The sequence below is a fragment of the Sorex araneus genome, chromosome X, assembly GCF_027595985.1.
Source record: "Sorex araneus isolate mSorAra2 chromosome X, mSorAra2.pri, whole genome shotgun sequence".
NCBI classification, from domain to species: Eukaryota; Metazoa; Chordata; class Mammalia; order Eulipotyphla; family Soricidae; genus Sorex; species Sorex araneus.
The window spans coordinates 55,271,626-55,482,256 of record NC_073313.1 but is presented as its reverse complement, the minus strand read 5'-3'; the positions used below and the strand labels follow the sequence as shown (position 1 = coordinate 55,482,256).

At 42.0% G+C, this 210,631-nt stretch overlaps 4 protein-coding genes and 1 pseudogene across 17 annotated transcripts; 2 read left to right on the top strand and 3 right to left on the bottom strand.

Moving 5' to 3' along the window:
• The first annotated feature begins 7,469 nt into the window (after positions 1-7,469).
• KDM5C (lysine demethylase 5C) lies at positions 7,470-42,881 on the top strand. 5 transcript variants are annotated; one of them, XM_055122841.1, is made up of 27 exons: positions 7,470-7,706; positions 8,037-8,218; positions 12,469-12,546; positions 15,447-15,569; positions 15,863-16,033; positions 16,730-16,864; positions 17,591-17,714; positions 17,793-17,995; positions 19,309-19,467; positions 21,057-21,176; positions 21,281-21,439; positions 21,963-22,144; positions 22,244-22,406; positions 29,736-29,855; positions 29,962-30,156; positions 35,464-35,645; positions 35,736-35,860; positions 35,987-36,134; positions 36,732-36,837; positions 37,742-38,100; positions 38,726-38,864; positions 39,308-39,487; positions 39,649-39,786; positions 39,991-40,590; positions 41,200-41,269; positions 41,412-41,611; positions 41,711-42,881. In XM_055122841.1, the coding sequence occupies exons 2-27, from the start codon at positions 8,069-8,071 to the stop codon at positions 42,080-42,082; spliced, it is 4,701 nt and encodes a 1,566-aa protein (XP_054978816.1). In that variant the 5' UTR covers positions 7,470-7,706; positions 8,037-8,068; the 3' UTR covers positions 42,083-42,881. The 5 variants fall into 5 exon arrangements, with proteins under 5 accessions (XP_054978816.1, XP_054978820.1, XP_054978817.1 ...); XM_055122845.1 differs by lacking the exon at positions 7,470-7,706 and having other exon boundaries at positions 7,784-8,218; positions 16,733-16,864; positions 17,814-17,995; XM_055122842.1 differs by lacking the exon at positions 7,470-7,706 and having other exon boundaries at positions 7,784-8,218; positions 16,733-16,864.
• A 144-nt stretch (positions 42,882-43,025) lies between these two features.
• Positions 43,026-78,024, top strand: LOC101553773 (60S ribosomal protein L23-like; annotated as a pseudogene).
• Positions 78,025-99,354: 21,330 nt separating this feature from the next.
• Positions 99,355-131,301, bottom strand: KANTR (KANTR integral membrane protein). Of its 2 annotated transcripts, none has more exons than XM_055122847.1 (3): positions 131,174-131,301; positions 130,998-131,055; positions 99,355-103,888 (listed from the first exon to the last, which is right to left on the bottom strand). In XM_055122847.1, exon 3 carries the CDS (start codon positions 103,099-103,101, stop codon positions 102,871-102,873), a length of 231 nt encoding a protein of 76 aa, XP_054978822.1. In that variant the 5' UTR covers positions 103,102-103,888; positions 130,998-131,055; positions 131,174-131,301; the 3' UTR covers positions 99,355-102,870. The 2 variants fall into 2 exon arrangements, with proteins under 2 accessions (XP_054978822.1, XP_054978823.1); XM_055122848.1 differs by having other exon boundaries at positions 99,355-103,705.
• A 4,803-nt stretch (positions 131,302-136,104) lies between these two features.
• On the bottom strand, positions 136,105-141,794 carry TSPYL2 (TSPY like 2). Of its 2 annotated transcripts, none has more exons than XM_055120323.1 (7): positions 140,860-141,794; positions 139,447-139,524; positions 139,213-139,324; positions 138,982-139,145; positions 138,751-138,848; positions 137,735-138,435; positions 136,105-136,831 (listed from the first exon to the last, which is right to left on the bottom strand). In XM_055120323.1, exons 1-7 carry the CDS (start codon positions 141,658-141,660, stop codon positions 136,662-136,664), a joined length of 2,124 nt encoding a protein of 707 aa, XP_054976298.1. In that variant the 5' UTR covers positions 141,661-141,794; the 3' UTR covers positions 136,105-136,661. The 2 variants fall into 2 exon arrangements, with proteins under 2 accessions (XP_054976298.1, XP_054976299.1); XM_055120324.1 differs by having other exon boundaries at positions 138,982-139,142.
• Positions 141,795-141,898: 104 nt separating this feature from the next.
• GPR173 (G protein-coupled receptor 173) lies at positions 141,899-185,126 on the bottom strand. 8 transcript variants are annotated; one of them, XM_055120326.1, is made up of 6 exons: positions 184,727-185,126; positions 184,122-184,183; positions 167,959-168,121; positions 166,797-166,918; positions 152,637-152,798; positions 141,899-146,955 (listed from the first exon to the last, which is right to left on the bottom strand). In XM_055120326.1, exon 6 carries the CDS (start codon positions 146,856-146,858, stop codon positions 145,737-145,739), a length of 1,122 nt encoding a protein of 373 aa, XP_054976301.1. In that variant the 5' UTR covers positions 146,859-146,955; positions 152,637-152,798; positions 166,797-166,918; positions 167,959-168,121; positions 184,122-184,183; positions 184,727-185,126; the 3' UTR covers positions 141,899-145,736. The 8 variants fall into 8 exon arrangements, with proteins under 8 accessions (XP_054976301.1, XP_054976305.1, XP_054976300.1 ...); XM_055120330.1 differs by lacking the exon at positions 167,959-168,121; XM_055120325.1 differs by lacking the exon at positions 184,122-184,183.
• Between the last annotated feature and the right edge of the window lie 25,505 nt (positions 185,127-210,631).

Here is a 210,631-nt window from a genome sequence, read left to right as displayed (position 1 = left end):
GAGAGAATTCCCTATATCATTTTGTTAATGGCTGCATGACAGAGCAGCCAGACTTTGTTAGTTGATCAAGTTCAAATTCTGTAGTTTCTGGGTTAAGGAGACAACTCAAGCTGCTGAGTCCATGCTTTGCCATGTGGAGTCCCAGGTTCAATCCTCAACACTGCTTGAACCCCCAAGAACAGAATGACCCTGAAGCACAGAACCAGGAGAAGCCCCTGAACACTGCAAAGTATGAGCCCCCGCTTCAAAGAAAATCAGGGCCAGAGCAAGAGTACAGTGGGTAGAGAGCTTGCTTGCTTTGCATGTGGTCAACCCAGGTTTGATCCCCAGCATCCCATATGACTCCCCAAGCACCACCAAGAGTGACCCCTGATGTAGAATCTGGAGTAAGTCCTGAGCATTGCCCAGTATGGCCCACAAACAAACAAAGTCAAATAAAATCAAACCCTTCTTTCTGGACACATTCCCCCAAGGAAAGCCTCCTATCTGAGCCCTTAATTTTGGGGATGATGAGATGTAGTATCTTATGCAGTTACGATGGAACACAAAAATTGCAATAAGGGAACACATACCAAGCTACCTTAGCATTTAAAGTAGGAACTCAGCAACTTAATTCTTTTTTTTTTCTTTTACAGATTAGATACTTCCTTCTCTTGCACCACCAATTCTCAACTTCCCTGGGACTAGTATGGTCTTTCACATGAGTCCTTCTATCCCCCAACTGTCCACATTTCTATCCTTAAGGATGGGGGTGGGTGGTGACCTGGACTAGAAAGCCAGGGGCTAGTTACTTTGTAAAAGTTCTGCACAACTTTAAGGATGCTCTTTCTGTTTACAGAGAGAGGATAGCCTAGAGATAGGCAGGATCTTTCCCAAGTCCACATAACAAGTCAGGATAGGGTTTCTTGGCCAGGTCCCACTCCCATCTCCTGAAAGCCAAGTTTTCAGCATCATTGATTATATCCTGAGGTTCAGCAGAGCCCAGGAAGGATAGGGCAGAACAGCGGCCCTTGGTTAAGGTCAGCAAGATTCCCAGAATCAGTAGTTAATACATTCTTCATATTGGGACCAGAGTACAGCGGGTAGGGCATTTACCTTGCATGCAGCTGACCCAGGTTTAATCCCCAGCATTCCATATGATCTCCCCAAACACCACCAGGAGTGGTGATTCCTGAGTGTAGAGCCAGGTGTAATCCCTGAGTACCACCGGATGTAGCCCCAAACCCTAAGAATAAGAATAAGAATAAGAATAAGAATAAGAATAAGAATAAGAATAAGAATAAGAATAAGAATAAGATTAAGAATAAGAATATTTATACCTTCTTGGAATCTGGATGACTGCCAGAGGAAATGGTTTGAATGCCCCCACTAAAGAGCAGATATAACCAGTGTTTTTTTCTTCCTCGTGTGCATGTTTAAGCATGGACAGCAACTGGCCATATAAAATTTGAGATCTCTGAGAGGACCAGACCTGAGCATTTTAGTAGACACAGATGCAGAATAAAATCTAATGAGCATTCTGTTTATTCCTTCCCTGGTGGACTGTGGTTGCTCTCCTGTCTACCGCCTTCTGCTCATTGTTGGTTTTCTTTTTCTGAAGCTCAGATTTTAGCACTCAGATCCTGATGTCATCACAGATTTGACTGTGTGTGGTCTTTTGGCAAGTCCTCTAGTCCTTTAGAACCTGCTCTTTCACCTTTAAAATGGGGGAGAATAATAACAGTTGCAGAATAATAACAGTTCTGTATGTGAAATGCCTACATCCTGCCAATGCCCAGTAAATTATTCTTTACTACTTCCAGAAACAAATCCAAACTCCTGTTTGGACAGTGGAGGTCCTTTGCTTTGTGGTCCCAGTCAATCTTTGTAGTCCTGACTCTCGTTTCTTGCCTACACTGGGCCATCTACTCACTGTTAAATGGCAATACTTAATGTGTAAATTCCCACCTCAGGGGTTTACCTGCACATTGCCCATCTACCAGATGTGCTCTCTTCAGTATCCCTTATGGAATTTTTTTCACTGTTGTGAGATGGCCTTAAAGACCTCATAAAGTGTGTTGTTTATCATCTGCTCTGAAGTCTTGCATATCATTATCCATCTTCCCCACCAGGCCTTAAGTTGCTTGCAGATAACACTGGGCTGATTCACCATTATTCCTCCAAAACATTGCCCAGCACTGTTTGGCATTGCACGGATGATACTAAATTTTCGTTGATTTGAATAAATAAATATTCTTTTGTCTTTGATTTGGGGGACACATCTGTCAATGATCAAGCGGTCTTACTCCTAGCTCTGTGCTCAGGGATCACACCTGGTGGGCTCAGGGATGCCAAGGATCAAATCCGGCTCAACTGCATTCAAAGCAAGTGCCCTACTTGCTGTACTATTGTTCCAGCCCCTGGATTCCCTATTCTTTTGTTTGTTTTGGGGGGCACACCCTGCGATGCTCTGGGTTTGCTCTTGCCTCTGCACTCAGATATTACTCCTAGTGGTTCTGGTGCATGGGGGACCATATGGGATACTGGGATCAAACTGCTTATGCTGCCTGCAAGTCAAACATCTTAGCGGCTGTAATATGGTTCCAGCTCAGGATTCCTTATTCTTTTTTCACTTTTTGGGCCACACCCAGTAGTGCTCAAGGTTTACTCCTAATTCTGCAGTCAGAAATTAATCCTGGAGGTGCTTGGAGGACCATATGGCATGCCGGGAATAAAATTCAGGTCAGCTGCGTGCAAGGCAAGTGCCCTACCCACTGTACTATAGCTCCACATACTCCTCCCAACCAGTTTTTTGTTTATTTATTGGGGGGGTACAGGGACACACCTGGCAGTGCTCAGGAGCTTCTTCTGACTCTGTGCGCAGGGATCACTCTTGACAGGGCTTGGGGAACCAAATGAAATGCTGGGGATTGAACCAGGGTCAGCCATGTGTAAGGGAAGTGCTTTAACCCCTGGGCTATGTGCTATCTCTCTTGTCCAAGAAAGAATGAGTTTTATTTATATGTTTTGGGGCCACACCAGGTGATACTCATATGTTATTCTTGGCTCTGCACTCAGGAATTACTCCTGGCAGAGATCAGGGGACCATATGGGATGCCAGGGATGGAACCCAGGTAGGCCATATGCAAGACAAATGCCCTGTCTGCTATACTATTACTCTGGCCCATGATTCCTTATTCTTAAAGTAATACCTTTGCATTTGTTGATTAATGCAACCCATGTACCAAGCTTTTTCTCTATTCTGGGACCTCTTCATACTTTCTCCAGCTCTTAATTTCTCTCCTTCATCTTTACCGCTGCCCCAAATACTGGGCTGTTCTTCATCCCCTATGCCCTCCCCGGAGACTCATCTTCCAGATTCTGGAAGTATTGTGGCTCCTTCTCTCCCCACTTTTTAAAGATCTAAAGACAATGGTTGGATATTTTTAAATTAAAAATTTTACTGGCAATCTCTTTGGAAATGTGGATGATGAAGTACAACACATAACATAGGTCAAAAGGACGAAGATCCTAGAATCTCACAGAATTCTTATCATTGACCAGTGCTGTCCAATAGGTCCATCTTTGATGATGAAAATGCCCTTTACTGGTGCTGGAGCAATAGTACAGCGGGTAGGGTGTTTGCCTTGCATGCGGCCGACCCGGGTTCGATTCCCAGCATCCCATATGGTCCCCTGAGCACCACCAGGGGTAATTCCTGAGTACAGAGCCAGGAGTAACCCCTGTGCATTGCCGGGTGTGACCCAAAAAGCAAAAAAAAAAAAAAAAGAAAGCCCTTTACCTGCACTGTTCCACTGAGTACTTGAAATGTGACCGGTATAACTAAAGGCCTGGATTTTTAATTTAAATAACCATATTGGATAGTGCAGGACAAGATCTTCATGAATGGACAGCCTGTCAGGAATAACATGGCCATGTAAATACAGGCACAGAAGGAAGCACAGCCTATATGGGGGTGCAATGCAGGGAAACACTTGACATGTGGTGGAGCAGAGAGGTCAGGGAGCATATTCTGGAAATTTTTCTTTAAATTCTTGAAGGGTGAATAGAAAATAGCCCGGCACAGAGGACATTTGTCAGAGGGAACAGCTTGTGCAAAGTCCTATAGGTATGTACGGCCATGCTTTTGGTTAAGTAGTGAGCAGAGAATGAGAGCGGGCACCCCAGGCAGCAGCATGGCATAGCTGAAAGCATGGAGATGGGCAGTCAATGCTTCCTCATTCCTCTTTTGGTAACAGTTTTTCTCAACCTGGTCTCAGGAGGAGCTAATGAGCCGGATGTACTAAAGACATTAGGCTAAATCATAAGTTACTCTTTCCCCTTTGTAGTGATACACTGAAACTATGTTGTATCCTCCTGTTCTAAGGTTTCAGTTACACTTGGCCAACTGGTCAGAAGTATTATGTTCCATAGTATATTTTTAGACAAACTGATACCATACTCATAACTTTTGTAACAGAGTATATGATTATAATGGCTCTACTTTATTATTAGTTACTATTGTTAATCTCTTACTGTGTCTAATTCATTGTTTACAATATATCATTTTATAGTTACATATTAAGCACAAAATAGACATTTACTTTTCTCTCCACCATCTATATATATAGAACCAAGAGTTCACACAGATGCCTTGGTAACTTGAGGAGGCTCTTAATCTGGGCCACCGGCAGTAAATGGTTCTCAGAGAAAGCAGTAAATGGCATGGGTAAAAGGGAATGGATGGCAGATCTACTTAGGTGACAGAACTCACAGCTCATCAGAACTAAAAGGGGTCCTATTTTCCAAATTAAAAGAGTGAGACAAAGTCCCTCTCATGCAGAAAATAGGAATGGGGTGAGTGTGATCAAGAACCCAGCCACACCTTCCAGGACACCTCTCTACCAGCTCCACTAAGACCCTTGACCCAGGCCATCTCAGTCTCCAGTCCAGAGTGAACTCCCTAATGCTTCCCATTTCTTAACCTCGATCTGCTCATATTCAGGTTTGTTCCCATCAAGATAAGAAACTTGGGAAAGGAACTTATTTCTTGAACACCTTTCTGTGAGGGATGGGAGGTGGATGTAGGGCACACTCAGCAGACATGGCTTTGATTTCAATTCTGACTTTGCCACTTACTAATTATGTTATGGGTAAATTTAAGTTTCCTAGATTCAGTCTCCTCATTTGTAAAACAGGAGTAACAATACTGTTTTCATAGCACCTAGCCCTTGATGAATGGCATACTGTCATCCCGTTGCTCCTCGATTTGTCCGAGCGGGCACCAGTAACGTCTCTCATTGAGAGACTTATTGTTACTGTTTTTGGCATATCCAATATGCATGGGTAGCTTGCCAGGCTCTGCCGTGCGGGCGCGATACTCTTGGTAGCTTGCCAGGCGGAGGAATCGAACTCGGGTCAGCCGCATGAAAGGCGAACGCCCTACCACTGTGCTATGGCTCCAGCCCTGATGAACGGTATTCATCATTATCACTAATCTTCGTTACAACCTGAGAAGAAGAGCTTATTTAGCCTCAGTGGGTGAATGAGAAAATCAGGCCTCAGGATGATGAGATATTTGGCATATCTCAATGGATGAATGTCAGATGGAGCCATATGTGCCTTAGTCACTACAATATAGCCAGAGTCCTGAAAAGTGCTTAATGCATAGTAGGAATTTAATATTTGTGGAGAATTGGCTTTGACTTCTTTAAATACTCTGTGTAGTTTCCATTTGCCTTTCCATCTGTCCTTAGATGTTTGAGCTAAGGACATCAATGAAGGCCATGAGAATTCTGGACTGGACTGAGCAGATTATACATGTGAAGAGTTCATGGTTTTACTGCAATATACACAACCTTGCCTATTTCCTTCCATTTCCTGGACAGTTGTTCATTTGGGTTATTCATCTTGTTTCTGGTGGGGAGTGACTAAGGTTTCCTCAGACACCTAGAAAACTAACAAGATGTCACTGAGAATTTATATTAATTGGGACAAGTTTCCTCACAAGACAAATGGGATAAAGATTCTAAATATTCAAGGTAATAAAATAAAATTATTTTTCATCAAATATATGGGCTCATGGACACAAAGGAAAATTTTAACATATTTTGACATATTGACTGTCAGCTCACAGAAATAAAAATAAGTTAACAGATTCTCAGGGCCGTCCAAGTACCAGGTACTGCATACCCATTCTGCAAGGCAGGCATTATCATCTCCATTTTAGTTTCAGAAGCTGGGACATGCCCAAGACACATAGAAGGTAGCCCCTCTGATCCCAGGGTGTGAATTCTCATCAATATGACCTGCTCCCACAGACAAGGTCTCCTTGGTTTAGTCCTAAAGGAGGAAGCATGATGTAACTAACTGGTACACAGCGTGTGATAAGGAAAAATTAACTAGATGAAGGCATGATATTCCATCTCCATCAAGCATAATTAACCAAGTTTATATGCACAGAAAACATTTGAAGAAAGCACACATTATTTTCAGTCAACGTGAATAGTGCTAAAATATGAATGAAACTTTCTTTCATTTTCTCAACATTAATTGTGCATCATACCAAGTGGTCACATGGACCCTGATCTTAAGGATTTCACAGCCTAATGGGGAAACACAAAATAAGCACTTTATAAGCATACACAAAAATTTTAATCAGCATACAGTGTTTAAACTATGTAGTAGTCCCACAACTTATGAGGAACAGAGGTGATCCTGAATGCAGTAGGTACCTGATGTATGGGTAAAATACTGGTTTGATACTCACTTATAGTTGCAATAAACCTATTCAGAAACTGCTCAAAATATATCACAATAGCAGTAGATGTCCACATAGTAGGTAGATATTTAATAGCATATGACAGGGTGTTATATACAATAATTATAATCAAATATACACATTTGATAAGTATAAGGCAGATTTCCATACATTGGGCATTAATAAGTACAGTTGCTAAACACCCAATAGTATGTGTGTGTGTATATATATATATATGCTTAATTTGAGAGAATAGATGCCACAATATGCACACTAAAGCGCATACAAAAACAGTTTCAAGTGTTCGTTAAAGTATTGACTGACGATGACACTTTGGGGGTAAGAATGAAAGTTCCATCTCTATGAATAAAACGGAATTAAATAAATATTTCCTTCCTCTTCTTGGAACTCAGGAGTCTAAAAATCCATAATCCCAGGGGGAGTGCGCAGCCTCCCGCCTTCCTTCTTTTAAAGTCCCAGATGTGTCATCTGTGAACGCTGGGAACCCAGTATTTTTCCCTTAAGCGGTACTCCAGCACAAAGAGCCGCTCGGCATTAAGAACCTGAAGCCACCTTCCGCGGGCCCTCACAGGAAAGACCGGTAGAAAAGGGAGAGGCTGTTGGGGCGGGGCTCTCGCAGAGCTGAGGTCATCGTTGGCGGGGGGCGGGGGGGGCTGGGGGGGGTGCCAGGGTGAGCCCACCAGCGACCAACGCCAGCTCCTCTTCCGGTCGGTTTTCACAACGCGCATGCGTAGCACTGGCCTTTAAACGTGCAGCGTCGGTCCACCCGGAAAAGGGATCCGATATTTAATTGCTAACTTGCTCTTCCGCCGCTGGAGTGGACTATTTGTTTTTAGTCTGGGAGGTGCCTTTGAGTTTCCGCTTCCAAATAGGGAACCTCCACCAGCCTATTCAGCTCGATTCCAGCGGGACGAAGGCTTCCTAGGCTTCGTAGCTTCACTCCCAGGTAGACGAGACTCGGAGGAACACCCCGCGGAGGGATTCGGTTTGTTGTGGTGAGAAAGTGGAGGGGGGGGTGGGAGACGCTGACAAACCAAGATGGCGGCGGCGGCGCTGAAGGCCGTGGTTAGTGGGAGCTAGCTGTGGTGGGCAAGGCTGCGGCAGTGGGGAGGCACCGGTTGATACTGGGGCGAATGGAATAGGCGAAGGATCGGGAGCAGCTGTGCTAGCCGGAGCCTCTCCGAGCGCGACGGCCGCACGCCCCCTGGGCCCTCTGGCGGGCGTCGGCTGCTCCGTTTAGGGCCTAGTTTCCAAGCAGTGCCTGGGCTTCATACAGAGGCGGCCGCCATGAGTCCTTAAGGGCGCACCATGGAGCCGGGGTCCGACGACTTCCTCCCGCCGCCGGAGTGCCCGGTGTTCGAGCCCAGCTGGGCTGAGTTCCGAGACCCTCTTGGCTACATCGCGAAAATCCGGCCCATCGCAGAGAAGTCGGGCATCTGCAAGATCCGCCCACCCGCGGTAAGCGTGGGGACCTTGGTCGCCGGCACGAGGGCGGGGATGAAGAACTAGGGGAGCTGGCAGAGCAAAGCCTGCGGGGGAGAAAGCGTGAGGTGTGGGGAATTGGGGATGGCTGGGACCGCTGTGGATCCGGCGAGGGTCGGAGAAAGGATGCGGAGGCCAGGGGTCCTCTGGTGGAGGTCTCCATGTGACTGGGAGCCAGAAACCCTCCTCTGACCCCCCCCACCCTCCTCACCTCCTTCCTCCTCAGCCCGCGCTACAGAATCACTCGGGGTGAGGTTACAGACCGGGATTCTTGCTGGGCAGGGGAGAGTTCACAAAGCCACCCATGTAATTCTTGGTGATCACCTGGGGCAAGGCACTAAATAAAGCCTTTCCCCCATCTGCTGTCATCGCTGCTCTTAAGGCTGGCAGTGTGGTGTAATAGAAAGACCCCCAACTCTGGAGAGAGGCAGATCTGAGTTCCAAACTCCACTCTACAGCTTACCAGCTGTGTGACCTTGGACAAGTAATGTAATTGCTAAACTGGTGAAATGGATCCCATGAATGTGCCTTTCGAGAATTGGATTAACAGGTAGCGTCTGTAAGTTGCAGGCACTAGCTAAGTGGTAATTATTGTGACTATGAAGATGTTTGATGTGGTCATTCATTTGCCCCTATGTGAGTTGACTCATATTTACTCACACCCTGCCAGGCCAGTAGACCACTCCGGAAATCAGTCGCACAGGGAATGCTCTATTTGTCTGGCTCCCTTGAGATGAGTTCAGAGAATTATTCCCTGTTATCTTAGTTGAAGACAATGTCAGGGTCTTTTCTTCACATCACTCCCTTATAAAGAGGTTTGGACCAGTCCGCTTGGGGTTGGGGTATGAAATGTTATTTCTACTCTGCAAATCAAATGTAGCAAGTTCCTAGAAAAAAAATATCTTGAACTCCCAGAAACAGATTGGAGCTTGGGAGATTCTGAAAGTATTCTTACAGAGAGCACTTGTTCCAGGGAGGTCAGCAACAAAGGGCATAAATGATATCTTTGCTCCTAGGCCTGGCTTCAAGCCAGGAAAAGGCTGCCCCCAAAGGCTAGGATAGGCTGCTGCTTTGCCGACATGGAGGAGAACTATGTGCCGTTCACTTATCACTTGGGATTCCAGGATCAAGAATTGCATTTGTCTGTAAGAGGGCATTTTTAGTGGGTTGAAAGGGAATGGGAAGCCTCAACTGCCACCTGAGGAGGGCGCTGCAGGCTTCCTTACTGAGTGTTTTCTGTTGCTCAGCCACAGATCTAGCTGGTTTCAAATGGATCCTCTGGGAGGTATTGGGTAAGCTGATTTCTTCCTTGTTGGAGCCTGGCCACAGATCTCTAAGGTATCCTTGTCCATGGTGAGGGAGTGGCAGTGGGTAGCGAGAGGTCAGAAAGGCTAGTAAAAAGGAGAGGCTGGAGTCCTAGACTGTTTTCAAGGAGGCACTCCCGAAGTGCTCTGATAGACCTGTGTGAAAGAGAACTGTCTGACTTGGGAGAAGGGAGTGGGGGGGTGGGGAGAGGGAAGGCGGGTGTGGGTGGATAGAGATAGTTGAACCTAAATTTCTATTTTTCTGTCTTAGGCTAATCTAGACAGTCTGGCTTTGTGCTGGTGTTACCCTTTCTTGGAGGACCAGGAAGGGGGAAAGTGACGCATATGCTTATGTGTGTCTGTGTGTTCTTGTCTGTGTCTGTCTAGTGTTTGTCCTGCAGGATCTATTCTTTGTTTTGCTTCTTTTGCTTCCCTCTTATCCAAGAGACTGAACATTTTTGGGTTGGCTGTTTTCTTTCTATATAACTGTTCCTAGGCCAGCATTCTTTAACCTGTGAACTGATATCTCTCCTACATACTGGGCCACAGACCCACAGTTATAACCAAGGCAATAGACGACTGGTTTTGAACCATTCTACACCTGTGAACCAGTGGTTGAAGCCCACAGTTCTAGGCCACCTTTAGGCATCTGGGCCTTTTGGATGGATTTTGAAGACCACTCAAGTAGTACTTGAACCAGGGTGCGAACCCATATGTGTATGGGATATTTTTGGGTGGATGCTTGTAAATTGGAGCTTTGCCAGAAGAAAGGAATCGTGTTCACAGGGAAGAAGGGTAGGAGAATATTGATATCCCGGAGTAGACCTGGGGGACCTTGGAAGAGCCTTACTTTCTTTACCAGGTAACCTTATCTCTTTATCACCATCATGATAATATTGACATAGTATTCGACACAGTAGGAAGTGACTGAGTGTAGGATGGGGAGGCCCATAGGTTTTAGGTAGAACCAGGCACAAGAGTTTTCTGGGCCTTCCCTAGCTATCTGTCACACCTGCAGCTCTGGCTCTATGATTTTAGCTTTGCCATCTCCTGTCAGGTTGCTTGGTCTTGCACTTATTCCTTTTTTTTTGCTTTTTGGGTCATACCCTGTGATGCACAGTGGTTACTCCTGGCTTTGCACTCAGGAATTAACTCCTGGTGGTGCTCGGGGGACCATATGGGATGCTGGGAATGGAACCTGGCCGGCCATGTGCAAGGCAAACGCCCTACCTACTATACTGTCCTTGCACTTATTCTTATCTAGAGCTTGATTGAGCAGGAAAGGAAGGTGCCTGAAAGTTTGGGGTTTGAAAACCATACCTGGCTCAAGTGTGCTACTTGATGGGAGATCAGAGGACCTGGGGAGCTTGTGTGGGTTTGAACTTTTCCATTTTAATTTAATACCCCCACCCACTGGTGTCCGCTTGAACAAATCGATGAACAACGGGATGACAATGTGACAGTGCTACCCCCACCCACATGTGCTCACTGAACTCCAGATGTTTGCTCCCTGCTTCTTTTGGGGTAAAGAGGGGGGAATAGTATGATGTGTGCATTCAAGTATTAGTCTTTCTGACCTTTTTTTCTAAAAGCAATCATGCAAAAAAGCCAACAGTTTTAGTCTCTGTACATGTGTGTATGCGTGTATGTGTTGTATGTATATACAGACTCCAATAGACACTGAGTCTTGAACCAGAGGTCAGAAGATGTGAGTTCTAGATGTAACCACTAATTTGTTACATGATTTTGAAGAAGTTACATTTGTTCTCCAGTTTCACTGTATCCATTGGTAAAACAAGGACTTTTGTGGTGGTTACTATAGATTCTTTTTACCACCGCAGCAGGAGCCAAAGCTATGGGAAGGAGAGGGCTTTGTGGGAGGCCTTGAAGGGAAAAGCACTGTGCAGATAACCCTTTGTGTAGAACAGAATGAGATTTAAGACCAACACTTTAATTATTTTCTCCAAATATCCCATGCCCTTCCTAAGTCCTCTGTTTTTTTTTTTTGATGCCACAGTTGGGCTTCCCAGCACTTCAAATCCGTATCTTATCTTGGCCTTTGCTTCCCTCTCCCCCTCTTGATCTACTGGGCTGGTATATGAGAGCGGACTAACCAGAAGCCTGTTGATTCTTGTTCCCTGTTCTAGCTTTTCCCTGGGGTGTCTGACTCAGGCCCTTTAAACAGAGCATACATTAAAGATGAATACTTAGAATTCTGCCAGAATTAGAGCTGAACGACCCTCTATATGTGACTGGTTATTAGTTTTCTAATCTGTCTTGTTAGAAAGCCAGGGCAAGAATTCATCTTCTGGCTTGGAGAGATAGTTCAGCGGGGTCAGCCTTGTATGCAGCTGACCTGGATTCAATCCCTACCACCTCATATTATCCCCAGAACCCTTCCAGAAGTGATCCTTGAGTACAATCGAATGTGGCCCAAAACACAAAATTTCCCTTTCCATTTTGCAGATGAGAAAACGGGTTCACAAAGGTAAAATCCTATAGCTTGTAAGTATTGGGGTTAGGACACGAATTTGGGGCTTTGGCTCCAGGTCCTATGTGATTTCCAAGATTAGTATTCCCAAGACTCTCTGTCCTCTAGCACATGCATTGAGGATGTGAGCACATGTTGGTTTGATGAGAGTTTGGTGTCAAATGTTTCAGATTCCATTTCCCTAATTTTTCATATCTTTGTACTGAACTTTTAGGAGAGACTGAAGTTTGTCAGGGCATATGCATGGGTCTTTGGGTGTGGACAGCCAGATATCTGTTTTGAGTGGGTGATGGGTTGGGTGTTTGTCAGGTTTACAGGTCTGCAAAGGAGTGAATGTTGTGCTGAACTGTTTTTGGTTCCCTCTGTTACTACACTATACCACATTAACCCAATTCCTTTTTTCTTGTCTTCCCCCAATCCGCCGCCCCCAGGACTGGCAGCCACCCTTTGCTGTAGAAGTGGACAATTTCAGGTTTACTCCTCGGATTCAGAGGCTGAATGAACTAGAGGTGAGAAGACTGGCAGCTGGTGGCTAGGTTGGAAGAATGGATACCTAAGCAGGATCATTCCACTACCTTCATACCTTCTGTAGTTAAAGGCACTTTACCTAATTAGGCCTTTGTTCTTTATTTTAAAGTTATATGAAGGACATGGAAGAAACTTTAGAGCTTTGAATATAACCAAGAACAAGGCATTTGGCATCTCTAAAGCTGGGGATGTTACTTTCTCACAGAGATTTAATAATACTGAAGTTCCTTTCAACTGACCTACCCTACTTATGTCAGCAAAAGGGAAATTAGGACTGGCTGAGGTCCTTTCTTGCTTGGCTGACTGAATGTGGCCTCATCTATTTATCCACAGCCCCATGCCTTCCTTCTGTGGTAGCTGGTAGTATGGGAGATGAGGTGGATGAACAGGAACAATACAAGAATTAGTTCTGTGAAGGGTAGGTTGATTATAAAGTTGTGCTGGTAGAGGCTCAGGGAGGTAGGCTTTTTCCCTCTCTTTTTTGCTGTGTATAGGAAGTCCAGGCCCTTTGCGTGTATAAATAAGGTTAGGTTCTCCACATAAGACTTACGAGTGTCTAGGGCAGGGTGAATTATCAGGTTCTACACAGTAGTAGAACCATGTGTCTTGCATGTATGAGGCCCCTAGTTCGATCCTTGGCACTGCATGGCCCCCTGAACACCTCCAGTTGTTGCCCCAACATCAGCTGGGGAAAAGAATCTGGGAATGTGACTCAAGTGGTAGAGGGACGCATTGAATTCAGTACCAGACATTCTGTGCCTCCACCAGCATCATTGGGTGTCTTCCAGGTAGCCCCGGAGCTTGCCAGTCATGGCTCCTTTGATAATAAAGAAAGTCCTGAGGTAATGAGAGTGGGTGTCCTAGGTGAGGCCTGTACTTTCCCATAAAAGATGTAGGTTAGATGTAAGCAAACAGTCCTTTTCCTTACTGTTTATTCATAAGTCTTAGTGGTTGTTCAAGAAGAGAGAGGAAGGGTTGAGTACTATGCCCAGCTCATTCTCCTGGACCAGTCTATACCTTTTTTCATCTATGACCCCCTTCCAACATGTGTCCTTCCTTTGGCTTCCTGTCCTACTGGGTACTCACTTGAAGGCCCAAAGGGAGCCATATGACCCTGGTTTGAGAAATACTGTTCCAGATCACAGTTCCTTAACCAAAGAACTATTGAAATTTTGGGCCAGATAATTTTTGTTTGTTTGGGGGCCACACCTGATGATGCTCAAGGTTTACTCTTGGCTCTGCACTCAGGAATCACTCCTGGCAGGCTGTGGGGACCTTATGGGGTGCCAGGAATTGAACCTGGGTTGGCCATGTGCAAGGCAAGAGAACTATCCACTGAACTATCTCTCTGGCCCCAAGCCAGATAATGTTTTTTTTTTTCAGTTTTGCGGTCACACCTGGAGATGCTCAGGGGTTACTCCTGGCTCTGCACTCAGGAATCACTCCTGGTGGTGCTCAGGGGACCATATGGGATGCTGGGGATTGAACCCAGGTCTGCCACATGGGAAGCAGGTGCTTTGCCCACTATACTATCACTCTGGCACCTGCCAGATAACTTTATTATAGAGGGTGGTCCTATGTATTATAAGATACTTATCAATATCCATACTTCATATTTTGTAGTTCAGCATATTGGCATTGCTAAATGCTTCTTGGAACAAAAATCACCCCTCATTGAGACTACTGTTCTAGAATCAGACTAGGTGCTTTTTGGGTCAAGGCAAAAATCATCTTGTAGCGGGTACATGGTCCTTCGAGAAGTGAATTGAATGAGGTTTAGCTAGGGCACGGTGTACCTAGGATGGGGGTAGGGTCAGCTTTTCTAGAGATACAGTGGTGGCTAATGAGGAAAAAGTATAGAGATGAGTTGAAGGTTGGAAAGCTAATGTGTTGTATAGGGAGTGGTGTTCCTTGCCTCTTAGGGTTCTTATAGCTAAGGAGCCATTGGTTTCTTAAGTGTATCATAATGTTCCTCACTTATGAAATGGAAAGAATTGTCCTTGTTTCTCCTAGTAAGATCTGAGCAAGGTAGTATATGGTAAAGACCAATTCTTCCTAGAAACAGGGCCTATGGGTGATTAGGAACTTCAGTGATTGAGTCCTAGTCAGGTTGTTGTGGGCTTGATGCATTAGAAAAATCTTTCACTGAGAGTCTAAGGGAGTTTAAGGGAGCACAGTACATGACAAATTTCTAGGATCTTTGGCCTATGTTTGGTCTAGAGTTCACAGTGCTAATTCAGTATACTGTCTTTTAGTTCTTGAGACCATTTTGTCTCTAGCATGCTCTGTCACACTTCAGGTATCACAGAAATGAGTTTCATGGTACATAAGCAGTGGTACTCTTTCAGAGCCTTTTTTTCTCTGAAATATTCCTAGAGCTTTTATATATCCCTGGAATTTCCCAAGAGCCTTCACTATTCCTCTCATAAGTCTACCCTCAGGAGTAAGTGGATTGGGTAATTTTTTTTGCTTTTATAATTAGAAAATGGGCCCAGAGAGTAGACTGACTTATTCAAAGCTATACAGTATATTAGTAGCAGGGGAAAAGCTAAAATATCAGCCATTTGACCTCCAGTCTCTTAGTACCTGCTTGAGGAAGCACTGCTTTGGAAAAGACATACACATTTTTGTCAGGGAGAGTGAAAGTTTATGTACGTAAAGCTTTGACTGTTGTGACTTGACTGCTTTGGGGCCTTAGGCTTATCCTGTTGATTAGAAGACAGCAGAGATAAGATGGAAGTGGGTTTAGCACTACCTGGAGTTAGGGATTCAGTTGAGAGAGACTGAGATTGGACTGTACCCTTTGACCTCCCATAAGATTAGGCCAGAACCACAGGGACCATGTGGAAGAGGCCAGCTTTTTTGAGTCTGTCTTCTCTAGGCCCAGACGAGAGTGAAACTGAACTACTTGGACCAGATTGCCAAGTTCTGGGAAATCCAAGGCTCCTCCTTAAAGATTCCCAATGTAGAACGGCGGATTTTGGACCTCTACAGCCTCAGCAAAGTAAGAACAGGTTTTTCTTAAACCCATCCCCATCTATACCCTAATGCTCTTGGTATTCTGGGAACTCACTTGGTTTAGATACTGGACCTCTAGGCTGTAGTAGAAGTGCACAGCTTGATAACACAAAAGCTCTGATAGAACTTTTTGGCATCTCTTACTGAGATTTGGTTGTGAGTGGTTGTGGTGGGAGGAGGGGTAAGCCTCCAGTGAAACTATTCATTGCCCTTTCTCTAGGTCTACTTTCTCATGTGTACACACAGCACATCCATATTCCTTTCCATTTCTACTTGCAGATCGTGGTGGAGGAAGGTGGCTATGAAGCCATCTGCAAGGACCGTCGGTGGGCTCGCGTGGCCCAACGCCTCAATTATCCACCAGGCAAAAATATTGGCTCCTTGCTGCGCTCCCACTATGAACGCATCGTTTATCCCTATGAGATGTACCAGTCTGGAGCCAACCTGGTGGTAAGGATGCCAGACTTGGGTGGAAAGAAGCTTCCTCCCAGATGCAGATTTCCACACTTGCTTTCAATGAAACTGGCTCAGTAGACTGGAAACCTGGGACCCAGACTCAACCCTTTTTATTGTTTTTGTTTGGGGGCTATAACTGACAGTGTTCAGGGCCTATTCCTGGCTCTGCACTCAGGAATCACTCCTGGTTGTGCTTGAGAGACCATATGAGTACTGGGTATTGAGCCCATGTTGACCACATGCAAGGCAAGCACCTTACTCGCTGTACTATCTTTTCAGCCCCACAACTTGATCCTTTTCTAATGGTATTTATTTTCTTTCCATACTACTCAGAGTCATAGGTATTAAAGTTATCCGTGTGGTAGCCTGTTTTTTGTTACAAGGTTTTTATTTATAGAGGAATTCAGAAGGGGGAGAGATCTGGGAAGAGATGAAATCTGATTTAAGTGGGGGTGACGGTTTTGGGAAAGATGTTTAAGAGGGGATAATAAGCAAAGGCAAGAGAACAATTTTCAAAGTGTCTGCTAGTATCAGTTGTAAAGACCAGTTAGACAGGGCCTATCTTTTGGTTGGATTAGGGGTCCAGAGGGGTAGAACCACAGATTTATTATTTAGTGGGTGTAGAGAGACATTCTTACTGTTGGGGACTAGACCCCATGTCCTGACCCCTTGCCCCTTACCTGCCCCCAGCAGTGCAATACACGTCCATTTGATAATGAGGAGAAAGACAAGGAATACAAACCCCACAGCATCCCTCTTCGACAGTCTGTGCAGCCTTCCAAATTTAACAGCTATGGCCGGCGGGCCAAGAGACTGCAGCCTGATGTGAGTACTTCCCTTCTTATTTAGAGCTTTGAAGATGGAGAGACTCCTCTCCTACCTTTTGGCCAGAATACTACTTCCTGTTCTATTCTTTGTTCTCTCGGTTCCTCTGGGTTCTCCTAAGCATTAATGTGCCTCTCTCTAGCTTCACTTTTGCTCTTTTCTCTACTCTCAGCTGAACTCTAAGCTGCGTCTTGATCTTTTCATACAATAACCTGCCAATCTTGCTTGCCTGCCTGATTTAATTTGCTCAAAAGGTAGAACTCTTTTTTTTCTTCTTACACTATATGTTAGCTTCAAGCAGAAGTTTATGTGTCAGGCATTCTTCAAGGCACTGGGACTATTAGAGAACAAGAGAGACACTTTCCCTGGCCTGACTGAAGCATGTGATTTAGCAGATCATATTATTCACTGCTATTTATTGCTAGTGCCAAATAGTGTTAGATTTCTTTTTACACATATTTTTATCCTTCAAATACTTTGTAACTATAAGGTAGAAATTAACATTCTTATTTTGCAATTGTGAAAATTTAGATTCTGTCTCATTTTTTTCCAAGTCCAGGGGTAACCTCAGTCTCCAAAAAGCAGCTCTGAATTATTACCCTGGCTTGCCTCTGTCATAGCCCATGCCATGAGTTCAAGTGACATATAATCCAAGCTATTTTTTCATTTAGAATAGGACAGTCTGCCCCAGATGGCAATGTTGATTGTTTCTTTCTTTCTTCTCAGCCGGAACCCACAGAGGAAGACATTGAAAAGAATCCAGAGTTGAAGAAGTTACAGATTTATGGGGCAGGCCCCAAGATGATGGGCCTAGGCCTCATGGCCAAAGATAAGAATCTGCGGAAGAAAGGTAAGACCTGACAGATTGGGACAGTTTGAAGGGTGGCTTTACCTTGGAAGAGGAGGCAGGGCCCTAACTGTCATTTAGAGCCATTCTTTTCTCTCTTAGATAAGGATGGGCCTGAGTGTCCCCCTACTGTAGTGGTGAAGGAGGAATTAGGTAGTGAGATGAAGGTGGAGTCAGCCTCACCCAAGACCTTTCTGGAGAGCAAGGAGGAGCTGAGTCACAGCCCAGAGCCCTGTACCAAGATGACCATGAGGCTGCGGAGGAACCACAGCAATGCCCAGTTTGTAAGTACCCAGCCTTGACTTCCTAATGTTCTGCTTCTTATCCCTTCAACAAGCATTTCCCCAGTATGGCACTGGGATGAGGTTGCATTAAGCAAAGAAATGGGCCTGGTGCGCCCTGACATCAGGTAGTTCACTTAATTGGGGGAAAAAGGCCAACTCACTTGGAACAAAGAACAAGAAAGGGTGATCAAGTACTGTCAACATGAAGTGCTGGAAGGGTCCAGAGAAGGAGACTGTCTCCATTGCTTCAGGATAAAGGCTAAGATTCTCATTACCATGCATGATCCAGTCCCTGCTGACTACTAGCCTCATTCCCCAGCACTGCCCACCTCACTCCTCTGCTATAGCCACACTGAACTACTTGTAGGTATGTTCATTTTTATCCTGAGATGTGCCATGCTTTCTTTCCTCCATCTTTTCACATGCTGTTTCTCTGCTTGGAAGAGTTTTTTTCTGCCCCACTGCTTTAGGTTTCAGTCAGTTCAATTAATTCCTTCCTCAGACCTGTCCCTTTTTACCTTCAGATGATTTGTGTGCTTCCTCTTCTAGTCTCCCACAATACCGTGATAGCTGCTAGCTTCTTTTGGTGGTTTCCATACTGCCCTTAAATTTACGTGAACAGGGACTGGAGAGATAGTACAGCGGGTAATATGCTTGCTTTGCAAGCTACCAACATGGGTTCAATGCCCAGCATCCTATATGGTCCTCTGAGCACTGCCACAAGTGATGCTTAAGTGCAGAGCCAGGAGTAAGCCCTGAGCATTGCTGGTATGGCCCAAAAATGAAAACAAATTTACATGACCGTGTTTTTTTTTTTTGAGTAATGTTTAGAAGGAAGATATCATGTGGTTTTTAAAAAAATTCTTTTTGTTTTTTGGGTCTTATTTGGCAGTGCTCAGGAGATGCTCATGGCTGTTCTCATGGGAGTTACTCCAGGGACTGCTCAGGGAACCATAAGTGGTTGTGGGAATTGAACCTGATCATCTCATATGCAAAACATGTGGTCAGCCCTTTGAGCTATTGCTCCCATCAAATACTAAATCTTATTCATCACTACTACAGAGTATTGAAGACATAAGTGTTCAGTGAGTTATTAAACGAATAAAGATGAGGATGCAAGATTCACAGAGTATGTTAACTAAGTTAAACTCCAGACCAACCATGACTACCTATGCAAAGTCATAAATAGTCCAATCAGCAAATATAGCAGGTTTCTGATGGAGGTTTCTGTGAACTGGAACATTATATAAGAGCCTGATATTTGAAGGCTGGACAAGGTAGGTAGATAACCATTTGCCTCCCTTCCTTGACAGATTGAGTCATATGTTTGCCGAATGTGTTCTCGAGGGGATGAAGATGACAAGCTCCTGCTGTGTGATGGCTGTGATGATAACTACCACATCTTCTGCCTGCTCCCTCCTTTACCTGAGATTCCCAAGGGTGTCTGGCGGTGCCCCAAGTGTGTTATGGCGGTAAGACTTTCCCAGCCCCAGTTCACGTGTGTCTGATAGGATATCTTTGCCTTTCTCATGTATTCTACTTCAGAGCAACATAGTTCACCCACAGTTGTACATTTCAGGTGCCTGGGGCAGGGCTAGGTTGTTCAACACCTTGTCAGAAAGAAGCGGAGACAGCTTTTGTTTGTTTCCTCTGAAAGTTCTCAGACCACCTGGGGAGAAGAAACTGATGATGGAATAGATTGCTTACTGGTGTATAATCACGTGCTAAATTGTGTGTTAGAAACCCTGAGTATAGAAGTTCAAAGGAGAGAAAAATTACATGGGCAGTTATTAGAAAAGGTCAAGAATGAGATTTAGAAGATATGGATATAAAAAGTATTGTTCCTTTAATTTCCAAGGTTTTAATTCCCCCTTTTTTGGAAAGCTTGGGGAATAAATAAATAAACTACATCTTTCACCAGCTACTGACAACCATTTTTAGCAGCCAGGTATACTTTATTCTCATGTTTTTGTTGTTGCATATATAAAATTATCTTTAACGTGGGACCTTGTGTATTTTTGTTTCTTCATATTTATTTACTTTTTCACGGACATGGTGTATTTTTAATGTAGGTTTTCCATCATGTGGATGTAATGGGTGTAATGTTTAGTTGTTGTTCTTTTGTAATAAATTGGTTTGTAGAGATGTAGACTTTATAGTCCATTGTGGGCAGACATTTCCATACTGGGGCATGGAGGAATACAGGAGTAAAGGTATACCCAAAGGGAGTTTGAAAACAAAGGGAGACTGTCCCTAGTTTAAGGACAGTGAGGAGAGCTGCTGAAGCATTAATGAGGGCTAAGAGACCTGGGAAATCTGCTGGGTCCATTTCATGAACGTCCTACTTTCACCCGAATGTTGGTGCTCATTCACATTCTCTCTGGATTTCCTAAGAGGAGATGTTGATGTTCTCAGATGGTTATTAAGAACAGGTGCGTACATGCACATGCACACACAGATGAGGAAAGAGACAAGGGTAGTGCTTTGATAGTGGTGGAAATTACATTGGGGAGGATTCAGGTACCAATAGTTTCATAGGCAGTGAAGCCTGTTACTGGGCTGAATACAGCTTTAATCTGAAGCCGTTAATGTAGGCATAAGGTAAGGCAGAATCATATCTTATGAAGTAGTCTAAAGAACAGCAGTAGTGCATGACTTGACACTGTAAGTTGGTGATTCATTTCCCATCATTCAAGGTACTGAAATGTTCATTGCCATTGTCGCAAGCATATAGTTTAAGTCTGAGCATAAAGGAGCTTTCCCAAGCACCCTATATAAATTCAAATTTTAGCTTAAGAGATAAAAATGGTGGAAGAAAAGCATACGGTAGCATATTTAAGTCAGTGGGTATAGATAGTAATCCTAAAGGAAGAGAAATGCCTGTGGGAAATACTAAACCAGCTGAAGTGGCAGTAGGAAAAGATGGAGCTAGAATATAGGCTTGCCTTTGTGGCCCTCAGTGCAGACCTTGAGCTTTCTTCTCTCTCTCTCCCCAATGTATGCCACCTCAGGATTCTTCACCTATTACCTCTACCTTCGTGACACTTCCTTTGTGTTTCAGGAGTGTAAGCGCCCTCCTGAAGCCTTTGGCTTTGAGCAGGCTACCCGGGAATACACTCTGCAGAGCTTTGGTGAGATGGCCGACTCCTTTAAAGCTGATTACTTCAACATGCCTGTACACGTAGGTGATGGAGGGCTAGGATTGGTGCTGGATGGTCTCAACTTTCCTTGGTCAGGGGAGCCAGGAAATAATGAACCTGTTCATCTGATCCCCTTGTTCCCCAGATGGTGCCCACAGAACTGGTGGAGAAGGAGTTCTGGCGACTGGTGAACAGCATTGAGGAAGATGTGACCGTTGAGTATGGGGCTGACATCCATTCCAAAGAATTTGGGAGTGGTTTTCCTGTCAGCGACAGTAAGAGGCACCTAACTCCTGAGGAGGAGGTAAGTGTTTATTTGTGTTTATGTCAGCAGTGTGATCCGTGGCAAGTCATTTAGTATGTAAAAGACTCAAAATTTGTTGGATATGGGGATACTTAAACTTATATTACATGGTTGCTATGAGATTTAGATGAGATGAAGTGTTTAAGGACATAGTCAATTGTTTGGCTTGATGTATCCAACCATGAGATAGGCTATTTCCTTGTCTGTAAAATAGGGGTTGTGTCTACCTTGCAAGTTTGTTATAAGAATATGATGTATTATATGTGTAGGAAGCATAAGGATCCAGGTCTGCTTCATGGGAAGGCAATGTTTGTTTCACAGGCAGGCTTTAAATTTGCAGGAGTTTTGGTGGGTGCATATAACTATAAATCACCCAGAAATTAAATTGAGATTTTCTCTGTGTGGTGGAAAAGGAAGGTCTGCCTGTGTTTCTTAGATGAGAGCTCAAAATTAAGGTTCCCTAGACTAAGGATTTCAGCTCCTTAGTATGATACTTATGCTAAGGGTTGACCTGACCTGACAGGAATATGCAACCAGTGGTTGGAACCTGAATGTGATGCCAGTGTTGGAGCAGTCCGTACTGTGCCACATCAATGCAGATATCTCTGGCATGAAGGTACCCTGGCTTTATGTGGGCATGGTCTTCTCAGCCTTTTGCTGGCATATTGAGGATCACTGGAGTTACTCCATTAACTACCTCCACTGGTGAGCTGGGGCCCTGGGGAGCCAGGGAGGCAGTCAGGGTGGGCTTTCTCAAGACAGTGGATGGTGACCAATCTCTGTGTCCCCTTTTTGCATGAACAGGGGTGAGCCGAAGACCTGGTATGGGGTACCCTCGCTTGCAGCAGAACATTTAGAAGAGGTGATGAAGAAACTGACTCCTGAACTCTTTGATAGCCAGCCCGACCTTCTGCACCAACTTGTCACCCTCATGAATCCAAACACCCTCATGTCTCATGGTGTGCCGGTGAGTGTCCAGAAAGTGGGAATGGGTAGAAATGATATGTCTGTGGTGGTGGTTTTCATCTGGAATCCATCCCTGCTCCCTTTCTCATTCCTATTCTTAGTTGGACTAAGAATAGAATATCTCTAAAAGATACACAAATAACAGTGGCTAGGTGGATACCCAGTGTGATGGTAAACCCTCTATACTTTGTGTTTAAAAAGAAGCGCTTTAAGGATGGCATCCTCTCTGCATTTCACCTAGCAAAGAGGGAAATTGGTACAAACAGGGCAAGACACATCATTTCCATTCATCTTTTAGCCATAGCCACATGACCTCACATGACCACATTTATAAGGAAAACTGAGAAATGTGATTCTTATTCTGGATATATAGACTATAAATTAGAGATATGAAAGAATTAACAATGAAATTAGAGGTATGAAAGAATTAAAAATGAATACCAATGAACAGTTATCAGTTTCTGCCATACTTTTCAAGTTATAACCCTTCCTAGAGCAGTGAGGTCTTTTTGCTTACTTAATAAGTCAAAAATTCTTTGTTGGTAATCTGTTTCTGAGGGGACTGGAGCGATAGTGGGTAGGGCATTTACCTTGCATGCAGCCAACCCGGGTTCGATTCCTCTGTCCCTCTCGGAGAGCCCAGCAAGCTACCGAGAGTATCCCGCCCGCACGGCAGAGCCTGGCAAGCTACTCGTGGCATATTCAATATGACAAAAACAGTAGCAACAAGTCTCACAATGGAGACGTTACTGGTGCCCTCTTGAGCAAATTGATGAACAACGGGATGACAGTGCTACAGTGCTACAGGTAATCTGTTTCAACATATAAAGTGTACTATATTAAGTAGTACATTTTTAAAGTATAAGATGGGTGTGGGTGTGTGCACATGCATGTCTCAAAGAAAGGTAAACTGAAAAAAAAGTTGAACCCAGAGTCTTGAATTATCCTTCCGGTGGAGTTTTCTCATACCCAGTAAAGATTTTTGTTGTTTTTGGGCCACACCTTGCAATGCTCAGGAATCGCTCCTGGCAGTACTCAGGGAATGATTTGGGGTTCAAGGAATTGAATCCAGTTACCCTCCTGCAAGGCAAGCACCCATCCACTGTACTGTTGCTCCTATTCCCTGATAAAATACTGGATATTCAACCTGGCTTATCTATAAGGGACTTTATATTTACTGGGAGTTTTTTGCAATGATAAGCACCAACCAAATTTTTGGTGTGCATCTTAAAATCTCATGATTAGTACTGAAGAAAGAGGTATTAGTACATCCTCCATCTCTGTTTTAATTCTTATTTTGTGCTAATCTTCTCCAGTTTCACTCACTTAGTCTTGGTTGCCCTGCCATATAGTTCCATATGTGGGACATGGTAGGCATTCAGGAATATTGTCTCCTTGAGAAATCCTCGGACATTGTCTATTTAACAAGGTTATTGGTTCTCTTGATTTTCTTACCTTCATTTTGTTTTGATATACTACACACTTTAATATTTTTGCACTTTTTAAATATATATTTCAATGATATTTAACCAACAATTGAACTCCTTAGGGGAATTAGAGGAAGCATCCTCAAATAGTTCAGGCAACACTCCTCCGCTTTGTAGGGAAGAGTATCATTTTACCTCCACCCAACTCTATTTAAGAATTACCAAAATTAAGTCCATATATTAGGAAGAAAAAGGGCCTTTCCAGTTCTGCTTTTTACAAATAAACATTGGGTCTGACCTTCCCTTGGATTCCTTTTTTCCTCCCTGATCCAGAGTCTTCGCCAGTAATGTTAAGGAAATTTTTTAAGAGTAGAAAAAGAATTCTCTTTAGTCCTTTTTTTTAAAGACTTGTTTATTTTATTTTTTATTTATTTTTTAAATTTTATTGAATCACTGTGAGAGTTACAAGCTTTCATATTTGGGTTATTTTTAAAAGCTTATTTTAGGGGCTGGAGTGATAACACAGTGGATATGGCATTTGCCTTGCTCTTGGCCAACCCAGGTTCGATTCCCAGCATCCTATATGGTCCCCTGAGCACGCCAGGGGTAATTCCTGAGTGCAGAGCCAGGAGTAACCCCTGTGCATCGCCAGGTGTGACCCAAGAAAGCAAAAAAAAAAAGTTCATTTTATTTGCTTTTTGTGAGGGGAAAATGCACCTCCCAAGCCGTGCTCATGGAGCCCAAAGGACACTGCCAACATTACTTGGCCAATAAGGTAGGTCTGTTTATGGTTTGGGCCTGAGGATGCAGAGCTACATGGGATCTGTGGTGGCCGACAGGTAATAATATCAGGGTCACCCCAACTAGGGTTTGAACTTGGGTGCCAGACCACTTGAGTTGTTTCCCAAGTCCCTGTATTACAGACTTGTTTTAAGCCATCCCTGGTATTGCTCAGGTGTTACTTCTGGCCTGGGTATGGTGGCTCCTGGTGGTGGTCAGGGCCCAAGGCATGCAAGGGATAGAATCCAGGTTTCCTGCATTGAGTAGCTCTGTGGCCCAAGTGCTTCCACTTCCAAAGCATTTTTTCTTGTTTATGGCTCACCAGCTTCTCTGGCTAATTGCTGCTTCCTACCTCCTGGATTTTGCACAGTCCTTCAGTGTCTTCAGATGCCTTCGGTAGAGGATTGGGGGGACATAGGGGAGGTGTTTCATTCTAGCAGGCTACAGTTTAGCCAATTAGAGGTCCCTAAGGGCTATCTTTAGCTCCTCCCCCTTTCCCTTTTGTGGGAGATGGCTTTTTCTTTTCAGTACTCTTTGTAAGTTCTACAAATTTAATTGTCTGGTACTGGGCTATTTAAACTTTTTCCTTTCACTACTCTTTTTTTACCTAAGAAAGGCAACTGTGCAAGCACTTCCAGGAATAACTATTATGTTTTTGGTTTTTAAATCTAATTTTGGTTGTTGCACATTCAGAAACCTTTTATTTTTGACAAAGTTTTCTGAAGCCCCCACATACAGTATGTGGGACTGTGGTTCACAATTTAAGAAATTCTGACCTATAGCAGTCTTTCTCAAAGTGATGCCTATTCTCCACCGCCTTCAGGGGTGTCACTGCATGATTCAGAGGAACTATAGTAGCTGAAGATGCAACTGGAGTTGGAGGCAGGGCACTTTCTGTTTTCTTAAAAAAGGAAGGTAGTTTGAGTGTGGAGAATGCGCTAAGTTACTATGTTTTCGGAAAAGGGGGCCTTAGCCTAAATAAGTTTTGGAACCCCTCTGATCTAGAGCCTAACCTCTTAAACTGTGGGTTGTAACCCCATATGAAATCACATAACCGAATGTGGAGCTGTGCTTCCCCCCATCCCCCAACCCCTGCAATCCTTTAAAAAAATTATAAAGCTATTTCTAACAGAGATCCCAGCATTTAGTGTTTCAGCTCCATCCAAGCCAGTGTCAGTGTCCCTCCACTGATGACCTAAGGTTTCCTTCGTCCTCACCTGGCTGCCTTAGCAAACTCATTAAAAGAAAAATTATTGTAGTTAGGGTCACATGCTTAACTAGTGTTGACTCATGGTTTTGATACCTACTTACCTCACCTCTAAATTACCAAAATGTTCAAGACTCTTGATCTTTCTGTTATTGTCAGTTTGCCTCATTCCTTGGCATTTTCATTTCTATAATCCAGAGCCAAGGGTTTACCATTATTTGATACCATCATTTGTCTTAAATTAATTTTTATGTTTTTGTTTGTTTGTTGAGGGGGGCCACATTCAGAAATGCTCAGAGGTTACTCCTGACTCTGCACTCAGGAATTAACTTCTGGTGGTGCTGGGGGAACCATATGGAATGCTAGGGATCAAGTCTTGGTTAGCCCTGTACAAGGCAAGCGCCCTGACCTGTTGTAATAGTGCTCTAGACAAAACGTTTATGGTCTGTTATCAGTAAATGATTTGTATACCTATATATCTAGATGTCATGTAAAAATTTATGGGGGAAGAGGGCTCTTGAATGCAAAATTTTAAGAAACCATGGCCTAGTACATTGTCTTTTCCTTTAGTGTGTGTTAAACAAAACAAAACAGCTAATTCCAGCTGAAATGTACAGAATGTATAAAACACATGTCGAATTTCAAGATTTGTTATGAAATAAAGGATATAAAATTATCTCACTAGTACTTTTGTATGTTAATTGCTCATTGAAATAGTATTGATACATTAAATTAAAATACATTGAAATTAATTGTACCTGCCCCTACTTTTTATATAATGGTGGCACTTTTAAAATGTAAAAGTATGTATGTAACCGGCATTATATTTCTGTTGGACAGTGCTTATCTAAGATGATTTTTGCTTTATTTTTTTGTTTTTGGGCCACAGCTAGCCAATTCCTGGCTTTATGCTTGGGGATCATTCCTGGTGATGCTTAGGGGTACATTTGAAATGCCAGGAATTGAAACCTATTTGGCCTTATCCACTGTATTGTTTCTTCGGCCTCTAATTTTTGCTTCCTTACTACAAACTATCAGCGTATTTTTAAAGGCTTTATTGCAGTATGATATACATACCGTAAAATTCACACTAAGTGAATTCACAGTTCAATGAATTTACAAAGTTATCATCATTACAGTTCAGTTTTAGACTCACCCCTAAAAGATCCCTCATGCCTTATGCAGTCACTCTCCTTTCCAACCTTTCTTTTCAGGCAAATGTAATCTGCTTCTCTTTTTGCCTTTTCTGGAGAGTTAAAATGAATGGGATAATGTGGTCTTTTGTGTCTTTCAGTTAGCATGATCTTTTCAAGGTTTATCCATGTAGCATGTTGTTAGACATTCATTGCTCTTTACGGAGAAATACTGTCCCATTGTATGACTATACCACATTTTGTTTTTCCACTTATTAGTTGATAATAAAATGACATATAGATCATTTTTAACAGCTGCAGAATGTAAGGAAAGGTTTTCTAAATAACTGCGTAGGAGACACAAGTGACATTGACAAAATGAGGTGGTGCAGGTTGAGACAAAGGGTCAAAAGCATAAGTTCTACTTTTGACTGTGCTCCTTAAAATTTGTGGGACTGTTTTCAAATCTGTAAAATTTATGGGCTAGTGCTATATCATTTAGTAAATATTAAAAGGTTGTTATTGCAGTCTTGATTTTCACATTTACAGTATTACATACTACTAGAACTCCCTGTCTATGAAGGCCAACGACCTTCTTCTAGGCAAGGGTGAGATCATTTCTAGGAAATCTTGTACAAATGGAGAGACCTAGAGTTCCCAAACTAAATGGCTCATGTTGGATCAGAGCAATAGTACAGTGGGTAGGGTACTTGACTTGCATGTCAACCTGGGTTCATTATCTGGTATCCCCGAGCCCTCTGGGAGTGATTTCTGATCACTGAGCTAGGCCCTGAGCGCACCACCAGGTAGGTGTGGCTAAAAGCAATTAAAAAAAAATGTCTCAGTTAGATCACCCTACAATGAAGCTCACAGTAGTCTTCAGAGCTTCTCTTCAGCCTAGTCATCTCTTTAGTATAAAAGTATAGGGCTCACTGCACAGTCATTTATTTAGATTGTATTCCAGATTTTTTGCAAATAAATGGGGTGCAGCCCTTTTTTATTGTGCATTACTAAAAATGGTATGGCAGGCAGTGAGAGATAGTATACAGCCACAAATTAGTAGACAATTAAGGAATTTTTTGCATTTAAGAGCAAAATAGAACCAAGCAAAAGAAAAAGAAAATAGGAGGAACAAGGAGAAATAAACTTAAGGTGAAAAAGATGGAAAGTAAAATCTCAGCATCTTAACAAATAAGGACAGGATATTCTTTACAAAGAACATAGAACAAAATGGGGGCTGGAGCGATAGCACAGCAGATAGGGTGTTTGCCTTGCTTGCGGCCGACCCGGGTTCAATTCCCAGCATCCCATATGGTCCCCTGAGCACCGCCAGGAGTAACCCCTGTGCATCGCCAGGTGTGACCAAAAAAAGCAAAAACAACAACAACAACAACAACAAAAGAACATAGAACAAAAATCAAAGCTCTTATAAATTAAATGAAGATATTTTTAAAAATTTAGTTGAAAAAAATCTTTCAGAAATAGAATAAACAGATGAAGATGGGAAAAGATAGAGAATTCATCTCGGTAGTTTAATCAAATAATAGGGGTTTAAGGAATGTGGCTCAAGTGATAAAGCATGTGTATTGTATGTGTGAGGCCTCCAGGTTTGATCCCCAACACTTAAACTAAAGTTAATGTCCCCTTGTATTACCTTTAAGTTCCCTGGCACTGCAACAACAATAAAATTCAAATGATAGAGTTCAGAAGGAAGGACCTGAGAGATAGCTTAGTGGGCTGTGCACATGTTCTGCATACAGGAGTCCCAGGTTTGATCCCTGGCATCACATGGTCCCTTGAGCACCACTGGATGTGGTTGCTCTGGAAACAAAATGAATAGCAGAAAATTGACCAGAAAGGATTGGACATTGTCAAGAAAGGCAGGAAGTCACTTTTTTTGGTACCTCCCAAACTGCTCAGGATACCAAGGGGCCATTCCCAGTAATACTTGACCAACTGGGCCAGATGGTGTGTTTAGTGCCAGGGTTCAAACTCAGGTCCTAGAGTATCCTAGGCCTGACCACTGAGCCCTCTCTGTCCCTGGGAGATATTTATTCTGGGTGGGTGTGCTCATACCCAGTGTTACTTGTGGGACTTTGCAGTGCCAGGGATCAAACCTAGGCCCCAGGCAAAGCAAATCTAGCCATTTGAGGTATTGTCTCAGCCAAATCACTTTTGATACAATCCAGAGTTATGTTTTAGGGTTGATACGGTAAATGCCAGAATTGGCTCTGAGGAGTAGAGAATGATAAGGCTTGCTGATACCATAATATCTTATAGAACTTTTTGAAGTTAAAAAGAAATATTGTTGCCGGAGTGATAGTATAGTAGGCAGGGTGTTTGCCTTGTACATGGCTGACCCGGGTTTTGGGCCCCAACATCCCATATGGTCCCCCAAGCACCACCAGGAGTAATTCCTGAGTACAAAGCCAGGACTAACCCCTGAGCATCGCCAGGTGTGACCCAAAAAGCCAAAAACAAAAGAAATATTAATAAATCTTGGCCAGCTTAATAAAAGCCGATATGCTTAATTTTTGTAAAATTACTAGGGAAATCGCAATATTTTAGTATGTACATTTTTAACTTTGGGTTGAAGTGTTTGATTTGTTAATACAAATAAAATTCTTGAGTCTAGGGACCAGTGATTATTTTCAGAGTGGAGGGTCTGGAAATCTGTATTCTCTGAGACTTTCCTTTGACTCCTTTGAGGACTCTGAACTCAGATCCAGTTTTGTAGACTGGAAAATCTGTCTCACTTACCTTGGTTTGCTTTTCTTTCTCAGGTTGTTCGTACAAACCAGTGTGCAGGAGAATTTGTCATAACCTTTCCCCGGGCTTACCATAGTGGCTTCAACCAAGGCTACAACTTTGCTGAGGCTGTCAACTTTTGCACAGCAGACTGGGTAAGTTTAAAGCTTTGTATGTTAGACTGGCAGGGAAAAGCATCAGGTCCTGGGAAGCTGAGTATGCTCCAGATTTGACCACATTCAGCTTTGAATCTGTCTACAGTTGCCGGCTGGGCGCCAGTGCATTGAGCACTACCGTCGACTGCGGAGATATTGTGTCTTTTCCCATGAGGAACTCATCTGCAAGATGGCTGCCTGCCCTGAGAAGCTAGACCTGAACCTGGCAGCAGCTGTGCATAAGGAAATGTTCATCATGGTGCAGGAAGAGCGGCGTCTACGAAAGGCCTTGCTGGAAAAGGTGGGTGGTGAGGAAGATTAGGTACCCTAAATTGGCAGAGGTTGGGAAAGCATAAGTATTGCCAAGAACTGGAACATGGAGCCTCTAATCTTGGGGTGTAGTGAAAAGAGCTGGATACATTGGTATTAGAAACCATGTTCCATTCTCATTAATTTACTTTACTATACTGAGCATATCCTATCTGACAATGGAGATCATAATAGTGCTTATATTTTTGGATAGATGAATGGTTTTAAGGTTTTTGTTAAGTAACTGCCTCATAGGAAGTATTATATTACTCATCATTGTATAAACCAATAAGACAAACCAGCATATAAAACCTCCAATGCTGAATAGCTGAAAAACTTGAAAATTTCATGGACTCACTTTTTCACTTTTTTGGAGGTAAGGGTGTGTGTGGCACACCTGGTAGTGCTCAGGGCTTACTCCTAGCTCTGCACTCAGGGATCATTCCTAACAGGGCTAAGGGGACCATATGGGATGCTGGGGATCAAACCTGGGTCAGCCACATGCAAGGTAAGCGCCCTACCTAACTGTACTATCACTTTAGCTCCATATTCTCACTTGGTAAATGCGAATAATACCTAGCTTGTGAGTTGATTGTAAAATTTGAATAATATTGATCACTGTGCTTGTAGCATAGCAGCTATTATTACTGGAATAGCTAATAAATGACAAAGAAAAATTGAAATATGAGTTATTTCTTGGGAAATTTTATTTGACTACATTCAGATGGTGCAGTAGCTCAGACTATTAGAATAGTTTTACCAAGTAGTTCTCTTAGAGATTTCTCATCTATGTCGATTCTATGTGTCTATGAGTCGACTGATTGCTTTCTTAAAGCACCATACTACCTAATTAGGGAATTAACTTGGTTTCTTCGAGTGGTTGCAAAGGAATTCTGGCTTTGAGCGATCTTTTACTACCTATGAATAATAATTTTTGTATTGCACTGCTCACTTACAATGTTTCTATGATAATGGGGTAAGTTGTAGCTGTAATGTTTAGAAGTTTAGGAGCTGTCAGTCTGTGCCATTAATTGATGAGCCAGCCCCTGGGCTCTCCCTAGCTTTATTTTGTCTCTCTGGTCATGTTGCTGTTAAATGATGTGACGGGGCTATGCCATATTACCAGAAGAAATCAGTGCACGATATAAAGATTCAATTTTCTCATCTTGACATTCATGTATCTATTTTTTTTGCTTTTGGGGTCACATCTGGCGATGCACAGGGTTTACTCCTGGCTCTGCACTCAGGAATTACTCCTGGCGATGCTCAGAGGACTATATGGGATGCTGGGAATCGAACCTGGGTCGGCTGCGAGCAAGGCAAACACCCTACCTGCTGTGCTATCCTCCAGCCCGACATTCATATATCTTTAGATTTAAATATCTGTAAAATATGATGAGTTCTTTTCTGAGGAGAGAGCTCATCATTTGTATCCTATTATCAGAGGATTCCATGATCAAAAATATTTTTTTTCTTTTTGGGTCACACCTGGACATGCACAGGGGTAACTCCTGGCTCTGCACTCAGGAATTACCCCTGGCGGTGCTCAGAGGACTATATGGGATGCTGGGAATCGAACCTGGGTCGGCTGCGAGCAAGGCAAACACCCTACCTGCTGTGCTGTCCTTTAGCCCCGGCATTCATGTATCTTTAGATTTAAATGTCTGTACAATATGATATGAGTTCTTTTCTGAGGAGTGGGCTCATCATTTGTATCCTATTGTCAGAGGATTCTATGATCAAAAATATTTTTTTTCTTTTTGGGTCACACCTGGACATGCACAGGGGTAACTCCTGGCTTTGCACTCAGGAATTACCCCTGGCGGTGCTCAGAGGACCATATGGGATGCTGGGAATCGGACCCGGGTTGGCTGCATGCATGACAAACGCCCTGCCTGCTGTGCTATTGCTTCAGCCCCCCAAAATATTAAGGGGCTTTATCTAAGCTTAGAGCATCTCTGGCTTTTGAGTTAAAATTGACTGCACTCAGATTCTTCAGTAAGTTATTATACTCTCTCTGAGATTTAGTTCCTCCTTAGTGAAATGGGTATCTGTAAGATGGTATCCTTATCTGAAAGTAAGTATTTATTGAATTGAACATTTTTTGGTCTCCCAAGCAGTGCTGAGGAGTGGTCCCAGCCATACTTGACTTGGCTGTGTAGGCCTGAAGGTTTGATGCTTGGCATCCACCAGAGTCACATCCAGAGCTGTTTGAGGGACCATGCAGTGCTGGGATCAAACTTGGGGTTTCTGTATACAAGGCTTTTGAGCTATTTTCCTCACTCAATGTCTTTCTTGGTGAAAGCCATTCCACCGGGGATGAGGTGATACCTCATTGTGACCTTGATATGGTCAAGTTAAGAACTGGTGTGATGAATCTGGTGCGACCTGACCCTGATGATGATGGTGATGTTGAGCATCTCTTCATGTCCATATCGGTCATTTTCTTGTCCGTACAGGTTCCTGGGCCATATTTTCATTTTCGGTTAGATCTTTTGTTACTATTTTTGTTGTATGAGTTGCTTATTTTGTAACCAGTTAGTAGTTAAGATAATTTGCAGATGTTTTCTCACATTTCATAGATGGCTTTTTTGTTTTGTTATTTGTTCTTTGCTCTCCAGATACTTTTATTTTTATGTAGTGCCACTTATTTTTTGCTTTTGTTGCTCTTGCTTTTGGTGTCATTCCAAAACACATTGCCTAGACCAATATTAAGGAGTTGTTTCCCTATGCTTTATTCTAGAAATTTTGCTGTTTTAGGTCTTAGATTTAAGTTTTTAATTCATTTCCAAATTACTTTTTCATAAGCAGTTTAAGAAAGGGGTCAGTTTCATTCTTCTGTATATTATCATCTAGTTTTTTGCCAACATTTGTTGAAAAGATTATCCTTTCCTATTTGAGTGCTCTATAATACCTTATATAGTGTTGGTTATCTGTGAGGGTTTCTTTCTAGACTTGGTTTTGTTCCATTGGCCTATGTGTAGTATAGTTTGAAATTAAGGTAGGTAATGTTCAACTTTATTCTTCTTAGGGTTTTTTATGATTCTACTTATTATGAGTTCCAAGATACTTTTATGATTTATTAATCCTCATTACCAGTCGGATGCAGATGGTACTTTATCTCCATTTTACAAGATATGGGAACTGAAATTAGTATTTTAGGGGGGTTGGGTTGGGTTTGTGTGTGTGTGCATGTGCATGTGTGTGTGTGTGTGTGTGCGTGTGCATATGTGCATATGTGCATGCGATACCTAGCTCAGGGCTCACTCCTGGCTCTGAACTCAGGGATTACTCTGAGCAGGACTTGGTATCATATGGGGTGGTGGGGATTGAACACCATCCACTGGATGTACAGCAGATATTCAGTCTGTTATACTATTTCTCGGACCTGATGCACAGAGGTTTAAATGATATACTCAAGACCATACAACTAAGACGTGCCATTGAGATTTGTAAAGTACAATGCAACCATATTGTGCAGTATTAGGTATTAAAGTCAGTATAGAAGACAATTGTTCTACTCAAAATGTCCCCTTAAAATCCTAAAATTTGGGCTGGAGAGATCATATAGCCAACCTTGGTTTAATCTTCACCACTGCATGGTCCCTGAATAACACTGCGGGTGACCCCTGAGCACCACCTATTGTGGCCACCAAGCCCCCCAAGATCATCACTGTCATCACGTTGCTCATCGATTTGCTAGAGCGGGCACCAGTAACGTCTCCATTGTGAGACTTAGTCGTTACTGTTTCTGGCATATTGAATACGCCACGGGTAGCTTGCTAGGCTCTGCCGTGTGGGCAAGATACTCTTGGTAGCTTTCCAGGCTCTCCAAGAGAGGCGGAGGAATCAAACCCGGGTCAGCCGCGTTCAAGGCAAATGCCCTACTGCTGTGCTATCACTCCAGCCCCCCAAGATAATAAAATTCTAAAATTTGTTACAATGTATAGCATTGTTTTTCAATTATTCCATTTATTTTAATTATTTCCCTCTATTTTTGCAGATCAAGCAGATGAAGTCTCAGTTTAGGTTTGGAATCTGTGTTATTAAAATTTTAAAAATGTATCATTAAACACTGGTTACAAGCATTCAGAGTTGTATTTCTATAAGTCATACAGGTGTACACAGTATGTGTTCCTACTAAGCAGCTGACATAATGCATAGAATACAGTGCGTACTAAATCACTAGAAGTCATTGTTCTTCTCTAGTACTAGGCCTTTGACTTGGCCACTCCCATATTTTGGTGTCTTTTTGGTGCCTTAGCCCACCACTTTCCTTACCTTCTCTCATCCAAAGAGCCCTTTCAGCTATCTTACCTGATTTTTTCTTCCTCTTGTTCCTTTAGGTTTGTGATTTCCCCACTTTAGAGGGATTGAAGTTTTAGTTTTGGGGAACACACCCAGAGGTGCTCCAGGCTTACTCCTGGCTCTATGCTCAGAGATCATTCCTGGTGGTTCTCGGGACCATATATGGTGCCCAGGACTGAACTCAGGATGGTCCTATGCAAGACAAAATACCCTACATGCTGTATTGTTGCTCTGGCCCCTAGACTCTGAAGTTGTTTTCTTTTTTGTTTGTTTTTGGGCCACATCTGGCAACGTTCAAGGATTATACCTGGCTCTGCACTCAGGAATCACTCCTGGCAATGGTCAGGGAACTATATGGGATGCCCGGCATCAAACCCAGGTCAGCTGCTTGCAAGGCAAGTGCCTTGCCTGCTGTACTATCTTTCCAATACAAGTCTGAAGTTTTTAGAGGTAGTGTGTTCATTGGAGTTTGGTTTTCTGCACAGCTCTCCATACAGATTTGATTCTCAAGTGGAGTGGGGCTTAATGGTAGCTGAGATTAGGGTTTCTCTGGCCTCGTTCTGGTTCTATATACAGATCTTTGCTTATGATGGTGTTACATCTCAATAAACCTAATTTATCAAACATCATTGCTTAGTCTACACTACCTTAAATAGACTAAGAACACTTAATAGTAGCCTACAATTGGCAGGATAACCTAACAAAGCCATCTTTGTAATAGTGTTAACTTTATCTCATAATTCATTAAACTACATGACATGGTTTACTAAACTGTTGCTCACTGCCACTCCCCAGCATCACAAGAACCTTACCATAAAATATTTGCCTAGGAAAAGATCAAAAGTCACAGTGTATGGTCTCTACTCAATTTATACTGTGTTTGTAAAGTTGCACTGGAAAGCTGGACTATCATATGTGAAAAATTGGGCAATTATAGGTCAAATTATTTTTAAATTGAGATTGTAATATGCATGTGTTGGTATGCCCCTAGGGTATCACAGAAGCTGAGCGAGAGGCTTTTGAACTGCTCCCCGATGATGAGCGTCAGTGCATCAAGTGTAAGACCACATGCTTCTTATCTGCCTTGGCCTGCTATGACTGCCCAGATGGCCTTGTTTGCCTTTCCCACATCAATGACCTCTGCAAGTGCTCCAGTAGCCGACAGTACCTGCGGTGAGCAGAGGGTTAACCTGGAGGAATGGGGTTAAGGAGGAAGATAATAGAGCTGGACTAGATGTGCTCCTGCCCGCCTTCTTTCCCCAGGTATCGATATACCTTGGATGAGCTTCCTGCCATGCTTCATAAGCTGAAGGTTCGGGCCGAATCCTTTGACACGTGGGCCAACAAAGTGCGAATGGCCCTGGAGGTGGAAGATGGGCGGAAGCGCAGTGAGTGATGGGGGGATGGAGGGACTCCACAGGCAAGTTCTATTCCCTTCTCTTAACAGAGCTTCACCCTCTTCCTTTGTCTTTACTCAATACTACTTACTCCTTACTACTCTTTTCTCTCTCCAGGCCTTGAAGAACTGAGGGCACTAGAATCTGAGGCCCGTGAGAGGAGATTCCCTAACAGTGAGCTGCTACAGCGATTGAAGAACTGCTTGAGTGAGGCAGAAGCTTGTGTGTCCCGGGCTCTAGGACTTGTCAGTGGCCAGGAACCTGGGTATGGTAGCATGAGGTGTTGGGTAGAAATAGCCTACTGAGAATCCAGTGTCTAGGAAAAGTACTACAAAGGATGGATTCTTGAGTAATCATGATACAGACTGGACTTCAGTAGGAAGTGGATAAACACTGCATTGTGAGGTGGCCTGGGAAGCATTCGGAAGGGAGACAGACCAGGCAGTTACAGTACAGAATAGACCCTCAGTGCAGTGGAAACTACAAATGCTTTTATTTTATTGGTACCTAGAGGAGATTCCAAATATGCAGAGAGATTTTTTTGTGCAGCAAGTAAGTTATATTAACCTGATAGCTTTAAAGTTCATGGTAGACAATGGACTGAGAATTCCATCTTTTCTTGGCATTGGTTTCTAAATTTCACCCTCTGCACATATCAAGTGGTACTCTCTTCTGATTCTTCTTGTCACAAATAAGCTCCTGTTATTAAGACCCTTCCTCTAATCTGGGTGGTTTTTCCTGGGGGAAACTGTTTAGTATAAGAGGTCAAGTTAGGCTGGAGGAAAGGTATTGGGTCTGAGCAGAGAGCTGTAGGGAGGGTACTGGATATGAACTTGAAACCCCACATGTGAAACTTCCATAGCCCCCACAGGATACCTGGTCTACAGATGACCCTGGATGAGCTCCGGGCTTTTCTGGATCAGATGAACAACCTGCCTTGTGCCATGCACCAGATTGGGGATGTCAAGGTGAGAATGGGTGGGCTTGAGTGCTATTGAGGGATCGGGGATTGCGGAACTCTGAGCAGCAGGCCACTGTTGGCTCCCTTAAAAGCTTCAAGTATTTGAGCAAGACAGGATGCATATTTTGGGGCAGGGGTGGAGTGGGAAGAAGATGAGAGATAGGAGGCAAAGGTCTAGTGAGTGTCTTTTAGAAGTAGAATTGGAGGGAGGGGATAGCTGGCAAGGGTATGAGTACGGGCTGCAGAGTCAGGGAATGTTTCCTGGTGGAGGTGGAAGAGGAGATGGAACAAACAAGGTTTGTGAGCCTGAAAAACTGAGTCACATTCAGTCAGTGAAATGAAATAGAGAGGGACCGGAGTAGCAGTACAGCGGGTTGGGCGTTTGCCTTGCATGTGGCCAACCTGGGTTCAATCCCTAGCATCCCATATGGATGCTGAGCACTGCCAGTTGTAACTCCTGAGTGCAGAGCCAGGAATAACCCCTTAGCATAACTGGGTGTGACCCCAAAAGGCCCCCCCTATAAAAAAGAAATGGGATGGAGAAGGCAGTGGACAGCAAGGTGAGCATAGGTATTTGTGAGAAGGGCAAGCACAGCAGAGCATTTTTGGGGTAGAAGGTCTCCTGGTGCTATAGTTTAGACTCCTACGGGGGCATAAATACAACAGATTCCTGGCCCGTTTCTATTAAGAATTTACAAGAATCTATATTTTAATAAGCCTCCCAAAGTATATTTGAGAAGGCAGTGAATGTTAGGAACCACTGTCCTAAGGCTTGGTGGAGGAGAGTCCAGCTATGTTAGTCTCTTTCCCAAAAAACTAGAGGGTCCTAAGGTAGGTGGGGCAAGGGTATCTGTAGCACCTCTTAACTGGTCCCACCTGAGGAATTTGCTCTTCATCCTTTGTCCCTGTAGGGTATCCTGGAACAGGTGGAGGCCTACCAGACTGAGGCCTGTGAGGCCCTTGCCTCACTGCCCTCTAGTCCAGGGCTTCTGCAGTCCCTGTTGGAGAGGGGACAGCAGCTGGGGGTAGAAGTGCCTGAGGCACAGCAGCTTCAACGCCAGGTGGAACAGGCACGGTGGCTGGATGAGGTAAAGCGCACGCTGGCCCCATCAGCTCAAAGGGGCACCCTGGCTGTCATGAGGGGACTATTGGTTGCGGGTGCCAATGTGGCCCCTAGCCCTGCTGTGGATAAGGCCCAGGCTGAGCTGCAGGAGCTGCTGACTATTGCTGAACGTTGGGAGGAAAAGGCCCACCTCTGCCTGGAGGCCAGGTAAGTCCAGCCTCCTGCATTCCCTCTTACACCCCAACCTTCAAAGAGAAGCTAAAAATGATGCTCATGAGTGGCTTTGGGCAAGACTTTCCTCCCTTCTTTTGTTCCCTTTAGAAAAAATGTAACATAATATGTGTTTATATATGTGTTTTTAATATCATAGAGGCAGAGATTTATGGGGAAGTTATAGCTATGTAGGTGTATGGAAGACTAACTCCATGGGCCAACATGAACACAACAGAGACACAAATACCAACAAGCCAATAGACATGTTGGTCAAAAGAGACTATGCACAGGCAAATCTGACAAACTCTGGAACTAGATTAATGCCACAGGTTGCCTGTAGGCACTGCCAGAAGGCTGCACACAAACAAAAACATTGGATGGTTTTGAACCCTAGCATTGCTTGGTCTCCTGAATACCATCAGGTATGTCCCAAAAGCCAAAAAAGAGAAAAGACTGTCAGGAGTTGCTTACATACAGTCTGGAACACATGAGGACTGACGACTACCCACAGGCAGAGTTTAAGCAAGTAGTCCCAAGTAGCTCTAGGGGTTCGTGCTGATGTATGTCGTGGTCAGGCAGACCATCCCAAACTGAGCTCTCTTTTTTTCTCTACCTCTAGGCAGAAGCATCCACCAGCTACGCTCGAGGCCATAATTCATGAGGCAGAAAACATCCCTGTTCACCTGCCCAAAATTCAGGCTCTCAAGGAGGCTCTTGCAAAGGCTCGAGCCTGGATTGCTGATGTTGATGAGATCCAAGTGAGGATACTGTTATCTTTCAGCCCAGACCTTTATTCTGCAGGGGAAGATGGCACATATCATTTGTGCTAGGTTGGGTTGACTAAAGTGAGAATGGGAGCATGGCACATGATGAGTAGGCAGCATGAGAACTTGTGAGATTGGCCTGAGAGAGGGGAGGAAAGAGAACAGCACAAGCAAGGAGAATAGAAGAGACTACACACACATCAACCTGGTTGGCCTAGGGGGTTACTTGGTATCTGGGGAGCTAAGTCAGTGGACGAAGGGTTTGAGGGAGAGAACCAGGAGAGTGCTTTCCTTAAGATGATCTCGGGTTGGGGTGGGTTTTTTCCCCTTGCCTTAAGAATACAAGTTCAGGCATCTTTGCAGCTCAGGGCCAGACATAGAGTAAAATCAGTAGGTGTAAGCAGGTTGAATTAGACTTTCTCTTGCCTCTTTCCCAGAATGGTGACCACTACCCCTGCTTGGATGACTTGGAGGGCCTGGTGGCTGTGGGCCGAGACCTCCCAGTGGGTTTGGAGGAGCTAAGACAGCTAGAGCTACAAGTGCTAACAGCACACTCCTGGAGGGAGAAAGCTTCTAAAACCTTTCTTAAGAAGAATTCTTGCTATACGCTACTGGAGGTAAGGCCCAGGACCCTGACCTACAACCTCTCCCGGCCCTCGCCTGGCTGTGGTGAGACAACTTGTATGATATTGTGGGGGTTTGTGGGCAGTGTGGAAGGGAGGGGAGGGAGTGGGAGGCAGGGAAGCCTGGTCATTCCACCTCTGTCTGCCTGCCTCAGGTGCTCTGCCCGTGTGCAGATGCTGGCTCAGACAGCACCAAGCGCAGCCGGTTGATGGAGAAGGAGCTGGGGTTGTACAAATCTGACACAGAGCTGCTGGGGCTGTCTGCGCAGGACCTCAGGGACCCAGGCTCTGTGGTAAGGAGCTTGGGCCCAGATAGGGAGAAGAGCCAGGCGATGATTAGTGTCTGAGCCGGGTGACCATGGGCAGACCACTGAGTTTTTGAGTCTTAAACTAAGTTCCCTGAGTCTTAGTTCTGGTTTGGGAGAGGGGTGTTAGTGGTACCAGACAGGGAAGGGTGGGGCTGCTGACTTATTCTTCCCCTGTCCTGGGCATGGCAGATCGTGGCCTTCAAGGAGGGGGAACAGAAGGAGAAGGAGGGTATCCTGCAGCTGCGCCGCACCAACTCTGCCAAGCCCAGCCCATTGGCATCGTCGACCACAACTTCCCCTGCAACTTCCATTTGTGTGTGTGGTCAGGTGCCAGCTGGGGTGGGAGCACTACAGTGTGACTTGTGTCAGGACTGGTTCCATGGGCGATGTGTATCTGTCCCTCGCCTCCTCAGCTCCCCAAGGCCCAGTTCCACTTCATCCCCACTATTGGCTTGGTGGGAGTGGGACACCAAATTCTTGTGTCCACTGTGCATGCGCTCACGGCGCCCGCGTTTGGAGACCATTCTAGCACTGCTAGTAGCCCTGCAGAGACTGCCTGTGCGGCTGCCTGAAGGTGAAGCCTTACAGTGCCTCACGGAGAGGGCCATCAATTGGCAAGGCCGTGCCAGGCAGGCTCTAGCCTCTGAGGATGTGACTGCTCTCTTGGGACGGCTGACTGAGCTTCGGCAACAGCTGCAGGCGGAATCCAAGTCAGAGGAGCCCACTACCTACCTGCCTGCCCCTGCCTCTGACTCTCTCAGAGAAGGTATTGGCAAAGATAGGCCTAAGGTGAGCTGTCTAGCCCCATTCTTATTCTCAAATTCCTATATCCTGGTCCTCTTTCCTGTTTAGGCTTCAGTCCTGCCCTTGCTGGTTTGTTTTTTTTTTTGCTTGTGTTTTTACTTATTTTTTAAAACTTTTTTTTATTTAATCACTGTGAGATAGACCATTACAAAGCTATTTATGATTGTTTTCAGTCATACAGTATTCCAGCACCCAACTCTCCACCAGTGTACATTTCCCAGCACCAGTGTCCCCAGGTTCCCTCCCATCCCGTCTGCCTCTATGGCAGGCACTTTTCTTTCTCTCTCTCTCTCTCTCTCTCTCTCTCTCTCTCTCTCTCTCTCTTTCCCTCTCCCTCTTCCTTTCTCTCTTTCTCCTCCCTCCCTCACCCTCTCTCTCCCCGCCACCCCTTTTGGATTGTCCTTGCTTTTTGATATTCAGACTACTTTACCTAGCATCCCTTCCATTCTGCATCCTGTCCAGATCCTTAGACTGCTCCTGCCAGCAGCCTGTGCTTGCCGTACTTCAGGAAGTGGAGGGTCCTAAATTGGGATTAAGGGGATTAATGGAGCTTGGCTCTTCAGTTACTACTCCTCATTCTTTCTTATATATCAGGTCCAGGGGTTGCTGGAGAATGGAGACGGTGTGACCACTCCTGAGAAGGTACCCCCGGGGGAGGGCTCAGGTAAGAGAGGTAGGTCTAGGTGTAGGTAAGCTATTAACTGGATAGCACCAGAGTTGTCTTTGCTTTGTCTTAGTGGTGGGAATATAGCAGCATCCTCTAATCATCTCTCTGCACACCATCACTATCCACCCTCCCCCCTCAGACTTGGAGCTGCTGTCTTCAATGTTACCACAATTGACTGGCCCCGTATTGGAGCTGCCTGAGGCAACCCGGGCTCCACTGGAGGAGCTCATGTTGGAGGGGGACCTACTGGAGGTGACCCTGGATGAGAACCACAGCATCTGGCAGCTATTACAAGCTGGACGGTCTCCAGACCTAGAGCGGATCCGCACACTTCTGGAGGTGAGAGTGGTCATGGGTTGGGCCAGGAGGTCAGACCAAGCAGGCAGGGAGCCCAGGTCTGACCACTGGCCATACCTCTTTGCCTGTCTATGATCACAGCTGGAGAAGGCAGAGCGCCATGGGAGCCGGACCCGGGCCCGGGCCCTGGAGAGGCGACGGCGGCGGAAGGTGGATCGGGGTGGGGAGGGTGATGACCCAACCCGAGAGGAGCTAGAGCCAAAGAGGGTACGGAGCTCAGGGCCAGATGCTGAGGAAGCCCAGGAAGAGGAGGAGCTAGAGGAGGAGACTGGGGGTGAGGCTCCACCACCTCCCCTCCCCACCACTGGCAGCCCTGGCACCCAGGAGAACCAGAATAAGAACAGCTTGGAGCCAGCATTGGGGGCCAATTCAGATCCTTTGGTTCCTTTTCCCACTCTGACTCCCCGGCTGCATGTGTCCTGCCCACAGCAGCCACCTCAGCAACAGTTGTGACAGTAGCTGAGCCTAGCACAGACCCTTACAGAGAGCCCCCGGCCTCAAGGATCCTCTTTCTGACCATCAAGCCTGCTTCTTGGGAGGTGGGCGAGTTGGGGGGGGGATGGCCACACCCCCAGCCCACCCCTGAGTCCCTTGACTTTTATATTCTGACTCCAAGGTATTGTTCAGACCTCAGCTCCTGGGGGCCGGCCCCTGGAGTTCCCCTTCCTGGTAGCCTCTAACCAGCATTCCCAGACACCTGAGGCAGATAGATGGATGGGCAGGTGGGCAGAGGGGGTTGGCTGGGGCTAGGCCAGCACCATTCCAGAAACAAGGCCAGTGCTTATGTATACTGGGGGAATCTCCTCTCCCTTCTCTCCCCAGTTCTGGCCCTGGCCAGGCCATGCTACACTAACCTCACCTCCTCCTCTCACTCTTTATCCTCCTTCCCCTCTTTACCAACTTCTCCCTTTTTCTTCTTCCCTTGATCAGTCTACCCAGGAGGAGGAAATTTCACATAGCTGTGCTTACAGTTTTTTATTTTAAATAAATTTGGTTAGGGAGCTAACAACTCCCTATGATCTGAAGAAAGCTTTTGGTGCTTGTCCTCACAGCCACTTCAACCTTTCTTTCCTGTCCTACCCTGTATCCTTTCCTCCTCCTGGGTTCATGTTGTAATAAAAGAAGATTGTTGGTGTGTAATTAATTTGTTCAAAAAAGAAAAAGCAAAAGAAGAAACTTGGTTCCAATTGAAACCTATTTTAATTTTATTTTATTATTTTTCCTCTTCTTAGAAATAAAACCCTTAGCAACATTTTTTGGAAACCTGTTTCTGAAGTGTATTTCTCTTCAAAGGGGGAGACTAGTGCCTCCAAGTTCTGAAACCAAGTTCTGCCAGTTCTCCTTAACCCAGCCTCCCTGGGTCTGCCCCCAACTCCAGTCTCCACATAGGCCTTGCACACCTTACCTGCAACATCCTCCTCGATTTGATGCCCTCCAGTCTCCACAAGCCCCTAGAAGGATTTTTCCTTGTTACTTTTATTGAAGTGTAACTTACACACCTTAAAATTTTACCTATTTTAAATGTATAAATCCAGTGATACAGTTGTCTCTAAAGTGCAGATCTCATTGAATGTCACTGTTTCAAGCTGTCCATGATGCTCTATTAAGATCAAGATTGTATACTTTTATTCATTTTGGAGTGCTTTCCTGTCTTACCTAGATGTCATGTCCAGGGACCTTTTTCCTGATTTTCTTCCACCCTAAAGCGTTCTTTTCTGTACCTATGAATGGGGCCTAAAGCTCAGGTGTGTTGACATTTGCAACTGCTGAGTTTCTTTTTTAAAAATTCTTTGGAGGATGTGGGCATAGGGAGATAGCTTAAATGGCAGAGTACATGCCTAGCACATACAAGACCCTGAGTTCAATCCTTGTTCCGCATGGCAGCCCCTTCCTAGTCCCATTCACAGCACCACAAGTGTGATGTCCTTATTTTTTTTAAAAAGCTTTATTGCAGTATAATGTATGTACCCTACAGTTTACCTAAAAGAAATTATACTCCTTAGATATCACCGCCCTTCCCCAGTTCCCCAGCCTATGACCATCATTAATTTATATGGATTTACCTATTTGGACATTTTATATAAATGAAATCATAGAATATTCAATACTTTGTGACTGTGTTCTTTCACTTACCATAATGGTTTCGAGCTGAGTTCACTTCTAATGGTTTTATGTTAGACATATTTCTTCACCTGAACCCCAATGTCTTCCATATGAGCATTTTAGACTAAATTAGGTGTTATTACCTGAGTTTGTTTACATGTTTTTGTGGGGATTGAGGCATGTATTTTTAATCATGAAGATCTTGCATCAGTTCATAAGAGGAACCTTGTCCCTCCAAAGGCTAAGAACTATTGTTTGTGGTCCTTGATACTTTGTATTTCAAGTTTACCCATATGAAGTATATATGGATACATAGGCAGAGAAGCTCTAAGGCAGCTACCAGCTTCCCATCTTGTTTAGATCTGAAAAAATTGGCCTTCATTTCAAGGGGCTCCGTAAAGGCTGAAGAGCACAGCACACTGCTACAGTCTACCCTCTTGAAAATGCTATGTGGGTCCACTGTCTAAGCTTTTTAGTTACTGCTAGTGGTTGTGTGAGAAAACCTACCTCTTCTGGCAGCTTTGGCAGGAATACCTGGTTCAGCTCTACCTTTTTTAGCTTTCTAGTCAGGAGGCATTGGGCTATATAAGAAGAGGCTGAGGCTAATGAACAACTCTGTCTTCAGCATTTTCACCCCAGTTCAAGGGGAAATGCTGGCCTTTTGTCTACTCACCTATATGGTACAATCTCAAAAGACTGAAAGCCGAGAGGAAGGAGCTTAGTCTCAGTGCCTCACTATTAGTCTCCAGTCCCAAAGCAATTAGCCATCAGAAGTGTGAGAGGAAGAGGAGGTAACCTATGATCTGTACAACTAACTTCTAGGCCAGAAAGTTGTTTGGTCTAGGTTACAGGCCTCTAGGGTACAGGACCCAGGCCTCAACGATTTTCAGATATCCTGCCCCATCATGGTGGGCATTTGTGCTGTGAGCCCATGGAGAGGCTCTAGTCCCCATCTGGATATACTCAGATCAAATTTGACCTTCAGAGGGGCCGGAGCGATAGCACAGTGGGTAAGGCGTTTGCCTTGCACGCGGCCGACCCGGGTTCGATCCCCGGCATCCCATATGGTCCCCCAAGCACTGCCAGGAGTAATTCCTGAGTGCAAAGCCAGGAGTAACCCCTGAGCATTGCTGGGTGTGACCCAAAAAGCAAAAAAAAAATTTGACCTTCAGAGTTTGCTCTGGTTGCTGACCTGTCCGGTTTTCCCAGACACTCCTGGAAGGGGGAAGTAATTGGTTTAGAGGAAACCCAAATGAGTGAGAAATGGGGAGAAAGAGGATCTGGTAGCAGAAGTAGCTTTCTTGTTAGTTGTTTTCTGTTGTAGAGATGCTAACTTAAAACTGTATCCTCCCAGAGTTTTTCGTATCCCTTAGAATGACTCTTGAATCCAAGGACATAGAAGAAAACATCATTTCTAGAGTCTTTCCCTAACCCCTTCCCTCAGGCCCTTACCTTCTCCTTCTCTGCTACCTCCATTGGACTTGGATTAATGAATCTGTCTTTCCTCCCCACAACTCCCCATACTGGATTTCCTAGGGAAGAAAGGGCTTGACTACATTCTAAGCTCAGGAGAGAGGAGCAACAGTTAGGAGTCCCATTGCATGTCAACTCTGTTTCTTTTTCATGGCATAAAGTTCACTGGTAAGGGTACTATTTCATGGGAGTAGGTCTGAGGTTCATGATTGTTGGGCCCTTAAGGGGAAACACTGACCAGGCTTTCCAAAAGTTTTGAAATTGTGATGGGAGAAGAGGGATTGGGAGGCAGAGACAGGTAGGTCCCCTGCCCTTGAGCATCTATATTCCAGAAAAGGGTAGAGATTGGCCCCTTATGAAACCCATCCTGGATAGTAAGTTATATATGGGAAATAACAAGTACCTTTCAGATATGTAGGGAACCCTTGAAGAAAAAGCCTGGCCCTTGCATATTAGCCTCAAAAAAGCTGCGTTTCCCAAGTCTCTTGAGTCTAAGGCCTGTGCTGCCTGACAGAAGTAATCCAAAGTAATCAGCCTGCCCCAGGGGGTTCAATGTTACTCTCTGCTATTGGTAGGTAGGAACTCAACATCACTAGGGCCAGACTGGCTTTAGTAGATAAACCCCTCCTGTTGAGCTTACACATAACCTTCATGTCTGCCTATTATTTGTTCTGTATTGCTCTAGTAAATTACTTCAGAAACCCAATAGTTTAAGACAAGGACATTTATTTCATAATTCCTGTAAGCAAACTTTCTGCACAACTTAGACTGGGTTTCGATTTCAGTATCTTATGACAGGCTATAAAGTGTCAGCCAACGCTCCAGTCATCCCTTGGAAAGGGGAAGACTGAAGAAGGATCCACCTTCAAATCTGTTCATGGGAGGATTCATTTCCTCTCAGGTTTTTGAACTGGGAAGGAACTCAGCTCTTCATAGGCTGTTGATAGGATGCTTCCCTCAGTTTTCTTTTTTTTCTTTTTCTTTTTATTGAGTTACTGTGAGAAACACAGTTACAAGGCTGTTCATGGTCAGGTTTCAGTCCTACAGTGTTTTAACATATCCCTCCACCAGTTTACATTTCCCACCACCAATGTTCCTAACTTTCCTCCCCACAGCCTGTCTTTATGGCAGGCATTTTCCTTTTCCTTTTTTCTTCTCTCCTCTCTCTTCCCCCCCTTTTTGGGCATTATGGTTTGCAATACGGATACCAAGATTATCATGTTTGTTCCTTTACTAATATTTTCAGCATGCAGTTATTATCCAGAGTGATCAGTCATTTCCAACTATCTTTGTCATATCTTCTCTATCCCAACTGCCTTCTCCCCCAGCACTCGAGGCAGGCTTCCGACCGTGGACCAGGCCTCCTTGCCCTTGTTTCTACTGTCCTTGGATATTAGTCTCATATTATGTTTTTTCATATCCCGCAAATGATACAAAATTCTGTATCTATCCTCCTGACTCATTTTGCTCAGCATAATACTCTCCATATTCATCCATTTATAAGTGAATTTCATAACTTCATTTTTTCTAATATTCATATTCCATTGTGTACCATAGTTTAACCGGTCATCTGTTCTCGGGCACTCTGGTTGTTTCTAGATTCTGGCTATTGTAAATAGTGCTATAATGAACATACAAGTGCAAACAATGAGATATCTCACACCACAGAGACTGGCACACATCAAAAAGAACAAGAGCGTCTAATGCTGGTGTGGATGGACTCTTCATTATTGGTGGGAATGCCAAATGATTCGACCTTTTTGGAAAACAACATGGGCATTCCTCAAAAAGCTAGAAATTGAGCTTTCATACAACCCAGCAATACTACTTTGGGAATATTCCCTCAGTTTGTTTGTCATGTGTACCTTTACATAGGGCAGCTCACAACATGACCTCTTAACAAAGCAGTCAAATGAGAGGTTGTGAAGACAGGAGAAATTCATGTGTGCAAAGTGGAAGTTAATCTTACAACCCAATATCTGAAGTAATACTCCATCATATTTGCAATATTGCGTCCAGGTCATATATGCAAGGGGAAGGGAATCACAGAAGCACAAATACCAAGAGGTGGAGATCACTGGGGACCATCTTGACATAGTATCCTCTACCTTCTAGTGATTGACATCTCTTCTACATGCAAGATACAGTCACCACTTCCCAAGGTCTGAAAGTCTTGTTCCAGTGCAATATTGCTCATTCCAATCTCAAATTCAGACTCCTCAGGTGTATGCATATGGCTCCTTAAATAAAGTTTGCCCCACCTGTAGATCTGTGACAAGTTTTCTTTCCCTAACACCCTAACATACAGTGTTGGAACAAGCACAGTATCACTGCTACAAACATTTTAGTTCAAAGGAGCCTATAGCATTTTGGAAATCCAGCAGGACAAATGATTAAGTTTTCAAAGCCTGGGAATATTCCATGCTCCTGAGCTCTGCAATCTGGGGTTTTGGTTCTACCCTCTCTGTACTCTATTTTCAGAAAGATGTCAGGGTTTGCAGCTGAATAATTTTTCAAGTTTAATTCCTGCCACTAGAAGTGCTGGTCCAAAGGCTTTTCCTGGGGAGTGGGGGAGGGAGAAGGCACAGTGCTTAGGGCTTAATCCTGGTTAGCATTCAGGGTCATTTCTAGTGAGCTATGGGGACCATATGGGGTGCCAGGGATCAAACTTGAGTGGTTTGCTTGCAATACAAATATCCTACCCGCTGTTCTAGTGCTCTAGCCCCAAGGAGGCTTTTCATTTTGTAGTGTCTGTAATCAACTGCCACTGGTAAATGATACATCTGAATCAGTGAAGCTCTATGCCCACCAGTGCTCAAGGCTTACTCTTAGCTCTGTGCTCAGGGCTCACACGTGATGGATTCTGGAGACCATATGAGGTACCAGAGATCAAACCTGGGTCAACTGTTCAAGGCAAGCATCCTACCTGCTGTACTGTTTCTCTGGTCCTAAATCTTTGACTATCAATGTAACCAGGCAACCCACCTATGGTTAGAATTTTCCTTCAATGGGCGCTGACATTTAAGCTAGCCACTTCCAGCTAGTATAAAACCATCTGTAAACCAACTTTAAGTAGGGTTTCTTAGTTACTTCATCATAGAGAATGCCCCATGATGCCTCAGGTGTGAGAAAGGAATGAGTGCATCCATTGGGAGTATAATTCATCTGATCAAACAGCTTGTTTTCTAGACCCATTTATATAAACCTATTTGGTGATGGAGTGCTGCTGCATGTAGGCAACCTCATGGTGGATGAGGTAACATAACTTCTCATGGGCAACTCAGCTTGCACAGATCACATAGTGTCCTATACGCAATCATTTGAAAATTTTCTGCTCTTCCTTTTTTTCTGTTCCTGGGACTCCTGATAACACAATGTGGATACTTTTAATTTTATCTTCCATTTCTTTAAAATTAGATTAAAATAAGATTAAAACCTTTTTAATCTTTTTTTCAATTGATTTTAAGAAAGTACTTACTCTGATATTTCCATTCATTAATTTTTTCCCTTCAGCTGCAGTCCTACCTTTGACGCCCTCAATACCATGTGTGCCCCAATAATGTAAACAGGAACTAGGCAAGTTACAGGATAGGATTTGGGATCCCCTGGCCCAGTGTGAAGACTCAGGCCAACATTTCAAGTATGATCTGATTCCTCTGGTGAACACAGTGAATGCATCAGGAATCAACATGAACTCAGAACAAGTATCCAGCCTATTTCAAAAGGTCTGTATATTTTCTTGTCCCCCAGGGCACACACTTGCTGTAATTCTTATGGGAAACACAAGGAGTGAGGGTTCATATTTGTGAGAAGTATAGCAAAGTTCTTGACAGGTCCTTCCCTTTATCCCCAGAGCCAGAGAGATAATACAAAAGGTAAGGCACTTACCTTGCACAGGGAATGACCCTGATTCAATCCCCAGCACTGCATATGGTACCCAGCACCACCGGTGTTCACTCTTGACCACAGAGCCAGGAATAATTCCTGAGAAACACCAGGTATGCCCCAATCCACCCCCCTCAAAATAAAAAATGGAGAGGCTCTCTGATTCATGAACTGGAGGAGAGACTGAGACTACTTTTTGGTAGAGTTTGCTAGAATGGGATTATGTTGTTAAATCAAGTAAGCCCTTATTAGTCTGTTTGTGTATTTACTGTTTACGTGTCCACCACTGTAGATCCTTGTAGGTCAAAGCTTTCTGAAATCAGACCTAACTTATTCTAAAGGTGATCTGTCATCCTCTTTGAAATCAGAGACCTGTTATTGTGAGCTCTCATTATGCCCGTGACTTACAGAATAAAAACCTCAGCCATACTTTCTTATTACTTGGTTTTATTTAGAATTTTTTTACTGAATCACAGTGAGATACACAGCTACAAAGTTGTTCATGATTGGGTTTCAGTCATATTCAGCCATTATTTTTAAGGATACGGGTACGTATAAGGCAAAGGTAAATTCTGGAATAAAAAAAAAGCCTGTCATTTCAGACAATAAAAAGTTACTTCTTGTTTCTGCAATATTCCAAAGCAGGTGTTAATAATTGGACTACCCTCTTATAAGTGGTGTCCATGCACATTCTGTCTAGAGGGCCTACCATTTTCAGAATATGGTTATCATTGGGATGAGAAGATTGTGCTGGGGTTGGGAGTGCATGGAAATACATCTGACCTCGGTTCAATCACCAGCACCACATATAGCCCCTCCAATAATCACTGGGTATAGCGCTGGAGGCCCCTAAGAACTGCCGGCTATGGCACTGGTGTCATCTAGCACTATAGGCCCTAATCCACCTAGTCACATTGGCCAAGTATCTCTGGGAATTGCTTCTGGGCACTGCTTTGTAGGTCCCCAAAATAAATAAAGTTATAATTTTACTATGGTCATTTTTCAACTTCACCAACCAGAAGAAGACTTTTAAGAAGTAGGTCTAAATGTAGTTATATACGTCACTTCTCATATTCCATTAGCCAGAACTCAGTAAGCAATCATACTTGGCTACAAAGGATGCAGGGAAATGTCAGATTCCATCTTGAGAAAGGAAAACAGGTTTAATGGTTACCTAAATAGTCTTTGCAACATCTCATAATGTGCTCTTCAAAACCCTGTGAAAGAACTCCATGTAGAGTGGGGGTAGGGTATATCCATCCATTGTCCGTATAAGTCTTGTAAAATCCTGTGTTCTGACTGACATATGATGGAATGGACATCGGCTGTTATTGGCTGCCAGTGGATTGTCTATATTGTATGGCTCACAAATGCTCTAAATCTCCAAATGGCCCTTGGCAGAAAACAAGTTTCCCTACCCCTGATGTAGAGAGCAAGTTAAATGTGTTACACATGATTAATTGATTCCAGCATCCTTGTGTTTTCTTTTTAATGAAGGAAAAATAGTTTTATTTAAAGAAATGTACTAGAGAAATGTGAGAAGAGAGATATATGTATTCAAGAGAGAACACGGCTTCTCAGGGGAGTGGGTGGGGAGCCGATACCAGCATTCATATTGCCCTAAACCTTTGGAAAGCAGTTTTTCTTACCATTATACTGCGTGTTGGGTTTAGGGCCATACCCAAACCTCTGCACTTGTAGGATGTCAGTGTTTGAGGGACCATGCTGTGCAAGGGATTGAACCCGGGTACTGAATACAAAGCTTACATTTAACTATCTCTCAGGAATTTTAACTGCACCTAACACAACTCCTGATTCTAGTTTTCAATCAATCAACAGACATTTAGCTGCATCAAGTAAGCATAATCAAGATTACTGACAAGTGAAAGTTATTAAAAAGTTAAACTCTACAAAAACCAGTAAAGACACTGCAGAAAAAGAGCATTATAGGGCCAGGGATGTGTTCAGCGGTAGAGCATATTCCTTGCCATATGTGAAGCCCTGAGTTTGACCCCTGGCACTACAAATTTTTTTTATAATGGGGCCAGAGAATGCAGTGGGTAAGTCCTTTGTCTTGTATGCAGGTAACCCCGGTTCAATCTCTGACTCACCAGGAGTGATCCCTGAGTGCAAAGCCACGAGAAAGTCCTAAGCACTGCTGGCTGGGGCCCCAAACCAAAATCGACTCCCACAGAAATATATGTATGTAGAAGAGAAACCAGTGTTCACTATGCATATAGATATGCAATTCTCAACAAAATACTAAACAACTAAATCCAATAGCATATTAAAATTATACACAGCAAATTGGATTTACCCCCAAAATGCAAAAGTGGTTAGAAAAGAGATAAAGTTTATACATCATATTAATAGAACAAAATTAAAAAATGTACTCTACCACCTCCATTGATTCAGAAAAGGCATTTCAGATAAGAAAAGGCACACAAATTTAAAGTTTTAGGCTATTAGATCAACACATTAAAGTTGTGTTTTTATACACTAGCAAGAAACAATTAGAAAATCAAATTAAATTCCATTTAAACGAGCAGAAAAAAAATTAGCTACATCCCTATCAGGATACCCATGACATTTTTCAAAGAAATAGACAAAACTCTCCTCTAAAATTAGTATGGAACAAGAAACCCCCACGAATATCTAATGCAATACTTGGGAAAAAGAAGATGGGTGGCATCACCTTCCCCAACTTCAAGCTGTACTACAAAGCAGTAGTAATGAAAACAGCATGGTATTGGACTAGAAACAGACCTGCAGACCAATTGAACAGAATTGAATATTCTGTCACAGACGCTCAAATATATGATCACTTAATCTTTGACAAAGGAGCAAGAAATGCAAAGTGGAACAAAGAAAGCCTCTTCAACAAGTGGTGCTGGGAAAACTGGGCAGCTACACACAAAAAATGAACTCTGACCTCTGTCTAACACCAGGCACAAAAGTCAGATCAAAGTAGATTAAAGACCTCAACATCAGACTTGAATCCATAAAATAAATGGAGGAAAATGTAGGCAGAACCTTCCATGACATTAAAGCTAAAATCATCTTTAAGGATGAAACACCACTGACCACACAAGTGGAAACAAATATAAACAAATGGGACTACATTAAACTAAGAAGCTTCTGCACCTCAAAAGAAATGGTGACCAAAATACAGAGAGAACCCATGAAATGGGAAAGAATATTTGCCCAATACTCATCAGATAAGGGATTAATATCCAGGATATACAAGACACTAGTAGAATTGGACAATAAAAAAAATCCACCGCTCAAAAAATGGGAAGAAGTGAACAAAAGCTTCCTCGAAAAAGAAATGCAAATAGCCAAAAGGCACCTGAAAAATGCTCTTCATTGCTAAAAATCAGGAAGATGCAAATCAAACCAACAGTGAAATACCATCTCACACCACGGAGACTGGCACACATTCAAAAGAACAAAAACAACTAGTGTTGGCGTGAATGTGGGAAGAAAGGTACGCTTCTTCATTGTTGGTGGGAATGCTGACTGGTCTAGCATTTTTGGAAAACAATAATGGGCATTCCTTCAAAACCTAGAAATTGAGCTTCCATATGACCCTGTAATACCACTTCTGGGAATATATTCTGAGGATTCTAAAAAGCACAGTAGAAATAATATCTTCACCTGTGTGTTTTTTGCAGCACTGTTCACAATAGCCAGAATCTGGAAACAACCTGAGTGCCCAAGAACAGACGACTGATTTAAGAAACGTTGGTACATCTACACAATGAAATACTATGCGGCTGTTAGGAAAGATGCAGTCATGAGATTTGCTTATAAGTGGTTAGTCATGGAGAGTATCATGCTAAATGAAGTGAGTAAGAAATAGACATAGAAGGACTGCACTCATTTGTGGAATATAAATAACATGAGACTGACACCCAAGGATAGTAGACACAAGGGCCAGGCATATTGCCCCTTAGTTGGAAGCCTGTCTCAGGAACTGGGGGAGAAGGCAGCCGTAATAGAGAAGGGATCACTAAATCATTGATGGTTGGAGGAATCGGTTTGGGATGGGAGATGTGTGCTGAAAGTAGATAAAGGACCAAACCAGTATCTATATTGCAAATCATAATGCCCAAAAGTAGAGAGTATGTGGGAAATTGTGTGCCATAGAGACAGGGGAAGGGTTGGGGGGCAGGGATTGGTGGTGAAACATTGGGGACTGGTGGAGGGATGGGTGTTCGATCATTGTATGATTGAAATTCAAACATGGAAACTTTGTAACTATCTCATGGTGATTCAATTAAAAAAATAGCTACAAGTAAGCTTAACCAAAGAAAGAGACTTGTATATTAAACATTGCTGAAAAAAAATTAAAGGAGATCTAAATAAATGGAAAGGCATCATGTGTTCTTGGGTTGGAAGATTTGTGTATTTATATGATAACACTACCCAAAGCATGAAAATCCCAACAGCCTTTTTGCAGAGCTATGAAAATACCAATTCTCAAATTCATGTGGAGTTATAAATAATTCTGAGTACTTAAAACAGTCTTAAAAATAAAGGACATTAGGGGACAGAGAAATAGTACTTCAGGCAGGGTACTTGCTTGCAAGCAACCAACTTCGATTTGACTCCTGGCACCCCAGATAGAGCCCTGCGCATAGAGGCAAGAGTAAGCCCTGAATGAATAGGCACTTTGAAAACTCGACCCAAAACAGTAAACCTCAATCAAAAAATAGAGAACAAAATAATTTAGCCAATTAGCTAGAGAACTTTTATTTTTTAAATTATTAAAAATTTTCAGGTCATTTCAAAAGTTTATTTCCTGCTGTCTTTTCTCCTTAGAAATAATGCTCAAGCATTTGAGAAGCAAAACTAAGACAAACAGCAACACATGCAAAGTAAAACTTCTCTTTTTTCCAATTGGCTTTAAAAAATAAAAATTCCCGTTAAAAAGCATAACACTTCCTTATATAAGGATACTAAACTTTTCTTTTGGAAAAATAAATTGGCACTAGTACTTAAAGAGGGAGAAACTGGGGGTTAGACTTCTTGCTGTAGACATCGTCAGTTGGAGTAGTTGGAATGCTATCCAGCTTCGAGGAATGGTGAAATTATGCTATTTGCTGCAACCTCGATGGAATTGGAAGATGTCGTGTTGAGTCAGTAAAAGTATAAACACAAGATGATCTCATTTATCTGTGGTGTAGAGATTAACCCCAGAGTACATGGAGGAGGAGAGAAGGAAAGAAATAGAGGGGAAGAAACAAGATGAGAAAGGGAAGTAACAGGTGATCTGGGGTCAGGGCCCTTGGGGACACTGATAGTGTATACAGACTGCAGATTCAACAACACTGAAAACGAGATCTGGATCACAACCATTGAACTTTGAAATGTGCCTGTCAAGATGGCAGGCTTTGGAGTGAAGGGAGGGAGGGAACTTGGGGACACTAGTGGAGGGAAGTTGACTCTGGCGGTAGGATTGGTACTAGAATGTTATATGTATAAAACTCAACTATCAATAACTTTGTAAATCATGGTGCTTTAAATTAAAATTAGAATAGAAAAAAAGAGTAGACCGTGAAAACTACTAGGTGAGGCCCCCAAATCAAAATAAAGTAGGTTAAAAAAGAACAAAGTTAAATAGCCATATGGTTTTGACAGGGGTGCCAAGTTCATTCAATGAAGTTTCTTCAACATATGGTGGTGGACAACTGAATTTTTCCTGAGAAAGAATTAACTTGAATCCCTACTTCGTATCATACAGCATAACAAGCTAAAATACAAGAAAGAACTAAAGTCATAAAACTTATAACAATTAAATCTTCATGATCTAGGATTTAGCATTAGATTTTGAAGTATGACACCAAAGACATAAGTAATAATAGGTAAATTTATATTTATTAACATTAAAACCACGTCAAAGGGCATTATAAGAAAGGGAAAAGACAACCTATAGAGTGAAAAGAAAGTTTGTAAATCATATCTGGTAAGAGTTTAATATTCAGAATATAGAATGTACAAAATCAACAAAATACAACAACCCATTTAAAAATAGGCAAAGGACTGTTTTTGACGACATTTCTCTGAAAATATACAAATGACCAACAAACATAAAAACTGCTCAACATAGTTATTAGGTAAAAGCAAATCAAAATTACAGTGAGATGCCACTTCATGCCCACTAGATGGCAATATTATCAGTAAAATAAACTAGAGAGTAAAATAAAACCGTAAACTAGAGAGTAAATAAAACAGCAAAAGTTAAATTAGAGAGGCTGTGGAGAAATTGCAACAAAATGTGGAGAAATTGCAATTTCTTTATAATTTTCATGGATATGTAAAGTGGTGCAGCCACAGTGGAAAGCAATGACACTTCTTTTTTGGGGGGGGGGGGCGGGAGGTCACACCCTTATCACATCTTAAGTGATGCTTAAGGCTTACTCCTGGCTCTGTACTCAGGAATCACTCATGGTGGTACTTGGGGGACCATATAGGATGCTCGGGATTGAGCCTGGGTCGGCCACGTGCAAGGCAAACGTCTCCCCACTGTACTATATTTCCGGCCCCCAGAATGACACTTTTTAAAAATTTTAACCGCCATGAGATACGGCAAGAAAACTTTCATGATCTAGTTTCAGTCTTACAATGATCGAACACCCATCTCTCCACCATGTACATTTTCCACCACCAGCGTCCTCAGTGTTCCTCCCGCCACACCCACCCCATCCCACCCCTGCCTCTGTGGCAGACAATGTTCTTCTTTCTCTATTTTGGGGCATTATGGCTTGCAACACAGATACTGAGAGGCCATTATGTTTGGTCCTTTACTTTCAGCACGCATCTCCACCCCGAGTGATTCCTCCAATCATCATTGACTTAGTGATCCCTTCTCTATCTCAGCTGCCTTCTCAAATGGCACTTCTTAAGGGAGGAAGGATAATACACAGGTGACGACTGTGGCATTGGAATTATGTTTGAAACCATCATTAACAGAATTGTAAATCACAGTATTTCAATTAAAAACTTTTAAGCTAAATGGCTGGAGCCAGAGAGAAGGAAGGACCACCAACCCGGGTTTGGTCCCTGGCATCCCATGTGGTCCCCTGAGTACTGCCAGTAGGATTCCTGAGTGCAGAGCAAGGAGTCTCCCCTGAGCATTGCCAGGTGTGGCCCCAAAACAAACAAAAGAAGCTAAATGGGGTCAGAGAGATCTCAAAGGGTTGAGTGCATGCTTTGAATGTGGGAGATACTGGAACCACATGGTCTCCCAAGCACAGCTGGTGTAATGACCCAAGAGCACAGCACTGGAAGTAGCCCCAAGAACCTCTGGATGTGGTTCGAAAACAAAACAAAATGCTAAAATCACCAAGGAATTCCACTTCTAAATATATTGCACCTCCCCCACCCAAATGGACTTAGATACTTGTGCATCATTGTTTATTTCAGTATTATCCATAGTAGCCAAAAGGTGGAAACAACCCGTGATGAATAGTTAAAATGTGAGTACATATATTTAAATATTATTCGACCATGAAAATGAATTCTGTACACATTCTACAACCTTAGAAACATTTAGGTGAAGTGATCCAATACGAAAGAAAAAAATATTCTTATATGAAGTATCTAGAATAATCAAATTGATAGAAACAGAAAGGTTGGAAGTTACCAGAAGCTGAGATGAGGAAGAAAGGTTAGTTATTGCCAAAATAGTAGAGACTTTGTGCTTGCAGCGATGAAAAAGTTTCAGAACTAGATCATGGTAATGGTTGTAATTAATGCCACCTAATTGTATGCTCAAAAATTTTTTAAATGGTACATTTTATATTACACATATTTTACCATAACAAAGATATCGGTTCAATCTAAACTTTCTATTTTTCATTTCATATTCATAGAATAATTTACCACACATACCACTGAGAATTTTATGAAGATAAGTTAGTTATATATCTTTTGTTATGTAGATTTTGGATGAAGGGAACTAGGGTGAGAAGGGAGATACAGTGGGTTGTAAAGACTTCAGAACTATTTCTAATTCATTTCTCAAGGTCTCACTCTTCCATAATCAACGACCTTTTGCTTTTATATAAAAGACATGAGATTTTGTGACTTCAATTTGCGTTATACATAAATAACTTTCAGGATTTGGCCTTATATTCATTTCAGGCTACATCAGGTTATTTGGCTAAAAGAAAAGAGGTTTCTTGGTTTTTAGGTATAGACCAATTGAGGTTTGTTTAATTTTTTCTTATTTCCCTCTTTCCTTTGCTCTTGTTATGGCCAGGGGTTGCACACGTAATTTTAGTTGTGGGTTTGCCAGTTGCAATGTTCACACATTTGATCGGAGCAGTCACTGACAGTTGAACTCATTTAGATGTCAATGTCTCTGTCATCCCATTGCTCATCAATTTGCTCGAGCGGGCACCAGTAACATCTCCATTGTGAGACTTGTTGTTACTGTTTTTGGCATACCAAATATGCCACGGGTAGCTTACCAGGCTCTGCCGTGCAGGTGAAATACTCTCGGTAGCTTGCCGGGCTCTCCAAAAGGGGCGGAGGAATTAAAACCGGGCCGGCCACATGCAAGGTAATGCCCTATTCGATGTGCTAGAGCTCCAGCCCCATTTAGATGTTTTTGCACATATTCTAGTTGCAGTGCTTACTGGGAGTCACATCCCTCTATTGTAGAGCTTATACTTACCCGGCAGCAGTGTGATCAAAATTTGATGTTGGCACCAAAAATGATAAATAATAGGGTTGCTGGGATCCTGCCCAAAGCTTAATGGCAGCACCAGGTACTGAACCCATCCATATGCATGCTTGTGAAGCAGGCATTTTAAGCTACTGAGGTGTTCCTCTGGGTCTTTTGTAATCATTAAAGCAGATTTGTTTCAGCAGAATATGAGACACTGTTCCATACCCATACCAAACCTTGGTATTGTTAATTTTAAAATATTGGTTGCTGGAGGAGTGTAATATCTCAAGTGGCATTTCCCTGATAACTAGTGAAGATTTCTTTTTTAAAAAATATTTTTGATAGTGAGAGATGCCTCCAGACCCCGCATCAGGCTGAATTTCAGATCTAGAGCACCCAGAAGTTAGGTGGGTGAGTCCCTCCACCCGCCCTAGCAGATTCCTGGCAGCTGAAAAATTCCAGAACCCAATTGCCACCATGCTCACGGCTGGACTCTACAGGCTTGGGCAAGCATCATCCATGAATGAACTTGTTGAAAAACTCAGGTATGCAGGTTTGGTGACTGAAATCTCCAGGCTCCCACTGAGTCAGGGATGGGTGGCCTCCCTCTACTCCCATGTTCTTCAGGGAGCCTGGTAGACATGCCCATGAACTGCCGCTGGCACCAAATAAACTCATTAACTGGCCATGATCCAGAGACTTGTAAATAAATCTCCAAAGAGACCAGCGAGTTGCGGAGATGCTTCCTGACTCCAAAGTTGAAAATTAAACCCCAGCTGTATCATCCCATCAATATTTTAGAATTCCTGAAGTGCACGGTCACTTTTGCCACACAACATCTCCTATTCTACATCACTGATATATCAGGAGTAGGACACCATCTTGGATGAGATATAAAGTAGAAGGTAACCAATCTCAATCAACACACAAGACTTAACCTGTAATAACATATTAGTAATCTTATACACAAAAGCTCCATGGTGAGATTCAACAATCTTCACACACTTTCTTTTTCTTTTTCTTTTTTTTTTTTTTTTTTGCTTTTTGGGTCACACCCGGCGATGCACAGGGGTTGCTCCTGGCTCTGCACTCAGGAATTACCCCTGGCGGTGCTCAGGGGACCATATGGGATGCTGGGAATCGAACCCGGGTCGGCCGCGTGCAAGGCAAACGCCCTACCCGATGTGCTATCACACACTTTCTTTTTAAGGAAATCTTTTTTGATCATTCTTAGTGAATAAATCATAACAAGCAATACAAAATACATCATTTCGTACTTATTATTGGGGCAGGCGCAGGTGGTGGATGGGAAAATAGAAAATAATTGTGGTGGGGAGGTGTAATGATGGTAATATTGGTGTTGGAATATTGAGTGTAATAAAGGACTGTGAACAATTTTATAAAAATAAAATTAAATTTTGAAATGCTCTTGATTGAGGCTGTGATTTGTTCATCACAGGGGGAAAAGTATTGTAATACTGTTAATGATAGTTTCCCATGCACATAATTCTAACACAACACCCATCAGTAGTATACCCACCTTCCTCCCCAAAAAATACCCAACACATTTTCATATATATAATGGACATTTAGAGAGTATCAATTGCATTGCTTATTTTTTTCTATTGATTACTTCTTTCTCTTATAGAATTGCTGGACTTCATTTTATACTCTGGGTATTAAATTTTTGATCTGTTTTATTTTTTTAATTTTATTTTATTTTTATAAAGTAGTTCACAGTATTTAAGTATTTATATTATTTATTCTGTGAGCTATTTATTCTCAGGGAATTATAGCATGGCTAATAAAATAATCTCACATAGAATTTTTCTTCTAATAACAGGTTTCTTGGTTCTCAAACTTATGCCTGTAGTAATTATTATAAATATAAAGTATAAAGTATTTATATAATACTTAGTATTATATAAATAATACTTAGTATTATATAAATACTTAAATACAGTATTTATATAATACTTAAATTTTGAACACCAATCTCACCACCATTACACATTATTTAATTTAGGGAAAAATTTTTGATTCTGCAGAATACTTGGAAACTTTCAGTTAGTTATTGCACTTTTTTTGCGATTTTTTTTTCTATTTGGGTTACACCTGGCGATGCACAGGGGTTACTCCTGGCTTTGCACTCAGGAATTACTCCTGGCGGTGCTCAGGAGACCATATGGGATTCTGGGAATCGAACCCAGGTCGGCCGCGTGCAAGGCAAAGCCCTACCCGCTGTGCTATCACTCCAGCCCCCATTCTTTTTTTGCGATTTTTGTACATTTATTTTCATTAAAAGCCCCAAAGTTGAAATTCTGTGAGCTATTTATTCTCAGGGAATTATAGCATGGCTAATAAAATAATCTCACATAGAATTTTTCTTCTAATAACAGGTTTCTTGGTTCTCAAACTTATGCCTGTAGTAATTATTATTATTATTGCTTCTTCTAATTATTATCCTCTTTCCCATTAGTATGTTCATTTCCTGGTATACAGATTTTTGACATTTTACCCTCTCATTTGGGTTTTGAACTTCTTGGAGAGCTGCAATCATCTGAGGTTGAGCTGAGTCTAACTGAAAAGGGCCCTATCAAGATTTTTATGTTTAGATGTATAGCAGCCTCTAGGCAATCATGACCAATATTTACTTTGAGTATATAGTTTTTATTAATATATGAAGGAAAGAATTGTCTCAGATTGAACATGCTGATATATGTTAAATTTCTCAAAAAAACCCGCCTATTTAACTTTCAAAACAAAAAGGAAAAGGATCATCTCAAAATATTAAATAAGAAATAATATCCATTTGTTCTTGTTTTTCAGTGTGTTTTCTGATATCTCTATATAATGTGTCTTTGAAATCCAAACATAACCCTTATTCTCACACCACTTGGCTTCTTGTTTCAGCCAACTGTTAAATATCTGTGTTTAAAATTAAACCTTTTCTTTTCCTCAGCTTTACCTTTCGTTTTTTTTCTGTAGATCTCATTCCATTAACCACAAGGTTTGATTGCTGAGGTCACTCCAGGACTCTGCGCCAGGCTGTTGTTTTCACTTGGGGCTTCCCAGAGGGGGCCAGGTGAGAACCCTGGCAGCCAACCTCCACTGCCCAACCACCATCACACTGCAGGCTGCTTTCCAGACACATTATAAGACACTTCCTACCCATTTTCCATAATTACCACACCATATTTGATGGAGTTCAGACAGTAGGCAACAAATCATAAGAGTAATGAGTAATAGATATATATGTACATACACACACACACACACACACATACCTCTCGGAGACCCGGCAAGCTACCAAGAGTATCCCATCCGCACTGTGGTGTATTCAATATGTCAAAAACAGTAATGATAGGTCTCATTCCCCTGACCCTGAAAGAGCTTCCAATCATTGGGAAAGACAAGTAAGGAGAGGCGGCTAAAATCTCAGGGCTGGGAGAAATGGAGACCTTACCAGTGCCCGCTTGAGTAAATTGACGAACAACGGGATGACAGTGATACAGTGATACATTTTATTTTCATAAAGTAGTTAACAATAGTTCATTACAGATAATATTCAAACACCCACCCAACCAGCGAACATCTTCCCACCACAATAAGAGGGAAGTGTGTGAAGGTTTTTGCATTTCATTCTGGGGCCATTTAAGCCTACATATAAGAGAATGTAAGCAAGTATGTTAACACCAAACACATGTGTGCTGCTTTAGGTACATCAGTGGGCTAGAGTATAAGAGGATGTGTGACCGCAAATGCGGCTGCGTGCTCCAGGAAATACTGTGTCACTGGGTTCCAGGAGCTCTGTTTTATAGTCTCTGAATTTTGACCATTGAGGAGATTACATGGTGCCCAGGAGTAGTTTGTGGGTGTGACTGTCAAGCTACTGGAAAACTGGGGATTTGGGTGGAGGAGGCCCAGTCCTTATCTGAGCAGGCTTGGAGATCTCAGCCACAGGTCCCACATACCTGGGTTCCCCTGCCGGTTCCTTCATGGGTGAGGCTTTTCTGAGCGTGTGGAGAGTGGCCTTGAGCATGGCTGTGGCTGCATTCTGGAGGTTTCCAGCTGCTGGGGTTCTGGTTGGGGTGGAGAGGGAAACTCAATCTGCCCCCGTCCAAGGAGTCCCAGTGAAGACAACCTGGCATGGGGGCAAGGAGATTCTGCCTTTGATCTGTTTTAAGTGATGAAAATATCTTTTCTCTTATTTGACTTTGCAGTGATTATATTGTTTCCATGTGACAAGATTTTTTTTTACTTTTGCCCTGGGGGTAGGGAGTGGTGGTTGAGGGCTATTCCTGGCCTGATCCCTGTTAGTGGTTGGGGATTTGAACCAGGGTTGAAGAATGCAAAATCAAACACCTTAACCCCTGTATTCTCTCTCTGGCTCCAGAGTTATGTTTTATGTCAGTTTTATCAGTTCTTTTATTTCAATCATTGCTCACTTTGATGTTTTGTTTTAGAAATCTTTTGCCCTTCCAAAGTCAAAAATACTTTTCCTATATTATCTTTGCTTTTTACATTTAATTTCATAATCATCCTATGAATTGTTTAATTTTTAAAATTTATTTGAATATTTGAGTATATGAGTGAAATAAACGCCCTACCCGCTGTGCTATCACTCCAGCCCAGTACATATTTTAGTCAAATAAAAAAGGTAATTCTTTCCTCTTTTCTGAGCTGTTTGTTACACAAACAGCTTTCTATCCTCTGTCAAGAATACAGTCCTAATTGCCATTGCCTTATATATTTTTGTATGATTTTTAATTTTAAAAGTAATTCACAGTATTTCATTACATTTAATATTCAAACACCAATCCCACCACCATTACATCTTCCACCACCATATTTTGGGTGTTTCCATTCTGAAGCCCAATCACTGCCCCAAAGTAGAACCTATAAAATAGAAATAATATATTTTTTATTGCTTGTTATGAAAAACCACTGAAAATGCTACAAAAAAAGGATCCTTAGAGGAATCTTAGAGGGTGAAGGCGTGGAGGCCACGCCCTTCACCTTAGAGGGTGAAGATTATTGTATTTCACCCAGGGGCCATTAAGTCCTTCTATAAGAGATCATTAACATGTTGTTAAATGTTGAGCCTTGTGTGCTTAAATATATGTATGTAAAAAAAAATATTTCCCTTTAAGATTGGTTGCCTCCTACTTTGAATGCCATCAAATGTGGTGTGGAACTCTTGGAGCATGCGTGGTATGTGGTATAAAGTGTTGCGTGGCCTTGGTCCAGGAATAGGTTCACTCGTGGGTGAGGCTCGGCCCAAGCATGTGGTGAGCGACCATGAGCATGGCGGTGGTTGAGTTCTGGAGGATTTTGGTTGCCAGGGCTGTGTCCCTTGGGGCGGGGAGAGGTCTCCCTCTCTCTGGGGTGCCTTGAGTGGAACAGCCTGGCACAGGGTCCGGTGGCATGGTTATGGCGAGAGTCATATTATGCTCCCTTCTGGGAGAGAAGGACATGTGATCTGGATGGTGGCTGATGATGAGATTATCTGGTGCCAGCCAGAGGTGGTTTATGGGTGTGACTGCTGAGTAGATGGAGATTGGGGTGGGGGGCGGATACAGGCAGAGGATCTCCATTCCCGTTGAACCCAGAGTTCTCATTCACAAAGTCCCTCATACCTGGGTTTTCCAGAGGTTCCCTCGTAGGTGAGGCTCGGCCATTGCCTTATATATTAAAAAATACTTTGAACATCTGATAGTGCAATTTATCCCGCACTGTTATTCGGGAGTTGTGACTATTTGGGGCCTTTTTCATTTCTGTATAAATTTTGGAAGCAATCAAGTTCCACAAAAACAGCCACTGCTACTCAAAATTTTAATTAGAATTTGATTGAATCTATGACTTTGGGGATAACTGACATTCCTGCGTGCACAGGCTATAAATATGGCATATCACCCCATTTGTTTACATCTTTTTAAATCTTTTGTGTGTGTGGTGGGGTGGGGGGGAGAGGCACACCAGGTGATGCTCAGAGCTTAGTTTTTTAAAAATTATTTATTTTTGCTTTTTGGGTCACACCCAAGAATGCACAGGGTTCACTCCTGGCTTTGCACTCAGGAATTACCCCTGGCGGTGCTCAGGCGACCATATTGGATGCTGGGAATCGAACCTGGGTCGGCCCCGTGCAAGGCTAACACCATACCCTCTGTGCTATCGCTCCAGCCCCTCAGAGCTTAGTTTTAGCTCTTGCTCAGGAATCACTTCTGGCGGGTTCTGGGATCGAACCTGGGTCAGGTGCGTGCAAGGGAAGTGCCTTCTTTTGTACTTCTGACCCTGCTCAGGAATCGCTCATGTCAGGGCTAGGGAGGCCTAAGTACTGCTGGGGAGCAAAGCAGTGTCAAAAGTATTCAAGGCAGTACCTTAACCTCTGCACTCTCTCTTCAGCTCCCATGTTTTTCCTTCCTTCCTTCCTTCCTTCCTTCCTTCCTTCCTTCCTTCCTTCCTTCCTTCCTTCCTTCCTTCCTTCCTTCCTTCCTTCCTTCCTTCCTTCCTCCCTCCCTTCCTTCCTTCCTCCCTTCCTTTCTCTCTCCCTCCCTCCCTCCCTTCCTTCCCTCCCTCCCTCCCTCCTTCCTTCCTTCCTTCCTTCCTTCCTTCCTTCCTTCCTTCCTTCCTTCCTTCCTTCCTTCCTTCCTTCCTCCCTTTCTCCCTCCCTCCCTCCCTCCCTCCCTCCCTCCCTCCCTCCCTCCCTTCCTTCCTTCCTTCCTTCCTTCCTTCCTTCCTTCCTTCCTTCCTTCCTTCCTTCCTTCCTCCCTTCCTCCCTTCCTCCATCCCTCCCTCCCTTCCTCCCTCCCTTCCTTCCTTCCTTCCTCCCTCCCTTCCTTCCTCCCTTCCTTTCTCTCTCCCTCCATCCCTCCCTCCCTTCCTTCCTTCCTTCCTTCCTCCCTCCCTTCCTTCCTCCCTTCCTTTCTCTCTCCCTCCATCCCTCCCTTCCTTCCTTCCTTCCTTCCTTCCTTCCTTCCTCCCTCCCTCCCTCCCTCCATCCCTCCCTCCCTTCCTTCCTTCCTTCCTTCCTTCCTTCCTTCGTTCCTCCCTTTCTCCCTCCCTCCCTCCCTTCCTTCCTTCCTTCCTTCCTTCCTCCATCCCTCCCTCCCTTCCTCCCTCCCTTCCTTCCTTCCTTCCTTCCTTCCTCCCTCCCTCCCTCCCTCCCTCCCTCCCTCCCTTCCTTCCTTCCTTCCTTCCTTCCTTCCTTCCTTCCTTCCTTCCTCCCTCCCTCCCTCCCTCCCTTCCTTCCTTCCTTCCTTCCTTCCTTCCTTCCTTCCTTCCTTCCTTCCTTCCTTCCTTCCTTCCTTCCTTCCTTCCTTCCTTCCTTCCTTCCTTCCTTCCTTCCTTCTCTCAGGGGTCACTCAGGAATGACTCCTGGAAGTCTTGGTGGACCATATGGGATGCTGGGGATTGAACCTCTGTCAGGCATATGCAAATCAAGTGCTTTAGCCACTGTACTATTCAGCCCCAGTGGAAAAAAATTGCCATATCATTTTCAATAAAGGCCACAACTTACATTCCCACCAACATGTGCCAAAAAACAATTTTTTTCCTTGCCAGCACTTGTTTTCAATTTTTTTTATATAAGTCACTCTCATTAGTGTAAGGTAGCTTTGATTTGCTTTTTCTTAATAAAAGTGACATTGCGCATTTTCCCATGTCATCTGTATGTTTTATTTGGAGAAGTCTTGCTCATTTATTGATTGGGTCACTTGCTATTTTGAGTTGTGTGAGTTCTTTACATATTTTGGACATTAGTATCTTCTCAGAAATACGATGTGTAAGTTATCTTCCATTTCTAGGTTGCCTTTCTTACTATCTCTCTGGCCCCTTTTTTCTTTTTTTTTGGTACTTTTTTTAATTAATAGTTTATTTTTAATTAGTGAGACAACGTGAGGGTACAGTTACAGATTTATAAAGTTTTGTGCTCATGTTTCTCCCTTACAAAGTTCGATAACCCATCCCTTCACCAGTGCCCATTCTCCACCACCAGTAAACCCAAAATCCCTCCCCCCCTCACCAGTCCCGTCTCCCCCCACCCCACACTGCAACTATGGCAGGGTATTCCCTTTTGTTCTCTCTCTATGATTAGGTGTTGTGGTTTGCAATAAAGGTGTTGAGTGGCCATTGTGTTCAGTCTCTAGTCTATATTCGGCCCGCATCATCTTTCCCCCACATGACCTCCAACCACATTTTACTTGGTGTTCCCTTCTCTGAGTTGCCCAGAATGAGAGACCAGCCTCCAAGCCATGGAGACAACCTCCTGGTACTTATTTCTACTATTCTTGGGTGTTAGTCTTATAGTCTATTATTCTATATTCCACAGATGAGTGCAATATTTCTATGTCTGTCTCTCTCTTTCTGACTCATTTCACTTAGCATGAAACTTTCCATGCTGATCCACTTATATGCAAACGTCATGACCTCATTCTTTCTAACAGCTGCATAGTATTCCATTGTATAGATGTACCAGAGTTTCTTCAACCAGTCATCTGTTCTAGAGCACTCGGGTTTTTTCCAGATTCTGGCTATTGTAAACAGTGCTGCGATGAACATATAAGTGCAGATGTCATTCCAACTATACTTTTTGGCTTTTCTGGGATATATTCCCAGCAGTGGTATTGCTGGGTCAAATGGGAGCTCAACCTCTAGTTTTTTGAGAATCGTCCATATTGTTTTCCAAAAGGGCTGAACTAGCCGGCATTCCCACCAGCAGTGTAGAAGGGTCCCTTTCTCTCCACATCCTCTCCAACAGCGGTTGCTTTTGTTCTTTTGGATGTGTGCTAGCCTCTGTGGTGTGAGGTGGTATCTCATGGTTGTTTTGATCTGCATCTCTCTGATGATTAGTGACGTAGAGCACTTTTTCATGTGCCTTTTGGCCATTCGTATCTCTTCCTTGGTAAAGTTTCTGTTCATTTCTTCGTCCCATTTTTTGATGGGGTTGGATGTTTTCTTCTTGTAGAATTCAACCAGTGCTTTATATACCATTGATATCAACCCCTTATCTGATGGGTATTGTGTAAATATCCTTTCCCATTCTGTAGATAGTCTTTGTATTCTGGTCACTGTATCTTTTGCGGTGCAGAAGCATTTTAGTTTAATGTAGTCCCATTTGTTGATCTCTGTTTTTACTAGATTGCATAGTTCCGTGTCATCTTTGAAGATACCTTTATCTTCAATATCGTGGAGGGTTTTGCCTACCTTGTCTTCAATGTACCTTATGGTTTGTGGTCTAATGTTGAGGTCTTTAATCCATTTTGATCTGACTTTTGTGCATGGTGTCAGGTCGAGTTCTAAGCCCATTTTATTGCATGTGGTTGTCCAGTTGTGCTAGCACCATTTGTTAAAGAGACTTTCCTTGCTCCACTTCACATCTCTTGCACCTTTATCAAAGATTAGATGATCATACATTTGAGGTTGTGTGTGGGGATATTCCACCCTGTTCCATTGGTCTGCAGTTCTGCCTTTGTTCCAGTACCATGCTGTTTTAATTGTTACCGCTTTGTAGTAGAGTTTAAGGTTGGGGAGGGTGATGCCTCCCATCATCTTTTTCCCAAGAATTGTTATAGCTATCCGTGGGCATTTATTGTTCCATATAAATTTCAGGATTGCTTGCTCCGTTTCTTTTAAGAATGCCATGGGTATCCCTATAGGGATCGCGTTAAATCTGTATAATGCTTTTGGGAGTATTGCCATTTTGACAATGTTTATTCTCCCTATCCATGAGCAGGGGATATGTTTCCATTTCCTCATGTCCTCTTTTATTTCATGGAGTAGCGTTTTATAGTTTTCTTGGAATCAGCTTAACTAAAGAAGTAAAGGACCTCTGGCCCCTTTTTTTCAAAAAACATTTTGTCAGGGAAGTGTCTGCCTGCAATGTTTAGGAAACTCAGGGGCCTCTCTTGGTGATTCTAAACCAAGTATGCAGATGATTCATTGCAAGAGCCTGAGTATGCAGTAACTCTGCATCCCTGCGGTGCTTTAGATTATCAGGGCCACTCAGGTGGTGCTGGTAAGACTCCAGGACTTAAGGGAACTATGTGGTGCCAGGGATTGAACTGAGGTTAGCTACATACAAGGCAAGAACAAGTGCATTAACTCCTGTAGTATCTATCCCGCCTTTTAAATTTTTTGTGGTAGTTTGTTGTGTGATAACATTTTATTTATTTATTTATTTATTTATTTATTTTTATTGAATCACCGTGAGATACAGTTACAAAGCTTTCATGATACGGTTTCAGTCATATAATGTTCCAACACCCATCCCTCTACTAGTGTACATTTCCCATCACCAATGACCCTAGTTTCTCTCTCTTTCTCTCTTCTCTCTTTCTCTCCTTTTGGGTATCATGATTTGCAATAGCAATACAGATACTAAGAGTCTATCATGTTGATCCTTTACCCACTTTCAGAACACATCTCCCATCCAGAGCGATCCTTTCCAACCATCATTGTCATAATGGTCCCTTCTCTATCCCAACTGTCCTCTCCCCTAACTCTTGAGGTAGGCTTCCAACTATGGACCATTCATCATGGCCCTTGTTTCTATGGTCCTTTGGTGTTTGTCACATACTATGTTTATATATATATATATATCCTGCAAATGAGTGCAGTCATTCTATGTCTGTTCTCCATCTGATTTATTTCATTGAATATGATACTCTCCATGTCCATTCATATGCGAATTTCATGACTTCCTTTTTTAACAGAATTTTCTAACAGAATTCTAATTCTAATTAGATATTAGATTATAATAGCTAATACTATAATACTGTATTATTGTTTAGATGAATTGTGTAGGTGTACCATAGTTTCTTTAACTAGTCGTCTGTTCTGTAATAGCTTTTTAATTTGATGTAGTCCCCTAAGTTATGTTTTTAGTTTATTTATTTTTAAATTAGAGAGTCACTATGAGGGTATAGTTACAGATTTGCATATTTTCATGCTTGTGTTACCCTCATACAATGTTTGAGAGCCCATCCCTCCACCAGTGTCCATTCTCCACCACCAATGAACCCAGTATCCCTCCCACACCCCAATCCCTTCCCCCCCAACCCACCCTGCCTCTGTGGCAGGGCATTCCTATTTGTTCTCTCTCTCCTTTTGGGTGTTGTGGTATGCAATAGGGGTATTGAGTGATTGAACTGTGTTGAACTGTGATTGTCATATACGTTCAGGTATGTTTCTTATATTCCCAATTTATTGAACAGACTTTAATTATAAATTGATGTTAAATCTTGTCAAATATTTTTAGCACCTATTGATATGATCATACATTTTCTTTCTTTTTGTTTCTGTGGTATAGTATATTAATAATTTTTGTATGTTGAAACATCCTTGAAACTCTGGGATGAATCCCACTTGGTTGTTTTTAATTATTCTATTGATGTGCTGTAGATTTGATTTGCCATGATTTTATTAAGAAGTTTGTAAACCTTATTTATCAGCACTACCGGTCTATAGTTTTGGTTGTTTTTTTTTTTTTTGCTTTTTGGGTCACACCTGGCGATGCACAGGGGTTACTCCTGGGTCTGCACTCAGGAATCACCCCTGGCCGTTCTCAGGGGACCATATGGGATGCTGGGATTTGAACCCGGGTCGGCCGCGTGCAAGGCAAACGCCCTACCCGCTGTGCTATCTCTCCAGCCCCCAGTTTTGGTTTTTTTTATGGTGCTGTCCTGTTCAGGGCTTGGGGATCAGAATATTTCCATATTGACTGCTTTGGGGCATGTTTCCTTCCCTCTTTGATTTCTTTTTTTTGTTTTTTTGGACCATACCCAGCAGTGCTCAGGGTTTACTCATGGCTCTGTGCTCAGAGATCACTCCTGGAATTGCTGGAGATTGAACCTAAGTTGGTCGCATACAAGGCAAATACCCTATTTTTTTTTTGGTGTGTGTGTGAAGAATTTGAGCAAGACGGGTATTCTTTGCAAGTTGTATAGAATTCATTTGTGAATTCAGAGTTCATTTGTGAAGTCATCTGGTCTGGTTTCTTTATTCTTAGGGAGATTTTTAAATTATTGTTTTATGTTGTGTACTTATGATGGCCTACACAAGCTATCTCTTCCAGTTTCAGTCTTGGAAGTTTGTATGATTTGTCCCGTTATTCTTAGTTGTCCAATTAACTGTCCCGTAGATGATCATAGTCGTTTCTTATAATTTCTTCCATTTTTTGCAGCATCATTTACAACTGTGTCTCTTTAATTTCTAATTATTCTTATCAGTTTTTTTTTATTTCTTTGTGAGTGTGCAGCCCAATATGCCACAACTTCTTTATACATTAATCTTTCGTTGGATATTTAGGTTGTTTCTATATCCTGACTATTATACTTAGTGTTGCAATAAACATAAGAGTACGCTATCTTTTTGAATTAATGTTTTTGTGCTTTGCAGGTAGATGCGAAGAAGAAGAAGTGGATTTAGATGGATTATATGGAAGTTCTATTCTTAATTTTGGAGAAATCTTCCATTTTGATTTCCTTAGAGTAAATTTATCTACTGAGAGTAAATGAGGGTTTCTTTTTACCACATCCCCGACAAAACTGGTTGTGGCCCACCTTTTTGATATAGCCATTCTCACTAATGTGAGATGAGTCTCACTGTTTTCACTCACATCTCCTTGATAATAAGTGATGAGAAACACTTTTTGATATGCACACTGGTCATCTATTCTTCTCTTGGGGAAGTGTCTATTCATGTCTTGTCCCCATTGATTTGATAGGATGGTTGTTTTTTGTTATTTTTTGTTGAAGTTTTTGAAATATATTTTGAATATTATCCCCTTATTTAATATATGGTATTAAAATATTTTCCCCATTCAATAAGCATATCTTTGTTTTAGCCCAGTTTCTTTTGCCATGCAAAAAGTTTTCAGTTTGATGTGGTCCATATGTTTACTTCTGGTATTTTTTGCCAATGGAGTAAAGTCATCGAAGATACCTCTGAGATCCATACACTGCAGAATTTTACCAATGTTTTCCTTGATATATGTTATGGATTCTGCTCTAATCTCAAGGTCTTTAATCCATTTTATTTTATTTTATTTTATTTTATTGCTTTGGGGGGGTTACACCTGGCGGTGCTCAGGGGTTACTCCTGGCTCTGCACTCAGGAAATACTCCTGGTGGTGCTTGAGGGACCATATGGGATGCTGGGGATTGAACCCTGGTCACCTGTGTGCAAGGCAGATGCCCTCCCCACTGGACTATGGCTCCAGCCCATACCAGCTGTGGTTTAATAACTTACCTGGAAGTTTAATAACTTACCCTCTTACCTAGAATGCAGTTATTTAGTTGGCAAATGCTTTTCCTCCATACCTTGTCCATAAGGTCCAAAAAAACTGATTTCAGCTGACAGTGCCAAAACTATACCATCATTTTCCGACCTGAAGGATGTATTAACTTTTAAGCCCTGTCACAATTTAGTTTTAAAAATATTTCTTACTTTTCTCTTCCATGACATATCAAACAAGTTTCATTACACTGATGGCATTACACTGACTGGACCTAACAGATCAAGAAGAAACAATAGCCCAGACTTTTTTTTAATAGAACATCAATCTGTGTGCCAAAATGGGAAATAAATACAACAAAAAAGTAAGGTCCTTTTACCTCAATGAAATTTCTGGAGTTCAGTTGTGTGGACATTTTAAGATACCCTTTGAACAAAGTATAACTTGTTGCATATGCCCTTCTGCAACTTAAAAAGAGGCACAATGCCTTATGAGTATGTTTTAATTTTAGAGGAAATTTATCCCTCATTTGAGATTTAATGAGTAGCATATTTAATAGGTAACACAAATTACTGCAGGCTATTTGAGGCCTTAGGCAGGCCTCTCTGTGTGAACTGCAGTACAGGCCTGTAGGAATTTAGAGCAATATCCTTTCATACTCTGCATAAAAATACTCTCCTTTGGAGAGACAACTCTTTTTTGTTTTTGTTTGTTTTGAGGAGGGGCTCATAGAGCAGTGCTCAGGGCTTACTCCTTGCTCTTTTTTTTCTCAGGGATACTTCTGGTAGAACTCAGGGGACCATATGAAATCCCAGGGGCAAGGTTGACCTGTGCAAGGCAAGCATCCTATCCACTGTGCTATCTCTCTACCCCCTGGACAGAGAGCTTTTGGCCTGATACTCAATTTTTCTTAGTAGAGGCTGAATGTTTACCAATGGGCTATCAAGTCACCATGCAACCTGAACTTCCCATCAGGAATTGTGCATTTTCTTTTTCTTTTCTGATTTGGAAGCACTTTCCCATGTTGGATTTATTGGCCAAAAAGTTCTCATGAGTGAAAAATGTTTAATATGCCCTATATAGATAAATACAAGACAGTATTCCTCAAGATTTTTTCCTGACAGTAACACCAGCATCACTAAAATCTCATAATACCAGAATTTTATTTTGTTCTTTTATTCTTTTTATTTTTTAATCGAGTCACCGTGAGAACAGTTACAGGGCTTTTAGGATTGAGTCTCAGTCATACTATGCTCAAACACCCATCCCTTCACCAGTGCACATGTTCCACCACCAATAACCCCAGCATACCCCTCCTCCCACTCCCCCCCTCCTGTGTGGCAGATGATTTTCACTTTACTCTCTCCTTACTTTGATTACATTCAATTTTCGACAGGAAACTCACTATCATTATTGGAGATTTTTCCCCAACAGTCAGACCTGTCGGAATGGCATCATTTTATTGTATGTTTTCTATTGTTGGTAACAAAGAGCATATGATGTTGCACAGTCAAGAAAGCGGCCGCCCAGATTTGTAATTCTGGTATTAAGTCCAGAGGTATTTCTGCCAGCAGCTGCTGCATTCTGAGATTGGTTTCTGTGGCGCTGGGATCATGGCTGTTCAGGAGCGGAGGAGCTGTACATGGGCAACGGCTCGGGGTCTCATTTGAGCAGGAGGCAGGGCCGGTTCTGCCTCCCCCATTGCAAGATTCCCTATGCATCCCGTCCCATCACTCCAAACTCTTACCTCTCTGTCCAATTGGTTCTGAACAGTGGCGGTCGCCATGCTGTCCAGGGGGTAAAGGGCTAAGGGACAGAAACCCTTCCCCTCCCAGGGCTGCACGGGACCATAGCTTAATTCAGAGTCCAGGAGTATATCTGCCAGCAGCCGCTGCATTTCTGAGATTGGTTTCTGTGCCTCTGGGATAATGGACGCTCAGGGGTGGTGGAGCCATTTCTGAGCATATATTTTGTATATCAGGAAAGGTCGCACAGCCACATAAGTGGCCGCGCGGTTTGGAGATGTCCCAGTCCTGCATACCAGAGCCGTGTTAGTAGAACCTCAGTGTCACCGGGGCTCCATCTGGAGAAGGTGTTCTGGCTGTACCTTCTCTGTCTGGCACCCTGGTGTTGTTGGCCCGGTTTGGGATCTGGAGCAATCTCCGGCTGGCAGTGCCTTCCGGAACGGCCTGTATTCTTCCGAATTGTGCATTTTCTAACTCATCAACCCATACCCATCATTCCATTGGCAGTGGTATGTAGGAAATCTGATCCGGGAGAGTATTGAAGTTAGATGAAAAAGTGGTCCAAATGTCCATGGTCCTCACTTCTACTACACTTTTTTCTTCCAACTCCTCATGAGGAGAGTTCCTTATGATTAGTTGACAGAGAAAAAGAATATTAAGGACTAGGTTACTGACAGCACTATAGTACATTTCTTCAACATTCCCAAAGAGCAGTGCTGAAAAACTCCACTGAGCAAAATGTTGAGTAGTGCATCTGGTACTGATTTTGTTCAGATAGATAAATATGCAGACATGTAATTCTACACTGATTTACAAGCTGTGTCCAGTGATTTGGCTAGAAAGCCTAGAACTTGGAAGGAACAGGATTGGAAAAAACTGTTACAAGGAAATCTGGGGAAGATGCATGTGTATGTTATAATGAACAAAGATGTGAAGATATTTGTGTCCAATATTAGAGTTCACCAAATGGTGGCTCCCAGCAGATGAAGAGTTTAATAATCTAGTGTATCCACCGGATGACCTATTCTATGCATATTGCTTAGCTCCTTTTTCAGCCACCCTTGTCGTTGCCTAGTGAGCTCATGAATAAAGTCACGATTGTGGCAACACAGAGGTTATGGTGGGCTAACCAAAATGGACTTCCATTCACTACGGTCACTCTAACTCTGATCCTCTAAGTGACAACTCATGCCATCTGCAGAGATAAGCACCAAATCTGCAATATGAAAACATTTGCTCAAGCAGGCAGCAGTAACATCTCTTTTGTGAGACTTGTTATTTCTGTTTTTGGCATATTGAATACGTCACAGGTAGCTTGCCAGGCTTTGCTATGCGGGCGGGATACTCTCGGTAGCTTGCCGGGCTCTCCAAGAGGGATGGAGGAATTGAACCCGGGTCAACCACGTGCAAGGCAAACGCCCTATCCACTGTATCCACTCCAGTCCATGGTAACATTACCTAGGGGAAATCAGTTAATTATCTTGTAGCAGGTTGTTTACTTTGGACCATTCCATCATCAAAAGGACAGGCAGGCAGTATTTTGTTCTTTATTAGGGTTTGTCTTTCTTATACATGTCTGACTAAACTACTATCCATAGACTTGCAGAATACCTTTATCACCATTGCAGTATCCACACATCATTGGCTATGATCAAGGAGGATTCACCTGACTGAAAAAATTAGATTATTGGGCCCACTCTCATGGAAGCCTTGCTACCTACCATGTTCAGCACTAACCTAAAGCAACTGGCTTGATAGAGTTGTGGAATAGTTTTTAGAATTTCAGTGACTGCATCAGCTATGCGGCATTCCAGGTTACATCTAGGTATTCCAGGTTACATCTAGGTTTTCTACATGTCCTTTTATGCTCTGAATATGTTCAATATAGGATCCTAATTTTCAAATAGTCATTATTCATGGGTCTGAGGATCAAGGGGGAGAACTGGAAATAGCACCATTCACTATTACTTCCTAGCAGCCTACTAACAAAATGTTTACTTCCTGTTCCTGTAATGTATGCTCTTCTGTATCTAGAGATCTTAGTTTCAAAGGGAGGACGTTTTCTCCAGGAGACACAACAATGTTTCCATTGAACTGGAAGTTAGGATTTTCACCTGGCTACCTTGGGCTCCTTATGCCTTTGAGTCAAAGAACAAAGGACGTATCACAACAGGTTCATTACTCTGATGGCGTTACACTGGTTAAGATTCCATTCCTGTGTACCAAGGGGAAATTGGAATGCTGATACACAATGAAGATAAGAAAGAATATCTTTGGAGATCTCTTAGGGTATCTTTTAGTATTGCCATATCCTTTTAGTATTGTCCGTGTCATTGGAAAACTACAACAACCCAATCCGGGTCAATTAAGAATAGTCCAGACCTTTCAGGAATAAAGATCTGGGTAACTCCAACAAGTAAAGGAACACAGACAACTGAGGTGTCTGCCCAAGGCATGGAAAACACAAAATTGGAAATGGGGGGCTGGAGCAATAGCACAGTGGGTAGGGCGTTTGCCTAGCACGCGGCCAACCCGGGTTCGATTCCCAGCATCCCATATGGTCCCCTGAGCACCTCCAGGAGTAATTCCTGAGTGCATGAGCCAGGAATAACCCCTGTGCATTGCCGGTTGTGACCCAAAAAGCAAAATTTAAACAAAATTAGAAATGGGCAAAGGTAATTACAAAAGGTAATTCTGTAATTTTGTGATCAGTTACAGAAGCTAGGACTGCAATTATGACTATTTCTTTCATATTTAGATATAAATATATATTTTTGTGAATTATTTCTCTTGTCCATATTATATGTGTGTGCACATGTTCTCTTCCTTCTCTATGCCCTTATGTAAAATAAAATATATGGATTTCATATTATAATATTTAATTACTATTAACTTTATATCATAGTGTGTAAGTTACAGGATATTAAGAAGAGTAACTATCACTCAAGGAACTTTACTTCCTTTTCTGGGGAAGAGGTTAGTGCATTTTTGGTTAAATTCAATATATTATATTAGATAGTTTGACATTGCTATTATCTTCATTTGGAGTTTATGGTTAAGGAGATGCATGCATGCCAGGTTGGTGAGGGGTATGATGGTTAAATCTATATGTCAGTCTGACCTGGTCATAGACCACCAGCTATTTGACCAAATGTCAACCTGGGTGCTTTGGTTACAGTGCTTGGTATGTTTATTTGATGGTGCTTGGGATGGTATTAATATTTAAATTAGTAGGCAGAGTAAAACAGATTGCTCTCCCTAACACAGGTGGGTTTTATCCAGTTCATTTAAAGCCTCCAGAGAACAAGGGAGAAAATTTACTGCCTAATCATCTTCAGACAAGCACATGAACTTTTTCCTGACTTTGGATTCTAAATCAAATACTGGATCTTCTTGGGTTTCAAATCAGTTGACTTTTGGACTGAAATTCTGATATATTTTCTTTTTCTTTTGGGGTCACACCCGAAGATGCTCAGGGGTTACTCCTGGCTCTGCACTCAGAAATCACCCCTGGCGGTGCTCGGGGGACCATATGGGATGCTGGGAATTGAACCTGGGTCGGCCGCGTGCAAGGCAAACGCCCTACCCGCTGTGCTATCGCTCCAGCCCCTCTGATATGTTTTCTTGATCCTCAGGTCTTCAAACTCAGTTGGAATTACACGAACATATGTACACCAGTATGCGTAAACATATTCTTTTATTTCGTTCTTTTCCTCTGGAGAACCCTGATTAATGCCTGGCTGATACAGATTTGGAAATAAATATTTTTTAAAATTTTATTTATATGTTCTTAATGGATTTTCATTGTATTATGCATTAACTATTTTAAAATTAATTTTGGGGTCAAACAAATAATAGTACAGTGTGTAATGTGCTTGCCTTGCATGTGGTCGACCTGGGTTCAACCCCCAGTACCCCATATAGGCACCCGCCAGGAGTGATCACTGAGCACAGAACCAGAAGTAAGCCCTAAGCACCGATAAGTGGGCCCAAACCCAATAAATAAATTAAGACAGACTAATTTCATTGATCCGAGGGCATAGGTCTCAAGTACAGTCCCCAGAATTGCCACCTGCACTGAGAAACAACCTTGAACTTCTGCTATTGGTGTCCCCAGCATCACAAGTGACTTCTGGACATACTTCAGTTAAGTGTGTATAAATACCTGGTTTATAAATACAACGGGGTGTGATCGCTTTCAGTTACAGTGTAATGCACTTCATAACTGAAAAGATATGTGAGCACATCCGGGAAGAGTGAGCCCTGGTGAGCACATGTGTGAACACCAGAGTGATCCTAGTGAGCACTACAACAAGAAACTTAACTAAACAGTTTGAACACCATTAAGCATGTGTACAAGGACCACCACTGACTGAGAATTTCCTGAAGGACCCCTCCCTCCAGAAAATAAAGCCATGTATGTGGAATTTTAAGATACACAGTAAGGTGCAACACCAGAACAAAAGCAAGACACCTTCAATTAGCACCAACCCGCCCAGTGAATTTTCAGACAATGATTTTAGTAACACTATCGCAAATTGACTTTTACTGATCACAGTTTTGATAATTCCATTTGGCTGTGCTGTTGTAACATACAATATGAAGTAAATTTTATCTGCAGGAGGACAGGTTGGGACAGTGGATGGGAAACTGAGGACATTTGTGGAGGGTGGTGGTATTGGTGTTGGAATGTTTAATGACTGAAACAACTATATTATGAATTTGGTAAATCACAGTGTTATAATAAAAATGCTTTCATTAAAACAAATCAAAACACTTTCTGTCCCTTTCCAGTCTTCAAGATGTCGAAGCGAGGACGCGGTGGGTCCTCCGGGGCCAAGTTCCAAATCTCCATGGGTCTGCCGGTAGGAGCTGTGATCAACTGTGAGGACAACACAGGAGCCAAAAGTCTGCACATCATGTCTGTGAAGGGGATCAAGGAACAGCTTAACAGACTTCCCGCCGCTGGTGTGGGTGACATGGTGATGGCCATGGTCAAGAAAGGCAAACCCGAGCTCAGGAAGAAGGTACATCCAGCAGTGGTAATATGACATATAGGAGAAGTCATATAGGAGAAAAGATGGCGTCTTTCTTTATTTTGAAGACAATGCAGGGGTCATAGTAAATAATAAAGGTGATATGAAAGGTTCCGCCCTCACTGGACCAGTTGCAAAGGAATGTGCAGACTTATGGCCCAGGATTGCTTCCAATGCCGGCAGCATTGCATGATTTTTTAGTGTATTTGTTAAAAAGAGGCCATTAAAAGTACTTGCTTCCAGGATGAGGGAGAGGGGATATGACTCAATAGATTCCATCTGTTAATAATAATAAAAAATCGCTCTCAAAAAAAACCAAAGAAAACAAAAGCAAAACGGCTGGAGAGTTGGTTCACAGAAATGGATTTGGGGGGTATGGTGCCACCAACAGGTCAACCTGTACCTGTGGGGCAAGTGCATCAGCAGCCTGATGATGCCTTCAGGCATCCTGACACCCCAAAATTGCCACTGTGCCTTTGGCCAGACCCCAACAACTGGGGACCAAGTTTACCAAGAAATTAAATGGCCAAAAGTTAGGTATGTGGTGGCCATGCCCACAAACCGCCTCCGGCTCAGTTATACAAGTTCATTTATTGGTCATATTTCAGAGATCCATAGATAAATCTCAAAAAAGATCAAAAGCCACAGTTAATCTCGGGTCCGTGCATGGCTGAACAGACTGGTGTAAATTGGAGGGGGCAGGTTGGCCTGTGCCTGCCCAAGGAGAGTTCCCCAGCAGCTGCTTGATTCCAAAATCCAAAATCGCTGCCATACCTTTGACCTGACTCTACCGTCTTAGGATGGATCTCACCACTATATAACCAGCTGAAAATTTGGGTATGCAGTTTTGTGACTGAAATCTCCAGGCTTTCACGAAGTTCCGCTACCTCCCCCCACTTCCCAATACACATGGAAGCACCGGCAGTCACCCCCACAAATCAACTCCAGCGCCACCCTGTAAACTCTATTACTGGCTTTGCTTCAGGGACCCATAAATAAATCTCTAAAGAGATAAAAAAAAACCAGAGACACAGCAGTGAGTCCTGGAAGACACCACAGAGCTGGAGATCTCTCCAGGTCCCATACTGAGCCAGTTTCACCAGGGCACCTCAGATGGAGCAGGTGCACTCTCCCCACCTACTCCAGATGGAATCGTGGTGGCCAAGAGCTTCCACAAGCAAGGCCCAGATATGCAGATTCCAGGATTAGATCTCCATGTCTCATGGCAGCATAGGCACCAGGTTCTCCCTCCCCAGCTTCCTGCCTGCTTGTCAGCCTGGCTGTGACACCCACAGTGTGCCTCCAGGTGCCATCTTAGGCACCAACAGCTCTGGTCCAGAATAGCCCAATTGAATCCCAAAATGGATTAGTGTCCACAGGAATGTCTCTGGAACTCAACCATTTACAATTTAGGATTCCATAAGTGTGCGGCCGCAACACCCATGATATTCAAAATGAGCAATGGACAATAAATGATCTAGCATCTGATCCTGGCAGGAAGGTTTGAATGGTGGTGGGAAAATTCAAGCAAAACATAATGTCCAAAAGCAGAGAGAGTATTGGGGAAATTTCCATGGAAGCAAGGTGAGGACTGGGGTGGCGGGGAGAAGATATACTGGGGGCACTGGTGGTAGAAGGATTGCACTGATGGAGGGATGGGTGTTTGATCATTGTACAGCTGAATCTCGAACATGAAAGCTTTGTAACTGTATCTCACTGTGATTCAATTAATAAAAAAAGTAATGTGGAGTACATGCCCAATTAAATCAGCTTAATCAATGGCTGAATAAATAGCAGTACGCCTACATTAAAAGAATAAGTGAATTTGATGGGGGAGGGGGGTTGGGGGTTGAAAGGAGGATGAGGGAAGTGGGTATGATGGGTATGGTATTGGAATGATGTATGCCTGAGACCATCATCAACAGTATTGTAAGTCACATTATCTCAATAAAAAATTTTAAAAATAAGTATATTGCTGATTTTTGTATATTACTGTATTTTCTGTATATTACTGTAATTTGATGTTAACAAACAACAGTAATACACAGAAAAGAAAGCTAAAGAAATTGGGGAAATGGCAGGGGAAAAGGATAGAAAGGAAGGAAGGAAAGAAGGACGGAAGGAAGCAAGGAAGAAAGGAAGGAAGCAAGCAAGGAAGGAAGGAAGGAAGGAAGGAAGGAAGGAAGGAAGGAAGGAAGGAAGGAAGGAAGGAAGGAAGAAAAAAGAGAGAGAGAGAAAGAAAGAAAGAAAGAAAGAAAGAAAGAAAGAAAGAAAGAAAGAAAGAAAGAAAGAAAGAAAGAAAGAAAGAAAGAAAGAAAGAAAGAAAGAAAGAAAGAAAGAAAGAAAAGAAAGAAAGAAAGAAAGAAAGAGAAAGGAAGGAAGGAAGGAAGGAAGGAAGGAAGGAAGGAAGGAAGGAAGGAAGGAAGGAAGGAAGGAAGGAAGGAAGGAAGGAAGGAAAGATGGGAGGGAAAGGGGGAAAGAAAATGGAAAAGGAAAAACTGAGAAATTAAAATTAATTTTGTTTCTTCTGAGAAACAGCTATGCTTGGAGTATCACGTTTCATTCAAGTGAGAGAAGGAATCCGGAGTTCCGACCTCTATCGAAGATCAAGGGTTAGGGATGCTGCCTCATTTGCCAAGGCGTCAGAAATCAGATGGGCCGGACATGTAATGCGATTTGGAGACAACCACTGGACTAGAGATGTTACTGACTGGATTCCACGGGACGTCAAAAGAATGCCTGGCCGGCCACCTACGAGATGGTCAGACTTCTTCCTCATGACCCTGAACAAACAGTTTGATGCTCTTCATGTTCCTGGAATGAGCAGACACCATTGGGCAACACTAGCACGTGACAGGTCAAATGGAGACGTTACTGGCACTCGCTTGAGCAAATCGATGAGCAACCGGATGACAAGTGATACAAGTGATACAAGTGGTATTTCTTCTAGCAGCAACCAATAACAGATGCTGGTCATTCTGATAATAAAGACAAAACTTCTATAACTTCGGTATTACCAGAAAAGTTGTAAAGCGACCTCCAGTACACAGTTTTTACTTTAGTCCCCAGAGTTTGTTCTCAATTGATATTATCAATGTCCTTGTTTTGAGGTTACACAGCGGCATGTGTTGGAAGTCATGGGCACTTTTGTGAGAGGGGGCTAACTGTGTACACCGAGACCATAAGTGTCAACAACGGTGTAAACACATGAACTTAACTGTAATACATGTAAAAGAAAAATAGTTATATAGCAATTGATCTGGAAGAAGTAAAAAATTATAAAAGTAGATAACTGAATCCAATTAAAAATATATACGTGATGCACATACACACAAAACAAATTGTCTTGATGTTCAAGAGCAAAGTAAAAACCAGGTTAGTGGAATGAGTGCCAGAGGTCAGTAGACCACTGTGAAGTACAGCCCACATAGAGCTGCTGTCAGAAGATGGAATCATACATGAACTCATTTATGTCACTCACCATCATAATTGCTGGTTCTAGGAGTTTATGAATAGAACCATGTGACTACTGAACTGTTCAAGTACAGTTTCGTGAGAGGGCATTGGTGGGGGGCACGGGCCCTGGTAAATGGACTGCTGTTGGAACGTTGTTTGCCTGAAACCAAATAATGAATAACTTTGTAATCTATGGCAACTAAATAACAAAAAGTTTTAAAGTATAGACTTAAGCACATTAATGGCCATGATCCAGAGACTCACAAATAAATCTTGGAACAGAGCATCTCACTGCAGAGATGTCTCCGGACCCCAATTATTTAAAATTTTAGAATCCCAGGAGTGTGTGACATCTCATACTATTCATAACAAGCAATGCAAAATAAATTATTTAGCATCTGCCTATGGAACAGGCTTGAGTGGTGGTGAGAAAATTTGAAACAATGTGGTGGAAAGATGTAATAGTGGTGGGATTGATGTTGAAATACTGAATGTAATCAATTATTGTGAACAACTTTATGAAAATAAAATTTAAAAAAATTTAAAGTATAGTTTCAAATACTTAGAAACTGGCTTAAAATGTAAAACTTTTAGATGTATTTAAGTTTTTAAACCATTATTAAAACTTTTAAAAATATATTAATAACTCCCACACCTGAAACCAACCAATTTGTAGCTGTCACACAGGTTGGAACACTCCAACATGAGAAGGAAGTTCACTTGTATTTTGCCCTTGGAAGAGACCTGATATTTTTGTATTTTCTTGGACTCGAGCACAGCGGGTAGGGCATTTGCCTTGCATGCGGCCGACCCGGGTTCAATTCCTCCATCCCTCTCGGAGAGCCCAGCAAGCTACCGAGAGTATCCCACCCGCACGGCAGAGACTGGCAAGCTATCTGTGGCATACTCGATATGCCAAAAACTGTAACAAGTCTCACAATGGAGATGTTACTGGTGCCCGCTAGAGCAAATCGATGAACAACAGGACAACAGTGCGACAGTGCCACAGTTCTTTTTGTTAAGAATAACCTTCATATATTGTATTTGACAAGGTACTCCCAGACAGATTTTAAGAATATCCATCCTATCCCACACCCTCACCAGACATGAAGATTGGTTTGCAGTTCTTTACATCACCACCACTGGATTTTATCCTGTTTCTTTGTTTTTTAAAATTTCTTTCTCAGGGCTGGAGCAATAGCACAGCGGGTAGGGCATTTTCCTTGCACGCGGCCGACCCGGGTTCGATTCCCAGCATCCCATATGGTCCCCTGAGCACCGCCAGGAGTAATTCCTGAGTGCATGAGCCAGGAGTAACCCCTGTGCATCACCAGGTGTGACCCAAAAAGAAAAAAAATTAAAATTTCTTTCTCTCCTCTCCCCTCCTACCTCCTCCCTTCTCCCTCCTCCCTCCCTCCCTTCCTTCTTCCCTTCCTTCTTCCCTTCCTTCCTTCCTTCCTTCCTTCCTTCCTTCCTTCCTTCCTTCCTTCCTTCCTTCCTTCCTTCCTTCCTTCCTTCCTTCCTTCCTTCCTTCCTTTTTTCAATATTTTTGGCAGATGGCCACAGCTGGCTGTGCGCAGAGCTTACTCCCGGCTCTATGTTCAGGAATCACTCCTGGTAGAGTTCTGGAAACCATATGCAGTGCCAGGGATTGAGCCTCCCAACCGGGTGTGTTGAAAGGTATTGAGAGGCCACCCCTTCCTCTCATCTGAGCCACCAGGAACACCGCCCCCATCCCCACTGGCCACAATGAAACCCAGAACCACGAAGGGATGTGATGAAAAAGGAACTCTTACCCACTGCTGGTGGGAATGTTGCTTTGTTCAACCCCTATGGAAAACAATATGGAGATTTCTCAGAAAAGAATAGAGCTGCCTTATGATCCAGTAGTTCCTCTTCTTGGTATTTATCCCCCAAATACAAAATGGTTATATGCATACCATTATTTATCGCAGCACTAAGCATAATAGCTAAGACATGGAATCAACTTAAGTGTCCAACAACGGATGAGTGAATAATGAAAATGTGGTCTATATACACAATGTAATACTATGCACCTGCAAGGACAGATGAAATTATGTATTTTGTTTTTAACTTGGATGGACCTGAAGGATATCACATTAAACAAAGTAAGTCAAAAGAAGAAAATAGGGGAGGGGGCTGAGGTCCTTGGAGGAGGAATGTGGGTACTCTGGTGATGGGTGTGGTGTTAGAATTATGTGCATGGAAAAATATTATTAATGGTATTATTAATCTCAGAAACCCAATACAGAGCTATTTAATAAGAGAAAGAATAATTGGCTTGGTCTCAATTTCAAATGCAGTAAATAACAGATATGATAAAACTAACACAGCATGAAGACATAAGGAAGAATGTCCCTGTCTTAATACCAAGGGGATCATTTCATTTGTCATCAACAGAGACAGGGACATTAGGACTCCAAAGGTGGCATAGTAGGACTGGGGATGAATTGAGTAGATTCAGTGTAATCACACAATTTCTTCTCTCACTCCCTTCCATCTTCTCTCCTTCCCTTTTTTCCTCTCCCTCCCCTCTCTCTTTCTTGTGTTTTTTTTGGCACACACACAGCTGTATCTAGCGATTACTCCTAGCTCTGGGTCTGTGCTTAGTGATCATTTCTGGTGGGACTGAGAAACCTATATGTGGTACCAGAACCCAGGTTACTGCATTTTTCTGACCCAAACTCCATAGTTCTTTTCTAAACTGAGGATGATTGAACTTAACTAAGTTAACTCATGTTAATTCAAGTTAACTCTTTTCTAGACTGAGGATGACTGAAGTTAACTAAGTTAACTCATGTTCCCAAAACAGCCTTACTTTTGTTTTTTGTTCTTTTTTTGGGGGGTCACACCTGGCAATTCTCAGGGTTTACTCCTGGCTCTGCACTCAGGAATTACTCCTGGCGGTGCTTAGGGGACCATATGGGATGCTGAGAATCGAACCTGGGTCGGTCGTGTGCAAGGCAAACGCCCTACCTGCTGTGCTATTGCTCCAACGCCTGTTTTTTGTTCTTAAACTCTTTCTAATACATGGTACAACATGGGACTATATTGCTGAGGCCTGAGGGTTTGGCATATTGCTCTTGTGGGACATGAATTTAGAGTCCTGTTTTGTCCACTGTTTCTTAAAATGTTGCTGTAAAGTGGGCTGAAGTGCTTTTGGAATCCTTTAGAAACTTGGGCAACAGGTAGACAAAACTCTGGAAAAACAACTGGAGGGGACTTCAAAATCCTCCACTTCAGAAAACAAACATGTAATTGATTATAAAGCTATCAGTTAAGTGCAGAGCCCCTGAGTGTGAGAAGGAAACCACTACAAGGAAAGCTACCTCCTGCCAGGCCTGCCAAAATATTGGTGGGATGTGTGCCTAGGGATGCAGGACTGAAGTCAGCATGAATACCTGCATCCTCTGGACACCAGAGTTTTGCTTAGCTATATGGTTACTCACTAAGGCAGTCATACAGCCACATCTGAAACCCACTTGGTCTTTACAGTGTGGGAGCTGTTTCCTACAACCTAGATTTTCAGGGAGTTGTGATTTTCAGACTGAGGCAACACTATGCTCTTTGAAGGAAAAGAAGTAAGTTCAAACTGTCACGTGGGTCTAGGCTCTTTGTTTTTGACCATAGAAAAGAATATCCAGAGAGGGCAGTAAAGTAGAACAGTTTTATTAAGGAAGGGTACTTGTTCTGAGGACATGGTTCTCAGAACATACTTGTTCTGAGAAGACCATGGTTCGTGGTCTTCTCCAGAGAGGGATAGAGTAGTGAGTTCCAAAAGTAAAGAAAAATTTTCACTCTAAAGAAAGACTTGGACAACCTCAGGGTGGAGTGCCATAAAGTGAAAAGAAGAAAGATTACAAGTGTCATGTTGGGATGTGGGTGACTCTATCTGCTTTGGGGTGGCTGTTTCTATAAGATTTTTTCCAGGCTGCTTCAGTCATTTTTAGGGAATTGTCAAGGAGAAGGACTTTTAGCTCTGGTATTCTCTCCCAGATGGGATCTGGTCTTCATCATGAGCTGATGTAAAGGGTTGGCTCCTTTTCAGAGCTTCTTGTCATTCAAAGTTTAGTTTTATGGATTCCTGAAATGTACTGCTAAGGGGACCTCTCCTAGACTGCTTACCTCAGTAATTATCTTTTGGGTATTCATGTGACTTGACATTGCACCTATTAGTTTTCGATTAATCCAATTTAATGAGCTCAGCTCCTTATCCTATTTGGTGTTCAGGTACAGAAGGTATTAGAAACTGGTCACTGTCACTGTCATCCCGGTGCTCATTGATTTGCTCGAGCGGGCACCAGTAACATCTCCATTGTGAGACTTCTTGTTATTGTTTTTGGCATATCAAATATGACACGGGTAGCTTGCCAGGCTCTGCAGTGTGGGTGGGATACTCTCGGTAGCTTGCCGGGCTCTCTGAGAGGGATGGAGGAATCGAACCCGTGTTGGCCACGTGCAAGGCAAACGCCCAACCCGCTGTGCTATCGCTCCAGCCCAGAGACTCATATATGCAAAGCAAATGCCCTTCCACTAGGCACATATTCTAATGCCTAGTTTCTTAAATTGTGGATTGCAACCCCATATCTGAATGTGAGGTCATGAAAATTTTGTTTTAAAATAATTTTCTTTATGATTTGTTGTCAATTAATATTTGGTTTGTATAACTATATGCTTAAATACTTGCAGTTGCATACAAATTTCTTGGGTAAGTAGGAGTCATGAGTGGAAAAAGTTTAAGAAGCTCTGCTTTGATGTGTTGTGATTCTCTTTGATTTTGTATATTCTGTTCAGTGTAGAATGCTCTTGGGTTTGAAAACTAACTTTATTTTGAGCTTTTGTTTGTTATCACTATTTTTGGATTTGGGGTCCATATCTTGCAGGTGCTATGCCTGGTCTGGTGTCAGGAAGCCACTCACAGTGGTGCTCAAAGAACCATAATGGTGCCAAGGACCAAATCAGAGTCTCCTGCATACAAAGAATGCACTCAGATAGTTGAGCTATCTCTCCAGGCCTTTTCAAAAAAATTATTTATTTAGTAAAGCAACATAGTTTTTATTGAAGAAAACTTACTTACAAAGATGTGAGGGGAGAAAAAGAGAGGCATACGTATTCAGAAGAGAACACAATTGCCAGAGTGGAAAAATGAAATATTTTAAATTTTTTAATGCATTCAGGACTCAGAAAGTTTCTAAAACTCATTTTTGCAGCTTATGGAAAAATGGTATAACGGGTTTTGGTCCACACTCGGCTGTGCTTAGGGTTTACTCCTGGCTCAGGTATTACTTCTGGCAGGCTCAGGATACGCGGGCCTTGCAAGTGGTTAGCCATGTGCAAGGCAAGCGCCCTATCTGCTCTCCTATCTCTTCAGCCTCCAATATAACAGTAATTTAGAAGCTTCCTGTATCATTCATTCACCTGTCTCCTTTCCTGCTTCAGAAGACACCATTACCCTGAACTTTATATTCCCACACCATACTTTCATTTTTTGGAAGTTTTCCCTCTTCTATACATGTGGATATGCAGGCTAAATGTATGCGTCTTTTGTGAAAACTTGAGTAGCAAGCACATAACTACATGGTTACTGAAGTTACTATTAGGTAAAGATGTCCAGGAAAGAATAAGTTGAATAGATTTTTGGGTCAGTCTGACTTCGGTTTCCCTAGAGTTTAATGAGCTGCTTGCGGGGAATTTAATGCATGAGGTCATGTCTGAGTCCAGGGAAATAAAAACATGGCTCTTCGAAGTCAGCATACTTCCAGTGATTTTGTGTGGACCAGAAATTAATTGTGTAGTACCTGTGGTTTGATGGGGGTAGACCCCTCAGATTTCTCTACTTCTATTCTCCCCATAATTCCACTTTCTGAGAGTAAATGACAGCAAATAACTTCTGTGAGGTAGATAGGATGTATTCAACTGATCCAGGTTGCTGCAAGTCTTGGAGGAGTGTGTTCAGGAGCTTCAGTAGTACGAGGTCAAAATCAGCCAAATAGGGCTAGAGAGGTAGCACAAGGGATAAGGTGATGGCCATGCATACAATCAACTCTGGTTCAATCTCCAGCACCACATATGTTCCCCTGAGCACCACCAGAAGCGATTCCTCTACCCAGAGCCGGAGCAAATCCTGAGTATTGCCAAGTGTGACTCAAGCTCCCCTCCCCCCAGAAAAATGAGCATTCTTCAGGTTCATCTGAGCATTCTTCCCCCATTCCACTTCGGTTTGTTTGCTTTTGGGCCACGCCTGGCAGAGTTCACAGGTCACTCCTGGCTCTGCACTATGGAACTGCTGCTGGAAGTGCTTGGGAAACCATATGGGATGCCAGGGGTCAAGCCCAGGTGGGCCATGCACAAGGCAAGCTTCCTACCCACTGTACTATATCTCTGTCCCTCAACTGAGCATTCTGTCCTCAGGTTAACAGGGTAAAGGTGGGGCTGTTTCCTCAGTGAAGAATGGATAATAAAGAATAAATGCAATAAGGAATGGATGACATAAAACAAGGAAAAATATATACTTTCTCTTAAGCTTTTCTTTCATCAGAGGGCCATTGGGGATACTGAACTTGACTACATACTGCCACACTCACTTCTAAAGTCCAAATTCCCCACCACCACTAGCAGTACAATGAGGGTCCTTATGCCCCCACATTCTACTATGTGAAGCATTTCAAACAAATTGTCCATAAGACCAAAAGTAAAATCTTATTGTTATATTATTTTGTACTTGTTTTTGATAACCAGTGCAAGCGGCTAGCTTTTCTTATGCTTGAATTTTTAAAAATTTTTGTCTTGTATTTCAGAAAATGCTTGTTCATATCACTTGTAGATGGGTTCCCTGAAGCCTTTCCATTGTTTTGGCTATGTAGGCTCCACTGACGGAGCCGCTTCTGTGAGAAGACCATATCCTAACCAGAGTTTCTGTATGTTGTGTCAGGTCTATAGTGTTTTTGTATTTCCATGTGAATTTTAGGATCAGCTTGTCAAGTTCTGCATAAAAGACTACTGGAATTTTTAGAGATTATATAGAAAATATACATCAGTATGAGGAGAACTGACATCTTAATATTAGGTTTTCTGACCCATGATCAAGATATATATATATATTTCCTTTGATTTTATTCTTTCAGCAATGTGGAAGTTCTTCTAAATCCTTTTCAGAAGGTCTTCTAAATTCTTTTCAGATTTACCCCTAATTTACACTTTATTAATTTATTTTAGGGGGGCACACCTGGAAATGCTGAGGGAATCATATGTGACCCATAATTCACATTTTTAGATGTTGCTAAGACTGGTATTTTTAAAAAACATGTCCAATTGTCATTCCTATATACATTCAGAATATAAAATTGTTTTGTGTATTTTATAAAAATCTCGTAACTTTCTATATTTAATAGTTATAGTAACTTTGCTTTTTGTTAGATTTTACTCTTTTCTACATAGACAATCATGATACAAATTTGTCTCTTCATTTTCAATCTAGATTTCCAAATTTTCTTTTTCTTGCTCAACTGCATGGATTAGAAAATTCACTGAAATGCTGAATAGACAGTAAGGTAGCAACAAAGGTCCAAAGGCAACATAACCAGAGAACTGATACACCCGACTGAGTTGGTGGTGAGTGGGTAGGGTTTGAAAGGGAAGGGAGTTGGGGTTCTTGGAGGAGGGAGGTGGGTACACTGGTGATGAGTGTGGCATTGGAATTCCGTGCATGAGAAATCATTATTAACAGTATTGTAAAACACAGAATCTTAATCAATACATTTAAAAGAAGGAGGGGATAAGTAAAATGTTGAACAGATGTAGTGATTGTGATAGGACATTTCTCTATCATTTTATAGGTGCTTAAATTAGATCAAGGAAGTTCCCTTTTTTTCCTACTTTACCAAGGGATTGTTTTCTCTTTTTCACTGGAAATAGATATTGTATTTTGTCCGCATTTCTTAAAACAATCGTGCAATTTGTCTTTTTTTGTTTGTTAACATGGTGAATTGTACTAAATGATTTTCTGATAGTAGAATAATATGAATTCCTGAGGCAAACCTGACTTAATATATGGTTTTAATAAATCATTGTATTTGATTATGAGATTTGATTGGTTTATTATTGGGCTTGTTTAAAAATATTTAATTTCTCAAACTTTCACTTTTTTTCATTTCTTTTATTAGTGAATCACCGTGAGGTAAGGTTACAGACTTACAAACTTCCGTGCTTACACTTCAGTTATACAATGAATGGTCAAGTGTCCATCCCTCCACCAGTGCCCATTTTCCACCACCAATGGTCCCAGCATCCCTCCCCCCACCCCACCTCTGTGGCAGGGCATTCCCTTTTGCTCTCTCTCTCCTTTTGGGAGTTGTGGTTTACAATAGAGGTATTAAGTGTATTAAGTGGCTATTATGTTCGGTCTATAGTCTGCTTTCAGGGTGTGTCTCCCATCCCTAGCGGATCCTCCTAGCACCATTTACTTGGTGATCCTTTCTCTAACTGAACTGCCTTTTCCCCCCATATGTGAGGCCAGCTTCTAAGCTGTGAAGTAATCCTCCCAGTACTTATCTTTAATAATCTTGGGTATTAGTCTCCCATTCTGTTACTTTATATTCCACAAATGAGTGCAATTTTTCTATGCTGGTCCCTCTCTTTCTTTTTTGGGGGGTCACACCCAGCGATGCTCAGGGGTTACTCCTGACTCTGCACTCAGGAATTACTCCTGGCGGTGCCTGGGGAATCATATGAGGTGCCAGGGATCAAACTCGGGTTCGGCCACGTGCAAGGCAAATGCCCTACCTGCTGTGCTATCGCTCCAGCCGCAGTACCTCTCTTTCTGATTCATTTCGCTTAACATACTTTCCACGTTGATCCATCTGTATTCAAATTTCATGACTTCATTTTTTCTAACAGCTGCATAGTATTCCATTGTGTAGATGTATCAGAGTTTCTTTAGCCAGTCATCTGTTCTCAGCACTCCGGTTTTTTCCAGATTCTGGTTATTGTAAACAATGCTACAATGAACATACAAGTGCAGATGTCATTTCTACTATACTTTTTTGCATCTTTGGGATACATTCCCAGAAGTGGTATTGCTGGGTCAAATGGGAGCTCAATTTCTAATCTTTTGAGAATTGTCCATATTGTTTTTCAAAACGGCTGAATCAGTCGGCATTTCCACCAGCAGTGGAGGAGAGTCCCTTTCTCCCCTCATCCACACTAATACTCGTTGCTTTTGTTCTTTTGGATGTGGGCCAGTCTCTGTGGTGTGAGATGATATTTCATTGTTGTTTTGATCTGCATCTCCCTGATGATTAGTGATGAAGAGCATTTTTTCATGTGCCTTTGGCCATTAGGATTTCTTCTTTGAGAAAGTTTCTGTTCAGTTCATCGCCCCATTTTCTGATGGGGTTCGATGTTTTCTTTTTGTATTGTTCAACTAGTGCCTTGTAGATCCTTGATATCAACCCCTCATTGGGTGCGTATTGGGTGAATATCCTTTCCCATTCTGTTGATTGTCTTTGAATTCTGTTCTCGGTGTCTTTTGCAGTGCAGAAACTTCTCAGTTTGAGGTAATCCCATTTGTTTATCTCTGTTTCCAATTGGTTGGCCAGTGGAGTGTCCTATTTAAAGATACCTTTAGCCTCGATGTCATAGAGGGTTTTGCCGACCATGACAAACTTTCACTTTTGATACTGTCCTTAAATTTATCTCCCATCAAACATGTCTGGGATGTTTACTAAAGTTCAATAAAATAGGGCCCAAGAAAATTTAGAGCAGAGACTGGAAGTATTTTTGAAGTAGTTTTTCCTACCTCTGAAAGTACAAATAAACTTTTGCAGCAGACTTTTTTCCTCAACAGATGTATGACCCAAGCCTGAGAATCATCATATCCTTCAAAGTCTCTCAAAGTCTGAAAAGTTGTTACAAGAAGAAAGTCATGGAACCAAGTAGAAAGCTCAAAGGAATAAAGCACATCCTATGCATGCAGGAGGCCTGGGTTTTACCCTGGTATCACACTGTCCCCTGGACACTTCTAGAAGTGGCCCCCAAGTTCCAATCTGGGTATAGCCTCTAAGCACCACTAAGTATGGCCTAAAAACAAAAAATCATTTTTAAATGCTTAGGAAACCCCTATATCTAAATGAAACCCTTATTGTCATTGCTGCTTTTCCTCCCATTTATTGCTCTGCTCCAATGAAGATATAGCCAATCTGGATCAACTATCACAAGCTGTCAAACCTTAAACACTATTTTCCCACATGATATCTTGTCCATGATATCTAATGAACTTGATATTTCACAACCTAAGGTGTCCAAATAACTTCTTCAAGAGTCTTTTGTTGTTGTTGTTTTTAAAAGTATTTAAGTACTTATTTATTTATTTACAAAGTTGTTCATGATTGGGTTTCAGTCAATCAATTTTCCGACACCCATCGTTCCACCAGTGTAATATCCCAGCACCAGTGCCCAAGTTTCCCTTCCACCTCTCCAACCCCCCCACCCCCACCTGCCTATATGGCAGGCACCTCTGTTCTCTCTTTCTCTCTCATTTTTAGGAGCCTTGTATTTTATTAATGGCTCTTGTTTCTAAGGTATTGGTGGAAACATACAAGGCATGATACTCTGTGCTATTTCTCACTACACTACATGGTCTTTTCCCTTTAATACACTCAGTGCAAATATATTAATGTTAATAACAGAAAACATATACAAGGTGCTTTACTACATGGTAGAAACCGTTTTATTGATTTGGGGGCCATACTGAGTTGTGTTCAACTGTTTGAACCCAGGCAGCTTGGGTCCAGGGTACACTGTACTACCATGCTCTAAAGTGGTAGGGGTGCCAATGATCCATGCTCATAAAGGAGTGTACAGACTCTAAGGCTTCAGAATGTACCATGTCTTTGCTATCTGTGGTCCACTTGACCAAATCTTGCATCAGTGACAGGTTCTCATTGCTGGCGATACCCAAATATATTTGGAAACAAATACTATGATGGGGAAATTTACTATCTTCAGAGTAACAAGAAAAAAAAACTGCTCATGAAGCAAGGTTAGGAAGGTATATAAAGGAACACTCAGAGAAGTCAGTCAGAAGGAGATAGATAGAAAATGATCTTACTCATATGTGAGACTTAAAGATATACAGGAAGGTAGCAACAAAGGGCCAAAGGCAACATAATGGGAAAACTGATCCACACAGTTGTATTGGGGGGGCTTAGGAGGAAGGAGTCTTGGTGTCCTTGGGAAAAGAGTCCATTGGTGATGTGTGCAGTGTTGGAAATATGTGCATGAAAACCATTATTAATAGCTTTGTAAATCACAGGATGGCAATAATTTTTAATTATTTTTTTATAAAGTAGGTAACAATATTTGATTACATTTAATATTCAAGCACCAGTTTCACCACCATTACACCTTCCTACCATCATATTTTAGATGTTTCCATCTAGAACTCCAACCCCTGCCCCAAAATAGAATTGAAATTATATATTTTGGATTGTTAGTTATGAAAAACCTCTGAAAATGCTACAAAAGTTTCCTTAGAGAAAAGAGTATGAAGATTGTTGTATTTCACCCAGGATCCATTAAGCCCTTCTATAAGAGATCACTAACATGTTGTTAAGGGTTGAGCCTTGTATGCTTAAATATATATATATGTAAATATATATATATGATATAAAAATATTTCAAAGGTTGGTTGCCTCCTACTATAAATGCTATCAAATGTGGTGGGGTACTCTTGGAGCATGGGTGGTGTGTGGTATGAAGTAATGCGTGGCCATGAATGCGGCTGTGCGGTACAAGAATAAGTTCACTCATGGGTGAGGCTTGACCCAAGTGTGTGCTGAGTGGTTGTGAGTATGGAGGCAGTTGAGTTCTGGAGGTTTTCGGCTGCCAGGGCTCGGTCCCTTGGGGTGGGGAGGGGTCTCATCCGCCCCCCTGCGGGATGCCCTGAATGAAACCGCCTGGCACGGGGTTCAGTGGCATGGTTATGGAGAGTGTCATGTTATGCTCCCTTCCATGAAAGAAGGACATGAGACTCGATCGTGGCTGATGATGATTTTATCTGGTGCCAGCCAGAGGTATCGATAAAATTATTTAAAGTAAATTTTAAAAAGAATACTCAGAGGGCAGGAAGGATAGTACAATGTTAGGACCCTGCATGTAGCTGACCTAGGATCTCCGGTTTCCTATATAGGGTCCCAAACCAGGAGTGATGCCTGAATACAGCCATGTGTGACTCCAAAACAAAATAAGAGTATTCAGAACAACAACAAAAGCTTTTAGAGGAACCTGAGAAATAGGTCAGCAGCCAGGGGCACATGCTTTACATGCTCCAGGACCTGAATTTGAATACTCGCACTACATGCTTCATCAAACATAGTTGTATGTAGTCTGGAGGTGTTGAACATTGCCAAATAGCAGCCATATACTTGGGCCCTAGCACCTAACAGGTGTTCAGTAGGTGAGAATCACCAGCAATGGACTTCTGAGCATAGCTTGTGAGCCCCTGCCTGAGGAAGAAAAAGCTTTTAGAGTCAAGCAAAACTCAAAGAAAGAGTCTCAAAATATCAAGAGAAAACACAACCTACCAACAATTACACTGACAGAAAACTTCTCAACAGCAATAATGGAAACCAGAAGTTAGTGCCATAATATCTTCTAAATGTTAAGAAGGAAACTCCAATATAATTTAAAATTGGATACCCAACAATACTATCTTTCAAGAAGAATAAATTAAGATAAATGTGTTTGTAAACTGTTTAAATAGACCAGGAACATTTCTGTTAACAGATACAAACCAAAGGTTCTTCTAAAGAATATATTTCAAATTAGAAGAAAAATTATCCCATAAAAGGAAGCTGGGCATTATAAGGGAGGAAGAAACAAGCAGTTAAATCTAACCAGTGCTTGCATAAAATAATCTTAATGTCTATTTTGTGCTTTCCTTAGAAAAGAAAGAACTAAAATAAAAGACAATAATGATATGCAAATTAGAAGTAATTAATGTTTTATAAAGCCTTTATATGTAAAAATAGCAGAAATTAAAAAGCACGGGGTCTGGTGGCATGGTTATGGAGAGTTCAATTAATTCCAAAACTTTAGATTAATTGGGCCAGTTCCAAGAAAACATTAATTTATTGGATAAACCTACTAAACCAGTGACCAGATAAATATGGTAAATAACCAAAGATGCAAAAAACCATAAACAGTTTATTAACAAAGTAAATCTAGGGCAAGTAAAAGGAAATGTAATATGATGAGATAATATTGGGTTTATGTTTAACATTTGGCTTAATTTCAGAAATGCAAGTGCTGTTTGACATTAGAAACTTCCCATTAGAAAGTTCTCTGTGATTCTAAGGGGGTAGATAAGTACACTTTGGCAGTATTAGAAGGATGGGAGATATCCTCTGGGTACATGGTATCTCTCAAAATGACAGATCTATGGATTAACATGGAAAGTATGTTGAGCGAAATGAGTCGGAAAGAGAGGGAGCGACATTGAAAAATTTCACTATTTGTGGAATATAAAGTAACAGAATGGGAGACTAACACCCAAGATTATTAAAGATAAGTACTGGGAGGATTACTCCACAGCTTAGAAGCTGGCCTCACATATGGGGGGAAAAGGTAGTTCAGTTAGAGAAAGGATCACCAAGTAAATGGTGCTAGGAGGATCCGCTAGGGATGGGAGACACACCCTGAAAGCAGACTATAGACCGAACATGCAAACCACAACACCCAAAAGGAGAGAGAGAGAGCAAAAGGGAATGCCCTGCTACAGAGGTGGGGTGGGGGGAGGGGTAACCGGGTGGGGATGGTGGGAGGGATGCTGGGACCATTGGTGGTGGAAAATGGGCACTGGTGGAGGAATGGATACTTGACCATTGTATGACTGAAATGTAAGCATGGAAGTTTGTAAGTCTGTAACCGTACCTCACAGTGATTCACTAATAATAAAACAAGGACAGATCTATGATGGCCGACACATTGCATATTACACTCCCAAAATATCACCAATAACTATGATAGGTAATGTAACTTCATTTTATAAATGTTGAAAACCTAAGACTAAGAAAATCAAGAAAATGTGTCCAAGACTATAATGCTAGAAAGTAGTTGAACTGTAATCATAATTGAATCGTCTGGATCATGGAGTTCAGTTGTTGTTTTTACTGTTTTTGAAGGAGGGAGTTGGGCTATACTCGGCAGTGCTCAGGGACTAGTCTTGACTCTGTGCTCAAGGGACATTCCTGGTGGTGTTTGAGGGACCGTATGTGGTACTAGGAATCGAACCGGGGTCAGCCTCAATGAAGGCAAACACCTTAATCCCTCTACTATCTCACTGTCTCCAATAGTTTATGTTCTCTAACTATGCTAGTCTATGGTTTTGTGGGGGAGGAGTAATTGGCAACTGGTGGTGCTCAGACATGCAGTACTGGGGACTGAACCTGTGTTTCCTTCATGCAAAGCATACGCTCTGCTCTCTGTGATTCATCTCTTTTCACCCTTCTCTTTTTACTATTGACTTCAGTAGATGTTCAATAAATAGTGACCATGTGCCAGGTGATCTGTATTTGCTCTAACACCTATACAGTATATAGTCGGCTGGAGTGGTAGCAAAGTGGTAGGGCATTCGCCTTTCATGCGGCCAACCCGTGTTTGATTCCTCCACCCCTCTTGGAGAGCCTGGCAAGCTACTGAGAGCATCGCGCCCACACGGCAGAGCCTGGCAAGCTACCCGTGGTATATTGGATATGCCGAAAACAGTAACAATAAGTCTCACAATGAGAGATGTTACTGGTGCCCGATTGAACAAATCGATGAGCAACGGGATGACAGTATATAGTATAGTACAGTGGGTAGGGTGCTTGCCTTGAACATAGCCTACCCCAGTTCAATCCCAGGCATCACCCCAAGGACCACCAGGAGTTAACTCTAAACAGCACCTCGTGTGGTCCCAAAACCAAATGTAACATACAAAACAAACGAAAAACCCCAAAAGGGCATCAAACTAACTTTACTGATGGCTTGGCTAAGGTCACAAACCCAGATATGGGGTGGGGGCATCCATGCTTTGAAACTGGACCTTCTATATTCCACCAGCCATTTGTCCCAGATTATTGCAAGCATGAATCAAACATAAGAGGAGATTAATTCCAGTGAGGATAAGATGGATAGGTTCTGTCCTTATAAAAGATTAGAGGCTTTATTCCATGGCTGGTGTTATGAGTCTGAAAAACTTTCTTTGAGATTTATATGCACAGGGCAAAGGGATATTACATAGCTACTAAGCAAGTGAGAATCGCCTAACAGAGTGAGGTTTAAGAAAAGTTGGTCATAATAAACACCATGCTCTAGATAATGGAGACGTGAATACTGAAAACAAAAACATGACTAGTTACATCCAATCAATTTTTCATATCTTTCTGGAGAGTAAACAATCAATATATCATGGGAAGCCACAAACACATGTCTGGATTTTTGTGTGTACCAAAGTATTCCATGATGAATAGGTGAACAGAAAATAAAAATAGAAAATAGAAAATACAAAAGTGAATAGGTGAATGGTGAGTATAGACAGACTGCTGCATATCATGCTGCTTCCCATGCATGGGAAGGGTCTTTCCCCTTGCTCTCCCCTTTTCCTGGGCAACTCTCTTCTCCCATTGTTAGTTGCCTGGAAGAATTTACTCATATTTTTATTTATATTTTAAAACTCGGGGCCAGAGGGATAGTATAGCAGGTAAGGCATTTGCCTTGCAAGGCCGACCCGGGTTCAATCCCCGGCATCCGGTATGGTTCCCCACGCACTGCCAGGAGTAATTCCTGAGTGCAGAGCCAGGAGTAACCCCTGAGCATCACTGGGTGTGACCCTAAATGCAACATAAAAAAATAAAATTCATGTGCCAAGTCTTCCAGAAACCTTCCCAGCATTGTGAAGTTAGACTTTGTGTTCCTTGGGACTCTCAAGTTCATTGTACCCAACTATTACTGCATTGATAATAATTGCCCTGAAGTTATGGTTCTGTGTCTGACCACATACTTTTTTGTTTTGTTTTGGGGACACACTCAGTGATTCTCAGGGTTATTTCTGGCTTTATTTTCAGGAATTACTCCTGGTGGAGCTTGAAGGACCATTTGGGGTGTTGGGGATCCAACCCAGGTCGGACGTATGCAAGGCAAGCACTCTACCTGCTGTACTATCTCTCCAGCTACTACATACTTGTGTAAAAATCTCTGTGTCAGTTATGTGGAGAAGGAGGCCAGGCACATAGTAGGTGATCAGTCTATTTGCTCAATTATAGTTAGATGTTTAAATAAACTGTGATGATGAATAATTAACTAATGTTGAAATGGAAAGTAAGGTCTCTAGTGGCATACCTTGTGTTTTTTTTTTGTTTTGTTTTGTTTTTGGGTCACATCCGGCGATGCACAGGGGTTACTCCTGGCTCCTCACTCAGGAATTACCCCTGGCGGTGCTCAGGGGACCATATGGGATGCTGGGATTAGAATCCGGGTCGGCTGCGTGCAAGGCAAATGCCCTACCCGCTGTGCTATCGCTCCAGCCCCACCTTGTGTGTTTTGATAGCATTATGGTGAGAATAATGGGTGGAGAAAATTAGGGAAATAGTTAACAAACACATCAAGCCACAGTATTCATATCCAAATGGTCATGGACAGAGAGAAACGCTCTAGTCAGGCCAGTCCCTAAGGGACTTAGGGAGAAAATAAGTGCTTAAATCTCAATCAGTTTCTGAAGGAATAGAACAGTGGCTTAGAATCCAACCTTTCAAGTGTATGGTTACAAGTTCAAATTTCAAATGTTCATAGGCACCGAGTACAGTCTGGGCAGCAATCCTGCTTGAGACAGCAGCAACTCTGTGTCTGTGATCTCTGCTGCTTCAATCAATTTCTAGTCACACAGCAACCAGCTGTGTGTAAACGTCATAAAAAATGATTGAAATTCCTTTTGGCTACCTTTACTAAAAGGATGTGCAAGTATGAGAACCGGAAGTGTGATCTCTGGTGAGCACATATGTGAGCACTTCAGTGATCCCCAGAAAGAACCATAACTGTGGGGCTGAAGTGATAGCACAGCGGGTAGGGCGTTTGCCTTGCATGTGGCCAACCTGGGTTTCGATTCCCAGCATCCATATGGTCCCCTGAGCACTGCCAGGAGTAATTCCTGAGTGCAGAGCCAGGAATAACCCATGTGCATCGCTGGGTGTGATCCAAAAAGCAAAAAAAAAAAATAACAAAAATAGAACCATAACTATAACTTCTGTGCCTCATCTAAGTGTGCAAGTCCTGGTGAGCATGTGTAAGCATCATGGTGAAAGGAGTACAACTTCGGAGAGCACCAGACCTGATGTGTGAACAATGAAACCTGATGTGTGATACTCAGCAAGAACTACAGCTTTAAAAAAGTGTGGGCAACACATTCAGATGTGTGTACAAACTTGGGACATCACAACAACATCAACAATGAAAAGAGGACAAGGGGAATGAGAAAATAAACAAAAAATTATCAAAACATGGTTGCAGCCTTAACTATAGAAAAATACACCTCTGAGCTTAAGTTTACCTCCCTGTGATATTCACCATTATAACAGCACTTACTGTGTGCCAGGCTTTGTACTGACTTCTGTACCATCACCCCCAACACACAAGTAGCACAGAAGAAATCTAATGGTGGAGATTTGTTGGACTGGAAACCAAGAAACAGTTCCTCACAGGACAGAAGGAAAGGCAGCTAAACTGGGATGAGAAGGCCTAGTGAGAGTCAGGTCTTTGATTTTCAACAGGTAACAAGTAAGTATGACAACATGGCAACTGGGGACTGTTTGAGAAAGAGGAAATCCCACATTCAGGAGTCCCAGGAATAGGGTCAGCATCAAAAACTTTGTCACCACCCTACCACATATGAATCTACTTCTCAAAAGGTCCTGGGAGCTATCATCATTGCTCTTTCACCATTCTCAACAATGTCATCCCATCTCCTTAACATGGAATGAAAAGCCTTCATACCTAGGCTAGTTCTCTAAAGAATCCATTTACCTCTGTCCTCCACATTAAGTCATTCATACATTCAGTTTAATGCACAAATGTTTATTGTCTACTAAATATTATTGTGCACTGTTCTTGGCACTGGGAGATACAACAATGAACAGCAACAGAAAGTCCCTGCTTTGTGAAGCTTACAATCTATTAGGAAAAGGAATACTAACCACAATAAATAATTATAAGTTATATCCAGTAATGATCAGTGCTTTATAGAAACATATAATACATACAATAGGATCAGGGTACAGAAAGTGCTAGTGAACAGAAATATTCTATATATGTTGGTCAAAGAACATTTCTTTAGAGCAGCATTATTTGAGAATACTAGAAGTGGTAGAGTAAATTAACAGATTACCTGGGAAAATTGTGTTCCAGGCAGTGAGAACAGCAAGCATAAATACTCTGAAGAGGGAAGATACCTGACATATTTGAGGAATAGCAAAGAGGGTAGTATGAATGAAGAAAAGTGAGTGGTGGCGAGCTTGATAAGAGATAAGATCAGAGAGGAAATGGAGACCAGTTTGTGTGGGGACTAATGGCCATGGCAATGGCTTTGGCTTTTTTATTTTGAGGGAATAGGGAGCCATAGGAGAATTCTGAGCAGAGGACGAACCAACCTGATTTAAATTGTAAAAAGAATTTCAGAGAAGAATTAGTAAAGGTGTTAGAGCACTAGAAGGAGAAAAAGAAACAATTAATTGCTAAGAAAAAAATACAACAGGGGCCGGAGCGATAGCAAACGGGTAGGGCGTTTGCCTTCCATGCTGCTGACCCGGGTTCGATCCCCGGCATCCCATATGGTCCCCCAAGCACAACCAGGAGTAATTCCTGAGTGCAAAGCCAGGAGTAACCCCTGAACATTGCTGGGTGTGACCCAAAAAGCAAAAAAAAAAAAAAGAAAAAATACAACAAAGGATATGTGAACAGCCTTTACTATGAGGTTTAAATGTGAAAAAATTCACAATGTAATTACTTATAGAAACAGTGATTAATAGTTGAAGCAAAATTGTATAAATGTTTAGGAAATAATGGATGCAATTGCAAAGATAAGCAAAAAAAAGACTATTAGGAATAGCTCGGCAGATTAGAAAGTAAAATATATGAAACATGTACAAGTAAAAATACAATTGTTGAAATAAAAAGCAGAGTGGACAGATTAAACAAAAAATAAGACAGCCAAAGAGATAAATAATTAACGAAAAGACATAGCTGAAGAAACTGCCCAGAGCGAGGTTTTTACAGACAGGAGAGAGAATATAGCAATAAGATGTTACAAGACATGGAAAAGACAATGAAATCCAAATTATGACTAATTGTATTCTGGGGAAGTGGGGACAGAAAGAAAGGAAGAAAGGCAGTATTTGAAGAAATGATGGAGATTTTTTGGAAAAAAAAATATTTATAGGCATGAGGTACATTTCCAGTAGAATAAAAAAGGAATGCATGCGTAAACACATTAAGGTGAAACTGCAGAATCCCTGCAGTGCCCCTCAAAAAACACACAAGATCCTAAAGCAATCAGTATAAAAGAAAACAAAGCACAGCAATTAAACTGAGAACAGACTTCAGTCCTTATAACTGCTTTTAGGAATGAGGATAATGTTTTAGGAATGTTTTTAAGATGCTTTTACGAATGAGGATAAAGTATTAAAATATACATATCACAAAGACTGGAAGAATTTAACACCAAGAGATCTGTACTAAAAGAGCATCTAAACATTTTATTCACATGGACTAGAACATAGCTCAATAGGAGAGCACTTTCCTTGTGGGTATGAGGCCCTGGATACTATCCCTGGCACGACACAAACAAAACAGTGCCTAGACATTTTATTCATGACAAAGAAAAATGATCCCAAAATGATGGTACCAGGCACAAGACTATATACCGTACACCAAAATCAACTTTCATAACCAAATTAAAAGGTTTCTGTCAAGATGGCAGGCTGGGGTGGATGGGCAGAAGAGGGAATCTGGGAACACAATAGAGGAAAGTTGACACTTTTTGTGGGATTGGTGATGAAACAGTGAATGTTAAAAACCCAATTACTAATAACTTTGTAATTTACGGTTCTTTAATAAAACAAAATTTTGAAAAAGAAAAAATACTAAAAATCACATCACGTTAATTAATAAAACAATGCATTACATAAGAAAGGAAGGAATAAATAAATATACTCCAAACAATATCATATGGTCAAATGAAAATCCTAGTCATATGACTGACTAGGATTGAAAATTTCTAGGGTTCCTGCATCTTCAAAAGGGAGGTTGAAACACTACATATAATTTCTGGGAATGAGTCAGGGCCACATCTGGAAGTACTTGGAGGCTACCCCTAGCTCTGTGCTTGGGGTTCATTCGTGGCAGTACTAAGGGGATCATGTGGTATCAGGGGTTTAACCTAGGTCTCCCCTATACAACGCATGCATTCATCCCATTGAACAATCTTTCTGGCCTACTATTTAGGCTTTTTAAGTTAAACATGCATGGTAAAATTTCAAAGATAACCACAAAGAGAAAACTTTGTAAAATCTAAACAGTAGAAGAAAAACGCTGAATAATGCACAAATCTCAAAAATAAGAAGGTAGGTAAGGAAAGAGAAAAATTAAGCATAGATAAAGTGTTGGTAGGAAAAATAAATTTAAAAGCATGATGGTAAAAATAAATTAAGGTGTAAATGTAAATATACTAAATTTGTCCATTTAAAGACAAATAATCATATTAGATTTTTAAAGGACCAGCTATATGCCATTCCCCAAACATATAATTAAAACATAAGAACATGAAAATGTTGAAAAGTAAAAGGATAGAAAATCACATACCACAGAACTCTTGTTATACATCCTAATTAGAACATGGTATTTTGTTGCCAATATAAGATTAAACAGACTCGAAAGACAAAGCATTATTAGGAGCAGAGAAGGTTAATTACATATTTACCAGGCATATAACAACACATTTTAAATTTGAATGTTCCTGATAAAGTACTCTCAAATATATATAGTAAAAAAATTACAAAGAGTAGGCAAATCTACATTATTGTCAAATTTATACACAAATCTTCTTACCCTGACCAAAACAATCACTATATAGAAAATTTGAACAATACAATTAACATACTTGATAATAGACATACATAGAACTCTGTATTCAACAATTAGATAACATACTATCTTTTAAAGCACATAGGAAACATTAAAAAAATATTGTTTACATACTAAGCCATAGAATAAGTCTCAAATTCCAAAGAGTTTCATACATACCATATTCTTTAATCAAAATGCAATCAAGATAGACTTCAATAACAATGAGTTAAATTAAAAAATCTTCATTTAGAAAATTTAAAAGCACACTTTTGTATAATAGACAGGTCAAAAAGAAACCATGGTGGCAACCTTTAAGAAATTGAATCAAACAATAATGAAATATGACATATCTGAACTTGTAGAAAAGCAGTATTTAAAGGTAAATTCATATCCTTATATGCACAGATTGGAAAACAAGAAGGGTCAAAAAAAGTAATGAGCACAGTGTTCAATTTCAAAAATCAGAAAAAGAACAGCAGAATAAATCCAAAAAATGTGGATGGAAGGAGATCAAAAAAAATAAGTGCAGAAATAAAAGAAATAGAAAACAAAGACAAAATAGAGAGGAGCAACAAGGCCAAAAGTTGGTTCTTTGAAAAGACTAATAAAATAGATAAGCCTCTGGTGAGGTTGATCAAGAAAAAAAGTGAGAAGGCACAAATAACCAATATCAGCAATGAAAAAGGAGACATAGTTTCAGATTATATATAGCAGAGAAAACTGAAAAAGAAAACTTTATGCTAATTAATTTAAGAATACAGACAAACAACCCAATTCCTAGAAAAATATAACTTACCACAATTGACTCAAGAAGAAAAAGAAATCCTGAGTAGTCCTCTAGCTGCTAGAGGAACTACAGTAGTAGTTTCCTACAAAAACAAACAGAAGAACGAACCAAAAAAAAACCACAGCAGAATTACAAGTAAGGAAAGAAATATTTCCTTCTGTTCTGCAGGTGTCCACGTGTGACCTAAAGCAACGAAGTCCCTAGACCTAAGGCAATTTGACACCTGTCTCTATCAGAAACATCCCACAGAAATCCCTAGAGGGTAGCTCTTTGTGAAACAAGGTCTATAGTACCTGTCAGTTCCGGGCACCAGTGAGTAACATCTAGTAATCTCTGTAGCATCTAGTTATTGTTCTGTGCTGAATGTACTAAGAAGGGTCAAGAAAGTGCTGTCTCACTTCAGTAACTAGGTTTTGTGGTCTTCTGCTCAGTGAAGACAAGGGATCGGTGGAGGTGCTGAAGGAGTCTGTGTTCCAGTTGCCAAGATCACACACAGCCCAAATTGTGACCTGCAGAGATGGGGTAGGATGCAGAGAAGTCAAGAGGGGTTTCTGGAGGGTGTCACTCCAGGTAGAGGCCCTGAAACGCCGTCTTCAAGACTACCAGATACTTCTATCCATTTGCAGCTGAAGAGCTCTTTTACTGATGTCCAAGCCAGCTGCAGGGTGATGATTCTAACAATGATGCATGTTCTGCAAATAAGAACTCCATCAGTATTTTGAAATATTTACTATGGAAGAGTTTAATTTGAAATATAATCACATTATCACAAGAAATTTTAAGAATATATTTTTTCAGATAAACAAAAATTTGACATCTGCTAGGTATCATTTCTACTTTTGTTTTGCATCCATATATGGCTGCACTCAGGGCTTATTCCTGGCCATTTGCTCGGAGATCTTCTGGTTGAGTTCAGGGGACCATATAGAGAGCTGGGATCAAGCCTGGATTGGCTGCATATAAGGCAAGTGTCCTGCCCGGTATATTATCTCTCTGACCCTTTTAATTTTGATTTTTAAAAACTCTAAAACTTTAAAAATTGGTTTTAAGTACTTTATTATCTATTTTTCAGAGATATTTACTGATGATAAATGTTAAGGATTTTAAGAACACATAAATTTAAAGTTTTGAATTTCAGCATAAACTATGAAAACAGATTTTAAGTTTCTCACTTAAAATTTTAATTTTTCTTATTTGACTTTGAGCCACACCATGAGGTGCTCAGGACTTATTCCTGGCTCCCTCCTCATGAAACACTCCCGGTGGGCTATGGAGACCATATGGCATGCCAGGGATAGAGCCTGGGTTGGTTTCGTGCAAGGCAAAGACCCAACCTGCTGTACTGTCTCTTCATTCTACAAAGATGTTTGGATATTTTTTAATTTAGAATTTTGTTGAAAAGAGGAAAACGCCAAACCAAGGTTGTTTTGTTTTTCTGTGATGCTGGGGCTTGAACCCAGGGGTTCACACATGAAGGTATGAACTCTACCATTGAGCCACATTCCTAGCTCTAGACCAAAACAGTTTTACTGGAGAATTCTACAAAAATTATCATTCCAAAGTCATATAATAATTTCTGGAATATCATAAAAGAAGGAAGACTAAAAAAAAAGAATGAACACTATGTACCATTCTATGATAATAGCCAAAGTTGGTGCTGAACTAAATTAAGGACAACATAAGAAAGAAAAAATAAAGATCAAGTTTATTAATGGATATAAATACAAAATGTTAACATAGATAACAAAATGTTAACATGGATACATAAACAAAATGTTAACAAACAATCTGGTACTGTATAAGAAGGAAAAGATCATGACCATGTTGTGTTTATGTAAGAAATTAAAAGGTGAGGGCTGGAGTGATAGCACAGTGGGTAGGGCGTTTGTCTTGCACACGGTCAAACCGGGGTCAATTCTCAGCATCCCATATGGTCCCCTGAGCACCGCCAGCAGTAATTCCTGAGTGCAGAGCCAGGAGTAACCCCTGTGCATTGCTGGGTGTGATCCAAAAACAAAACAAAAAAAGAAAAGAAAAGGTGGTAAAGTTTTTCTCTCAGAAAAGCTTGCTTTTCTAAAAGCATGTTTAAGGATGAAACGGCACTGACCATAAAAGTGAAGCAAATATAAACAAATGGGACTACATCAAACTAAGAAGCTTCTGCACTTAAAAAGAAACAGTGACCAAAATACAGAAAGAGCCCACAGAATGGGAAAAAAATATTTACCCAATACCTATCTGATAAGGGATTGATATCCAGGTTATACAAGACACTAGTAGAATTGTTTAAGAAAAAACCTCCAACTCTATCAAAAAATGGGGAGAAGAAATGAACAGAAGTTTCCTCAAAAAAGAAATACAAATGGAAAAAAGGCACATGAAAAATTGCTCCACATCGATAGACATCAGGGAGATGCAAATCAAAACAACAATGAGATATCATCTCACACCACAGAGACTGGCACACATTCAAAAGAACAAAAGCAACCAGTGCTGGCGTGGATGTGGGGAAAAAGGGATGCTCCTTCACTGTTGGTGGGAATGCCGACTGGTCCAGCCTTCTGGAAAACAATATGGACAGTCCTTCAAAAACTAGAAATTGAGCTTCCATATATCCCTGCAATATCATTTCTGGGAATATATCCCGAGGATGCAAAAAACCACAGTAGAAATGACATCTGTACCTATATATTCACTGCAGCACTGTTTACAATAGCCAAAATCTGGAAACAACCCAAGTACCCTAAAACAGATGACTGGTTAAAGAAACTTTGATACATCTACACAATGGAATACTATGCAGCTGCTAGGAGAGATGAAGTCATGAAATTTGCTTATAAATGGATAGACATGGAGAGTATCGTGCTAAGTGAAATGAGTCAGAAAGAGAGGGACAGATATAGAAGGACTGCACTCATTTGTGGAGTATAAAATAACATCACATGAGGCTGACACCCAAGGACAGTAGATACAAGGGCCAGTGGGATTGCCCCATAGCTGGAAGATTGCTTCATGAGTGGCAGAGAGAAGGCAGATGGAAGGGAGAAGGGATCACTAAGAAAATGATAGCTGGAGGAATCAGTCGGGATGGGAGATGCATGCCAAAGGTAGATAATAGACTAAGCATGATGACCTCTCAGTGTCTGTGTTGCAGGCCATAATGCCCCAAAGTAGAGAGTATGGGGAATATTTTCTGCCATGGAGGCAGAGGGAGGGTGGGAAAGGGGGATATACCAGGGATATTGGTGGTGGGGAATGTGCACTGGTGGAGGGATGGGCGTTTGATCATTGTGTTATTGTAATCCAAACATGAAAGCTTGTAACTATCTCATGGCTATTCAATAAAATTTTTTTTAAAACCTTGCTTTTCCTGTTGCCTCTCTTTTCTGATCCCAGATATATGTTAAATCATACAGTATTTGTCTTTCTTTGTCTGAATTACTGCCTACAAATGGCAACATGCAATTTTTATGACTAAAGAATTTCCTATACATATGAAAATATTCCAGGTTTTATTTATTTATAGATACATTTATTAATTAATCACTTCTTAAAATTTTCCCATACCTTAATTTGTAAACAATGCTGTGATAAACATGGGAATCAATATTTTTAATGCAAATATGGTAGTCTAACATGAGAAAAATCTATCAATGTCTTTTACCTCATTGTCAGATAATTAGGTGGGAATGAGAACGCAATCATCTGAGAAAACATAAAAGGGAATTAGTTTTAAAAATATTATATGAGTATGACTTTTATATTATAATTTGTTTAAATACATGATCTATAAGTAATTTATTAGAGCAAGAATTGATTTATTAAATTTTAATTTATTAAAATTTTAAAAATATTATATGAATAGAAACATACAAAATAAACCTTCCTACCATATTTGCACTGATGGTAGCATTTGTGTTGGAATACTGTATGCCTAAAACTCAATTATGACTAATTTCATAAATCATGGTGCCACTCTGAAAAAACAGGGGCCAGAGCAATAGTACAGGAGGTAGGTTTCTTGCCTTGCATGCTGCCAACCTGAATTTGCTTTGATCCCTGGCGCCTGCATCCCATCAGGAGTAATCCCTGTATGCAGAACCAGGGGTAACCTTTGAGCATCACTGGGTGTGGTCCAAAAGCCAAAACTATGGAAAAAATTCAAAAACCTCCTTAGCATAGAGGAAAGAATAAAATTTGCTTAATTTTATTTTAAAAACCTGTAAAACTACAATAAATATGAATGTGTCTATATATGTATGTATGTAATGTCCCAAGGATCAAATCTAGTCCTCATACATGAAAATCATGCACTTTTCCATTGAGATTCATCCTTGATCCTAAATATAATTCTTACTAGGCAAAAATTTGTTGTTTCCTTTGAAATATCTAACAAGACAGGGATGACCTACCCCATATTTTTTATTAAACACTATACTGGAAGTTCTTGCTATAAGTCAAGAAAAATATATAGGTATAAAGATTGAAAAAGAAAAAATAATGCTGTCACTATACATAGCTGATAAAGCTGTCACTATAAAGAGGACAGAACTCAGGCCAAGAGATAGTATAGTGGGTACACTTGCCTTGCATGTGGCTGACTTGGGTTCAATCCCCAGCATCCCAAATGGTGCTCCAACCCCTGCCATGAATACCCTTGAGCACAGAGCCAGGAGTAAGTCTTGACCACAAAGAAAAACCACACAAACAAACCAAAAACCTAACAACAAAAAAGAAAGGACAGAGGACAGAACTCTTATGCACTGATGGCAGGAATGTTCCCTGTGAAAAACAGAATGAGATTTATCAAAAAAAAAACTAAGAACAGAACTTCTTCAAGACCCAGTGATTCTACTTCTTGGTATCTACCCTCAAGACACTAAACCATTCATTAAGAAAGGTGTGTGTATGTGTGTGTATTCATTGAAGCATTTAGCCAGTTAGCCAGGATATGGAAATTACCCAGGTGTTCAACAACAGAAAAGTAGATAATACATATACAAAATGTGACATATACATATATATATATATATAAACATACATACACACAATGGAATACTATGTAGCCACAAGGATGATTAGATTATCAATTCGTTTCAACTTGAATGAAAATGGTGTATCTCATGTTAAGTGAAGTCAGAAGGACAAGAACACAATTTGGATATTCTCACTAGCCTGTGGTATATAAAATAACATGCCTAGGGAATTGAAGATATAGGAGGTGGGCAAACCATTGGCTCTAGATTAAAGAAACAAAAATGTCAAAAAAGGAGAGAAATAGAGAGAGGGAAATGAGAAGAAATGTTTTGTATATAGAAGGCCATGATCCCAGCACCACAAATCCCAGCACCACACACACTTTAAAAAAAAAGACAAAGGAATACACAGACCATTTAAGATAAACCAGGTCTCTTTAAGAAACTGTTGGGGCCGGAGCGATAGCACAGCGGGTAGGGCGTTTGCCTTGCACGCGGCCGCCCCGGGTTCGATCCCCGGCATCCCATATGGTCCCCCAAGCACCACCAGGAGTAATTCCTGAGCGCAGAGCCAGGAACTGAGCATCGCTGGGTGTGACAAAAAAAAAAAAAGAAACTGTTGACTCTAGGCTTGGGAATAGAAAATACATGTTGATCAGGGGACTTCTTGTAGTGCCAGCAAATAAGGACATGCTTAATGACAAAAAGACAGTAGGCAAGTCAGAGATGTGGAAGCTAACATGAAAAAAGTTCTACTGACCAAATATGAAACAGTTAGACAAATAATATAGTCGATATACAAATCAAATTAGCAAATAAGTACGTGACTGAATAGCAATAAATTAAAAGGGGCCAGAGCGATAGCACAGCGGGTAGGGTGTTTGCCTTGCACGCGGCCGACCTGGGTTCGATCCCCGGCATCCCATATGGTCCCCCAAGCACTTCCAGGAGCAATTCCTGAGTGCAAAGCCAGGAGTAACCCCTGAGCATCGCTGGGTGTGATCCAAAAAGCAAACAAATAAATGAATAAATAAAAATAAAAAACCCTACTTTTTAGGCAAGAATTCCAAGTAATATATGTAAGCAAATCAGCTGTTCCTGTGGGGGTAAGAAAGGTTATTCTAAGCACAAACAATAAAAAGGAGACACAGCAATTTTATAGTAAGAAATCTGGCAAACACTATCTCAATCAAGTGATGAAGGTCAACATCACCAGTGATATCACATAGATAAGGAAAGGATTTCAGCTGTAATATTATTTACATCTCTCTTGATTTCTTTACTTAAAAATTTGAGGGGATCCAACCCAGAGGTGATGTGGGGATACTCCAGGTTCTGTATTTGGGGTCACTGCCTGTGGTGCTGAGGGGATGATAAGTGGTGCCAGGAACTGAACTGAGATCGGCCTCCTGCAACATAAAACCCTAAACCTCTCAACTATCTCTCCAGCCCCTAATACCAGAGTAGTTATGAGGAAAATTGAAGACAATCCTATTTATAGATATACAATTTATAGATATAGAGTACTCCTACATTATTATAGTAAAAATAAGGAAAGTAGCTCTTACAGATGAGAGGACTTGAAGACACGTGACAACTAAATGCAATATAGTATTTTTATTTGGATCCTAGAACAGAAAAGGGGCACTAGTAGAGAAACTGATAAATTACATAACGTTTATTTTACATCTTAAAATGTTAATTTTTTAAAAAAGTTTTTGTATTAGGCACCATGAGTTGCAATATTATTATTTTTAATTTTATTGAATCACCGTGAGATAGTTACAAGCTTTCATGTTTGGGTACAATCACACAACGATCAAACACCTATCCCTCCACCAGTGCACATTCCCCACCACCAATATCCCTGGTATATCCCCCCGTTCCCACCCTTCCCCTGCCTCCATGGCAGACAATATTCCCCATACTCTCTCTCTACTTTTGGGCATCACACACTTTCCTCTAAGAAACCTTTTTCTGGATCATTTTTAGCAGATTATTCATAACAAGCAGTACAAAATAAATTATTTCAGTTCTGCTTCAGGGGGCAGGGTTGGGGTTTGGGATGGAAACATTTGAAATATAGTGGGTGGTGGGATTGGTGTTTTTTGTTTTTTGTTTTTTCTTTTTGGGTCACACCTAGCGATGCACAGGGGTTACTCCTGGCTCTGCACTCAGGAATTACTCCTGGTGGTGCTCAGGGGACCATATGGGATGTTGGGATTTGAACCCGGGTCGGCCGCTATGCTATCACTCCAGCCCCCGGGATTGGTGTTTGAATATTGAATGTGATCAAATATTGTGAACTACTTTATAAAAATAAAATAAAATTTAAAAATAATAATGAAATGAAAAGAATAATGAATAAAGAGACTGGAGGGATAGAATAGCACGTAAGGCATTTGCCTTGCACGTGGCTGACTTGGGTTCAATTCCTCTGTCCCTCTCGGAGAGCCCAGCAAGTTATCGAGAGTATCCCGCCCACACAGCAGAGCCTGACAAGATATGTGTGGCATATTTGATATGCCAAAACAGTAACAACAAGTCTCACAATGGAGACGGTACTGGTGCCCGCTCAAGCAAATGGATGAACAACGTGACGATAGTGCTAATGTATAAAGATTTTATCTTTTTTCTTCTTTTTGGTTTTTGGGCTATACCCAGTGATGCTTATTGGTTACTCCTGGTTTTGCACTTAGAAATTACTCCTGGCAGTGCTTGGGGAGCTACATAGGATACCTGGGATTGAACCTGGGTTGTCCACATGCAAGACAGATGCCCTACCTGCTGTACTCCGGCCCCAAGATTCTGATCTATCAAATATCAAGAGCACTTGTAAAGTTAAATTAACTAAGGTAATATGGTACTCTTTCAGGAACAATATGTAGATGTCCTAGATATAAAGATATAAAACTTTGCTGTATGATTGGTATGGTACTTCAGATTATGGAATTTAGTCATCTATCATGGAAACTAATGAAATTCCATACTTAAATTTTACTTATACCACACAAAAATTAATTCTGGTTGATTAAGGACTTAACTGTAAGTGATAAACTTTTAGATATTTGCTAGGAAGCTCAGACAGAGAAGGGAACACCAAGTAAAGGATGTTGGGAGGACCCATTCGGGTTGAAAGATGCATGCCAAAAAGTAGACTATAGGTCGAACATGATAGCTGCTCAATACCTCTATTGAAAATCACAACACCCAAAAGGAGAGAGGGAGCAAAAGGGAATGCCCTGCCACAGAGGCGGGGGAGGGTAGGGGGAGTTGTGGTGGGAGGGATGCTGAGACCACTGGTGGTGGAAAATGGGCACTGGTGGAGGAATGGGTACTCGATCATTGTATGACTGAAATGCAAGCACGAGAGTCTATAAACCTGTAAGTGTACCTCACAGTGATTAGCTAATTAAAAAAAATAAATTAAAAAATTTTAAAAATAAAAGGAAAAATATTTGCTAGGAGAAAATAAGTCTTTTTTTAACCATAGATTGGGCAAGGCAATGTACAAAAGCAATTACTACAGATGAAAGACTGAATGTTCAATCCAATTTGAAGTAGGATTTTCTGCTCATGCAAAGGTACTATAAAGGAGAAAATGGATAGACATGGAGAGTATCAGGCTAAGTGAAATGAGTCAGAAAGAGAGGGACAGACACAGAAGGACTGCACTCATTGTGGAGTATAGAATAACATCACATGAGGCTGACAATCAATGACAGTAGATTCAAGGGCCAAGAGGATTGCCCCATATTTGGAAGTCTGCTTCATGAGCAGAGGGGAGAAGGCAGATGGAATAGAGAAGGGATCACTAAGAAAATGATGACTGGAGGAATCAGTCAGGATGGGAGATTTGTGCCGAAAGTATATAATAGACAAACATGATGACCTCTTAGTGTATGTGTTGCAAGTCATAAAGCCCAAAATTAAAGAGAGTATGGGGAATATTGTCTGCCATGGAGGCAGGGGGAGGGTGAGAAAGGGGGGTATACCAGGCATATTGGTGGTGGGGAATGTGCACTGGTGGAGGGATGGGTGTTTGATCGTTGTGTGATTGTAACCCAAACATTAAAGCTTGCAACTATCTCACGGTGATTCAATAAAATTTTTTTTAAAAACCACAAAAGTAGTATAAAGGAGAAAACAGACACAAACTGAGGAAGATATTCGATATATAACTGATATGTGATAAATGTCAAGTATTCAAATAACTCCTTCAAATCAATGAAAATATATAAAATGCTAGTTTTTGCTTTATTTTTTGTTTGGGGCCAGATTCAGTGATGCTCAGGGGTTACTCCTGGCTCGGTACTCAGTAAATACTCCCGGTGGTACTCAGGGGACCATATGAGATGCTGGGGATTTAACCAGAGAAGACCATGTATAAGCCAAGAGTCCTGGCCCTATTGCTCCAGCCTATTGCTCTGGCCCCCATAAAACACAATTTTTTAAAAAAAGGGCAAGGCCAGAGATATAGTAAAAAGAGTAAGGTGCTTGGTTTGCATGTGGCTGACTTCACTTTGATGCCTGGAACCACATATGATTCCCCAAGCACTGCCAGGAGTGACCCTTGAGAAGAGAGGTAGGAGTAGCCCCTGAACACTTCTGAGCATGGCCCACCACCACCCCTCCCAAGGGACAAAAGGTATTACCGTCGTTTTAAAGAAGAAGCAATAGTGTACATGAAAAGATAATCACATTAGTGAGTAAAAAATGTGAATTAAGTCCACAATGAGCTATCATTTTATATCCACTATAATGGCCAAAACTAAAAAGTAGATATCAAGTATGGAGAGGGTGTGGATGAAGAGAATCTCTTATAAACTGCTGATAATATTGTGCATTCCTTGCATAGGTCATTCTTGATACCACTCACCCTCACACACAAATCGGTGAAAGTGATGCAAATTCCTTTCATTGGTTTAGAATACTTTGATGTCACCCTGTCAAGCTGAAAGTTTACATGTCCAGGGGCAGAGAAATAGTAAAGGTGGTTAAGTCTCTTGCCTTGTATGAGGCTGACCTTTGTTTATTCCAGATCCCACATATGGTCCCTTGAGCCAGAAGTGACCCCTGGGCACAGAGTCATGAGGAAGTCCCAAGCACCAAGTAAACCATGAGCACCATAATATGTAGCCCCAAACAAAAAGGAAGTTTATAAGTCCTATTAACCAGAAATTCAATCCCTAGGTAAATGCCTTAGGAAAATAGGTGTGCATGTGTACCTGGAGACACATAAAAAATATTCACAGAACTTTTTGCAAAGCAGAAAAGTTGGAAATGACACAAATATCCATTAATGAATAAATGGATCAATAATTTTTAATGGCCATCCAATGAAATAGCATATAACAATGAGAATAAGCAAATCACAACTATAGGCAAAACATAGGTAATTCTTAGAAATATAGTAATGAGTGAGAAAAAAGTCATAGGAGACCACACATTGTATAATACAATTTTTACAAATCTTAGAATCAAGTAAACTACTGTTTAATGAACAATATTTCTGAAGAGACAAACATGAAAAAAATCAAAAGGAGCAAAAAAATATTAAATGCACAATTTAAAAGAATCGTAAATTCTGTAAGGGTAGGTGGGGAATGGGACAGAAAATGATACACCAATGCTATCACTATTTTTCTTAGGTGGTTTTGTGAACTCTTGGCTTTCATTATATATTACTGTCTTTATAATTCATGTATATATAATTCATGTATATAGTGCACATTTTTTATATGTAATATATGTTACATGAACAAATAGGAGAGTAGAGGAAGGTGAAGGATGACAACTCTTGGAAAATTCTACTGTTAGGGGAATGGGGAAATAAAGTCATAGTTGCAAGGAGATATGGGTAAATTAAGTTATTTTATAGCTCCAGCCCCCTGGGACTGCTTTCAGCTACCGTGAGACCAGCTGAAAGGGGAAGTCAGATGTTCTGTCTCCTACAGTGGTGACACCTGTAGTATGTTGCCAAAACTAGAAAACTGGGGCCAGAGAGGTCATGCAGGGCTTCAGTGGTTTGCACTTCATGGTTTAATCAGTCCCATGGTCCCTGAAACACTGCTCTCAGCCGGCCCGGCATTAGGGGAGGAATGTGGCCATCTTTGAGGCTCTGTGGCTTTTGTCAGACGTGCATTCATTTAATGTCCGCATTCTGATGTGGTATCTGATGAGAGTATCCCACCCGCATAGGCAGAGGCTGGCAAGCTACCCGTGGCGTATTCGCTATGCCAAAAGTAGTAATGATAGGTCTTATTCCTCTGACCCTGAAAGAGCCTCCAATCGTTGGGCAAGATGAGTAAGGAGAGGCTGCTAAAATCTCAGGTCTAGGAGGAATAGAGATATTACTGGTGCCCGCTCGAGTAAATTGACAAACAACGGGATGACAGTGATACAGTGATACAGTGATTGAGGTATCATTATTTACAACAATATTAATATCAATGTAATGCGACTGTACTACACCCACTACCAGAGTGCCAAACGCCCTTCACCACTATCCCTAGTTCTTCTCACTGCTGATCACAGCTGGCAGCTTCAGTTCTGTTGGCAGAATCTTAAGCAAAGAGTGTAAAAGAATATTTTTAATTGTGAGAGCAATAGGATATCACTGAAATGCCAGAGTTAGGGCTTTAGGGTGAGTTTTTTCATCTCTATAATAATAAAAGTACTGATAAAACGAGTAAAACCAACCATTTCGAAACTCTAGTAAATCACCAAGTGCATAAAAGCAACTAAAAATTATCTATCTAAGGGAAACTAATGACTACGGTAAAAGAGTGAACTCTGATATGTAAACTTGTGGCTATTCCTATCTTCTCTCTATCTCCAGCTCAGTGGTATAGTGGCCAAAATCTGACTAAATTCAAAACAGAGAAATGATTACTTTTAGGAACTGGAGAGATAACAGTGGGTAGGGCACTGGCTCTGCACATGGCCAACCTGGGTTTAATCCCTGGCACCCTACATGGTTTCCTGAGCCCCGTCAAGAGGATTCTTGAGTGCAGAGCTAGGAGTAAACCCTGATGACAGCTGGGTGTGACAAAAAGTGGGGGAGGGGTGCTTGCCTTTTACGAAGGCAAGTTTGATCCCTGGTATCCCATATGGTTTCTTGAGTACTGCCAGAAGTAATTTCAGAGTACAGAGCCAGGAGTATCCCCTGAGCATCATCAGGTGTGGCCCTCCTCCACAAAAGAAGTAAAAAAGAGGGGAGCTACTTTGTCAAGAAACTTAATAGTGGGGAGGCTGAAGCAGGTAGAGCACTTACCTTGAACATGGCTAATTCATGTTCAATCCCCGACATCCCACAGGGTCCTCTGAGCACTGCAGGAATAATTCCTCAGTACAAAGCCAGAAGTAACCCTGAGCATCACCCAGTGTGACTCAAAACCAAGACCAAACAAAAATTAACCTCCAAGAGAAGGAACTTAAAAGGAAATCCTGAAAATGATTACAATCCTAGGGAACTTTGCAAAGCTCTGCTATATCCCGGGGTATCTAAAGGTCTATGCACATATTCAAGCCTATATACATGCCCAAGAAAGAGCTGGAAAAGAAGGCTCAGGTTCTGAACTCACTTCTGGCTGACTGTGAGGCTTTGTACAAACAGAAAGTAAGAGCTAAGTCTGTCTTGTAAAAATGGCTGAAGTCTTCGAAACACAGATTGCTTTGACAAAGGGTGGAAGATACATAGAAAAGGCACTTAAGAAAACCTGAGCAATCATTGGTTTACTACCAGAGTATACTTTCCCAGGTGTGACCACAGGAATCCAGATGTGAAAATAAGAGCAAAAACTAAAATTGAAAAATCAAGCAGAGAACCCAGGAGCAACAAAGAGAAGGGAATATAGAATCTACATGAAGCAATCAAGAAAAGTTACAAAACCAACAGATAATAACAAGGGAAAAGATATCAAAACACACACATCAGAACAACAAATTCTCAGGATTATAGGAGTTTGAGACTATAATTTGTTAGAATAAAGTTTATAAAACATCCAGGTTTTGATCAAAACTTACACAAATAAAAAGTACATATACATATGCAAAGGAAGCAACCCACAGAAGGGCCCATAGAAAATCAAAAGACTTTAAATTAGCACTCACAAAAATTTTCAGAGAGCTAAAATAATCCACATATAAATAATTAAAATATGAGAATGGTATCTTACCAAATAGAATGTTAATAAAGAGGCAAAATACTTTTTAATCACATAGGAAATCTGGAGTTGCAAAGTATATAACAAATTTCTTATATCAAAGGATATAACAAATTTCATTTAGAGAAACTAAACAACAAATTTGATCTAGCAGAAATGAGAAAGAAAAAAATTTAAAGAAATAGGGACAGGGAGACAGACAAAGTGTAAGCAACATGCCTTGCAAGGACCCAAATTTTATCTTAGTTCTGCCTTACTCCTCCAATTACTGCTGCCAGTGTATCTCCTGAGCCCCAAATGACTGTTGGACATGGCCCTAGTGGAACCTGAGCACCGCTGGGGTGGCCCTGGTAGGCCCCAGGATCATATGAGTTGAGCAGCTCATTGTCAAAATGAAGAAGTGCTGGTGCCTTGGTGGTATAGTGGTGAGCATAGCTGTCTTCCAAACAGTTAACCCGGGTTCAATTCCCAGTCAACGCACCAACACCTCTCCATTTTGTTTTTGAAGTGTAGTTGCTGATGCCCTCAATTTTTATGTAGATTTAATGCAATCCTTATAAAAATTACAAATAATTTTCCTTAGAAATTGTTGAACTGATACTGAAAATTCATGTGGAAATGCAAGAGACTCAGAACAGCCAAAAAAGTCTTGAAAAATAATAAATTTGGATGGCCCCAGTCTATTTCAACAGTTACTACAGTAAGTTAGGGAAGGGAATACTTGGCCAATAGTGGAGAAGAAAAGTTCTTGGGACACACAAATGAATCTTGGGCCCGAGCAACTTGTGGCAGAGATGGCCCAGGACTTTCCAATAGGCCCTCTCTACTGGGCTGCTCCAGACGGGGGCAGGTGTTATCCCCCCAGCTGCCCTTAAAGAGCTCCAGCAGTTGCCATTTTCTAGAAACCAGCGAGAAGCACCAGGGACAAGTTGTGATGATGGCAAATCCTAAGTCTTGCGGGACGGGGAGGAATGGGCCCTCCTTCCCCCCGCCCCGATGGGACACCAAGATGATGCTACATTCGCCCACCATCTACTTAAGCTCCCACGTGGCCATAATCCAGAGACACACAAACGAATCTCGGACCCGAGCAACTTGCTGCAGTGATTTCTTCAGACCCTAATTCTTTTAAATCTTAGAATTCCTAGACATTATATTATATCCATAACAAGCAATATAAAACACATGTCTAGCATTGCATTTTCGGCAGATATGAGGAGTGGTAGGACTGGTCTCGAAATATCCAAGGTAACTAAAGTAGAGAAAGAATATTTTGCAAATTGATTGCCACACATGCAGGGGGAGGTGTGGAATGGGGGGTATACTGGGGACTTTGGTGGTGGAAAACATGCACTGGTGAAGGGATGGGTGTTTGATGACTGTATGATTGAAGTTCAAACATGAAATTTTTGTTACTGTACCTCACAGTGAATTAATAAAAAAAGAAAGAAAAGTTCTTGCCACAGAGGCAGGTTGCAGGGTGGAAGGGAAACTGAGGATATTGGTGGATGGTAGTGGAGACTGGTGAATGCATGGGTGTTGAAACTCAATCATAAATATGTTGTAGCTTGTTATAATATGTTGTAATTCACCGTTACTCAATTGAAGTTCAATTTTAAAAGAGTGTGGTATGATATAATGGCAGACATAAGTCAATGAAAGAGAACTGAGGACTCAGAATGTAATCTTTGCATTTACGGAGTATGGTCAATTTACTGGAGAAGGGAGTCAGCTACACCTAATTTTTTTCAGGAGCTATAACTGACTTGCTGATCAGGAGTGATCCCTAGTGGTGTTCAGGGGACCATATGTAATGCCAAGGATTTGATCTAGGGTCCACTGTACCATTTCTCAGGCTTCAGTTCTAATGACTTTGGTCAGTTTTTCTTTCTTTTGATTTTGGATCACACCCGTCAGTGCTCAGGGCTGACTCCTAGCTTTGCCCTCGGGGATCACTCCTGGTGGTGCTCAGGGGACCATATGGGGGATCAAACCCAAGTCAGTCCCATGCAAGGTAATACACCTTGCCTTGCTGTCTTATCTCTCCATCCCTGAAAGAATATTCTTTCTATGGAAGATTCCAGGACAAGTATTCATCCACATGCGGAAGAAATTTGGACCCTGACTCCATAATGCAAGCAAAATTTATCTCAAAAATACACCACTGACTCAAAAGTTATAGTTAAAGTAATATAATTTCTAGGAAAAAAGATAAGGATAAAATTTTGTGATCTTGAGGTTGAAAATTAGCAGGTAGAGTGTTTGCCTTGCATACAGCCAACCCAGGTTCAATCCACAACATCCCATATACTCCCCTGAGCACTGTTAGGAGTGATCCATGAGCACGGAGCCAGAAGTAACCACTGAGCATCACTGGGTCTGGCCCCAAACAAAATTTAAAAAATTAAAAGCTTGTGTGATCTTTGGTTAGGAAATGACGTAAAGAATACATACATAAAGAATTCAAGTGACAAAATAAAGGACAGACTTCACCCAAATTATAAACTTCTGTGCATCAAGTTCAACCCACAGAATGGGAAACAATATTTGTAAAGCATTCTGGACTTAAATCCAGAATACATAAGAAAAACCTACACCTCAACAATAAGACAAATAATATAATTTAAGTCAGTGCTTGGGGGAACATAGATGGACTGTATAGGATGCTGGGGATGGAACCAGGTTTGGCTGCATGCAAGGCAAGCACCTTACCCTCTGTGCAATCTGCCCTACTCCAGTAAAGCAATTTTTGCAAATGGGTTGGTCCTCAAAAAATTAAAAATAGCATTGGGGACATGGCTCAAAGTGTAAAGGGCTGAAGTGTGAGATCCTTGTTTTTTTTGGGGGGGTGGGGCACTGGGCCACATCCAGCAATGCTCAAGGGTTAGTCCTGGCTCTCCCATTAGGAATTACTCCAGGCAGTGCACAAGACGCATACAGGATATGGGGATGGAACCTGGGTTCACCACACGTAAGGAAAGTGCCCTACCCACTAAACTATCTCGCCAACCCCCTGAAACTGGTTGGTTTTTATTTAATACTTTACTATATTGAGAAGCTAGAAGCATGGTCTGCCTAACCTCTACTTCTCTAAAACTGATGTATAAAATTGTATAGCTATTTACAAAGTTGTATATACATATCTGTAAAAGAAAAAAGAATAAAGAGGGGGCAGAGGTTTTTTTAAATTACGTGTTTGTTTTTAATTTCGTTTTGTTTGGGGGCCACACTCAGCAGTGCTCAGGACTTACTTCTGGCTCTGCACTCCTGTGGACTCAGGGGACCACAGGTGGGGCTAGGAATTGAACCCATACCAGTTGTATGCAAGGCAAATGCCCTACCCACTGTACTATCCCTCCAGCATTCTTGATTTTTGCACTATAATTAATCACTTATCAATTTACTGTGGAAACAAGTTTCAGGCTTGATAGGTATGTCATAAACTGCAATGGATAGTCTGAATATAAAACTATACTTTGTTGAATATTTTAACAACCAGAATGATCACATTTTACTTTCATAAAGGTGTTTGTTTTTTTAAGAAATAGCATTGACTAAAAATTGGCAAATTATAAAATAAGCCATCATTTCAGCCTCCTGTTTTAAATTCCTTAAAAAACACCTAAGAGGGGCTGGAGCGATAGCACAGTGGGTAGGGCGTTTGCCTTGCACGGACCAAACCCGGGTTCAATTCCCAGCATCCCATATGGTCCCCCCGAGCACCACAGGAGTGATTCCTGAGTGCATAAGCTAGGAGTAACCCCTGTGCATCGCTGGGTGTGAACCAAGAAGCAAAACAAACAAACAAACAAACAAAAACAAAAAAAACCTAAGAGGCTACAGAGAGAGTTTAAAGGGCTGAACTGCATGCTTTGCATGCTGAAGCCCAGGGTTCAATCCCTAGCAGTGCATGACCCATCTGAGCACCACGTCAGGAGTAGCTACTGAACACAGCCAGGCATGGTCCAAAATAAAACAAATAAATAAATTACATGGTAGTAAGTTAGAATAATCTCTAAGGTAACTACAGAGTGGACTAGAAGGGGAGATGGGTTATATTGGTTCAGTTTAAATTACAATTAGCTTATAGTTTCCGTAACTATTACAGTATGGACTTGGGGGAAGGGTTTTGGGGTCACACCTGGTGGTGCTCAGGGGTTACTCCCAACTCAGTTCTCAGAGGTTGTTGTTCCAGCTGTTATTGGGGGACAATGTGGTGATAGAAAAGGAGTTATGATGTCTTTTTAATCTCTTTTTTCAAAAGTATCAAAGTAGAATTTATTCAAGCTAAAGAAATAAAGGTATAAGGTTTTATTTTTAAGTTTTTATTGATTTTATTCTATGGTTTACAATACTATTAATAATCATTTCTCTATTAGTGGGTAAAATGCTTGCCTTGCACGCAGCTAACCCGGGTTCAATCCTTCAATCCCTGGCATCCCACACGGTCCCCTGAGCTTGCCAGGAGTGATTCCTGAGTACAGAACCAGAAGAAACCCCAGAGCACCACCGAGTGCAGCCAAAAGAATAAAATAAAAAATAATGGTTTCTCCTGCACATAATTTCAACACCATTCTTTTCTTAGAAGAGAAGCAAATTCTGCATAGAATGATTTTGGATATAGCTTTGTGATTAAGAATAAATTAAAGGAGCAATAGTACAGTGGGTAGGGCATTTGCCTTGCATGTGGCTGACCAGGGTTCAAATCTTGGCATCCCATCTTCAAGCATTGCCAGAAATAATTTCTGAGTGCAGAAACAGGAGCAACTCCTGAGCATCACCGGGTGTGACCCAAAAAGCCAAAAAAATACCCAAAATATAAAGAATGAATTAAAGCAAATGGAATATTTGTACTTTTTAGGCCAATTTTGTTTAAATTTTGTATATTCTGTTTAAAATCTAATAAAATTAGGGACAACAAGCAACTGGCAGGGGCTTGGGAGTTACTCCTTGAGAGTTAAGATTATCACTACTATGAAATAGAGCATATGAACAAAGATTAATTTTTGCCACCTGCAACATTTATAAACACATTATATATCTGGTATATTATTTAGAGATAAAATTAATTAATTAAAGATCCTTTTTTTGGGTTGGTCTCAGTTGCAGTTTATTCCATTCCCATCTCCATTCTCCTCTGATTCTCCTCCTGCTTCTTCCTCCCCATGCTACTTCATACTCTGGATCTGGATCTAGATCTGGATCCCCCCAGTCCACTCTTACAGCCTCATTAAATCCCAAAGCATGAGGGGTGGGATCTTACACATAGGTGTGGTCACAATCAATAGGGGTTAAAGATCCTTTTTGATATTCACATCAAGAAGATATTTTCTGGAGAACATATTTAATTATACAAGGTGAATTTTTGTGTTAAAAGTTTTAGAAAATATAACTGCAACAGAAACAGGTTTTTCTTGGTATAGAACATTTTGCAGAGTTAAAAATCAAAGAACTTATTGAGTATAAAGAGTAAAATAATTAAGAAATCATGTGTGTTTATTTTCAGGTTATGATATGACCAATTCCAAGAGCTTTTGTTATATTTAATTATAAGTTAAAAAGAATTATTATACTTTAATTCACATTCACAATAATGTTAACATTTGTGATTTTGATGTATATGGTTACCATGCCTTACCACCATCAAAGTGCCCAATATATTTCATCATTCTCCACTGACCACTCTCACTACAACCCCCTGCTTGATATATACTTAGTTCTGTAATCCAGGACCAACAGTTTGTTATCATACAATATTGCCCATTCTCATTTTGTTTCTCTGTTTCCACAGATTAGTGAAATTATTTATTTTTTTATTTTTATTATTTTTTTAAATTTTTTTATTGAGTCACCATGTGGAAAGTTACAAAGTTTTCAGGTTTAAATCTCAGTTATACAATGCTCGAATACTCATCCCTTCACCAGTGCACATATTCCACCACCAAGAATCCCAGTATAGCTCCACCCCGCACTCCCACACCCCTAACCCCCCCACACCCCTAGCCCCCCACCCTTAGCCCCCCCGCCTGTGTAACTAATAAATTTTAGTGAAATTATTTATAACTTCTATTTTATCTTATTTGTAAACATCCTTTTGTAAAGGTTTTTTGTTTGGGGGCCACACCCAGCAGTGCTCGGGGCTTACTCCTGGCTCTGTGTTCAGGGATCACTCCTGACGGGGCTTAGGGTACCATATGTGGTGTTCAGAATTGAATTCAGGACAGCAGTATGCAAGGCAAGTGGTTTACCTGCTGTATTATCTCTCCAGTTTTGAAGGTGCTTTATGAAAAGAGAAAGACATGGTTACGACATATTGAACAAAGAATCAAATAATTGCCTTAATATTTAATACTTAACAACCAGCCATTCTTAACGAGTTGAATTCTATAATATCCCATCTTCAAATTTTATTAAATGGAGGTTGATGAGTATAAGGGGAAGTGAATAGCCCTTATTATTTTCTTAATTTATTTATTTTTTGCTTTTGGGGTCACACCTGGCAATGCTCAGGAGCTACTTCTAGCTCTGCACTCAGGAATTACTCCTGGCATTGCTTGAGGACCAATTGGGATCCCAGGGATAGAACCCCGTTGTGCAAGGCAAACGTCCTACCCACTGCACTACTGCTCTGGCCCTGCCTTTATTAATTTGTTCGGGGGCAATACAAGACACTGCTCAGGGCTTACCCAAGGTCACCCTGGGGTACCCGGGAGATCACATGGGGTGCCAAGTATTGAACCCGGCTTGGCTTTGTGCCTTGGCAGTGCTCAAGGGATCATACGCAATGATGGAGAATGGACAAAGATTAGCTGCATGAAAAGCAAGTGCCTTAATCACGATACTATCTCTCCAGCCCTGTGTAACCGGATAAATTGATTTTGCTATTGGAGATGAGTAATAGCTGTTCAATATTAGTAAAGAAAACAGCTAAAATTGTTCATGAAAATGCACACATGTTGCATAAGTATTACCCATGTGTGTTTGTGCGTGTAGTGCCTAGGAAGTCCTGCTCCTCTGCTAAAAATGGCTTGTGTCTCGAGAGTACACAGTCCAGCTCCTGTTGCACCTCAGCTTGTCTATTTCTTCTTCTTTGTTCTTTTTTTTTCTTTTTGGGTCACACCTGGCGATGCACAGGGGTTACTCCTGGCTCATGCACTCAGGAAATACCCCTGGCGGTGCTCAGGGGACCATATGGGATGCTGGGAATCAAACCCGGTTCGGCCGCGTGCAAGGCAAATACCCTACCCACTGTGCTATCTCTCCAGCTCCTTCTTTGTTCTTTTGAATACAAGTTTTTCTTTACTGCCAAATTTTAGTGTTGGGAAGCAGATTGATGTGTCAAACATTTGAAGCAATTAATCTTTGTGTTTCTTTTTAATTAAAAATAGTTTTTTAATTGAAAAAACCCACTTAAATAGTTATAATAATTTACTTTTAATATTTCTAGCAATGTCATTCTGTACGAGCACAGTAAGATATATATCAGACTTAAAGTTTGGTTCTCCCTGAGGACATTCACTATTGCAAACTACAACATCCAACAGGAGAGAGAACAAAAAGGAATGCCCTGTTGTAGAGGCAGGGTGGGGTGGTGGGGGATGGGGTGGTGGGTGGTGGGAGGGATAATGGGATCATTGGTGGAGGAGAATGGGCACCAGTGGAGGGATGTAAACTAAATACAAACATGAAAGTTCACAAGTTTGTAACTGTACCCCATGGTGATTCACAAATAAAAATAAAAAAAAATACAGAAGACACAGGAGAAGAAGCTGAGAGAGAAGACACAGAAGCAAGAGAGAAGACACAGAAGCAGAGACAGAGAGAGGTCAGAAGAGACCAGAGGAGAGACTACAGAGACAGAGACAGAGATAAGGAGACAGACAGGAGAGTACAGAGGCACACACAGAAGTGGACCACAAAGGAGGAGCCATCCTGATCCGGTCCATACACAGCAGCTCGAGAGCACCGAATGCAAGCAGCGCACGTAAGAGAGAACACCACCCTGAGAGTCCGTGAACAACACATCACACATATCATCACACCCTCCCGCGTGTATTTTTTTTGTATTTTTTACAGCATGTATGTCAGATATGTGCATGTATGTGAGGTGTATTTTATGTATGTTGTATGCATGCACGTGTTTCACTTGTGTCATATGTATATGTATGTAAATGGTTCACATGTTTTATATTGTGGGTGCATGCATGTGTGTTTGATATGTGTTGTGTGTATTGTATGTGAGGTGTGCGCATGTGTGTTGTATGCATGCATTTGCAATGTGAGATGTACTGTCTGTAATATGCGTTGTATGTGCTGGCAGAACTGGACAGCTACATGCAAAAAATGGGCTCAGACCTCTACCTAACACCATGCACAAAAGTCAGATCAAAGGGGATTAAAGACCTCAACATCAGACCAGAATCCATAAGGTACATTGAAGACAAGGTCGGCAAAATCCTCCAAGACATTGAAGTTAAAGCTATCTTCAAGGATGAAATGCCATTGACTAAGCAAGTAGAAACAGAGATAAACAAATGGGACTATTTTAAAACAAGAAGCTTCTGCACCTCAAAGGAGACAGAGACCAGATTACAAAGACAGCCTACAGAATAGGAAAGGCTATTTACCCAATACCCTTCTGATAAGGGGTTGATATCAGGGATATACGAGGCACTGGTTGAACTCTACAAGAAGAAAACATCCAATCCCACCAGAAAATGGGGCAATGAAGTGAACAGAAACTTTCTCAAAGAAGAAATCTGAATGGACAAAAGGCACATGAAAAAAATATTCTACACCACTACAATCAGAGAGATTCAGATCAAAACAACAACGTGGTATCATCTCACTACACAGAGACTGGCACACATCCAAAAGAACAAAAGTAACTGGTGTTGGCATGGATATAGGAAGAAAATGACTCTCCTTCTCTGCTGGTGGGAATGCAGACTGGTTCAGCCTTTTTGGAAAACAATATAGACCTTTCTCCAAAAACTAGAAATTGAGGTCCCGGGCTGGAGCGATAGCATAGCGGGTAGGGCGTTTGCCTTGCACGCGGCCGACCCGGGTTCGATCCCCGGCATCCCATATGGTCCCCCAAGCACCGCCAGGAGTAATTCCTGAGTGCAAAGCCAGGAGTAACCCCTGAGCATCGCTGGGTTTGACCCAAAAAGCAAAAAAAAAAAAAAATAAAAGAAATTGAGCTCCCATTTAGCCCAGCAATATCACTTCTGGGAATATATCCTGAAGATGCAAAAAAGTACAGTAGAAATGACATCTGCACTTGTATGTTTTATTGCAGCATAATTTTTTAATTTTTAAAATTTTTATTTATTTATATATTAAATTTTTTTTAATTAGTGAATCACCGTGAGTTACAGTTACAGACTTACAACCTTTCGTGCTTGCATTTCAGTCATACAATGATTGAGTACCCATATCTCCACCAGTGCCCATTTTCCGCCACCAATAGTCCCAGCATCCCTCCCACCCCACCCTATCCCCCCATCCCCTCGTCCTCCTCCACCCCACCCCACCCTTTTGATCTCTCTCTCTCTCTCTCTCTCTCTCTCTCTCTCTCTCTCTCTCTCTCTCTCTCTCTCCTTTTGGGCGTTGTGGTTTGCAATAGAGGTATTGAGTGGCCATCATATTCGGTCTACAGTCTACTGTCAGTCCGCATCTCCCATCCTGAGAAAGCCCTCCTAGCACCCTTTATTTGGTGTTCCCTTCTCTATCTGAGCTACCTTTCCCCCCAACATGTGAGGGCAGGCTTCTAAGCTGTGGAGTAATCCTCCTGTTACTTATCTCTACATATTCTTGGGTGTTAGTCTCCCATTCTGTAACCTTATATTCCACAATAGTGCAGCACTATTTACAATAGCCAGAATCTGGAAAAAAAACCCAAGTGCCTGAGAACAGATGACTGGCTAAAGAAACTTTGGTATATCTACACAATGGAATACTATGCAGCTATTAGAAAAGATGATACCATGAAATTTGCAGATAATTGAATCAACATGGAGTGTATCATGCTAAGCGAAATGATTCAGAAAGAGCGGGGCAGACACTGAATGACTGCACCCATTTGTGGAACATAAAGTAAACATAATAGGAGAATAACACCAAAGAATAGTAGAGATAAGGGCCAGGAGAATTGCTCCACAGCTTGGAAGCCAATCTCACGTTGCTGGAGTTAAAATCAAGTGTAATGGAGAAGAGACCACTAAGATGGTTGGAGGGATCACTCAGGATGGATGGTAAATGTGTGCTGAAAGTAGACTATGGACCAAACATGATGGCTGCTTAGTGCCTATGTTGCAAACCATAACACCCAAAAGGAAAAGGAGAGAGAGAGAGTAAGAAAGAATGTGTCTGTCACAGAGGCAGGGGGTGGGAAGGGATGGGATGGGTGAGAGGGACAATGGGAACATTGGTGGTGGAGAATGGGCACTGGTTGAGTGATAAGTACTCGAACATTATTTGATTGAAATGTAATGACGAAAATTTGTAAGTCTGTTACTGTATCTCACAGGGATTCATTAAAATAAAAAAAAGAATAGTCTGCTGTAGGAGTATTAAAGGATTATTAGAGTTGAGGTACTGAGAGGTAATAGGCTAAAAGAATAGAAGACTCTGGTTGGGTAGCAAGACGTTTGATACAGATTATGGGGGTGATATAGTTACAGGTACTGATTATAAGAAGGGTAAAACTGTTGGGGTGGGTGACTGAGGTGGGGCTGAAAGGCAAGAGCACTGAAAGAGAGCATATCACAAACTTGAAATACAAGAATATTAAAATCACCAAGAAATAGAACTAGGCAATGTTCGAGTGGACTAGTAGCTATATTATTCTGGGAACAAAAAGTGATGGGAACAGATATGTGTGTGTTTCTGTACATAACTGCAACACAGATGAGTGATGGTATAGTCCAATGATAAGTAGTATGTTTGGTATTGACATATTCTTAACATATGTCTCCACAAATTACATATTACAAAAGAAAAAAGGAATAACTACAGAGGAGGAACCTGGCAGATACCAACTTAAACAAATAGTCAAAGTAAAGAACCAATATGGAACAAAGTGATATAATGTGTCTCCTGATACATCTCTTCTGCACCACTTAACAAAATTATATAACCTCATTCTGATCACAGGGGAATACCAGACAAGTTGGAATTCTATAAAATAACTGCCCAGGACTCTTCAAAATTGTCAATGTCATGAAGCCTAAAAACACTGTCCCAGAATTGGAAGAGCCTAAGGAGACAGGAAAAAAATGAAATATGGAGTCCCAGATTAGATCCTATAAGAGGAAAATTATGTTAATAAAAAAACTGATGAAATTTGAATGTTATATATTTCATTTGTAGTACTATGCCAATGTTAAGCTGTCAATTTTAATAGCTGAATTGTTATATGTTTTCTTAACATTTGGGGAATCTGAGTGAAGGATATATAGAAATTTTGGTATTCTCTAATATATCTGAAATTACTTTAAATATTTTAGTTCATTTTTGTTTGTTTTGGGGACACACCTGGCCATGCTCAGGGCTCACTCCTGGCTCTATGCTCAGTGATTACTTCTGGTGGGGCTAGGGGACCATATTGGGTACTAGGGAATCAAACCTGGGTCAGTCACATGCAAGGTAATGCCTTACTCACTGCACTATCAAGCCAGCCCCAAAATGTTTTTTGTTGTTGTTTGGAAGCCACACCCAGAAGTGCTCAGGAATTACTACTGGTGGGCTCAGGGGACCATACAGGATGCAAGGCAAGCACTCTACCTGCTGTATTATGTCTCTGGCCCCTCAAACTGTTTTCTTAATTCTTGTTGCTGCTGTTGTTGTTTTGGGGACACATCTAGCAGTGCTTTAGGCATACTTCGGGCTTTTCATTCAGGAATTACTGGTGCTGTGCTCGGGTAACCATATGGGATGCTGAGCATCAAACCCAGGTCAACTGCATGCAAGGAAAGTGCCCAGCCTGCTGTATTATCATTCCAGCCTGTTCTTTTGTTTTAATTCTTAAAGGTTGTTTAAGGAGGATGGAGAGAAAATGTTTGGGAAGGGAAATTCAAATGTGGCAACTACTTTCATTCATTTATTCAATCAATAAACACTTATTGAGAAAGCCTACTATATGCCAAGCCTCATCTTAGATAATAACAAAAATCTCTGGGACTGGGGAGTTATCTTAAGCGGTAGAGCACATACTTAGATCCCCAGTACTGCTGGTGTAGTCTTCATGGTCCCTAAGGACTGCACCACTGAACTGAAGCATAGCTGGTATTAGCTCTGAGCTCCCAACACCACTGGGTATGGCTGATAAAAATCCATGACTTGGGAGTCAGAGTGATAACCACAGAACGCAGGGCACTGTGGTTTGATCCCCAGGTTTGTCCCCCAAATTCTGCCAGGAGTGATCCCTGGGCACAGAGTCAGGTAGTAAGCCCAGAGCACTGCCAGGTGTTACCTCAATTTTTTTTTAAATCCATGATTTTCTGGAGCTTACAATCGAATTGAGAGTCATATGATTCACATTAATAATAGGAAATATATAAATTATTGGGGGCTGGCAAGATATAGCACAATGGCCTGGAGCACATGAATTGCATGCAGGAATCCCAGGTTCAATCCCCGGTATTGCATTGTCAGTCCCCTGAGCACCACCAGGGGTGACCTCCAAGCTTCAACCCAGAATGACCCCTGAGCATCACCAGTCTAGCTTAAATATTTTTTTCCATGATGTGAGGTGAGAGGTACTTTGGGGAAAAATTAGAGTAGGGCAAGTGGTAGGGAAGAGCTACAATTTTAAACAGGGTGGTGAGATAGGTTTCATTAATAAAGTGACATGAGTAGAGGCCCACCTTAGACATGAATGAGCCTGTGGAGAGTGAAGGAAAAGTATTCTAGGTACAAGAGGTAGACACGTACAAACCACTGAGGTGGACGTAAACTAGTAAGTTCAAGAAATAAAAAGAGAAAAAAATAAAAGGAGGTTATAATTATGGAACACAATAGGCAGGTTGGGAGAGTGGTTTAAGACATGGCTAGGCTATGGGGAGTAGATGGTGGATTTTAGTACACACTGACTTCTAAAAATGCAGCCACAGAAACTGGGGGGATACTGTACTTTTCTCTAAATAAAACATTTTTGAACTTTATGAAAAATTGTTCACCATTTAGGATATCTCACTGACATATTATTTCTTAGTCACCATCAACACATATGTAGCTGTGATAATTCTGGTTACAGGAAACAAATGTGCAAGACTGTAGCATTATGTCTGCTAATGGAGCTATGTCCTTGTCTTAACATACTGAAACTCGTATTGTTTTACTAATTACTCTTCCTTTAACTTCTCTCCTATGCTACAGGTTATAGAATTGTTATTTTTGGAATTATGTATGAACACATATTATTTATATTGACAGTGACAGTGACGTAAATATACACATTTTATCTATTATTTCAGAGGGGAGAAGGAGCATTGAAAATATAAAAGTAGAATGTTGGATCCAATAAGTATGACAACCACTAAGGCATTATGGGAAAAGGAAGAAGTTTTCAGAAGTCATAGTGAGAATGGAGGGTATTTGCTGTTAATAAAAAGGGATTTCTAGAAGGTCTGGTCAAAGGATTTCATAATGGGGACAGAAAAGAATACCCCCAGGGATATATGGGGTGTAACTAGGAAACCTTTGGTGTGTGGTGACCAACAGGATACAGGGTAAAAGTCCTCATTCACTGTTCTCATCTTACTTGCTCCCCACCCTGTAAGGAAAGGGGTGTGTATCTCTGGAACATAGCATGCTAGGGGACAAAGAGGTTTCTCTCTTTAATGAGACCAGAAACAGCCTAAGGCCACTCTCCATTTTTTGAGGCACAGAAAAATCCGGAGCACCAGGTATAAACAATGCATCTCTAACCTGTTTAGGAAAAAAAAGAGACAAGTAGAGGAAAAACAGTAACAGAAATATGCAATGGGGCTGAAAAGATACTGCAGGGCACTTGCCTTGCACGTGGGTGACCAGGGTTCCTGGACTGACCCCTGAGTGCAGAGCCAGGAATAAGCCCTGAGCACAGTTGAGTGTGGCCCAAAACACAAAACAAAAATCAATCAATCAATCAATCAATCAAACAAACCAACAAACAAACAAAAAAAACCCCAAAAACAGAGATAAGCGCTTGTGGCAGGAAGAATCAGAGACAGGCAGAGAGAAAACAAAGCCAAAGACCAAAAGAGATAACATTATTTTCAATCATGACAGTCATTAGTGAAAATTCTCTAAGGGTCATGCACTGGGCAAAATTATGTTTGTGTATTGTCCGAGATGGAGAGTGTTAGTTATCCATTTGACAGAGGAGAAAACTGAGGCCCCATATGAGTGAAGCAGATGGCTCAAGGTTTTATGGTAAGTGTCAGTTGGTAGGGTCAGGATTTCGCTTCCAGGTCTAGGCTGTCTGGGGCTGGGAGACAGAAGAACAGAAAAAATGGAGGTAGAGACTAAGAGGGAGATGGGACAGAGGGATGGAGACATACATACGCACGCAGATGATCACGTGAACCGCAGACCTGCACAGAACCGCTTCCCAGGGAGGGGCAAGTGCAGGGGCGGGAGGCACAGACGGGGGCTGTAAGCTGGGTACTCACCTGATTGCCAGCTGGGCCCGCAGGTGCACTCGCCCGCAGGATCCTCGAACCCTCTGACCTAGGGTAGAGAGGCCACCTAGGTAAAAGCCCGCCCAAACCCCACCCCTCACGCGCTCTGAACGATCTCTCTCCCACCCCCTCAGGACCCCCACCCGAGTCCTTTTAAAGCGTCTCACCGGGCACCTTCAGCTGTCCACGCACTCGCCGCCGCCTGAGGTTCGATTGGCAACTGGATCTCGCAAATAAGCAGGATGCCTCCCTCAGGCTGCCGGAGCGCTAGCGGGGTCGCAGGCCCCGCCTCTCCGGGCCGCTCCCGGCTCCCATTGGAGGACTGCCTCTTCTGCCCAGCCGGGATTGGCTAGACATGGAAACTCTTTATTTTTATCCCCCCGCCCCCCAAGGGGTTCTTGACTGCAGAAAACTCCACCCCTTCAGGGGTCTTTGATTGGTTTACCAGCCGAGCCCACCCGCTGATAGAATTGGCCAGAAAAGAAGTAGGCATCGCTCTTTGCCAGGATTTCCAGAAAGAGCTTTGGAGACGAAGCTGAGAACACGCAGGCGCGAAGCCCCAAAGCGAGGCCTGGCGTGATTCACTGAAGAATTTGAGATCCGGGACTTGCAGATGTCTTACTCTCTGTGAGCCATTTTGTGTAAGCCGTTGCTCTGCAAGGAGGCACGACTCTCTCCTCAATTTATTGCCGCTCTTCCCCTCGCCGGCAGGGATCTCTAAGCAAGGTTTCTCTCCTTCAAAGTGAGGACAGTTCGTAATTACACCCAACAGCCCCAGCTACTAAGACATTGGTCAGGTGACAACAGCGCTGGGAGCTTCAATTTAACCATCTGTGAAATGGGAAATTTGAAACTTTCCTGATAATGTTGTGGGGGTTTAAATGACAGCGTATACTCCAAGACATCATACAATCAGTGTTGAACTAGGTACCCAGATTCTAGTAATAATAATAAGAAAAATACAGATCAAAATTCTATATGTTTACAATGTGCCAGGTATGGGGCTAAAGACTTTGCGGTGCTTTTTCTGCTCAGAATCAACTTAGAGTGATATTCCATCTCATTTTCTCTAATAATAGCAACTCCAGGAGTCTTCAGAGAAGGAAGATATCATCTAAAAGGACTCTGGAAAGCAGAAAAGCTTGAGTTAGGTCTTTAAAGAAGGAAAAAAAATTGAATAGTATGCTGGATGGAGGAATGAGTTGAGCAGGTCAGTTCAATGAAAATATAATGCAAAACACGAATACGTATAATGAAAATTCTTTTTTTTTTTTTGCCTTTTGGGTCACACCCAGCAATGCACAGGGGTCATTCCTGGCTCATGCACTCAGGAATTACCCCTGGCGGTGCTCAGGGGACCATATGGGATGCTGGGATTCAAACCCGGGTCGGCCGCTTGCAAGGCAAGCACTCTAGCCGCTGTGCTATCGCTCCAGCCCCGTATAATGAAAATTCTAATAGCTACATTTTTGTCATCTCAGCGACACTTTTATTAAAACAGAAAATGTATTTTAAAAATTGAAAAAAAATGATAGCATCTTAAAAATTGCCTAGCCCATAAAGATGGACTCTATGTAAAAAAAAATCACAAAATATATAATCATAAAGGGGAATCTCCCCTCCCTATTCTTATCTATCTCATCGTTCAGCCTGCAAGAACTATGTCTCAGAGAGGCAAATGGATTGACTTGAGGTCACACAGCAATAAAATCCAGAAGTAAATCTAGGCTTCTGTGTTTTAAACAAATGCTGTTTAGGAAAGAAGGAGGAACAAAAAGGGGGTTATAAATTTGGATTCACAGATTCCCAGCCATGCTTCCAGTATTTATTTTTTTCCAGTATTTTAAAAGCTCTCATAGAATAGACATATTTTGCAACAAGATAATTCCAATTAATTTAGTAGATACTTCTCAAAGAGATGGAGCATAACTTCCTACCCCTAATCATGGACTACCCTTAGTGCCTTCCTTTCAAGGACTACAATATGGAAGAAAGGAGAAATTTGACAATAGAGAAACTGAACATATACTACCTCAGCTAGGTGACTAAGGTTAATATCAGCAGTGATGAGGCATATTGATAACACATTCCCTTGATGTAACCTGATGAAAATGGCACTTTATTTCTATGATCTTGCTTCCCAAATCTATATCCTCTAATGCAACCATGGAAATTGAGAGGTAAGCTAAAAAACACTTGTCCAGTTATCTCAAATGTTGACTCCAGGTCACCAAAAATAAGAAAACTCTTGTCACTGTCCAGAGTTGCCTACAGAGACATTTCTGTTAAATGTAAAGTAGTATCCTAGACAACATCTTGGAACAGAAAAATGACATTAGGTATAAATGGAAGGAATCTGAATATAGTTGGTACTTTATTAGTTTTTTAGTAACAATACTTTTAGTAACAGTACTTTTTTAGTAACAAAACTAAAGCTGCAACCAGAACAGGAAAACAAATTGCTAAATGGCTGGGCTATCAAGCTGCTGCTGGGGCTTCTTCTTCTTCTTTTTTTTTGGGGGGGGGCTTTTTGGGTCACACCCGGCGATGCTCAGGGGTTACTCCTGGCTCTGCACTCAGGAATCACTCCTGGCAGTGCTCGGAGGACCATATGGGAAGCTGGGAATCGAACCTGGGCTGGCTGCGTGCAGCCTTACCGCTGTGCTATCGCTTTAGCCCCCTGCTGCTGGGGCTTCTTAAGTGTAGCCTCAGTAGAAAATATTGGTTGGGGAACTCTGCATTGCGAGACTTGGTACTGGAGATAAAGTAGCCCATTGAATAAGGAAGATGTTGGAAACAGGATAAAATCCAGGTCAGACATTTGATGGCATTACAGCTAATTTATATATATATATATATATATATATATATATATATATATATATCACAGGGCCAGAGCGATAGCACAGCGGGTAGGGCGTTTGCCTTGCACGCGGCCGACCCGGGTTCGATCCCCGGCATCCCATATGGTCCCCCAAGCACTGCCAGGAGCAATTCCTCAGTGCAAAGCCAGTAGTAATCCCTGAGCATCGATGGGTGTGACCCAAAAAGCAAAAAAATTTTTTTCTATATATCACAAACAAAATTGGCACAAGTACCACTTATTACCACCCCCCACAAAAAAAAACTGGAAAAAGTTTATTTATCGTCTGAAATCTTGCATTGTTCCAACAAAGCCTCAAGAAAGACTGATGGGAGAAAATCTTGTGCACAGCAATTGAGATAATCTATAACTTAGGTACCATCCTAATAAATGAAAATATGCAAACAAGTTGAATGATTATATAAAATCTGAACTTATAGATTTTTAAAATAGTCCTAATATTTCATATCACTATGAAATATGTTGGGCTGGAGCGATAGCACAGCGTGTAGGGTGTTTGCCTTGCACGCGCCTGGCTGATGGGGGTTCGATTCCTCTGCCCCTCTTGGAGAGTCCGGCAAGCTACTCAGAGTATCTCACCCCGCAGGACAGAGCCTGGCAAGCTACCCATGGCATATTCAATATGCCAAAACCAGTAACAACAAGTCTCACAATGGAGAGGTTATTGGTGCCCGCTCAAGCAAATCGATGAGCACTAGGACGACAGTGATACAATGATACTTTATTAGTTTTGTTGATATTGGCTCATTAATTGTAGCAGATGTACCAGACTAATAGATGTTAACAGTCAGCTTAATTTATTAAGATGTAAATAAGGTGCTAACGATTATAGAAACTGGCTAAGAGGGATATAAGAATTCTGTTATGGCAATAAATTTATATATCTAAGACTGGGGGGGAGTTTCTTATGTCCTCATTAAACCATTTTCATTCCATCTTCTGTTCCTCCCACCCTCCCCCTACCTCCTTTCCTCGCTTCCTCCCTCTCTCTTTTCTTCCTTTGCTATTTTGGGGGACCAATCCTGGCTGTGCTTAGTGGCTACTCCAGGCTGTGTGCCCTGGGATTGATTCCAGGCATCCAGAGAACATACAAAAGCATGATTTCAATCCTCTAAAACGTTTCTCTGGTCCCACACTAAGCCACTTTTACTGAGGATTATCAGTACCTTCTTCACAGGTCTCCCTCCATTCCACTCCCTTGGCAGTCAATAGAGGGCTCTCTCCAGATGCAAATCTAAGATGTAAAAACCAAGTCCGAAGCTGCCCAGCAAAAAAAAGGTAATAAAATAGAATATGTTCGGGAGGCATAGTGCAGAAGACCCGACAGATGGATATCTGCTATGATCCAGAGAAAAATGCAGGAGGAATTTTGGCTGTTCATTGAAACGAGGCATACAAAATTTAAAACAACTGGTCTATCCCCCACCCTAGTCTCCCGTACTCTTTTTCTTGATGTCTTCAACACCCGCCTGCTTTCCTAAAAATATCTTGTTTTGAACAAGAAAAAAAACTGACCTTTCCAAGTTCTCCCAGATGAAGCCTTGACAGTACTCAGTTCTTTATTCCCCTCCCCCCTCACACAGTACATAGTAATTTCCTTTTGTTTTTCCCTTGGAAAAATTTAAGCAAACTCCTCTCTGAACCACCGTTTTTGTCCCAGAGATCCTGATATTGGGTTGTGATGCCCCCATCTACACATACTACATGCGAAGGAGAAAAATGGATTCCTTCGGCAGACCCATAACCAGCTCACACAAGGGCCGAGAAAATTTGACGCAGGAGAAATAAAAAGATGAATCATGGAATGAAGTTCTAGGGCATTTCTGTGCGCATGCGCGGGGGGGGGGTGGCGTGGGAAGCTGTTTGCTACCTGAGTCCACTGCGGCCTTCAGGGAAAGGAAGGGTTACCTCAACCTCGCCCTACCATTGGCCAGGATGGTCCGCATTGGCCTGACGCAATACTTACTCGGGCCCAGGGCCCAGTCGCGCCCCGCCCCCCACATCTCTGGGGCCGCTTGCCCGGCAGCTAATCCTCCCTCCAAATCCCTTTGCCTGCCCGCCAGCTAATCCTCCTCCCACCCCCACAATCCCTTCACCATTGTAACTGCCATCTTGCAGGTCAGTGTGCAGCACAGACCGCTATCTGTGGCCTAGTTGATAGAGCGCGACTGACTATTGGGGAATGCGCAAACAACAAAGAACTTGAACACCACCTTAAATTTGCTCAGACTTTTATTAGGATTAATGGGGTTCACAGGGAATGAGGAGGGTCTTCTGGGGGAAGGGAACAGGAGTACCGCAATGGGGCAAAATCTTGCATAGACACAGAGGCAGGCTAGCTGGCACAGCAAGAAAAGGCGAGAGATGGAGAAAAGGATAAGGACTTGGGAGAACAGGGTGACTACAGAGCCCCCCAAGGCCACAACGGCCCTCCCCGGTTGGGGATCAAGGGTGTCCACTCAATACGGCACGAGGAGGGGGATAAAGGGGCCCTGATCAAGGCAACACAATGTATACACGTTTAGCAGCACACAGAAGCCTGCGGGGGTAGGAGGGCCAAACGGAAGAGGGGCTCCTCCTTTCCCTCCCCTGCAAATTAAGAACTTTGCAATTACTAAACAAAAATAAACTTTTGACCCGTGTATGAAGTCAGCTGATCCCCCAGAAGTGCAATGTGGGGCCGCTGTGACCCAAGCGGAAAGAGAGGGCAGATAGGGCAGGTGGAGTGGGATGCAGAGACTCCTCACTCCCATAGAGTAATCTTAAACTGTTTATCCGGTTCTGCCGCTGTTCTTCCCTGGGCCCACCCAGGTGTTTGGGGCCAGAAGCTCCTCCTGCATATCAGATTCTTCAGTGTCATCCTCTTGCTCTATCTCTTTAAATACGTCCTCCTCACAGCTTCTTTCTTCTTCACTGTTTTCCTCGTTTTCTTGCTTGCTGCCTGCATGGGGGTAAGAGAGACAGGAAGGGGACATAGGGTGGTTAGATGGGCAGGTAGCTGTAACTAAAAGTGACAAGGATCAGAACCCATTGCTATAGCTTTTAGAGATCTGAGGCCCCTTCCCAAGTGGCTCTGTTTGTAGCAGGCAGCCATGGATGAAAGGGAGAAGAATGTGAAGGAAGAAAGAAGGCAGAATATTGACATTTCTGAAAGTAGCCCTTTCTCCCCTTGTGTCTTTTCCTGAGCTCTGACCATAAAACTGAATAAACTTATTCATCCTCAGGCAGCACTAGGGCTAGACAGACTGCTGCCTCTCCTTCTCAGAAAAAAAGAGATGGTCAGATGGGGATGAGGCTGACAACTCCCTCAGTTTCTCTATCCTACCCCAGAATGTCTTAAATAAGTTTATTCATTTAACACCTTCTCTTCAGTATCCTGTCCCTACTCAAAGAAATTTTCCTGGGACCAAAGCCCCAGGAATGGCTTGTCTTATTGTTCCTTCCATCTCTTCCCTAGGGGTCTTTCCTGCCTATAGCTGGACTCTTAACATCTCCTTTGCATGGCAGTTCCCAGGCCAGAATGGGTACAGAATTATAATGTTTGCTAAGTTCCCCTCTCCATGTTGTGAACCTATACTTAATATTCCACCCCTTATGTATCTCTTTTTCTTCAAGTCTTTTGCTCTGTTACAATCTATATGTCTTTCATCTAAAACTGTTCTTCAGTTTCTTAACATTTTAAAATTAAATTGCCTGGTCTTGTTTTGCTGTAAAGTTGCAAAGGTTTTTTGTTTCTGTCTTTTCTCCACAAGAGCAATTTGTATTCATGCCTTGATCTCAGGATGCCGACCAGTTTTCTCTGAAAAAGAGAAAAGAGAGAAGACAAGAGGGGGTTCTAGCTTACCTTCCTCAGTGTCAGGCTCCTCTTCTTCCACAGAGGATTCCAGGAAGTTCTCTACCTTATACTCATCATCATTCTGGTTGTTGCGGTTAGCCTGACTCTTGGCAAAATATTCACTGTCATTCTCGGAATCTTCAATGTCTTTGTCATCATCATCACCACTGCTTTCATCGTCACCTTCGTTGCCATCATCATCATCATCATCACTGCTCTCACTGCTGTCATTATCACTGAACTCAATGTCACTTTCGCTGCTGTCCTGGTTGCTGCCACTGCTACTCAGGTTGCCCCCTTTAGGTTTCTTATAACCAACAGGGTGGCTGTCATCATCACTGCTGCCAGAGTTGTCAGGATTCTCTTCGTTGTTATCAGAATTTTCACTGTTGTTACCAGGACCCTCGTCATCAGTGGTCTCATCATCAAAGCTATCGTTATCAATGACTGCATTGTCTTTGGGGTTGTCATCATCATCGGTGGTCTCTATGTTGTGGTTCTCATTGTGGTCACCGAGTTTCTCTTTAGTTATCTCACTGTCAGTGGTATCGAAGCAATCAGTGGTCTCCATGAAATCGGAGATTCTGATGCCACGAACGGACTCAAAGTCAGAAAAATCACTGTCTGAAGTATCATCAATAATGTCTTTCATTATGTGATAGTCATCATAGTCTTCTAAGATCACTACCTTGTATCCGTTCCTGTTTTTCCTGTGGGGAAGCCTGGAGTTTAGTTAAGGCTGTGGGAAGTGATGTACTCAGGGCAGACGCTAAAAGGCAAATTACTGGAGAGGCAGTCGAACTCCAAGGACTCCAAGAGATGAGATAGGGGAGGAGCGGGGAAGAGTCCCACTTCTGCCTCTGTGTAACCTCAGGCCAATCATGCTCTATTTGGGGGCATCCCTCCCCAGTTACAAAACAAACTGGGCTGGATTATCTCATATGTCCCTTTTGCCTATGTGATATTAATCCAGTCCTTGCCCCATACCTAATAACCCACCTCTTGGCCACCAATCTCCCAATTACCTTTTCCTCTTTTCTTGCTTCTTTTTGTTTGCTCTGTAGCCTCCTTCTCCCATCATATAGTAGCGCAGGGGGTTAACCCACAGGTCATTCTTGATAATCTATTGAAAGAGAGGGAAGAAGGGAGAACAGCGATAAAAGGACAAGCATAGAACACAATCTCAATTTCCCAGGCCCTCAGAGTCAAGCCTAGGAAGGCCATCTCTGGCTATTCTGAGGGCAGGCAGGGCCTACATCAGCAATGATGTCAGTTTCTGGGAGGCTGTGGTTCGAGAACCAGGTAAAGAAGCTGCGTTTGACTTGCTGATTCTTCATCTTGCGGCCCTGGGGTTCCTGCTCCTGGGGTTCTTGACCTCGGTGCCAGCGGATTGGGGTGGAATGAGACACCAGACGCCCTGCTGAGAAAAAAATGCAATGGAGAGGGCACAGGAGGATGCATTAATTTTCTCTGGGACTGCCTCTTACCTGAGCCGCTGCGCTGGAACTCCTTAACAATCACCGTGTTTGTGAAGTAGGGGTTTGTCTGGAAGTACAGCTTCATTTTGTATCCCATGGAGATATGTCTGAGATCCTGAACCTATTCCAGGTGGGGATAGTGAAAGAATCCCAACCACATCATGGCCCCTTTCATTCAACCCCTCTTACCTCCAAAGAACAGATTCCTTCCCCGGTTTTAGTAAGAGATCTCTTTCATCTGACCTGCAGGTTGGTCAAGTAGTGGAAGATGTCTTTGTCACGTTGATTTATCAGCATTGAAATTCTGGGGTGGTTGAGGAACTGATGGAGGGTGCAGTTTAGGTCAAGGAGTGACTACCCTTTTCAATGAGGAGGGAAGGAAGGCGCGGTAGGGCTGAGCAAAAAGAGAGGCTGGAGCAGAATTCCTATACTAATGTGATGTATGTAGAGAAAGAGACCTGTACTTTAATTCCTAAGATATTACATGATGGAAGCTTGTTTGTACTTTTTGAGCTCATCATGTTATTGAACCTGTTAGGTGGCCTTGCTATGGTTCATATTTGCTGTGTATAGGTGTTACAGGTCTATGTCCATGTGATGTCTCTCTTGGTACTGACAACTTGTGTTCACAAGCCATTGTGTCTTGTAAAGGCCCTGTCAAAATGATGCTGTATGTGGCTGTTGAGTGCATGTAGTCACATGATGTACATCTGGGTATTGTGGTATATGTCCAAGTGATGCTGTGTGTCTGGATGGTCAGGGCCAACAGCTACATCATGTTATGTGTTTGTGCTGGGGGCTTTGATCATGTGACACTTTATGATTAGAGTTCTAAGATTCATCTCCACATAATTCTATAGATATTACTCCCATGTTTCTAATATTATATATATGTGCATTCTCATTAGTGAATAATATTCTTAATTCTTCCATTTTCAACTCCTAAATCTCCCTGTCTAGGTATTCCTGACCCTTCAGGGGTTCCAGACTCTTTCATTTTATAATTTAAATTTTTTTTATTCAGTATGCAGATATTATGAGCTTATTCATTGTCCAGCCCATTTCTAACTTCCTTCTCTCAGGCCAAGACTGTTTTACCCCTAGTATTTCAGCAGAAAAATGACTTGCAGTGACATGTGATACACAACCTTTTAAACAGGCAATTTCTCTATGTGTCCTTTCTCTCCCTCCTCTTTAGTGCCTAATTGGTTGTCGGTTTATCATCTGCGTCACCTTCTTTCTTCCTTTCACTATCCCTGGTCCAGTATTTCTACTGCGTGCTCTTTTACTCCCCCCCCCACACCTATGATCCATTTTGTATATTATGCCCCTCCTCTTCCGCCTTTCCATCTTTGGGCTAATTTTTACGTCATCTGCCTCCTCCCTCCCCCCAATTCTGGTCCAGCCTTTCTACTCTTTGGCCCCTCTCCTTCCATTCCTCCTCCACCGCCGAAGCTTCCAATAGAAACCCACCCCCGCCCGCTTTCACCCAGTCCTCCCCCTCCCCTCCCTTCCCCTCCCCTCCCATCATGGTTCTTGATCCATGACATCATGGGTTTTGATCCAAGACTAAATCATGAATCTTAACCCATCATGGGTCTCGATCCATGACTACATCATGAATCTTGACCCATGTAGTATAGCTGACAAGGATACTGCTTTGATCCAGAAACCTGGGATGTCCTGGATGATAAGATCTCTCTGCTCCAGGTAGGGCCTTCGCAGCTGGATGAACTTGCGCTTGAGGCGGAGGAAGGCCTTGCCCGCCTTGATGTTCACCGCCTCCAGGTCCAGCTGCACGTTCTCCAGCGCTTTCAGGACGCACTCGATCTTCTCAGCATCCACCTCTTTGAGCCCCTTCTTCACCTTCCTCTGCCTTCTCCGCCTCCTCCTCCTTTTCTTCTTCACACTCTCCTTTCCATCCCCCTCCTCGTCGTCTACTAGAATGACAGCCTCTCCTCTCCCCTGCGCGGGGGCTGCCAGCGGGGGCCCCCACCCCCCTGCGCTACAGGTTCCGCGGGCCTTCTCTCCCGCAGAGCTGCTGGGCGCCACCACCTGAAAATCAATTTCCACGCTCCCCGCAGCAGCATCCTCGGCAGTGAGCGCGTCCAGGTTCCCCGGGGGAGGGGCGGGATCCCCGAACCCAGATTCGAACCCCGGCTCCCAGTCGGAGCCCTCGGCGCCCAGGGTGAAGTACGCGCGGATGCCCCCCTCCTCCAGAATGACATAGGGCGGCGGGGGCGGCAGAGCAGGGCCCAGGCCCAAGCCCACCCCCCTCATGCCGGCCAGCACCTGTGCCGCTTCGGTCTCTTCGCGGGGCCTCGGGCGCTGCTGAGGCGGCGGCAGCGGCAGCCGCAGGAGCGGCGGCGGCGGCGGCGCCTGGGGGTCGCCCGGAGCGGCTTCGGGGTCGCTCAGGCGGAGCGCCTTGGCCGGCGGCCCTTCGTCGGCGCGGTCCATGCTGACGGCGCTCGCTGGCGGGGGAGCCGGGCCCGCTAGGCCGGGCCGCCGCAGCGCGTCACGCCGAGAGCGGAGCTGCACCGCCGAGCGCCTCCCCGCGCTCGCCTCAGCCGCGCTCTGCCGTCGCTCCCCGGGCGCGAGCCCGCCTCCCTCGCGCCGGCCCCGCCCCCCGTGACGTCAGCGGCCCTTCTCGCTCGCCATTGGCCGCCGGCCTCCGGGGCCGCGCTGGCGTCGCCCGGCCCTGGGTTTGTTCTCACGCAATCTGCTTGCCAACACCGCGCGACGCGGCTTTCCGATTGGACTCCCCCGGCGACCGGAGCAGAGCTGCCGGCTGATTGGCTACGTGGGAAGCGGAGCGAGTGCCCCCTCCTCACGCCTTCTGCGTCTGGCGAAACGGGGCAAGTCCCCGTGATTCTGAAGCCCCCACCCCCCAAAAAAATATATGTTATATAATGTATTTGTAAACGACATATGTATATATGTTAACAACAAAAAAATTGGACTCAGGCACCGAGCAGGATGTGCTTAAAATTAGGAGAGCCCCGCTGACGTCCCCCCCCTGCTCTCCTCCTCTCCCTCCTCCGCTTCTCCCTCCTTTCTCCTCTCCTCAGCTCCTACGCAGTTCTTAAATCTGCACATTCTTGTAGCTCTGACTTCTGCCTCCACCGCGAAGTTCGCCGCGAACAAGGGGATGCGTCTTACAGGAGCCAAGGAATGAAGAAACCTAGGACCTTGGACTTAGGGCTAGATTTTGACGTGGCGTTGTACATCTCTGCAAAATGGCTCTAGGAAAAGAACTGCACAGAACGCTTCCTCTGCGTCTGCGTCATGAAAAATGTGCGTCATTCAATTTATGGCAGATTCTGCTAGGATTTTCTATCTTGTCTATCCAATGCCCCTTTTCTTTCCAGTCCTCTACCGTTGCCCAATAGATGCGGTTTTAAAATTGCATCTTAGACTTTTTTCTTGCCAGACGGATGGTCTTACGTGGGTAGGATGCTTTGGTTCTGGCATTAGTCTGGAATTCACATCAAGGGTCGGCTTCTTATTATATAACCATAACTAAACTGCCTCGCAGTTTCCATTTCCTTTCCTCTAATTAGGCGTCCCTTAAGAGACATGTAGGAAACTGTCCATTACATCTTTGTAATAGCAGATAATTGGGGCAACAATGAGATCCATTCCTAAAGGAGTGGATAAAAAAGTGATATGTATGTATAAAATGGACAACTAGAATGAATTAGAGCTACATAGGGCAGCATGACTGGATCTCTCAAAAACATAACGTTGAGTGAAAAAAGAAACAGAACAAGATTTATAGTACAATACTGTTTATGTAAATTAAAACACATAACAATATCATATATTTTTTCACAGATACACATATATGTAAATAAACATATAAACGGTGGTTGGGAGGACATACTTTAAACGCACAAGAGTGGGTGCTTTTGTTGAAGAGCAGATGCGCTCAGGAATGGGCATGTAGGGGTTAAAAAAAACCCAAAAATAAATAAAAGGGCCTCACATAGACCAGTGATGATCTAGTGTGCCAAGAACTGAGATTATCAGCTCAATTCTTTGCACCCGAGAGAGTAAGTAAATAAATAGTCAATTGAATAAATAAATAGTTAAATGAGTGCCCAAGGAGCAGGTTGACTGGGTAGACTCCCAGGCTTGGATTTCCTCCCCCTGTGACATCCATCCCTCTGAATTTAGTCAAAGCTTACCAAAGCCCCAGGTGTATATAGTGGATCCTTAGAACGAGCTCCCACCAGATTAAGCAGTCCCTCCAGAAGCCATTGCTTTGTGTGGGGGGAAGGGCGTTTCCTAACCCATCAATTCCTGCCCACCCCTGCCCCCCACCCCTGACTTTGTCTCCGGCCAATTCTCATTTCCATGGTGATCCAGTTTTAGGAACAACTTGTTTGACTTTTAGAGAAGAAACTGGAAATAGTAGTTGGGAGCTCCAGGCTCTGGGGGGAAGAGGGTTTTCAGGTATCCAATCCCCCATGTTCAGAACCTGAATCAAGGGAGAAAGACATAGGCAATGGGAGTCTACTCTCGTGCTACATACACAGGTACAGTTTTCAAATTCCATCTCTCTGACATTCTACTTCCTGCCTCAGTCAAACACGTGCTCCTCTGTCTCCTCTCAACTAGGTACATACATTTATGTGTGTGCCCGTGCTATATGCTGTCATGTTTGCTCACATGTGTGCACCAGGCAGGAGTGCCCCTTCCACAAAGTCACACAGACAGTCTCACTCGACCACGTGGTCACACAGACAGGACACACAGACACACACATACAGTCAGAAAGAGAAAACATCCAATATAGCATTGTTCATTTGTTTTCCATTTACAAAAATCCAACGGTGAATCCAGGCAGTTAGAAAAAAGAAACGGAGGAAACCCCTCCTGAATGTACCCTATCTACCCCCATCCCTGTGATTTCCCCCCACCCCACCCCTGGGAAAGGAACCCCCATCACTATCACTGAGAGAACAGGTACCCTCATCCCTATTCTGTCGGCCACTCCACAGCCAGGTTCATTTAATGGCTCTTCTGCCCAGAGTGCCCTTCTCATTCCTCTTGAGTCAAGTCTTCCTCAGTTCTGGGGCTGTCTTGGGGAAGGAAGGGAGCTTAGGTCAGGCCTTAGGAGAGGAGAGTGTGGTGGACAAATACACATCTTCCTTTGCCCCAGGAAATGAGAAGGAGCCAAAGAACCTGGAGAAGGTCAACAAAGGAATGCCAGCTTGACTCACCAATTCACATGAACTGGCCTTGATGTGAACCCACAGTGAATTCTGCCCTGGAGGGAGGCTTGCTTGTGATCTTCCACCTCCCCACCTGGGGAATTGGAAGGGGAGAATGATTGTTGGGAGGAAAGAAGTTTGGGCATGAGGGCCCAGAAGGCCAAGGAAAATTAAAGAGGGGCTTGAGGCCCGTGAGGCTTGTAGAGGACAAAAAAGGAGATCATATGGGAAAGGACTCGTCCACCATTTTTATATATACCACCTTCAAGTGTGTACCACTATGAATTATCAAGGCCCCAAAAGTATTTTCTTCTTCAGGAGAGTAGTAATGAACCCAAGAGATTATTCTGGGGTTGAGCTCCACTCTGACTCCAGAATCAGGGATCCAGCTACTCTGGATAATTCAGATTTCTCTCTATTCTTCCTTGGGAGAGGGACATTGCTCTTGCCTATACAGTACCCACATTAGCTCTAATGGGGCTGAAGTACATTTCCATCTTCAGGAAGAAGAGTTGGGGCCAGGGATCCAGGAGGCAGTTCAAGATTGCAGTCAAGATTGGGTATCTTCAGCTCACATCCCATTTTTCACTTAGCCTGAGCCCTTCCCAGGGGTTCTTTTCCCTCCCCTCCAATCTTCTCAAACAGATGCGCAAGAAACACTTGGGAAGTCTGGACATGATGGGGAGGAGGAGGAGACTGGACTTGGTACCAGGATTTGCCTAAAACACATTGCACATAACAGCAATTAAGCATTTCTGTTCCTGGGGACCCAACACCCACCTTGGTCCTTTTGTCAGAAGATCCATTTCTCTCTAAATATTCAGGCCTTCTTAAAAGAACTTGGAAGGGGAGGGTGCATGGGAGAAAGGTTGGGGGAGGCAACAAGAGCCCTGGAAATCTATTTTACAGGACAAATTTCCCCCTCCTGGACAATGTCAAAAGGAGAGACATTAAAGCAGGAAAACCTGTCTCCTCAGTTGTGGGTAGAAAAACCTGCATTTTCAGTTTTGCTGTTTTGTTTTCTTTTTCTGAATTGTCACGAGAGAGAAAAAGAGGGAGGAGAGAAGAGATTATAGAAGTAGAAGAGGTGGAGGAGATAGGCTTCACAGAACTAGAAATACTTTCTTTCTGAGTCCCTCACCTAGTATCTAGCTCTGGGATGGTATTGACAAAGGTATCTAGACTCCAGATGGTTTGAGGGGCTGGGGCAGGAGATCAGAAAGAAAGGCTCCTGTATGGGCCCCCACCTCTCATTTTCTGTTAACCCAGTCATAGTGACTATGACCCTCTCCCTGCCTGTCTGCCTACCAGCCTGCTTCACATGACACAGTAGGGTTCTCTGGGAGCTGGGGCACCTCCTGTGCCCCAGCAAGGGGCATGAGTCCTCAGGCACTTCTTGAGGTCCTTGTTGAGCAGGAAGCAGACTATCGGGTTGACGGCAGCCTGGGCAAAGCTCATCCAAACAGCAGTGGCCAGATAACGGTGGGGCACGGTGCAGGCTTTCACAAATACTCGCCAGTAGCAGGCCACAATGTAGGGTGACCAGAGAAGCAAGAAGAGCAGTGTGATCGTGTAGAACATGCGGCCCAGCTGCTTTTCACCCTTAACCTCGTCCATGCCCAGGAGCCGCCGACTAGCTGTGTGCCCATTCTGCCGGATACCCAGCAGGGTTGGTGGCATGGGCCCACGGCCAAAGCCAGCGATCCAGTTGGCAGCAGCTTGGCCAGTGGCCCCAGGGCCATGGAATGTCCAGTTCTGACTGATGGCTGGCACCATTTGCACTGGTTTCATCTTGCGGTGTCGATATTCGAAGAGGAGCAACTTGCCATAGACAGCATGTGTGGCTGCCATGAGCACAGCTAACATAAGCATGAAGCCCAGTGTATCATTGGCCTTGAAGTAGCGATGCTCAAAGATGCATTGATCCTCTTCACGAATAAACTTGTAGGTGCCCACATCGAAGACGGGTGGGAAGGCCATGGCCACAGAAAGGGTCCAGGCCATGCAGATGACAGCCGCGCATGTCCAGAGTGTCATGCGCTTGGCGTAGAAGCGGTGGTGGGCAATGGCCATATAGCGAGTGACACTGATGCAGAACAGCATGAAGGCTGCATGGAAGCAAAAGAGCACGGCCATAAAGGCCACAATCTTGCAGCTGAGCGCACTGAAGGTCCAGGAGGAGCCGTGGCGCACAGAAGCCAGCACAAAGGGAAAGCAGACAGCAGAGCGTATGCCGTCAGCTAGGCACAGGTCCAACAGAAAGTAGTAAGGAGCCTTGTGCAGGGCACGCTCCTTGAGCACCAGCAAAGACAGGATGGCGTTGCCCACTAGGCTTACACACATGATCAGTCCCAGCAGTACCAGCTTCACATAAGCTGATGCTGATGGTGGGGGCAGTGCACCGCTCACCTCCTCGGGCTCTCCAGTAGTGTTGGCCATAGTGAGGGGCGGGAGCTGCTCCCAACCCTATGGCATCAGCCAGTTTGGTAGCCAATGGGCCCTGGGAGACTCCATCAGTTGTCTTGCCAGGTCGCACCTGCAAATATGGAGAATGAGGAAGACACGGATATAAAGAGACAGAGGTGACAAGAGAGAAACACACAGAAGAACCAAGACAGAGTAAGAGAGAATAGAGCCAAGATAAAATGGTAGTAAAGACATACATGGATAGAAATTGAGAGAGAAACGGAAAAGATGAGAAAGAGAAGAAATAAGAGAATGAGAACCATGCAAAAGGGGAATGAGGAGTGAGGAAGAGACAGAAACAGATTGAAAGGTTAAGGTGAGGAAAAAATAGAAAAGGCAGCATTAACGCATCTGTGTGGTCTCCCCACATACTCTGACTGGTGTCAACCCTTTACCCTAGCCTGGCATTGCTCCTACCCACTCCTTGCTGGGTGAGGGTGCTTTATTTCTCTGGAAAACCCATGTTTACTGCTGGGTCTTTTCTCACCCCTTGTAAAACCCAAGGTTGTCTACTTTAAACTTTTTAGACTTCCACCCAGAGTGAGAAAACCACTTTCAGTCACAACTGGTTACACGTGCACACACAGATGAACCCAAAGTCTCATGGAGCAGTACTGATCCTATGCGAAATGTACCCCATTAGCTTCTCATCTGTTTTGTGGTTTTGTTGTTGTTGTTAATGTTGGTAGTCACTCGTTAAATATGCTTCCTTGTTCATGGTCAGGAAAGTGTTTACCACATTTGAGACACAGTGAGAAGACCAATGAGTCTGGGATGGGCTAAGCAAGGAGGACAATGGCAGAAAGTGAGGTTCAAGAGGTGCCTGGGTCAGAGAGTGTCAGGTTGTGGTCATGAAGTGGCTTTCAGGTATCGTGTAAAATGAAAAATGTGTAACTATACCCATGTAGATGTGTGTGTATGCTCATTTGTAGAAACACTGTTTATTGAGTGTCTATTCTTTACCAAGCACAAGGGAGAAGCCTGTGAGCCACGGATTCCTACTCCTGAGAAGCTAACATTTCTAGATCAATGTTTTTCAACCTTTTTATACTTATAAACTGTCATCTGTCCTACACACTGGTCCACACACAATCAGTTATAATCACAGCAGCCAACTGGTGATTTTCAACCTTTCTACACCTGAGGACTAGCAGCAGTCCACAGACTGGTGGTTGAAGGATGGTGTTTTAGATAATAAGGAAGATACACAGGTGAAGCACATGCATTGCTTAATATTTCCGTCAATTACAAGTTGCATATGCCATGGTGGTCCCAACTTGTTGTATCACATAGCCAAAGTATATACTAGGCTAGACATCTGTGTCATTACACTCAAAGACTTTTGCACAATGGTAAAATCACCTAATGACACAGTTCTTAGAATGTATCACTGTTATGTGACAATAGGTCACAGAGTGATAAATTCCTAAAAATAAAAATAAAGGAGGGGGGCTAGGGAAACAGCTCATGAAACTGAGTGTACACTTTGCATGTGGAAGACACAGGATTAATCCTCAGCTCTTGATGATCCCCAGATCACTTCTGGGAATGATCCTTGAGCACTGAGCTAGAAGTAGCCCATGAGCACCATCAGATGTGCCCCCAAACAAAAACAGAAAAAATAAAGGAGAGTAGGAGGTTGGGCAATTCTATGTGTTGAAGAGGTACAATATTCCATTGAAGGAATATTGATTGCACCATTGAAGGCACCTCTTGAAGTAGGCAGGAAAAGTTTTATGGAGATGGTGTCATCTAAGCAAAGACCTTAAGGAGTGGAGAGAATGAGCCATATAGATATCTGAGGAAAGAAAAGTGCAGACAGAGGGAATGGTCAAGCAAAAACCCTGAGATAAGACTGCACATGGTATTTTTGAGAAAAAAGGAGGAGATTATTATGGGTTGAAGAGAGTAAGTGAAGGGAAGTTGGGTGAAAGTTAGGGAACAAGCAAGGTGAGTTGGAAAAGTCAGATCAAGTAGGTCATGGTGAGGATTGAGCCAGCTGCGTGTCATGACTGGGTTTTGAGCAGAGGTGAGATATTATATGATTTAGGATTGAATGTGATCTTATAGTGCTCTGAAAAGCACATATCACATGGGAGGAAGACAGAAAGGCAGAGACTATTTCAGAAGATCCCGCAATAATTCAGTGAGAAATCACTGTACCCCTTGATTGTTCCTAAAATTGATCTCTTCTAATGAGTCATATGATTTGCTGTTAAAATGTGGTTTATTGTCTGCCTCCCCCAATTAGAACGAAAACTTCAAAAGGGCAGGGCAAATATAAAAGTCTCTTCCTCTAGAAAAGTAGTGTGTAGTACAGTAGAAAGCTCTCAAATCATCTTCCTAGTGGCTCAGAGAGATCTACCTAGAGGAATTCAGGTGGGATTTACTGAAGGAACAGCCAGCCAAGCACAGAGTGGAAGGACAGGCAAAGCTGGGTGGTGGCAAGAACAGGATAATTCCTGGTGTGTCTGTGAAGGGCGACAGAGGACCAGGAGGATTGGGGTGTAATAGAGGAACAAGGCAGGGTCCAGAGGGATGGAAGCAAGCAAGGCGAATACAGCAGATTCTGGAGAAACACAGAGGTGTACAGATGGGCTGGAGATTGTAGAAGTGGGGCTTGAGTGGATATCTTGCTCTCTCCCAGGAAAAAGGCCTTCCCTTTGTACTGTTGCCCAGTTCAGTCAAATATGGTCTGCCATAGCCAACTGGGTTGAGCTCTGCTCCTCAACCCCAGGCAGGCATTACATCCAAGACCTGTTTTGTTGTTGATTTGGGGCTGGGGGGAGGTCAGTGCCAATAGTCTCTCAGAAAGAAAGGTAAGGTGCTTAGAAGAAATGGGGTTCATGGGTCTCCTGGCAAGATGTGATAATTAACACAACTATGGACCAGCCAATAGCTGTGTTGTCTCTCACCTCTCTCTCTCTTTTTCTCTCTCTCTCTCCTCAACTTTGAGAGGCAGGGGAAAATAAGAGATACAATGTGGGAGAGTGTGAGAGAAACACAATAATAACAGAAGAGAGGTTACTGTGAGGGAGACAGAGACATGAAAGGAAGGAGGAGAGAGAGACAAATAAATGAGCAGAGAAAAGAAAGGGGTTTTATACACAAGAGGAAGTAACAGAAATAGACAGGAAGGAAAGAGAAACTGGCAGTAAAGAAAAAAGAGACAGGCAGAGAGAGTGTGTGAGACAGAGAAGGGAGAGAAACAGAAAGAAATTGAAAAACCAGAGGCGAAGAGAGGAAGGGAGAGACAGAGGCAGAGAGATGCAATTACGGCAATGCCTGGAAAGAAATGTATTTAGAGAGGTAAGGGTAGGGAATGAGAGAGTTATAGAGAGGAGACGGAGAAAAACAAGCAGAGACAGAGACGGAATAAAGATGCAGAGGGAGACACAGAAAGATACACTAAGACCGAGCAAGAAGGTGGATGATGTGTAGCCTAGAATCTCTAGAAAATAGCACGGAAACTCTAAAACAAAATAACCAAAAAGCAAAAGCAAAGCAAAACAAGACAATAACAAACACCACCACCAAAAATAGTAGCAGCAAACAAACAAAGCCTTGGTCTTGCCTGGAAAGCTGGGGTGATTCTATTAAATGGACTTTCTGAGCATAGAGTGATAGCTAGAGAGTCTTGACCCTCCTGGGGTTAAGAAGGGATGTGTATGCACATTACACATACACAATCACATACAAGTTACAGACAACATACAACTGGTGTGAATATCCTCAAACAGCAAACAGCTCATATATTGACAACAGTGTGGACACAGGTACACTTTACATATAGTCTAAGCTACCATATTCATTCAGGTAGGCAACATCTTGCCTACCAGTGCTTGGGCCTCTATAAAATTGAGTTACTGCCCTCTAGGGGACATTTTGGGAATTTGTAGGAGCATTCTTGGTTGTGACAATGCTGATTGGGTCGTTAGCAAGGATGATCTAGTTATATGCAAGCCACTTGGCCTCACAGCACGCATATGCCTGTAACCCTAGAACTTTAGACTTGTAATGAGCTAAATTTAGAGTTTAGCTCTAAGTTAAACATATTCCACCACCACCTCCACTGCCAACTTTGATATACTCTGAATTATCTAGGAATATGACTTTGGTATAAATTCGGAGACTACATTTTGTTTTACGGAGGACTTCCTTGAGCTGTTCATTATTTTGGAAAATCTCATCCCTTAGGCCTTTTCCAATCATTTCCCTACATTTTCACATAAGGGGACAGCTTTTTTTTTTTTTTTTTTTTTTTGCTTTTTGGGTCACACCCGGCAATGCACAGGGGTCATTCCTGGCTCATGCACTCAGGAACTACCCCTGGTGGTGCTCAGGGGACCATATGGGATGCTGGGATTCGAACCTGGGTCAGCCGCGTGCAAGGCAAACGCCCTACCCGCTGTGCTATCACTCCAGCCCCGGGGACAGCTTTTGATTTACCCCTTCTCCAAGATATTGCAAACCTCTAATTACTTCATTGAATCTCATTGTCACACCCAAGCATTAGCATATTGAAATATAAAAGTGTTTTCTTATAAATTACTTTCCATGTACTACTTTTATTTGTATCATATTCAATGAGATATCAATATTTTTTTTTTTGCTTTTTGGGTCACACCCAGCGATGCTCAGGGGTTACTCCTGGCTCTGCACTCAGGAATTACTCCTGGCGGTGCTTGGGGGACCATATGGGATGCCGGGGATCGAACCCGGGTCGGCCGCATGCAAGGCAAACGCCCTACCTGCTGTACTATCGCTCCAGCCCCGAGATATCAATATTATGTAGTCTTCATTGTTTTTTAAAATTATATGTATAGAGGAATGATATGTTCTTAGATATTCACTTCCACAGAGGTAAAGGGGTATAACAACATACATGTTGCATAAAAGGAATTCATAATCCTATATATACACATTCACTACATACATGTTAGTGGCTCATAAATCCACGATTAAAACCTCCCTAACACAAATGGACTTTCAAGTCTGGTTAATCCTATTTACTGTCAGGTACACACAGACTGATATATATATCCTTTGACCCAATATACTTTATTATTTACATATTTGAACTCTCCCAACAAACATATGTATATAGTAATAGGCCTATACCATCTCATACATAAAAACTGTTAAATACATTAATCAGAATGCAAGCCACTTACATATGTTAAAATGCTCATGTGTACTTGAGCCCTGCCACACATGTACACACACATTTACACAAACAGAATCATACTAGGTACAGATATATTTGCATGGAGATAAAAGAGGTGAAAAATAGCAAAGTGTGGGGCTGGAGTGATAGCACAGCGGGTAGGGCGTTGCACGCGGCAGACCCGGGTTCGATTCCCAGCATCCCATATGGTCCCCTGAGCACTGCCAGAGTAATTCCTGAGTGCAGAGCCAGGAGTAACCCCTGTACATTGCCAGGTGTGACCCAAAAAGCAAAAAAAAAGCAAAGTGCTTATAGCCACACATATATGTACTTTAACACACAGATACCAATCCATCAAACCCTCTCTATAGATTAAGCACACTCATCAAAACATATATATTCCTGCATGTGTATACATAAGCCAAGTATATGCGCAGTGTATATCAGCACCAACACATATACCCTTTAGCATTATGCAAGCACAAGGAAACACAAAAAGAAAAGACACACCCACATACATAAAAGTACTCTCCCAGAGATGTATGTACACACACAAATTTGCTCACACATACAGATACACTTACCTGCTAAACACATTCTGCAACAGCTGTATATCAGAGACAAATCATGTGGACCACTCAGCTATCTTCTACACACACACATTAGCAGAGCTATCCAGATGATGAGCACCAGTCACAACAGAGTGTCAGAGCAAGAAGGGGCTCCTGTTGTAAATGTTTGGATCACTTCCTGTTGAAATACCCCAGAGATGGGCCAGAGAGATAGTACAATGGTTAGAGTTCTTGTCTTGCACATTGCTGACCCTGTTAGATCCTCCACACTGCACAGGGTCCCTTGAGCAGTGCTCATAGTGCTCCCTGAGCTCAGAACCAGGAGTAAACCCTAAGGACAGCTAAGTATGGCTCAATCCCTCAAAAATAAAATAAACAAACATCCCAGAAAAGCCCGATTATTACTTTGATTCCCTGATTATTACTTTCATTACTTTGATGATAGTTCATCATCAATGATGTATTTTGGTTTGGTCAATAAATCTAAAATGTTTGCAATGATTTTAATTTAATATGATTCGTATTTTTTACATAAATTCTCCTACACAAATAGAAAAGTTATATGGTTATTACTACTACATAGTAGTAATAGTGTTTTTAAAGACAATGTAATTGCTTTGCTAAATTCCTTGATAGTTTCTTCTTTATAAAAAAAACACTTTTCTTCTAGATCAATGTTTTTCAACCTTTTTCTTTTCTTTTTCTTGGTTTTTGGGTCACACCTGGTGGTGCTCAGGGCTTACTCCTGGCTTTGCACTCGAGAAATTACTCCTGACAGTGCTCAGGGACTATAAGCCGGAGATGAAGTACTTGGTCGGCTGTACACAAAGCAAGCACCCTACCCACTGTACTATCATGCAGCCCTTCAACCTTTTTCTGACCATGGCTTTTTATTCTCTTGTTTCCTTCCTGTGGCCCCAAGTCTTATTTCATGCTTTCCCCACCCATGTATTATTTTACTTGTGTTCCCCTTAGAATATCCTAGAAACTCACAGGATAGTCATATGGCCCTCAGTTGAGAAACACTATATGAGTTTTATAAACACTAAATACCCAAAAGAGGAATAATTGGATCTTATGTGATTTATTTTTTGAGGAATCTCCATACTTCTTTCCATGCAACTATCAATTTGCAGTTCAACTAACAGTGTGTAAAGGTTCACTTCTCTTCACATCTCTTCCAATGTTTGTTTCTTGTCTTTTGGATAAAACGCCATGAGATTGAATCATATATTGTATTAAAATAAATAAAAAAAGATCTACAGCATGAAAAGTTTCATGCTGAGTGAAATGAGTCAGAAAGAGAGAGACAGACATAGAAAGATTGCACTCATCTATGGTATATAGAATAACAGAGTGGGAGACTAACACCCAAGAATTGTAGAAATAAGTACCAGGAGGTTGACTCCATGGCTTGGAGGCTGGCCTCACATTCTGGGGAAAGGCAACTCAGAGAAGGGATCACCAACTATAATGTAGTCAAAGGCCATGCGGGGGAAGGGAGTTGCGGGCTGAATGAGGGCTAGAGACTGAGCACAGTGGCCACTCAACACCTTTATTGCAAACCACAACAGCTAATTAGAGAGAGAGAACAGAAGGGAATGCCCTGCCACAGTGGCAGGGTGGGGTGGGGGGAGATGGGATTGGGGAGGGTGGGAGGGATGCTGGGTTTACTGGTGGTGGAGAATGGGCACTGGGGAAGGGATGGGTTCCCGAACTTTGTATGAGGGAAGCATAAGCACAAAAGTGTATAAATCTATAACTGTACCCTCACGGTGATTCACTAATTAAAAATAAATAAATTTTTAAAAAAGAAAAAAATGATCTAAATAAAACAAAAATAAATTATTATTAGGGGGCTGGAGCGATAGCACAGCGGGTAGGGCGTTTGCCTTGTGCGCAGCCAACCCAGGTTCGATTCCCAGCATCCTATATGGTCCCCTGAGCACTGCCAGGGGTAATTCCTGAGTGCAGAGCCAAGAGTGACCTCTGTGCATCGCTGGGTGTGATCTAAAAAGCAAAAATAAAATAAAATTAAAAAAAAAATAAATTATTAGATTTTAAGACCAATTAGTGGTTACTAGAAAGAAAGGTGGAAAGAGGGTGGATAAACTGGGACAATCAGAATTGAGTTTTTGGTGATGAACTTACATATGTTGATATTTTTGAGGGGGAGGGCCTCCCAAGAAGTGTTCCAGGCAACACTTGGCCCAAGCATTTTAGTGCTGCTCTAGCCTAGCGGTACTAGAGGGCAACCAGGGCCACACACAACATTTTTCAAGGATCATTTGTTGCTAGGGTTCAAACCTGGGGCCTTTCATCTGCAAAGCATGCACTACAGCCCTTTGAGCCCAGGTCCCAAATGTGATGCACACCTGAAAATTATATAATGCAGTGCAAAAGTTATTTCAACAACATAAATAAATTGATTAATAAATAGATAAATATAAGATGTAGCCTTTAAAAAGATATAGAGACTCTTAAATCAACTTGAGTACACCCATCATTCACCACTGGGCAGTCATACAACTGTTGTGCTTCGATAAGCTCTCCCTCTTTCCTGATTTCCAACAAGAACTCCCTCTTACCCCAATTCCAGTGTATGCTGAAGTGTACCCCTTACACCATATCATTTGAAAGTATTTCAGTGTGCATTTCCAAAAGATAAGGGCTCTTTTTGTGAAGAATACTAAAAACTCACAAATAACCAAAGTTATCCTTTAAAAAGGGGGTGGGAGTTATTGCATTTGAAACTATTTTATATATATATATATTTTTGGCTTTTTTTGGGGTCACACCTGGCAATGCACAGGGGCCACTCCTGGCTCTGCACTCAGGAATTACCCCTGGCGGTGCTCGGGGGACCATATGGGATGCTGGGAATCGAACCCGGGTCGGCCGCGTGCAAGGAAAACGCCCTACCCGCTGTGCTATCTCTCCAGCCCCTGAAACTATTTTATATAAACTATGTTTATTTTAAACTATACTATAAAACTGTACTTTGAACAGGTTAACAGAAGTATCTTCTTTTTTGCCTGTGAATGCCTGAGTGTTGCTGTACTGTTGGCTTATGTCCACTATAGACACTGGTTCTAGGCCAGTCCAAGGGTCTTCAAGCATCAAAGGCTTAAAGTAGCTCTCCAATAGACATTCTCTTGTCTCTAGCACGCCCTGATCCGAATGGTGTGGATGCCCTTGGAGAACCCTGGCCTAGGAGTTGTTTCGGTCAGGAGGAGGCACCCGTTGCAGGGGTGGCCCAGGGAGGTGGAGACCCAAATTGGGCCTAGGTGAAGGCACCTTGCCGTGTGTGGAAGGGTGCTGAAGTACAGCTGGTAACTTCTGAGTCAGAAACAACTTGGACAAAATGGTGTGAATAAATTTAACTCTGAGATGGTGACTTTGTTTTTGTTTTTGTTTTAATTTTATTGAATCACCGTGAGATAGTTATAAGCTTTCATGTTTGGGTTACAATCTCACAATGATCAAACACCCATCCCTCCACCAGTGCACATTCCCCACCACCAATATCCCGGGTATACCCCCCCTTTCCTACCCTCCCCCTGCTTCAATGGCAGGCAATATTCCCCATACTCTCTCTCTACTTCTGGGCATTATGGCTTGAACACAGACACTGAAAGGTCATCTACTTTCGGCATACATCTCCCATCCCAACTGGTTACTCCAGCCATCATATTCTTAGTGATCCCTTCTCTATTCCATCTGCCTTCTCCCCTCCGCTCATGAAGCAGGCTTCCAGCTATGGGGCAATCCCCCTGGCCCTTGTATCTACTCTCCTTGGGTGTCAGCCTTATGTGATGTTATTCTATACTCCACAAATGAGTGCAGTCCTTCTATGTCTGTCCCTCTCTTTCTGACTCATTTCACTTAGCATGATACTCTCCATGTCTATCCATTTATAAGCAAACTTCATGACTTATCTCTCCTAACAGCTGCATAGTATTCCATTGTATAGATGTACCAAAGTTTCTTTAACCAGTCATCTGTTTTACGGCACTCGGGTTGTTTCCATATTTTGGCTATTATAGTGCTGCAATGAATATATAGGTACAGATGTCATTTCTACTGTGTTTTTTTGCATCCTCGGGATATATTCCCAGAAGTGGTATTGTGGGGTCATATGGAAGCTCAATTTCTAGTTTTTGAAAGACTGTCCATATTGTTTTCCAGAAAGGCTGGACCAGTCAGCATTCCCACCAACAGTGAAGGAGCATCACTTTTTCCCCACATCCACACTAGCACTGGTTGCTTTTGTTCTTTTGAATGTGTTCCAGCACTGACCATGAAAGTGGAAGCAAACATAAACAAATGGGACTACATTAAACTGAGATGGTGACTTTGAATAAGACTTTGGGACTCTTGATATTTTTACTATGGCAAGTACTGTTCCTATTAGAGAAAACATGTGGTAGGATAATTTGCAATATTTAGTGTTCTGGAAGTGCCAACCATACTTGAGAAGCTTTACAGTTTCTAGATATTTGCCATTTTGTTTATATATTTGGTTATATATTCTAATGTTTTTTCATTGTACAGCAGAGCTTGGCAAGCTACCCGTGGTGTATTCGATATGCCAAAAACAGTAACAATAAGTGTCACAATGGAGATGTTACTCGTACCCGCTCAAGTAAATCTATGAACAATGGGATGACAGTGCTACAGTGCTACTATAAAACCGTAGTAATCAAAATAGCACGTCACTGGAATAAGGATAGGCTGACAGACCAATAAATCAGAATTGATAAATATTCAGTTATATGGACAATTTATCTATGGAAAAAGGATTGGGTGCATGAAATGGAGAAATAAAGGTGTTGGGAAAGATAGCTACTTGGAAAAAATAAATAAAACTGAATCAATATCTCACACTGTACACAAAAATTTATTCAAAATATGCTGGAGTGGGGGCCGGAGCGATTGCACAGCGGGTAGGGCGTTTGCCTTGCACGCGGCCGACCCGGGTTCGATCCCCGGCATCCCATATGGTCCCCCAAGCACCGCCAGGAGTAATTCCTGAGTGCAGAGCCAGGAGTACCCCTGAGCATCGCTGGGTGTGACCCAAAAAAGCAAAAAAAAAAAAAAAAACAAAATATGCTGGAGTGTTAATACAGAGGGTAGCATATTTGCCTTGCATACCGTCAACCTGGGCTCAATCCCCGGCACCACATATGGTCCCCCAAGCTCTGCCAGGAATGATCAGCACAGAGCCAGGAGTAAGCCCTGAGCAGTGCCAGGTGTGGCTCCAAAACCAAAACGAAACCAACTAACCAACCAAACAAAATAGATCAAAGACAGATAGGCATACATCTCCAGGATCTGAACCTCAAAGGTGCCTTCAATAGACTAATTTCCTTTAAACAATAGCAAAAGTGGGGGCTGGAGCAGTAGCACAGCGGGTAGGGCGTTTGTTTGCCTTGCATGCGGCCGACCCGGGTTCGATTCCCAGCATCCCGTATGGTCCCCCAAGCACTTCCAGGAGTAATTCCTGAGTGCATGAGTCAGGAATAACCCCTGTGCATCAGTGGGTGTGACCCAAAAAGAAAAAATAATAGCAAAGGTGAAAACAAAAAGCAAGTTGAAAGGTTCTGCAAGACAAAATAAACTCAGGCTGAAATAAAGATACTTATTGATTGGGAGAAGATATTTGCACACAATACGTTAGATAAAGGATTGAAATGCAGTATTTATAAAACATTCATAAAACAGCACTAACACCAACAAAACAATAAACCCATCAAAAACGGGGAGAAGAGGTAGACACTTCCATGAAGAGGACATGTGAACAGTCAATAGTCAATAAGCAGGGGCCGGAGCGATAGCACAGCGGGTAGGGCATTTGCCTTGCACGCGGCAGACCCGGGTTCGATCCCTGGCATCCCATATGGTCCCCCAAGCACCGCCAGGAGTAATTCCTAAGTGCAAAGCCAGGAGTAACCCCTGAGTATCGCTGGGTGTGCCCCAAAAAGAAAAAAAAATAGTCAATAAGCATATGAAATTAGTGACAAAAAATAAAGTTGTGTGCTTTCAGGCATAGCTTTATTTGGGTGGAATTGGAGGACTTCATGCTTAAACCAGAGACAGAAAGACAAATATAGATTTTTCTCACTCATCTTTGGTATACAGAGAAACAAATCAAGGTTATGGACAGTATCAATTGGTAATAAACTCTGGGCACTGGATTACAGATCTGAGAGTGCAAAGTTTAGAGGTGAGGGGTATAAGTAGGATGACTTGAAATAACAGAGCAACATAGATGGAGGGTCTGGAACACATGAGTGGTGGTCAAGGGAAGTAGCAGTGTGCACCAAAACCATAATTGTCAATAAGCAAATAATGGCGGGATGGGTAGAGGGAAAGGTTAGACACAGGGACAGAGGTGGAGGGTCATAAACATGTTGATGGCAACGCTATGTGCCACTTTGGGGTACTCTACATCAGTACCCCAAATTTGAATATCATTGCAGGCTTATTACCGAAATTGTGACAAAAATGTTTTTTAAAATATAAAATATCCTTTTTTTTCTTTTTGGATCACACCCGGCGATGCACAGGGGTTACTCCTGGCTCTGCACTCAGGAATTACCCCTGGCGGTGCTCAGGGGACCATATGGGATGCTGGGAATCGAACCCGGGTCAGCCGTGTGCAAGGCAAACGCCCTACCCTCTGTGCTATTGCTCCAGCCCCTAAAATATAAAATATCTTTAAAAAACATTATGAAAGTATTATTTTTATTATTGTTTCATTTTGCTTTTGGGTCACACTCGTAGTTCTCTGGAGACCATGCAGTGCCAGGAATTGGAAGTGAGCCCCCCATATACAAAGCATATGCCCGATCCTCTGAGCTATCTCTCTGGTTCAATTTCTTTACTTATTTATTGATTTACTTGTGATGGGCTTTTAACATTAAAATTTTTTAAATGGTAACAGTTGGAGGGAGAGACTATTTCCTTGAGGAAGGAGATGGGTACACCAGTGATGGTTGTGGTATTGGAATGATGTCCATGAGAAACCATTATTAGTAGTATTGTAGGCCAAAATATAATTTAAAACAATTAAAAGCTAAAATGGAAATAAAATAACATTTTTAAAAGCTAAAAAAAAGAACTATAGGAAACCTCAATTCCTCAAAGTCTCATCCCATACCAGAGACTGGTTTTGTGGTATTGTCTTCATTTAAAAATTTTAAAAGCAAAAATAATTTTAAATGAAGACAATACCACAAAACCAGTTTCTGGTATGGGATGAGACTTGGAGGAATTGAGGTTTCCTATAGTTCTTAGTTCCTTAAATTGTTCCTTTTGAAAATTTTTTAAACATTCTATTGATCACCGTGAGATAGAGCATTACAAAAATGTTCATGATTGCGTTTCATACAGAGTTCCAAGACTCATCCCTTCACCAGTGAAATTTTCCATCACCAGTGTCTCCAGTTTCCCTCCCACCCCTTCAAGCCACCCCCCACCCCAGTCTGCCTCTATGGCAGGCACCTCTCTTCTTTCTCTCTCTCTTTCTCTTTCTTTCTCTCATTTTAGGCACTATGGTTTGTGATACAGATGCTGGAAGGCCATTATGTATATCCCTGTAACTGCTTTCAACACTCAGGACTAGTTAATGGTTGGTCAATGGTGTGGGAGATGGAGGGTGGTTAAGATAGAGGAAGATCCATTATGACAATACTAGTTGGAAATAATCACTCTGAATAAGAACTGAGTGTTAAATTGTTCTTAAAGACATTTATTTAGGGGCTGGGGCAATAGTACGGAGGGTAGGGCATTTGCTTTGCACATGGCCGACCTGAGTTTGATCCCTGGCATCAATATATTCTTTCAAACCTCAGCAGGAGTGATCGCTGAGTGCACAGCCAGGAGTATGCCCAAAGCACCACCGGGTGTGACCCCCCCAAACCAAACCAAACCAAAATCCTCTATTTATTCAAACGAATTTTACTGAGATATTATTTATATTTGTAAAATTAATTTTAAATGTATAGTTTAATGGGTTTTCACAAGTTATTTACAGTTATGTACACCTTACTGCTGTCACAGTAGAATTTTTTAAATCACACAAAAAATCAAACAAATGATGTTTGGAAAACTGGATAATCACATGTAAAAAACTATTGGAACCATATCTTTTATAAAAGTAATTTGACAGAGATTAAGGAAAAAATAAAAGGGATTAAAGATGTTGAGATTAGATCAGAAATCACAAGAATACATTGAAAAAAACATAGACAGAACTCTCTAGGAAATGGACCTCAGAGGAGTCATCAACAAGCTAACCACAGAGTCAAAAACAACAAAACAAACATATGGAACTACATCACATTATGAAACTTCTGCAAAACAAAAGAAACTCAAGCTAAAATAAAAAGACACTACACTGAATGGGAGAAAATATTTGCATAAAATATTTCAGACAAAGGGCTAATATCCAAGATTTATAAAGCATTCAAAAAGCTCAACAAAAAATAATAATCAGGGAAATGCAAATTAAAAAAATCAATGAGATACTATCCCACACTGTCACTGTCATCCTGTTGCTCATCGATTTGCTCAAGCGAGCACCAGTAACATCTCCATTATGAGACTTGTTGTTACTGTTTTTGGCATATCGAATACTCCACGGGTAGCTTGCCAGGCTCTGCCGTGCAGGCAAGATACTCTTGGTAGCTTTGCTGGGCTCTCCGAGAGGGGCAGAGGAATCAAACCTGGGTCGGCTGCATAAAAGGCAAACACCCTACCCTCTGTGCTATCACTCCAGCCCATCCCACACTAGTGAGAAATATATATATATATATATATATATATATATATATATATATGTGTGTGTGTGTGTGTGTGTGTGTGTGTATGTGTGTGTGTGTGTGTATTCTGGGAATAGGCAGTGTTGGTGGGGATGTAGTGAGAAAGGACCCCTCATTAACCATTGGTTGGAATGCTGTCTGGTTCAACTGCTATGAAAAGCTATATGGACATTTCTTAAGAAAGTCAGAATAGATGGGCCAGAGTGATAGCACAGCGGGTAGGGTGTTTGCTTTGCACATGGCTGACCCGGGTTCAATCCCCGGCATCCCATATGGTCCCCTAAGCACCGCCAGGAGTCAGGAGTCATTCCTGAGTGCAGGGCCAGGAGTAACCCCTGAGCATCGCTGGGTGTGACCCAAAAAAGAAAAAAAATGAATTTGAATAAAGTTAAAAAAAAAGAAAGTCAGAATAGAACTCCCATATGATTCAGTAATACCATTACTTGGCATCTACCCCAAAGCACAGCAACGTTCATTTGAAAGGACATATGCACACCTCTGTTCATTGCAGCATATGATAAAATAGCCATATTATGAATCAAACCCAAATGTTTAACTATAGATAGATAAATCAAAGTTGTGGTGTATCTTGGAGGGTATCATGCTGAGTGAAGTCAGCCAGAAGAACAGGGTCAGACACAAGGTGACCTCTCTCATATGTGGGATATAAAGAAACATAATAGGGGAGTAACAAATGCCCAAAGACAACAGAAATCGAGAACTGGTCTTTAGTAGGACCAGTTTCTTACAGGAGTAGAAAGGAAGTAGTTTGGTGCTGGGACACTGGGACAATGATGCAGTGAAGCAAAGCAGACACTTTGGTGGAGGCTGTGGTAGTAGAATGATTTATGCAAGAAACCTACTATTGGCAATATAGCAATATTATAAATTACGGAGCCTAAACCACAATTTTTTAAAAGCTGTGATATATATATATATAGTAATAATATGTTGCTGTAAGAATGGATAAAATCATACAATTTGCCACTACATGGATGGAACTATCATGCTGAATGAAGTAAGTCAGGAGGAAGGGGCAGATATGAATGATCTTTCTCATATTTAAATATATATATATATATACAGTAAGGAATAACAAGGCAATAAAACTGGGGAGTTGATCTACAGAACTGAGCTGATGAGGTGGGGGTGTTAAACATGAGGGGCCTTGGTACCTTGCTGGGGCAGGGGGTGGGGAAGCAGCCACTCTCTGGTGGGTATGGTGTTGGAATGATGTATGCACAAAATCATCATTAACGGTATTGAAACTATTACTAAAACTATTTTAAATTATGGCAAAAAAGAAAACACATGCCTAAAATTAGTCAAAGCTAATTCTAGATAGGACTTCATCCTTAAATTCACAACAAATTGCTATATTTTGCTATATTTGGGGGTGCATATATTTTTGTGCTCAGGAGTAACCCTGGTCGTGCTTGGGGAACCCATATGTAATGTTGGGGACTGAACCAGGATCAGTCACATGCAAGGCAGCACCTTACCTCTTATACTATAATTCTGCCGCCCTAAGTTTTGTTCTAAGGTAAAATATTTGTTAAAAGATGATTGAAGTCCCATTGTCACTCATTTGAATTGATTCATGAAATGAAAATTTAGAACTTTATGGATTTTGTTTCAAAGTGTTGCTTTATGAAAAACGCAAAAGACCTAAGGTAAATTTTTTGGAAAAAAATGTAAAAAAATTTTCAATTTATTTTCAAGGAAAATGTAGTTTTTCAAAAGTCACAAAGGTTTGCTCAGTACTTTAGATTTAATTATATTAATTTTAAAAAAGATATTTCTTTTGGGGCTGGAGGAATAGTACAGTGGATAAATAAGGCTATTATATCGAACCTGAGTGAGCTTGCACATGGCTGACCCAGGTTTGATCCTCAGCATATCATGTATCAGACTACTGAGTCTGTCAGGAGTGACCTCTGAGCACAGAGTCAGAGCTGGGTGTGGACCAAAAACCAAAATTTTTTTCTCACCAAAATGAACTTTTAAATTAAAAATGGAAACTCAGGAGATGCAAGGACAAATGTAGAACCCCACACCCACGTATGTTGCAAGTTAAGCAATAAAATGGGTTATCTCAAATTTGTGTTCAGCTGCTCAATTAACCCTCACTTTCTCAACAAACAAAACTTTTCCAAAGAAACGTTGTTTTCAAGAGACTATGTTTGTCACTGACCATTAAACACATCGTACAGTGAAAGATCTTGATTGCAAGGTTGTTGGGGAGGGGGACAGGGTGGCCACAACTAGTAGTGCTTAGCAGCTTCTCCTGACTGTGCTCAGGGGGTCACTTTCAGTGGTGCTTGGAGAACCATATGGTACTGAGGGTGGAACTTGGATATCCAATATGTAAATACTGTGCTCTAGTCCTTTGAGTTATTTTCTCTGCCTATATCTTGGGTTTTTTTTAAAGCACCTGAAGTGCAAAATAGGAAACCTGGCCACATCCTAGCAGGCCCATTCCATTTACCTGTGACTACTAGCAAGGTTTGTCACGTTCCTGGATCCCACCTTTCAGTTAAATAATATGAGAGAAAAAAATAAGTATTGTATTTGGAATTAGCAAAGTCCCATCAATCTAGTAGTCACTAGAATGATAAAAAGGATTCAGATCTTTTTAAATGCCAAAAAAGGCTCCATGGTGACCGGTATGGTTTGCTGCCCATTAGCCTTCATTCTTAGGGTCGGAATATAGTCTAGGTTTTTATATGTACATACATGTATATAGGTAAATTTGATACATATGTAATTTATATGATATATTTATATATTATGTATAACACTCAAATACTCTATATAAAATTTTGTTGATGGTGCACACCTGGCAGTGCTCAGAGCTTACTCCAGATTTGCACTTCGATGGTGCTCAGGGGACCATTTGGAATTCTGAGGATTGAACTCAAATTGAACCTATGCAAGGCAAGTGCCCAACCTACTGTACTACCCCTCTTGCCCCATACTCTGGATTTGAAATTGTGTTTCTGAAACTGCCTCCTGTGGTTTTCCTTGTAGGCAAGAATCAACTGGTCAGGCGTTTCAAGAGGTCGCATGTTGACCGGGAATAGAGCAATTGCACAGCAGATAGGGTATTTGCCTTACACGCGGCTGACCCAGGTTTGATTCCTCCAATCCTCTTGGAGAGCCTGGCAAGCTACCGAGAGTATCCCGCCCACACGGCAGAGCCTGGTGTATTCCATATGCCATATGCCAAAAACAGTAACAAGTCTCACAATGGAGACGTTACTGGTGCCTGCAGAGCAAATCGATGAACAACAGGACTACAGTGCTACAGTACTACAGTTAAAATGTTCTTAGAAGGAGCTCAACCAGCTAGTGACAGGGTTGTATGATGAATAAGTGAAGCTCACATGGCTCTCCCAATAGAATCTCATGTAAGAGATGTGCAGAGAAAATATCTACATTTTATGCAGAATCAATATAGAAAAACGAATAGAAAAGAGACTTCTTTAAATTAGTGCTATAAAGAAATGCATTAACAAAAGGTCTCAAGACACTGCAACAACACTACTATAGAACAATTGTTTTTGCTGATGGGCTTCCAGATGTTGATGAACTTGGTTCATAGTACTAGTCAGAAGGCTTGAAAAGAAATGTATAAACCACCAAAATCAACAAGTTTGAAATATTCAAAATGATATTGGACTGGAGCAATAGCACAGCAGGTAGGGAGTTTGCCTTGCACGCTGCCAACCCGGGTTCAATTCCTCCATCCCTCTTGGAGAGCCTGGCAAGCTACCGAGAGTCTCCTGCCCACATGGAAGAGCCTGGCAAGCTACCCATGGCGTATTTGATATGCCAAAAACAGTAACAACAAGTCTCACGATGGAGATGTTACTGGTGCCTGCTCGAGCAAATTGATGAACAACAGGACGACAGTGCAGTGCAGTGCTACAGATATAGGAATATTCTGAGATATTGTGGAAACCCTGTGTAAGTCTGTGGACTGATGCTGCTGATGTGATGACAGGAAGTTTACATCTGGAGTTTGTTCTGAAAGCACTGAGATTCATCTACGAAAGCATCTTCACTGATAAGAGTTTTCCTTATTGCTTAATTTGCACATAATAATACTTCCCTTGTCAGTTTTCTGTGATGCAATAAGTTCCATACAACTTTCTCTATTCTTTTAAACCTAAGAGTTAAGGGATTTCATTAAGGATTTATGAGCTAAAAGAAAATTTAGCTCTCACTTCTTTGTGAATGATTCTCATTTTGCAGATTTCATGCTAACAATCCCAACAAATGATTCTTTGGCATAAATAAAATACTGTAAAACTCTTAAGACATTAAAATATGCGTGTGCCCACAGAGATTGGCCACATCCCAAAAAACAAAAGCAACTGGTGTTGGCGTGGATGTGGGGAGAAAGGGACTCTCCTTCACTGCTGGTGGGAATGCCGACTGGTTCAGCCCTTTTGGAAAACAATATGGACGATTCTCAAAAGATTAGAAATTGAGCTTCCATTTGACCCAGCAATACCACTCCTGGGAATATATCCCAGAGAGGCAAAAAAGGTATAGTAGAAATGACATCTGCATTTCTATGTTCATTGCAGCACTGTTTGCAATAGCCACAATCTGGAAAAAAACAGAGTGCCCAAAAACAGATGACTGGTTAAAGAAACTCTGGTACATCTACACAATGGAATACTATGTAGCTGTCAGAAAACATGAAGTCATGAAATTTGCATATAAGTGGATCAACATGGAGAGTGTCATGTTGAGTGAAATGAGTCAGAAAGAGACAGACATAGAAATGTTGCACTCATATGTGGAATATAAAGTAGCTGAGAGGTACAAGCTTGCAATGATGCAATTTCTGGCAGATATTTCTCTGGACTTAGTTACTAAAATACTAAAATACAGAAATCCAAAACCGTGCAGCTGCTAGTGTGGCCGCTTGACCTGATATCTCTTCATTCTCAACAATGGAAAACAAATTATCAAATGCTTCCTTTTCAGCAGGTCTGACTTTAGGGGGGAGAAACTCCAAATAATAATAGTAAGGTTTCTTTTTGTGAAATATTGAATGTAATCAAAGCAAAGTGAAAGTAAAGTGAAATTTATCAGTTACACAGGCGGGGTGGGGGGCTGGAGAGGTGGGGGGTGGGAGGAGGTATACTGTGATCCTTGGTGGTAGAATATGTGCACTGGTGAAGGGATGGATGTTCGAGCATTGTATAATTGGGACTTAAACCTGAAAGCTTTTTAACTTTCCACATGGTGATTCAGTAAAAGAATAAATTAAAAAAATTAAAATAAAATAAAATATGTGTGTGCACGAGAGATAGTACAGCAGGTAGGGCACTTGCCTTGCATGCAGTGGACCCAGGTTTTATCCGCTGTGACCAATATGGTCCCCTGAGCCCATCAGGAGTGCAGGCCTCAGTGCAGGGCCAGGGGAATCCCTGGGCATTGCTGGATGTGGCCCTAAAACAGAAAAATAAATGTGAAAGGAGCCAGAGACATGGCTCAATGGGCCGCAGCAGTGCTTTCTGTGCAGAAGGCCTGGGTTCAATCCTCAGCACCACATGGTCTCCCATGCACCACCAAGAAAGACTCCAAGGCACAGAGCCCAGAATGTTCCTTAAGTACTACCAGTTGTGACAGCCCCCCCAAAGCAACACACACACATATTTGTTAAAGCACATGTGTAAAGGATTATAGATTTGAAACCAAACTTCAATTTAGTAGTAATAATGTTCCCTGGGAGATATTTCAGTGGTATTATAAGTTGAACAAGGAATACAGGATAAGTAAAGCAATGTCTGTGTCTACTTAGGGGGAAAGTTGTCTCAGTATTTTGAAATACTCAAATTGAAAAATTTTTGTTAGAATAAACATTTGCAAGCATTTTTTACAAGAAACTTCACCTTTGTATTTGATTGAGAAGAAAGAGGCATTAGATTTAAAGGAGAATTTTTACGTTTTAAGTAAAAATTTCAACAATTAGAAATTACCCCAATTCTGACTATTGATGAGAAAGAATTTTCTTTTGCTTTTTGGGTCACACCCAGTGATGCTCAGGGGGTTACTCCTAGCTCTGCACTCAGGAATTACTCCTGGTGGTGCTCAAGGAGTAATGGGATCCCGAGTATTGAACCCAGGTTGGCCGCATGCAAGGCAAATGCCTTACCTGCTGTACTATTGCTCCGACCCTGAGAAAGAAATTCTAATCAAATAAAAATTCTCCTTGAGGGCTGGAGCGATAGCACAGCAGGTAGGGCGTTTGCCTTGCACGCGGCTGACCCGAGTTCGATTCCTAGCATCCCATATGGTCCCCTGAGCACGGCCAGGGGTAATTCCTGAGTGCAGAGCCAGGAGTAACCGCTGTGCATCGCCTGGTGTGACCCAAAAGGCAAAAAAAAAATTCTCCTTGACTATTTCCTACTCCCTACTTAGTAGAGTTTCCTGCTGATAGTGACTACAAGAGAGAAAAGAGATCATGTAATTATGAGAAGCAATAATACCTGGGTCTCAGTCAGAGATAGCTCAACAGGCTGAGTGCATACTTCGCATGAAAGAGGTCTGGGTTCAGTCCAAGAGGGCGCACTTCCTGAAGAACTAACAGGAGTGACCTCTGAGCAACAAGCCAGGAGTAGCCTTAACACACCACTGGGTGTTGTTCTGCTCCTGAAAAATCAATAAAAAGACTTGGGTCTTTGCAACTACAAATGAGTCATAAAAGGGAGGTGGAAAATGCAGGCACAAAGAGGCAGTTGTTTTGTTTCATAAGAAAGGTAGGTTTGATCTTTTCAGACCACGATGCGCTGAAGATAGAAGCTAACCACCCACAAATACGGAAAATCAAATCAAACACTTGGAAATTAAACAATTCCATGTTGAACAATGAGTGGGTCAAGAAGGAAATCAAGGAAGAAATCAAAAGATACTTAGAAACAAATGAGAATGAAGACACGAGCTACCAAAACCTATGGGACGCAGCTAAAGCCGTGTTAAGGGGAAAATTTATAGCTCTCCAAGCATTCCTCAGGAAGGAAGAAAGGACCCACATAGATAGCTTGACTTCACGACTCAAGACCCTAGAAAAGGACCAGAGAAAGGACCCCAAACCAGACCGAAGGAAAGAAATAATAAAAATTAGAGCAGAAATTAATGACATCGAAACCAAAAAAACAATCCGAAAGATCAATGAAACAAAGAGTTGGTTCTTTGAGAAAATAAATAAGATTGATAAACCGCTAGCAAGTCTCACAAAGAAAGAAAGAGAGAAAACTCTAATAAATCGAATCAGAAAAGAAAAGGGGGACATCATAACAGAAACCAGTGAGATTCAAAAGTTCATTAGAGACTACTTTGAAAGTCTTTACGCCACAAAAAAGGAGAACCTAAAAGAAATGGATGGATTCCTCGATTCCTATAATCTCCCAACACTGAAGAAAGAAGACCTGGAATACCTGAATAGACCCATCAATGTTAAGGAAATTGAAACGGTAATCAAAAACCTCCCCAAAAACAAAAGCCCAGGCCCAGATGGTTTCACTGGCGAATTCTTCCAAACATTTAAAGAAGACCTATTGCCTGTTTTCCTCAAACTTTTCCAGGAAATTGAAAAAACAGGAACTCTCCCAAACAGTTTCTATGAAGCACATATCTCCCTAATACCAAAAGCAAACAAAGACACCACTAAGAAAGAAAATTACAGACCAATTTCCCTGATGAACACCGATGCGAAGATCCTCAACAAAATACTAGCAAATAGGATCCAACAACTCATCAAAAAGATCATACATCACGACCAAGTGGGATTCATCCCAGGGATGCAAGGATGGTTTAACATTCGGAAATCAATCAACATAATCCAGCATATCAACAAAAGTAAAGATAAAAACCATATGATCATATCAATAGATGCAGAGAAAGCATTTGACAAGATCCAACATCCTTTCATGATGAAAATCCTCGCCAAAATGGGGTTTGGAGGAACTTTCCTCAAGATAGTCGAAGCCATCTATCACAAGCCTACGGCAAGCATTATCCTCAACGGGGAAAAACTAAGGGCCTTTCCTCTGAGATCAGGCACAAGACAAGGATGCCCACTCTCACCACTCCTCTTCAATATAGTACTGGAAGTACTTGCGATAGCTATTAGACAAGAAAAAGAGATTAAGGGCATCCAGATAGGAAGGGAAGAAATCAAACTCTCACTATTTGCAGACGACATGATACTATATCTAGAGAAGCCTAAAACCTCTACTAAGAAACTCTTAGAAACAATAGACTTATACAGTAAAGTTGCAGGTTACAAAATCAATACCCAAAAATCCATGGCCTTCATATATGCAAACAATGAGGCAGAGGAAAGGGACATGAAAAAAGCAATCCCATTCACAATCGTGCCCCAGAAAATCAGGTACCTCGGAATCAGCTTAACCAAGGAAGTAAAAGACCTTTACAAAGAAAACTACATAACGCTACTCCATGAAATCAAAGAGGACATGAGGAAATGGAAACATATACCCTGCTCGTGGATAGGGAGAATCAATGTTGTCAAAATGGCAATACTCCCTAAAGCATTATACAGATTCAATGCGATCCCTATAAGTATACCCATGACATTCTTCAAAGAAATGGATCAAGCAATCCTAAAATTCATATGGAATAACAAACGTCCAAGGATAGCTAAAACAATTCTTGGGAAAAAGATGATGGGAGGCATCACCATCCCCAACCTCAAACTTTACTACAAAGCAGTAACAATTAAAACAGCATGGTACTGGAACAAAGGCAGAGCCGTAGACCAATGGAACAGGGTGGAATATCCCTACACACAACCCCAAATGTATGACCATCTAATCTTTGATAAGGGAGCAAGAGATGTGAAGTGGAGCAAGGAAAGCCTCTTTAACAAATGGTGCTGGCACAACTGGACAACCACATGCAAAAAAATGGGTTTAGACCTTGACCTGACACCATGCACAAAAGTCAGATCAAAATGGATTAAAGACCTCAACATTAGACCACAAACCATAAGGTACATTGAAGACAAGGTCGGCGAAACCCTCCACGATATTGAAGATAAAGGTATCTTCAAAGGTGACACGGAACTAAGCAATCTAGTAAAAACAGAGATCAACAAATGGGACTACATTAAACTAAAAAGCTTCTGCACCGCAAGAGATACAGTGACCAGAATACAAAGACTATCCACAGAATGGGAAAGGATATTTACACAATACCCATCAGATAAGGGGTTGATATCAATGGTATATAAAGCACTGGTTGAACTCTACAAGAAGAAAACATCCAACCCCATCAAAAAATGGGGCGAAGAAATGAACAGAAACTTTACCAAGGAAGAAATACAAATGGCCAAAAGGCACATGAAAAAGTGCTCTGCATCACTAATCATCAGAGAGATGCAGATCAAAACAACTTTGAGATACCACCTCACACCACAGAGACTAGCACACATCCAAAAGAACAAAAGCAACCGCTGTTGGAGAGGATGTGGGGAGAAAAGGACCCTTCTACACTGCTGGTGGGAATGCCGACTGGTTCAGCCCTTCTGGAAAACAATTTGGACGACTCTCAAAAAATTAGATATTGAATTCCCATTTGACCCAGCAATACCACTGCTGGGAATATATCCCAGAGAGGCAAAAAAGTACAATCGAAACAACATCTGCACATGTATGTTCATCGCAGCACTGTTTACAATAGCCAGAATCTGGAAAAAACCCGAATGCCCCAGAATGGATGACTGGTTGAGGAAACTTTGGTACATCTATACAATGGAATACTATGCAGCTGTTAGAAAAAAGGAGGTCAAGAATTTTGTAGTCAAGTGGATGGGCATGAAAAGTTTCATGCTGAGTGAAATGAGTCAGAAAGAGAGAGACAGACATAGAAAGATTGCACTCATCTATGGTATATAGAATAACAGAGTGGGAGACTAACACCCAAGAACTGTAGAAATAAGTACCAGGAGGTTGACTCCATGGCTTCGAGGCTGGCCTCACGTTCCGGGGAAAGGTCAACTCAGAGAAGCGATCACCAACTACATTGTAGTCGAAGGCCATGTGGGGGAAGGGAGTTGCGGGCTGAATGAGGGCTAGAGACTGAGCACAGCGGCCACTCAACACCTTTATTGCAAACCACAACAGCTAATTAGAGAGAGAAAACAGAAGGGAATGCCTTGCCACAGTGGCAGGGTGGGGTGGGGGGGAGATGGGATTGGGGAGGGTGGGAGGGACACTGGGTTTACGGGTGGTGGAGAATGGGCACTGGTGAAGGGATGGGTTCCCAAACTTTGTATGAGGGAAGTATAAGCACAAAAGTGTATAAATCTGTAACTGTACCCTCACGGTGATTCTCTAATTAAAAATAAATAAATTTAAAAAAAAAAAGAAAGGTTGGTTTGGTGTGAAAGAACCAGTCACACTTGACACTAGTAACAGTATATGAGCTCTAAGTAAAAATAAAATCATGCCATTTTCAGCAACATAGATGGAACTAGAGGGTATCATGCTGAATGAAGTCGGTCAGAAAGAAAGGGATAGATACAGAATGATCTCTCTCATATGTGGTACTTAAATATACACAGAAAAGTAGCAACAAATAGCCGAAAGCAACACAATGGGAGAATTGACCCAAACCAAGGTGTTGGTGGAAGGGGGGGATGAAATAGGGGTGCTGGGGTCCTTGAGAGAGGGAGAGAGGGAGGTAGATAAGGGGTGTGGTGTTGGAATTATATGAATGGGAATTCATCATTAACAGTATTGTACCCTCAGTACTGTCTCTTCCACCCCATGAAATGGATCTTACCTTTAACAATGTGCCTGAGCCAAAAAGATAGCACTGTAGGTAAGTGCTTGCCTTGAACATGGCTTACCTAGCTTCAATCACCCCTTATGGTCCCCTGATCTCATCAGGAGGGATCCCTGAGTGCAGAGCCAGAAGTAAGTCCTGAGCACAGGAGCCAGGTGTGGTCCAAAAACCAACCAACCAAACAATGCTTTCCAAGATCAAGAAGTGGGAGGCCTGGATGGGAATTTGCATTTCTGTGGAAACCCAACAGTAATTTACTTTATTTACTTTGTGTGGGTTTCTACCAAGAAACAGGATAACTTGACATCATAGAAGAGATATGATCAGCACCAATTCTTTTACCAAATCATGAAGAAATTATAAATAAATCAAATAACCATAAAAAATGAAGACAATTGTGACCACAGGCTCAGAAGTAGGCATGAAGACTGACCACTACAAATTTGCTTTAGTGAAAGACTGACCACTACATATTTGCTTTAGTGAAAGACTGACCACTACAAATTTGCTTTAATGAAAGACTAACCACTACAAATTTGCTTTAGTGAATAAAATTGGTAAGTATCCAAAGTAAGCTCAAGTGTGTTATGAAAAAATTCTGGAAAGATTACATTTGAAAGTTGAATACAAAGTCAGTGTTTAATAACTGGACTGGAGCAATAGCACAGCGGGTAGGGCATTTTCTTGCATGCAGCTGACCTGGGTTTGATTCCTCTGTCCCTCTTGGAGAGCCCAGCAAGCTACCGAGAGTATCCCGCCCACATGGCAGAGCCTGGCAAGCTATCCGTGGCATCTTCAATATGCCAAAAACAGTAACAATAAGTCTCACAATGGAGACGTTACTAGTGTCCGCTCGAGCAAATCAATGAACAACGGGACAACAGTGCTACAGTGCTACTAATAACTTCCCTAAAACTTTTCATTTTTTTCTTACTTACCCATATAAAGAAAATGAAAGAAACTTCTTTTCACAATTTAAATACCCCTAAATCCTATTGATTATTCAGTGTGCCATAGAAATAATTCACTTTCTCTGTGTGCAAGCTTGGAATACCCTAACATATTTACGTGCAGTCACATTGCATAAACACACTAAAACACAAAGGCAGGTACATTCACATTGTCACATGTGTACATGAAGGTTCACATATGTCCTTAATTCTAGACATATACCAGTTGATGAGCAGAACCAACTGTTTATAAAAACATCTCCCATTTCATCTGCACAGAAACAGGCATGTTACAGGTGCCAACATACCAGCAAATCACATAAAGATATACAATACACCCATACATATGCCAATGAAGATAACCACCCTTCCTCAGAAATACAAACGAAGACAGAGACATCATTCACACTGGCACATGCAGACACCTATGCCTACAAATCAAATTGCATGAATTTATGCAATTGATGATACAATCATACATGTACAGACTCAAGAATTACCCTCTGACACAGGGAAACTCCTACTCATATTCTACAGCTCCAGACCTTTCCTTTCTCTGGTATTTTACACTGTGAGATTAAGACCTATTCCCTACACACACTCACTCTCACAAATATGCCCTGGAACACATACATATATTAGCAGAAAAGACATACTCCCACATACTGATACATCACTCAGACTCCCTGCTGCACACACAGAGGCAGGCAGTTCAGTAGGCATGCATAACAATGCAGACTCATGCATACCTGCCGATGCTTATAAACAGGAATCTAAACCATAGTTGCACACACTCATTCATACCTACACATACATTCACAGAACACAGATACACACATTTAGTATTTGGCCATCTAAGCATAATCCCTTTAGACACATGAACACATCACTACATATGTATCTCAAACTCAATTGTCTTACATTTAAGACATTCCCAACAGAGATTCATATACACATGCTTATATCCTGACTATTACAAACCTGTTTCAAACATTCAGATCAAAAACACACTGGTAGAAGCCCAGATAAGATCCGGAGCTGCCACGCTTCACGCGGACCGTCTGCTCCTAAAGACTATGATCTGTGAGGTCTTCTAACCCATTTTGGCACCCAGAGCGGCTTCTTACAGAAATGCATCTAGACTGTGAGCTGTGCTACAACCCCGTGCCACCCGGGGAGGGATTTTCTCTCTCCACCCTGTTTTTCTGCGTGGAAAATGGTGGCGGCGGCAACATCCACGTGGTGAGAGCCACCTCCTAAGACCCCCAACCCAGAGGTATAAATTTTTCAGTTACTTTGCTCGTAGATGATCATGGGAGGGGGTCATTACCAGCACGCCCTCTGCCCAGATACGATCCGGAGCTGCCGCGTGCGAAACAGACCCTCTACTCCTAAAGACTATGATCCGAGAGGTCTTCTAACCCATTTTGGCACTCAGAGTGGCTTCTTACAGAAATGCATCTAGACTGTGAACTGAGCTAAAATATCAGAAATCCAAAACCGAGCTCATAGAGTCTTCATTCTCAGCAATGAAAAGAAATTATTAAATGATGCCTTTTCATCAGGCCTGATTGTTGGGGGAAAATTCCAAACAATAATAGTGAGTTCTCTATTGAAATATTGAATGTATTCAAAGTATAGAGAAAATAAAGTAAAGATCATTAGCTACTTAGGTGGGGGGTGGCTGGGAGAGGCGTATATTGGAGTTCCTGGTGGTGGAACATGTGCACTGGTGAAGGGATGAGGGTTTAATCATAATATGACTGAGACTTAAACCTGAAAGCTTTGTATTTTTTTCACGGTGATTCAATAAAATAAAAATTAAAAAAAAAACACACTGGTATACACATATACAGATAGAAGCATCCTCACATATGCATATGTACCAGTAATATTCAAAACACTGCACCCACTTGGGTACAGCACCAGTATATATACAGGTATGTGCATTCATATTCCCAGGTGTGTGTGCTCTGAGAAGTATACACACAGAGCCAAACTCCCTTTATCAACCTCCTAGACACATTCTTCCTTCCTCCTCAAACCATGATTTTATATACACAAATGGAACATATATAAACACCCAATATAAATACCCAATATTATGTACAAACACTCATATAATCACAAAGTCTGCCTTTTATTTCACACATAAATATGGAGACAAAATCATGGCAAATATGCAACAGAGGACATATAGAGAACTACCTCATTCACAGATACTGATAGACACATACTGTTATTTACTAGCACAGGTAATAATTAGAGCTCTAGGTAGCATCTTTGATGGTACTAAGGACTCATTATGTACCAGGCACTATCCTAAGCACTTTTCAAATATTTTTTTATTAGTGAATCACCGTGAGGTACAGTTACAGACTTACAAACTTCCATGCTGACATTTCAGTCACACAATGGCCAAGTATCCATCCCTCCACCAGTGCCAATTTTCCACCACCAATGGTCCCAGCATCCCTCCCACAATTCCCATCTCGTTCCCCCTCCCCTAACCCCACCTCAGTGGCAGGGCATTCCCTTTTGCTCTCTTTTTCCTTTTGGGTGTTATGGTTTGCAATAGAGGTATTGAGTGGCCATCGTGTTCGGTCTATAGTCTGCTTTCAACACCATTTACTTGGTGATCCCTTCTCCACCTGAACTGCCTTTTCCTTCAGTATGTGAGGCCAGCTTCTAAGTTGTGGAGTAATCCTCCCAGTACTTATCTTTAATAATCCTGGGTGAGAACAGATGACTGGTTAAAGAAACTTTGGTACATCTACACAATGGAATACTATGCAGCTGTTAGAAAAGATGAAGTCATGAACTTTGCATATAAGTGGATCAACATGGAAAGTATCATGCTAAGTGAAATGAGTCAGAAAGAGAGACAGACATAAAAAGATTGCACTCATCTGTGGAATATAAAACAACAGAATGGGAGACTAACACCCAAGAATAGTAGAAATAAGTACCAGGAGGTTTGCTCCATGGCTTGGAAGCTGGTCTCACATGCTGGGGAAAAAGGCAGCTCAGATAGAGAAGGGAACACCAAGTAAAGTGTGGTTGGAGGACCCTCTTGGATGGGAGATGCGTGCTGAAAGTAGACTACAGATTGAACACGATGGCCACCCAATACCTCTATTGCAAACCACAACACCCAAAAGGAGAGAAAGAACAAAAGGGAATGCCCTTCCACAGAGGTGGGATGGGGTGGGGGGATGAGATGGGAGGGTGGGAGGGATACTGGGGTCATCGATGAAGGAGAATGGGCACTGGGAGGGATGGGTACTCGAGCATTGTATGACTGAAACACAAGCACAAAAATATGTGAATCTGTAACTGTATGCTCAAGGTGAGTCATTAATAAAAAAATAATAAGTTAAGAAAAATAATAATCTTGGGTGTTAGTCTCCCATTCTGTTACTCTATATTCCACAAATGGCACTTTTCAAATATTAATTCATCAAGTCCTAACCCCTTGCTCTATGACATAGATTGTATTATTACCCTTCTTACAGTAAGAAACTAGGGTTTAGCTGAGATTAGGCCCAAAGTCACATAGCTAACGAATAGCAGAACTAAGATTCAAATCCAGAGACTGGCTCGAGAGACCTTGCAGATGAAACTTACCTGTAGAAAGACATGTATTTCATACACAAATGCAGATATACACCACTTCAGACATGCACACACAAATCATGTACTAACATGCTTAGGTACATACAGGCACACACATATGCAAAAACAAATGTTCACATTTATAGGTATTCCAGAGGAGATTTATATATGCATGCACACACAGAAATTCACATACTTAGCCTAGGAAAGATACATACATCATAAACATACCTCAAATCACACACCCCACCTAAATATATCCACACTATATAATACACAAAATACCTAGATAGTCTTCCTACACCTTTCCAGATAAATCCATGCTCACATAAAGATACTCCATACACATATAGATACCCACCTATACATAACTTACAGACACTGCCACTGTCACTGTCGTCCCATTGCTCATCGATTCGCTCAAGCAGGCACCAGCAACGTTTCCATTGTGAGACTTGTTACTGTTTTTGGCATATCAAATGCACCACGGGTAGCTTGCCAGTCTCTGCTGTGCTGGCTAGATACTCTCGGTAGCTTGCCCGGCTCTCCGAGAGGAGCAGAGTAATCGAACCCGGGTCGGCAGCGTGCAAGGCAAGCGCCCTACCCGCTGTGCTATCACTCCAGCCCAACTTAGAGACACTACTCATACATAAATCTTATTCATATAAACACAGTTTTTCACATACTCTGTCTCACATACCCAAACACATCCCCACTTACAAAGTTCCACACAATCTCTAAAATCAATCTCATATGCACCATTGAGATACATTGACATCCAGACATATCACTTAGATCCACCTACATCTACATATACACATATATCCCACCCAAATATATCAAATTTTCATATAAGCCATCCAGGTACAGCTTCCTACATGCTCTATAGCCCAAATACATATGTGCATTCATCTCCATGCCACCAGATGTACCAACACTTAAAACACACTTAGAGAGCTGAGGAGATAGCTCAAAGGACTGAAGCAAATGTTAGCATGCAGCATACCTAGATTCATTCTCTGGCACTACATCGTTCCCCAATTACCACCAGGGACACGCCTCAAGCCCTAAGAGAAGAGTGACCCCTAAGTACCTCCAGGTTAGTCCAAAAGTCAAAAGAAAATTTACACAACTATATATATCCCCTAAAATCTCTTTCACACATTCTTTTCAGTTACACACACACTTTCACACAAACCCAAGTGATTACATATGTATGTATGTATGTATTATGAAGATGTGGCATATATACACAATGAAATTACACCACTGTATGGAATATTAATATCATGCAATTTTCTGCAACATGAATGGAATTGAAAGATATCATGTTAAATGAAGTAAGCCAGAAGAAGAAGGATAAACACAGGGTGATATCATTTATATCTGGTATTTAGAGTAACTGGATGAGGAAATACAATGGTTTAAAGGGGGGATGCTTGGATTACCCTTGGATCCCAGAGTATAGAGAGGAGAAGAAAAAAAGTAGAATGAAAGGGAAGGGAAGAAGAGATAGATGAGAAGCAATGGGGCAGGGGTCAAGGGGTGTCAGGTACATCAGTGGTGTTAATGAATGACAGAGCTAAATATCCAAATCACAGAGTTAACAACACTGAAATCCTGAGACACAAATTTTAAAAACCAAACTTAAAAGATGCCTATCAAGATGGCAGGCTGAGGCTGTGGGGGAGGGGGTAAGGTGAAGGTGGGGGCAGGAGAAAGAACCTGGGAACACTGGTAGAGGGAAGCTGACATTGGTGGCGGTATCAGTGATGGAACATTGTATGTCAAAAACCCAATTATGAATAACTTTGTAACTCACAATGCTTTAATAAAGTTAAAATTAAAAATATATAAACTTAGCATTCTCACCATACATCATCCCGATACACTTTGCTTCTCTATTCTCACCTACCCACATCTATATATGTAATTCAGATATATGACAAAAATATATACCCATGTATGTTCTCGCACATAGCTCAGATGTGCCCCATGCATACCACCCAGATACATCCACGCTCACATACAGGTATATCCACTTACATCTCCAATATCCTTACACTCATTTAATCAAACCAGTTAAACTCTTACATCCCATCCAGTATACTTATATACTTCTCCCAGCACATACGTCTATGCTTTCACACCCACCACATTCAGAAACTCATATACTCTCTTACATATACATGCAACCCACACTCCCTCTTTCTTAAGCACTATTATCCAGAAAATCTGCACCCTATACACATAATGCAGACACAATCATATTGTCTAACATACCACACACATATCTTCACATGCATTCACCCCTTATGTCATCTGCAGATACACTACAATTATATACTTACACCCTCAACTTCACTCACATGTGCCCAAATTCCCTCATACACATATACACACAATAAGATACATGCCATTATAAAGTTCATTGTCTAGATTTAATTGTGCTTTCCCAACTACATAATGTATCCAGAACAAACATACACTTCTATTGTGCGCACAATACAGATATATCCACAATACCAAATACACACGTACTTTCTAAATACTTACTCTTTTGTAACACTTAGATGCATCAAACTCGTATATTGTTCAGATATATACATCTTCACGCATATTCATACTCAAACCCTCACTCAAATCATCCTTCACCAAAAAAGGCCAATTCTCTCATAGTGCTTTACAGACACCTTGATATACACCACATTCATGTTCACCTCTCCTCAATACACCAAAGTGTTTCCATATTCTACCCAGAAACATCAGGGCAATCTTTTATATACAACCCAGATTCCCTCTCTTCAAGTCTTCTGATTCCTGTTCCTTCTCCTCCCCCTTGTGTTCTTTACCTCCCCTTTCCCTCTTCTTCTCCCTCTGTAATTATTTCATTCTCTTTTCAAATGTATCGCCTCTTCTATATACACATTCCACTTCACCTAGATATTGTACCTTCACTTATATATACTAGCTGATATCCAGATTTATGTCTGGATGTCATAATTTAGGTGCACTCTCTGAACACCACTTACTAACCCTAAACACCACATAACACTATTTTGTTTTGGGTCTTTAACCATGGGAAGATGAGGGGAGGTGTCTTTCTTTGTCTTCCAAGAAATACCTTTTACGAAAGTTATAAATTCTTTCCCTAATAGAACATTTCTCATCCTGAATATTAATAATGATAAGAATTATACCAAGGCCTTGCAAAAGCTCAGCACAAAAATCCTCTGATCAACTCCAGAGACCTTAGAAGTGGGTCATGGATTGTTCTGATGTTATAGTTTGTGTAAGATGTCTACACAGTTAGAGCCACAAAGAATGTACTGGAGTGCCAAGGATTCTCTATGTACCTACACATATATACATGCATCACACAGACTCATAAATACCCTCCATTATCACTCCCTCAGTGATAAAATGCATTTTCACAAGCTCAAGGCCAAGCATCTCTCTTTTTCACATGCACTCCATCAGAGACACAAGCACAAATATATAAATATATGCACTAGTTCGTACACTTAGGCACACTCATAGGAATGCACATTTACACTCCACTTGGACCTACATGTGCATATGCATTTCCTTTCAAACATAAGCATATATACATGGCACATGTTCCCATGACTGTTACGGACATACATTTACTCACAAACATGTATACACAGGCATACTTACGCATACCTACAGATAGGTAGACTCTATCACAACCAATAATACAATGACTAGACAACAAAGATGAATTCACAAATGTACATACATACCTCTAGACATCAATATATAAGCATGTTCAGACATATTCATATACAAGTGTACTCAAGACATAAACATCCAGAGGCATACATGTCTGTCAATAAGACGTATTAATAGGCAGATATTCTAAAACATATTACACTATGCATATACAACTATGCACATAGACTTGTACATCATTAATTCCTATATATACACTGAAGACAATGTATATTCATACGCATGCATACATGGAAAAACACTCAGATATTTTCCTACACTTGTGTATCTTTACAAAAAGAATCGATTATACTCGGGGCTGGAGCGATAGCACAGCGGGTAGGGCATTTGCCTTGCACGCGGCCGACCCGGGTTCAAATCCCAGCATCCCATATGGTCCCCTGAGCACCGCCAGGAGTAATTTCTGAGCGCAGAGCCAGGAGTAACCCCTGTGCATTGCCAGGTGTGACCCAAAAAGCAAAAAAAAAAAAGCAAAAAAAATCGATTATACTCATAATCGTCATATATATATATATAAAGAATTCTCTTACACTCACTCAAATACACTTTACACTAAGACTGGCATGTACATATATAACACAAGTTTTCAAACAATGGTATATAAACACAGACACACATATGCAAATAATTAAAACTGTATAACTGGGACATTCATCAAGTCCTTACACACACAAGTATATTCTCACACACCACACTTAGATGCGTGTTAACATGGAATACTAAATTTAGATATTCATATTCACTCAAATGTACACAGTCAGATATATACATATATACTAGTAGATATGGTCACACACATATACTTGGTCACACAGGCCTATCCACATTCATTCTGACATCCAGAAATTCACTCAAAACACCTGAGATATGTGCACCCAAGTATTATGAAATGAAACTACCCATGCATACCACAATTTGACATGAACTCATAATAATGTGTACTCACAAACACAATTAAATGTATGCCTCTATTCATTAACCTACTTACACGGCCTTTTATGGTCTGAATATACATATATATGTACATATATGCAATATCTAAACATATATATATGTTGTTTACAGTTACAATACCTTCATACAGAAGCATACCCATACATTCCATTTTCATGTATAAAATATGACATTTACACATTCTCCCTCACTTACTGTAGCACTGTAGCACCTGTCATCCCATTGTTCATTGATTTGCTCGAGTGGGCATCAGTAACGTCTCCATTGTGAGACTTGTTACTGTTCTTGGCATATCGAATATGCCACTAGTAGCTTTCCAGGCTCTGCCATGCAGGCGGGATACTCTCGGTAGCTTGCTGGGCTCTCTGAGAAGGGACGGAGGAATCGAACCCAGGTCAACCACGTGCGAGGCAAACGCCTTACCCGCTGTGCTATCACTCCAGTACCCCTCACTTACACAACTAGTTTTCTTTGTACCAGTATGACATTTCCACTAATATTTTACTAATCAGATATGGACTCATGGATCCTTCTACAGACAATATATAATCAAATTTGCATAGAGACATACATAATTCAAAATGTTGGAGAATACACATGGACATTCACACACAATACTACTCATACATAGGACAGTCACACCCACAGAGAAGCATGTTCATACCCATACTTCCCATATATACATGGACATATGCACATGCCCTTACAAACACACAATTTAAATGCACCCACATTCAAATGGAACACGCAGACACACAAGAAAATAAACACAACCAGGTTATCTCTAGGTATTTAGTAACTGGGCATACATACTCGGGCGTTCTAAAACCTTCACACACACACACACACACACACACACACATATATATATACTCATGTCTGTATATATATATACAGGCCAACTAGTTCAGAGGAAAAATCTTCACCCAGGTTCAGAATGAAATATGCCCATTTGTTCATCCAGAGACTGACAGCAAAATCCATACCCAGCCCCCTATGCTTACACAAGCCTACTCAGACACCCACACACTCATAATCACCATCATGTGGCCTACTCACATACAAGAACTCCTACACAACCACAATGCCCATGAACAGACAGACACAGAAATAAAATGCACACACAGCCACATGTTTTCAATTGCACATAGATACCCATATTTGGTCCACAAGCCTGTAACCACAGATTGGACCTTCTGCCTTCCATGCCAAATGATCTTCAGAAAAATCTCCTGTTTAGCCTGAAATCCCAGTCCTCTTTTCCCAAAGAAATTATATTCAGGATATCTATATTTTTCATCGCATCTCTTTCTCACTCATTCCCTTCCTTTGGCCTTGAGTATTCTCTAGCCAGCAATCAGTGTTCCACCATGTCTTCGCACCTGGAAACCAGCCAGTAGACTGTTCCCCTTACTACAGACTATAGGATGGGAATTCCCTGGTAGTCATCCCGCATAGGTCTGGCTATTGCATGGGTCACACCCCAGATTACCCAAAGCCTTGTGATCTCAGAAGATTCAACCTTGTTCTCAAGCCCTGCCAAACACTGACCACAGACCAAACTCTTGCCAAGTCTCCCCTCAACATGGAGACGCATACATCACTAGGACCAGGAATGTAGCAAGCTACCAGCCAGGCCACTGCTAAATGCAGGGGCTCAAGCACACACACACACACACACACACACACACACACACACAAACATACACTCCAGTACACACATATGCAGGGAGAGGAGCATGGAGTGGACCAGGACAGAGGGCTCTGTCTACTGCCTACCACCACCACTTAAGATTCCTTACAACAAGGAGTAACAGCCCAGAACTGTTCCTGCTCCTTGCCTCCCATCCATTTTATTTCCCACTTGCCTGCTGTTACCCTACTCAGAGCTCAGCAGAGATCCTGGGTAAAAGCAGAAAGATTTCACCAGATAATCAATAACAAAATTAATCATGATTAATCAGTGACAATATTAACCAGGAGCTCTACTGGCACTCTTTATGACATTCTTTACTACATGATCAACTCATTCAGTCACTACAGGCACCCAGGATGCAAGGGTCACCAATCTCTGACAAATGGGAAAACCAAGGTTCAATGAGTGGCATACTTTCACTCAAGTTGCAGAGTCAGTAGCTGGGAGAATTGTGCCTGGAGAATCTTTAGACAAATATCAGGCCTTTGTCTCCTTGGAGACACAAGGACCACTGACCATACAATTTGGCACACAGAACATGAACAGCTGAAGCAGACAAAGACCGTCTGTGATGGAGGCTGGGATCTGCACTGTGGGGACAACTGTGTTGTGTCTGGCCCCTTCAGGTTGTTGTGTGGCATGATCCTTGCCCACACAAAGCCATCAGGAAACCAAGGAGCTGGGAGTGCTCCCTACCCTCCACCTCACCTTCCTGTCCCACAGTCCCTCTCCCTGGCTGGGAAATTTTCAGCAGTGAGTGAGTGAGTAAAGTCTGTACTACCTGTGGAGAGATACAGAGAATAAAGGGAAGGGGAAAAAAGGAGTGCAGGTGGTTTGTGCTGAAAGCATCTTCTCTCTCATGTCTACTTACCTGCCTGCTCACAGAAACATCCAGACAGACAGACAGACACAGACACACACAGGCCAAGGAACCTGGAAGAGAGTGAAGGAGGCATGAGAGGAGGTAGCCTCAGGGTCTGAGGCTGCCAAGAGTGCAGGCATTGTGAGGGGAGCCGAGCCAGCCAGGCTCCCAGGCATGCCAAGGCCAGCACACAATGAAAGATTAACACAGCCTCAAGCACAGACACAAGCACAATGATAAAAACAGACCCTGTGCAGGGAAACAGGTGGTAGTTCCCTTGCTCATGGGACATTTGGGATTGGGAAAGATGGGGATGGCTAGAGGACTCTTTAGGTTGCCTTCGTGATGAAAAGAGAGATTAACAGGGTAGGAGAGAGACAGAGACAGATAGAGACAGAACATGTGTCTGTGTGTGCGAGCTTGCACGGGCGCACACACACACACATACACACACACACACACACACACACATGAGCATGCGCGTTCACAAACACAGAGGGAGCGGGGACAGACAAACAGACAAGCTAGGTAGAGATGGAGGTTGAAATTTATATGGAGTGACAGGAGAGAAGTCCCAGCCCGCATTCTTTGGTGGCAGAATACTGACTGCTTACCTGAGTTTTCTCAGCAGGGCTGTCTTTGAATCCAGGGAGGGGGTTCAAGCTGTTTCAACCAGGACAATCACAGCCTCACAGCCGGGGCCACACTATGGGACCCTCAGTGATCAGCAGCAAGTGACACTCCTGCAATGGTTGCCTTGGATACAGTGGGTCTGGTCTAAATCGAAGATACCAGGGAAAAGCAGGCACCAGCGGGGTGCACTGGACAGGGCTGGGGGGTGGTGTAGAATACCAGGTGGGCAGCACACCTCCTTGGGGTGACTGGCTAGCTGGCCGGAGGGGGTCCCGGGCGGCTGCTTCCCCTACTACACACTCCCATCCCCATCTTCATGCACCTCGAAGCTGGGAGGGGGGGCCAGCGCTGGCTCCAGCAACCCGTGGGCCGCCGGGCCCCCTCCCCCACCCCTCCCCCCCACCCCCACCCGTCTGCCTGCTGGCCGCCGCCTTTTGTCCTCAGAAGACACGGTCCCCGGTCCCCGCGGGGCCTCTGCCAAGTCTCTAGCAGATGCTCAGGGTCCGGGGCTCCTCCCTGCGTGCACTTGGGCCATGGCCTGGGAGAACCCCGGGTTGGGGGGCTCTCATCCAGGCTCGCCCCGCTCCTCAGGTTTGGAGGGGCTGGTGAAAAGGTGCAGGTTCACAGCCAGAGGCAGCAGCAGAGGTGGTGTTGGGGAGGGGATGGACGCCAGAAAGAGGGGGTGGGGTGGAGAGAGAGGCTGGCCTGATAGCTGTGTCCCGGGTTTTAGATCCGGGTTGAGGAGGGTGGCTCAGAGCATCCGAGGGGGGGGGTCCTGATGTAAAACGAGAGCTCTATGAGCTGGTCGGAGGGACCCTCTTGGCCTGGGAACTACCCCAGTTCATATCAATTCAGGTTCCAAGATGCTGAGGAGACTCAGACTGGATGGAGCATCAGCGGCGAGCTGGGGGTCCTAAACTGAATTCCATCTCGCTGGTCTGTTCCCCCTCTTCTCGATTTGCAAGGTCCCTGCCTCAGGGGCGGGTGGAGGAGGAGGAGGGAGGCAGGGAGGGAGAGGGAGGGAAGCAGAGAAGCTTAGCAGCAGGGAGACTCCCAGCCGCCTGCCGGTCCAACCTGGGGCGGGGCAGGGAGGGGAAGCTGGCTAGGCTGAGGTGGTGCTGCCTGCTGGCTGACCAGACTGGTTGAGGGTGCTAGTGTGGCTGTAGAACCGACAATAGTCATCCTGGGAAGTCAGACCTCAGCCTTTCTGAGATGCTTGAGAGAGGCAGGCAGAGGAGTGCGGATAGGTGGACAAGAAGATGCTCAGAGGGGGCTGGGAATGTAGTTGAGTGGTAAAGTGCATGCCTTGCATCCATGAGTCCCTGAGTTCGATACCGTGTGAGGTGGGGGGGGGGCTGAGAGAGAAAAAAAGAACAATAGAAGAGGATGCTCAGAGACCAATGCACATGGGCTACAAATGTGGTGGAGGCAGGAGGTGGAGGGGATCTTGGGTAGTGAAGGGGTGGGGCAGAAAGGTCCTATGGAAGTTTCTCAAAGCTCTAAGCTCTTATGAAGCTTAGAGTTCTGAGAGGCAAGATAAATATTTGTCATGTGGTTCTGTGAATATTTTCCCAACAAGGACTGGAGGGGAGTTGCTCAGGGCAACAGGGGAGCAACTGATGAATTCTGAACTACCCCTCTCAGGACATTTATGCCACCTCTACTTTCTCTGTTATAAAACACAGGCAAAGATTCATACTTAAGACCCATGGAAAAATAGTATAGGGGTAGGGTGACTGCTTAACACATAGCTAACCTGAGTCAAATCCCCAGAACAAGGGCACTGCCAGGAGTGATCCCTGAGCACAGAACCAAGAAGGAGTAAGTCTCTCACAGCCTGATATGTCCCCCAAACCAAAAGTCGAAATCAAAATAAAAATCCATGTTTCATAGTATGCGAATAATACACAAAGGCAGTAGAAACGAGGGCTAGGAGGACTGGTCCATGTTAGGAAGTTTGCCACAAGTTGGGGGTAGGTGGGAGTGCAGTTAGGAGAGAGAAGGGATCACTGTGACAAATGATAGTTGGAAATAATCACTCTGGACAAGAAGAGAGTGCTTAAAGTAGGTAAAGTGATATAATGCATGATACCCTCTTGGTATAGTATTGCAAATCACCACAGTGCCTAAAAGGGAAAAAGGAAAGAGGGAGAGAGAGACAGATGAAGAAGAAGAAGAAGAAGAAGAAGAAGAAGAAGAAGAAGAAGAAGAAGAAGAAGAAGAAGAAGAAGAAGAAGAAGAAGAAGAAGAAGGAGGAGGAGGAGGAGGAGGAGGAGGAGGAGGAGGAGGAGGAGGAGGAGGAAGAAGAAGAAGAGGAATAATAATAAGAAAAAATGTTGGCCATGGTATGGAGGCAGCCTGGTGGCAGGGGCAGGAGGGAAACTGGGAACATTGGTGGTGGTAAATGAGTCTGACACAAAGTACAGTAGATAGATACAAGGGCCGGGAGGATTGCCCCATAGCTGGAAGCCTGCTTCATGAGCAGTGGGGAGAAGGCAGATAAAATAGAGAAGAGATCACTAAGAAAATGATGGCTAGAGGAATCAGTCCGGATGGGAGATGCATGCCGAAAGAGGATAATGGACCAAACATGATGACCTCTCAGTGTCTGTTTTGCAAGCCATAATGCCCAAAAGTAGAGAGACTATGGGGAATATTGTCTGCCATGGAGGCAGGGGGAAGATGGGAAAAGGGGGGTATACCTGGGATATTGGTGGTAGGGAGTGTTCACTGGTGGAGGGATGGGTGTTTGATCATTGTGTGATTGTAACCCGAACATGAAAGCTTGTAACTATTTCACGGTGATTCAATTAAATAAAAAAAAAAGAGATACCCATAGTCTATCCCTGCTGAAACTCTTCCTGCCTAAAGTCATATGGCAGAAAGAAAGTTCTTTCTGGCCTGCCTTGGGAGAACAATAATGCCTCAAGTAGAGAGAGAGCATGGGAATATTGTCTGCCATGGAGGCAGGGGGAGGGTGGGAAAGACGGGGTATTTGGGGGATATTGGTGGTGGGCAATGTGCACTGATGAAGGGATGGGGGTTTGATCATTGTGTGGTTGTTATCAAACATGAAAGTTTGTAACTATTTCACGGTGATTCAATAAAAAAAGAAAAAATGTACACTACTGAAGGAATGGGGTTGGAATGCTGTATAATTGAAACCAAATCATAAACAACTGTGTATCTCAAGGTGATTTAGATGGAATTTTTAAAAATAATAATTTTTTAAAATTCCATGTCTCAGGACATCATAATTAGACAAATGGGAGAGAAAACCCAAGAGGCAGAGATTTGAAGGAAGGAAATCCTGAGTGGATTAAATCTGGACCAAATGATCCCATAGTGATTCTCGCAATGTTAAAGAAATCCAATTTCTTATATCAAAGATATAAGAAAAATAATTTTTAAAATAATTAAAAAAATTTTTTTGGTTCTCACAGCACCCAAAAGGAAAGAGAGATATCAAATTGGAATGCCCCGCTACAGAGGCAGGGTGGGGTAGAGGAGATGGGACTGTGGGGGTGGGAGGGATACTGGATTCATGGGTGGTGGAGAATGGACACTGGTGGAGGGATGGACTCTTAAACATTGCATGAGGGAAAAACAAGCACGAAAATGTGTGAATCTGTAACTGTACCCTCACTGTTACTCATTAATTAAAAAATAAATAAATTTAAAATAAAAAATAAAAAAAAATTTTTTGGTTCTTTTCATTTATTGATTTATCCATTTCTCAAAATTGATCAGGTGTTAGGAAGGAACTGGTAACCTAGGTGACTAAGAGTTGTTCTCTGTTCCTAGGAAATCCTTGGTTTACTATCCAAATGTGGTCCTGCAGCCCATCAGCATCCGAATCCTTTGGAAAATTTGTGAAATGTGGATCCCCAGGCCTACCTCTAAGAAATACTAATTAAAAAGATTTGAGATGAGGCTCCAAACTAATAATTTGCCAAAGTCCTCAAGTAATTATTTTATACCCACTAAAGTTTGGGCATTATATTTTAGAGGCAGACAAAATGTGAGTCAAAGATAAATTCACAACAGAAATTAGAAAAATATTTTATTGATTGGCAATGAAAATGTTACATCTGAAATTCTGTGACAAGTTGCTAAGCCTGTTCTTAGGAATGTATTGCCTTCAATTTACATGTTATTTAAAAAAGAGGTTGAAATTCACCTCAAGAAGTGAGAAAAAAGAAGTTTAACTTAAAGAAAGGAGAAAACCATAGACAAATGCAGAAACCAATGAAAAAAAGTAGAACTACTTCAGAGAGAATAAACAAAGCTAAAAGTTGATTCTTTGAAAAAACTTAAAAATGATAAATCCCTAAGAGTTATCCAGAAAACGTTTATACAAAGCACATACCTAGTATCAGGAACATACGGGGGCACTACAATTGGATCACAGAGACATTAAAGAGAGAAACAGATGGTATTAGGAGGAACTTTTATAGTGAAAATTTTGATAGAGTAGGAAAATTCCTGGAAAAATACAATTCATTAAAACAATCAAGAGAAAAGTAATTTTGATTAATCCTACAACTATTAAATAATCTGAATTTATCATTTAAAAGATTTCTACAAAGAAACTTCAAGATCTAAAGACTGCCAATGTCGAATCTTATGAAGTATTTAAAGAAAAAATTATTGTAATATTGCACAAATTCTTCCAAGGAATTAAAGAAAGAATATCTCATCATTTCATAGATGTAGGGACAATGCATCACGGGGAAACTTTTGAAATCTTACGTTTGCTAAGAATATAAGGGAGGGTTGGAGAGAGAGTACAGAAGTAAGGCACTTGTCTTGCATTTGGCTAACCCTGGGTCAATTCCAGGCACCATATTTGATCCTCCAAGCACCACCTGAGCACAGAGCTGGGAATAAGCCCTGAGCACCTCCAAGTGTGCCCCCAGAAGAATATAAGGGAAATTCTTTATTTTAGTCTGTGCTATCCACAAAAAAATATGCTATAGTGGGGCTGGAGTGATAGCATAGCGGGTAGGGTGTTTGCCTTGCATGCGGCCGACCCTGGTTCAATTTCCAGCATCCCATACGGTCCCCTGAGCACGGCCAGAGGTAATTCCTGAGTGCAGAGCCAGGAGTGACCTCTGAGCATCGCTGGGTGTGACCCAAAAAGCAAAAAAAAAATCCTATAGCAAATATTGTTAATGGGAGATGTTGAATATCTTGTATCTTGGATTAAGAATGAGACAGGGTGCCCAAATAACCACTTTTTGTTTTGTTTTGAGGCTACACCCCACGGTGCTCAAGGACTGACCCCTGGCTCTGAGCTCAGGGATCAGTCCTAGTGGGCTTTAGGGACCATAGTGGTACAGGGGAACAAATCTGGGTCAGCCTCATGCAAGAGAAATGCCTTACCTTATGTACTATCACTCCAGCCCCAACTTTTAATTTATTTTTCTCTTTTCTCTTTATGTTGTTTCATATAATGCTTTCCCTTTTGGCGGGGAGGTGAATGTAGTCAGAGCTTACTCCTGTTTCCGTGTTCAGGTATCTCTTCTACTGGTACTTATGGGGCAAAATAAACAGTTTTATTCATGGGCATCCAGCAATAAAGGAAAACACATAGGATAAGAAAGGAAGATATAAGCATACAACTATACTAGTAGTCAAGAAAATATTAAATAAAAGCACAGTAACTAGAATGACTAAAAAGGACAAACTGAGTGCTAGTGAGAATGTGACATGACTGGAATTCTCATAGCATACTGATGATTCATTGATATAATCACCGTGGAAAATAGCAATATTTACTAAAGGTGACCACATGTATACCCTGGACACTAGTAATCCCACAGAATTGCTTGCTGGAAAATATGTACAATAGTGTCCAAATAAGGCACTTATTTATTTATTTATAAAAAATTTTATTAAAAAGTATTTATTATTTATTTATAAAAACACAAATATTATAAATAGAAGAATGACAAAGTGTTTATATATTTACACAGTGGAATACTACACATCAATGAAGCCACCCCTATGACAATGTACAGCAATATGGATGAACTCAGCAGCAGTATCGTTGACCAGAATAAGCCAGACACAAAAGAGCATTTACTTACAAAGTATTTAAAGAAAAAAATGAATTTTTTTTTGTTTTAGGAGCCACATCCAGCTATGCTCAAGGCTCTGTGCTCAGGGATTAGTCATAGGGGCTTAGGGTCCATATATGGTGATTCAGGTTGAATCCAGGTTGGCCTACATGTCAGGCAAGTGCTCTATCCGCTGTACTATCTCTTTTGCCCCTACTATATGATTTTTTTATAAAGTTCCAGAAAAGGTGGAACTATTGTGTGGTGATAGAAGTCAGAATCATAACTCCTTTTGGTGTCTAAGTAGGAGGCCCAATGGGACTTTCTAGAGAGTTGAGAATACTGTTTCTTGGTTTCCAGATTAATTACTTAGAAACAATTCATTGAGTTGTGCATTTATGCCTTTGTTACTTTTTAAAAATATGTGTTTTTAAAATCCTTCAATAAAAAGTAGGTTTTTTGGGTGTGGGGGGGCACACCCCAGGGTGTTCAAGGGTTGACTCTGTGCTCAGAAGTGATATATGGTACTGGAGATTGAAGAGTGTTTGCCACATGCAAGGCAAATGCCTTACCCTCTGTACTACCTCGCTGGCTCCTGCTTTCAAAAAGTCTTTAAAAGATGAAAGATCAGACTATTTTATTGTAAGGGAGGCAGAAGTGGGAACTGAGTCTGTGAGAGTTGGAAGATGTAAGGGGTGAGGGTGAGAAGAGCTTTTGAAAACCACCATGAGTGTGGAAGAAGTGGAAGTGAACTGGAAGCAGTTTAAGAGGAAGTGTAATGACCAGAGGCTACAGAGATTGATTCCAAGTCGGTTATCCTCCTTGTATCTCAAGTTCCTTTTACATTCAATGGGAACAATAATAGTGCTTACAACATAGAGTTATGAAGATACTTGAAATACTTGTATTCAAAAAATGTCAAGACATAGACTTAGTACCACATACTTAATTAAAACAAAGAAGGCATCTAGATGAATGAAACACTGTGTACAAAAGCTATGGGGAGGTTGGGGTGTATCGAAGAAGGCATGTAATGTTCAGAGTATGGTGGAAGCAATTTTTATGATCTGGGTACGGAACACATCTCTGGCACAGGCCGAGTCCTGAACACCAGGCTAAAACTCTCAGGCTTTCTCTTAGATTTCTGCTCTCTTGATTTACCCTCAGTTAATCTTCAACTCTTGACCTTCTAAGTGCCTCAAGAGAAAGAATTTGGAGAAGTCTATGGAGATGATAAGGAAGGAACTGTGATGAAGAAGGGTTTGCCAAGGAGGATGGAAAAGATAAGTTGCAATCAAGTCCCCTTCCACCCTGAAGTAGCTTTCCTCCCTAAAGGCAAAAGGAGGGAGGAGGGCATATTTTAAAAAGCTTTGCTCTATGATGTGAGTACATAGGAGCTGACAAGCAGAGCTGCAGATAGAGGAAGTAGAACTATTCACTTACTGCTACAGCCCATTGTGAATCAACTCCTACCTTCTAGGAATGGTAGAGCCCTAGTTCACTTCTACCCATATGCCTCTGCCCACTCTCTGAGCAGGTGAAAGTAGACAGTTTACAATGTTTTAAGAGTTCCTTATTTCCTCCTGTTGTTTTCTCTGAAATGACAGTGCATTGCCACTAGGTGGGCAAAAGCACTTTGTGGGGCTGCTTTGTTCTGCTTTATTAGGCCAGGCTGCAAAGAGTTGAGAGAGTGTGTGCTTTATTTACCATTCGATTATGCCTTAAAAATTAACATTTTACACTGTTACAAAAGTTTAGAAAATGTGGAAGTAAAACTAATGAATCACCAAAGTAGTAATTAGTAAAAGTTTTACTGTGCACACACCAAAAAGACTGCCAACTGGGAGCACTTAAACTAAATCATAGAATGTGGCTCAGGGGTATATTGTTAGCAGTTTATAGAGATAGATTGCAGTAACTGTTTATTCTTCATTGTGACTAGTTATCACATTAGAGTTTTCTTAAATGGTAGGGAATTAGTCAATGGTTACCACATTCTAATCCTGGGAAACAGTTAAATTTTGTTTATGATTCCAGAGACATAGACAAGAAATGACCAGGTTCGTATCACAAAAAAAAATAAGCTTGCTTGTATGATTAAACTGGTTTTATCTGCACAGGAAATTTTCAATGCAAGTTTCCTTTTGCCTTCATGTATGTGTATTGAGGAGGTCTGAGTGCTACATCTCCAGTACTAAGGGCTAACTTTTGGCTCTCTGCTAGGGGATCACTCCTGGTGGTACTGAATGTTAGGGATCCAAGATGGGACTGCTGCATGCAAAGTAAGCACTGTAACCCCTGTAATATCTCTCAGCCCTCCTTTGGTTTTGTATTTAACAAGTGTGAAATGTAGAACCGATAAAAATGTACATAAAACTTGTTTACATGCAGGCAAAGAAATAGTTACAAGTGAACACCCATGTAGTCACTGGTCAGCTAAAAAAAGAATAATAATGATATCAAGAAACCTCTGATATTAATTATTTTTTGTTTTTTTACTACACCTAGGTTGTGCTCAAGGCTTGCTCCTGGCTCTGTGCTCAGGGATCAATCCTGGTGGAGCTCAGGTTATCATATGGTGTGTCAGGGATCAAACCCAGGCTGGTTGCATGCAAGGTAAACTCCTTACCGACTATACTGCCTCTATGGCCCCAATTATTTTTTCATTTTAAAATGAAAACCCATTGTGAGCAGGAGCTGGAGCATATACTTTGCATGTAGGAGACTCAGGTTTGATCTCTGGCACCATATGCCCCCAGTACCTCTGGAAATAACCCCCAAGCACTGAGTCAGGAGTAGCCCCTAAGCAACACCAAGTGTGTCCGCAAAGCAAACACAAAAACAAAAACAAACTTATGACAAGGGATGTTCTTGTATTTAAACTGCTTAGAATGGTTTGGTACATTCTGACCCATGTTAAGGTATCCTGGTTAATTACTCTAAACAAGCCTTTTACTTCATACTTGAATAAAAATGCTTGTTCCAAACTTGGACAGGAGCAATAGTACAGCCAGTAGGGCATTTGCCTTGCAAGTGGCTGACCCAGGTTCGATTTCCTCAGTCCCTCTTGGAGAGCCCAGCAAGCTACACGTGGCATATTCGATATGCCAAAGACAGTAACAACAAGTCTCACAATGGAGACGGTACTGGTGCCCACTTAAGCAAATCGATGGACAACGGGATGACAATCCTATAGTGCAGTTCCTAATTTATTCTGGAAATGATCTAAGCCAGAGCCTCCTTTTACTCTCTCAACAAATTTATATTTTTAAGATGAAAAAAATTATCACATTTACATACCATCATCATCACCATTAAGACTGTGCAATGAGTTAGATTCTAGCATCTTTTCAATCTATCCCATTGTTTTCTTTCATTGAAACAGTTCAAAGCAAGCCTTTTACTTCATAAATGTGATTCCCAGAAATCACATCACATCCATATATATTTCAGTATGTATTTCTGGAGAAAAGAAATGATTTAAAGGGTTGAAAAAAATAGTACAGGGGATAAGGCACATGCTGATCCTCATTAGTTCCCTGATACTGTTAGGGCGCAGATCGAGATCTCCCTTACCGACAAAGAGACTCCAGAGACTGCAAACAGCAAGCAGGGTTTATTGTAAGACTGGCTAGCCAGGGTCCAGCCGCCTACACGGACACGCAGGTCCAGCAGGTTGGGCAAAAGACCCCGAGCTTCTCCAAAGGAGTTCTTATATAGGCCTTCCCCGGCCGTTACAGCAGAGCCCGTGCATTTCATAGCCAATAGATTTGTAATATTGCAAACTTTCTTAACCAATCCATTTAAAAGGACATCACTCCTTAGCCTATGGGATGGGAGATACGGACAGAAAATAGACTATAGACTGAACATGATGCCTCCTTAATACCTCTGTAGCAAACCACAACACCCACAAAGAGAGAGCGAACAAATGGGAATGCCCTGCCACAGAGTATTTTGTTGTATTTTATTGTATTGTATTTTATTGGCTGACCGTTCCATTGTTTCTCTCATATCCTCCTGTATTTTATGGGACATCTATTCTATTATTTGTTTGAGCTCATTAAACATCCTCATCATTTCATCTCTGAATTCTTTATCAGAGAAATTATGTATGTGGGTATTCCTTGTTGAGGCTTTAGGGCTCTTTTCTTCATCCACTCCTCGTGGTGGGGATCTCTGCTATTTCCCCATGATGCAGTAGTAGTATGGAGGTGACTCTCTCCAGTTCACTGTCAGTGTTCCCCTTCCACTGCCAGGGAGAACTCTGGACAAGCTCAGTTGATGGTGGTCTCCTCTTTCTTCTTCAAGGATATTGTGCTGCTCCTGTGTGACTTATGTAGGACCTCTAGCACAGATTCGGGGGCCATGTTCTTTTAGATTAGATTTCTACAGATTCTTGTGTTCACTATTGTGGTTTTATGGGGTGGGTATTTTGATTGGAATAGGCTAGTGGACCATTCATGTAGTTTGGCTGGGGTCACCAGACTGCCTTTGTAAGAGTACAGTATAGGAGACTGAGATATGGGTCCAGCACACTATGAACGGGTAGATTAACTGGTGGTTATGTGAGCGGCTGCAGCCCCAAGTGTCACACCTCCCACTGCCAGGATACTTGTGGGAGTAGGGACCCAGCATTGGTGTAGATTCTGGGTTATAGTTCCGAATCCCACTTCCGGCACTTTTAGAACCACTGGGGTCTCCTCTTGCCTAGGTGCTCGTTTGGGCACCTGCGGCTGTACAGGGACCTTCCTGCTTGCTGTCACTGCTCAGCACCCTGCCTCAGAGACCACATTTCTGCCAGCAGAAGTGAGATGCATGAAGGATCTGTGCTTATCTGACTGTGGAATTTGAACTAGCAGCTCTTAGAGCTGTTGCAGTTGATCCTGGGGCAGCCTGGGTAGCATGGGCTTTGCATGCAGGATTCCCCAACAATGCACCAGTGATCAGAAACTTCTGATAAAGACTTTTTTCCCAATCTGCTCTTTTTCATAGGTCCTACAGTTTTTGTATCTTGTATTTTAGGAATATGCACTGAGTGCTGGTAATATTTTAGGAAATATGTAGGCAATGAGAAGGCTGCTAGAGAACAGAAATCCCCACAACTCAATGATGGTCAAAGAAATAAAGTAAATCAAATTTCAGGTAGTTACCTTTGATATGAACAATTAGAAAACAGGTATAAAGAATGGGAAAGCAGTTATAGAGAAGAGAGTGAATAAAAAGTATGTTTTCAAAGATGTTTAGTCATGACCCGCAAGCAATATGACATTTATTTAAGTAGGGAACTCATACTCTGCTAATAAGTAAGTCACGGGTGCTGTATACTGAATCCTGCATGCAAAGCCCATGGTACAATGTGTTGAGCTCTCTAACTGTTCCCAAGGTGATATTTAGATATAGTAAGAGAAGGAGGGAGATGACGGGCTGAGGATAGGGCTTATTTAAGATCTTTACAGAAGTGATGTCCCTATTGCAAAGTGCCTTGAAAGAGTGGAAGGGTTGGAAGATGGTGTCATACTCATGGGAAGTGAAGTGGATTCTTTGATATTCTAAAATTATGTGTGTGTGACAGGTACTCCTTTATCCTTCCAATTTCTCTCTTGCCAAAGTGAACATTTAATTAAAATAATAAATAATAAATTTTAATTCATGAATAGGTAAAACACTTTTATGTTTTTAATAGTTTGCTATTTTTGTTTTGAGGCTGCACTGTGAGTGCTCAAGTGTTACCCCTGGCTCAGTGCTTAGAAGCCATGCTTCGGGGGGCACATGCATTGTCAGTGGCTCTAACCAAAACTTCTTGCTTGTAAAGCATATGCTCTAGGGGACTGGAATGATAGTAGATTGGGTAGGGCATTTAGGACATTTGACTTGCCACAGAGCTAACTTGGATTCGATTCCCAGCACCCCATATGATCCCCTGAGCCCTGCTAGGAGTGATTCTTGAGTACAGCGCCAGGAGTAAGCCCTGAGCACAGCTGGATATGGCCTAAAAACAAACAAAAAAACCAAACAAGCAGAAAAAGGCATTTGCTCCAACCCATTGAGATGCCTCTGATTGATGCATTCTCTCTTTCTTATGCAAAGGCAGTAGATTGGATATACTATTTGCAACTCCTATAAGCATTGCTTGAGCTTCTTATGTTCCCACTACTCTGTTGAAGTACTCAGCTGAGAGTGATCCCACTTATTACTTTATTTTAGTGATTTTTTTCATTCTAGTTAATCTGGGTTGCTGCTCTTCTCTCTTTCTCTCAGGTAACAGTGTTGTGGAGTGCTACAATGCTCTGGGGTGCTATTTTTCAGTGTGACTTATTTATCTCCTATTATCTTGCAGCAAGCACTGACAATGATAACATTTGTCTCTTGGTATATCAAAATAATAAACATATATTCATTCCACAAGTAGCACAAGAGAAAGCACACAAACAACATAAAAATGTGCAGAGTAACAATAAATGCTTTGCGCTCATCTCACCCAATTCTACTACACCCTATTAAAACAATTATCATTATAGTGGTTTCCAAAATTGTGATTTTCTAATTCCATCCTTCCTTCTAAATTTTATTATTTCACATTATGCAATAAGTAAGATCTTTCTCTTCTAATTCATTCACATAGTCTTGTCAGATGGAATTGTGGGTTCTTATTCAAATGTTACATTCATTATTTGTGATAATGCTTCAATTGTCCCCCAAATTGACAAGGTGAACCCTCTCAAACTTTCCTTTATGATATGGCCATCTTTTCTTTGAGCACTTCCTTACCTAGAAATAGCAACAAATTTGAGGATTAGCTTGTATTTTTCCAACCTCAGTCTGGGAATTTTGTCTTAATTCCTTTTGAATTAATTAACCAAGATAGGACACTAGGTTATGCTCAATGATTCTATTAGGGTTTATTACTTCTAAGTCATTTCAATAGACATGGGGCAGTAAGTATAAATTTTTCTACACATGTATACATATATTACGTATTTGTTCAGGGATGTGGAGATGGTTCAACAGGTGGAACATTATGCTTTGTAAGCAGAAAGGCCAGGTTAAATCCAAGGCACTAAAGAGAGAGAGGAAGAGAGAGAGAGGAGGTATCTTTCATAGAGCTATGGAGGCAGGCTGGGGGAGGGGAGGTGGTGGGAGAGAAAATGGGGTCATTGTTGGTGGGAGACGGACAGTGGTGGAGGGATGGGTGTTGAATCATTATGGGACTGAGACCCGGTCATGAACAGCTTTGTAACTGTGTATCTACAGTGACAAAAAAAATCCCAGGGACTGGAGCAATAGCACAGTGGATAGGGCATTTGCCTTGCACGCTGACAACCCAGGTTCGATTCCCAGCATCCCATATGGTCCCCTGAGCACCGCCAAGGGTAATTCCTGAGTGCAAAGCCAGGAGTAACCCCTGTGCATTGCTGGGTGTGACACAAAAAGAAAAAAAAATCCCAGGCTCTGTATGATCTTCCAGTACTACCATAAGTGAGTCCATTTCCTCACCCCCAATAATTGAACCAGGAGTAGTCTCTGAGTACCACCAGTAGCGTGACCCCCAAATTAAAAAAAAATCTTATGTTCATCCAGTTTCAGTCTCAAACCACAAGGTTATGTTTTGTTGCTTTTAAAAGTTTTTTAATTAAAGCACCTTCATATAATGTTTTTGCACTAAATTCACCACTAGTATATCAACTTCCTTCCACCAGTGTACCCAGATTGCTTCCCACCCTCCACCTTCAGCCTGCCTCCTTGACAGACACATTATAAAGCTTAGTTGTGATAACCGCTACACTATGGAACCCCGTATAAAGCTTAGTTGTTATAACTTGGATCTCATATTTTCAATATGTTGACTCTGATTTGCATATATATATATATATATATATATATAGCGCTATACTACTTCTCTACATCACCAATATACTCGAGGCCCTTAACACCTGCCTCATGTTATTTCCCATCTGCCACTTCTTTCTCTTATCTTTATCTCTTTTTTTCTGTCCTTCTCCCTATACTCAGTAATCAAGGGTGATATAAACACTCCCTTCCTTTAATACCCTGCTATTAAATACTATTTGTCACTGTCACTGTCACTGTCATCTCGTTGCTCATCGATTTGTTCGAAAGGGCACCAGAACGTCTCTCATTGTGAGACTTATTGTTACTGTTTTTGGCATATCGAATACGCCACGGGTAGCTTGCCAGGCTCTGCGGTGAGGGCGTGATACTCTCGGTAGCTTGCCAGGCTCTAAGAGGCGCAGAAGAATCAAACACAGGGTCAGCTGCGTGAAAGGCGAATGCCCTACCGCTGTGCTATCACTCCAGCCCAAATACTATTTAACACTTCTTCTAGTTATTCTATATAACATGCATAAGTGTTTGTCCTACTGGCTTACTTCACATAACATGATGTCCTCCAGTTCTATCCAAGATGCAGCAAATTGCACGATTTTATCATTTCTTGCAGCTACATAGTATTTCATTGTGTATATATACCACATCTTCATAATCCAGTCATCTGTCCTTGGACACCTTGGTTGATTCCATATTTTAGCTATTGTACTACTTCATTGAATAATGTGTATATGTTCTTTTGAAAGAGTGGTTTTTGTTCCTGGGGTTTTTATTCCAAGAGAGGATTTGGTGGGTCATATGGCAGCTTGATTTTCACCTTACTGAGAAATATTCATACTGTTTTCCATAGAGGTTGAGCCACACAACATTCCCGCCAACAATGGATGCGAGTTCCTCTTTTCACCATATCCCACACCCACACAGATTAATTCCTGTCTTTTTAATATGTGCCCATTCTCACCGATGTGAGATGATACCTCATTGTGATCTTGATTTGGATTTCCCTTAATAATAAATTATGATGAACACTTTTCCATGTGCCTATTGTCCATCTGTCTGTCTTCTACAGAGAAGTGTGTGTTCATTTCCTTTCCCTGTTTTTTTTTTCTTCTGGGGCCATACCTAGGGTGCTCAAGGCCTATATCTGGCTCTATGTTCAGAGATCACTTCTGGCAGGCTCAGGGGACCACATGTGGCACTTGGGATCAAACTTGCATGGGTTTGCTGCATGCAAGACAAGCACCCTACTCACTGTACTATCCCTCCGGACTTTCCCCATTTTTAGGTAGTGTCTGTGTGTTATTTTTGTGAGTACTTTATATATGCTGAGTATCAATTCTTTACCTGCTATGTTAAGTATGAATACTTTTTCCCGCCCAGCTAGTTGTCCTTTAGTTTTAATCCATGTTTTCTCTTTTTCTGCCATGCAAAAAATCTTTGATTGGATGTGGTCCAATTTGAAAATCACAAGGTTTGAACTCTTCCCCTTTCTGTATTTCAAACTCTCTTCTCTAACAGTGAAAAACATGGTTCCTATGATCCACAATATATTTACTAATTTGTTCTACTCTTGGACACACATTCAGTAGGTTCCGAACCACCAACCCACACCACTTTGATAAATGAAGTTGCTTAACAAGATTTTGATATTTGTTTATAATTTTTGTTTTTCCCATCAGAGTGCTATGTTCTCCCTTTGAAAAGCTCATTTGTTTCCATTTATATTCCATTGTTTCTCTCCCATAACTTGTTAATTGATAATACAAAACATCAATATGATTTTTGTTTTGGTGGAGGGACCTTCCCAAGTAGTGCTCAGGAGGACTGAAGGCCCCTCCCAGCAATTCTTGACCAACTGCGCTGGTGGGGTTAATAGGAAGGCCCCCAGGAAGTTGTATTTGTTAGGTCCTACAGTGCTAGGGATCACCTGAGCCTCTCCAGTGGTGCTCAGAGATCTCCAGGACTGCACCTGGTAGTGCTCAGGGGATCGACCATGTTATGCTGGGGAATCAGAGCAAGGATGGCTGCATTCAAAATATGTACCTTAACTCCTATAATATCACTCTGTGACATCAACATGATTTTAAATCAAAGCTGCATCTCTGGTTGTGTTCCCCCAAATCAAAGCTTTGCAAGAAATTCTATATATTACCTCATTACTCATACCCCATTCCCATCCCTGTTTCAATCAGTTCCCACTCACCCTCTATAGGGAATAAAGCCCATTAGTTTAATTTTACTCTTTAGATATAACGGACATTATATTAATTATATTGTCAGCATTATAGTTGTTTCAGGTATACAACACAGTGATTCAATATTTGTATATGTTGTCAAATAATCACTACATTAAGTCTGGTTAACATCCATAGCTGCAGTAACTATTTTTTCCTTGTGATTAAAAATCTTGTCATCTCGTGCTGAATGTAGACTACAGACTGAACACAATGGCCACTCAACACCTTTACTACAAACCACAACACCTAATTAGAGAGAGAGAACAAAAGGGAATACCCTGCTGCAGTGGCAGGGTGGGGTGGGGGGAGATGGGATTGTGGGGGTGGGAGGGATGCTGGGTTTATTGGTGGTGGAGAATGGGCACTGGTGAAGAGATGGGTTCTCCAACTTTGTATGAGGGAAACATGAGCACGAAAATGTATAAATCTGTAACTGTACCCTCACGGTGACTCACTAATTAAACAATAAATAAATAAATATACTTAAAAAATAAAAATAAAATAATCTGGATCATAAATAAATAAATAAAATCTATTGCAAAAAAAAAAGAAAAAATCTTGGCATCTACTCTCTTAGCAACTTCAAAACATAAAATGTAGTGTTATTATTAGGATTTTTGACAGTGTCAGGAATAGAACTCAGGGCCTCACACATGCAAGGGAAGCCTCTTCTCTGCCCCCCAAATACAATACTATTAAGTATAGGCTCCATAACTGTACATCACATTTTCATAGCATTTATTTTGTAGTTGGGAGTTTGTGGTCTTTTTTTCAAAGAGTTGTTCACAGTAATTGATTATATTCAATATTTCAACCCCAATCCTACTACTATTACACCTTTCTACCACCATTATTTTGAATTTTCTCATCACCATACAAGTCTGCCCCAAAGGCAGATGCTAAGTAACTTATTTTTATTGCTTGTTATGAATAATTTACTAAAAATGATCAAAAAATGTTTCTTTAGAGGAGAGTGTGTGAAAATTGTTGTATCTCATCTTGGAGCCATTAAGACCCTGAATTAGAGATCATTAACATGTTATTAGAGTTTGAGTCTTGTGCTAACATATATATACATACATGTACATTTGTACATTATATGTATATATGCATACATATATATTATCAAGATTGGTTGTCTTCTACCTTACACCCATCAAATGTGATGTGCTACTCTTGGTATATCAGTGGCATAAGTGTATAAAATGTTGCACATCTGTGAAAGCGGCTGCATGCTCCTGGAATTCTAAACTTTTTTCATAGGGTGCTATAACTGGAATTAATTTCTTTTTTTGCTTTTTTGGGTCCCACCCGGCAGTGCACAGGGGTTACTCCTGGCTCTGCACTCAGGAATTACACCTGGGTTGGTCGCATGCAAGGCAAACGCCCTACCCGCTATGATATCACTCCAGCCCTGCCCCTAATTTTTTAAACTGGATTATGATTTTGGAGTCCGGATGCATCTCTGCAGCATGCTTTTCTCTTCCAAGATTCATTTGTGAGTCTAGATCATGGCCATTAATGATGTGCTTGCATGGCACTCAGTTCATTGGCATGACTTCCGGGAAAGCGAAATCTCAGCGAGATGGGTAAAGGGGTCCAGTCCTGACTCCAGTGGCCTGGAGATTTCAGTCACAAGTCTCACATACGTGGGCTTTTCAGCGGATTCAATCTCATGCATGGGGGGCTCTGGGCGAGCTTGTGAGGGTCAGTCCTGAGCGTGGCGGTGGTAGGGCTCTGGAGGTTTTCAGCTGCGAGTTTCTTTTGGGGTGAGTGGAGGGACACACCTGCCCCCGATCAGCCTGGCATGAGGTGGGAGAAATATCTCTGTAGCATGTTGCTCTCTTCCGAGATTCATTTGTGAGTCTGGATCATGGCAATTAATGCACTTAAAATCTGTCTCATTATTTTTTGTTTGAAATCTGTTTTGTTTCATATAAGCAATTTTCCCTATTTTTTTAAAGTTGTTATTGAATCACTGTGAGATAGTCCCTTACAAAGCTGCTCATGATTGGGTTTCAATCATATAGTGTCCAGACACCCATCATGCCAGCAGTGTAAATTTCCCAGCACCAATATCCCCAGTTTCCTTCCCACCTGCCCCCAACTCTACCCACCCACCCCTCTCAGTCTGCCACTATGTCAGGAAACTTTCTTGTGTCTCTCTCTGTCTTTTTCTGTCTTTCTCTCTCTCCTTTTGGTCATTGTGCTTTGCAACAGATAGCGAAAGTTTATCATGTATATCCCTTGACCTGCTCTCAATACTCAGTTTTTATACAGTGTGATCATTTCCAATGATTATTGTCATACTTGTCCCTTCTCTGTATTACCTACCCTCCATCCCACATACACCATAAGTTATATTCCAGCCATTAATCAGTCCTCCCGGCCCCTGTTTTCCTTGGCCTTGGTATTAGTCCCATACTATTTTTATTTATCACAAATAAATGTAGTCACTCTATATCTGTCCCTCTGCTTCTGACTCATTTCACTCAGCATGATCCTCTCCATACCCATCCATTTATAAACAAATGTCATGACTTAATATTTTCTAACATATGCGTAAGATTCCATTGTGTAGATGGATATTTTCTTTTTTTAAATTTTTTAAAATTTTTTTAAATTTTTATTATTTTTTCTTTTTCTCTCTCTCTTTTTTTGTTTTTGTCTCTTTATAGATGGATATTTTCTTTATCCACTCATCTGTTCTCAGGCACCCAGGTTGTTTCCAGATTCTGGTTATTGTGAATAGTGCTGCAATGAACATAGAAGTACAGATGTTGTTTCTGCTGTGTGTATTTTGGCCCTCAGAGAAAATTCCCAGAAGTTTTATTGCTAGGTCAAATAGGAGCTCGATTTCTAGTTTTTCAAGGAATGTCCATATTGTTTTCCCAAAAGACTGACCAGATGCCATTCCCACCAACAATGAAGGAGAGTCCCTTTCTCCTCACATCTGCACCAGCGCTGGTTGTTCTTGTTCTTTTGGATGTGTTCCAGTCCAGTATCTGTGGTGTAAGATGATATCTTATTGTTTGATTTACATCTCCTTGATGATTAGTGATGAAGAGCATTTTTAATTAAGAAAAGTTATTTTATTTTTTATTTTAGTTTTTTAAATTTTATTGAATCACCGTGAGATAGTTACAGGCTTTCATGTCTGGGTTACAATCACACAATTATCAAACACCCATCCCTCCACCGGTGCACATTCCCCCCCACCAATATCCTCGGCATATCCCCTCTTTCCCACCCTCCCCCGTCTCCATGGTGGACAATATTCCCCATACTCTCTCTACTTTTGGGCATTATGGCCTGCAAAACATACACTGAGAGGTCATCATGTTTGGTCCATTTTTTTCTTTTTAATTTTTTAAATTTTATTGAATCACTGTGAGATAGTTACAAGCTTTCATGTTTGGGTTACAATCTCACAATGATCAAACACCCATCCCTCCACCAGTGCACATTCCCCACCACCAATATCCTCGGCATATCCCCCCTTTCCCACCTTCCCCCTGCCTCCATGGCAGACAATATTCTCCATACTCTCTCTCTCTACATTTTTGTCATTATGGCTTGCAACACAGACACTGAGAGGTCATCATGTTTGGTCCGTTATCTACTTTGGGCACACATCTCCCATCCGACTGATTCCTCCTGCCATCATTTTCTCAGTGATACCTTCTCTATTCCATCTGCTGAAGAACATTTTTATGTGCCTATTGGCCTCTTAAATTTCTTATCTGAGGTAGCTTTTGTTCATTTCTTCTCCCCAATTTTTGATCAGTTGGATTGTTTATCTTGTAAATGTTCTACTAGAGCACTTGTGTATTTTTTATATTTATCCTTTATCAGGTTGACCTGCTGGATGGCATCATACCCCCAAACTCTGTTTCTCTTAATTGGTACATTTAAACCATTGACATTGAGAGAGATTATTGTCATTGGGATTTGTGCCTTCTTTCTGTAGAAGTTTGTTGTGTGGTGTGTTTGTGGGGTTTATCTTATCTTATTTAGCACCTTCAGTACTTTTTAAAGCTGGTTTTGAGTCTTTGAAGATCCTGAGCTATTACTGTTTATCTATGAAGTTGCATATCATTTTTTCAAATTTGAATGAGAGTCTGCCAAGTAAAGTATCCTTGGTTAGGCATTCATTTCATTGATTTTTTTCTCTGTATTCCACCACAGTCATTGGATCCAAAGGATTTCATCTGATAAACCTGCTGTATATCTAAGGGATGCTCCTCCTTTGTATGGGTTTTCCTTCTTTGACCTTGCTGCTTGCAGTATTGTGTCTCTATCTGTGGCATTTGTCATTATGATTATATGTCTTGGAGTCTTTTTGCTAGGGTCTCAAATTTTAGCTGGTCCCCTTTGGGCTTCTTGAATCTGGATGACTGCATTCTCCAGTTCTGTGAACTTTTCTGTTGCTATGTCATTGGGGTTGCCTCCCTGTTCTTCTGGTACTCCAAAGATTCTTAGGTTTTTCTTCCTGAATTCATGCCATATGTCTCCTACCCATTCGAGCTATTTTGAAGTCTTCTTTTCATCTTCTGTTGTTGCCTGGATGCTTTCTGCAGCTTATCTTCAAGCTCACTGATTCTGTCTCTGGCTGTTGTTACTCTACTTTTGAGGGCATCCATTGAGTTTTTCATTTCATCTATTGAATTTTTAATTATTGACATTCCTGCTTGTAGTTTTCTTATTTCTGCTCTCAGTTCCTCCTGTATTTTATTGATTATTCATTCCACGTTATTTTATATCCTGTATTTTATGGGATGTCCATACCACTGTTTTTTTGAGTTCATTAAACATCCTCACCATTTCATCTTTGAATTCTTTATCAGAGATATTATTTATGTGCATATTCTTTTTCCCTAATTTTATTTCTTTTATAAAGTTGCTCACGATAATTTATTACATTAAATATCACAACACAAATCCCACCCCCATAAAACCTTACCACCACAATCACTTTGAACCTTCCCACCACCACCCAAGCCTGCCCCAAAAGCAGGTCCTAAATAATTTATCATATATGGCTTGTTATGAATAATGTGTTAAAATGATCCCAAAAAGTTTCCATAGAGTAAAATGTGTGAGGATTGTTGAATCTCACCCTAGAGCCATTACACCCTAGGCTAGTAATAAGAGATTACTAGCATGTTGTTCCATGTTGAGCCTTGTGTGCTAATATTATTTATTTTTGGATCAAGATAGATTGCCTTCTACCTTAACCCCAATAAATGTGGTGTGCTATACTTAGTACATCAGTGGTGTAGAGAATGAAATCTCACAGATGCATGCTCCAGGTATTCTAAAATTTTAAATAGGGTGATACAACTGGAGATGACTTTGGGAGCTGGAGTCTCTGGATTTATTTATGAATCTCTGGATCATGGCCATTAATGAGCTTCTATGACACTGGAGGCAGTTCATGGGCATGACTGTCAGGACACAGGAAAGACAGGGAAATGGGGAAAGGCCGCCCATTCCTAATTCTGTGAGAGCCTGGAGATTTCAGTCACAGAAGCCACATACCTGAGTTTTTCATCAGATTCATTCTCATGCATGAGGGGGTCGTCCCAAGCCTCTTGAAATGGGACATGAACATCGTGGCAACTGGGTTCTAGAAGTTTTCGACTGTCAGGACTCTATTGAGGCTGGTACTGGGCTCACTCGCCCCACTCCAGGTGTCCTGGAAATGAGGTCTAGCCTGGGCATGGCATCTGGAGACATCTCTGCAGTTTGTGTCTCTCCTTCGAGATTTATTTGTGAGTCTTGTATGTGAATATACTTTATTGAGGCTTCAGGGCTCTTTTCTTCACCTACTCCTCTTGGAGTCCCCATCTCACTGCCAGGGAAGACTCTGGGGGAGTTCAGTAGATGCTGGTCTCCTCTTTCCCCTTCCTCTTTGGTGCGCCTGTGTGACTTGTGTGGGGCCTCTAGCACTGATTTGTGGAACATGTTCTTTGGCCTGAACTTCCTGTTACTTTTAGATTGGGGTTGTATTGACTCTTGTGTTCACTACTTTTTTGTGATTTTTGGAGGTAAATTGATTGGAATAGGCTAACGAATATTGGCCTAATGTGGTTGGGGTAGCCAGCTGCCCTTGTGAGGGTTCACTGTGAAAGGCCAAGATGTGGATACAATGCAATATGGAAGGGTAGATAAACTGATGTCCCTGTGAGCAGCTACCACCCTCTGGGCCACAGCCCAAGAAGCCATGCCCCCCCATCCCTGACACTGGACTACCTTAGTGGGGAGGGACCAGGTGTTGTGGTAGATCCTGAGTCACTATTTGAGTCTTTTTCTGGTTTTTACACTCAAAAAATGCAGGAGATGTCCCCTCTGGCCTAGGCAGTTCTCTGGGCAGCTGTAGAGAGGGCTTCTCTGTTCCTGTTTGTGGCATGCTGCCCCTATCCCCATTTTTCATGCTATTCTTTACCTGTATGATGGTTTTCCAAACTTTTACTTTAAGTTTGTTTGTTTTCATAACTAAAATTCCTATAATCAACAAAAGGTTGGGCTTTGTTTCCTGATTCGTCTGACCAACCAGTGCCTTTTGATTATTGATTTCAGGCCATTGGTGTTTAGTGAAATAACTAATATAAAAGAATTTTTTTGGAATGGGAGACTAATACCCAAGAATAGTAGAAATAAGGTACCAGGAGGATTACTCCACAGCTTAGAAGCCTGTCTCACATGCTGGGGGCAAAGGCAGCTCAGATAGAGAAGAAACCACCAAGTGCTAGGAGGGCTCGCTCGGTATGGGAAATGAGGGCTGAATGTAGACTATAGATGGAACAAGATGGCCACTTAATACCTCTACGGCAAACCACAACACCCAAAAGGAGAGAGAGAGCAAAAAGGAATGCCTTGCCACAGAGGCAGGGTGGGGTGGAGGGGTTGGGGTGGGGGTGGTGGGAGGGATGCTAGCACCATTGGCAGTGGAAAATGGACACTGGTGGAGGGATGGGTACTCGATCATTATATGACTGAAATGCAAATACGAAAGGTTGTAAGTCTGTAACTGTACCTCATGGTGATTCACTAATAAAAAAATTTTTTTTAAGTATCTGTTGTCATTTTCTATGTGGATACTGGGTGTTTTTGCTGTTTTTCTTTGCTCTTCACTTAATTTCCCTCACTTGTACTTTGAAAACTATTATGCAATGATTGGATTCCATTTGCTACTTGTTTGCTTCTCCTAAGTACTTTTGCCTTGATATTGCCATGAAGTTTCCCTCAAGTGTTCAAAGTTTATATTCCACTTTAAATTGAAAACAAATAAGTCTCCAGTTCACTCTATGAGGACCCCAATATCTTCTTTCCCACATTTTATGTTTTGGGGAACTTCCTGACAGTGTTCCTGTACCCAGGTTGTGCTAGTATAAGAGTTCAGTGCCCTGAAGGTTCAGACAAAGTGGTGCTACTGTTGGGCTCAACATTCTGGGGCCATTCAGGTTATACCCTACATTTCTTTGGGGCCACCAAGTTGTCCTTATGCAGTTACACAGGCCTAAAGTAGTTCTATTTGTGGGGGTTGGACTCGAATCTCATTTGTATGTCATACCCGCTGGTGTTGAATAGAGTGATAGCAGGCAATGAAAGCCTCTATGCTATTTGGCTGCACTTTGGGAGTTCCACAGGATGAGTTCTTGTTTTACACATTCATTTTAGTGGTCTTCTAACAGTCAAATAAGAACTGGAAGAAGCTGAGTTAGTTTGACTAGGCCTCAGGATATGTCACTCAGCTCCCTATTGTTATAAAACATCATTGATGAACTATAACTAAAGAAATACTTGGTATCTAAACCAGAGCTACAAGATGCATAAAATGGTCTCATATAAAAGGGTAAAGAAACACAGATGTCCATAACAATCACAAAAATATAACACTAAATATTTAGATAGTACATTTAATGCTAAAGGTCTGAACTCACAAATAAAAAGTCATAGAGTGGCTGATGGATCAAAAATTTCAACCCAGGGGCTGGAGCGATAGCACAGCAGGTAGGGCATTTGCCTTGCATGCGGCCGACCCGGGTTCGATTCCCAGCATCCCATATGGTCCCCTGAGCACTGCCAGGGGTAATTTCTGAGTGCAGAGCCAGGAGGAACCCCTGTGCATTGCCAGCTGTGACCCAAAAAGCAAAAAAAAAAATTTCAACCCAACCTTCTGCTTCTTAGAAAAGACTCATTTGCACTATAGTGATGTGTGAGCTGAAAGAAAATGGCTGGAAAACAATCATACAGGCAAACTAAAAGCTAAAAAGGTGGAGATGACCATACTTGTATAGACAAAACAGATGTCAGAAAACAAGAGACAAAGAAGAAAACAAAAGATAGAGAATGATCAAAGGATCTTTATAAAAGGAAGATGTAACACTCATTAACATATAAAAAACATATGAAGGGTCATCAAAATAGGTAAAACAACTACCAGCAGGCCTGAAGGAAACAAACAGCAACACAACAGTAGTAGTAGATATTAATATCATACTCTCACCATTACATAGATCAACCAGATAATGAACAAGGATCTAAAGGAAGAAAAGGGAGAGATGTGCTTAATAGATATTGTAGGCCCCTTCATTGCCAAAAAACTGAGTGTGTACTCAGTTCTTCTCCAGTACTCATGGATCATTCTCTTGGAAGGACCACATGTTGGGATATAAAACAAGTCATCAAATAATCAAGGAGGAAGAAGGTATATCAAATATCCTATGAGGTCATAATGCTCTGAGGTTGAAAATAAACTCCAAATAGAAAGCTAGGGAAAATTCAAACATTTGGAAGTTGAACAACATGCTATTGAACAAACATTGGGTCAAAGAGGAACTCAAAAAATAAATAGAAACTTTACTGATACAAATGAGAGTGAAGACATGAGCTATAGAGGAGGAAAGGTTAGGTTTGCCCAAGTCCACAAAGGCCAAAAGGAGCCTACAAATGACTCACAGCTAGGATGTCTGTCTGCTTGGTACTTGCTGTCCTGAATACTGCCCTGTGGAGGTGAACTCCATGAAAGAAATGCATAAATACATCTGTGAATTTTAAAAAAATTGGAAATACATGTGTTTCTTCACTTCATGCAAAATTCCACTACAAAAACAGATCACTGCCTTTACTCCCTTTCAATCCTTTGACGGTGGGATAAGCAGAATAATCAAGGACTTGAGGGCATCTTGGGTACTTTGTATAGAGCTTGAGTATCCCATAGAAGCAACTTATCCTTTTCTTGATGGGAAGTGGCTTATGGATGTTAGAGAAGACTGTGTGAGTGCCAGATCACAGGCTTCTGGTACTTCCCCAGGCACAGTCCCTGGGGACATAGCTCCCAGGTTCACTAGGTGGCCTCCTTCACCCCATGAAAGCCCTTGCTCATCCTCTTCTAAAGCTATTTAAAGAGGAAGCCTCAGTTTCTCCTTGCCAGCAACTGCAAATAACTTGATTTTAGCTACATTTTAAACATCCTACATTTTAAACATCCCTTCAAATTCCTGGGCTCTTTCTGAGATTGGGGAAGTTTACAGTTTCCCAAGACCATAAATTCCACCCAGATCTTTGGCTCACAAGAGACTAAGAGATAACAGGGACAATATCTGGGCATATGGTGAAATATGTCCTAAAATGTCTTAAATAAACAGTCCCTGACGCCATGGGGATGTGAGATGTTAATCTTATTTTAGCTACACAAGTAGGCTCTAAATTAACAAGCCATCTCTTGGAAACT

What these genes read in the sequence shown, in the direction of transcription:
- KANTR (XM_055122847.1), bottom strand. Translation starts at nt 103,101, where the DNA reads ATGTCTCCTTTTTCATTGCTGATATTGGTTATTTGTGCCTTCTCACTT.
- TSPYL2 (XM_055120323.1), bottom strand. Translation starts at nt 141,660, where the DNA reads ATGGACCGCGCCGACGAAGGGCCGCCGGCCAAGGCGCTCCGCCTGAGC. An exon ending in ACTACTTGACCAACCTGCAG is followed by an intron (nt 139,325 to 139,446) that starts GTCAGATGAAAG and finishes CACCTGGAATAG; the next exon opens with GTTCAGGATCTCAGACATAT. An exon ending in AAACTGACATCATTGCTGAT is followed by an intron (nt 138,849 to 138,981) that starts GTAGGCCCTGCC and finishes CTCTTTCAATAG; the next exon opens with ATTATCAAGAATGACCTGTG.
- KDM5C (XM_055122841.1), top strand. Translation starts at nt 8,069, where the DNA reads ATGGAGCCGGGGTCCGACGACTTCCTCCCGCCGCCGGAGTGCCCGGTG. An exon ending in GAAAGGCCTTGCTGGAAAAG is followed by an intron (nt 30,157 to 35,463) that starts GTGGGTGGTGAG and finishes GTATGCCCCTAG; the next exon opens with GGTATCACAGAAGCTGAGCG. An exon ending in TTGGCAAAGATAGGCCTAAG is followed by an intron (nt 40,591 to 41,199) that starts GTGAGCTGTCTA and finishes CTTATATATCAG; the next exon opens with GTCCAGGGGTTGCTGGAGAA.
- GPR173 (XM_055120326.1), bottom strand. Translation starts at nt 146,858, where the DNA reads ATGGCCAACACTACTGGAGAGCCCGAGGAGGTGAGCGGTGCACTGCCC.